This window comes from Siphateles boraxobius, unplaced genomic scaffold (assembly GCF_051911475.1).
Source record: "Siphateles boraxobius isolate OS27281-9 unplaced genomic scaffold, OSU_SipBor_1 22, whole genome shotgun sequence".
Lineage (NCBI taxonomy): Eukaryota > Metazoa > Chordata > Actinopteri > Cypriniformes > Leuciscidae > Siphateles > Siphateles boraxobius.
The window spans coordinates 37,835,346-38,074,032 of NW_027508833.1; the positions used below are offsets into that span (position 1 = coordinate 37,835,346).

At 37.5% G+C, this 238,687-nt stretch overlaps 7 protein-coding genes across 24 annotated transcripts; 2 read left to right on the forward strand and 5 right to left on the reverse strand.

Moving 5' to 3' along the window:
- Window positions 1-35,773: 35,773 nt before the first annotated feature.
- dcdc2c (doublecortin domain containing 2C) lies at window positions 35,774-57,464 on the reverse strand. Its single transcript, XM_077238618.1, is given in 14 exon segments — window positions 35,774-35,952; window positions 37,380-37,449; window positions 40,888-40,982; window positions 41,118-41,153; window positions 41,156-41,254; window positions 41,344-41,444; window positions 44,249-44,345; window positions 51,075-51,126; window positions 52,085-52,231; window positions 52,303-52,431; window positions 52,671-52,747; window positions 55,631-55,675; window positions 56,870-57,088; window positions 57,447-57,464. Coding segments are annotated over 12 exon segments (1,032 nt in total). The 3' UTR covers window positions 35,774-35,952; window positions 37,380-37,449; window positions 40,888-40,970.
- A 3,004-nt stretch (window positions 57,465-60,468) lies between these two features.
- colec11 (collectin sub-family member 11) lies at window positions 60,469-135,672 on the reverse strand. 6 transcript variants are annotated; one of them, XM_077240014.1, is made up of 13 exons: window positions 135,556-135,672; window positions 135,216-135,317; window positions 134,339-134,424; window positions 133,776-133,834; window positions 104,298-104,416; window positions 103,714-103,814; window positions 65,739-65,859; window positions 65,200-65,318; window positions 63,360-63,431; window positions 62,912-62,983; window positions 62,777-62,830; window positions 62,559-62,654; window positions 60,469-62,309 (listed from the first exon to the last, which is right to left on the reverse strand). In XM_077240014.1, exons 8-13 carry the CDS (start codon window positions 65,315-65,317, stop codon window positions 61,918-61,920), a joined length of 804 nt encoding a protein of 267 aa, XP_077096129.1. In that variant the 5' UTR covers window position 65,318; window positions 65,739-65,859; window positions 103,714-103,814; window positions 104,298-104,416; window positions 133,776-133,834; window positions 134,339-134,424; window positions 135,216-135,317; window positions 135,556-135,672; the 3' UTR covers window positions 60,469-61,917. The 6 variants fall into 6 exon arrangements, with proteins under 6 accessions (XP_077096129.1, XP_077096128.1, XP_077096124.1 ...); XM_077240013.1 differs by having other exon boundaries at window positions 60,469-62,327; XM_077240009.1 differs by having other exon boundaries at window positions 60,469-62,342.
- Window positions 97,426-101,672, forward strand: htr1b (5-hydroxytryptamine (serotonin) receptor 1B). The gene has a single exon (XM_077240008.1). It carries the CDS (start codon window positions 97,822-97,824, stop codon window positions 98,974-98,976), a length of 1,155 nt encoding a protein of 384 aa, XP_077096123.1. The 5' UTR covers window positions 97,426-97,821; the 3' UTR covers window positions 98,977-101,672.
- On the forward strand, window positions 110,788-136,899 carry impg1b (interphotoreceptor matrix proteoglycan 1b). 4 transcript variants are annotated; one of them, XM_077240002.1, is made up of 18 exons: window positions 110,901-111,445; window positions 117,322-117,546; window positions 119,047-119,213; window positions 120,145-120,173; window positions 120,567-120,595; window positions 120,680-120,723; window positions 120,815-120,964; window positions 122,900-122,958; window positions 123,355-123,536; window positions 123,617-123,958; window positions 124,111-124,958; window positions 125,922-126,011; window positions 128,749-128,968; window positions 131,044-131,254; window positions 132,692-132,877; window positions 132,994-133,177; window positions 134,411-134,491; window positions 136,257-136,899. In XM_077240002.1, exons 1-18 carry the CDS (start codon window positions 111,379-111,381, stop codon window positions 136,335-136,337), a joined length of 3,195 nt encoding a protein of 1,064 aa, XP_077096117.1. In that variant the 5' UTR covers window positions 110,901-111,378; the 3' UTR covers window positions 136,338-136,899. The 4 variants fall into 4 exon arrangements, with proteins under 4 accessions (XP_077096121.1, XP_077096117.1, XP_077096118.1 ...); XM_077240006.1 differs by lacking the exon at window positions 132,994-133,177 and having other exon boundaries at window positions 110,788-111,445; XM_077240003.1 differs by lacking the exon at window positions 125,922-126,011.
- Window positions 136,900-137,012: 113 nt separating this feature from the next.
- Window positions 137,013-197,915, reverse strand: myo6b (myosin VIb). 3 transcript variants are annotated; one of them, XM_077239999.1, is made up of 33 exons: window positions 197,692-197,915; window positions 187,569-187,710; window positions 186,006-186,075; window positions 185,831-185,904; window positions 184,671-184,800; window positions 184,420-184,525; window positions 184,096-184,151; window positions 183,893-183,990; window positions 183,643-183,807; window positions 183,164-183,244; window positions 180,592-180,772; window positions 178,243-178,387; window positions 175,850-176,007; window positions 174,450-174,541; window positions 174,156-174,228; window positions 171,869-171,996; window positions 168,435-168,530; window positions 168,036-168,206; window positions 166,909-166,947; window positions 164,634-164,727; window positions 163,864-163,994; window positions 162,281-162,358; window positions 162,002-162,131; window positions 161,765-161,855; window positions 161,276-161,426; window positions 157,687-157,895; window positions 154,661-154,739; window positions 152,109-152,269; window positions 151,599-151,634; window positions 144,150-144,253; window positions 141,335-141,466; window positions 138,836-139,054; window positions 137,013-138,638 (listed from the first exon to the last, which is right to left on the reverse strand). In XM_077239999.1, exons 2-33 carry the CDS (start codon window positions 187,683-187,685, stop codon window positions 138,439-138,441), a joined length of 3,795 nt encoding a protein of 1,264 aa, XP_077096114.1. In that variant the 5' UTR covers window positions 187,686-187,710; window positions 197,692-197,915; the 3' UTR covers window positions 137,013-138,438. The 3 variants fall into 3 exon arrangements, with proteins under 3 accessions (XP_077096114.1, XP_077096115.1, XP_077096116.1); XM_077240000.1 differs by lacking the exon at window positions 151,599-151,634; XM_077240001.1 differs by lacking the exons at window positions 137,013-138,638; window positions 138,836-139,054; window positions 141,335-141,466; ... (10 more) ...; window positions 164,634-164,727; window positions 166,909-166,947 and adding an exon at window positions 167,438-167,517.
- Window positions 197,916-203,724: 5,809 nt separating this feature from the next.
- senp6b (SUMO specific peptidase 6b) lies at window positions 203,725-214,800 on the reverse strand. Of its 7 annotated transcripts, none has more exons than XM_077240017.1 (22): window positions 214,660-214,800; window positions 214,345-214,445; window positions 214,140-214,259; window positions 214,022-214,050; window positions 213,812-213,889; window positions 212,996-213,093; window positions 212,745-212,891; window positions 212,618-212,651; window positions 212,270-212,431; window positions 211,200-211,384; window positions 210,798-210,845; window positions 210,321-210,368; window positions 207,060-207,187; window positions 206,861-206,977; window positions 206,663-206,785; window positions 206,501-206,593; window positions 206,195-206,373; window positions 205,114-205,160; window positions 204,997-205,037; window positions 204,786-204,854; window positions 204,174-204,324; window positions 203,725-204,077 (listed from the first exon to the last, which is right to left on the reverse strand). In XM_077240017.1, exons 1-22 carry the CDS (start codon window positions 214,660-214,662, stop codon window positions 203,952-203,954), a joined length of 2,127 nt encoding a protein of 708 aa, XP_077096132.1. In that variant the 5' UTR covers window positions 214,663-214,800; the 3' UTR covers window positions 203,725-203,951. The 7 variants fall into 7 exon arrangements, with proteins under 7 accessions (XP_077096132.1, XP_077096131.1, XP_077096130.1 ...); XM_077240016.1 differs by having other exon boundaries at window positions 207,060-207,184; window positions 213,812-213,910; XM_077240015.1 differs by having other exon boundaries at window positions 213,812-213,910.
- Window positions 214,801-215,454: 654 nt separating this feature from the next.
- On the reverse strand, window positions 215,455-237,580 carry mapre3a (microtubule-associated protein, RP/EB family, member 3a). Of its 2 annotated transcripts, none has more exons than XM_077240023.1 (7): window positions 237,430-237,580; window positions 226,966-227,089; window positions 226,245-226,390; window positions 225,115-225,271; window positions 220,531-220,664; window positions 220,058-220,210; window positions 215,455-217,284 (listed from the first exon to the last, which is right to left on the reverse strand). In XM_077240023.1, exons 2-7 carry the CDS (start codon window positions 227,084-227,086, stop codon window positions 217,216-217,218), a joined length of 780 nt encoding a protein of 259 aa, XP_077096138.1. In that variant the 5' UTR covers window positions 227,087-227,089; window positions 237,430-237,580; the 3' UTR covers window positions 215,455-217,215. The 2 variants fall into 2 exon arrangements, with proteins under 2 accessions (XP_077096138.1, XP_077096137.1); XM_077240022.1 differs by having other exon boundaries at window positions 225,073-225,271; window positions 237,430-237,555.
- Between the last annotated feature and the right edge of the window lie 1,107 nt (window positions 237,581-238,687).

Here is a 238,687-nt window from a genome sequence, read left to right on the forward strand (position 1 = left end):
CATGCAATTTGCTAAGTGGACAGAACTATCATTTTTGTTATGTGCGCATATTAGCAAGTCCAATACATCTTCCTATCAGAGCTGAAAATGCTTGTCGCAGCTAATGTTTTCTGTCCACAATTGTTGCTTGAGTGAGACCACAGAGATGTTGTATAAAAGCCAAGACTGTGCGACATCAATGGCCTTTTATATTCAAACCATGAGGCTTTAGCTAACACTTTGGTCGGAGCGACATTTGACAGAGCGATAGATCGTGTCATGTTCTGACATAATCATTGACACTCGAAATTGAAATGGTTACCATGGAGACCGAGTCAAGCACTTGCACTAATAGCAATGTTCTGCCTGGAAATGAAAGAAAAAAATATGTTGGCAGTACAATTATAAGGGCACACTAAATAAAGTGCTTTTTGTGTCACATATCATGACGACAAGACAGTATCAATATTAACTTAATGTTACTCACTTTCTCTCATAGTCAATGAACAGAAGTTGATCATGTCTATTCTAGAGGTTTTCAAACTGTATTTTAACCCTTAAGTGCATTAATGTGTCGCCAATCATTATTACATATTCGGGTCTTAAGTGACCCGGATCTAAATCTAACACGGATGGATCTCTACCTGATAATGTAAAACAGTGTAATGTACACAGATAATGTAAAATTACAGAATAATGAAATAAAGCATATTTTGTTACCTTTTGGAGCTTGGAAGGGTTCAGTTTGAGGAGATGTTTTATACCATCATCACTTTCCCATACAACAAAATGTATGGGAAAACAGGCATGCTTTTATAATTTATAAAGACCCGAGGTATGCTACAGAAAATTTTAGTTTACCAAAATTTTTAAAAACATTTATTGAATGACTGTTTCATATTGGTTCCTAAAGAATGGTTACACTGTAAAAAATAATCCTGTAAAAAACAGTAAACTGCTGGCAGCTGTTGCCTGCATCATACCGTAAACATACAGTGTGTTACTGTTTTTGAAATTAACATTTAACATTAACATGCTGTTCAATTACAGTTTTATACTGTTGCTGACAAAACGGTATTTAGCTTTTTTAAAAACAGTAACACACCATATTTTTACGGTATGATGCTGGCAACCACGGCTGCCCGTAGTTTACGGGGTTTTTTTTACAGGATTATTTTTTACAGTGAAGAAATCATGAGGTAATTATAATTACTTTGCTTTACTGACATCCCTGAAGGTAAAGAGCAAGAAATAAATATATAAATCCTTTTTTTTTGTTGGTTTTTTTTTGTACACCTAAAATTACTCTTTGGCAGGAAAATTATAGTTTGCAGGAAAATATTAATGTTCATAATAAATATAATACATTATAAATATAAATTTAAATTAATATGAATATTTATGACTAGTATTATAAGTAAATCATATTATGTATAACTTATTACTACAAAAAAGATATTCCCTAGATAATACTTTTGGAGACCAAATTAAATAATTGTCTTGTCTCAGACTGCAAAGCCGTGGCCAAAATCATTGTATAGTCTGCAGTCTAAAGAAAATGGAGATGGAGGAGACTGATTATTCAACCGTTATTTAATCCTGAGTCTGATGTTTGATTGCTGCTTTGAGCACATGCATTTTTTAACAGACTCACTCTTAACTTCGCTATTCAATCACTGTTCAACTCTTTCTCACTCACACAAATTATCAAGGGTGTATCCATTTAGCTACAGGTTCAAACATCTCATGAAACGAAATTAGCTTCAAACACGGGACGCTGGCCTTTAAAGATGTGTTTCACAGGGCTCTTAAGACTTACTACTAGCTTTTCCTCTGACTTGGAGAACTTTGACATATGGGCTGTGCACGGTTTTGTGAAGCTAATGAAAGTATGGGCTCCTCTATTAACCTCAAAGAGGAAATGGGAGGTAGTTTGATGCATTCAGATTGGCAATAGCCAATATTTCACCACGACATGCAGGCATTACCAATGAATAATTAAGTGTTTAATATAATGTTCGCGAAGAGAGGGAGATAAAGAAGGGTAGCGGGGAAAGGGGAATGATTAAACTATAATTGATTATCCTTAAAACCAATGCACTATTACAGAGTTCTAGATAGTGAAAGTGTTTGTGTGTTTGTGTTTAGAAAAAAATGGCTTTTTGATGGCACTGTCAGGGCAGTTGCAGTCATTAGCTTTGAAAACTCTTCTATGATGGAATTCAGAGGCCTGGCTTGTTGAGATCATGAAACTTTAAGTGGGAAATTTATACCAGAGAGACCGCCCGCCCTGGCAGTGACTCGTGAATGCCCGGGGACACGTGTTTTCACAGGGCACAACGCTGGACTGATGTGGCTGGTGATAAATAGTTAAGAATCTAGGGTTGTTTGCACTCTGACAGCTGCGAGAGTGCTGCTCAGTGGCATCACATACTTGAAAATGCAGTTTGTAAATACAATAAATTCATATTAAATTACGACGTGGACTAAATCAGTATAGTGTGAAGTTATAGGTGGTAGGACCACATGAATTATTTATATATTTTCAATAATTCATAGTTTTAAAGATATTCAGTATCTATGTTTACAAAGCTTGTGTGCTTTGTTAAAAATTTGATCTTCAAATAAAAAAAAAGGAAGGATGGAAGAAGTTGATACATTTTCTGGAACATAATATCGGGAGCAGATGTCATGTCTCCGGGTATTAAAAAGGAATGCTAGATGTTAAACATTTCAAGAATGTTAGATTATAATTTTGATTATTTATGACTAACAGTCTGCTCTTCAACATATTATGTCACATAAGCAGCTTAGTCAAGGATATTTCATTAATTAAGAAAATAAAATTAAACATCAGCTTCGGCTTCTGTGACTTTACATGGTAATTTAAAACATATGTGGCCTATTACAGCTAAACCAGTCTAAAAATATCGACAGGTTCCCTGCTAGGAATCAGTCCACTGTCTCAGAGTATATATGTCGTCACACAGACAGAGGTCAGCAATTTCCATACGTCAAATTACTGACCTATGGCTTCCTGTCCTGCATATATGTCCTTCTTGTTAACCAGCTGACAGATTTTCATGAATATTCATAGATGCATATGGTCTGCCAGAACGAAAGCCGTCTCATCTCCTCAGATTCCTCCGAGTAGCAATGTAATGAAGACACTTCATTAATGGATGTACTAAACGAAGCGTTGTCTTCATTTTCTTGCTTTTGTGTTTGCATAAATTGCAACGGCTGATTTGACTGTACGCTACAAATATAAATTTCTTAATCACTATTTTTGTCATTTTACAGTGAAAAATTATCCAAAATCAACCAATAAGCTTGAGAAGGCAATTTTGATATCATATAAATGCTGGTAACACTTTACTTTGATGGTCCACTTTAGACATTCTAACTATAGGTAGCCTAACCTTCCAACTTTTCAATTACCAGTCATTAGAGTATTAATAGTCTGTTTAATATCTGCTAACACTTTATTTTGATGCTCCCCATACAGACATTCATCTTCATAAGTAACTTTGCAACTACACTACAAAGCCAAACCCTAACCCTAACATAACAGTCTACTAATACTCTAATGAGAGATAGTTGACATGCATTTGCAAATTTACTTATACTGTAGTTGGTAGAATGTCTAAAGTGGACCATTGAAATAAAGTGTAATCTTGTTTTTCCTTTGTTAAACCTCACAAAATTTGGATAGATTTTCACTTGAACAACATGTCTGAATATGTTACATAATTTTAATGCAAACTGATCTTTTTTTATGGATTTTTTAGTGGGGAAAAATCCCTTAAACACAGAGAGAGAGAAAACCCCTGACAGGTAACAGCTGCTGGGCTGAATGGAAAGCACATGCGAGAATGCCATTCTGCTAAGACATGGTACTTTGTTTCCTCAGGGCTAATCAGACATAGTACATAATCATTCAATAAAGACAGGGGAGGATGTGGCAAACTAATTGCGCTGTTGTATTTTTGGAATCCAGGGCTGAATGGCATGGAAAGATATGTTTATCCACAAGCCTTAACCCTGTGATGACTTGTTAACTGATAATGAACAGGCCTCGCGTGGTTTGCTTGATATGCTTTGTAGCTTCACAGTCCTATATCTTCATAGTCTTTGACATAACTGCTATTTTATTTTTGTTTAAAATTTTACTTTTTTATTCAACTTAACCACATTTAAAGGGTTAGTTCACCCAAAAATTAAAATTGTCCCATAATTTACTCACCCATAACTAACCCTTTAAGTGTTGATTAAAAAAAGAATGCATGAAGCTAGAATGCAGAGGCCTTGTTCTTTCCTTTTATATATTGTATGTTCAGATATCCATATAACAAAATATTCTGGGGGCAATGTAAGTTTTGTGAAAGTAATCAAAGAAGCTGGCGCTGGCAACTTAAAAAAAAACACTGGTAGGGAAAGAGTTCATGTAGTTACTGTACATCAGGTTGTTTATGTAGTCAACACTGATAATTTAGGATGTGATGTCTGTTTGAGACTTTTAACTCAAATAAATGAATGTGAGATTGGTTCACGTGCACATTTCATCAACAAAAAAACAAAAACTGGACATCAATTACTATTAGCGAGCATTATTAAGGTTCGGTCACATTAACAGAATGTCCATTGTCGATTATCAATAGTGTAGCAATGCATGAAGCGGCGCTTTCACTTCCAAACTAAGCAGCTTTACACTGATAAATGCAGGGAAGTTTAAAGTTTAACAATTGTAAAACCTCATGCGAATGATTGTGCAGATGCTTATAGAGATGACTGCATGTCCACATTCTTATAGAATAAAACAAAAATTGTAGCAAACGCAAAGTTTCTTGGGGGGAAGCAAAACATTTGTGAAAGAACGCAAATGTTTTTCGTTGAACACAAAGTTCGTTGAACACAAAGTTCCCTTTTGTGGTGGAATTTTGATGCTGTGCCATCTTATATTGTTTTCCATCATAATGTCCCTTTAGAGTAGTTGTGTGATGAACAGTAAAAGATTAAATTAAGCCTTCAATAAACATGCTTTCATTCATACAAGTTATTTTTTGTTTGTGTACAAAATGTAAAAAATAACATCACAATACATCATATTTTTAGCAATGTTTTTCATGTTATTTGTAGTTGTATGTTATTGACATTTGGTAACATATCGCAGGATTTATGTGTCCCTCCAGTGACTAGTCTTACACAGGACGTCAGTGACATGGATAGTTATGTCTCTAAAACTGAATCCATCCACCAACAGAGTAACCTGAGAGGTTCAAAACCTGTTTGACCAAGGTCGCGAACTGTGTCATTCCGGGGCTCAAGGTCCACGAAAGTGTCCTAGAGCACATATGTGCTTGTCTGTGGCATCGCCGCCTTCATCTTGTTGCGGTCACATTCAGCATGCACTGTGCCGTGAGCTCCTCTGCCAAACAGGTGTTCCACCTCGGCTAGGCCATCAATCTGCCCACGGCCCATCTCTGTAGGATTCAGGGTTAATTATCATCAAATAAGCCATTAGAAAGAGTGATGAAAGGGAAGGGTAAGGATCCTGGGTTTGATAGGAAACAATGGTGTATAGATAAGTGGAGATAGATATTACTCCATGTTGTCGTGTTAACTGGATCAAGAGCTAATGCGGTTCTCTGGAAGAAAATGATAGGAACTTCTAGCCCTTTCTTAAATAGATCCCATCCATTAAAGGTAATTGCAGTTCAAATGTAAGCACATAACACATTTCCCAGCGCCTTCTTCCAGATCTTGACACGGGTCTTATCGTTCTCATTCAAATAATTTCACAATCTGTAACTGGTAAATGCCATTATGATTCTTTAATGTGCGTAATGTATTAATTGGCATTAGCCTTACATTTAGATCGCGTAGTAAATTATTCCGTGGTATTAGATGACACCTGACCTATTGTAAATTTTACACTGTGCTTAGGACTTCATTTATCTATGCAGTATCCTTGTGAATATTTTAAGCACCCAATTAAATACCAACTGACCTGAAGGTCTAAAGCAGCCAGAGAAAATTGAGCTGTCTGGTGGGTTTGGGTGCTAGTGCTACAGTGTTTGTGTTTAATCACGGTGGTCTTTGAAAGTTGGAAGAAGCTTGTTAGGTGTTCTGGCCTTTCAATACCATCAAAACAATGCTCTCACTTTCATTGGGTTCACTTAAAAATACAGATCACAAAAAAAAATTAAAAATCATTTACTCACCCTCATGTCGTTCCAAACCTGTATGACGTTCTATCTTTCTGTAGAACACACGTACAATGAAAGTCAGTGGGGATCAGTGTTGTCTTTCATTGTATGGTCAAAAACAGTTTAAAAAATTTTCAAAATATCTTCTTTTGTGTTGTGAAGAAATAGTCAAACAAGTTTTGAATTACATGAGCAGTATTGGGGGTAACACATTCAAAGTAATGTGAATTTACAATAAATCTATTTACAATAAAATATCTGAGTTAAATTTTCGAATAAGTAACGAGAGTTACTTTTCTCCCTCATGGATTGACTGACACCTCTCCTGTCCCCATGTTGAGAGAAATCGGGGGTAATCGCAGAGGTGTTGATGGTTATTGTAGTTCTGAATCTAGACTAAATATGAGCAGGCATTTACCCATCTTACTTGCTCAAAAACAGATTCAGTATTCCTCAAAATAAAAATAAAAAACAGTGAAATGCAAACTCTGCTCTATTTAAATTTTAGATAACACAAAATTACTTTATACATTTAGGGTCCTATCCTACCCCCGGCGCAATGCAGCGCCAAGTGCGACGCAAGTGTTTTTTGCTAGTGCCTAACGCAGTTTTCTTTTTCACGTCCTGCGCCACGTTGTTTAAATAGCAAATGAATTTGCGCCTATTTATGCACCGATGGGCTTGCTGGTCTGAAAACGAGGTGTGTTCCGGCGCATTGTTGACGCATTGCTATTTTGAGGCAACTGAAATAGACTGCGCCATTGACTTTAGACCAGGTTTGTTGGTCAATGGCGCAGTCTATTTCAGTTGCCTCAAAATAGCAATGCGTAGTATTTTATATATATATATATATATATATATATATATAACGTACACACCGGGACGAATATCGGCGCGCGTTATTCGCCAGCGTTTTTCAACACGTTTTTTGTGTTCACACCCAAGCCATTTTCGCTGACGATGAGCCGAGTGAACATGCAAATTCATTCCCTGACATTAGATGGCGTTACAAGAGTTAAAAGTTGCAAGCCTATGTACATGAAAGACAATTAAGTGAAAAGAAACTCACCATCAATACTCTGCAATACCACTCCATAACAGTTCTCTTTTTTCGATATTTTTGTAGTCTCTGTCGCGTTTGTCATACAGTTCCTTATGTTCCGACACCAACGAGACCAGCAGCACTGCATTTATCTTGGCTTGCATCTTCCTCGTCTTCTGCCCGGCAATGTAGACGCTACTTGGCGTATATCTTCTTCGCCGTTATGTATGTGTGCTCGTTTGTGTTTGAGCGCCCCCAAGTTGTGTTTTACTGTAACTTCAGAAGCTCCAGACACGTGAGCAAAAGCGGCAATCTCATTGGTCGGATAGTTTTTGACGCGGCGCGTCAAACCAAAAAAAACAACCCGAGGCGTTTTTAAAAAAATGCCGCTTTTACACGTGCCGTTTTTCGCGTAGGTGTGCACACTCACATTGGCGCCCTTTGTTTAATCACGAGGCGTTAAACATCGGCGAAAATCGCGCGCGAAATTCGTCCCGGTGTGAACAGGCCTTTAGCCATGTAAATAGCGAATCCGCCATGGCACGAAAACACTAAATCTTATTTCAGTAAAATCTTCATTTTATACATTTTAAGCACTTTATTTAAGTCTTTTTTTTAGATGCATTTATATAAATTTGTAATCATTTAATTTTAAGTCATTCTGCGGCCCCCTTGGATGTTTGCTGAGGGCCCCTATTTGACCCCGGCCCCCTAGTTGAGAACCACTCTAAAGCTTCACCTCCTCATTTAATTGGAGTGCTTTATAAAAAATTCTACATTAAGGAAGAAAGATTTATATAGTTTCGGGCTGATGATATGATTCAACATATAGATTCACACAATTACCCTCTCTCTCCTGTGTTTTCTGACATCCATGGCTTCACTTCACTGTTAAAAGCATGCCATTTTACAAGACAGATTTCTTAGTGCCATTCTCATTAAAGAAATGATATGGCTACTTCCTAAAGAAATGTGCTATTTGTGTAAATCTCAGCTCATAAATACATTCGCATGTAGTCATAATGAAGAACGGCTTTAACCTCCTGTCTAGCTTTAAAAATATATCAAAGGGTAACAAGTCGCTGTGAATTATAGGTCACCCTGCATTGTATGAGACACAATAAAAGTAAATCAAAGCATTTATGTTTAATCACCACTTGCCGTAATGCAATACCTGCTTCATAGATGCTAATTTTAGCTGTCAAGAAAATCTGCCAGCTATTCAGCAGATGTGAATGTTGTGAAAACCGCATTTGAAATCTCCCAATCGCAACGTTTCAAATCCATGGCAAACGTTATCATTCAGCGGCCGGCTCTTGTGCCGAACTCGATTACCTTAAATCTCTAAAGAACACAAGGAGTGATTTAGAGCGAAACATTTTCACAAATTGTGCAGGACTTCACATGCGCTCGGCCAATGGACTGCCATTCACCCTCCTTTCAAATCAGGCCCACTTCCAAGTTTCCAGTTATGAAAAATGCCTGGGTAGGGGACTATCATTACAGCAATCATTCCTGTCTGTTGTATCCATTTTGCTTTAAATGTACCTCTGAAGCTCATACAGGCATTTCCAAAAGCACTATCATTTCAGTCAGACTGTGATCTCGGCTGGCAATCTGCATTTCGTTGAACATGTGTGTGGATGGAATAGAAACCAGACACCTGTCTCTCCACAGTGGGACATTAAGAAAAAAAGAAAAAAAGCCGCACTAAATTCTCCGACAAGCCGAGCAAATCAAAGCAGTGTGCACTCAGACTTCAGATTGCAATAGGGATATCATTTTAAAAAAGTGGGACAAACCATACCTTGCAGGCTTAAGGGCCTAATAATCATCATGTCACCCATCGCTGTGGTCTGCAACAGTAATCTTACTTTCGGTTGATTGGCTGATGCAAGGACAGCTTTTGGACGACTGACATGTGGACAAACACAATATGGCTCTATGAAACGGAAAGCTGTCAGTGAGCTGTTCGGCAGGGTAATGTTTTTTTTTAAAAGATCTGAACCTGAAGTTTCAGGATAATTTTCAACTAGAAGCCTTAAAAGTCATGCAAGCTTAAACCCGATCTTCTAAAGTGGTATAAATTATATCTCGAGGAGGAAAAAGGGAACGTCTTTGTGGTCAACTACTTTCTTTTGAAGTATAGAACAAGCTCTATGTGTTAAACTGGAGACGTTTGGAGAATCTTACCATTAGTCATCTAAAACTCATCTGGATCTTGATATATGCGTAGTTGTTGTGAAATGCTTTTAGAAAAAGTTGACATGTCATGCAGTGTGGCAGTGTGGCATGTGAGACTACTTGGAATATTAATGTATGCAATTAATGTAGTTTTAAAAATGCATTTGTCACAGCACAACCATGTAGATGGATAGTTCAGAAAAAAAAAATCATCATTGCCTTCAATTTTGTTCTGTTTCTTACATCAAGTTGTAATTGTTTCTATATTCTGTATAAATAGACGTATAATACTATATTCATAAGGATGTTTATGATGCTTTTTCATCATTTTGGAGCTGGACGAGTACAGTCCCCATTCCCTTTGATTGTATGGAAAAGATTGGCCAGAAAGAATGTGAAAGAAAGTCATACAGGGTTAAAATGATACGAGGCTAGGAAAATAATGATACATATTTGGGGATGAACTTGTCCTTTGAAATGACTAGTGAAGGTAAAAAGAATATATATATATATATATATATATATATATATATATATATATATATATATATATATATATATAGCAAGTTCTTTAAAAAATATACTCTTTATTTTAATCAAATATAACAAGTTTCCCCTTTACAACCATACACTACCGTTCTGATTTCCAATTTTTTTATGTTATGGAAAGAATATCTTATGCTCATCAAAGCAGCATTTGTTTGATCAAAATACAGTAAAACAATAATATTGTTTAATATTATTGCAATTTAAAATAACTGTTTTCTATTTTAATATATTTTCAAATGTAATCTGTCATGGTGAATCTGAATTATCAGCATCATTACTCCAGTCTTCAGTGTCACATGACCCTTCAGAAATCATGGCACTTATTATTATTCATTAATTATCAATTTCGAAAACAGTTGTGCTGCAATTTAATGCATCCTTGCTAAATAAAAGTATTTTTATTTCCATAAACTGACCCCAAACTTTTGAATACACTAGTGTGTATATATGTATGTATATATATATATTATAATTCATTGACTAAAACATTCATGGATTCATGGATGTTAATATCCAAACAAAAAAGCTACTTGTGAGATTATATGATTAACTCATAAGGGACTCATGAGAAAGCTTTAAAACAACATTCAAGATCACAAACCCACATTATTCAGTCATTGCTTGAATCTGTAGCTTTAGCCACTGGTTGTTTGTCATTGCCTCTGGACTGGAGAGCATCTGTGAGCTCCCGTCACCGTGCTCAAGCCTGGGAATTCATAAATAGTGTTCAAAGGATAGCCAAAACATGAAGTCTACAGCCCGACAGCCAGCAAAGTTCACAGACGTGCTGTGAGTTTTGTGTGGCCATGTTCTCCCAAGGAACCACTAAACTAGAGGGAAATATGAGGTATAAGCCCCTTGGATACACCCGGAGAGAATATAGCTTGTGTGAGATTTTAAGACGACTTCATTTTCAAAGTCTTGCTATTATAGGAGAACATAATTAACATTTCCCCATCAATTACAGTGGAGTGGAAGCACAGGTACCCAGGCGGATATGCTTAAATCTGCCTTGAATTATTCTCCGCTAACTTCCTATTTCAGCTGAATTTTGATGAGCCTGTCTGGTCATTTATTCAACAAGGCAATAGAGCACTTGTTTTGAGTGTGACCTGGCAATAGCCACATGAAGGGAACCTTTGATCAGCGTCCTTGTTGCTAATAACAGTCGATGCTTGCATTATTGGAAAATAATGTCTTTTTAATTTCACTAATCTGAATCAGTCATAATTAGTTTTTGACAGAAGGACAAGATGATCAAGAAAATGACATTTTTTTCTGGTATATTATCTTTTTGATGTGTGGATGCCTACTAGATTTGAAGTGAAATGTGCAGCCAACCCCCTCTAGTGGCCGCTTGTGCATTATATGTAGCAATTCCCAAATTTAAGCAGTTGTAAATCATTCACTCCTCGGATACATCAAGGAATTGAGCAAGAATGCCCTCTAGGGATTGTTCTGTCCTTGTCTCACTAAATCTTTGTCTGTTTCTTCTCATCAATGTCCAGAATACATCGTGCCATTTGCCGGGGATAATAAGAGAGTGTGATTGGCTGAAGGGTCCGGCGTGCTGCAGGAAGTGACTGAAACTACATCTAAAACATCAACTCATACTTAAAGCTGTGATGAATCCCATCAATAGTTTCAAATTAAATTTCATTCTGTTTCTCATCCATTTTAAAGATGGAAACTGATGCTGGCAACATGTGTAGGCTGACCGAGCTCCAATTTGATCATTTTATCTTATTGTGAGGAAAACAGTTGGGTGATGGATACCATCTCATTACGATGGGAAAGTGAGAGTTTAATTTCCTGTACATGTTCCATCTTTATTAATGTCAGAAACAGCGGGTTGTCAATTGCATTAGTGCTCTGTTCTTGTGCTAGGCATTGTGCATGACACAAACAATGTCTTCGCACTGAGCTCTGACGCACACACACACACACACACTAAGCAGACGTGACATATTTCACCATCAGTTGTGGAAACAATTGATTTTAATTTTACTGCAGACCCCTTTCTTACTATATTTAGATCTTCTCACTGAAACATCTCGAACTGACCTGAACTGAACCCAGAAATCTGAAAACAATATTTATTACAAAGTATTAATGAAAGGATGCCAGCGTCTTCATCATTATGAGGGTTACTTAAAATATATAAAAATGATTCATACTAAGGATCATTAACACAATATTTAAAATGTTAATAATAACGATAATCAAGATGTGCCCAAACGTTTTACTATGCAAAGGGCCAAAGACCAAACTTGACTGAGGGCTGTGGACTGAAAGTAAATGCTGTATTAGGGACAGTTGTCAGTAAATGTACCCTTACATCCAACTATATTATATTAAAATGTCATCGCGAAAACACAATAATTATTCCCTAACTGGCAAAAATCTTAACTGACATTCACTCTATCTTTAAATGACCTACAGTATGCTAACAAACAATGCTACCAGCAAGTTAAATTTCACTGTTTTTCTTAAAATACCTTTGCAAATCGCACTCAATGAAAGCATTTTTGTATTGCTAACCGTTTCAAAAGCATGAGCATATTTGACCTATGTTACTCCCCAAGCCTGACTGTCTTACACAGAAAAACAAAAACGTGCAATGCTCAGAGTGTTTTTCTTGTTTCGTGAGACTTAAAGTGTGGCAGTAAGGGACAGGACTGAGCACATAAGAGAGTGAGAGCGTGAATGAGAAAATTAGAGAGAGAGAAAGCAAGAGCAGAGTAGTAGTGGTTGTTCTCCTTCACTGGCTGCCTGCAGCAGCTTGTATCAGGGACTCAGGGGGCCTGCAGAACTATACCCAGTGTGCCTGATTATTACCATGCTAAATTTATATTGATTGCTGTAGCTTAAGAGCTAAATTCGAGCTATTCCCTAGATGCAGTCACAATATATGGTCCGAAGTGATCTGGTAATCCAACTACAAGACGTGCAATGTGTTTGTCATGTAATAAACTGAGATACGGTTCGAAGAATCGTGCCGGTTGAGAGTCGGGACGGTGGGCCGAGGGAGGTAAGTTTTCCTCAGCACTTGAAGTGAAGTTATAACTGACACTTTTCATCACTTCTACGCATATGTGTTTACCCTTGACATTATCAGCAGATTTATGAGGCCCTGAGGTAGCTAAATAGTGCTGAGATAGTGAAGACAGTGGCCTGCAGTTGTCCGTCGGCTATATTTGCACTCTTAGAGGAAGGAAAAAGCTCTGTAACAGAGCATGCCCTCGGGGAAAGCCCCTAATTAAACAGTGATTAAATTAAGGGCCAATGCGAGTGAAATGCACATTGATTGACAGGCAGCTCCTCTCACATTCACTTTCTCCTGGGTTTAGATGGAGTGTGCGGAGTCGCCAGTAACTTCTCTGGCTTTGGTCTCTGAAGACATCCAATTAATCCATTTTAGCATATAAATGTGCATGATTGTGACTCTTTGAAACTGTTTTCAACCTGTTTGGGGCTGAAACTCATTAACATATCTGAAAGAAACATTTCCAGGTCATCTTTATGCATGCTTGAGGCGAGTCACACAATCAATGTGTGGAAATCACCTCTAAAATCTCATTTAGCAAAAAACTGTGGCCTTGAAATTGGTTTAGGAGTCAAATAGGTGCGCAGTATTTGTAGTAAATTCGCCCTTTATTTGTACACCGATTTAGATATTTTGTAAAATGTGTGGATTCAGAATCAAAAGCTATCAAAAGTAAGAAATGTTTGCCCTTAAACTATATAAGTTGAGAAATGGTGAGAAGGTCATTGAAATAGCTATTTATTGAGATGGATAGCAGCTTTGCTTATTTCTTGCGATATAACTTCATGCCAGGTATTGAGCTCAATGAGATATGGATACTGAGACCAAATGGCACATCTGCACAGCTCATAAAGGAATCATACCCAGGACTTATACAGAGATACATTTACACTGTCTTAAATTGAAATATAGGTCCCAGTACATTTGTACACTCATAGTCGTGGGCTCTTAAAGATTGAGGAACAAATATGATCTGAGAATCTTTCTGGGTTCTGGGGGGAAAGTGTACGCCAAGGTGCTTATGATTTAACAATAAAACACTCAATGTTTGTAGAACTTAAAAGAAAATGGTCTTTTTTTAGTTAATTTAAAGTAACAACAGGTAACTTTTCAACCTTCATAATACATTTCCAAGTCTCTTGTGATGGTACATCGACTTACAATAGTTTGAATGACACGTCTGCCATAGCCTGACGGGGTCTGTAGCGTTTTTAATTGTACTTTTAAACTTCGGGTTTCTGGTAGTAACCGGCGAACAAAGAGAACTACATAATTCGACTGCTTTACGGCATATACGTCACTTCCACCACCATCCCCACTTCCTTAAAGTCGGACGTGCGAGCCAAATTTTATACAGTCATGGCCGAAGCAGCACAGAGAAAAAAGAAAGCAAAGGTTTTGTCGGAGGAAAGCAAAAAGAGAAAAAGAGAAAGTGATCGCATAAAAGGCAGAACGAGGATCAACATTGGGCCAGCTTTTTCTCGCTGGCGTGAGCTGAAAGAGGAGGAGGGGTTCCCGACAGATGCTGACTTGGCTGTCATGCTTTTGGACCAGTAAGTATATTGCGTGCATACTATCTCTTTGTTTTTTTGGCTGCCTGATTATGTTATGGAAGCTATTTTATCCTCCGTTTATCTTCATGAATGAAGTAATGATAGTAGAGTAGCGAATTATCAATCTGGTAGCTAGTAAACGCTATTCTCGTTCTTTTAGCATTCTCGTTCTGATTGGAACTTTGCAATCGATGAAATGCAAATAGCAAATGTTTGACCTAAAAAGTGTAGTCTACTCAACATGTACAAACAAAGGAGGAAGATAATAATATTATCATTGAGTTCATAGCTTCTCATTTGTTACATGTGTAAAGTTACTTGATTGTGTAATTTACGATTATTGCTAGATACAGAGGCAAACGGGATTCTTGTCGCAATTTTTTCGGATGACTAATTTCCACCCTCATGTTGTTCTTGTGCAATACTTCTGTGATTGCAGTGAAGTATCATATAGATTCAGAAAAACGGTAACCAATAGACTAGGCTACTATAATGACGCTGGCTTGTAAAAGTGATCATCGCGATCATTTGTCGTTATAAAAAAAATAAAACGCATGAAATTATATTCATATGACATGCTGAAATATATGCCACTGTACCTGGGATGAAGACATTTCACACACGCAAGAACACCTGCATGTGACCTCCTCCTACAGTGTTCAGGGCTATCATGGTTGTCAACAAATGTACGTGCATGTAGGATGACAGTTTACGACAGTAGTAGAGGACAATACTGTTTCCCAACTGTAGGGGGAGCCCGAGAGCAAAAAACTACCTGTTGTTACTTTACAATTTACAATTAAAGTTCACATTTTAAGTAGTGCTGTCAAATCGTTTAATCGTGATAAATCACATAAGTTTGTAAATTTGTGTGTGTGTGTGTGTGTGTGTGTGTGTGTGTGTGTGTGTGTGTGTGTGTGTGTGTGTGTGTGTGTGTGTGTGTGTGTGTGTGTGTGCATATATATATATATATATATATATATATATATATGATCACGATTAATCTATTTGACAGCACTAGTTTTAAGTGAACTTAAATGGTCAATATTTTATATTATTTTATGTATAACTACTTACATTACCATTCAAAAGTTTGTCTTTTATAATGTTACAAAAGATTAACCGTATATTCATCAAAGAAATCAGAAAACATTGCATAACGGTTTTTACAAAAATATTAAGCAAGCACATCTGTTTAAAACATTGATAATAATAAGAAATGTTTCTTTAGGCAGCAAAATACCACATTAGAATGATTTCTGAAGGATCATGTGACACTGAAGACTGGATAAATAATGCTGTCAGCTTTGATCACAGGAATAAATTACATTTTAAAATGTATTCAAATAGATAACGATTTTAAATTGTAATAATATATTTTTATAATCTTTCTACAGACCTCAAATTTGTAAATAAAGTGTATAGCTTCATGCAAACTCTTGCCTTTATTTATTGCTGTAATTATTAAGCTGCAGTCCGTAGTTTTTCCTCTTTGTCGCCAACTCTGTTCAAAATCTGCAATTGCAGTTATTCGCGGAATTATCAACTTTACGTGGGTTGTGCCTCGGCCCGGCACAGCGCGGATGAATCCAATGTTTTGAGGAGAATATGCAGCTGTCAGTCGCGGCCTTACTGGCATTCAGAATCACAGATTATACTTTTTGAAATATGAACAACATAAGAATTTACTATCCTTGTTTTTGCATGACCCGGTAGCAGTCTCTTTTTTTCTGTAGCCACTCAGAAGCAGAGGTGGACAGTAACAAAGTACATTTACTTGAGTACTGTACGTAAGTACACTTTTTGAGTATCTGTACTTTACCTGAGTATAATTTTTTTTCTGAAAACTTTTTACTTTACCGTCACTACATTTGAAAGACAAATATCATACTTTTTACTCCACTACATTTCTGTCAAGGTCCTTGAATAGAAAGTAGTTCTGACGTCAAACCGAATTTTCATTTTCAACCACAATACAACATCTGTCCAACGTTGGAGATTAACGTCAATCTGACGTTGGATTCTGACATCAACCTGATTTTCATTGGGTTTGGTTTTCTAAATGCGAATTTTGTAATTGTCATTGTCATCTAGCTTATAGATAACAGTAATTCTATCATATCCATATTAAAATCCAAAAAACTTTAAATAGGGCACTATTTGAAGAACCATTGTGGACATTATTGAGTGCACTTATTCAATCTCACATTCAATCCTACTACTGGAACTGTGTTCTAGAAATAAATTTGATATTGATATGAGGGTAGGCAGGCATAGATTCAGAGGCATAAGGTACTGTAAGTTTTACATACAACAATGCAACAATAATAAAACAATGCAACTTTTACTTAAATAAAAATCGGTCTTTACAACTTTTACTTGTAACAGAGTAATATTTAACCAGTAGTATCTGTACATTCACTCAAGTAAGGAAGTGGTGTCCACCAATGCGCTGAAGTCCGAACGAAGTCTTTCACATTTTACAACGGGTGAATCTCCAGCTGTTACTGGTGATTGTCGTTCAAACCTTTCTGGATCCACCATCAAATTGATAAGTTTAATTATATTAAGTGCTGTGAGAAAAGGCTATAAATCTCCACCTCCAACATCCTCACACGCAATCCAGCCTACTAGCCGAGTCTCCTTCTTTATGTGTGCAGATGTGACATAATGACGCAAAGACATGCTCGAATTTCCAGCGGAAATCCACTGGAGTTAAAACAGTACCACTGGAATTAAAAACATTATTACAAGCTTACCGTTTTGAATCGAGCTAAGGCAAGCAGATAGTTATGACCACTGGCTGGATATGTACTTGCTCAAAAGCTTAAAATAGGATATATCATTACAATCATAGAACAGCGGCGCTGCGCTTTGAAACCCATTCATTTCAAGGACTTCCAAAGATACATAACAGCTACAAGTGTATGCACTATGCAAGCACTATATACAGGATACACCGTATTATACTTTATCGACACAAATTGATAGGTCAAACAGCAAACAGCCATCCACAAATAGTCTATAAATAGGCTGTCTTTGAGTTCACTTGAACAAGGGTTAAATTACTCGTCAGGCTACAGAAGAATACCATAATTCCTCCGTTTAATTAGGCCTAAGACATCGAGAGTTGCGCAGACCTATAACAACCCAGCCACAACACTTAATTGGGAATAACATGCCTTACCTTAACACAGAATGGATTTCAAGGACTTCAAGGACTCAATGGCCTCCAAGGTTTATATTTTTTCTACGAATCTTTGAACATGTACTAAACATGATTGGAATTTGCACCACAGCACCACCACCCCATGATGCTCATGACAAGAATAGCATAGTTCTCTTTATTGAAGTGAATTAGGTTTAAATCGCCATCATGCATGAATTAATGATATTTTCACTATTTTACACATAATACTCCACGATGATCACATTACACAAAACTGAAATTGTACGTCAAAATAAAACATGTCTATAAACATGCCCATGTCTTATTAAGGGGAGCTGAGCTCCCCCGTAGTTCGCACTCTGGGCTTACTCCCATTTGCTATGCTGGTGTTAAAGGATAAATGTGCATATCCCAAAAGATTGCTCAGGAAATTAATCTAATATTCCTCAAACTCAGGAAGCGCTCTGAAAGCGGAATTGCTGATGTAGTGCGCACTGCAGCAGGGAGCATGAGACAATGCTTTGCATGTGCTGGCCTAATGGTGAGAGTGATGCCAGGCCTACTGACCTCATCAACCATGACATTTACTACAGCGCCTACTGCTGCGTTCCGCCTTCCTCCCACAGCGCAAACAAACACAACTAACCTGATATCCATGTACACATCATGTACAGGACCCAGCCGGTAATGCCTCAGACTCTGAGAGCAGGCAGCGAAATAAAAAGGAGAAGAAAAAAAAACAGTGCAGACTGCAATCTAGCCGCGAAACCGAAAACTAATCTCTAAGGAAGGCTGTCAAGTCTGCACGCATAACGCTCTAGTGGAATTGAGGCTTAAATGCTTCATAAAGCTTTCATAAATATGCAATCGGTGGGCTAATAGCTGTTGCTAAAACCTGCCTCAGCCCTCATTATCCAGTGGGAGCCCATTGGGAGCCTCTGTGGTGCAAGGTACAGGGGAATATGTTTTGCATTTGCCCCTGCTGAATTCAGCTCCCCCTTAACAAATTCCTTTTGATCCGGTACCAAAGTCATAGCAAGAGAAGATATAATTTCAAGAAAATGTGCCAGTTACGGTGAAACACTGCAAGACTTGCACTTTTAATATATAAAAATAAGTTCGGTATACAGCTACCCACAAGGCAGTTACGCGTCTGCCTGGAATGCTTAATTCTGATTGGTCGGTTGCAACATTCTGCAGTCAAATATTCTTGTATAATGATTGTTAAACTGTATAATTGACACAGCAACTTAAAAAATATGCACAAGCATAAAAAAATATGCTTTGGGGGTTCAGATGGTGTAGTTACTACTTCCACCAGCAGGGGCTAACTAGACTACAGTATGCTGCTAACTTAGGCAAACCTTGAGCCATTGTGATATTTTGAAATATATGGGGGGGGTTAGGACTGGTAAAGCATTGAAAGTATATTACTTATCAGGGCTAAATGTTATACAGGTCCTAAACTTTCCTTATAAACCATTAAACATTTCTTAAAGACTACACAAATTTATGAATGGTTACAGAGAAAAACTGTGAATCGGACACAACGGAGGATCACACAGAAACAGATTTTGGTCCCACTTTATATTAAGGCTATTGAGGTGTGATACGGGTAAGGTTAGGGTCAGGTGTGTGTGATACGGGTAAGGTTAGGGTCAGGTGTGTGATACGGGTAAGGTTAGGGTCAGGTGTGTGTGATACGTGTGTGTGATACGGGTAAGGTTAGGGTCAGGTGTGTGTGATACGGGTAAGGTTAGGGTCAGGTGTGTGTGATACGGGTAAGGTTAGGGTCAGGTGTGTGTGATACGGGTAAGGTTAGGGTCAGGTGTGTGTGATACGGGTAAGGTCAGGGTCAGGTGTGTGTGATACGGGTAAGGTTAGGGTCAGGTGTGTGATACGGGTGAGATTTGGGTCAGGTGTGTGATACGGGTAAGGTTAGGGTCAGGTGTGTGTGATACGGGTAAGGTTAGGGTCAGGTGTGGTGGAATGGGTCGGTTTAAGGGTGGGTTAAGGTGTAAGGGAAGGGGGTAAACAGTGTAATTATAAATGTAATTACATACATTAATTACAGCTGTAGTTACACGCAGGTGTTTTCAAAATATAAGTACAATGTAAAAACATGTATGTACACAATAAGTCCATTGTATGAAATTATTAATTTCAATGTAAGTACATAGTATCTATAGCCACTTAATATAAAGTGGGACCCAGATGGTCAAGTTATTTCTAAGACAGCAAACTCACTCAGAAACACATGCTCGATGCTAGGAGATGTGTGACAAATGAAAACAATGTGTCCTAAAATCTTTGATTCTCTGACTGCAGAGAATAATAGTTTGAAGCTTAAAAAGTTGGAGTCTGTGCCCATCATACACAACAAATTTTTGTGTGTGAAGTGTATCAACTCCGACTTGCCAAAATCTGCAGACTGGCTCTGACTTTTGGTGATTAGCATTCGACTCGTCCAGCATTCGACTGCATTCCAATCATAGCAAATATGATGTTTACAATATTTACAAATGGCAGTATGTGAAACAAGATTATGAACCACAAACTTAACTAAATTAAAAGTTGCAACAGACTTTCATTACCTGTTTTTCTGTCTCCAAGCATTCACCAATTCAAATATTGGCCATGTGTTTCAAAGCTTTGCAATCTCACCCAATCATCATTTAAAGAAGGTGGACCAACCAGTGATTGAAAGCCAACTGTCCAATGAATAATTAGATGCCATTTTGCAATGAAAATGTCATTTATTATGTTTTTAAAGCATGACATCCGAGCTGGACCCAAAATGACATGTTTAGAGATTGTTGTCACTTTTGCATTTTGCCCTAGTACAGTAAAGCAATTGCCAATGTTATTAATAGAGACATTTCAGCATGCCATGGAATTTGTATAATTTATATAGTCTACTTACTTCTGAATAATTAATTTGATGTAATTTGCAGTTACAAGAAAAATTTTGTTCTTTGAAAACTTGCAACAATTTTTATATTAATGGTTATGTCAATATACAGTATGTAGGCTATATAGTCCTATACCAATCATTTTATTCTAAATCAAATACTGATGTTAAATCAAGAAAGACATAAAAGTAATAAACCTGACCCTCAATAAGAACTTAAATTTTACTCTAAACTGGTGTATCAAATAGAGTCCATACTATTATTGGACATTATAATTTGTTGGGAATGTGAATAAAACAGGGGTGGAAGACTTATACCTTGACGCTCGTCTCATCTGACAGTAGATCAGCGTGCCCTTGGTTTCCAGTGAGTAATGCTCATCAAAATGGTTGTATTCCTCCATAAACCTTAAGTCTCATACACAATGAGAAACGTCGAGGTATAGGTTGAGAGACCATTTCTCTTGACATTCACAATGGCAGGCTCATCAGTCATGCTGTCAGAGGCTAGTTTGGAATTTATGAGGAATAACGATGGGTTGAAAATAGACGAAAGCCTTGCTTGTACTTCTGTATGGAGTGTTGTACGCTTTGCTTGGCCCGGTCTGAAACCCTATTTCTTTCCTTCACTGACCCCCTTGGGCTGATTTTTCATTCAGAGTGATTCCAGAGTTTGGTGTCATATTAAAGTTATGGGTTTTTGAGTGCCAGTAGGGTCCGGAAAAGTTGTCGTCCGGAAAAGGTTGAGACATTTCACAGAATGATATAGAAAACATTTTTACTTAAAGCTGCACACAGACATAAAGACCTGGTTTCACAAACAAGGCTTAGTTTAAGCCAGGATTATGCCTTTGAACAATTAGTCGACTTTATAAAGTGCACTAGAAAACAACATCACTGGTGTGCATCTTGAGACAAAACAATATCCGTGACATATTTTAAGTTGCTTTCAGTTAAAACAGCTCAAACATGCATTTTAGTCTGGGACTAGGCTTAAGCCTTGTCTGTGAAAACTGGGGGAAATATAGCATAACATTGACAAACATGTACATTTAATTTAGAGACAATTGTTAATATATTTTCTGAGAGTGTCTAGGGTTATTTCAAGCCTCTTTGCCAGTGGTTCTAAATCAGGAGCCCTAAAGGTGACTTAGTGAATTAAAATGAGCTAAAAATCAAGATATTATGCTTTCCTATAGCTCAAACAGTAAAGCGTAGAGCGTTGAGCTTTACACGTAGAGAGTTGAACAGTAGACAGTAGAGCTTTGAACAGTAGAAAGTAAAGCGTTGGCACTTGCAACGCCAAGGTCGTGGATTCGATCCCCAGGGAAAGCAAGAACTAAGAACTGATAAGAATGTAAAATGTGTACCTTGAAATGCAATGTAAGTCGCTTTGGATAGAAGCGTCTGCCAAATGCATAAATGTAAACGTATAATGCGTCCTTGCTGAGTAAAAATATTCATTTTAAATTATCATTTTAATTCATCTCCTCAACATACTGAGTTCCGCTGTCTTGAAAACTTGGATGTGTGAGGTAGCGCAATTTTAAAAGCTTGATTTCTAGATATGAAAAGTTCACGTATAAGTCATAAATTTTATGATTTTTTTTCAAGCTCTAAAATTTTGAGTCAAATTTACAAATCCTTATCCTTAATCCTAATCCAGTAAATTATGAACAGCTGAAAAAGTCATTGGTCATTTGAATATTGTTGTGGACAATGGGATCTTGAGACATTTGATTATCGTGGAAATTGAAGCGTGTTGCATTATGTGGGATGTACTGCCGTGATACCCATAGACATCATATAGATAGACGCCCTATCGACCGCTACTGCCTATTGGCGCGAACGAGCCGTGGGGCCGCCATCTTAAACCGGTCACCCGCTCCGCTCAGTGTAATCTGTTTGGCAGGTTCAATGAGCTGCCAGCGCATTTAATTAATCATATCTCACTGAATACTGAACTGATTTTCACGCGGGTCATTCACACGTAGCCAAGGGTGTAACTTTGGTTTGAGAAGTGACACAAAATGAGGGGGGAAAAAATTCGATTTGTATCCCATTTCCTGCATTTACATACATTTAGGGACTATGGTGATACAAAATCCAGGAAATAATTAAGTCGATTATAATGATAAATTCTGCCAAAAATAAAAGTAGGCTACTAAACTATGTATAACTAAAAGATGTCTTACTTTTTTAATTGATTGCCAAGACTTGAGAGAATCATTTTATAAAGTCAAAAATGTTCACCATTAATGTTTTGTGTGTAAATAAAATTGAAATAATGTGAGAATTTCCACTGTAATGTAAAAACAACATAAAGACAGTATATTTTAAATAATTGTATAGCATATTTTATGAATGAAGGCCAGTATCACTAATATTAATATAGCTAATGAAAAGGATCCCCCCTAGCCCGCCCCCCCCCCATCCCCCAAGTTTTAAGTGAACTTTAAACAATCCTCACATAAACCCATAATAAATGGCATATATACCTGTGCCCTTCCTGTCTAACACGTACAAAATATACAGAAATTGAATAAGGTTATCAATTAGTCTGCACTGCATAAATTATAAATTGAATATAGATTAATCCTTATTAAAGCTAAAAACGTTCTTTAGACAAGATCAGTGAGTAATTTGCTCTGTTCCTCTTTGTTATTTGGCTAACTTTACTGACAGACAGAATTGGCTGCTGTCCCTTTAAGATCTGCCGCTAATGACAGGATCTTACACATTTAATTTTCTCATTTACTCTTAACTTTAATTTATGATTTTATTTAACTCAAGACTGTTCTTGTGAGGATACAATTCACAAAACAGACATTTTGGCATAAATGTGTGTGTTATTATTCAAGCGCGAAACGAAAGAGAACTGGATTCTGTGCGTCGTGTGTGTGTGTGCGCGCGTCAGGTCATTCACAGACAGCGGGATACCTGCTCATTAGAACTTTCGGTCAGCTAATTTTAGAGTGTGGACGCGACGTTCCTGGCCGCGGACGCGCGCATAGGCACAGTCTATCTCCTGATCCTCCGTGGTGATGACAGCGTGCGGTAAAAAAAAATCATAAACTAATTTGAAAGTGGGGGGGACACAAACGGGATTTTGAAAAGTGGGGGGGACATGTCCCCATAGGAAATTACGCCCGTGCACGTAGCTACGATACAGGACACATTGAATATTTTGTTCACAAAATACAACCAATAGTACGGTAATGTTAAATGTTAAATCTTACTTGTGAAAAGTAATCCCCGAGTGATGGTCTGCCGATTTGAGCAGGAATATGCTGCACAGTGCTCTGGCATCTACTGCTGCTATGCAACGCAAATAGGAGTATGACCGGTTTAAGATGGGCAATAGGGCATCTAGTCTCTATATGATGTCTATGGTGATACCAGTCCAGCACACAGGTGACAACTACATCAATTGCATTTTGTTCTATTGCAAGTTTACAAGTGATGAGAATCGCAAACAACTGATTTAAGATTCAAGAAAGAGTCAAGGTTCATTTAAAACTAGTTTTTTCTTTGAAAGCCATGAAAGATTCTCACTTTGTAAGGATCGTTATGCCACTTTCAATCAAAACTTGTAACAAACAACCTCCCGAACATTTATGTATTACATAAAGAAATTGGTTGTTTTCGGTCTGGTCCCCTGTGTTGGGTTGTTGTGGGAAGGAAAAAGGAAACCAAAATTCAAAATATGTCTTTTAAGACTTAGCTGAAGGGCAAATATTGTACTCCCCATCCAATTGCCTAGTTTATTGCAGAGAGCTGGAGATTTACTTTCACTATTTTTTCTAACAACGAAATAGTGAACATTCGAGTCAAACTGAGATTGATGGACCAGAGCCACAGACATGATGGAGAACTTGTCATATGTTCCAATAAGAACTCACTGTGCAAATGCCCCTCCAGAAGCTCTGGCATTTGCTTCTGCGGGAGTTGTTTTTCTTCTGTTGTTTTCTCCAGAGTTCAGGGACACTACATCGTCTGGCCGCAAACAAACCTTAATGTAGACAGAGCCAAGTCGGCAAATCTCGGTGAGTACACACAGCCAGACCCCCCTCGCCTTTTCAGCTGGAAGTACACAGGAGAGCGAGGCATTTTTCAATGCATTTAGATGAGACCTTTAACAAAGGTCTCTAATGCAGATATCAATGATCCCTGAGAGAGGCTATTGGAGTGAAATTGGCTGACGGGGATGTCACTGCTTGCATGAAAAATGATGGATCCAATTTGTCCGCTTCTCTGCTCCATTCCCGCAGCCTCGGTGCAAGGCTACATGAAGAGTCTTCAGAGGAGGAAGAGAACCAATAACAGGGCCTGTAGAGTTGCCTAACAAGTTAACTACTTGAATTGCCACTTTACCTCCAATTTTATCAGGCTGTCAGTGGGACTGTAGCAAAATATGATGAGTCAATGATCGCATCCATGGAAATAATAACAGCCTTTGGTTTCAGCCAGGCAAGAGAGGGAGTGTTTCCGTCAGCGCAAACAAATCATTTCTGATAATTCTGCTAGAAAGAAACTCAGTGCCCTAAAACACTATCCCTTGAACTCCTAGAACAGCTCCGGAAGGGGTTCGGCCCTGACGGGGTTATTTTAATGAAGCGACTTCAGGAAGCCCAGTGATAGAGTGCTCAGCATTGCGCCCTTGAGGGGAAAGGTAAATTTGTGAAGTTAATCACTTAATGAGGCTAATTAAACATGGAGAGCTCAGGTGTAATGAGTGCCACCTCTGTGCCTGCAGCAAATGAGTGTGATTTCTCTCTCTGGGCAAGAGGACGACAGCAGGGTCTTCTCTGTTATTTACCCCACAACCAAGAATGACCCACTTAGGTCATTCAAATAAATATCCCAAACACCAACTGTGTTTTGGGCAAGTATGGGCCTTCAGGCTACAAAATCAGTCATAAAACAGCAACATGTGGTTATCATCACTTAAACCCTCTCACATTTTGAAAGAACTATGCTGAAGCTAGAACTATACTAGCGCTAGGCTAATGCTTAAATCTAAGCAAAAACAAACCTTTTTGACTTTTCACAGCAAAGTGATGTTATACAAAACACCTAAGCCATATTGCTTTACCTTGATATGTAGAAGGGCTCATATATTTATGCAGCCTATATAATCTATCAAGTCAAATTTGATGTGATTCTGGACAAAGATTTAACGTCAAGCTTGTAGGCTAATGTAGGCTAACAGCATTTAAATGTTTTTTTCCCCCTCACATTCCTTACAAAAAGTAATACAACGTTAGGCCAAAAGTGATGCTAGCAAATGGAAATGTCATGGAACTTTCATATGGTAATTAATTTTTTGCTACCATAGTAGAAGTAAATAACATATAACTGTAATAACAATATTAAGCAGTTTTAAAATTTTTAATGAAAGATTGTTGGAGTATGTTTTCCAAGAAAATCTTACATTTAATTAAATTTTAAAAAAGGCAATTGTGACTTTTTATCTCACAATTCTGACTTTTTTTCTCAAAATTGCAAGTTTACATATAACAATTCTGTGAAACAAATTCAGAATTGCGGGATGCAAACTTACAATTGTGAGAGAAAAAAAAGTCATTTGTGAGATAAAAAGTCGTAATTATCTTTTAAATTGTTTTATTCTGTGGCGGAAACAAGCATCCATAGTTACTTGTCATTTCTTTGTAATTATTTGTGAAATTTACTAGCAATTTCTGAGTGAAAATGAGATAAATACTACTTATATATATTTTAGGCTATTGATAATGCTACGCCTTGTTTTATCATAGACTATTATGTATATTACTGTCCGATGATTCTGATTCCAATCACAGCATCAAGTGCATTTTGATAAAGAGGCAGATAAAGCACAAAAAAGCTGAGACAAATAGGGACAAACAACCCTTGCCCTCATTCACCCCATAATGCATTGCAAATAAAAGGTTTTCCATCAGACAATAATACGCCTCTTCATAATATGACAGGTGACCGTGTATTGTAAGACTGTGACTAAAATATCTCTTTGATTTACACTTATTCCATTATTAGATTGCCTTTGAAGTGACCCAAGAGCACTCGCTAACTCCTCATTACGCAGACAGAAATTAAACTATAGCTGTAGAGGACTTTGATGTTTCCAAACACAAGTGAACCTGGGAGCAAAACATTGTACCCTCTTACATCAGATACAGTGTTCGTCCCTTGGGGTGGTACATTCATTAAATGTGATAGGAACAAATAAAAGACAATGTCCTTCCCCTTGTCAAGATTAGGTTGAGGCATTGGGTGATGTTGCAGTGTGACTGAGACTGTGATTTTACAGACCAAACATACCCTGAGTAGATTTACAAATGCATACATAAAATTCATAGGGCAATTATTGACAACGCTGCTGTATGATGAGATTTATTAGATTGTGATTCACTTAAATCTGACAGATCTTGGAAACAGGGCAGTATGCATGGCAGGAAAATGATGGCCTTCATAAAACATTATATTACTGCAATGAAATGGCATTAATCTTTCATAACATGGGTCATCGTTGTATGCTAAACAGATTCCACTCTGGCAGGACGTTCAGAGGAAGGGCAGAACATTGGTATGAAAGACATCAGTATACCTGAAGGCTACTAAATGCACAAAAGGTGAAGCGGGTTCTTTTTCGATGTTAAATATGCAGACATATCTATGAGTCAGAAAATTCAAGAATTTTCCCAAAAAACAATGTAAAACAAAGAGTCTGAGTATTGGATCCCTTTGGAGTGATGATTTTACATTACATTGCTTGTGATGTTTACAGTTCTCAAAATCTGTTAAAGTAATCAGCAAAATTTTCACATTTTAAATTAATACAAGCACTGCACTGTATTCCATTAAAATTATATGCTAACATTTGTATTGATCACTATGATTTTGCCAAAAGACATGTTCCTGGATCAACATATTTTGTCTGAAAATTTAGTCCTAACTAGAGCCAGGCGATTTTTGGGGGCCGATGCCGATGACGATATTAGGGAGTAAAAAAGCCCGATAACGATATATCGGCCAACATTATTTATATGTATATTATAATATTGTAGCAATATTATTTATTATTATAGTACAGAATCAGTCAAAAGTTTGGACACACTTTCCCATTTGTGTGTACAAACTTTTGCCTGGTACTGTATATATATATACATATACATTCACCTAAAGGATTATTAGGAACACCATACTAATACTGTGTTTGACCCCCTTTCGCCTTCAGAACTGCCTTAATTCTACGTGGCATTGATTCAACAAGGTGCTGAAAGCATTCTTTAGAAATGTTGGCCCATATTGATAGGATAGCATCTTGCAGTTGATGGAGATTTGTGGGATGCACATCCAGGGCACGAAGCTCCCGTTCCACCACATCCCAAAGATGCTCTATTGGGTTGAGATCTGGTGACTGTGGGGGCCATTTTAGTACAGCGAACTCATTGTCATGTTCAAGAAACCAATTTGAAATGATTCGAGCTTTGTGACATGGTGCATTATCCTGCTGGAAGTAGCCATCAGAGGATGGGTACATGGTGGCCATAAAGGGATGGACATGGTCAGAAACAATGCTCAGGTAGGCAGTGGCATTTAAACGATGCCCAATTGGCACTAAGGGGCCTAAAGTGTGCCAAGAAAACATCCCCCACACCATTACACCACCACCACCAGCCTGCACAGTGGTAACAAGGCATGATGGATCCATGTTCTCATTCTGTTTACGCAAAATTCTGACTCTACCATCTGAATTTCTCAACAAAAATCGAGACTCATCAGACCAGGCAACATTTTTCCAGTCTTCAACTGTCCAATTTTGGTGAGCTCTTGCAAATTGTAGCCTCTTTTTCCTATTTATAGTTGAGATGAGTGGTACCCGGTGGGGTCTTCTGCTGTTGTAGCCCATCCGCCTCAAGGTTGTGCGTGTTGTGGCTTCACAAATGCTTTGCTGCATACCTCGGTTGTAACGAGTGGTTATTTCAGTCAAAGTTGCTCTTCTATCAGCTTGAATCAGTCGGCCCATTCTCCTTTGACCTCTAGCATCAACAAGGCATTTTCACCCACAGGACTGCCTTATACTGGATGTTTTTCCCTTTTCACATCGCTCGCGTCACGCTGGATCTGGTGTGAACAACATCACTGATTATAATGGGTTCAACTGTCTTTTGTCGCATCGTGCCGCTCGCGTACAGTGTCTTGTCTTGTGCAGCAGCAGACAAGCGGTGTCTTAAAGGAAAGTTGCTAACTAGTTAGCAGTGCGGTGGTGGGTTGAGTTTGTTGAATGATGATTTTACACTAAGTTGTCACCAGGTGAGACACTATAAAGTAAATAAACAATGTCCTCGTCTTTTACTCTCAAAACGAGCTTATCATACTAGTTTGTTACATTAGCTAGCTAGCCATGTTTCATACATTGTCAGTGGAGTGGAAGCTAATGTGTGTGTGCATCTTACACCGTGTCTGAAGAGATCTCATTACTGAAGTGAAAGGGTTGGCTGGTGTCACCACACTGACCTGGGTCGCCAGTAGAAGTAGCAATGGAGCGCGCTCTCCTGGACAAACTACGTAGTTACACAATTTACAAGCATTTTATCCCCGTTTATATTTTCTGAAAAAAAAAAGTTATATCGGTGACATATCTGCATCATATGCGCCGATACCGATATATCTGTACCGATAATATCGGCAGACGGATATATTGGTCGGGCTCTCGTCCTAACCCTAACCTTACCCCTAAACCTACCCCTACCCAGTATCCATAAGTTATCCCTAAAATCACAGGGAAATGATAGGAGAAAAAAGCTGATGTAGAAGCACCTAACCCCGGTTGTAAGCCTGATCTTGACATAAACTGTAAACTTGTCCCTCAAATCTGATGTTGATTCAGGAGCATACTGTATACTTGATGAAATCACATTCACCCATTTGTAATTACACTTTAAGACTTTGTAAATTAAATGTAAAAGTCAGCTTTGAATATTCAAGTTAGTGTGCATTAAAATGACCTCTCTCCTATAGGAAAACTTTATTGAAAGTAGTCCTGAGGGTTACACTCCGAAACATGTTTTTCTTCAGGATTTACCCTTTGACATTAAGCATGAGAAGCAGCGTGGCCATCCATGCAGCTAAGCAGTAAAGCTCAAACGCAAATGGCACAACACTCTGCTCCAGTGCTGCCTCATCAGTTCTGACACCCTGCTGGAGTGGTAATCTGTGAGCCATATGCATAGCAAAGCATCATGGCCATCTGCCCTGGGAACACACGCATCCATCTTCCTGCATGAGGGACACAGGTTTGTATACATGTAGGTCCTGAGGATATCGGGAGGGTGAGAAAGACAAAACAGGAGAGTGAGTGTGAATACCACTGGCTCCCTCTGCTGTGCTAAATACTGTTCACTAATAACAATCAATAATCAAAGCTGGGAATTAAAGGCGTAGGTTCAGTCCAAATTTAAATTCTGACATTATTTAGTCACTCATGTCGGTCCAACCCTGTATGATATTTCAGTCTTCTGTGAAGCACAAAATTAGAATATAGATGCAGGTCTTTACCATATAGAGTTCAAATGACAAACAAGCACCAAAACAGCACAATAAAAGTGGTCCATACAACTTGTGCTCTTAAGTCTTCTTAAGGTTTAATAAATCATTAAGTCTAATATTGTGAATCACTCAAAAGAGTGACTCTCAACTGTCTCAAAATAATAACTTGTTTATTGATCCAGTTAAGTTGAAATTCAGTGACTCGATTCAAATAGTGATACTAAGCACCAGTTATAGAACAAGTTGATGGTGAATAAACAATCAGAGAATAATTGTTTTTAGGGATAGTATTTCTTTAATGAGGACAATGTGAGTTAGAATCCATCTCACAACATTCCCATTCCTCTTATTATCCCATAATTTCTCAAACAGACAAAGAAAGGTAAAATAAATAAAAATTAGAGAATCATTGATTACTAAAATTAACCAGCAATATTATTGAATTGATTGTACTGAAACTATTGGAATGAGAACTAAACTGAGCTTGATAATGACATCCCAGTTTTCTACAGAATTGAACTCTGTTTGCATCATTATTTTCCTGTTTATCCATTTTAAGCTGCTTTAAAGTGCTAAATAAAGAAAAGTGACTTGACCTGACTATAATAGTTCATGTTTTATTAATATAATATAAATACATTTAAAGGGTGTTAACAGGTCCATACCTAATAATGCCTACATGTGTACTTGAGAATGATGCAGTAAACCTTACCAGACCAAGCTAAGAATGATATCACCACAAGCCAATCTGTTCTCTTTTATTTTTAGACTATTTCCTCAGAGCATCTAATCAGTGCGCAAGGCCCAGCAACACCAACGTCTCCCTGCCTGGAATCTTATCATAAGCTAGGGGCTTTTAGTCATTAACAAGGAATAAGCGGATAGCAGTCTAGGAAAAAAACAAAACCATCCATGATGTCAGGGCTAAAAGGGGTTTCAGGGAGACCTGTAAGTTTCCAACAGTTACGAGATTCATGGTATTTCAATTAAGAAAGCACTTTTTTAACCAAAGGAACAGAGTGCTTTCAGTTCAGCTGTGATCAATTTGAGGACTTACATAACTCTAAAAATGTCTGCATATAGTTCAAAGACTTTGCTCAAGGTGAGCGAACACAAACTGGGGTTTGATACTTTTGGTTAGACCTTTAATTAACTGAAAGTGAAGCTGTAAAGTAGGTTTAAGATGACAGCTACACAATGCTCTGAGACAAGTTGCCTGAACTCCTGCTAAAACATGGAGAATATATCCCAAAGGTGTGTGACATGATCCTGTACCATCTGGCAGTCATCATAATAAAACTTTTAGGCAAACTTGACATGATGACTCTTTTTTTTTATGAACCAAGTTAGAACTTTGCACAGCATCAGGTATTTATTATTTCATTACTGACAACATTTTTAGTCAAATATTAGGTCTACATTTGATACGTTTTGCTGCCAGATGATAGTTATGACACCTGCTAAAATGCCAAACCTTCATCTGATTATAAATATGGTGATTATCTCTAGGGTGGACACTCAACTTGATACATTTACCATCTGAATCTAACCACGTCATGTCAACAAATCGAAAAGTCAGCCAGCTATTTTTTATCATGTTAATTATTGTGCTCTTAGCCCCAAATACCATAATTTTACATATTCTTACATTATTTCAAAACTGTTGCTTTAATTACCTTGAACAAAACTGAAACTGGGGGCATGGCCCAATGGTTAGAGAGTCAGAACAGTAACCCGAAGTTTGTGGTTTCGATTCTCAATACCGGCAAATGACTGAGGGCACCTAACCCCCAATCGGTCCCCCGGACGCCGCAGTGAATGGCTGCCCACTGCTCCGGGTGTGTGTGTCCATGATTTTCAGTGTGTGTTCTTTACTCACTGCTCCTAATGTTTGTGCACTAACTTGGATGTGTTAAATACAGAAGACAAATTCTGAGTATGGTTTACCCTTCTTGGCCTTCATGTGTCACTTTTACTTGAAAAACAAGACCTTTGTCTCAAAATATAGTCAACAATTTTATTGGTTCTCATTTGCTACATAAATCTATAACATTTAAAAAAACATTAAATATTAGCTCTTATTAGCGAGACTGTACTGTACTGTATTTTTGTAACTGAGTATTTTGTAAATTTTTTGCAGTAATTAGCTTATCCACAAGCTGGAAACCGGGCCCTGGGGGTGTCGATTCACAAGGTAGTCAAAGAAAAACTGCATAATTTAGTAACTCGTGGTGAGAGATTGCTCAAAACTGTGCACGCCTCAAACGCCTGTGTACCGAGTACGAGTCAAAAGAAGTATACTTTCTGCTTTAGTCCCGTCGTACCCTAATATTATCGGAGATCAATTTTGATCTCAGTTGAGCTGATGTTCAAACTACTAAAATAAATAACTTGATGCAAAAGCAATATTTCATGTCCAAAAAACCCCAAGGAATATCAAGTTAAATTAAATATGTCTCTGCGCATCATGATATCATTCTCAATAACCATTGATCTTAGAGCAGACGGCATGTGACATGTCAGACTATGTGACAAAAAATGAAGTATGAAGGTCCTTGCAATGCCAATGCAGAGCTTGTATGATGTCATAGGCCACTCTGACAATGGTGTGTCAGTACGTTTTATGAATCACAGAGCAAGTTATCCATACACCAATTTCACAAATGAACAAAGCAAATTAAACCTCAGCTTCTGGCCCATTAACACAGGGGTGAACCCAAGGATTTAGGAACAATGTGTGTCCCTACACTTCATCAAAGTGTTTTTAATAAGAGCATTCTGTTGAAGGCCAAGCATTGTCCTTCTAAAAGTGCCACATTTACATACTACAATTACAAAGCCGAGACAGCCTGAGAAATTATTTTGCATTCCCCATTGTTGCGATGACGTTAAACAATGATATAAACCATGACCTGCAGGTCAATCATTAGTCCCTGTTCTATACTTGTCTGATGCTTTGCAAGCCGCATGTTTAATTTGTTGATTCATGGCATTGTGGTCCATTCAAGGGATTAAAACCTCACGCAAGAATCCTCTTATTAAAATTCTGGTTTCTTATAACCTCCCAACCTCCAAAAAAAAGTTAATGCTATTAAAAACTAAAATAATTTATCAAAAGTGGCACGATGGTTCCCGCTCAAGACCTTTCTTTTTAACTATTAATTCTTGCAATTAGGCAACTTATGAGTGTGAGGGCCCATGCAATATTCATAGTGATGCATAATTATGTATTACATTCCAGACATAAGAAGTTATATATCCACAGTGGGCTTGTCAAGATAAAGACCTTTTTATTTGCTTTTATAAGACTGTTTCATCTCCAACAGGGTCTTGGTGGATAAAAGAGCCTTCTCTGACACAACTGCAGGGGTTCTTAATGACCTCCCATATTAATTCTATCAAGCATAAGACACATGAACACTGGTAAAGTATTCAACACAACAGGCAGTCTCATTGTTATAGTGCAGAGAATGCATCAAAGGCTTACCTTAAAAAACAATATATGAACCACTGAGCCTGTCAACAAGAGGACAGATAGAGCCCCAGAATGAGGCTGTAAAACGCATTGTATGATAAATTATGTATTATGTTCATGTCAGTATTGGAAGATTATTGAAGGTCTCGATTGTGCCAGAAGCAAACATGTAACCCCAACTACAACGGAGTTGCTGAAGAAGTTTGGCTTTCATGTGGAGATATGCTTCAAAGCTTGCTTCGAACAGAGCAAACTGGCAATCAAACTAATGTGTAACCAGGCCCATCATCAGAACAGCAGCTGGGATCATACAGAGACAGCGCCGTCGTCTCATATCAAGCATTCAAGGTCTTCGGAACATGTTATTTTTTCCATGTTGAAAGCTATGGGGAGATGCTTAGAGAATCTTTAATGTCTTGCATGTGGCATGTGAAAGAACATCCTCTTACTTAAAGATCCATCTATCAGAAGTCTTTATAAATACATAAAAATAAAACAGAATGCTTCAGTATTATCCCTGCGTCTTGTTCAACTCTTCGTCTTGGGATTTCTAATTTGTAAGGACCAGTGCTGGGTAAATTTACTATTAAAAGTAATATGTTACAATATTGTGTTTCTCCCTTAAAAAGTAACTAATTGAGTTACTTTTTATGGAAAGTAATTTTTCTCACCTGACCTGGGCTTGCTTTGTTTTTTAATAACCGCGGGCCCAAAAAATTACATTGGCAAATGTAAAGGACTGTTCACACCAAAAGGCTAGAGGAAATGCACATTTACACCTGTACAGTAGATGGCGCAACGCAAACAAACCTTTCAGCTGTGCTGCGTCATTCTGGATTGAAGAAGAATAGGATGCAGGAGAAATAGGTTTATCACTCTTACCTCAGCAATAAATGAAAATAAAGAAACACAAATGTGATGTTTATCTAAAGTCATTTTTGCTTATTAATATGGTTGAACTGGATCATTAAAGATCAACTGCTAAGACGTTTTAATAAAGTGAGATTAAATACATAAAGTTCATTTGTGTTTTTTAGACATAATTATTGCAGGTTTGCGTGAGATTCTGAATTTCACTGTTTTATGAATTTTAAGGAAAATGAATCTGTTTTTGTGCAAGTAAGATGATGCTTGCTCACATTTAGCCTAGAACTACAATAACAATAATGTTCACACAGCGCACACAACACCTCTGCACTTACTTCGGATTTCTCTCAACATGGGGACAGGAGAGCTGTCAGTCAATAAATGGGAAAACAAGTAACTTGCATTACTTATTTAAAAAAAAGTAACCGATACTTTGTTGTACATTTAAAAGTAATGCATTACTTTACTAGTGTAAGACTGAAAAACTGGAAGAGAGCGCAACTCTTTGAGAGAACAAAGGAAATCAACATTTGAACTCACCTCAGTCAGTCAGAGTCAGTCACCTCCCCATGTTGTCCCTCTCTCTCATGCTGAGATCACCTGAAATTCCCCATTCAATGTGAATAATTATCATAAAGTATTACAAATGTTTGGTATCATTTGAAATGTCTCAGTGCGACTGGCACAAAGGTCTCATTCCCAAAGAAGTAAAACAAAAGGTAATAAAGTTTATAAGAGTTTAGAGATGCAGACAGAGGAGGGAGGGTTTTCCAGGCAAATGGTCTCCTGCTCTCAGAAGGTGTAAACTAAATTTAAATTCCCATTGTTAGCAAATGGTTCCATGTAAATCAACTTCTGCCCCCCGTAAGTCTGGGACGGTGATCAATGTAAATTCCCACCGTGAACTCATGTTTACATTTGAAAAGAGGTTCAACGACTTTTGATTCAGTACATATCTGTTATTTAAAGGCCATTAGGTCCGCAGTCACTTTTTTTCTTTTCTGAACAAATGCAGTTCTGAGTGACAGATTCTAAAACATATATACAGATAGCTCCATAGACTACTGATATGACATTGTGCATTATTTATTTATTATTAAAAATGTAGAAACTTTTTAAATGAAAAAAATACAGGGTTAAATCATTCAAAAATAATTTGGGGTTAATTGTTTGATAGGACATGGAAAGTGACAGCACAACATATGATACACCTTTACACATTACATGATTGCCCATATACTACATGATTGGTGTTCATTATTCCTGTTACATGAAAGAAGATACAACATAATGCACTAAATGAGCACTAGGCCCTGGCCCCAAACCAAATCTAAAGAAAACATGGATGTACTTTTACATCTGTGAAGAGTTTACTGTTTCCAATGGTCACTAAAGGGCTGCCATCCATTTTGAGTTCTGGTATGGATTAGAAATTTTGATATTAAACAGGCAGGTTTCAGAAGTCTTCCTCTTAGAATATAATAGCAGATTTTATTTTAGATTGAGGGAAAAAATATTCTAAAAGCTTTTTAAGTCTTTGTAAATAAAGTTTAAAAAAACATTATTTATTTGTTAATCTGAAAAGTTTTTATGTTAAAATGAATTTTATTTTTTTTCTCTTTTTTTGTTGGCCCCATACCTCATTTCAAAATCATTAAATGGATTATATTATATGTATATATTCTGGCCAGAATATTCACGCAAGAATTTCCATTTAGTGTCCCACTGAAAAAAAAAGAGATAATGATAATAATAGAATAAAGGTGCAGAACTTGCCTTGAAAACATCTAAATGACTTTATATCTCCAAGTTATTGCGTGAGAGATAAAGCTATTAAAGGAATGGAGAACAAATAGCAATTGAAGGCTAAATTTACATAGAGTGGAAAGGAAGCATGCTGAGATGGTGTTTAGTGTCCATCATGTGCTGGATAATAGCGCTGTTATATCCACCCAGGAGGCCATGCTTGCATTTGTTAAGCTTATAGCTTCAACCTATAGATTTCTGGCATGGACAATATGAACTGGATAAGTCTGATGGCTCCTCAGCTCCCGTGGCCTTATGGGCTTGTAAGTGTCCACACTTGCATCTCAGCGTATGTAATCTTAGTATCGTTGAAAACAAAAAAACTACTTATATGAGGTACTGCTTGTCACTTTGTAGTATGGAAATACGCATATTCACAGGGAGTGTTACTATACGGTGTAAAGGCAGCTATAAATTAATAAATATATTCAAGGAAGACAAGATCAATCAAAATTCAGTATGCAAAAGTTGTAAAAATGGAAACCAACCACAATTCATCATGCAAAACAGTGTAATTTTAGTATCATTGAGGTACTATTATAGTTTTGTATTAATAGTTTTAATTCGTTTTTATTATTTAATTTAATGGTTTTAGTTTTAGTTACCTATCAAAGTTTTACATGTTCAGTATTCAATGAATATCAATGTGAATATTCATAAATAATGTCAATGTGAGATTTTCAAACTTTAAATCTTAAATCTTCTTAAAAAGACTAAAATATACAATCAAAAATGAAAGTATAATATAATAAAACAGAAATACAGGTTTTATGTGTAAATACTTATTTTGAATGAAGTAACATGCAGTAGTGGAAAGGTGCATTTAATAGGAAGGCATCCAGCATGAAAAATGATCTCTTACGGTATCAGTAGCTGAATGGTGTCTAAAATATTATTTAGTGATCAAGACCTTGGTGATATATGTGGAATGTTAATTAGTAATGTGCAGTGTATTAGTGGTCTCTTTATAAGTGTATCATGTACACTTGCATCCAAGGAATTTTGGCTGTGGTTTTACCAGGCATTTAGGAACTTACCCTTTAAAAACTAAGACATGTGCGATCATATTCCACACTTCTTTGAGGACATCTCCTCCCCCTTGGTATCCTGAAAACATAAATCAGAATCTTATCCTTTGATCTAATTACATTTCAATGCAGTACGATCCTCATTTAGTGAAGCTGTCAAGTTACGCCTTAAAATGATATATTAAAGTCAAGCTAATGCGGCTTTTGAAGTGAAAGGAAAGAAATATGGATTTTACTCATGCACTACCACATGAGTACTATATGAATGATAATCAGCTCATTTAAGATGTTTAACAAAGTTATTTTTTGTGTTTCTTCTATTTGGATTGCATTTTATGGATGCATTAAATGAGGACGTTTAATGCTTGTAACTAAAATGAAATAAGTTTAGATCATTTTCACAACTAATGAAAGTCACTTTGCGTTTTTAGTTGGCACGTTAAAGGGATAGTTCCACTGTAAATGTAAACTCAGACATCATTTACTCAACCTCATGTTGTTCCAAACCCATAATAACTTCCTTTTTCTGTGAAACACAAAAGGAGAAATTTTTATGAATGTTCCACTGATTTTATTTGTGGACCAATATTATCAAGCTATAGAAAGGATAAAACAACACAGTACAAGTAAAAAGTGGTCTATAGCTTGTGTGAGAAAAAGAAAAAGAAAAAGAAAATTTTAGGTCACTTTTCACTAAAAATGTAGCTTGACAGCTATGGTCACCATTTGCTTTCATTGTATGGAAGAGAGCAGCTTGAACATTCTTCTAAACATCTCCTTTTTGTGTTCTATACCAGAAAGAAACTAATAGAGGTTTCAAAAGACATGAGGATAAATACATAGGGAAATGATTAAATTATGATTAAAATAATTTTTGTAACAGGGATTCAAGATAGAGAGGCAGTGTTTTAAGTGGTCCAACGGCCCACTGCACAAAACCTGTGCATCTTCATCTGATTAATGACTATCCTCTGTCTAATAAACAGTAATTGAATGGTCTACTGCAGAGGACCTGAAAGCCTGGGAGAGCTGATCGCAGCCCGCTCTATCGTCTGGGGTTTGATTATGGTTGACCTTGTGTGAAGCGCGCTTTGAAACAGTGAGGGAAACTGTAGCCAGAGAGCAAAGCAGAAGATAAATGAACAGATATTGTATTGACACGGCAAAAGGAGATCAATAACGTGATCAATATCTATTTGATTTTTATCAGAAAACTCTGTGGAGGAGGAAGACGATTGATCAAACGTGCCAGGGCACATCGGCATATCTAACAATATTAATTAAGAAAAACTGCTTAGGTGACTGATTGCTAAATCAGTCAATATTGTTAAAATCAAAACAAACGATTGCTGCATTCAGATGTGTAGCCTTATTCTTTCTCAGGATGGATTTACTGTAAGCTTTGTACTATAGTAGTTGTCTTAATATGCTAAGCATATTCCATAAGTACATAAGCATAGTTATGATGATAAAAGTTAATAGAAGGTATTATAATTACTTTTTAATATTATGTTGTAAATAATTGGGATTGAATCGAGCCATAGCTCTTTGTTGTTATTTGATCAAATGAATATAAAACCTGATTCAAAATATTAATAAATAATATAATAGTATAATACAAAACATAAATAATACAATAATACGTTCACATCAATAGACAAGTTTTAATGTTAATTATAATTAAAATTAATATAAAATTCCATAACAGGGACTAAGATTTTTTTTTTACAGCAACCATATGTAAAATGAAATTGGACAGCAGATTTATTTGTAAGTGAACTGTATATAAAAACCAACACATTGCATTTGCTAAAATTTACTATGAACAATCCTTGATGTCTTCCTGACAGCTTAGCTTTTCTTTTATCTATGGGCTGGGGTTCAGTGTGTGTTAATGCAAATCAAAAATGGCATCATTTTGGTTAAGAAGTCTGTTCTGACTAAAACACTATCATATAATTAAATCTGTTCATCAATAAAAAAGGCACAACTCTAGTAACAGTAGCAGGGGGAGCTATAATTCAAAGGCCCGTCAACGATGAGGTAATATTTATTTTGACGCATGACTCATATGTAGTGAATGAAATGTTTTAAGAAGCTTTCAAATATATCATGCTTTTAAGAAGCCTCCTTATTTTACATGCTTTTAAACATCAGAGGGTCTTAAGGATATGAGCACTTTCTCAGCAAAGCAGCACTTTTACATTATGATTGCTTACTTAGCTCAGGTTCCAGCACAACAAGATACTTGCTTTGTTCTCATGTGAACACAATGCAGCTCCCACTGTAAAATACATCAACTCCATGACAGCGGATTAATACCGTCACCTCGATATGCTGCACAGCAGGCTCATAATAACTCATTATCACAAAATATCTATGCCATAATATACACGTTACTGTCAGATTTTTATGAAATAGATCTCTCCAAGGGTCATAATCAAGCGTTATGATGCAGGATAATAAACACGGCTGGACAGGAAAAGAAGAGCGTGTCGCAGCTATATGTGCAATGGGAATACAAGCCTTCAGCGTGAGAATATTTATTGGACATTGTTGAGTGCTGGGGAACATGGTTAATGGTTAACATTACGCAGTCCTTCCGAGCAAGAGCAAGATTAGCACTTACATGTCTTTAGTGCCGGCACTGTGAACGGTCATAAAAAGGACCCCTCATCTGCTCTTGTAAATCAAATCATTTTTGAGCGGTGATGATGGTTCTGCCAATTAACTGAGGCCGGACTGGTGAGAATTACCACTCACTAAAACACATGGTCCATTCCTGAGATCTATAGCCTTCCTCGATTTGGCAATCTCCATACAGGACTAAATGTGATAAGAAATGAATTATTCTATTGATGAGGTCCTTAACAAGGTAATAACCGCACTCCCCAGTCAATAATTATTTCGATAAGAATATCTCTATTATGAAAATGCAGACTACAGCAGAAAGTCACAGCACCAAAACAATACCCGGTGGTGTAATTGCCTTTGTCTGAAATTATAGTTTTCATTAAATGGAATGCTGCATGTTATTGATTGTTTAAATAAGACTCGATATCTTCCTGTTTCAAAGCACTGTGAAATTGCATGGCATTGTAATATTGCAAAGCATTGTTGTGTCTGTTCATCAATGTTATGAGATTTGCACTATAACGAGTCAAGGACTATTGGCCACAGTAACTGCTGTATCTAAATGGACTAATTTTATGGGGTTAGAACACAGACAAAAAAAACCCAAATCACTGCCTCTCTCATCGTGACCACATCTACTGTGTGAACAGAACGGGTGAGTGGAATAAGATAGACTTATGCTGTGCTCCATTCATAGTCGATGAGGGCTATTCCTACTAAAGCAATAACCCAGCTAACAGGGAATGGTCTCAGAACATTGGCTATTGTTCTGGCAAGATTTTTCTCAAAATTATGAACAAACATTCTTCCAGTGACGTTAACAGAACATTTGTTCAATGTCAACTGGTCTTTAATATTGTTCCACAAGTCATGAGCTCCATACCTCTGGTTCTGGTTGATCTAATGATTCGTCCCTGCACTCTCCATGGCTGTTGAGTTGGAGGTCTCCTTCTGACTCCTTCATACTTAAGGTATGATCTGAGATCTATTGATGGACATTGAGTTTAGGTTTACTAAATTGCCTTCTTAGAGACTGTAAAGCACAATAAAGAAGACTAAAAGTAAGATCGTATGCTGAGAAAGCATTAGGGTGCAAACTAAATTGTCTTTGACCTTATTGGTTTTGGAAGGGTATGACCTTGGTGTAGCAGTTGAATTTGGATGGGTGGGTTGGGAAGTTTGTCACCACCTCTTATTGGTCAGGGGTCTTTGTAAGAGTTGTGTTCCTCTTCAAATTATTTTACTTCCATCTGTGGGAGAAGAAAGTATTCAGCTTTTTATTGCTGCATCCTAGTTTTGGAATTCAATGAGTGTATTGTATATTGGTTGTCATCTTCACCTGTTCTATGGGAAGATCCACCTTCATATTTTCATCTTCAACGACTTCAGGTGCTATTACTGCCTCCATCATTTTGTTGGTGGCTCTGAAGACACTTTTTTCTGGAGAGGGTGATAAATCCTGATTTCATGCTGATCATATGTTGGATGATACATCCATCGGTATAAACAACATATGCAACCATATGCACTGTAAAAAAAAAAAATTTAAGTTTGAATAAAACAAAGATACATTTTACAAGAAAATACTATATGAGTCTTTCTAATATTTTCATGTTTAATTTAAGTTTAGTTTAAAGGGTAAGTTCGGCGTTTTAGTAAAGTAAAGCCCTGTTTTAAGATCGTTTGTGATTAAATCGAACGGTTAAGATTAAAATTTGGACACATGCTGCTGTCCTGATAATTTTAGGTTTTTGTGTTAGCAAACCCCCCCCCCCCCCCCCCCCCCCCCCACACACACCTATACAATGGTTTCATAGGGGCACTGGAACAATCATTCATATAAACGCATTAAACTTAAGTTTACAAAGACGTGAAACTCACCGAGTGGTCTGGGGTGTTCACTGATATGCTCACGCAATAATCGCTGCAAAAGATGCTTTCCAACAGGTTTTATCGTAGTTTTTGGAAGAATTTCAGGTTGTGAGGCGTTGGAAAAATAAGTCCACAGTTTTACAACGAATGGTAAAACACCTGTTGGAAAGCATCTTTTGCAGCGATTTTTGTGTGAGCGTATCAGTGAACACCCCAGACCACTCGGTGAGTTTCACGTCTTTGTAAACTAAAGTTTAATGTGTTTATATGAATGATTGTTCCAGTGCCCCTATGAAACCATTGTATAGGTGGGGGGGGGGGGGGGCTAACACAACAGCAGCATGTGTCCAAATTGTAATCTTAACCGTTCGATTTAATCAGAAATTATCTTAAAACAGGGCTTTAGTTGTAAAACCCTTTAAGTGACTTGCTGTTTCTTAAAAAAATAAAATGATTAGCTGTCTGAGTGAAAATTGTTCAAAATCCTAAACCATTTCCCCCCTGTATGACAGAAAACATTTATAGACAGAAAACATTTATAATCAGAAGAGTAGAGACAGCAGCAAAAAGCAGGATCGGGTTGATCTGTTGGGCCTAACTCCAAATCAATTAATGTTTGTTACAAAAAAATCAATATCTTCTCTCAAAAAGCAGAAGATTAACACAGACAAAGAAAAAAAAACCTGTCTATAGATGGAGAGCCTTGTTTCGGCAGACAAGAAATGAGAGTTCAAGTGATAAACACTCTTCAGCATTACCCAGAACACTTTGCATCAAATCAGGTTCGCCCGGGCTCAGCACTTCACAAAGCATTTAATGGGCTTTCTTGATCCTGAGATGCAAACTGCATTGGTTGGTGCCTTTGACATTCAAAGGTAAGACAATCTTGGCTAATGATAGGCTGACAGCAGATGCACTCCTCCTCCAGTAGGTGATGGGAATGGCACTCGCAGTCATGGCATGTTTGATTACCCCTCTGCAGCGATTGATGTAGTTAAAAGGAGCTTTCTTGTTTTATTTTTTTCGTTTCTGCCATTAGGAATGGCATTATGTGGATCTTCTGCCCCATGGGACATGATCAAGTGTCCAGAGTAGGTATGAGCCTTCATCGAGGGGCTTTTATAAGCATGGCTGCAGACATACCGTCCGAGGCTAATGCGAGATCTGCATGAGTGAGGGAAACTCAACTCCATCACAAGGACTGCTGGCTCGGCTCTTATGAGTAAAGTGATGGCAGCTCCGGAGCGCCTGCAATTATTCACTGAATGACCTCATGGCATGTAAAAGACACAATGCACTTGCTCAGTCAAAGTCTTGTTCATTTCACGCAGTTTACAAAAGGGTCATGCTCATTCACATGAACCCCCTCAGATTTGTGAGCCATATGGATTTTGAATAGAACAAAAAAATGTATAAACAACAAATAAGAAAAAAGATATAAAATATTTTAAATATATACCTTTTGGTTAAAGAAATTAAAAAAATTAACAATTATTTAAATAAAGTATTTAAGTGATTAAATAATAAATTATATTATGTTACAAAAAATCTCATGCTTACACGGTTGCATTTATTTAATAAAAGAATACAGTAAAAAAACACATTTTAATATATTTTAAAATTTAATTTATTTTAAAAAATATGAATTACTTTAAACATATTGTATAATTTATTATGCAACACACTATCACTAAACAAATAAAGGTAGCCAAAAACAAGTCTCTATATGCAATCAAGTGAGAGAGACTTGGTGAATGAAAGCAAAAGAACAGAAACCAATATAGCGAAACATCTGAGAGAATGAGAGAGAGATTTCTCATGAATAACTTATGAACATTTTGATTACCTATCAGAAAAAAAATGGAAACATTTTGTTTTCCCAGCCAGAGCTAACAAGGCACTTGCATGCATTTTAAACAAAATGGCCTGATTGAATGTATCTATGATTTAAAGCCCTTTGCAGCATTTGAATCCATGCTGAGCTTTAATATTCCTCTCACAGGATGGCATTCTATCCAAGAATGAGAGCGTATTTCCCTAATGTAGGTGGGCTTTAGAGAACAGCCTGTCAATTCAAAGCAATTTGTGGCGCATGCACGCCTGCGCTCGCTGAATTGCGCCGCACACATGCAAGAGTACAAGATCCCTCTTTTTTGCCACTCTCTCACATTCCCTTAATCACAAATGCATCACAATCACACAGCAGAGATGGTAAAGAGAAAGATGGAGAGAAGGGAGGAGAAAATAACACTTCTACAAAAACAACAGCCACAGTGCCTATCAGCAATTATGTAAAACGCCTGTCTCTGGCAAAGGAAGAGCGGGGAAATGGAACTTCAGGGAGACCGAAGGAAACGACTTGCCACACTCACCCGGCGTAGCGAAGAGATCTGGGATTTTCGAGCCCTGCCCGGGAAGTTTGGCGTAAAAACCGACGGAGCCAGCGATGTCCACTCCTGGTTTTGCGAACTAAGGGTAGAAAGCAATCTTCTTTCAGACCATACATGGCTTTGATTTGATCTGATGCTTAGAGTGTGTCTACAACCCGCTGATAACAAGAAACAACTGTGTTTCGAGCACAGCTCGTTCTACCTCTTTTACTCTCTTTTTCACATTTTCCATTGACCTAAATTTTTCATGAGCTGATATGCTTTGTAGCTCCCCAGCGACCGGCACGGTATTGAATTCATCTGGTTCCAATACATCCCATGCACAACCTATCAATCACCAGAGAGCACAGCAAACTAATCATTTATTGATGAAACAGGGCAGCCATGAATTTCTAACTGCAATAGTCTTATTTATCAAGCCAGATCAAACAATGAGGATCCAAACAAGCTTTAAAAAAGAGACTTGTGGGGGAATAACTTATTCTTCAGCAGGCAGCAGACAGTTATTGATGATGAAAAAAGAAGTCTAGGGCACTGGAGACACAGAGAGAGACAGAACAGTGGGAAGAGGAGTTTAGAGTGATGCTTTGACAGCAGGATGCATGTCTGAATTAATACTCCCACAAAAGGTAATTTTCTTCCAGCAGGCAGTGCATACCGGATCTACCATTGGGAGCAAGGTGAGCCATTTCTGGCACAGTGAGGGAAAGAGAAGGCTTAATACATTTTTCTCCTGCTCTTGCCACTGTTAGTTGGCTCCATAGAGAGGCAGCATGCGGGTACTTCACTGATCTCCGTCTTCCACTGCTACACACTTCAGGCAATGGTGTTTGCAAGCCCACTAACATGGGGCCTGGGGAATAGCTGAATATTTGTTCTACTCACTTGCTTTTTTAAAGCAAACTCTGCCTGGCATCCTTTTGAATTTGAACAGCTGTTGGTGGGCAAAGGAGAAATAAAACAACAGCACTTTCAAAAGTTCTGCTGCAATTCAGTAAGTCAGAATTCATTCAGAATTCAAGTTCATCAATGAAACTGGGGTGAACGTGCAGAATTCACAATTTGAAAACTTTGGAAAAAAAGGATATAAACTCAAGAGGTTGTTGTGAAAATTAAGATATAAAACTATATTACTGACAGCAAGTGAGTTTTTGAAGAGTTCAAGGTCAATTTTTATTTAAACCCAGCTTTAGACAGCCTCCCATGTTGAATAAAACTGCCAACACCACCCAAAAACTGGCAGTTCCAATCTGATTGGCTGGCTACACAATTTCACTATTCTGTTGAGGTTCACAAGTCCGCCTACAAACAAAGACATGTTTAGAAGGTGCTGGGTTAATACAATGAGTGCTTTTGCAGAAGAAATTTCTGGATTTGCCTGGATGTGATGCCAGGTTTATGCCATCCAATCTTTGGAAAATATACTCAAGAGTTTTGTTTGAAGTACTCAGTGGAAGGTAAACCAGACGCTCACAAGCAGAACTGTATATTGAGCTTTGTATTTATTTTTAATGGACACAAGTTTCAAAGTCCAAATACATATTTGCTATCTTTGAAGTTTTTTGTACAGCAGTTTGCAGACTTACAAAGCGGTATAATTTTGTGAATGAATTTCTAATTTCAATCTATTATTGTGCCACCTATGGTATCTATTTCAGATAAAACCAAATCTAAAAAGCATGAAAAATCAAAATAAACTGTGGTTGGTCACTTAACATGTTGGTCTGACTGACTCTTCACATCTAAGGTGAAGAGTCTTCACACAGAACGTCTTTGATTTGCAAAACGTGAGACAAGGGCAGTGGAATGGGGAAAAAACGCAAGGTCTCGAGATGCGTTTTTGAAAAGTTGAACTGATTTTTACCTAGCACCGCGTTTTTAGAATGCGTTTCATCCGCGAGACACTACAAAAGACACAAGAGGCGAGCGCAACATTTATACGTGTCCATGCAGCGCGTGTTTCCATAGAAAAACAATGGAAAAGTAGCACATTGGAATGGAACAACGTGTTCTGTGTGTAACAGCTGACGGCTAAGTGTGTGATTCTTGACTAGACTAACTGTATGTACTCACCGCCGCCGACTTGAGCGGCAAAGACGCTCTGGCCGCCCTGTCAAGGACGCTTGTCAAAAAGTACGGGGAAGCCTATCAACGCTTTAGCCGCTCTGAAGTAGCAGCATTCTATGTACGAGAGAAGAGAAGTGTCACGACGTAAAATGTAAACAGAAAAAACAAGCAATACATTGACACTAGAAACCTTTTATAATGACAGCATTTTATTCCGTTTTGGTCACATTTGGTAGAAGAAAAAAAGTTGTGCTCATCCACAAATGTGTATCACTAAATCATTATGGATCATCGTGAAGTTGTTGTGTTTGGTGCTGCTGCATTGTATTTGCGAAGAAGACACCGGACTCTGAGATTTTGGGTTCATGACACCCTCCAGGACCGTTATCTATATGCAAACAACGTCATATCATAAATGATAGGAAACCCAGCAACGGTGATGATTAGCTTCTCCTCCATTTTCTCGGAACTAATGTTTTGGTAGGAACGAATGTTTATATCGTATGTTTCTCCGGAATCAGCCAGTGCGAAGGACTTCTATATTCCGATTGGTTGCTGCCGTTTGGTTGCTGAACTGTGTCATAGCTCATTACCATAAAGTTGAGCTAATTCCAACTTTCTAATTGACGCTCAAAACGCCCAATACGCGACGCCGATGGATTTGACGCTCCTTGCAGCTGAGAGAAGCCAGCTTCCATTGAAAATGAATGACTTCCGGTAGCTTTGGAAGCTCAAGTCGGCAGCGGTGTGAACGTACAGTAATGCTGCCTTCACATTTAAGTTTTATCAATTTTCACTTCTCAAGTCGTAATCACGAGTTTTTCACGTTCAGGTGCTTTGTTGTTGGAAAGAATATGAACCATGGAGGCAGGGCCATAGCTAGCGTATCCGGTGCAGGTTGTGGCGCTCCTAAAATTGTCATCGCCTTTCACTGCGCTAGATAGCCATTTTGCAGACAATTCCTGAATTTCGGTCCAAAAAATGCAGTATTCAATGTGCACCAAATGGATATTTGTATACCTAAATATACATGACTGTAACGCCAAGAAATCAATGCAGATGTTGTGTTCTCTCCTCCATGTAGAAGGTTTATTGCCCTTCCTTACTTGGAAACTTGGTTATCAAAATTATCTCAGAGTTTCCCAGTCATAAATATGGCTTGAGAGGCCGATCATGTCCAATTTTTGGCTAGGAAACTTGCATTTATGATAATTGTGATGCACATGATGGAAGACAGTCAAAAGTCTGGCTAAAACCGGTTGCACACTGTATGATTTATAATAGTCCTTTAAAACTGTTGCTTATCAGACTGTGGACGAAATGTCAAACTAGTGATCAAAGACTTCAGTTTTTGGCCTAGGATTCTTTTAGGATTCTCAACATTTGTCTCAGATGGCTAAATCGTGGCCAAAATCTTACAGTGTGAAAGAAAGTGAGATTTAAGTAAGGGCATTTAAAGGTGGAAAGTCTCAGTTCAGTTTGTAAGGTTAAAAGTAGGTAAATCCTCTATTGTACATTTGATAGACAAACAAGACTAATCAAAGGCCCATTTTAATCATTTTAACCAGGACAACACCAAAACCAGGTTTAAACGGGGTTCAAAACGGTTTGATACATCTGCATGAAAGTATTAGGTATAAAAAGCAAAAAGTCTCAGGTGACCCCTTTTCATAGGATCTGCAGATAAGGATGTTGATACCAGGCTTACAAAAGGCCTAAGAACAGGTTGTAGTTTCCTTTATACTAACTGAATTGTGAAAGTACAGCAAAAGCTGGGGGGTGGTATCTTCAATCCAGAGCGATGTGATAATGACTCTGAAGCCAGGCGTTGAATACCCCCTGATGTTTCAGAGAAACACTCCCCCTGCCTGCGTAGGACAGGCCTGACAGAGAGCAGCTTGATGGGTGTCTCCACCAATCCCCTGGAGAAAGCAGTGTTTCTTCAAAACAGGAAGCCTCCGCAGGGACAGCAGCGGGTCTGACTTGAGCAAGTCATCGGAGATATGAGGAGACAGCTTGGCCCTGCAGTGCCACAGAAAGGGTCTGGGACAGCTTTACTGCCTCTGCATGTCACAGTCACGGATATGTGGCCGCTAGAACAAGGGGGTGTGATCATCTCGGTCGCACTTTTCCACCCATGTCAACTTTGCTGACACCTAGCTCAACATCTGTTAGGTCAGTTGGAGAATAAACACCAAATGCCGTGCTGCTGCTTTCATCTGCCGGTGCAGTGCCAGCTCTGTCACATGGAGGAAAACAACAACGGAGATTTCTAATAATACACAGGCTGTTTACATGACTATAAAATATAGGCTTAAATATATTGTATCGATTGCCTAAAGATGAGACAGGTTCTTCCGTTGTTCAATTTCATAATCAAAATATTTATGTTGGAATGACATCATAGGATAATGTAATCACCCAGACGGATGAAGAAAGGTGTTTTGGTAGAGGTGGATGTTGGAGACCAAAGCTGAGTCTTTGTCTCCCTCATGTGGAAAATACAAGATCTGGAGAGAGGAAATATCATGTTATGTATTAAAAGAAACCATGCAGAACTTGCTATGCATTTATGGAATTTCTTTTTTTTACTAATATCTTTTCATAAACTTTACATGCTTTTTAGTATAAATATTAAAACTTTTTAATTTAATATTTATATAATTATGTTTATGCGCTACCTTTCAATGTTTTAATGTCTTATGTTCACCAAGGCTGCATTTATTTGACTGATTACAGTTTATAATGATAATTTGAGAATTATTGGAACCAGATGATATTTTTTTTCAGGATTCTTTCATGAATAGAAAGCATTCATTTGAAATTCATTTGTTTTCAATTTTAATATACATTTTAAAATGTTATTTATTCCTGTGAGACTTCAGTGTCACATGATCCTCCAGAAATCATTCTAATATGCTGATTTGGTGCTCCGGTAACATTTATTATTATTATTATTATTATTATTATCAATGGTGAAAACCTTTTTGTGGAAACAATGATACCATTCAAACATTTGTGATAAGATTAAAAAAGAGATATTAATACTTGTATTCATCAAGGATCAAAAGAGACAGTGAATACATTTATAATGCTACAAAAGATTTATATTTAATAAATGCTGTTCATTAAACTTTATATTCATCAAAGAATCCTAAAAAAAGTATCACCATTTCCACAAAAACATTAAGCAGCAAAACTGTTTTCAGCATTAATAATAATAATAAATGTTACTTGAGCACCAAATCGGCATATAAGAATGATTTCTGAAGGGTCATGTGACACTGAAGACTGGAGAAATGATGCTGAAAATTCAGCTTTCACATCAAATGAATAAATTACATTTTAAAATATATTTTATTTTGTAATAACTTTTCACAATATTACAGTTTTTACTATATTTTGGATTAAATAAATGCAGCATTGGTGAGCGTAAGAGACTTCTTCTATAAAAAAAATAGTAATGTTTCCAAACTTTTGGACAGGTTCTGTATATTTGAATTGTTATTACAAATGCTTTGAAAAGAAATTTAAACTATAAAATATAAAATAAAATTATTTTCAAACATGCAAACATATGCCTCTAGATTTAAATCCACCCAAGATCTAAATGTTCTTAAGATCATGAGAAACAAATTAAATAAAATGCATCAAATCATTTATCTGGTAGTGTTTGAATTACTATTACAGTACATTCTCTGAAGGGAAAAATAATTTGTATTAAATTGTTTGTTTTCCTCTCAACAATTACAGATTACGGGGAAATGTAAACAGATTATGGAACAACACCTTGTAATGTAATGACACTTTGATGAGACTTTGATTGCTATTCCATCTTCATTGTATCAAAGATAATTGGCCACTTTCTTCAAATTATTTCCTCCACTCAATGAAGCTGATGAAGCAAGAGAAATCAATTAGATTACTTCTTTCCCTTCTAACATCAACAGTTTGCTGTCATTTCTCCTATTCACAATAACCAGATGTCTAAAACTTTACTTTGGAGAGCTCCGGGTCCCAGTCCACTAAGTGTGTATTTTTTCTCCATCACTTATTTGCCAGGTCTGGCTCTTATTGTAGTCTGGACCATCCCAAAGCATCAAGCCAACACGCACACCATCACAAAACAATTTATCCTCATTCTGTGGGAACAGGGGAGGGTTTCGGCGCCTTCCCCCGGTGAGGGAGTTCGGCTCTCACTTGATCAAGAAACACAAACTCTGAGCGTTGGGACAGTTTGAAAAAGGAGAGGTGAGAAGAACTCAATAGCTCCTACAGACAGTGATTGATGAGGGGAATGTACCCGAACCCAACTCGCACGGACACAGATCAGCCTGACTGGAGACATTGAGATCCTGTGACGGTAACATTTTCCTCAAGTATCTGATCTTCAGAACTAATGAACAGTGGTCAATTTATATCTGGTCCGAAGTGCAATTTTCTCACTGACTGGGTGATCATCAAGATTGGTGTCTTTAAACAAGTTCAGGACATTAGCTTGGTTCTATATTTAATCTCCATGTAACTGTTTAAGACAGCAAATAATACTAATGTGGAAGTCTACTAATGTGGTAAAAACACACTCGTTTTCCCTGTGTTCATCCCTGCCTTCTGAAGAATGAGCCTATTAGACACTGACAGGCAAAATCAATGCGTTTTCATTATTAAACATCACACCCATACCATAATATGAATATTTTATCTATGAAACAGTTTGATAATATTATTTCTTTATCCTTACCAAAGATTTGGTTTCCTTTTTTTTTAGCACTGGAAGAATGCCATTGTTGATCCTAAAAAAAAGGGGGAAATGGTCACTTAAAGAAATAGTTTTTCTACAAAAATCTGTTATCAGGTATACTCATCCTCTGGTTCTTCCAAACCTGTTTGCTTTCTTTGTTTCGTGGAAAACAATAAAATATTTAAAAACAACAGAAATCTATTTTATCATGTCAGTTCTGGCATTTTTATTAATTCTATGATTTATTAGTGCAATTTAAACTATGCATTTTTAATGTTAATTTAATTAGCAATTTACAAATACATTCATTTTACTTAACCTCTAGATTCCAGATTTATTGTCCTTTTTTTCTATTTAATATAACCTACCATTCAAGTTTGGGGTCAGCAAGATTTTTTAAAGAATACAATACTTTTATTCAGTAAAAGTGAGAGTGTTACAAATTATTTCTATTTCAAATTAATCTTGTTCTTTTGAACTTTCTATTCATCAAAGAATAATGAAAAAAAATCAGTTTCCACTAAAGAAAATCATACATGAAGCAACAACTGTTTTCAACATTAATAATAATAAATGTTTCTTGAGCAGCAAATCAGTAAATTTGAATGATTTCTGAAGGGTCATGTGACACTGAAGACTGGAGTAATGATGCTGAAAATTCAAAATGCATTTTAAAATACATGTATATTACAATTGCAATAATATTTCACAATATAAATGTTTTTACTGTATCTTTGATCCTTTGTGAGCAAGTAACTTCTTTCAAAAACATTACAAAATCTTCCCAGCTCCAAACTCAAACAGTAGCCTCATTTGTTCACACTTCTGCATAGAATCAATCACATGGCTTCAGAAGTGGAATATTTTCCATAGTCTTTCTCCTTTTGTACTCCATGGAAGAAAGAAAGTCAAACAGGTTATGAACATCAAAAGGTAAGCAAATGATTGCAAATGTAACTACAAGAAAGTGAACAAAAAGGGCATTATACACCTGTCATAATCTTCCTTACACATCAGTGAGACTGTGAATTACTCCTTTGCATGGAAGCGGATGATAAGGCAAAGACCAGAACCTCTCTGTCCCTACAGAAACATAACAATGGTTGTTCTTCAGCTCATATGCTCCACGTAAAGGCGTCCCATTCAGAATGCACAACCTGAAAGGATTGAAACCGCTCAACGTTGTCTTTTATTTTGAACATATACACTTCATGAATAAAGCACATACCTGCGCACAGCTCCAGTGCGAAGGTGAACTTTCTCGGTCACCATGGCCAAAACGTTTTCCCAGCTGGCAAGCGTGTGTTTTGGACTCAGTTCTGGAGGAACCGTTGGTAAATCTCCATTGGTAAAAACTATACAAAAAATGACCAAATTTGGAACTCACTCCACACATTTGTGCTTCACTGATAATTAACAACATTTGAGAAAATGAGATGCCATTAGACATAAATAATTAAATAAAGCAGAGAACATTGGTCTGATTTTACACCATTAGACAGTATTATAGAGCGTTTTAAAGAATTAGACTTTGCCGTAGCCTGAGGGTTTGCCATTGAAGACTTCCAATAGGGACACATTAAAAGCAGGGCTCACTTGATGGTGCACGACTCATTACTGATTCTCTTCCATCGAGCTGGGACAATTATTCTGCTGTGAACTACAGGTTGGATCTGCAGTGGAGACAAATGAACAGGACCCCGCTGAGCATCACTGACAATAACTGTTCCACTACTCATTTAGGGCTCTTACACATCTGGTTTTCTTCAATTAAATGCTATGTTGGTTGTTGTGCAGACGGAAACAATGAGCTAAAAGGGTGACAGACAGTGACATATAGTGCCATAACCTCAAGCAAAGTCACTCTAAGTGGGTATTTTTATGATTATTGCTCTATTATGGTCCACTGCATTTTGGTCTCTGAGGAAGGTTGTAAAAACCATTAGCTTAATAAGTCACTTCAAACTGTCCAAACTTTGAATAGCACCAGGCCTGCGTCTTCTTGAACACTATACAAAACTGCTGAGTGTCTTAACTGTTTTTCTGCTTGGGGTCACAGAAACCTCAGTGATGAACATGTAAAAATCATCCATTTGGATTATAGTTTTACCATAAATGAATAAACTCGATGTGATGTATATTTGTCAGTCATATATAAAAGAAACAGGACAGATTTCAGCACTCAAAAAAATCATGGCATAGTTTATTATTATAAACTATTTGCATGTATTTGATTTTACTTCAATAATGATATTTTAAAATGCATTTATTCAAATAGCTTATAATCAGCATAAATCATTGGAGTCTTTTAATGGCCGTTTACACGACATTGTGTAAAACTTTATATGCGTTTTAGCCGTAAATTTACATGACAACGGTGTTTCGGGGGCTTGAAAACGCAAACATTTGAAAAACTACAAAAATGCACATTTGTGAAAACGGTGACGTCATGCACATACCTGAGATGTGAGAAAATTAAAAGAGGATGCACAAATAAGAAATGAGAAGAACCCCATGTGTTCAGTCTATAGGTGCTGACTAACATGTATTCTTGCATCATTTACGCATATGGAAGTGAGAGGTTTGGTGTGGAAAAAAGGAAGGAAAAACTACTCCTGGATTGTCTAGACGGCAGAAGAAAATTGAAGGGTTAGTTAGAGAAAGGAGACAGCTGAGGAAGCAATGGAAAAGAGCGGAACAAAGTCAGAAGGAGGGACTCAATCTCTTACAAAGGGCCATAAAAGATAAGCTTGCAACATTCAGCAGAGCTGAGCGCCTACTACAAGCTATCTTTCTTCTCTCTTTGCTTAAAATCTTTATCCGGTCAATAAATGTGCCTCACATGTTTTTTGAAGTAAAGAAACAAATAGTTATTTTCACTCCTATACTCCTATACTAAATGCAGTGACTATTTATATTATGTATTAATGGAAAGTGGTTACAGCTGTTGAACAATTCATCTCTTGGATAATTGCTAACACCAATTCTCGCCCAGGACAACTGGAAGCTGCTAGGGACTGGAAGATGCTGGCTGATCTTGATCAACGGCTTATTTTTCCACCTGAGATTGCCACCACTAACCTACGACCAGATATTGTTTTGTGGTCTGGATCAGCACGCAATGTTCAACTGATAGAGTTAACAGTGCCATGGGAGGATGCGGTAGATGAGGCATATGAGAGGAAGAAACTGCGGTATGCTCATCTGGCCACTGAAGCAGAACAGCGAGGATGGAGAGTCCAGGTTTATCCAGTGGAGGTGGGTTGTCGAGGTTTTGTGGCACACTCTACAACCCGGTTCCTCAGAAACGTCGGATTCGGTGGCCAAGAGTTGCGTCGCACAGTAAAGAACTTATCTGAAGCAGCAGAGAGAAGCAGCAACTGGCTGTGGTAGAGACGGAAAGACTTTAGCTGGCTGTGTACAGGCCGCCATGCTACGGTTTCGTAGATTTCTTGAAAACTTGAAGAGTCCGTTGGTTTATTTGTATAGGTTGTATAGTATTTACAGTCATTACGTTCCTGTATATATTGCGTGAATGACGGGTGGTTGGGCAGTTATTGTGTTTTGCGGTAGGTGGTATGCCATACGGAACCGTTGCCACTGAAAATGCATATTAACGCACCAGTGGGGCTTGACAGCCTTAGTCAAACGGGTTGGCGCGTATGGTTGGGTTGCGGAGAGATTGTGAGATTGTGGTTAGGTCTCAGCAGCAAGAGGGAAGTAGAGGTCAGTAAGCTGGGCTGAGTTGAGTGGGGGACGGAGGGGGGTGACTCTGGGACGCCAGAGTCACTGTCGAGCCCTCTTGAGGTGTCATGGGCTAGTCGACGAAACACTGGATGGATGGAAGGTGCCCACTTGAAGACCCTAGAGATGGTCCCTACTCCGCTCAATCCAGAGGGTTGTTATGGGGGGACCGCGCTGTGGTTGCAGCGGTTGTGTGTGCTGATGCGCAATACACTGCAGCTATTAACACCAGACAGAAGGAGATTCACGTCACCAGATGGAAAGAAGCGTAAATGGATGGAGAAGCATAGGTTACTGTAAAGCTACGTCTTAGTTGGTGATTATCTTGGCGAAAGCAGAGCACAAATCAGCATGAAGTTTTAACACCTACTCTCGTGTAATGGAAATCATGTAGTGAATGTTGACTAAATCATTTTCTAAAATAACTTTATGAGCAGCTGCCCCACACATAGGCTCCCTGATAGTTTCAAATGCAGTGAAACAGCTGACTCAAATGGAGATATCAATACACGTGCACCTTATGGTTTTCAGCAACAAGAGGCATGAAATCAGTCATCCGCTACAGTCTGGAAAAACCTTGCAGTGATATTCTGTCGGAGAGATGTAGCAGAGTCAATAATGATGTAGGATGTGGAACAGCAGTAATGATCATACTGCACAAATGTTATGATTTGCCTCAGATATTTGCTTTCCCTTTACCGTTCTGATATATTTACTCAGACAAACTCACTGAAAAGAAATATGATTTAGATTATATTTCAAATATCAAATATATAAAATGCTATGAACACTGTAGCTTCCAAGACTCTCACCGGTTCATTTTTCTTTTTGACAGTTTCTGTGGTATGTGATGATAGCTATAAAAGAATAAAGGAGAGAGATAACATAATAAAAACATAATATTGTTAATATAAATATAATATAACAAGCACTTGAAAAGTATATTATTTTCATGCTTTGAAATGTAAATTTCATAAAGTAAATACACTATATAGTACACGGTATTATAGGCCAGATCAAAATGAACACAAGTTACACAAGAAAGGACATTTGAACCTGAAAGTTCATTAATTTAGACACTAAGTTACTAAAATAAGCATTATATTTTCAGGTTTAAGGCTGTTGTACATTTTATGTTTGTTGATATGATGAAGCTGTGAATATTTTCCTGTAATCAGGGAAAGCTTCATGAGGATTGCAATCAATCTCCTGCTTTATTGAAAACAATAGCCTTGGTACAAGCTTTCACTGGAAGTTATGCTGTGTACCCGATACATGCATAAACCCAAACTAGGGCCATCGGTCCAAAGTCGGCCTGTCATGACTTTTGATTTGGCCCGCCGTATGACTAAGATAAAAAAATGTAAAAAATAAGCTTATTGGCCTATTTGTTAAGCCGGACGGTCACCGTGATTTTGCCAAGTAAGACATGTTCCTGGATCAACATATTTAGTTGATCCTGGAATAACATTCCTGTCCCAAAATTTAGTCCTCACCCAATCCCTACCCCTAAGCCTAACCCTGCCCATAACTTTTCCCTAAAATCAGAGGGAAATGACAGGTGAATAACACTGATGTTGAATCACCTTACCCTGGTTCTAACCCTAAACTTAACATAAACTGTAAACTTGTCCGCCAAATCTGATTGGTTGATCTGAAAGTTGGTCCAGGATTAACAAAGATGTTGATCCAGGAACATGTGGTACTTGGTGAAATCACGTTCACCATGTTAAGCCTATGTCTTAATTTAGTCTCTCTCTCTCTCTATTTATATACATCTAAAACTGCAAGCGACCAGTTTTTGATTCAAAACCAGATTTTCACTTAAAGATAATCCTTCTCTGTTGGAAAAGACTGTATTAACCCTGTATTAAACTGCTTAAATTATAATTTAATTCATAATTTAATGACAATTATTGATATTAGCCTACAGATTCAAAACCTAAAGGTAATTTAACCCCAAACCACATCAGTTTACTTACTCTGTAACAGTTCCCTAGTACCTTATTCTACAATAATTTCACTATTACCATGTGAATAAGTGAACTTACTACATCTCTCTCTCTGTGCAGCAGCTGCTCCAGATCCAACACCCTGTGACCCTTGTTAGGGGTGTAAATGTTTCGCACGGCCCCGAATGGAGCTGTGATGCCTCGAGTGACAGTGATCAGAAATCTGTCAAAAGTGAATGATTGGCGTTGGTTGATGACAAACCTTCGGCCGGGGTAAAAAGCAAGTCCGTTCGGGAACACAGTAACCGTTGGCAGAAGCTGTGAATAAAACCCCCGACAAGACATTATGAACCAAACCAATCCTGCTGTAACCCTCGAGGAGGTGCTGAAAACAAAAATAAGCAGTTGTAAAATAAGAGGGTTTTTTTCGTGTTCTTGAGTCAGTAGATGTTGTTTTGACGAGATTGAGAAAATGCCAAAACGTATTGGTCCCTCAATTCCCTTTCAAACTAAAAGGAATCGCCATAACCGTTTCTTTATTTGTTGACTCTTTAAAAAAAAAAAGTGTCCTAGTTGAGTCTGTGCTGAGGAAACTGGAGATTTAACAGCGGCGGTCAGGCATAGCCTAAACCGTACAACCACCAATTGATTCCATTTTAATCACCATATTACTTACACATGTCGTAGCAGACATCTTTTCAAAAATATCAGTTTCATCTATAGACTGTTTGCACCTACGTCACGATTTGGTGAGTTACCCGGATGCGCGGCCATATTGGAGATACTCGGATGTAAACAACATTGCACTGTTTATGTACTACTGAACACATTGTTACACTAATTTATGATGTCTAAACTACGAAAAAAACACATGGAAGCTGCGAAAACATATAGAGCAAGTCTTAGTAAGCAGGAAAGAGTGCCGAATTTTGACGAACTACAGTTAATATGTGGTAAAGATCTGAACGAGCTAGCTTCTCTAGCCCTTACCACTATTATTCCTTCTATTTCCTATCCCGACAGATTGTCAGTCCAAAAAAAGCACATAAAATCCGTTTCAAGCTACATCAATTATGTGGTTTGAAATCCTATTCAAATCACATATCAGGAATCCGCTTCAGTCTGAACGCTCGGATCGGAATTCGCGTGATATGTGACTTTCTCACGCCACGTAACATGTAAACGTCAGACGTTGTTATAGGGAACATGCTGAAAGTCGCTGCCGAAACAAGGCTGTGTTGTTGCAAAGTGCCGGACAAGCAGAAAATTATTATTTTTGAAACCGGCGCAGATAAGAGCTGTGCATACCAGCATATGCAGTTCTGCAGCTTGAGATGCACGAGTCCAGCGCACCGGATACACATTTACATGTTGTAACATTTAAATAAGACAACAACTCTATTGCAAATGCAAACCCCTCCATCAACGCAACGTCATTGCCATATTGCCAAAGAGCTGCATGAACACACATCGGAACTGAACAGTTGGAATACACAGAGTGGACATCATTTTAGATCAGATTTTAATCGGATACAAAGATAATCGGATTTGGACTGACAGAGTGAATGTAGCCATAGTTAACTACTTTATACATCAACATTTGAGCCATGGTCAACGCTTCATTTACACATGTGGCTAATGCTGTGCCTCTCTCAGCCAAACACCTTCTTTCGTTCATTTTTTTGCACTCTTGTCTTTAACTTTTGGCAGTTTATAGAACTCAAAATGTTTTTTCCTGGTGCGACCGATTAGTACAGAAAAAAACACAACCATTTTTGAGCAGCAATAATCAGCCAAATATGCAAGTCCGTTCAGTTCAGTGGCATTGTTTACGTTCAGTGCCTCCAAAATGGCCGACTTCCGGATTGATGACGTGTAGTGACAACACTCTATAGGTGTCCACCAGAGTTTTCCTGTTTTGGTGGGTAACCTATTTAAATTTATTTTATTTGTTATTTCACGAATTAAACAAAGGCACTAACACTAGTGATATTCTCACAACAGAATGTCTTAAAAATCCTGTTTATAGCTACTATTATTTTTCTGCTGTGAATTACCTGCTACTAGCCTAGCCTATTCATGTTTTTTTTGTAGGGAATCATGAACATTTGGACGTCCTCTTCATCCTCTGAACTTTGACCTTTTTAAGTAGTCTACTTTCACCTTTTGAAAATGCTATTAGCGTGACACATGTATCCCCTGTGATCTTTGTTCAATAAAAAAAATGCTATTAGCAAAGTGACCAAGCCATACTAGTTGCAATTGCATGAAATAAAAGGACACATTTTTATTATCCTGATGAAAGGGACAAACATTTCATTGGCACCTGGCAAATTAGAGTAAATAATAATATAATTAAACCTAAACCATTTCATATTATTTATTAAAACGTTAGGTTAGAATTTGTATAGGGTTTCTTTTTTTTTCTTCTTTTTTAAATCAATATTTTACTGAAATGACAATGGAAATTGTCACCATTTAAATGAAAATTTCCATACTATGGTAGTCAATGGTGCCCCACAATTGTTTGGTTACCCACATTCTTCAAGACAGAAGATGTTCAGCAGAAGAAAGCAATTCATACACAGTTGGAACAACATGAGGGTGAGTAAATGATGACAGAATTTTCATTTTAGTGTGAACTAGGCCTATATGTGTGAATGACTCCCATCCCAGATTTGTGGTATTTTTTTTTTTTTTTTTTTTACAGTCTATGGTCACAATATATAGTTTAGCAGAATATGTTCCTTGTGCCAGTGTCTGTTTGGTCTGACAGGCAGTGTAATATAACAGATCAGTTTACACAGGCATGTCACCTGATTATGTTTGTAAAGTTCATTCTATAAAGACCCGTTATGAAATTTCAGCACCCAGGCTCCATCTTTAAATATTCATGGAAGGGGGTTGGGGACCTTATGCGCCAGAGAAACGAGGGCGCCGCCATCTTTAGAATATTGTCTTTGAACTTCCGTTTTTGCGGTCGCTCTGTATATTTCTATGGGATTGCTGTCCAGGCTTTTAAAGTGGATTTACTTGATGTAAAGTTAACAAAAGTTACCATGAGGATTGTAATGTTTAAAGCATATCTTAACAAATGTCAGTATGCCGGGAAGATTTTAAAATGAGCCGTTCATTTATAAATAGGCACGATCGCTGTGAAAATACAGACCGGAAGACAAAAGACAATGAGCGCAGCGCTGAAAAGGGGCGGGGCTACATAAGGTCTATACAGTTTGCCACTTTGCTACAAATTAATCAGATTCCCTGCCTTCTGTTGTATTTTCATGCATAGTTAATTCCAGGACGTCTTGACCTTGTCATTGGCAGCACCAGAACGGTAATGAGAGTGTGTAGAGCCAGACGTGACCACTAGAGAGCGCCAGATTACAACTCTATCAAAATAACTTCAAGAAAAACAGGAAACCTTACAAGGAGCAATGGAATGTTATTATTGCCTCAGAAAAACACACATCAAAAATACACAAAAAATTACTACTGGACAAAGAATGTATTAGGAAAAAAATTGTTGTTCATGATATATAGATAAAAGTGTTTATTTATTGTTTATTTAGTCAAATAAAAGACATAAAATATATGATGTATAATGACTCCCTAATGTATCTATTATGTTTTAGAAGTAACTTACCATATTAATTAAGATTACACGGATTTAGTAGGACTAGGAGCAGTAAAAAAAAAATCTCAAGAAACTAAACAGTTTTATTAATAATGATATACTATCATAATTAAAGCAGTATGGGGAAGTTGACAAGAATAAACTTTATCATTACTGTATGTGTATATTCTTCCATTAATACATTTCTTTATTAAATTCATCCCAAAGTACTGAGGGAGGACACAAAAGGCCATCTTTAGTTCTAACATAATTTCAGGGGACGTTTAATACCACTATATAAATCAGCTTAATAAGGTCGTTTGAGATGGTGATATTTTTATTTCTTGAATAAAATAAGAAATGGTGATCTTATTTATTTATTTTATTTATTATAATAGATAATTAAGAGAGAGAGAGATTAAATATATGGAATCTAAAATTGCAAATATAATTAGATAAAGAAAGCCTTGTTTGTCTATTTAATTGATTACATTTATAATTGAACGTAGTTTAGTAAACTAGATGTCCCACCCCTATCATGATAAAGTTGTCTGAGTCTGCAATAACACCTGGCAAATTGTAATTGTCTACATAATTATGTTTATTGATCTGTATAATACCTGCGTAACAAATACATTTTAGAAGTAAAAAAATTCCAGATAGTCTCTCAGTTGCGGTTTTTAAAAGCCATGTGCAATATTGTTCACAGCTTTGAGGTCGTTCATTTATTTTTATTTTTATAAATGAATACTTTTATTCAGCAAGGGCATTAAATTGATCAAATGTGCCAGTAAAGACATTTTACAATGTTATAAAATATCTCTATTTCAAATAAATGCTGTTCCGTTATATTCATTCAACTGGTTTCAACAATGATAATAATAAGAAATTTTTCTTGAGCAGCAAATAGAATAATTTCTGAATGATCATGTGACACTGAAGACTGGAGTAATGATGCTGAAAATTCAGCTTTGCCATCATAGGAAAAAAATATACTTTTTTTGTACTAGTATATCTGTTTTTTTACCTTGTAAAAATTACCCTAAAAAATTGGTGAGCACAAGAGGCTTCTTTTAAAAACATTCCAAATTGGGAATCAAACCCATGACATTGGTGTTGCAAGCGCCAACGCTATACTGTTTGAACTACAGGAAAGCTCAAAAATAAAAAATAAATTCTGCTAATGCTTTATTTTGATGGTCCTCCAACAGACATTTCACATGTCTACAACCCTAACACCTAACTCGAACCTACTAACACTCTGATGAGAGTTAGTTGACATGGAGTTGCAAAGTTACTTATAGTTAATAGAATGTCTAAAGTGGACCATTGAGATAAAGTATATCCTAACTGGATGTTTTTTAAACAGTTTTACATCAGACATAGCATGTCACACTGCTGTGACTGCTTAAAATGTTACATGAAAAATGAGAAAAGCTGTACCTTTTTCATTGACATTTCAGCCCTCTGTGATACTAAAGTATTTTAAACACTTCTAATTGACTTTCCGCCCAATAGATGCTCCACGAAGTCATACCGTGTCCTTGTCAAACTCGCACACAAAGTACATGGTGAGGTGACAAGCTACATCAATCCACTCGCCTGAAGACACCATCTCGACGCAGTCCTCGTCATCGTAAGCGTTGTTTGGCTCGCCCTCCCTCCACTTGCTGAAAGTGGTCATGGGTGAACGCTCCACATACACAAAGTGGCCTTCTCGCTCCAGGTCATTGATGCCGATGTACACTCGACTGAGGCCAGCCTCGGTGACGTAGCCAGCGATGGCTCTGTTAGACGCCTCATCCTTGGGCATGGCCAGGTGTCCACCTCGCCCCTGACAAAACACCTCCGCATCCCTGGAGCGCTTCTCCTCCTTCACCAGCAGATAGACCTTGCTGTCTGTCTCTTTGATGCCAGCGACAGCTGCAGGGGAGGGCAGTGCTGAAAAATGAGGATCTGAAATTCTATAATCACACCGCAGCAGCCAGCATTCACACAAGTGCATTCTGACAGTCAAACAAAAGAGCTTCTGGCGAATGGCTAAATACTTTTGTCTAGGTGTATTCACCCTGCACATCAAAACGAACAACTGTATGAATCAACTTCACGTTATTGTAATCTCATGAATGTTGGTTGAGAGAGCAAACGGTTCATTCTTTCTTTTGGACATACCATTTTTAATGAACTTCAGCTCACTGGTTAATTGCGCCACTTGAATATCCATTTCACCAATCATTTTCCGTAAGGGTGCACACTCACAGGGGACACCTGGGAAGACAAATTATATATGAGACCATTCACATGAGCTCTCCAAGCATTAAACCGATTCCTATTGAATTCAAACCAATTATAAACTGATATGAACTTAATACTATTTTAGCAATGGTTACCTGGCTCTCCATTTGGGCCCTTAGGTCCTGGATCTCCCATATCACCTTTTAAACCTACAAAAATGTACCATTATTAAGCAGTTAGACCAAACAAGCCTGATTACTTTCAGATGTGTAGTATTTTAACAAGCTTGCCTTTGAGTCCAGATGGACCCATCTTCCCATAATGTCCAGGACTACCTTTTTGGCCTTTGACTCCAGGGAGACCTGAAAAATCACATATAAACTTAATATGTACAAAAATAAAACGCATGGATACGAACTGAAGAATATAGTAATTCCCTGAATGGACCTTGTTTATCAGTATGTTGAATCATTAAAGACATTTATAAACACAAGTCATGATCCTGGCTCACATGAGCTCAACTATCTAAAAGCAAGATAAGGGTAGTTTTAGGGGCTCCTTAAAGTGTACACATTTGGCAGCTCGCCTTTTTGGCCACTTGGTTTGAAAGTTTTGCAATTTCTTTTACCATCAAAAACTTCCTTACAAGTTCTTATAGAACTTGAATCATGTAAGAGGGTAGTAATTAAATAGCATGTGATTAAATTCAATGAACCTCTCAAAACAGTTTAGTATTACCTGGCTCTCCAGATGGCCCTAATCTCCCAGGTCTCCCAACTGCTCCTTTCTCTCCTTTCTCTCCTGCTTCACCTACATGACAACAGGAACATTTTGAACAGTAATAGACAAACCTGTTCAGAATAGCATGTATATTTGCACTGTTGTTGCAGTCGTATGTATACTGTGCACAGCATGTGCATTTTCTGTATGCACTGAATAGGCTACCATTATGACCTACATACTTAATATATACAAATATACTGTAACACACAATTTGAGCTTCCATGTCCAGTGTAATAAATAGATTGCCAAGAATTAATGGTGCGTTCAAGTCCTCCTGGGAAGTTTGTACGTACAAGATGGGAAGTTGTGTTTACGACGGCAGGAACTTCAAGACACTTTCGCCGGAGTAAGATGGCGGTGAACTTTCTTTTAATTAATTACACAAAAATACAGCAAGGTTCTCAAAATCTAGTTCTAGAAAATGGAGAACAAAGAAATGTGCATCAGGTGTGCTTTGCTTTTTTATGTTTTTAATTAATTTATGAAGCCACTTCAAACTTTATCGTTACATATTACATTATTATATTATAATACTATCATATTCTGTGCAGGCAATTAGCTTACTTCGCTGTAAACAGAAAAGCCTGACAATATCACTGTTAAATACCTTTAAGTATTGTGATATTCCGCCATGTTTCTCACTGACACGCCCCCAACTCGTAAAGATCGGGGCTATAAGAAAATCCAGAGCGTCCCACTCGTATTTACAACATTGTGGTGGCGTTCATGTGCGCTCAACTCGTAAATACGATCTTTACGAGATGACTTGAACGCACCATAAGTCATTTTCATACAAAATTCTAATTATAAATATATACCAGTAAAAGGATAGTAGGCCTATATATGTGCAGCTATATGCCATCACAGGAATACATTGCATTTGAAAATATATTTAAACAGTGAAGAGTTATTTTGGTAACACTTTATTTTGATGGTCCCTTCTGATCATTCTGTTATCTATAAGTAACTTTGCAACTACATGTCAAATAATGGTGCGTTCACATGGTATTGAAAATATGATATTTTCCACTTGTGAACTGGTATTTACCAGTGCGTTGCGTTCAAGTGCTTTTGTTGTCGTAATGTGGTAAAAAGATGGAGATCCAGACCTGTTATTTAGCTAAAACTATTTTAGATTGCTTAAGTCATCTGCTACAGCAAGAAGATGATTTATCAAAACTCAAAAGGTAAATAATATGCTGTATATTTTCTAGATCATGAATAGTAAATATTTTTACCATTCACGACCCTCGCGTTGCTCTCAGGCATTTTGAAAAGGTCAAAGGTTATCTCATCTCGGCAACTCGTGCATCAAAATATTCTACGAACTGCCCAGTGGAAAATACCACATGAGGGGGTGTTCATGTGCATTTTCCACGTCGGCTTTTGGTATTTACCATAATTACCATAGTACGTGAACGAACCATAACTCTCATTATTAAACTGTCTGCTTGATACAGTATCTGCCAACTCTTTATTGTGATGCTCCTCCAAAAGACATTCTACTGACTATAAGTACAACTACATGTCAACTTATTCTAACCCTAATCCTACCAGTGTACTAATACTCTACTAACACTATAATGAGAGTTAGTTGACATGTACTGTAGGTGCAATGTTACTTATAGTCACCAGAATGTGTAAAGGGACCATCAAAAGTGAAACCGTTATTTTAAATTGCAACAATATTTCACATTTTACTGTATATTTGATCAAATAAATGTATTACATTTGATTAAATTAGTTAGTGTCAATAGTGTAGATGGCCTAATGTGGTGTAATTTATTTGTAGTACCTTTGAGTCCAGGGACGAGGATCTGGACTGAGCATGGTTCTTCTGGCATGTGCTGACCATAAACTGACCGCATTAGTGTTAAACTTAACATGCAAGCCACCATCTTCTCTCCACCCATACTGGAAACAGAACATTCATGTTCGTCTACAGTCAAATACTAACACAAACTTCAATGCCATGTTGATTGGAAAATGTAGAAGCAGATTACTGGATTCACAAAGGCTTCAGTGCACATAAAAAGGAAAAAGTGGGACTCAATAACAGACGATGTCTTCACAGGCAATTTATCTTGTGACATACAAGCACAAACAAGCTACTATAGTCATACCAACAGCATTTGCAAAGCAAATACACAAAAGAGCACAAAAAATTGTCTTTTTTCTCAAACTATCTCACCGGCCACCTTCATTTCAGAGTCGACAGTAGAGAGTAAACAGTCACACCAAGACGTCTCCTGTAACTACCAACTTTAACATCTGAGTTGTCCCGTTGTTGTAAACCACCTGCAGGACAATGTATTGCTTATTAAATGGACTTACCTTGTGTTGAATTTCAAAGCCCACTATATAATATGCAGCAGTTCCAGCCAGTATGTGGATCCAAGTGAGTTAATGGAGGTTTGCTCACTGGTGGTCTCTCTGAAATTTTTCATCACACACCCTGCAAGAAACAGGCCTGAGAGTGAGCAAGTACGTGTAAACACAAAGATAAGAGCGGCTCTGCAACACTCCTCTCTGATATGGGAAATATCCATGGGAAAATATCAGGGTCAGTGACAGAACGACTCTTAACACATTCCTCACAAATTAAGCATCAAAAGCATTCCCGACTGTCTTAGTTAAGATAGCGTAAAGAAATTAAATGTATTATATTTTAAGATGCTAAAGCCAATCATAATTTTATCTTCACATAATGTATTGCGATTTACATGAGCAGAAAACAAACATGGAAGTTACAAAGAAGCATGTTTAATTTGAGGTCACTCAGGATGAGAAAAGCCTGGGAACAGAAATGCTGCAGTTTGTGCATTGGTGCACAGGGAGGCAGTAAATATTTGCCGGAATACCATCTGGAAAAATCCAGAAAAATGAATGGACTCACTTCTTGTGCTGCAGGTTCAAAATATTAATAATAAAATAGAAAAAACTATATTGGCAAAGTCATTATCAGACAATTATATATTATATTATATTATATTATATTATATTATATTATATTATATTATATTATATTATATTATACACTGCCCAGCCCAAAAGAAAGTTGCTGTTTGGATTTAAATAGGCAAATGCTTATGAGTCGATGATTGGATCATTATTGCAGTGATTAATATTTTTCTAACATGTTATATGTTTGGCAACAGTTCTTCTATCCCTAAATGATGGAGTGTGTAGCTGTTTATTTCTTAATCAACCATGTAGGAAGACACATCATGGCAAATCAGCTATTGATGGAAATAACATGTAATATAAGAGATAACATTTCCACTAAGAGGTTTATAAATTTGCTCAAGATCTTGTATTGACAATGCAAGAGTCCAGCACTCTGTAAAGTCTCGTCCAGCACATCGCAAAGACTTTCCATGTATTTTCCAGTGACTCAGAGGTGTCAATTCATGTGTGAAAATGATTCTTCATGCTCCTCACAACCATTCTTTCACAATTTGAGCCTGTTGAATCTTGACATTGTCATCCTGGAATATGGCCATGATGTGTCTTCCTACATTGTTGTTTAATAAATGAAAAGCTACTCACTCCATAAATTAATGTTAAAGAACTGTTGCCAAACATAACATGCTAGAAACATAATAATCTCTGCAATAATGATCCAATCATAAGTATTTGCCTATTTAAATCCAAACAGCAAACTTTTGTTTGGCCGGGCAGTACATTATATTATATTATGTATATAATGTATAATAACTTGTAATGTTTTCATTTATTTTTGTTGTAATTATTTAGCTTTTAATTTTTTTTCCGAATTGTAATTAATTCTGTTTTGTAATTGTTGTTCTGAAATGAACAATGTTTATTTTCTCGGTTGTACTATAAACCTCAGGATTAATTTCTATAGTCGCACTGTACAAATGAGTCACATGCCAGTAACTGACAATGACGATCAGATTTACATGTGCTGCTTTTTATATTCACAGTAAACAAACTTAATAAAACCATTAAGATGTCATTCACTTCCAGAGCTCTATTGTGCTCTTTTGTGTTGCTAAGGAATATTCTTCCCTTGGTAACAAAAACTAACATAACGTGATGAGGGGGGGATCGATCCCTTGAAATTGAAATTGTGCTGCAGCAGTTCTTACTCTGACACAGCACTACAGTGACACTGCATGCTGAGGAAACACATCTTATTTTTGTATGTTATAAGGTCATGGTTATGCCTTTAAACGTGGCATAAGTGTCCCACACTTTCCACTGCATATACTCTACCGCTCAAAAGTTTGGTGCCAGTAGGATTTTTATGTTTTTAAGAAAAAATTCTGCTGCTTACCAAGGCTGCATTATGTGATCAAAAATAACTTTTCTATTTTAAAATGTTTTAAAAATGTAATTTATTCCTGTGGTCAAAGCTGAATTTTCAGCATCACTACTCAAGTCTTCAGTGTCACATGATCCTTCAGAAATCAGACTGACATGCTGATTTGGTGCTCAGGAAAACATTTATTACAATTATCAATGTTGACAACAATTGTCCTGCTTAAAGCTGCTGTAGGTAACTTTTGTAAAAAAAAAATTTTTTACGTATTTGTTAAAACTGTCATTATGTCCTGACAGTAGAATATGAGACAGATAATCTGTGAAAAAATCAAGCTCCTCTGGCTCCTCCCAGTGGTCCTATTGCCATTTGCAGAAATACACCGCTCCCGGTCAGAAACAACCAATCAGAGCCAGGAGGAATGTCTTAGCAGTGTCAATCACGCTCGTGTACGCGCTGATCACACAGCGTGTACCGTCGTTCAAACTCAAGATTGCCGGTGTGCTGCAGCTGTGCTAATGGTGGAGAAACAACCTAAACTGCCAATTTCTCGAGTGGCACCTGCTCATAAAACAAAGAGGTAAAAGGAAAAAGACAGATGACGATAAACAAGCGAAAAAGAAAGAATTAGACAGAGCCCATTGACTCGGTGTCAAAACTCTAGCTGCATAACATGTTGATAAAATGTCAGGCACTGTGCTAAGCAACAATTGAAACCTGCTAATTCACTGGCTTGTCATGTTGCTGAAATAATGTACTAGCAAACCTTATCTAGCATTACATATCACTAGAATAATTACTTACATACTGTAACGTTAGTTACTGTTATATTAACGTTATATTACTAGCTATTTATAACTTATAGAAAGAGTGCAACGTTATAAAGTTTCATGTATTGCAAAATACATAATGATTTGAGGACCAAGTTTGTAGTCAAAGTATGGGCAGGCCATAGTCAATGTAAAGCATATTGTTGATGTTTCGTCGCTATTAGTGAAGGTGCCATAACTGTTTATACACGTAATCGGTGGTCCTGCTTACTAGCCTGCGCGTTCACGGCAGGCTCCGCTGTGGGGGAGGAGCTGTGGAGGGAGGAGCTGTGGAGGGAGGAGCTGTGGAGGGAGGAGCTGTGGGGGAGGAGCTGTGGAGGGAGGAGCTGTGGGGGGAGGAGCTGTGGAGGGAGGAGCTGTGGAGGGAGGAGCTGTGGAGGGAGGAGCTGTGGGGGAGGAGCTGTGGAGGGAGGAGCTGTGGAGGGAGGAGCTGCTGTGGGGGAGGAGCTGTGGAGGGAGGAGCTGTGGAGGGAGGAGCTGTGGAGGGAGGAGCTGTGGAGGGAGGAGCTGTGGGGGAGGAGCTGTGGAGGGAGGAGCTGTGGGGGGAGGAGCTGTGGAGGGAGGAGCTGTGGAGGGAGGAGCTGTGGGGGAGGAGCTGTGGAGGGAGGAGCTGTGGAGGGAGGAGCTGCTGTGGGGGAGGAGCTGTGGAGGGAGGAGCTGTGGAGGGAGGAGCTGTGGGGGAGGAGCTGTGGAGGGAGGAGCTGTGGAGGGAGGAGCTGTGGAGGGAGGAGCTGTGGGGGAGGAGCTGTGAGGGAGGAGCTGTGGGGGAGGAGCTGTGGGGGAGGAGCTGTGGAGGGACGAGCTGTGGAGGGAGGAGCTGTGGGGGAGGAGCTGTGGAGGGAGGAGCTGTGGGGGAGGAGCTGTGGGGGAGGAGCTGTGGAGGGAGGAGCTGTGGGGGAGGAGCTGTGAGGGAGGAGCTGTGGGGGAGGAGCTGTGGGGGAGGAGCTGTGGAGGGAGGAGCTGTGGAGGGAGGAGCTGTGGGGGAGGAGCTGTGGAGGGAGGGCTGTAGCGCAGCAGAGAGCAAGGGGGTTGGACCTGTAAGTTGTGCTTGTTCAAATTTTCAGGCTAAGTCAACGTATTCTCAAAACTCCCTACTGCAGCTTTAATATTTTTGTGGAAACCATGATACATTTTTTGGGGGGGACTCTTTGAAGAAAATTAAATAGAATTTGTTTGAAATTGTTTTTTTGGTAACACAATGGAATTCTTTACTGTCATTTATGATTGATCAGTTTAATGGTCCTTGCTAAATAAAAGGATTATTTCTTAAAAAAAAAAAAAAACACAGCAGTGTACGGAACTACGGAGCCCCTAAAGGGAAATGGGGGGGAAAATTAGATGCTTTTGCGTTTGTTCGAAAAATGTTTGCGTTCCCTCGCAAAACATTTGCATTCCCCGAGAAACTTTGCGTTTGTTCTCAAAAACCGCATGAGCTCTTTGCGGGCGAATGCAAAGTTTCTCGGCGGAACGCAAACCTTTTGCGCGAGAGCGTGAAGTTTCTCTGGGGAATGCAAAACATTTGCGAGGGAACACAAAAGCATTGACAAATAATTTTTCCTCAATCTCATTTTTCTTTCCATCACCATGTCCCTTTCGGGGCTCTGTACTGACATTAGCACGTATGTAAGAAAAAAAATAATTAAATGTTCAGTAATCTTTCTGTTACTATCTAAATGCTGACGACAGTATATTTAAATTCTCCTTAAATGGGAAATTTTATTTTCTTTCAATGATAGCTTAACCTCCTCTGTTTTGTCTGACTTTGCCTTGACTCTGAACCGGATAAATTCTGAATTTAAAAAGTGTGCTGTTGGATGTTTTGCTCTTGCATTATGCTCCACTAAGGCTAAAAGCCCTCTGTGGATAAGAGCCCGGAGAGGACAAACCTTGACCAGTGGAGCATGACAGTCATAGAGGCCTGTCTGACTTAAGGGCACCTTCAGAAAGATGACACTTTGTGCTGTGTCAGGATCAGGTTGGCAGGCGGCACAGCCGCCGGACGTAATGCCCATTCAACCATCTCAGCTCATTAAACCCACTTATTTTCTTGAAAGATGAGTGAATAAATCACGCTGTGCAAGGGTGTCAACTTAAACTTGTTAATCAAGAGATGGCTGAAAAAAAGCATGCATTGCAACCTACGAGCTCAATAACCTGCATGGATGTAGTGCTTTCAGAAACCCTGTACTGAATTTAAAAAAAAACTTATAGGCTATAATCAGTTATGAATCATCAAAATATTTTGTTCACTTTTTCTATATTTAATTTTTTTTAATATGCAAATACATATGCATGATATGATTAAAAAAGTATACTATATCTAGGGTTTTATTAATGTTTTAAGTTTCTTGGCTCATCTAGATGTTTCTCTTTCCTACACCTCCACATTACGCAGGTCTCTTCATCACAATATGCTTCGTGTTCACAGTTAGACGCTTATATTATGTGTGCTATGAGGGCTATTTTAAGCAGAAGAGGGAAACAAAAGCCATTATGAAAGACAGTGAGCAATAAGACAATAACTCTTATAGTTATTAATTCATGATATAAATTAATGTCAAATTAATGTAGATACATTTTTTACATAAGGGTAGTTAATCATAATGTCCATGGGTCAAGATTTTAGGTTAAAATATTGATATATTATTTTTTTAACAGATCCCCATTAGCTTCCACAAAGTGGTTTCTAATCTTCCTGGGGTCCACACAGCCATACAAGACAAAAATATACAAATAAAATAAAATCATTAAATAATTACACTAATCAAATCATCAAACTATACATCTTAGCAGTAGCAACATATATTTACATATTTGTAAGCAGTGTTGGGGGTAACTTATTACAAGTAACTTGAGTTACGTAATCAGATTACTTTTTCAAGTAACTAGTAAAGTAACGCATTACTTTTTCAATTTACAACAAAATATCTGAGTTACTTTTTCAAATAAGTAACGCTAGTTACTTTTTCACATTTATTGACTGACAGCTCTCCTGTCCCCATGTTGAGAGAAATAAAGTGAGGTGTTGTGTGCATTTGCATTGAACATGCATTTACTCATCTCACTTGCACAAAAACATTAAGTATTCCTCAAAATGAATAAAAACAGTCAAATGCAATCTCAGAATTGTGTGCAAAAGTTTTATAATTAACTATGTTAAATTACACAAATATACTTTATGTATTTAATCTCACTTTATTAACCAATGTCTTTGCTGCTGACCTACAATGATCTAATTCAACCATACTAATAAGCAAAAATGACTTTAGATTAGGTTTAGAAATAAGAGTGTTGAACTTCCTTCTCCTGTATCCTATTGTTATTTAATCAAGAACAGCAGCAGCTGAAAGGTTTGTTTGAGCGGCGCCCTCTACTGTACAGTAGTAAATATGCATTTCCTTCAGCCTTAGGCTTATTCATTTAACTTTTGATGTGAAAGGGCCTTAACAATAACAAGCTGTTATTATAAAACAAACAAACAAACAAGCCCATGCAGGTGAGAAAAAGTAACGCAAAAGTAATGTAACGCATTACGTTCCATAAAAAGTAACTAAGTAACGTACTTAGTTACTTTTTTGGGGAGTAACGAAATATTGTAATGCATTACTTTTAAAAGTAACTTTCCCCAACACTGTTTGTAAGCATATCTTTACATTGTCTTCTAAATACGATACGTGCTTTTACTTTTTCGTATGTTTATTGGAACCATAATCCAAGCAACAGAACCTCGATAAAGCACAGTTTTTTCATTAAATTTGTGTGTGGACAAGCTAAAAAGAGTTGAGCCTTACTAAACTGACGTGTTCCATAGTCATGTCTAAAACCCACATTTACAAGGTTTTCAGAGAAGAAACAGGGTGTATGATACTTGATTACCTTATAAAAATAAACCAGCAGTCGTAAATGTAGTTCTCTTTCAGTCTATCACGTTCGGCGTGGTCGACGTGTCGACTGATTGGGATCACGTTTAGGGAGCCTGTCATCTTCGAGTACTGTTAAAACGAGCCAATGCACATTGGCATGCATGAAATGTGTCACACACTCCGCCCCCACGGCGCGGGTATAGATACGGAAGTGGATGCATGCACTAGTTGTCTTTCGCTTTGGAGCCAATCGGTCTTCATGTCGATGTCTCTGAAGAGTGTTGTTATATTACAATGAGTGAATGTGTCGATGTTCTTCTGGAAGACTCTACCAGTGCTGGTGGTTCTACTTCTGAGCTCTCAACTGCTGTTTTAACAGCATCATTTTTGTGTGTTTGTTATCTCCCCCTGGGAGTGTAACGTTGTCCGAGCCAGATCCAGAAATGTCAGCTATGCTGAAACAGGCCGCCGAGGCTGTCGGGCTAGAGTGGAATCCTCCACTGAGTCCCAAACAGTGTCTTTTGAATGATTATAATCCCAGAGCGGAACTTGCTGGTTCTCAGCTCTCTTTCCCAAAGTGCATGGAGAACTTACCAGGTCGTGCACGGCACCTTTCTCTGCCAGAAACGGCCTGAGTAGCTCCTCCCCCCTCACTATCCTTGACGGAGGAGCAGTGGTGGGTTACGAAGCTATCCCTCCAGGGGAGTGGTCTGTCACGATACAGGTGCACCTGTGTCCTGGCGGCAGCTGCCTTTTGGACGAAGGATCCTCGTCTCCCCCCTAAGGCCTGTGAGTTCTCTTCCATTCCGACGGGCAGAGCTTACAAAGTCTGTGGGTAAGCCGCCTCCTCTTTGCATGCAATGGCGTTACTACAGGTCTATCAGGCCAGGGCACTCATGGACATGCACAAGGGTAGCCCAGACCGTGTGCTCGTAGGTGAGCTCCACACTGCAGCCGACCTTGCCCTCCGGGCCAGGAGCATTGTGGCATGTGCGATCGGTCTGGCGATGTCCACTTTAGTGGTCCAGGAGCGCCATCGTTGGCTCAGTCTGGTTGATATGGCAGATGTGGACAAGGTTCCTGGACTACCCAATTTCCCTGGTTGGGCTGTTCGGTGACGTGGTGGAGAACTGTGCCCAACCGTTATCTGCCGCCCAAGCACTGACGGAGACCATCCGGCACATCTTGCCCCAGCAGCCCGCTGCTGCCTCCATCCTGCTTCCTGTGTCAGTTCCTCCGCCTGCTCCCTGCCGAGGGCGTCCCCCTGCTGCCACTCCTGCTCCTGCTGGGCATTCGCAGCAGCCTCCATCCAGGCCTCAGCGTGGAGCCAGCCGCAGGTAGGCCGCCCAGCCTACTCAGGGATGGGGGAATGAGCTCTTCAGATGGTTACTGTTCCGCCGCTGGCTCCCTGGAGTCAAAAGAAAGAGCAAATTCCCCTGTTCCTGGGTCCCAAGAGGGCCAAACTGGCGGTGTGCGACACTGTAAAAGCTTTGCACGCCTCAGCTCCCTCTTGTGTCACCAGCCGGCACCTGGATGTATTCGAGGACCCGGTCATCTGCCTTCTCACGCATCCCCTGCCATCCAGTGGAGTCAGGTAAGTGTTGCACTGCACACTCAGACCCCGCTTTGGGCCGCCCTTGGGCCTCTCGAGCTGGGTCCCTGTCCTCCACCTCGCTGCCCCACCTCGGGTACGACTGTGGTTCCCTGGCCCCTGGCCCGCTTCGTGGAAGCCTAAAATGTTTCCCAACAGGTCCAGCTGGCCCCAAATTGTACCATCAGACTCGGCTTGCGATTCATTTGTCGAACCGCTGCTTCCCATTAGCTCCCTTCACATGAAGCCAGTTTCACTGTAAGCCTGGTCCGAAGTGTCGGCTTGCTGCACCATTCCCCTCCTATATACGTGCAAATTCTTGCTCCAGTGAGTTCCCCTTATTAGCCGAACCCTGTCAAGTTCCTCCATACCCATTGGCAACGGACATGGTGGAACGTCGAAGCCAGGCCTATCACCCGTATGTACTGGTGAAACCTGTGTTAGGCTGGGTCCATATGTTGTGATCCCTACAGCAATCCCATTTGTGTATTCTTCCACGGTATGGCTCCCTGCGGCAAGCCCGTGTCTTCCCTCGGCAGAGGCTGGAGCCACACCAGTGACATTTCATATGTTGTACTGCTCGGTCATCCGCCCAGTATGTGTATTCTCCACATGTTAACTCCCTTTGGTCATGATGTGGCTTCCGCAGCGTATTCCTTTCCAACGAAAGAGAACGCTTTCACAGCGCTTTCCAAAGATGCTAGAAACAGAGAACATTTCCTGGCCACAGCTATACCTTTTCCCATACTGCTTACTATATAATCTATATGTTCAGACCAAGACAGCATACTATCAAGTTTCAGCAACTTGACACTTGTTACTTGTTCCACTGGAGTTCCATCAATAAATAGATTCAAGTCATCAACCTTAGTAATATTATTTTTGTTACCAACAATGATACATTTGTTTTTTTCTATGTTTAAAATGTATTTATTAATTCTAACCCAGTTCGTAATTGTTTGCAACTCCTCACTTAAGTTCTTCTGAAGCTCAGCCGATGTATGTGCTGCAGTAAACATTGTTGAGTCATCTGCGTACATAACTAATTTAACATGATCAATAACACATGGTAAATAATTTATATAAATAGAAAATAAAAGTGGACCTAAACAACTTCCCTGTGGAACACCGCAGTAAGTATTTTTTGTCTCAGAAAAAGATCCATTATAAAATACATTCTGTTTCCTATTAGAAAGATATCTTCCGATACAGTCAAGGACTGTACATGAAAAAACATTTCAGTTTGGCAACAAGAATATCATGGATAATAACATCAAACGCTGCTGTAAAATCTAAAAGAATAGCACCCACCAGTTTCTTGTCAACTGTACATGCTAACCATTCACTTGTTATGTCAATAAGTAGAGCCGTACAAGTAGAGTGCCCTGGTCTATAAGCAGGTTGTGCATTAGCAATGCATTTATACTAAAATAATGTAAAATTTGCTTAAAAGTAATCTTCTCTAAAATCTTACTCAAAATAGGAAGTATACTTATACTAATATTATTGACTATACATAGATTTATATTAATTGAATCAATTATAAATAATTTGTTTTGTATTATAAAACTTCTGATTGGTCAATACAGCATTCCGGAAATGAAAATGAAGTCCCAACTAAGATATATGACACGTACCTGTCAAAGATTAATGGATCATTTATTAACATGAACAAATTGACAAAAGAAATTGTTGATAAGATTTGTTTTACTTTCTTAATAAAAAATGTTTTCTGTATGTTTTTGCAGTATGACATTTTTTTTAAAGGAAAAATATTCCATGCGCTTTGTCAACTAATATGAAGTCTGCATAGTAATGATAAAATAATACATACATACGTGTGTGTGTGCGTGCGTGTTGTATATGTCTCATCGACTACCAATAAATTATTTTTTTCTCTTTAGTTCTTTTCATTATTTTGATGCATAACTGCGATGTGCAATGACACGTGAAACACTAGGCTATATGACGTGTAAGTGTGTGCAATCACTGTGGCGTGTGTGTGCACAGAAAGCGATGTATTTGGTCTTGATATAAAAGATGATCACTCACTGCATTTTCATATTACTCAGACACGCTGTAAAAATCATCAGAATATCAATAAAGTCGGAGTCCAACAACCTCACACCTGCCACAATGTGTGCCACGAGCCATTACATTCTCACACAGAAACACCCATTTATTTGAAGGAAAGGAAAAGGACTCTTTCATCTAAAAGTGTTACCTCAGAAGCATGCCCTCCCGTTCATGAAAACGACATGTAGTGAATTCTGATGCCTTGAGGAATTGCTCATCAGCCTGGGTTTATTTCCCTCCGACATGATAATGGTACTTTATTGCTGCATTGTAAACTTTTCATAGAAACCATAGCGCTTATCTTGCATCTGATGACTCGACACAAAATTACTTTGCAGTGTAGACACAATGCCTAAATCGGGAGCCAGGATATTAAGTGCTGGTGAGCCGGTGACAGATCTGGGGGACCATGCGTTTGATATATCATTTCAGCAAAAACCTTCAGGTGAAGCTGTGCCTTGATGAGTCATCATATAAATAAAGAATAGAGAAAGAATGAGAGAGAGGGACAGACAACGAAAGAGGGCAAACACCAGTGTAGCAAATTAGCTCAATGAAATATTAATAACCAATCATAACTTGTTATAATTGATTATGAATATTTGGGTCAGTTAATCGGATTAGCTTGATGTAGCTACATTAACATTACAATCAATTACTCAGTTCATCCTGTGAACCCTCAATATTGGTTATTAATTAATTAATTAATAGAAATGTACATTTCCGGGCATGGGAAATGTCTTTCTTACTTTATGCTACAGTAGGCTAGGCTACTACTTATAGCAAGTAGCCTAGTCAAGATCTATATGATTAGTGACTCCAGATATGAGCTTGAGACACGGACAACTTTACGTGTGACATGAACAAGATTTTATTAACTAGACTAAACATTTAAACTACTCTAACATACATACCAGTGTTAATTTCGTTAACTAAAAATATGACGAAAAATGTTCGTTGACGACATTTTGTTTCCCTAAGTCAAGACAAGACGATGAGAGACGACACACATCATTAATGATTACTGACTATATCAATGCAATATCGTTGACGAAAAAAAACGAGACTGAAATGTGTTTAAAAAAAATTAAACTTGACTAAAACCTCTTGTTTTTGTCAATAAAGGAGACCGGAGACGACAACACGTTGACTTTTTACGAGCGTTCAAGCTTACGGTTGCCAGATTTCAATAATTTAAACCCCAGTCAGAGCTTTTCTAATAAAAGAACACGTTTTTTACCTTGTCTTTTCAATAGTAGGGGAGAGCCGGGACGGTTGAAACACTTTTCAGATAAACGTCGTTTTCTAAGATAAGGTTACAGATATGTGTTCTCTTAGTATCATGTGTTATTCGGTAGAAACATAGAATGATTTAAGTAAAAATTTACTTTGAACGGGAGTTGGGTTTTGTTTCAATCGTCCCTCCATATCGGGACGATTTAAACACAGGGGTGGGACGGATGAAACATAACAGTTTAAACGGTAACTATTCATCTAATTCTTGTTTTTATGAACAATACCTGACAAGTAACTTATGTACATATTGTTACAAACATATTGTCATTTATTTTCATTTTAAGGTTCATATTAACATTTTTGTTCTGTCGCCCAATAAACAATCGGCGATAAGCCTTTGTGCATTTTGCGTAATCTTTCAAATAGGCTATTTTGAAGAAGACAGACAAATCCGTTTACAATTAATTCTTACATTTATTCCTTGAGTCATATTGAGTGATTTAGTCATATTGAGTGTTTTCCTATGACCAGGTTTAACTGGCACGAGTCGTTGTTTCAACCGTCCCGACAGCGCCTCCAGCCATTAAAACCTGTTTTGTCCGTAAACTAAAAAACTCTGAAATTATTCACTTAAGGGTGTGATGCAGTAAATAATACACCTGCCATATTATTATTACAATGGCACATGAAACAATAAATACAACTTGTCAGTTAAAAATAAGTACCGCACATAAGATTTTACTAACCACACTCAAAAACAGCTTTCTGGCTCTAACTTTAAAACGGCAAGACGCAAAGAAGAAATGTTTTCGCGGGTCTGATAGGCATTGCGTGCTGTACGTGCTGACGGAATTTGACGTACATAACGTGAGTGGTTTTCAAGGAAATCTCAATGTTTCATCCGTCCCGCGTTTCAATCGTCCCGGCTCTCCCATCATGCGCGCGCTCTCTACACTGCTGAAGAAGCGCGGATGATCTGAAAACACAGACAAGTAAGTTGGAGTTCAGCGATCTTCATCTGAGATGTTCTACTTAAATTAAAGTGTCATTCAGTCGGTCTGTGTTCTGTCACGAGCCGCATGCGCTGTTTGTGCGACTAAATCTGCGATCAAAATGCAGACTGATATCTAGCAGTGTTTTTAATGTTGATCATATACGAGCAAGACTGCAATGTTTCATGAATAGCCACACGATTTCAAATGTGACATCAATTTTATACAACAGTTCAACAAACAAAAGGGTAACATTAAGTGATTTAGCCTACTACATTTAAAACGGTATTGTCAGTAGTCCATAGCAGAACTGCAGCACACTCGATGACTCACTCATAAAGACAGTGACTTATCGGCACCTACTGGCACCTACTGCCGATTTTAATTTAATATTAAAAGTATCGTTTCGTTTTTACCACCATTGCATATTTATTGAACATTGTTTTATTTGAAGCATTATTTATTTTCAAAAAGGTAAAAATTGAACTGGAAAAATCGATTAAAGGGGGCAAATATTGTCCACTGAACAACTACTGAACTAAGGAAAAGGGATATGTAGAATTGCACAAGTGCTGCTAAAGAGTGCAATGTCAATACAGCCTGTTACCCTAATTAAAATTTCTCATAAGCTTAATTGAATTGGCCTAGAGAGAAAAATGATTATGACATTTTTTGTTTAAAGTCTAGGCTACATATAAATAGCTACCAAAATTAATGTCGGTAACTGCAGTTTGACTAAAAATTGATAAAAAATGCAATGACTTTTCATCAACTAAAACTAGACTAAAACTATGAAAGACAAAATGACTAAAATGTGACTAAGACCAATAAGCATTTTCATCTGAAGATGTAGACTAAGACTAAATCAAAAATGGCTGCCAAAATTAACACTTATATGCATACAGTTTACCAAGGGAAAGAGAGCTGAAGCAGAATATCGGAAAGCAAGAAGTTATAGCATTGTTTGAGATTCAGCATATCAACAGCCTTGAGCAAACCATCAGTTTAGTTCTAACACACCCTTCTTTAAAAGGGGTAAGGATACTTAATGTATCAAATAATGAGACTAAGTTTGATACTTGCATGTCTCGCCCATTTGAATTAAAATGTCCTAATGCAATTTGTTGAGGCTCAAGTTTTTCTTTGATGATGTTGTTTTGATGAGAGAGAACCAGTGGAAGTCAGAGGATCTTTGTTGAATGGAAAGACAAGGCCGCAGCCTGGCACAAGCTTGGGGGTCCTTAGAAAACTTCTAGTTTAGCATCATCTTCACATGAGGACTTCTCAGGAAGGAACAAGCGAGTACGAGAGGGCTAAGAGAGGGGCTGATCTTGTGATCAGTGATTTTTAAAGTGTGAAGATGTCACACCCTTTGGAGGTGTGAGACCCAATAAGAAGTTGTCCCTTTGGAGGGCGATTTTACGTCCCTTTGTGTTCGAGCAGGACATTTGAATCTGTAATTTCATTGGGTGTTTAAGAAAAATAATCTTCAGGATTCTTATAATACCCATGCGTCACAAAGTTAGCAAAATGTAATGTAAATTAACAAATGGGGAACGAAGATTGGAGTTTATAGGGACCAAACATGGCACACATATGATTTTGGTTAACCATAGTATGCAAAGTCTGAAACATTAACCCATAAGAGTTTACAAGAAAACATAAGCCAAACAACATAAAAAGGGAAATCATTAGATGGGAAAATTAGTAGGGCTGCAACAATTAATCGATAAAATCGATTATAATCGATTATGAAAATCGTTGTCAACGAATGTCATTATCGATTAGTTGGTCTGCTTACGTCACGGGGAGCGCTTACTGGTACGCACACACACGCAAGGTCTCTCTCCCTCAGGCGCTCTGCCGAGCGCGCGCGCTACACGGTTTGGAGCAGTCTCTGTCTCGCATGCGCGCTCTTGCTTGCGCGCTCTAGATTTCGGGAGTTTGAACTAATTCGCGGGCATCAGGGAGCCGCAATAAATATGCGGGAGATTCCCGGGACTTCCGGGATCTTGGGATGTCTGTATTTTGTCTCGAGCATCAGGTTGCGCAATCAGTTCGCTCGCAACGTAAGTGATGGATTAAAATAGCGCTACCGCAGAAATAGGTTAAATTAAAACGGTCTTTACAAAGCGAAGCACTAAATATAAAGGCAGTTAATAACAGCAGCAGTAAAATATTGTTTTTTAGTCACTGTACTCAGTGGTTTTCAGCGAATGCTTGTGCACTAATGCATCATTTCTCCTGTCCTTTACTCAAGCCTGTTAGCTTGCTGGGTAACGTTACCTCCATTCCGTTCTCTTTTTATAGCATTTGTCTACTAAGTTTTAATTGTTTTTCAAACGCGATCTACTGCGGCTCTACGTTCACACAATTGTTTTCAGTCTTTCTATATTTATTTAATCAATTTATCCTTATATTATTCTTTTATATATTATATATAATATATATTATATTCTTTATCCTTATATTCCTTATATATAATTAATTTTAAATAAAAATTAAAGGAATTATATATTTTAGATGTTTTTAGTTTGTTTTTAGTTCAGATATTCACATCTGAACAACATGTCTGTGTAAATTTGTTTTAACAAAAATTGTGTTAAAACATAATATGTTGGATATCATTTTTTTAACAATAATCATGTTTGTCAACTTGCCATCAGCAATTATCATTAAAAACAATGCAAATATTGATATTAGTAAAACTCAATGTGTGGCTTTTGCACTTTTTAAAGTACACTTTTACACATAAATACCCTGATTTACGGTTTTATTTAGTTATAATAAAAAAAATCTAATTTAATTTCTATCCGATTAATCGATTAATCGAAAAAATAATCGTCCGATTAATCGATTATCAAAATAATCGTTAGTTGCAGCCCTAAAAATTAGATACATGTTTATACATTTCTCAAGTTGTTATATAGAATATATAGGATTAACGGGTTTATTTCTCCTTCTCAGTAAGAGTTAAGTGAGTGTCACATCTCTCAGGAATTCCCCTTTTGGGGTCGTAAAAATTCTTATCAATGTAACCGGACACTGAGTTCTGCCAGTGGAGTTCGCTTCATTGTGATGTTATTTTCGGAGGAAGTTACATAGACCTTTGTTGGGAGAGTGGCAGAGTTGGGAGAGTTTGCCAGAGTATTCATTAAATATAATGATTAATTTGTGTGTGTGATACCAGGGTATATACAGGAATCGTGGAATTAAATTTAATACCTTTTAAAACCTTTTTCAAGACCCCTTCCATACATTTTAAGACCTCATCGCCACTTCAAGTTTTAACCGTTACATCGGCGACACCTTACATTTATATACTGATTGTAAGATAGCACAACTAAACAGTCTTAGTTTGTGATAACCTCCATATCAGTACAAAATAATTCAGAAGGTTTGGAATGAAGCACAAGATAATTAATTGAATGACTGACCCAATGCAAGGTTTATTACAAAGAGAAACCAGAATTAGACCAATAAACAAAACAATTGACAAAACTTATTGAAGAGGGAAAATAAACCTCTCTGAGTTAAAGGGACAATGAGTTCACAAAGTATATTCAAAAGACGTATTTGTAACAACAACTCTTATACCTGTCTGCAAACCATAGCTCTTTGTGGTACACTTCTCATCACAAACACCTGATGGTCAGACAGTTTACCTGCTGTGATTATCACTGAGTGCTTGATTTGATGCACCAGAGCAGAGTGTCAGTAAACGAATATTCGATCTGTAATTATTATTCGAAAAAATAAAATACTATTCGAATTTTACTACGTTGCTTTGCTGGCAGTAAATGCTGTGAATCCATGATAAATATATGGATACAGTTATAATTAAATACACTGTTTGGCGCTGTGGAGATTGTTGATTGTATTTGATCACATGTCGTCGTCAGCCTCGTGAAGTTTGGAATTACTTGGATGAAAATGATCTTACTAAATGATATTACAAAACGGAATTACTTTTAATTAAATTAATTAATGATACTGAGTTATAATATCACCACCACAATGAGAAATCACATGAAATCCAAACAGCAGTAGAATGAGGAAAGACAGCTGTCCATCACTGCATTGACGACTGCAGGTAGCGCAGCTGAATCCGAGTGAGAGAGATGAGTACTTAACTGATAGCAAAATGATTTAGACACATATGCTTCCTTTAAGTTTCGTTAAAGAAGCAGACCTTAACAGAAAAGGCAAAGTGCTGTTAGAAACTTTGTTATCTGTCACTGTGTCCCTGCAACGTCTGTCAGCGGCAGCACGTTTTCTACTGGAGCATGTGAATATTATTGTTTTTCTCAACATGAAAGTGAAACAATATAAACAAGATAAATATTAGGTTGACTCAAGTGTATACCTTCGTTCTGTACGATAAATGGAACGGTCTGTTTTGTTAGCGTTTTTCCCCTTTCTGATTGATCTTAAATGCTTCTTTAAATTTTTTGCCTACACATATTGTTTAATGTTTTCAACTGAAAAAAAACCTTAAGATGCAATTTAAGCTTGTTGCGTATATTTAATTTCCCTATTAGTCAACGATGTTGTTTAACAACCGTGCGTATGGGACATATGCGCTATCACGCAGCAGTAAGTCATGAAGCGCGGTAACAGATGATGTCATATCTAGCAGGATTCCATAAACTACACAGAACCCCACTATTCGCCGACGCAATGTTTAAATTCAGGCAAACTTTATACTTTATGGACAAATATACATAACGAAAAGATGATACAAAATTTAATACCTTGGAAAATGGCATTTAAGACTTTTAAATACTTTTTATGGGCCTTAATTTTCTCTAAATTGATTTATCAACTTTAAATACTTTTTAAGACCCCACGGACACCCTGGATACCAGGCACCATGAACATATGGAAAAAATGACTTTAATATTCTGGGTTCAATATAAGTTATGCTCAATCAACAGTATTTGTGGCATAATGGTAACACAAGGTCACAATAAGGCACTTACAATGGAAGTAAACAGGGCCAATTTCCGTATCATTTAAAAACAAATTTGAAGCACATAATTTTATAAAAGCACTTACATTAATTCATCTGTGAAAACTTGTTTATTATTTGAGCTGTAAAACTGTTCTTGTTATTTTTTTTGTCATTTTATTGTTTTAGGCATTATGTTGTCATGGCAAGTCATACAATTGGATATAAATAATACACAGAAAAGGTTAGTAATCTTTTTTTCCACTAAAATCATGTTAACACATACTGTTTATGTCTTGTAGAAAAACTAGAGAAGCCCTAAAAGGTCATTGGTGGAAAAATTATATTTCAATTATTTTAAGTTCCCCTGAGAAACTTGAGTAAGACTCTATTTTAAGATGTCATTGTTACAGTGTAATTATATATTTAAGTACTAAGTAATAATAATGAACAACATGTACTTACTATAGGGTTAGGGTTTGGTTAAGGGTTAGTTGCATGTAATTATGCATAATTTACTGTTATTACTATACATGTAACATATGTAACAAGGACACTGTATAATAAAGTGTTACCAAAACTTTTCACTTGCTCGCTAAACCTTTGTGTTCCCTTGAGAAACTTTACATTCCCTCGCAAATCTTTTGCGATAGGAATAATATGAGCTGGGAGGAAAAAAGTTAATTGCAGTGCTTCTACAATCAAACGCAAAATTTCTCAGGAAAACACACTAGTTTTAAGAGAACGCAAACGCTTTGTGAGCGAACACATTTTTGGGGGAGTTTTTCAAGTAAACGGAAAGTTTCTCCAGTGAATGCAAATGTTCTGTGAGTAAACGCTTTTTAAAAAAAAGTTTTGTGGGGACGCTCAAAATGGGAAGCTCATAATCAACATTATATACCTCAAATTTTACTGAACGTAACTTGTATTGAACCCGATATATTATTTTAATAGGCAAATGTCCATTTCCCGACTTCAATGGACATTAAATCAGCAGTGTGACATCTCACTCTGAAAATAACCAGACCAACCACCATCAATCACCGTTGACACATACCAGGAAAAATAGACCTTTTGGAACCTTAAGTGCCACCGGGGTGAATAAACATAATTATCATGTCAAAATGGGAACACAGTGTAAATACAAACTCCCTTGTACTCTCTTTTCACTTGGAAAGGGTTTAACTAGATCATCATCTGGCATCCAATCGAGTGCTATCCGAACCCCAAACCCCATCATTGGCTCTTATATCTGTAATCTCCACTTCAGAGGTAACAATTTTAGCAAGAGGATTGGATATGAGTGGCTGACCCAGTATTGGCTGTCCTCCGTGTCTTTCCTTCACTCACGTGTCAAAGCAACAACCAGCGCTCTATTAACATGAATCTTTCCAGCATCGTGCATCACCTCTCCGACTGCGAGAGATCATTTCTCTCACCAAGCAGCACATATTGCAGATTACGGTTGCCAGGTTACTTCGCACCAACATTCTAAATGTGGGCACATGCTTCAACCCAGAAATAGAGGAAAATATATCAGATGCAGTCTAGTAAGAGATCACTCCTTTGACGAAGAAAACATATCGTAATGGATCAGTAGGGAGGGGGCAGTGATATGGAACTCTTTGCAGTTATATAGGTCAACACCCTGAGGATGGCTTTTACAATTTGGGGAATATATACAATATCATCGAAAGAACATTGCTTTAAGAAACTTAGGCTTATGTAACCATTTCCAACTGAGATCTGCATTTCCATACATCCCGCTTTGAAAGTGAAATTAAAACCTAGTAAGGCTATCAACACATTAAATAATGTGGCACTGCTAAAGAAATGTGCAGGTGTATGAATGCAAAAATTGACTTTTTTGCCAATGGACGTTGCTCTTCATGGAGCTTTAAGATTTTCCAGAGCAATTTACAGACCAAAGCCAGATAATATGGCTTATCTGTCCCTTCTTTTGCGAGCTCTCTGTGGAAAGAGGCAGAGACGGAAGGGGGTGGACACTGGAATCTGTTCACTGTCTTGTGGGAGCTTGGGATTTCTCTCCTTAGCTTGAGGCTGGTTGGGTGGTGGTGGAATATTATCAGCTCCAGAAGGCTGGCAACGCTCTCAGCTTGGTGTAGGCATCGAATCTACAATCTAACAGATCTAAGACTGACTCACAAAACACAAGCATGAGTGAAATCTTTTGCGTAGTATGGTGGAGAATGCGGGCAGCGTCAATGGCTCACAAACTGCGGCTCATATCCAAGACAGTAAAACAATTCCATATGTAAGTGTGTAGTTTTTAACAAAACAGCTTTATCAGATTGGTGGAGAATCTGTTGAAGCCAAAGGCCGGTGGAAGAAGGGTGCTCCCGTTCCTCGATGGGTTAACTAATTCAGCCAAATTGAATTCCACTCTCCGAACAATGTTAAAGCCAGAAACAGATCAGAATTCCATCTGATCGGTTAACGGTAATTCATTTAAGTCTCTTCCGTCCCGTGGAGCTTTACTCAGTCTGTGGAGAGTGTTCTGCTAATGCATCCATCTGAGAGTGCTTTGATATGATGAATCAGACGTGTGCTGATAGCTTATTTTCCAAACACAGAGCTAAACAAAATGCAGAATGTACTGTACAGATGTACTGTATGTGCATCAAAATATTTCCAATGAAAATGATTATAATTTGAATGCTCAGTATTACAAGACAATTCACAGAAAAACTTTTCTAACAAAATGCAACTTGCAAAGCGATTAGGATTGACTTTGAAAAGGATGTTGATACATGTTTGTTTAAATGTGTAAAGAAATGTGTAAATGACTCTTTATAGAAAAATATGTATATAGTTTCATAGCACTATCCTTGGAGAATAAGATAAAAACAAAAGAACACAGTTAGACATCAGATATGACTACTCTTTCTCTCCAAACCACAAGATATGTTCAGCATCTGATCCACACTACAGTATGAGTTATTAAAGAAACAAGCTGTCACAACAAGCTGTTCAGCAGTCTAATTGGCAAACATGCTTATTTCTCAATACTCATATTCTGTCACATGGATTTTGTTTTGTTTTTTATAAGCATCACTTGTATTTACATGTAAATTTCTGGAAAACAAACTGCTTTGAAAACAGAGGTCACCCAGAGGGTTTGTGGCACTGAGCTGTCATGAAGATTAAAGGAATATTATATGCAAAACTTACAATTCTGTCATTATTTATTCACCCTCAGGTTGTTTAGTGTAATTGTTTTTCAGTGGAAAAAAATAACATTTGTCATACAACAGGGTTTTATAAAATCATTATTTAAAAAAATACAATAAATTAAACGCTTATTTTAAAAAAATTGTCACGGTCGGTGAAGACTAAACATTTACTTTTTAATGTTATTTTTTTAGTTTTTTTTTCTTTAATCATTTTCATAATGTATTTTGTGAAGTCAGACTATGTTTGTGCATGTGTGGTGAGCAGAGAGCTGGTAGAGTTATATTTTGCTTAGAGGTATGCAATGTTCACTTAGCAGAGATGTTCCAATGATCATTATACTTCAAATGTGTATAGCTGGTATGCTCTTTGCGAGAAAAGGAATGTTTCAAATGCTGCAAATGTACCATTTGTATACAACTAATGTATACCCAATGAAATAGTTTCTTAATGTGAAAAGTGGATTGTATCATGTGTATGTATGACATATAAGTTCAATTTTAAACATAAGCTAAATGTTTTTCTACCTTATAAGGAAGTTGTAAGTCTCTCTGTGATGTATATAAGCTCAATCTTACTGTACCACCTCAGAGAAACATAAAGGCATGATGGGATGAGAAGATGGGGGATAGAGAAATCTGGAATGAAGACCTCCTCTCATGTAGCCTTATTCTTATATGTCTGTGTTTCTCTCTGTCTGACACATGATACATAATGAATAGAAATCTTCTGGCAAAAGTAACTGGTGTAGCTTCCGTGATTCAACAATAACGGCCGTTTCACACCGCAAGCATGAGCGGCTCGTGAGCAGCACGTCAGCGCAACTACATCGTCACTGAAGCTGCAGACGCGCGCGAGTATTCACAATGGAAGCGCTTGTACAGCGTCACAACAGCGGATCCCAGCCCCGTTCACACCGCCAGCGACTTTGTCGCTGTATGTCGCTAGGCTCTGTACTGTGATGTCGCTTGTGGGCGTTCGTAGTGCTGTCGCTCTAATGTTATTGGCAGACTGCACGTCTAGCCATATCTATATAAAATACCATCACAAGTGATATATACAACTATACAATTTTAATTTGACTAGGACTTAGGCTAAAAAGAAACCGTATAAGCTGTTGGGAGAGTGTTTTTATATTACCATAGCAGTGTTCAGTGGATTAAATAATTTACTAGATTAATGATCGATCAATCAACAAATTAACCTCACTCATACTGTCATAAATTACTAAAACGTCATTCGTATTTGACAAATAATCAATTTTCTTGTCCCTAATAGTCAAAACAATGCAGGGGAAACTGTAAAATGAACTGCAGCAGTACTAAACTTGCATCATAAAATTAGACAACTCGAACTATAAAAGTATGAATTAAACTCACTGAGACTGTCGACAGTTTCTTTTCCATGCATCATTTTATTATATCCATATATGTGGTTACAGTTAAATCATATTAAACAGTGTAAGTTTTAACACTGGCGGTGTGAAAGGGGCTTAAGGCTACATATAAGCAAGCATTTCTTTACAAGGACTTTTGAAAATTTTGTTTTTAGAATTTGGTGGTCATAAACACATTTGAAGTTTGTTCAAAGCCCAAACTGAATAATTAAAAAACAAGTTTGACGGGTACATTTTCTATAAAATGTTATTTTCTTTATGTTAGTCTTCATTTCCTTTTCTGACATACTGCAATTCTTGTTAAAACACACTAGACATGCAAATTCTATGCGTTTTGCTAATAGACTCGAATAGACTTGCTAATAGCGCAGCAAAAACAGACTCGAAGCCGAAACCCCCGCTTCACTGCTGCTCACGCGACGCTCCTGCTTGACGCTCATGCACTGCTCCTGCTCGCGGTGTGAAACGGACGTAATAGGGGGAAGCAAGATTTTCAAATCAGTCGGGTGCAGCAGAGATAAAGCAGGATCTAAGTGCATCAGGCTTTATTTACAAATAAACTCAAATATTTCCAAAACAGATTCTCAGGAACAGGAATATGAACAGAACAACAAACCTAGTAACAATGTAGAACTGAAAAAAAAAACTAAAAGAAACACAAGACAGAGGAACTAAAGAGACTAATTAATGAGACACACCTGAACTGAAACTCAAATCAAATCAGTAACCACGCACACAAACAGGCAGGGGACGGAGAAAGACTGAACTCAACACACTGATGGCAAAACACTAGAACGGAAATACAAACATGAATCAAAACACACACAACATGTGCCAAAAATAGTGGTAACACTTTATAATAAGGTTTCATTAGTTAACATTAACAAAGAATGAACAATACTTCTACAGCATTTATTAATTAATGCTAATTTCTACATTTACTAATGCATTATTAAAATCAAAAGTTGTATTTGTTAACATTAGTTAATGCTTTGTGAACTAACATAAACAAATAATAGCTATATCTCTATTAATATTAACAAATATTAATAAATATACTGTAACAAATAAATTGCAAATTTGTAGTTCATGTTAATTAATGCATTAACTACTGTTAACAAATGAGACCTTATTGTAAAGTGTTACCAAAATAAAACACAACAAAAGGATTCAATATTTTGTTTACCTGCATGTCATATGCCCACATCATAGAGCTGTGGACATGTACATGCATTGTTAAATTACTGAAATATAAACGTAAAATCCTAGGAGGTACTTCAAGTATGTATATTAGGACAAATGTGTTTAGCAGACTAAAATTTTGGGAATACCTTACATACAATAACAGTTAGTGACCCTGCCTGTTAAGCTCCAAAAAATGATATAAAAACATAACATAATCATAACAGTAACTTCTCTTCTTCATCTACAGTACATTTCATCACTAGGATCTGTCATTCAGAAACATGGGTTTTCCTATCACTGCTACGCTGATCATTGCAACCAGAGAAACTGACGGTATCTGCTCGCATCTCAGCCTGCCTGACAGACATTTCTTGCTAGATGAAAGAGCACCACCTTCAACTAAATCTTGTGAACACAGAGCTGCTTGAGGTCCCAGCCAACCCAACACTTCACCACAACTTCTCCATTCCTGCTAGGTTCGTCATCCATAACTTCATCAAGGTCAGCCAGGTAACCTTGGAGTTGTGATTGATGATCAATTTAACTTCACAGAGCACATTTCTAGATCTGCCAGGTCCTGCAGATTTGCCTTATACAACATTAGGAGGATCAGGCCCTTCCTATCATAGCATGCTACACAACTCCTTGTCCAATCGCTTGTTTTATCCAGACTGGACTACTGTAATGCTCTCTAGGCAGGCCTCCCAGCTTGCACTGTCAAACCTCTGCAACTGATCCAAAATGCTGCAGCTAGAGTGGTCTTTAATGAGCCGAAGAGAACACACGTCACTCCTCTCCTCACAAAATTGCACTGTGTGGCGAGCAGGACAAGGTCGAGGGACGTGAGCGATACGAGACCGATGCGTCGCGTAGGTGTCGATCATTATAAATCACGCCATCGGCCTAGCGCTGTTCTCTCAAGTACCTCGACCTCGTCCTGCTCGCCAACCATTTGGTTGCCAGTTGCCGCTCGCATCAAATTCAAGGCACTGATGCTTGTATACAGAACAACCACTGACTCTGCTCCTTTTTACCTAAACCCATCACTCCAGACTTACGTGCCATCCAGAAGCTTGCGTTCTACAAGTGAACGTTGCCTCGTGGTGCCATCTCAAAGTGGCACAAAATCACTTTCACCGACCTTTACCAGGATTGTTCCCTGCTGGTGGAAGGATCTGCCTAACTCAACCAGAACTGCTGAATCCGTAGCCATTTTCAAGAAACAGCTGAAGACGCATCTTTTCGGCAACACTTGATCCATTAATACTAACACTTTATTTTCTCTTCTCTTCTACTCTATAGACCTTATGTAGCCCCGCCCCTTTACAGTGCTGCGCTTGTTGTCTTTTGTCTTCCGGTCTGTATTTTTACAGCGATCCTGTGTATTTATAAATGAACGGCTCGTTTTAAAATCTTCCCTGTCTACTGACATTTGTTAAGACATCTCCTTTAAACATTACAATCCTCATGATAACTTTCGTTAACTTTACATTAAGTAAATCCACTTCAAAAGCTGATTAGTCCTGGACAGCAATGCCATAGAAATATACAGAGCGAACGCAAAAACTGAAGTTCAAAGACAATATTCTAAAGATGGCTGCGCCCTCGTTTCTCTGGCGCATAAGGTCTATATCTATATTTAAAAAAAAGTTTTTACATAGGCTATACTACGTTAAACTAAACTGGGAAGGGTCACAGCACTTAAACATTGTTGTCCTATTGTGAGTTTAACTGCTTCTATTGCTCTCCTCATTTGTAAGTTGCTTTGGATAATTAAATGTAAATTTTCCAAATGCTCTGAAGCAAATATTACCCACATTTACATTCTTCAAAATATTTATTAATTTAATTATTTATAAAATTGTTTATTTTATTTTATTTTTTTGTTCCATAGATGAAAGAAATTCATGAAACAACATGAGGATGACTAAAAAAAGGAAAAGAAATTTCATTTTTGGGGCCAAGTAAATTTACTTTTTCAAACAAAAGTACTGTGATTACACATTTCTTAATGAAATACATCAATATAGAGACACATCCTGCCTTGGGTCAATATTTCTCCATTGCATACAGTAGATAGACGAACTGGTGTGAAGTCCATGTGTGAGAAAAAAAAAATCCTGCGATGTTGTTAGTTCAGACTGAGGAAACAGCCTGAAGGTGGAAATGGCAAGAGGAGGATGAGGAGGTGAGGAAGGAGACATAGCATTGTCTGAAGGCATCAGTCTTACAACACTGTGGTGGAATAAGGTGGCAGTTAAAGGAGCTCAAAGCACAGGATGTCTGGAATAGTTTATAATGGATCACAATTTTGACATCATTCTCTTACATGCCACTGCAGAGAGTCTAGTTTATAGAGTTTTAGAGTTATAGAGCAGAGTGCTAGGGAAGAATAAAACATCATTAGCACTCTGCTGCACACACTTAGAGACATCTGTCCATTCTATTTTCCTGGACTTCCAGTGACCTTGTGTTTTAGTGTTTCCCTCTCTATACACTGAGAAAAATGCTCTGAAAACAGTCAACAGTGTTACAGTGTATAACTCAATATATTCACTGTGAAGCACGAGCAGAACACACATGTGTTGGGAGAAGCAGATTCACTCTTCCTCTTGATAAGATTCCCAATCATCTGGATGAAAATCACACATTCGTTCATGTCCTGACACAGGCATATTGCTTACTTTAATTAAGTCCAAATGACAACAAGATGGCTGTATGCGCTTTATGGTCCTCGAGGTGTCGGAATGATTACTTGAATTTAGAACATGCATTTAAATCCAAAGTATGGCCATTGATCTTTGCTAAAGATGACTTTGGGATGGTTTCCCTAATGCAGGCCATATTTAATCTGTGTTTGGGAAACTTTCATGGCTGTTTTCCCAGATGCAAATTAGCCAATGTCCAAGGTTAAGTTTCACTGACAACAGTGATTCTTCATTCATGGTTTCTAGCCCAGGACCAGCGCTTAATCTGTGTCTGGGAAATTGGCCCACATTGTCTAGTCACATAATATCTTATTGGCATCTTTAGAATGAAAAAGTAGTAAGTGAATACTAGTGTTCAGATGCTATTGTCTCACCCTTTTGAGCCAAAATTTTGAGAGCATCATTACATTACAGTTGTGCTGACAAAACTGCATCAATCAAGATATAGATCAGGTTTAATTGCTTGCGTTGACAGTAAACTAAACAGAGGCTATTTTCATAATTCATCAGAGCTCATTAATGTCCAAAGAATTGCCACTGCCTGATGATTTATGAAGCTCTCAGCTCAAGTCATTTTATGGTGTAAACTAGCCTACTGATGGCAGACCAGTGAAGTTGAGCCTCCAAACCACATTTCCAATGCTTCTGGACAACGACAGACTCACCTTCAAGCCAGGGACTTTATAACTGGGGTCAAGGGACACCCTGGGGGGTGTATATATTATTACTGTTGCTGCTGTTGTTGTAGTTGAAGAATAGGGTTGGGAATAGAAAAACAATTCCAATTGGATACTTAAGGTCAGGAATCGGATACTTATTATAAAATTAAAAGATTCCGCTGCAACAGAATGCTTTGCAAGAACACACAGAATAAAGGTTTGATATCTACATTTTTTACTTAATTTTTTTTTACCATATAGAATCGAAACCAGGAATAAGATAAGAATCAGAATCGATAAGCAGAATTGGAACTGGAATCAGAATCACTAAAATTAAAAGATACCCAACCAAAAATTGTTTATACCCAACCCTAAGTTAATAAACTTATTATTATTGTTATATTGATCATTTTTGACATATCATTGATCAAAAGTCACAGTAAAGACTTTTGCATTGCTACAAAAAAATCTCTTTCAAATTTGTATTCATCACAGAATCCAGAAAAAAAAAATATCATGGTTTCCACAAAAAGCACAAGAATTTAAACTAATAATAATCACAAATGTTACTTGAGCACCAATCAGGATATCAGAATGAGTTCTGAAGGATCATGTGACACTGAAGACTGGAATAATGATGCTGAAAATTCAGCTTTGCGGGCACAAGAATATATTACATTTTAAAATGTAATCAAACAGAAAAAAGTTATTTTAAATGGCAATAATATTATGTTTTAACTGTACTGTATGAAGCCTTGGTGAGCATAAGATACTTCTTTCAACCCCAACCCCTTCGGCCCCAAGCTGTCCCTTGTATATTTGGGTTCCTTGGCATGAAAAGGTATAAACACCCTTGTTCTGGGCGATATAACGTAAATCTTGTGCTATGAAAACCGGCAGATTGTAACTACAACAAATCTAAAGTTACATCACATGTCCTGATGCAGCGTCTAGACGAGAACAAATCAATAGAATATACAAGTTTCACTGCAGAATACTTGATATTTGACTACAGAGGACAAGGATTGAAGGTGCCTTCATAGTGTCAAATGACATAATGTCTCACCGTACTTCCTGTTGTATATGGTGGCAGACGGCCGGTAGGGAAACAAATGATAAAAAGGCCTAATTTAGATAGGGAGGAAATAAAATCGTTGACAATGAAGAGTTTATTTTGGCTGAATCAAATGATTGCTGAGGGTCAGATGTTGGAGGGCATGTAAAAAAAAAAGTTTTTAACTTGGACTATGTATTTCTGTGACCTTGGGAAAACTATAGCTCTTATTCTGTTTTCCACTCTCAAGACTCATACGTTTATGCATTTTATAGATCTTCAAATGTGTTCTCGTGATTGAACACCACACAGCCTTTTCAATCCTTCAAGCCAACTATTACATCTGCAAACAAATTATAGAACTGTTGCAACAGTAGAAAAAAAATGAAGGGGGGGTGTGAAAGTGTGAAGTCAAATAGATGTTTGGGAAGAACACATATTTACACACAGAATTTGAAACTTTTTTATTCAATTTTGTCCGTAAGGCTGTCAATGGAACAACACAGAAGCATTGTTCATATTCACAGCTGGAATCTAGGACAATAAACTGATAATGCTCCAGCTTCAGCCAGGACTTCAACCCACTCCAATTGTCCCATAAATACATCTGTGATCTTCAGTTTTAACTGTGGTATATAATACTTGACCTTTGAGGGCGTTTGATAACCGAATAATCATATTTCAGATTCTGTGACTCCATATGAACATGAGAAGATGCAATTATGTTAACCAGAGGGAGGGAATGAGCAGCGGAAATGTTTATCACAACTACAGCAAGGCAACATACTGTCAAACATCAGCCGAAGCCTTTCAGAAATAAGATTCTCTTCAGTTACAGAGCAGTTTCTTTTGAAAGACTGCAGCTTTTATAGGATTTGTATAAAACATCCACCATCTTAAAAAAGCCCACTGAATGACCGGCTCAGTGTTCAACATTTAAAATTTAAAGACGTTGTAAAAACAAACAAAAATGAATTAAATGATCTTCCGATGAGGAGGTACATAACAGGGTGACTGAAGGCAAATCCTTGGAAATGGGAACAAACTCTTTTTGTATGCATAAAGCTTCCAAATTACAGATGGGACTTTTTATAAGAAACTGAATACATGTTACCTAACGTGATATTTTGAGAAAATAATTTAGAATTTTATCATTTTATATGTAGACCTGCACGTACAAAGAACCTTGTCAAGTACTCGCGCATCCTTAATACGCAAGCTGATGACATCACAATTTTAACAAATTCACGTTTTTATAGTTTACACAGAGACGATAAAGGTATCATTCTCAAAAACGTGCACTTTGAAACCCGTTTTGCATTTTTAGGCCCCAAAACTCTGTTGTTGTGTAAATGAAGGGCCAAAAAACAAAAAGTTTTCAGTTGAAAACATTGTCATTTAAACGCCCACTTAATGCTCAGACAAAAACACTAATAGTTCCAATTTATTTTAATGTGTCTTTATTACACTGTTATACATTTAAGTACTGAGTAATATTAATTAACTCCTTGTACTTACTATAGGGTTAGTTTTAGAGTTTGTTTTGGTTTAGCATTAGTTGCATGTAATTTATAGTTATTACTATAGTAACTGCATGTGACATTTGTAACAATGACACTGTAAAATAAAGTGTTAACAAATGAATTAATTACAGTAAAAAGATAATCTTTTGTGATGCCTAAATTTACTTTAAAATTATTTTATTTAAAATTACTTATTTAGATTTTAGTATATTATTTTTTAGTTTGTTTAGACAAAATAGTGTCACATTTTAATATTAGCCATTTAGCCGTTTTTGGCTATAACATGAAAATAATTTTTGACATAAAATAATTATTGCCAATTTTAATATGACACCTTAATAGTGCTGCATTTTCAAATGTGTTTTTCAGCATTCAGTGTTTTGCTGCTAGTTTGGTGAGAACATATTTAGTTGGTTTGGTAAGCGTATGTATATTTAGATTTTTCTACACTTTTTCTACATGCAGACATTATATAACCAGACAGCATTTGCTTTAGTTTTATAGTATACTTAACTTACGCCCACCTATATGTGCGCATTCCAATATGAAGTGTTCAAACCACTCAAGCTGCGACAAATGTGACTTTCCTGAAGATAATTGGCTGCATTAGGTTTTGTACTAGGAAACCAAAATGATTTTTGTGATGAACCACTGTGCGCAACAGGGCATTGTGGAAAGCAATGAAAAGAACATAATGAGCTATATATGTATATAAAAGAAAATCATAATTGTGTCTCCTGAAAGTCTTTTCATGTGTGAATAAAGTGTGCATCACATGATTAAAACACAAAATGAGGGGAAATTAGCACAACACAATAGCGTCAGCAGGGACGGTATTGACAAAAGCTCTCAATACTTTATAATTCACTCCAGTACACTGCTTACTCAGTGATTACATAATGAAGGTCAGGTAATTTGTTCGGTTCACTTCTACTGTAAAGATCACTTTTGATCACAGACAGTTGTCTCCTTTTTGGATGCCTCGCAAGACAAGTGATTGCTTTGATAGTTTATATTTGTGGCTTCTTTGGCTGATTTTATTATCAGTAATTATCAGAGCAGTCAAACACATTTACTGTAGTTTAAGAAAAATTGATTAGCACGTCACCTCCCGTTTAATATTTCCTCTGTCAGGGCTATTTTAATTAAGAGGTGTGTAAGTGTACATACTGTAACTACATGAAAATCAATAAACTTGTCAAGGAAATTAAGGACATTCACTCAAGAGGCCTGAACTGAACACTTTTTCATACAAAGGAAGACATATTATTTCTGTGCTTGCATGCACAATACTAATTCTGGTGGAACTAAACCTCAAGTAAGTTGTAGAAACTTAACCCTACTATTTTAGGAGGGGAACAAAAGAAAGAAAATAATAAATTCTGAAGCATTTACTAACCCTCATGAGGTTTCAAACCCATTTGCTGTGAAAGATGAAAGGAGATTTTTTTTGTGTGAGAATCTTCACACAGCACTTTTCCATAGAAGCCTTCATAAGGAGACAAAACACAAGAAAGAACTGTAAATGCACCTTAAAAGCGGCCCATATGGCATGAGCGCCATATTCGAAGTCTTCTGAAGCCATATGATTTGATTTTAACGATTCCGGTTCCTTTTAAAGACGGCATTAAATGGAATTTGCCAGAGTCTTTTCTTCCTAATTGTGACGTATATCAGAGTTAAATGGCTTCTAGAACAAATAAAAGTGCAGGGATCAGAGATGAGATGTCGCTGCAAGAGGTTATTTTAATGAAAGATTAGGACGGCACATGAATAAAAAAAATGCTGTGCACTGATAAAATTATTTATAATAAAAATTGCAATATTTCTTAAAAAAAGAAGAATTGTCCATTTTGATTTCATGTTGACTTTAACAGTTCAATTAGTGGTTCTTTTAATAGGCCTATAGCCTACTTTTTAGGAATATATATTTGGGAAAAATAGTTGAAATTCCCTTGTCAAAGGATGGTACAATGATGAATAAATATAAAACAATTCTTGAAAAAGGTGTATTTATAAAAGGTGTGATAAATCACTTTTCATAGTCTTTATAGTGGCATAAAAGCTCTACTGAATAAGTCAATCTTTACACATTGTCATATGAGCAACTAGTCTGTAATTACAGAATTAGGCTATGTATCACATTTAATTAGATAGTAGCCTAGTTTAATTCACACACACACACACACACACACACACACACACACACACACACACACACACACACACCTCAGAGTTATTCCTTCAGGAATCGGACTGTGGTTGCAATGTATATGATTGATTAATTAAAAATGCATTTATGTTGTCTTATTTTGATCTTAATCTAATGTTGGCCAAAAATTAAATAAATAAATAAAATTTGAAGGAAGAAAAAGCTAAGGGTGAATTTATTTTTTAGAGATGAATTAAAAGGATGATAAAGTTATGGAGGCACTAAGACCCAGAGGACAGCATCCTCTCTCAAACTAAGATCATGGTTATCAAAGCTGCAACTTTTGCATCAGAGCCCTATAAAAAGCAAGAACCCTGCGACCGCCTATCAGTGAAACCTAAGAAAAACTGCCGCTGCTTGCAGGCAAACTGTCAGCCTTTTAAAGATGACTCGAGTGTGGACGTGAAGCAAGAGCAGCACTGAAGACTGATGCAGGGATGTTCTCACACAACTTCTGGGATGCTTTATATTGCGCAACTGTTGTGTTCGAAGCTTATTTTTATTTTTCTTAGAGACCGAAGTTCGAGAATTAAACAAGCAAAAAGAAATCTTTGATTGTCACGGAACAAAAACACCAACGAGCGTTTGACTGCACCTGATGATAGAGCTGACAGAAATCATGAAGCGAAGAAAATATTGCTTTATTTTCAAAATATGAAAACATATGTCTTCAGGGATGGAGCGCAGCGGTCATTTCAAGCCAACACCTGCCCAATTCGAGGTTTTAAACACCTCGACTGGCACAAATGTGACTTTAATACCTAAAACGGACGAAAAACAAGAAAGTTTCGCTTTCCAAGTCACCTTGGCATCCGTTCTCGGTCTCATCACTATTGCAACGATATTAAGCAATGCATTTGTCATTGCCACAATTTCCCAGTCCAGAAAGCTCCAGACCCCGGCGAACTTCTTGATCGCGTCCCTGGCCGTCACGGACCTTCTGGTGTCGGTGCTCGTGATGCCCATTTGCGTGCTGTACACGGTCACTCGCGAGTGGACGCTCGGGCAGGTTATCTGTGACATCTGGCTGTCCTCAGATATAACCTGTTGCACCGCGTCCATACTTCACCTCTGCGTAATCGCCTTGGATCGATACTGGGCAATAACGGACGCAGTCGAGTACGCCAAGAAACGCACACAAGCGCGCGCCGCGGGGATGGTGGCCACCGCCTGGGTCATCGCCATCTCCATCTCCCTGCCGCCTTTCTTCTGGAGACAGGTAAAGGCAGGGGAGCTGACCACCTGCTCGGTCAACACGGACCACATCTTCTACACTATCTACTCCACTTTCGGAGCTTTCTACATCCCTACGCTGTTGCTCATCGCCCTGTACGGGCGGATTTATGTGGAGGCGAGGAAGCGCATTTTGAAGCAGTCTCCCAAAAAAGCGGGAAAAAGACTCACTTCGGCTCATCTCAGCACTAATTCACCCGCTTCGGTGGCTTCGACCTCTCCTTTGCATTGTGGAAGGCATGACCTCTGCTCGGACACTGGGTCTCTAGGCAGTGACAATCAAATTAGAGTAACTGTGTCCGATTCACTATTGGAGAAAAAGAGAATATCGGCTGCGCGCGAGAGGAAAGCCACCAAAACCCTGGGCGTTATTTTAGGAGCTTATATTGTGTGCTGGTTGCCGTTTTTCATTTACACATTGCTGGTTCCCCTCTGTCCATCCTGCTTTTCCGCAGAACTCTTTGACTTTTTCACATGGCTTGGCTACGTCAATTCACTGATCAATCCAATAATATACACCATGTCGAATGATGACTTTAAAAAAGCTTTTCACAAACTCATAAGCTTTAGATGTTGCAGACGATAGTAAAATAAATAAGTATAAGGGATAATGGTCAGTCATTCGGTCCTTAACGCAAGTGTTATCACGACACGGTCGAACGCTTGATTCTGATGCTGCTATACGTTTTAAAGGGATGGTTCACCCAAAAATTAAAATTATGTCATCCTTCAACTAACCCTTATGTTGTTCCAACCCTGTACGAGTCTCTTTCTTCTGTTGAACACAAAATAATACATTTTGAAGAATGTTGGTAACCAGGCTGTCGACGGTAGCCATGACGTCCATAGTATGAAAAAGAAACTAAGTCAGTAGCTACCGTCAACTGTTTAATTACCAACATTTTTCAAAATATATTATTTTGTGTTCAACAGAAAGAAACCCATATATGTTTGGAACAACATAAGGGTGAATAAATGACCCAAGTTTCATATTTGGGTAAACTATGCATTTAAGGTGTTGATTTACCTGCAGGGCTATGAAGCAGTTCCATGTCATTAGTCCCACATCACTTCGCCACATTATTAGTCTTTTTTTAAAGAGCTACACAGCATAGAATATTAAAAGAAACAGACAACAAATACCCGACCAAGCATATAAATGACAGGCAATCCTGTTGACAAAATGACAAATTATGTTGATTTTTTTTTCTAAACTAATTCATCTAATAGCTTCCATGTTTGTAATTATGCTGTTGTTGCCTATTAACACGACTGAGAGCCGCAGCAGAAGCGAGTAATCACATTCACACTCCCTCCCTCTCGCTGCTTAGAATCAGCCCAGTTCTAGTTCTACTACTTCAAATAGTGACTCTATTTTAATTAACAACATTGGCATGAGCTGTTTCTAAACAAGATAAATGAAAAAAAAAAAGATAATGTGTTTTAGGGATGAAAACTTGAAAGAATGGAGAGTTAAAAATCTTCAAAATGTGTAACTTGGTAGCACATGGTATAAGTGAAACAACTGACTTCGGATCTTTGAATTTTCAGAAATTCACATATGCCATATTATAATCCTAACAATGACCGTCTGACTGCACATTATCACTTGTTACACGACTACTTAATTGAATAAATAAATGGATATTAAATAATTACTGACCTGATATTTTATTCGTTTACTTCTAAAGATGGCAGAGAGACAAAACACAAGCACAGTTATGTAGAAAATCAGAATCAAGAATCTCAGAGAGCCGTGTAATAATCGGTTACATGGGCCTCGTTTAACATTGTAGACATAGGCTATATTCCTTCAAACAGAATGTACAATGACTTTGGATTTCTTAACAATGCTTTGACAGCTTGTGGTCAACCTATGAATAATGCAAAAATTGTGCTAAAAAAAAAAGCTTCATTGTCTTTATTCTTTATTAAATGTGCAATTAAATTGCTCTTATGTGGTCACTGCCTATTGCTGCTGACTGGTTCTAAACGTAATAAATAAGATGGGTAATCCATTTTCTTGTGCTCACATCCAGTACCTCTTTCTTCCTGTCTTATGGTTGATTAAACAGTACGAATATGTGTTGCTTGACTAATGAAAACAGGCCTATTAATGATTCATCTTTACACCTGTTCTTGCTATTTCTTCCCTTGTCCAAGCTCCCAAAAATGTGGGTGTTTTGGCCCTTCATTTCCACTCAATGAGCATTCTGAGATCAAACCAAGTCAGCAGTGTGAATTAAGTTCAAGTCTTCACTGTACAAACAGAAGACGTACAAAAAGAGTTCAAGTGCATTGGACAGAGTTAACCTGACCGAGGCTCTTAAGATTTAGACATGAATTGAGACCTACTTCTAACCCAAATTGATTCACCTTCTGCTCAATATGCTCATAAGTCATATTATCTGTCACTTGGCAGTATGAGAGATCACAGAGTAACTGAGAATGACACGTCTGCCGCAGGAGGTGAGTAATACGTCAAAGACGCACCAGAACGGGGCAGAGGAGGAGATATCGACCTATTAAGCCCATAGGAGGTGACAGGGAAGGATCACTGCAAAGTCACAGGATTTCATGAAAAGGCATGTTTGATATTTCCCACAATTCTGCTTTTTTCACACTAAGCCTGCTTCCTTCAACCCTGTTTTCAATGTGTAGTCATGGTGGATATTGATTTAGCTATCATGATTCAAAACCTCCAACAGCAGCCAGTGAAATTGGGGACATATTTAAGCAGAGGGCCAATGGACTAGAAACTGACATGTTAGCATGCTTTTTTTGGACTTCCAGAGCGCAGACACTTTTAATGCCTAAGAATTAGATGTGAAGTGAGTTTTAAAGACCTAATTTTGTATTATTACAGCTTGAATGCTTAACACCATGCAGACACCCGCAATAAGTGTAAGCTGTCCTGTCAGAGCCGTTTAACAGTGAATCACAAATCAGCTCTCAGAAAGCAATGGTGACGGGAAAGCAAGCAACATGATGGCATAGATGTATTTTTTTTTTAACATATTGGTCTTTTTTGAGTATGCTGATTAATATGTCTTTTATCATAAGTAGTATTAGTATAAAATGATTTGGAGGCTTGGAGGAGCCGTTAATTATTTGAATTTAATCTCTTGTCTTTGTCATTTATCTTTTCTTCTGAGCCCATTAAAGTCGTAGGTTTAATACTATGCAAAATGAACCTTGCATTTCTGTCTTAAATCGTTGATGTTAATTAATGTTATTCCTTTTTTGTTTATTTTACATAAATAAAATTGAAATATTTATTTATAGCATATGACTCATCTGAAATAAAGTTTATTGAAGTCCCCACTCCCTCCCCTTTATCCTTAATGTCCTCCAGGGATAGAACATTAATCACGAGCAAACAGAGAAGCACTCATTTGCACTCATATGATGAACACTTGACTTTGACAATATATGACCTTGATATAATCAACATACAAATCATTCTGACATATGTTACACACATGGCCTGCGTATACAGTATGTCTGAGCATGCCTTGCTAAAAATCCATGCTAATTACCAGAAACAGTCATCAATCATTAAACTTATGTTTTTAGCTTTTCTGGACATTGACCTTCATCATATTCACATCTCTAAAGGTTTTATCTATGGGGGATATTTTTTCATGTCCACTATTAAACACCAACTGTTCCCTCACAATTTAAACACGCCAAGCTGCTTTGCAATTACACTTTACCTTCATTGTGCTAAATGGACCATATGTATGCATGTAATGACGTTAACATGTGTTCTCATATACCACAGCTTAATGTTCAAATTAGTCTAACAGTGCATACTTATTAACAGTGTTGAGTAATGTTGAGCAACCCATAATCAGATTACTCACCCTTATGTCATTCCAAACCTGTATCATTATCTCATGTGAATAATTATTTTACAAAGTGGAGATTTTTGATTCATACGGAAATGTATACGATTTTCAGAATAAGAAAAAAGTAAGCATGAAGGCCCACCTCTAAACCTACTGTAACTGTAAGTGGGGTATAAGCAAATAACACAAAAACATACAAATGAGATCATACAAAGTAGCCACCAATTGGCCAACAATGTAAAATACGATTGCCGTGAGAGGATTAGAGTTTCTTTCTTTCACTGAACACTAAGAAAGAAGTTTTGCAGAATGTCCTGGCTGCTCGTTTCTTTACAGTGGATGTGAAAGATTAACTTCCAAAATTAGCAAAAGAAGGACAATAAAAGGTGACCATACAATTTATGTGCTACATTTCAGGTCGACCAGAGTGGTGAATGTGATTTCCTGGATTAACATCTTTGTAGATCCTGGAACAACATACCAATCAACCAATCAGATTTAAGGGAAAAGTTTACAGTTTTTGTCAAGTTTAGGCTTACAACCAGGGTTAGGTGCTTCTACATCATATCTAAAAATTTAAATTGGGCATTTTCCATAAGATCATCTCTCAATGCAAATCAAACCAGCTATTAGCCTAACTGAAATAACACCATGTCAATCTCTAGATATGGTGAAGGGAATGTGATAATGTGGGATATTTTAATTCCAAAGGCCAAGGGAACTATATCAGGATGCATAGTATCCTGGATCCATGAAATAACTGGCCCTTAATAATAAATAAATAAAAATCTGCCTACCTCTATGGGAATTTAACATAGGGGTGTCCTGACTTATGCAACCTGTATTTTAAGGAAGAACATTTATTTATTTACGATACATTATTCATTCACAAAGAAAATTGGTGTCCTTAAAGGTTGGATTTTGCTCATTTTTCTAATTAAGGCATTAAGATCAATTTCCAAAAGATGATTTTTTTATTCCTCTTTTTAGTCAACTTTAGCATGGGTTAGTTCACTTATGCTATCCACTGTAATTTAGCAGAAATGTCGCCACAGGAATTTTGTTCCGATGAGCCTGGGATGAAAGAACTGATCTAAATATCATTTGATTGCTAAAAATCTTTCACGTTCATTCACATCCACAAACGGCATCAAGACACTTAAATATTGGTTGCTTCCTCACACAGAGCTAGCATATAGCTTGAAACGATTATATTTTTAGAGTTATAACACTGACAAGAGTAAATGACAACAATATTGTCATTTTTGGGTGAACCTTCCCTTAAGAACATGTGTCACTTTCCATTTCTCACACTCTCTGCTCAACAACAGCTACAGATCACGTCTGTACATCAATCATGCATCATGTCTTTTACATTCTTTACTAAATATGTTTTTTTCCCTGTGCATATCTGCTTACACAGTCAACATTCATGGTGCTTAAAGTGAGACATCCAGATATAGCTCACAAACCTAAAGCTGGATAGGTTGTACCGTTCAAACATCAGAACCGTCACTCACGGCAGGTTCTGTCCCTCTTTCCTGCATGCTTGGGTCTAGTTGTGCCTTTAATCCTGCCAAAATAAAAATGCACCAGCACACTGCATTCAATGTCTGAGATGGTCCTTTGCAAAATACAAACTACTGCTCTTTTTCTACTCACTGAAGTAATATTCATGCCTTAAAGTCTGCACTTTTTTTAACCTTTTCTTTAAATGCCATTCCTTGAGATTGACAGATACCTAGGTTTAGTTGTTGGCGTGGCTTATTATCAGCCTAATACTTCACGGCTTTATATCTTTTCTGCGCCTCTGCATTATTCACCTCAGGATTACTAATTAAGCATGAAAATCACTATGTTCAAAAACAAGACATTATGTCAGGAAACATTTAGTCTTATAAATGCTATCCAGATAATGACTTTAATGACACAGGCCATTAATCCATTATATTTCTATATGGTCCATAACAGACAGCAATCATCAGTTCAGTAAATGTCAAGACAAAAAGTCATTAATTTTGCTCCAAACACTCAGTCAGATTCAGAGAAAACATACCTCTGTGAAAGAGGTCTTCATCTTGACGTCTGACATTCATACGCCTTAGGGAGGAAGTCCGCTCCGTAACGTCAGCATCTTTGAAGCGACACGTCTTGAATGCCACGTTATTCCAGCGCCTTTAATGACAATTCCACTTTTAAGCATTCAGTATAACATCCGTCTTATCTTTCTCAAGGATATTTTGACATTTGAAATGGCAAAATCTTGTCTCAAAGGAGCAGAGACTTTGCAAATAATGCGTTATATAATCTGCAAGGGTCTGGCCTGCTGTCCCACCGTTCAGAGAGATTTTAAAGTCGTTTCAGTTCTGTTAGCAAATTAGCGCTTTCTTATGCAATGTCACTTATTAGCAATTGAAGACACACTACAGTAAAAGCACAGAGGAGATCAGATCTGCTGACACAGAAAGTCAACATGGTGGATAATATCATATCTGCTCTTCATTTACAAACATTTACATATAAAATGTAGAGGTCATCTTTATAATCACACGATAATCCCTTCACATCGGTGGTTTGGTGGTGTCAGCAATTCTGATTGTGCCTGTGCGTCACTGCATAGCAAAGAGACTTGACTTTCAACGTGGTTAGCATAAGTGAGTGGATCAAATATGAAAGGGTCGTAACCGCCATAGACGATATTTAGTTAGATGTTGACCATTTTTTAAGTGGTTGATTCTTAAATTATGACATTTGGACCCCACATGGCTTGCTGAAAAATGAAACAAAATCAAACAAAATTGACATCAAGATATGACGAATGGGATGACATTTAATGGCACATGTAGAGTGTAATTAAAGTAGATGGGCTCTATTTTGCAACACAACCATCTATTTTTTATAATTGTCGTTGTTTTGTTCCGGCAGGAATCATTTGTTATATAAATATATGAAATAAAAATGTCTATCCTTGCATTGTATGGTTGGAAAAATGTCCCCTAATGCATCTCAGTAATTGTAAGAGCTTTTTCGAACCATGTCCATGGGGATATTGTGTTTTCTCATATCAGGACAAATGATGGTGGCATTCATGGATGAAACCACATATAATTTCTCTCAGATTTGAAGCATGCTCATTTATTGTAAGCTGTATTCCGATGTACCTTAGTGAGCATTCAGTATCGGGGGAAATATTTCCGTCCATTTCAGTGCTGACATGCTGCAACACAACCAGCACTGAGCACTGCTATTCTGAGAGGACTGAATCGCAGGGGTGTAAAGTACTTGAGTAATTGCACTTTATTTCTATACTTTTACATTATGGCATTCAGACGCTCTTATGCAAAGCGGCTTGCAAAAGTGCTTTAGCACTGTGTATTAGACCACTGTGATTAACAGATGGCAAGCAAGCAAGCACACTATAAGCTCAGAAGTGCTTCCTGGACAAATAAACAAGCATTAGTCAAGTCAAGTCAAGTCATCCTCATTTATATAGCGCTTTTAACAATGTAGATTGTTTCAAAGCAGCTTTTTACAGAGATAAACATATAATTTAAGGTACAGAGATCGACTAGTAGAACAATAGTCCTGTGAATTATAATTTGAAGGGAATGTTTTACCCAAGTAAAGGGGGGAAAGTTTTACTTTTTACAATTTCCTATAGTAGAAAGTAAATATTATGCATAGTATATGGTGGTATCATTATCTATCTATGAAAAAATATATAGATAATTTTTATTTAAACATCATCTAATTATTATTTAAAACATATTTATGCATTACACTACTGTTCGAAAGTTTAGGGTCAGTAGTAAAAAATAAATATATATATATATATATATATATATATATATATATATATATATATATTAATACTTTTATTCAGCAAGGATGCATTTAATTAATCAAAATTGACAGTAAAGACATTTATAAATGTAACAAAATATTTATATTTTAAGTAAAATCTGAAAATTTGAACTTTCTATTCATCAAAGAATCCCCAAAAAAAATCCACAAACATATTGAGCAGCATAACTATTTTCAACATTGATAATAATGAGATATATTTCTTGTACACCAAATCAGCACACTAGAATGATTTCTGAATGATTATGTGACACTGAAGACTAGAGTAATGATGCTGGAAATTCAGCTTTCCATCTGAGGAATATGTTAAAATATAACACACACACACACATGCAAATACATACTGCAAAATTCCACTGTAACTTATAACTTAACACAATTTTAAACAGAGTAAATGATTAATCTATAAACTGCTATATTAAACAGTCAAACTATACTGTAAAGCAGATTGTGTTATTTAATATTCACCAGTTTCCGGTCGGCAGATGTGCCCTTGAGCTAAAGCACAATGAGAAAACTGTGATTGAACAGGTTCCTTTTAGTGCATCAAAGTTACTTTAATATGAAAATCTCTACTGTCTCTTAATTTCATCAGTCAGTTTCAAACACTAAGAAAAAAAAATACCTACGTACAATGAAGTGAGTAAACTATTTTTACTTTTACTTAAGTATGTTTTGGCTAGATACAGTACTTAGACTTTTAATTTCCCATTTACTTTTTGAAAAAGGATGTCAGTTCAGCCTAACTTTCTGTTTATAATAAAGAAAACCACAATGGCTAAGCAACCGGAACGATGGTATTAAAATAAATTAGATATGATTGGTCTCAGTAAATGCTTCGCTGTCATTATGTCACACCAGCATGTGGAAGTGTTATTTGGTCAGTGACTTGCATTAGTACTGAGAGTGCTTTCATTTCAACATGACATCAAGTCTTCAAGGAGGACGCTGGATTCAGTCTGCTAGGAGCGAGAGTCAAATTTGAAATTCTTCTCTCCATAGCACAGAGTCATTACTCTGTTCTGCTGAAGTTTCCTGGGGGCAGCGCATCTCAGCTCTTCATAGCACATATAGATTTAGAGTGGCTTCACTGGGCACAGTTATAAATATACGGCTGGAAAAAGCATCTCGCAAGGCTGTGTAATGGCTTGTTTGAAAACGGGGATTTCTGTGATTTCAGTCCCTCCGTTTTGAGTCATGCCGATGTCAGCCACATGGTCACTGTAACAGCATCTATTATGCTTCTCATTTTCAGAACCGATGGCCATGTTCAGGGCAATTTCCACTGTTTACAATTCACCTTGCATGCACACTAGACACCCGGACATTTATCAAAGCAATCAGAGTTGCTGTCCACTAATGGCTCGAGTGTAAGTGCGCTTCAATGACTTCTTTCCTCAGATATGAAACAGGATTGAATATGGTATATTACAAACGCCCTGTATTCACTGTATATGATTATATGCTTGTATTGCTGCTTATGATATATATGGTAACCATGAATCAATCTATTGTCCAATAATGGAAACATACAAAAATCAAGAATGTATACTAAAAGGTTTGATTTACTGTTTTGTGCGCGCGCGCGCACGCACACACACACACACGCACACACACACACACACACACACACACACACACACACACACACACACACACACACACACACACACACACACACACACACACACACACACACACACACACACACACACACACACACACACAGGAAAGGTTTAATTTAATTAAAGTTTGCCCCCTGGTGGTTTCAAAGCAGGCCCGATTTATAAAACCAGACCTATACAAATCTCACAAATTTGTGTTCTGTGTGGTCTTTTCATTGCATGTTTGAAATATTGAGATCAATAATATGATTGATTTTCCTCGTCTCGCCCACTTTTTCCGTCAACAAGGGCTCAATCAATCACAGAGTATCTGAAAACATGGTTGAATGACCATTGCAAAATAAGTAGGTTGAGTTTGATAACTCAGTCATGAGATGAGCTCAATCTGCAGGCAAAGCAATACTCAAGATCACCCATAGGAGAAGCCTGGAGCTGCAAAAGCTCAACGTGTGACAGAATCGGCCAGTCGGCACATCTGTCAGAGAAGCTGTCCATCACACAATATAACACAATTATAATATAATCATTTTCCTAAAATGAGCCTGAAGGAGATTTTCTCATTTGGTACTGCTTTCTTTTTAGATTAAACCACAGCTGGAGATTATAATTATCATAGTAATGCACACATTACCTTAAATCCTAAGTAGCAGATAAATAACTTCAACATGCAGTTTCAAAAAAATAAAATAATAATATTAAAAAAAAGTTATGTTAATTATATAAGGAAGATTGGGGCGAGGCTTGGAGTCTAATAAAAATAAATAAAACCATTTAGTTACTATTATCATTTTTATTCATATTTGGAATTAGTTTTTATATTTACTGTTTTAATTTTGATTTAAGTTATTATTATTATTATTTTATATGTCTATATAGTTTTTATTGACTTTTATTTCAGTTTTAGTGTCAGTTATTTGTAGTAAATGAAAATGAAAAAAATGTTGCGATAGCTACTATAGCTACAACAGTTTAATATATTTTATTTTATTTTAGTTCAAGTTTCTTATATTTTCCTGGTTTTAGTTTTAGTTTCACTTAACTATAATAACCCTGCATAATATAAGTGAGAACCGTGCAAGGGTTTGAGGCAAAATCTACACAAAATAAAAATAAAAATAAATATGTCAAATACTGAAGCAAGGTTTTAAGTGGTTCTAAATGGTTCTACTTTTCAGATATGGTTTGTATATTGATATCAAATGTCTAGTTAAAAAAATGTCTTAGAACAAAACAACCTTTGAAATTTTCATTTCAAAATGAAATGGGGGGTGTGTTGTAAGATTAACATGTGATCAAATTAATTATTTTTCCCTGGGCTATAACTATAGCCAAGCCTACATTAGAAAGGCATATATCTGTTAATCTATATATATGCATTTATACGAATCATCTAATGTAAGGGATTTAGGTGGAACAACTTTCGAAGATCTCACATGCAAAGATGAAGGGATCATATGCATGTCACACAGCAATGGGGCGAAATAATGAGAGCTGTATCCTGGGATTACGACAGTGACGACTCGGTCAGTCACTGTCATCCATCAATATAAAGCTCTGTCAGTGGCGCGTGGAGGAGAGTGTTCTGTCGCAGCAGAGATGTGCTGACTCCAGACAGTCACTCACTCCAGGTTAATTGAAGTTCACCCTTTTGATTGGTCAGTGATGGAACTCATTAGCATAGGTGAGAAGGTCAGCCTGCTTTGCATTTGAGCTCATTTTTACCGCTCTTAATAGAATCAGGCTCCCGAAGACAATTAAACGTAGAAAGGTCGGACAACTGATTTTCCTGACTTTCAGTGCAAGTCTGCTTGCATTAGCGCACAAGTATTGCCGGTATATCCCTGGACTTTTCCTGTCACCTAGAGAGATTGAATTAACTCTACTATTAGACAGGTGAATTTAAAAGCCGCATTGCAGGGATCTGCCATTGAGCTGAGCTTTAGTCAGAATAGGATTTTCCACTCATTCTGATTTAAAAGCAGAAAATGAGAGCAGCTGGTTAGGGTGTCATGATTGTTTAGTGGAATCCAAATATCTTTAACATCTAATAAGTCACAGCCCATTCTGAAAAGCTGGGATCTAATTTGAAAATTGAATGAATTTCAAAGCTAATTTAAACCAGAGAATAAATGGAAAGGCAAAAAATAATGTTGGCACATAAATTATAGTCTAAAATAAAAAACTATAACTTATAGGGGCAGATTTACTAACAGCTTTGCGTCATTGCAAACCCTCTTTTGGCGGTAAAAGACTACCGTCAGGATTTACTAAAGACAGAGTGAAAAATTCGTGCTGAAATTATTTTTGGCGGATTATTTATTTATTTATCTATAAATGATTTATCTTATTGCATATGCATTTGTAGGAGTTTCCCTTTCAGACACAACATTCATTGCTTTTTGCTAAAAGCAATTAAATAAATTCCAATAATTGACAGAAATAATTTCTATATGGAAACTAAAACATTTAAAACCATTTACTATGATTTTACAGTACGATTTAGCTAAACTGGCAAAAATCTGTTTATTGTAAATTGTACATTAACTTTGGAACCTAAACTTTACAAATTGGCTACAACAGATTAGAAACTATCCTGTTTGTTGCTATTTTTTAAATTTAATATACATCTATACATATTAGTCTAAGTTATTAGGACAATCATGATCCTCAATATTTCTTATTAGAATAAACACTTCAACTTCACACTTCAAGATGCAGTGCAGAAGAGAGTTTTTTTTTTCCTCCAGGCCACAAGTGAAATAAGCAGCAATTATTCAGAGCCCTAAATAGATTAAAAAAAATAATAATAATAAATAAAATTCTCATTTCCAGTGGGGGTTTCAGATGATTACAAATGGCCACCAGCCTGTTCTCATTATCTCTTGAAAGTTGGATTTTTAACTTGCACGGTCCAGCGACGTGGAAGGTCTTGAATGGATTTTGAGCTGCGGAGACTTATTTATGGCTGTGAAATTTAATAAGCAGGGTGTGTGTAATCCTCTTCCCAGCTCAAGCAGTAGGCCTGGGGACTAACATGCACCACAAGGGTACGACAACACACAGATCTGGCCCCATGATCAGAGAAAGGGCAGAGCCTGCTGTCTCGAACAGGGGGAGTAGAATACTGCGTTTCGGCTTGGCAGCCACAAAAGCTGGCAGAGGGCTGAGAAACTTGTGTCGAGTGGGCCTGACTGAGAGAGACGGGCATCGGGCGGACTGGAAAGAGAGCAAGTACGCTAGTCGAGTGGCTTGTGACCGAAGCACGGAGACTGGCAGATGCTGGTCCAGAAGGCTACTAACAGGATGAAGATAGTCCACCACGTGGGCCCACAGGGATTAGGAGTCAGTGAGAGGTAAACAGATTAGTCCAGAAAAAGAGGCAGCGCTTTTAACCTCATCACTCCCTGAAGAGCATCTTCCACCCGCTCGCACACTTGAGACTAAATTGTACCCGAGAACCTGTACCATCTGCCAGGAATACCACCCAACCTACAGTAGTGCCCACACACAGCCCCGTCCATGGAAACCTGGACACATAGTCGATGGAAATTAACTCTTTCTCACTCGGATGTCAGATAAGTCAATACGGACTGTCTTTTCTGTCCAAATGAGCAACTTTACATCCAAAAGGACATAATCTACTGCAACATGCCATTGAAAACAGGATTATTCCTCATTCTGTTCTTGTTTACCCTCCAAGCCACCAGAATCAAAGGTAAGCCGGTGTTTGAACGCCGTTTGAATGCTCTTTGTTTGTTTTATTCAAAGAAAGTCTTACAATTCAGCAAAAACAGTAATTTTGGTAACGCACAACCCCTCAGAGCTGCTACAGCCTATGCGATTCCTCATACAATAGCATCTTTCCGCCCTCAGTGATCGAATGAGCTTTTAAATATTTTAGGAGCCAATTTGCAAGGACATAAAAGAAACCCAAAGATTTTTCTTATGCAAAACAAAGCCTTATGACAAATCATTTGATAACATTTTAGCGGCACGCACGCCATTAGCGCTTCCTTTTCGGTGGAATATGCTCGTGTTTCGCTAACATTTCATGCGAGTTTTGAATGCCTCCAGTCTGGCTGCAGTGTTCAGAAGCGCCATTCATTAGGATAGGGAAACAAAAGGCATTCTGTTTGTGGCCGTGTGGAACGCTAATCTTTTCTGGCTTGTAGCTTTGCTGTGGGGCCTCGCTCATCGCTTCAGAAGTACAGCTCAATTAGCATCGCAGCCCCTCATGTCTGCACATGTGCTCGGCAGGCTCATAGACAGCAGCGGGACACATGATCAAATCACTCACCCTGGATTATCTTTGAGAAATTGCAACAGTGGCCCTACATCTGCTCATGTGCTAATTAACAGATGTGGTCAGATGTTCTCTGACCCTGAAACACATTGTTGAGATATCTCAGAGTGATCTGCTAACTGTCTTCCACTGTAAACACATTTTAATAAGGCCACATGTGGCTCTAGAACTGGGCATCTTTTGTGTCAGATCAAAATAATTAGACTGAAGGTCCAATCTGATCTGATACCAAAGTCAAGTCAAGTCAAGTCATCCTCATTTATATAGCGCTTTTAACAATGTAGATATAATATAATTAAGGTAACAGAGATTGGTTTGGTTTTATAGTGGTTCTTGAAAAATGTTTTTTCCAGCTAAAGTTAGTTTTGATTGCTTCACTTCCGTCTAAATGATAGTTTGTTATTAAATTAGGGGCCGCTAAGACGACACCGTTCTCTCTAAACAGACTTTAAACGTGAACCTGTGATAGACGCTGATGGCGTTCACATGCGCATTAAGAATTGATTCTATAGTTATGTGCGTTTGAATATATGTTGTAATTCCTTACAAACCATGCCTAAACAAACTACTTGTCTTGTCTATACATTTTGATGCAGAATTTTATTTTATCTTATCACTTTGGGTAGGTACGCGAACCGAAAAATTCCACAACGCTTTATCTGTAGAGTGGTATAGGGATCCTCCATAGGGAGAGGCTAGTTGGCACTTCAGCACTGCATTGTCATCGGGTCCAGGCGAAAGTCCTTTGTCAGATCTGGAAACGGCCTGGATCCGGCAGGCTGCGGGAAAACCTCGGGATAAACAAAGACACTGAAATTAGCATAGATGCCATTCTTCTTATGATGTAACGAGTACATCATTATTTAAGGGAAGTGTTCCCAGTTCCGGCTGACCTAATCTAAGCAGCCTAATATTGAATTATAGAAGTCTATAGAGTGTTATGTGAATGCTAGGTCAAAGAGATGTGTTTTTAGTCTAGCTTTGAACTGACAGACTGTGTCTGCTTCCCGGACAATGTTAGGAAGATTGTTCCAAAGTTTTGGTGCTAAATAGGAAAAGGATAAAGTCTCAGATGAATTACGACAATAATTCCTATACATACAATTCACTGCTGTTTCCAGTTTAAATGAACACAAGTTGTAGTAAAACACCAACTTATATTCCTTTTGGGGTAGATTATCCATTAATTAAGACTTATTTTCGCACAGTTCCTTGCACAATACCATGTTATGACCTTAAAACACTTTTACCAGCTCTATACGAGTGGTTTTTCTGACATAGTAAATTTGCTCAGTAGCTCACCTAGTACAGCTTTGCACTTGCGATACTCGAGTCCCGTGAAACGTTAGTCATGATAAACAAGCTCAAAGACTAATAGAGCCCAATTAAAATGGCATTGTTTTTCAGCAAATTTATTTTAATCTCACGTTTGCTTTTGTTAACACTATCAGTTAGGTTTACACTAAAGGTTAGTTTAGGGGGTACGTTATTTTCAAACACAACAGAGTACTTAATATTTCCAAGCTGCAGTGATACATAAAACAACCAATTAATCTGAAAGCACAATTCACACACTGAACACACATTCCACTCACTGAACATTTCATTTTGAAAGTGTAGCAAACCATGCAAGAAGCAACATAATGTTCATATTGCTAACAGGGAAGCGTTAAAGAATTCCACTTTGTAAAAGCAACCGTTACAAAAAAATATTAATTCCTGTCTCTATTAATATTTTAAATAGTAAGATTTAGTAATTGTTATGGTATTCTTTTTATTTATATATATATATATATATTTTTTTTATGTTGTATTTTGTGTACTATTCCAGCTTTGAGTCCAAAAGAAATGTCATGAAAAGTACAAAGTATAACTAACTCTAATAATATAATTTTGCAGAAATGTCGCCATAGGCACGTTTTTTCCAAAGAGCCTGAGCTGAGATTGCTACAGTTACTGAATACAATTTACTTTTTTTTGGTATCCAAATTTGTTTAGCCCAGGCTATTTTATGCTAGTTAAAGGTAGGGGCTAGCAATAACAAGTTACCTTTGAAAACATTAGATCCCACCCTCCCTTCAGAGCGTCTCCAAAGCTACACCTCCTTCCAAACACATGAACGCACACAGTCTGCAACGCATCAAAAGAGACGGCGTTAAATTACCTCGTGCCTCAAATCACATAACATTACAAATCTTAATGTTAATCTAAATCTTAAACCTCGTTACAAGGTGGAACTGTAAAAGTTGGCCGCTGTTTGTTTTTGGCATTTGGTGACTGTCTGTGTACAACTCTGTATAGCAACGCGCTGATGACGTGTGATGTGCGTGGAAGTATGGAAACATATGTGAACAGGCAGGACAAAATGCAATGATAGGATGAAAATGTTTTGGTCCTGAGACTTCCACAGAAGATATATGTAGGCTACATGTTTCAATATTTAGACTACTTCTATTATTGATTCCTATCAGGATTATATTTATATTTATGCATTTGCCAGACGCTTTTATCCAAAGCGACTTACATTGCATTTCAAGGTACACATTTTACATTCTTATCAGTTCTTGCTTTCCCTGGGAATCGAACCCATGACTTTGGCGTTGCAAGCACCAATGCTCTACTGTTTGAACTACAGGAAAACAGGATGTGAAAAGAGTTTCAAAAGTGTTTACAAACAAATTGCCTACCCTACCTCTAAGTGCTGGTTTAGTGGTTATGCAATTCACCAGCAGATAAGCCTGGTCAACAAAGTACATTAACATCCAAAACACTATTTACAGGTAGCGTATAACTAGCTATGCTATGCAGAGAAATCTGCAAATGTACACAAAAAATCCTTTCTTAGTGAGGTACAACAGGACTGATCGCATGCTTTAAAAGATTCTGTAAAGCATGATTACACATTAGGCTTTAAAAGTTATCAGCCGAATGTTAAAAACAGAGGTATGCGTTTAGCCTCTACTATACTTATATCGCTAACGCTATTACTTGACTACTAACTAAGCTTATGCTAATCTGCGAGTGGTAAACAGAGGTCCAGTCTGAGGGACCCCCTTGCAGAGCCGGGCTTAATGTTTTAAGAAGCTCTCTGAAGTTTACCAGCTGCTCACAAAACACTCCATGTTGAAAACATTTAGCCCATTTCAGTCCCTAAATCCTATACTTTTAGCCTAACCCTGTGGTATGACATTGCTTTGATTTTAACTAATATGATCTCAGTTTCTAACTTTGTGCCTCCTTAGGGACATTTTTGGCCTTTTCTGTGTTTTTTTAAAATCACTTTTCCTGTGTTAATGCTAACTGCATAAAATCTGGCACAGGTGTGTATTTTTATTGTAATTTAACTATTTCACTGCTATTTCCTTAATTTGTTTTTTTACACTAGATAAACAAAATACTCCCACTCAGCGCCTTTTGGACAAAAATGGCCCCATTGAAACCCATTAAAACTGCAATTTTTTATCCCAGGGCCATTTAACTATAAAATGATGAAATCTTTGATAAGAGGCTTTCATTCTGTTGGCAAGGCTTCAAAATTTTTATTTTTACTATTTTTTATCAGATGGTGCCATTTTTTCAGGTTTGGTCTATAAAGCAAATACTCACTTTATTCCTGTTTTCTGCTTCGGCATATTATAGAGCCAATTGGATAAATTATGCCACGATATTTGTGTGGGTGTGTTGGTATGGATGTCAGAGTGTGGTTAGTGTGTGTGTTATAAAAAAAAAATGTGTGTACATGTGTGTGTTTGTAATATTGAGAGAGGAAAAACTCAACTGCAAATCTAAAATCCAATTACTGTTTGACCAGTCATTTTTGAGTTTTGCTGGAAACCAATGGGGAAAATCTGTTCCTGTGCCCAGAAAAAATCTTACCGAAAGCTAATTTTTTGAGATATCAACCTCAAATTTGGAACACAACTTATTTATATTCAAATTGATTTATAAAATATATATTTTATGTAAAATGATGTTCATAAATAATTTTCATAAACTTGAACCTATATAACTTGTTTTGGGGGATTTACTTATTCATTTTTTTTTTTTACTTCAGCAACAATCTGCCAAGGGTTTTCTTTAAAATGATACCAAACTTAAGTCTGTGCTTCCAAGCTTCAAATTTTTATGACAGTTTTTTGACATGGACATTTTAGTCCTCTATGGACATATGTGTAACTTTTTTTAAATGAGGCACAAGGAGTGGCTCAGATCTTACTTGGAGTGGACAATGTGTCTGTTTTTTAATGGATCTGTGAATGTAGCATCAAAGAGGAAATGATCAAGTTTATGCCATAACCGCTGACGAGACAAGCTATTAAACTAGCCAAAACTGTCTTAATTTGATGTAAAAACATCCAGATGTATTTTTATACGAGCTATTAACTGTATAATTATCTGATGCTCCATTACTGAAGTAGATAATGAAATGTATCTTTGTCATTATGCAGTGCATATGTTCACTGTGACAAAGATATAAACTGAAGTTAATGTAGTGAGATTTGCTGTCGTTCTAATTTCAGGACCATCCATTCTAAACTTCACTGTTCTGTAAATACCAGTAAAACACCAGGTGCGAGTCTATATGTGGCCAATGACCGCAGGCCTGGTTAACTCGAACAGCTCTGGCCATTAATGATTAGGTAACAGGTCAGAAGGTGGGTCACCTTGAGTTACTTTAATACTCTTAGATGTCATGAGTCTTTAACCTGAGGGTCTTTAGCAAGTAAGATCTTTTGAATGAAATTTCACTGTAAAAATTAATTTACTGACCTTAATATTGTTCCAAAAATACTTGACTTCTTTGAAAATTTTATTTTGTCCATACAACGAAAGTCAACAAGGTCCAACATTGTCACTCCACTGACTTTCAATGTCAACCAAAACAGTTGAACTATCCTGTTTAATTGCAGTTGTAAACTCAGTACATGCCTATGTACCAAGCATTTTGAAGACTTTCTTTCAGTTTTGAATTTAAGTAAAAAATGATGTGGTTCCAATAAAATGTAATTAGATGAATACAAATAGAGAGCAGACCTAGCAACTCTTATCTAGGGAAGGCGCTTAACATCTGCCTGGATGGTGTTATAACCGACTGCTTGACTTAGGCTTAATCCAATTAAATGTTCATTCAGCATACTAATCATAGACTTAAAAGGTTTCAAATGGTCTCTGGGCTAGCATAATTACATGAAGTGTAATTATATTATCCATCGGCTTACTATCCTTAGGTAAAGTCAATCCAACTCTTCTCAAACAATGAGCACACGCTGTTGTTGTGACATTTGCAGAACTCACGGCTGACGACTTGATTCTCAGGATCAGAAATGTGAAGTACAGGCACTTCCTGGAGACTCCACAGCCAATCAAACAGTTGACAGATGGCAGAGATTCACTTTCTCTAGACCGGCATCGAGCAAAGAGATCAGCGCTGTTTAGTACGGGGGTGAAAGTCTGTCCTCAGGAGAGCATGGCGGAGATCATCACCAGCCATAAAGCCTACTACAAACTAAGAGGTAGGACAACTTCTACCCTAAACACCACAGGGGACGAAGCCTTGAACATCAGTGCCAAATTTGGCTACAACACCTCAGATCCTCATAAATCATAATTAACTTCCCAATCATTTTGCAGCCTTCGGGGAGATTAAGGATCAAGCCAAGCCAGAAAAAATGGCTCTGAACCAAGAAGTAGTGTACATACTTTTTTTAGACTCGCCTCTTCTTTTAGTGTTTCAGTGTATTTACTGTGTTTGTGCAGTAAAATATGGCAAGGAAAGTAAAATCAAAGTTAAAAATTAACTTGAAAATATTGCTTTTTAATATCTAATCTACTTCTTAACTTTATACACTTTTACTGGGGTCAGTAAAACAATTTTTTTTTTAATGAAACATACTTTTATTTAAAAAAAGTGAAGCATTAAAGTGACATTTTTAAAATACAAAACTTTTCAAACTTTCTATTCATCAAACATGTAACATGGTTTCCATAAACATATCAAGTGGCATAACTGTTTTCAACTTTGATGATAATAATAAATGTTTCTTGAGCACAAAATCAGCCTATATATAGAATGATTTCTGAAGGATCATGTGACACTGATGACTTGGGTAATGATGCTGAAAATGTGGCTTTGTCATCACAGACATTAATGTTTTACTGTATTATGTGGAGAGCATAGGATAAGCATGTTCAAGTGAGCATAAGATATAAGCAAGAGGCTAATGTTCAAAAACATCTCACCAAGCCCAAACCTTTGAATTTTAGTGTTTATGGAACTAGTTACATTAAAACTGTGAGCTGGTCAATAAACAAATTGAAAAACACTTAAAAATCCAGTAATCATTTACTAACAATCATGTTGTTCCAAACCTGTATGAATTCTGTGGAACACAACACTAAAAGTTATGAATAATGTGTTTTTTTTTCCATGCGATAACAATGAATGTGGACCGAAGCTTTCAAAAGGATACAAATCCAGCATAAATGTATCATAAAATTATTCAACATGAAGTCAAATGGGTTTGGAATGAAATGATAGGGAGTAAATAGAATGAAGTGCTGATTTATGCTTGATCTGACCATTAAAAATGACTTTCACTGGTGTATTCTAATGCTCTCAGGTTGATTTAGTCTTATTAAATAATATTTTTGGCTTGAATAAAACCGCATGAAGCACTATTTTTGGTTACCTGACAAAACATTTTAAGCAGATAGCATGATATTAAATTACTGGAACAAACAAGCTAAAGGTGAGGCACATTTAGCTGTCAGATGCAGTTAAGAGATACTCTTAATTAGATGTCCATAATAACTGTGTTGGCAAAATGAGATAATGGCAGAAAATGGCTGCATACTAAATACTATTAAGTATGTTATGCCTCTGTCAGTGGTGCATATAATTAATTTTAGATGTCCTGGCGTGTTTTTATCAGATCTTTTCTGTTAGTCCTCTCAGTCGTCTCAACACAATTCTCTAACAGCCTTCTCTAAATAATTCCCATGCTATTTAACAGTTTGTCAAGAAGCAGTGTGGGAGGCCTTCCGGATCTTTCTTGACAGAGTTCCTGACACCATGGAGTACCAGGAGTGGGTGTACGCCTGTCAGAGAGACTCGCTTTGCATGGAAGATCTGGCCCGAAATTTTAGCAGCACACAGGAGCATCTTGACATGGTAGCCAGTGTAAGTAGCTGCTTGTGTCCGATTGCCAATTCAGTCCAATCATCTTGCCAATACAGCCCAAATGTGCCAATATTATTAAAGGGATAGTTCACCCAAAAATGAAAATTCTGTCAGTATTTACTCTCCCTCATGTTGTTCCAACCCCGTAAGACCTTCGTTCATCTTCGGAACACGAATTAAGATATTTTTGATGAAATCTGAGAGCTGGATCACTCCTCCATACTAGTCCATAGGCTTCTTGAGGGATTGAACTTGCCGGCCTCGAAAAGTTATTAAAGACATCGTTAAAATAATCAAAGTGACTACAGTGGCTCAATCTTAAGTTTATCAAGCGACGAGAATACTTTTTGTGCGCAAAAACAAACATAAATAAGGACTTTTTTTCAACTATTAATTTCCTTCTCTTTTGGCCTCTAGTCAGTTAAACTAGTGTAATTGCGTAGAGCTACGTCACACGTAGGCTCACTATTGGCCGACGCTGGTCATGTGGGTGAATGCTGTGACGTACAACAACAGATCATACACTGTAAAACTAGTGACTCGAGGCCCAGAGAAAAGGAAATGAATAGTTGAAATAAAGTCGTTATTTTTTGGGGTTTTTTGCGCACAAAAAGTATTCTCGTCGTTTGATAAACTTAAGATTGAGCCACTGTAGTCACTTGGACTATTTTAACGATATCTTTAATAAGTTTTCGAGGCCGGCAAGTTCAATCCCTTAGAAGCCTATGGAGGAGTGATCCAGCTCTCAGATTTAATCAAAAATATCTTAATTCGTGTTCCGAAGATGAACGAAGGTCTTACGGGGTTGGAACAACATGAGGGAGAGTAAATACTGACAGAATTTTCATTTTTGGGTGAACTATCCCTTTAAATTGAAAAAAAATGGTTCTTTCTTTTTGTAAATTCTCAAACAGATTTATATGATTTACAGAGAGTGGATGCTCAAGATGAACAGGAGAGGTAAGAATCCCGAAGATGATCTTGAATTCAAGGGCCTCTTGGTTTCAGTATTCATGGTATGGTGATTTACTTGTCTTCATTTTTAGGGCCCAAACCCTTCAGAATATCTAGAATGAGGTCACCTGACTAGTGGGAGATGAGAAAATCTCAGCCTGTCCTTTAAAAAACAAAGTTTGTTCATATTTGGTGGCCTAGCTAAACACTGCTCTCTGACCTGATCCACTTTAATAAGAGGGATCTATGCCCAGACATATTACGCTTGGGTGTTAGAGCCACACAAACATACCCAGGCTTATATGCAGTCAACCCTTTTATCGGGGACAATGAATTTTATTGCATTTATCATTCTTGGATTGATTCATCCCTTCTCAACATGTTTTCAATTATTTTTAGGGCTCTCACACCTGCACCAGGCGAGAAATGTAAGTCCGCTCCGTCCGAAAGAGAAAAAAAATACTGGTTGATCTTATAAAAACGTGACTGATTGATGGCTTTTTATACTTCAGGTTCAAAGAGTCCTGCTGAGCTTCTCATCATGGAATCTGACAGCGTATGGCCACTAACTTGTGCTTTTTAGAATATGCGCTTAACATACTGATGAAGTTAGAAACAAACAAATTGACTATTCTCTGATCTGATAGGAAACTGGGGCACCAGATGCTGTCCCTCAGAGGATGGAGGAGCACATTGTGGAGTTCAGCGTGACTGTAGTAGACCCCGTCTACAGCGCACTACTGAGGGATCCAGGCAGCCCTCAATATGAAGACCTCACACGCGATCTTCACGAGCAGGTTAGGCTCGTAGCATGATTATTAACTATTAAAAAAATGCCATTTAACTTGGACTTTCTGATGTTTCGAGGTACAAACAGAACCTAATGTACTAATTATGAGAACATTAATCTAAAAATCTCAAACAATTCTATCAGCTATGTCATATAATTACACAGGAAACAGGAGCATAATGACTTAAAATGTTTTTTTAAAGATCTAGGCTAAACATCTCACCAGAGCCTGCATGATGTTGTTGCAGGTTGAATATGAAATATGGAAACAGGAAAATTGGAACAGGAATGCAGCTATGAAAACTAATAAAAGACACATTTTTAAAATGTACATTTTAATTTTGTCAGGTTTCTTTCAAAAATAGCCCTATATATATATATATGTATACTTATCTTAAAGTCCCGCTGTAGTCAATCATTTTATCCCTTTAAACTCACCTTTGATCACCAAAATTACATTTTATCTTTGGAAAAAAAATCGTCATGCTTTAAAATAGCTTCAATGTAACCTACACTCTTGCCTCATTTAGTATACGCGGTTCTATGAATAAGCAAATTAGCTCTGCCTCCACTCACTCACACCAGTCCACAGCAAGCGTGCCGCACAAGTGCTGAAAAGTGAAGCCAAAGCTTCTAGATCGCCCCATGATGGCTAGTCCCAGTATAAGTTATAAACCCCGCCGCCCTATGAAGTCTACTGGACGCGATGGAAACTAAACAATCGAAATTACACTTCAAATAAAAAATTTTCAAAGATGTTTTTTGTCATTTTAAGTAGTTTTTATCACGCTGATTTAAGTTTAAGTGTTCGTTTTTTTAAATAAGTTTGGTATTAGTTAGTTATTTGATGCTATAAAAACGGGAATGTGACGTCATGATTGACAGCTGTGATTGACAGCTTCTTTAAACGAAGTAGTCACTGAGGCACTGACAGACTTTTTTGGGGGATTTTCAGGAGGAGATTGGAGCTTCAACTTTAATTTCTACATGTCCATAACATGTTTATTTCACACAGTAAATTTTGTATTAACCGTTTCTGCGGGAGTGAGGGCGGGACCTTTATACCCGGCTTTACTTCCTGCTCACTTGAATCAGGTGCCAAATCTGCGCAAGATGTCAGCACCATATTAGCACCATTGTGTCAATGTTTTATAAGCTGACTTTAGCTAGCTAAAGAACAGCAATAGTGACGAAACGCGTTTGTCCGTTTAGGGCCAAAGTAGAAACATATCTTACATATCAATGTAAGGGGACCCGCGGTGTATGTAGATAAAAATGGCTCATTCTAAGGTATTAAAAACATAGTTGTGTATATTATATTACATTTCTGTCTACAGATCCTCCTAAATATTACACAATGCACCTTTAAAGCATTTTAAAATCTCCACATTAAAGGAACATTAAGAGCTTGATTTTCACCACAGGGGGACTTTAACTTAATATATAGTTTAATCTATGTGAAGTACTGAGTTATGGTCAAGGCTAGTTTCATGGGTACTGAGTGATAACTGTAATTACATAATTCTGAGAAAATAAGCAGAAATAGTGCAATTGTGTTACATTCTAGAAAACTTCTCAAAGTGTGTTTATATATTTAGCCATTTTTAAAAACAAATACATAAATAAGTCCCAGTGGTTGTCTATTTCTCAAACTACATAGACAAGGCAAAGACAAAGTTATAAAGTAGATTTGAAAGTAGCTTACCGTAAAAGATCAAATGACAGGAAAGCCAAACAAGAATTGGGTAACTTCAGAAGGCAGCATGAGATTAGTTAAAAAAAGACTAGAGCCATGGCACATGATTTTCACAGCGTGGCAGCATGTCTGACAATCCATAATCTGAGGTTTTGTAACCTGCCGTACAAAGATTACTGAATATTGAAATAAAAAAAGAGATACTGCAAATATGTCTAAACATATTTTTCATTTACACTTCTGCAGATGCTGCATGTATTTGACAAACTTCCTGGATTTAAAGAGATTCGAGTGCTGGGATTTCGGTAGGTTGATGTTGGAACAGTGGGATTCACCGATATAATGCAGTCTGTTGAACTTGAAAAATTGTATTTTTGGATGGGTAATTCTCTCACTCTGTACCATTATGTTGTGTTGTACTGTAGACTGTTTAGTATATTTATGAAAATTAACCCTCATGTTTTGTTGAGATTGACTTTAGAGTTCCAGAAACCACAAATGCTTTTAAATATAAAATACATTCAAAAATCTATACAATGTGTACAATCAGTTCTCATAAGATTTGAAAAAGTCTCAACCTTATATGTCAGTGATAAATATGATTATTGAGATTTTAAATGGGCATTGAGGTCCTTTAAAGAGAACAAGAGTGCTAAGGTGAATAACAAACCTCTTACAATTCCCTTCATAACATTGGTCAGAGCTGGAGGTGTTGCAGCGAGCTATGCTGTAGTGTTTGAGACTGATGGGACACAGCCCATAGGTGACACAGACTCCACTGATGAATATGGCATAGACAGAGTCCTAAAGAGCATAGTGGTCAAGGCGCTAAGTGAGGATACATCACTTCCTGTGGACGTGCTTTCCCTAACTTTTGAACCAGGTACACAAAATCAATATAATCAATATAAAAGCCCTAGACAGACTACAAATATTTAACCTTACCTAAATCGCCCTGCACAGACTCTTCAACAGCAGACAAGCATGAACACACGAGATCCAGTACTGAAATGAGTAAAGAATCTAGATTTTTACCTGGGGAAATGAGTACAGAGTCCACAAAAGCCAACTCGGAGGAAACTATTGTGCCTTCTGGAAGTGTGGGCAACTTTTTTGGGGATCTAGGCCCTGATAGGACTCAAACAGTTTCGGGTGAGGGGACAGAAAGGAGTGATGTACATAAAGTACTTGATATAACGTCCAATGTCCCCACACTAGCAGAAGCCACAGAGATAATCAGCAACTCCCAACTTGAGGGATCTAAGACGGCAAGCCAAATCACTGAAGACACTTTAGCTATCAAAGGTAAATTTCTCATTTGTAGTGAGTAGTGCACAAGAGCGCCTGCTTCCCTACTAAGACCCTCAAGCTAGCAGTCTATGAATGAGAAAATTAATCTCAATTTTAATCCAAGCACTTTAAAATGCACTCTCTGAAACCGGTTCTTTGTTTTCCAGGTTTGCCAAGAACCACTACAGTGGATTCCCTAACAAAGTTGTCTGAAGTCCAAGAGGATGTAGGAAATGAAATTGTTGCCACGGCTTCACCACTGAACATGGAATCTTTTGAAGTGGCAAAAGCATCTACTTCAGCTCAACCTGAAATGGATTTTGATATGACACCGAAGGCCATTCCTGCAGCGTCAACATCATCAATCTTGACATCCCTAACACCTACAAAGCGAGCTCAAGATTCTGTATTTCAAGAAAATTACACAATTGGCCTCTCCGAACCTTTAGAGACCTCTACTGAAGGACTTCCTTCATACCCTACCGGTTCAGTTGATAGCCCGGAGTTGCCCCCTTCAATTGACCTTAGTGACCACATCGAGTCTCCATTTGTCAGTGCCACCATAGACACACTCCATCCTGTTGGACCTACCACTCCAGAACCAATTCTCCCTGAAGCTATTCCCTCTGAGCTAACGCCCACAGAAGACCTCATTTCACACCTGACCCCAGACAATTTCCTGGAGGATGGGGGACAGACTCTCTGGACAGTTTCACCTCCCCCACAAGAAGGTAGTACAGATAATGGCAGAGACACACAAGAAGATGTAGAGCAGTCAGATGAGGACGAGGCTCTGGACTTTGGGAGTGGATTCCCCTCAGAGATCGACGAGAATCCACAGTCCTCGGCTCATCCTCTAGGTTACGTTACCACTCCTTCGATGATGGCTTCAAACGAGGCCAAAGAGTTAGTGGTGTTTTTCAGTTTACGTGTGACTAATTTGATGTTTTCTGAGGATCTTTTCAACAAGAGTTCCCCCGAGTACAAATCACTGGAGAACACGTTTCTTGAACTGGTAGGTAAACACACTTTTGTCTTTGACATTTTCTTGCTACATGCCTTTTTATCCTCCCTTTGTTGTTAGCTTTACTTTTTTTACTTTTTTTTGTGCCACAGTACATGCTGGGAAACTGAATAGATACAGTGTGTCATTTGTCTGCAAGTGTTTTGACAGATGGCATCAAAGAACAGTGTTGTTCGAAATGTAATATGCATTTTTCTATAAAGTCAATGTAAAAAGGGTTTGGGTGACTGACAGAAAAATTGAATTACATTTCTGTACATTTTGTGCAAGGATACTTATTTTGTCACTTCAAATGTTTTTCTATGAACTTTTGTTTACCTTTCTTTTCAATTTCAACAGAAAAACCCAAGGTGAAATCATGTATGGCCATTTCAAAACATAATTATGCAATCTCACACAAGCAAGAGTGGTGTAGTATTGAAACAATTAGCATAGGTAGGTAATTACAATTGTGTCGATATATCGATAGATTGTTAGAGTGATATTGCTTTCATACATTAGTTCACTAAACAAGAAGTAAAAACTGACCAGCTTAAATTTCAGACAAAGTTTTGCCATTTGTTCCAAAACAAACCAAAGCATCAAGCTTTGCATATCACCAAGCAACATAGACAGCATATGAGTGGAGCTCCCTGTTCAAAATGATGTGTAATCCCACCGCTCCAGCTCCACATCCTTTTTTCCATTTGTTGCTCACTGGAGAGAAAACCTGCCCAGAACAATCCTTTTGCAACTTTTGCTTCAACTTAAAAAAACACACAAAAAAACACCACTCGCCCAAGGAGAAGCACTCCACTTCCACTCTACACCACTCATATACACTCACATACAATGTGAACATGACAAGAGTATTACAAACATGGAATTTCAGAACAGCTCTGCTTTGCAGCCAAACTTACTGTGCTGTTGTTTTTATTCAGATTATATCTTATAATATCCTGTTTTTTCAACTAGAGACAATTCTCTGAACCAAGCGACTCGCCAAACCCCGAGGCCTCTAGTCAAGTGACTGAGAGAGAACAGAAGATATTAGCCTCAATACCGGTACATCTATATCCAAGCTTGAAAAAGCATAATCAATCACTTTTTGGCACTAAATTCTGCACCTTCGTCTAACAACTTTCCACATCTGATCTTACTGATCAAAATAACCATGCTTAATAACTGCTGATTAATGAGCTCTCTAACCAGTATTAACCAAATCTAAACACTTACTCTATGGCTTATCTGCCCAACCTGCAACATATTTTTGGTACTTGTTTAATTCTTGATAGTGTGAGTGTTGCCTTATTGCTCTGTGCATATTTTGGTTTCTCAGGATCTGTGTAAACTTTACATGTGCATAGAATATGTGCATATAAGCATTATAAGAGTATGTGCTCATATCAAATGCTAAACCTGTATATCTGTGAATAAAGTTTTTTTCTTATTTGTGTAAAACACAGAGGAAATTATTTCACAATCCTGTTGAATTAAACAACCAAAAACAGAGCATGCCAAAAACAAAATCCCTCAGGGACTTGCTGTCTAGTTTTGTTTCTCAGAACTGATTTTAGTTGGTTAGGCAGCCTAATGGTTTAGAATTGTTCTTCGGTGAGACGTGTCCTTGAATGTAATCAGTCTCCAAAAGTTATTTATTAGAGTGTTACATCAATGACAAAGCACTTTTGTTGATTTTAAAATTAACAGTTCAATGAATTGTTTGTAAATAAAAGCAATACACAGAGAAACAGTAGCTACTTTTTTAGCTTGTTTGTGAATGGTTCTGGGTGAATGCAATCTATTTTAAGATACATATTTAAAATATTTTTTAATAGTCAATCTAGACTGGGCCAGACTGGTTTTCATGCGTGTGTTAAAGACTATAATAATGACTATTCCTAACTGTTTTAGTCTGCAGTTTTATTATCTTCATACAACACAGTTCTAAAGGGGACTATTGTACAATTTATCATTCTGTTCCATAAGATATTGTTTTACTTTCTTTTTTTTTTTATTTGCGTGAGTCCTAAGATACAAAAACTCCATTTCCAATAATAAGTGGTTGCCCAAACTAGTATTGTGTTGTAGTTTGTCATGACTAACGCCAGTACTATGAGACCTTTTGGATTATCACATGCACTTCTAAAAAACTGGTCAGGAACTACTCTGGTAAGTATCTGGGTAAAATGGCCGTAAAATTGGTTTATTGATTCATAAATGGGCTTTCAAAGGGTAATTTGATAATCGCTAGATATTTATGTTCTTGCAATTTCTGCAAAAAATAGATTTTTCACCGCACACATCAATTTTGCCCATTTATAATTCAACGTTTTTGTCGCTTTTGTAGAGACAACTGTAATATTTTAGTCCTATACTAGGTTGGCATTGATTTTAGCCTCTCAACCTTGTAGGATGCTCATTTACTCCTGTCTCTACTGGTTTGTGTAGCAACCATCTCGATTGGACATGGAGACCAAAAAAATAGTTTCATTAAAATTCTAATATTTTAAAAAATAAATTCATAAGTATTAAACGTATTTTAAAATTATAATAAAAAATATAGAACAGAACAGCACTGAAAGAGATCCCTATAAACCAGTAGATACACGGCACCATGCTATAGAGAGTGCTTGAATCAGTGAAATGAAGACAAAACAATGAAGAAAAAAACAATTCAAAAATAGGGATAAACTACAATGCTGCTGCTGCCCGTGATAATTCATTAGTTCATTAAACTATTTGGAAAGGAGTGCAGGTGTATATATTAGCTGATTCCTTCTGTCCTGTGATTGCAATAAAAGGTCATGACACTGGCATCAGCCAGACAGTAACATTGATTGAGACTGAGCTGTGAGTCAAAGCCTGCCCTGTGGGGAAGAACAACACCTGCTCTGCCCTGGCACTTAGCCGAGAGGTGAGAGGTTGATCATGACTGGCAGACCAGGTCTACCTTTTAATACAGATTACCTCCTGTTATACAGGCATGCACTTAGTTAAATACAACATCATCTCAGGCCTTCAGGCGTTTTGTTCTCCTACTTGTATTTGTATTTATATAAATACTTTTTTTACATTCACTCTCCTTTAACTACGACATGCTTAATAATATTTTAAAATAAAATAAAATTTAATTTTAATTAATTAAACAAAAACATTTTTAATATTTAAATGTAAAATATTAATTATATTTTGAAGTGAAAACATTTTTATTTTAATTCAAAATTGTGAGGTTAAATATTTAAAAAGGCTTTTCGACTTTCAGAATTGTTAATTCCTCATTATCTACTAACTGATTAAAAAGGTTTTCATTTTAATACATTAAACAAAACATCCCATTAAACAAAAATACCAAGGTGAAACTGGTGAATTATTGAATAACATTTTCAAAATGCTAATAATCTCTGTGACTCTTGTGCGAATGTCATATCCTCAAGACTTCCATCTTTTGTTTGACTGGCGCAATCAATCTCTTGAAATCTTGAGCTTGAGATGAATGACTGAGCTGCTATGCCCTATTTCTCCTGAACAACCGTCTTTATCTCTAACTGGCCCTCCTCATGCGGAATGAAATACGCATTGTGAAGATTTTGCATATTGTAATAGGATGAGAAACAGACACTAGCCAAAATCGTTTAGTTTCGAGGAATTGAGGAGAATTGCTTTAGAATTGACAATCCCAAAAGTTTTGCATTTGAGTTGCATTACGTTCATGCACAATTAACCAGTCTGCACTAGTCAGCAATGATGAAAGAGAAGTCGCAACTCTCTCAATTTCACTTTTATCTCTACTTTCCCGCAGCTCCTGCCGTATCTACAGTCCAACCTGACTGGATTTAAGGAGCTGGAGATTCTAAACTTTAAGAATGGCAGTGTGGTGGTAAACAGCAAGATGAAATTAAACAAACCAGTTCCGTACAATGTTACGGAGACGGTGCAGTGCGTGCTTGAAGACTTCTGCAATGCAGCGTCTAAGAGATTGGATATGGAAATTGACTCCCAATCAGTGGATGTGGAAGCAGGTAAGGACGGTGTTGAAGAGAGAAAACAGGTAGTTCCACTAAAGCAGAGGAGTCCAATCCTACTCCTGGAGGGCACTGTCCAGCAGAGTTTAGCTCCAACCCCAATTAAACACACCTGAACCAGCTAATCAAGGCCTTACTAGGCAATCTTGGCTGCGTTCCAGTCCAAAATTGACATGCCCTTCACTCGCTAACTTCCCTTCGTCTCGTTCACTCATATGTGCGTCATTGCTTACGTTGCACGAGTGCCCATTACTGGCGGAAACTGCAATGGGCTGAACTGGAACGTCCTAAGCCCTTGATCACTTGGAGTCAACTATGGAATTGATTTATTATTTACAATTTTTTTACCTTTTAGAATTTGTTTAATGCAGCATCCAAATGTATATAGGTGTGTTTGGGTTGTTTTATATAAAAAAAATTCTAATTCATATATCATAGAGTTGTTTGTGGTGGTGGTGATTAGACGAGATCTGCGGTGACGCCACAATCATGTTTCATTGTGGTATATGGAGCTGACTGAAGTGTACATATGAAGTAGACTCGCTCCCTCGGGGTCTGTCCATATAAACTTCCCTCGTCCACTTCAACGCACTTCAAAATGGCGGCGGGTGAAATGGCCCCGAGGAGAAGTGCTTAGGGAAGTTCGCAAGTGCGTGTCTAAACTTGGACTGGAACGCAGCCCTAAAAACTTCCAGGCAGGTGTGTTGTTAGAGTTAGAGCTAAACTCTACAGGACAGTGGCCCTCCAGGACCAAGTTTGGACATCCTTGATTCTAAAGGGATAGTTCACCCAAAAATGGAAAATCTGTCATGTTCTGACCCTCATGTCGTTCCAAATATCTATGACTTTCTTTCTACTGTGGAACAAAAAGAAGATCATTCATTTTAGTGTGTTTTAGGTCACACTTTAGATTAGGGTCCAATTCTCACTATTAACTAACTATTAACTATGATTTTTGCCTGAAATACACTCCTATTTACTGCTTATTAATAGTTAGTAAGGAAGTTGTTAAGTTTAGGTATGGAGTAGCCAGGATCAAAGTCCTTTTCAAGGAAAGTCTATTAAGTCGGCGGCCATATTTGCAACGCCTCCGAGCAGCTATTTCGGGCAACCAAGACCAAGTCCCATCTATTAGAATAGGGGAATCCTGAAATCTCAAAAACTGATTGCCGAACTCACAATTAAATGACATATTTCAAATTAGCAACAAAATCTGATATGAACGGTCCACTTTACCAATCCGTGATTGGCTTATTTACTTAGAAGGCAGGACATATTCCCGCATTTTGCAAGTTGCAGATTCTCCTATTCATAAGTAATAGGAGTAAACCATCTTTCCATAACTATAGTCTTTGGTAGGATTAAGGGATGTAGAATATGGTCATGCAGAATAAGGTATTAATATGTGCTTCATAAGTACTAATAAACAGCCAAAATCCTAGTAATATGCTAATATTAGTTATGCTAATAATTGGACCCTAAACTAAAATGTTCCTTTATTTTTGTCCATACAATGAAAGTAAATTGGGGTCTAAATGTTCTTCAAAATCTTCTTTTGTGTTCTGCAGAAAAAAACTAAGTCATACAGGTTTTGGAAGGACATGAGGGTGAGTAAATGATTTTCAAAAATGATTTTAATATTTGGGTGAACTATCCTTTTAAGAAAGTTCTGTGATTTGCTGTAAAAAAAATTTTTTTTTTAAAAAGGCCCAGAAGTCATTAAATTTCAATGAGACTTGCCAATTTCACCGGACCACATGTTAATTATTAGCAATAACTGATTTCTTGTCAAATTAAAATCTCCTCTTATTTTTATTTAACAACAACGCATCTAATTTGTAATGAGATTTTCGAATGTTATTGGCATCTACAAATTCCACCAATTATATTAGGGCATCCAGACCTTAAACAACCAGCAATACAAATGCTGTCAGTGCGAATGGGGCAGAACAGTAAACAAAATCATCCAGATTAACGTAAAGGGATACCAACACCTGTATTAAGTCTTTAATCGTCTTTGACTGTCTGGCTGCAAGTCTTTCAATACAATTAGTTCTCATTGTCTAATCCAGCCGATCACGTCGATCCATGTAAGTTTACGGCGTGTAACGAGTTCTCCCGCTGCATGGTGAGCACGTTAACCACAGAGCCCGAGTGTCTGTGCGATCCGGGCTACAGCACAGTGGACGGCCAGCCCTGTACGAGCATCTGTGACCTACAGCCGGAATACTGCCTGAACGCAGGCCAGTGTGAAATCATACCGGGACACGGAGCGACCTGCAGGTACGTTAACATGGTGACCTCTGAAAGAGAAAAAGGATGTTGAAGAACTTCTAAAACTGCTGCTTTTCTTAGAATTAATTTCAATGGAGATTACAAGGACGTAGGGGAAAACCAAAACCACTTGAGCATACAAAGTTCTTCACCTGCACTGCCAGAAAAAAAATGTGCAAAAATTATAGGGGTACACCAGCTTGTCAATGAGGAAGTACCTTTAAATGTACACATTTGTACCTATTACCCTTAAAGGGTGCTAAGTAGTACCTCCATATTAGTATGGAAGCTTGTTTCCGCCACTAAATATAAAATAAAAAGGTAATTGCGACTTTTTCTCTCGCGCGCTTGCGAGTTTACATCTCACAATTATGACATTTATCTCAGAATTGCGTTATATAAACTCGCAATTGTGAGTTATAAAGTCAGAATTGTGAGATATAAACTTGAAATTCGGAGAAAACAAAGCCAAAATTACAAGATAAAAAGTCTCAATTATCTTTTAAATTGTTTTCTTCCGTGGCGGAAACAAGCTTCCATATATTAGTAATACGTACCCTTAAGGTACTACTATGAAGTTCCTTTATAGGGACTACCCCGGTGACAAGTTGTGGTCCATTCATAAATCCGTAAGATCTTACCTTCATGCTGTGAACATACTTTACAAACCAGAAGAAAGAACATAACGGGTGCAGCGCTGAAAAGGGGCGGGGCTACATAAGGGGCCCTATTTTAACGATCTGAAACGCAAGTGTCAAAGCGCAAAGCACAAGTAACTTTGTACCTATTACCCGTAACGGGAAACAAACCAATAAGGGCTTTATATCACATTCCCTTTAAGAGCATGATGAACGAGGTGTGCTTGTTCCATGGCGCAATACTATTATAACGGTGCATGCACTAGGGCTGCACGATTATAGCATTGTTAATTATTACCTTAAAATTGTAATTGCGATTATAAATTACGATTATCACAATTTACATTGAATGATGTTTTGAATAGCTTTATGCCATTGTTTGAAGCCACTGAATGACATATTGTTATATCAAAATAAAGAAGCTGAAAACACTTTTTTTTTTGCTTTTTTATAGCATTAAGCCTCAAATGTCAAATATATATATATATATATATATATATAAAATTTAAAGAAACCAAACCAAAGTTAATATATGCATAGTATTAAAATGTTATATTAAAACTAAAATTAAAACAATTGGGGTGGGGGGGGGGGGGGGGCGACGACCCTTAAGATAAGCTGTAGAAAGAAAACCAACACATCTTAAGCACACAGAATAATGTAAGTGAACTTTTTTTGTAATTGCGCCTTTAAACGATTCCATAATTGTGGCATCCGTAATTGTAATCGCGATTACAAATTCGATGAATTGGTTGTGCAGCCCTAGCATGCACACTTCTCTAACATGTTTTCTCTCAACCACTTTTAGATGTCCCGTAGGTAAATTCTGGCACTACCACGGAGAACGCTGCAACGAATTGGTTTCTGTGCCCATTGACCCTCTCCTGCTCGTAGCCTGCATGGTGGGAAGCCTCTCAGTGGTTTGTGCTGTGATAGGCATCTTGATTTTCATTAACAAGAAATGTTTACGGACCAGAAAGAGCTTGAGACTTGTGTAAGAAGGGTTTTCTTTTCATTTAAACATTTGATTTTTCTTTTCAGATTTGGATTTGCAGTTCTGACCCGTTTTAAACATGTTGGTGTTAAGACCTGATTTCCTTTGCATTGTAGGCGTTCACAATCTGCATTTCCCTTTGGTAATACTATGAGAGTAAATCCAGTTTTTGAGAATGACGATGGGGTCTTAACACATGTGTCGAACATCCTCTGTCCCATGAGCTCTGACTCAGCCTCCTTACAACACTCAGGCCAAGGCACATTTCGATCACTTGAAAGTATACAACTTAGTATTGAGGTAAAGTTTACAACCAAGATGGTATTCTTAATGATCTATTTTTTTAAATCGATGTCATGACCGCTACTAACATCCATAATCAACCCATAATAAATCATATCTATGTCCTTCGTTTGAGATTCTGATCTGACAGATTTTTTGTGGTTGGCAAACTTGACTTAAATCAACTTTAACAAAACGGATCCTTACAAATACGATCCAAAACACATCCATATATTAATTGAAATCTGGTTAAAATTTAAAGAGCCAAAGTTTTCAGAGCCTAATAGCCTGAAAGCCTAAAACTGACCAGCTGAAATATCATCAAAAACTACACTACCGTTCAAAAGTTTGGGGATGAGAAGAATTTTTTATTTTTTTGAAAGAAGTCTCTTATGCTCACCAAAGCTGCATTCATTTTATCAAAATTTGGTTAATACTGGTTTGGTTTGGTATACTGTAGATTATATCACTATCACTAAACTCCCTTTTGCCCCAGCAGACTATGTCAGACCAAATTCAATCAGGGATTCATATTAGTTACATAATGACAATATATCCACTATTTGTTGCAGAATATGTGCAATATTAATAATAAATAAATGTTAGATGAAATTACCTTAAAATCTGGCTTTAGACACTACACTCAATTATCTTATGGAACAGGAAAACCATGCACTGCAAAAAAGACAGTGACAACAATAGTCACAATTGACTATATGTAAAGGGAAGGATTATACAGAATAGACATTAACATCAGCAAAAAAGATGTTGCTTTTGGTGAATAGCTGTTTTTGAGCGTTTCTTTGTCTAGAAGAAACTAAAGGCTGTAGTAAAATCCATGCATCAGTATCCTCGCCAGTGTTAACACACTAATTAAATAGATTCAAAACAGTGATATATTTTCTTCTATAAACAACTTACAGACACAATGTATTCAAACAAACATACAAAAGAAATCCACTATCATTCTTCTGAGCCCTTCAAAGGCACAACATAAGGAATGATTTTCCTAAGAGGACACTAGAAATTATGGACAGCATGCATGGGTTTTGCATCTCATTTACTCTAGTGCTGTAGTTGTCTAAACTAATGATATTATGAATATTGAACTTTTTTTTCCAGCAACAGATGTTTTGCTCATCAAAATATTGACAGATGGATATAGTGCCAAAAATGTACCTTGCTTCGTTGCTGTGTCTCCAGAGTAAAAAAAGGTTCAAGATTGATTGTGGTCTGTCATTCCTTTCCCAGATCCCCAGACAACTCTACACCAGAAGATCAGAAAAGTTAACATCAGAAATGGTTGACATCCATCAGTGTACACCTAACGAGGTAAGCTGGTGTGAAAACAACCAATTTGATGCAAACATCAACCGTAATAAATAATAACGACAGCTTGATTTATTCTATCAAGATGATAAATCTTCCCCATCAAAATGTCAACTATCATATAGAAGAGGAAATAATATTGATAAACTAGATGTTTTGCGTCCTTCCCATCACCGACGTTCAGTTCCAATTAAGTTACATTTTTCTTCTACAATCTCAGAACCCAAATAAATATGTCTATGTATTTCAAACAAGTTATTAAATAAAGATATTGTAATGTAATGAAAAGCAGAAGCAGCATTATTTGGTCTAGTAGGCTTAAATATTTGTCATGGATGAGAGTTGATGTAAGATTTGTATTCATTCAAGTGTGACTTAATGATTACGATGATTATTCCTGAAAGTAATCCTCTAGTCCTCAAGTGGAATTGTTAAATTAGCAGTGTAAACTATGAAGGATTTGTAAACAATAGAATATTAAACAAGGTATGAGCTTGACAACTAAAATATTAAGGCAATATTGCTTTGTTTATCAACAGACTCAACTGAGTAAATTAATGTATTTTACCATTTGAATAATTACTTTCTTATGGATTCTGACAGTGCATGATAAGCTCACAAATCTAAGCACAAACATAAAAATATAAAATAACCTTCTAGTTTAAATTATGAACTTTAAATTTAACGTTTTTTGTATGTATTACATACATTTCCTGCCGATATTTACCTTCAGCAAGTAAAACCTTATCAGCGACTTACTATTTAATAGCGACAGGCTATTGTCTTGACGCTCACATTTCGATCGTTGTCTGCTGAACTCGCACATGCACTGGATATGTTCGAGCGAAAAAAAAAAAATAGAAATCATAATTGTTGTTTTCATTCATTGTACCACAAATTATGGCAAAAAAACGTGTCTTTCTACCGAGTTGTCCTCATGGCCTGCACTCTAAAACCTAGGCCTACGTCTTCGTTGATTAGCTTCGTTGTAGCATTAGCAACAAATGCCCTAAATGAGGGATAGGTCAGGCACTGTAACATAAAAATTGAATCATTATTTACGCAACCTGTTGTTGTTCTAATATAGTATTCCCTTCTTTCTTTTATCGACCACAAAAGGATAAATTTAAAAATTGTCTAGCTAACGCTCGTCCATATAATGGCAGTGAATAGCGACCACAATCAAGCTTAAAAAAACTAAACAAAATAAAAACCGCATTGATTCTTCAGCAAATTAAACCAAACACATCCAAATAGCGTGTCTTATGTCTGGAGCATGTTTGTGATGCCTGTTGGTAGGGAGTTTGCTAGGCTTGTGGAGTCGTTTAGAATTTACCACCTAAACATTCAATTGAATGAATTAAACTTTTAAATATATATTTCATTGGATCTAATATGGACATAATGGCGATTCTGGTGAGCTGCTCACTGTGCTCTTAAGGGATATAGCACCCACCCAAAATTGATACTCACCCTCAAGTTGTTCTAAACTTCTATTGAACACAAAAGAACAGTTGACGGTAGCCATTGACTTCCCATAGTTGGAAAAAATACTATGGAAGTCAATGGCTACAGTTAACTGTCTGGTTACCAACATTATTTAAAATATCTTCTTTTGTGTTCAGCATAAGAGATTAACTCAAACAGGTTTGGATATACATTAGGGTGAGTAAATGATTGCGAAAACATTGCGATTATACATACTGATGATTTTGTGTTTTTTTTTAGCTTAAATGACCAAGTTGTTTTTCTTCATGTTGTATTACAGGCGTGGCGGATGTCCAGCAGGTCCTCTTGCTGTGTTTTGAGAAGTCCTGATAGTGAAGGCTTTGAAGTGACCGTTTTATGATGTCCAGACACTTATTTTAAGCTAAGCATGGCACAAAAGCTATTCAGTGCTATTCAAGCAACTCAACTTTTCTGGTTTCTCGTAGACATTTGGAGAGTTTGATACAATAACTCTACTCAGCCATAGAATCAGCCATATTCTTGGACAACTGAAGGAATACCTCCAGGAACGGGGACATATGATTTAGATCACTCCTGAAGTTATTTTTTAATTGCACCTGGAAAAAAATGTAAATTGTATGAGACATGTAATGTGTTGGATGCTTTGAATCCTTGTCAAAGGTTTGTTTCCTCCCTCACAATGAGGTATTTATTTACAATTGATACATTGGGTTGTATCTTAAATAGAAAATAGATTCTAGTCATCTCTTCTAGTCTATCCTCAGTGTCCCAAACAAAGAAATTGAATGTAAAGTATTTCTGTAACTATTAATGGTATGACTTGGGGAAAAAAGAAAAAAATACAGGTATGTGAGGATGATATCATTGTTTTTACAATACAGAACAAAGTAGTATAGAATATTCCAGCTGTATAAATACAGTAATTTCTATTTAAACTTTAATGTGAACTAATGAATCATTCATGTTGACTTCAAAATATAACAGTCAGTGTCCCTCAGTAAAAGCTAAATACTCCTAATAACTATTATAAATGTAAAGATCTAAAGATAACACATTTTATATGGGATGTATTTATTTTGGTCTAGTAAAGTGATCAGAGCAACAGTGGCCAGTCAAAAATAAGAAAATCAGAGTACATTTAACCCAGACATCAAATATAAATTGAAGGCAAGAAACAAATATCGATAGTTTGAGATGACACCGTTTCAGTTCGAAGGGGTTCAATGGAGAAAAACATTAGCAAATGAAAAAACAAAGTCTGGGAATAATGACAGCAAGTTGATCAAATGCAGCAATTTGGTCTGTGCCAAACTTTTCAAAATGTTTTGCATGTTATTGCATTTCCCATTACTTCTGTTCTTCAGGCAGTTATTATGACCAAATGAGAAAAAGGGGTCAGAGAAGCGCATAACGAGACACTTCTTAGTAAAAGCTCATTTAAACTAAATATTTCCTTGAGTTGGTACATACATAAATGTAAAAATGAGAACAAATCTACCACACACGCCGACAGAATTCACAGCAAATCATTAACAAAGGTGCCATTATCACTTCACTGAACAGAAATGAATATGCCCTTTAGCATATCACCATGATTTAAGTACAAAATTGCTGAGCAAAACCATGCACGACAACCATGACTATCCTTTTTATGAACTGAAGCCGCTTTTAAATGCATCTATAAAATTCATTATCAAATATATGTAAAGGCAATATCTGATGGTGCATATCTTTGAAACCATAACAACTTTGAAAATATCACAACCTAATGTATTCCAGTACATGTTCCTCATTAGCATTTCCCACTATCATCTGATTAGATTAAAGATACTTAGACTAGTTATTCAATGTATTCAAATATTAAATGTTGCTCCACAATAATGACCATTTAAATCCTATAATAGAATTTTATTTTTAAAAGGTGAAGTGTGTCATTTCTGCGGCACTAGATAACAGAACTGTGGAAAAAGGACTGAATACCTTCCATTTGTCGGACAAACAGATGGTCCCACCCCTAAACCCACAACATTGGTTAAGCCAAAGTTGCTCGAGCTGAACATGGAGCAACATTTTTAGGGGAATGTCTGATCATAGTTATCTTATTTTAAAATGCAACAAATGACACCCATCACAGAACTGTATATCGCTACACTTTGAAATGTGTCCTTTTGTAAAGATTAAACCTAGTGTATTTTAGGTTTACATGAGTCTAACATTTTAATAACATCCCTACCAAATGATATATGAATTAGGTCTGAATATCTTAAGGCATCTCTGAGCAACAGGTTCAAGAAAGGCTCAGTATGAAAACTGGTTTCTACGCTCACAGCAAAATGAAGAACAAACAACAAACAAAAAGTAAATTAGACAGTAATTGCTTCCACTGGAGTTGTACAGCCCTTTGTTTTAGCTACACCACGTTACCATCTACATCTACACGTGCATAGATAATGTGGTCCAGGAGGAGAAACGGGCGATGTTCACTTGAGAAGGTTCTGGAGCATGGCGGTCGCGTAGGTGGGTCTGGCCTGCTTGCTTTCAATGGCGTTCCTAAGGTATTGGATTCCGCCGCATCGCTCCCAGATCTCCTCAAACTGGCGGGGGAGGATCTCCGCTCCACGTTTTCGCGTGAGCCCGGTCTCCTCCAGACTCAGCTCGCACATCTCCATGTCGTCCTTACCTGGATACAGCAAAAGTTAAAGGCACCACGCTATGCTTAGGTGCACACCTCACATCCACGGATAAGAGTTGCATTTTCCAGTAAAGCTTTCAGCTATTTTATCTTTCAATTACGAAGAATTCATTGTTCACAGTAGAGGGAAATTATTGTTTTATTTGATCAAAACATTAGTTAGTACTGAGGAAGGCCGATGGTACCTGCTACCAAGAGGATCGGCTGCTTGTCTGGATGAAGCTCCATCTGCCTGGCGATCCAGGGCCCATCAAAGTGAGCGTACCACCAGCCTTTCTTCTTGTTCTGGGGGTCTTTGTACTGATCTGCAGGCCTTATGAAGGGAATGCGGAAGTAACGTTGCTGTCGGTTCATTGCGATCTCTTGCTGCCGGGCTGGGACAGGTGGAGCAGGGTTCTGCTGGGCTGAAGAAATATAACAGAAAATATTACAATATTAACGATATTTTAAGTCTTTCTAAACTAATTCTGATAGTGGAGCTTGTCCATTCAAAACTTGGCGCCATGATGTTGGGATAAGTTGCAATACAGTTGCTAAGGTGTTCTGAGTCATTTTAAGCATGTTGCTATGCACTTGTTCTGAACGGTAGAGATCAGAATAAATGGACCTACCCACAACTTTCAAGTTTTGTCCCACTCCTGTTGCAAAAGCCTGGTAGAGATCTACGTACATGGACTTTCAGTGTCCCTTATTCTATTTTATTCCAATATCCCCCACACACAACAATTCAGACATCACCTTGTTGCTTTCCTTCCAGCCGTGTACAATCAAAAAAACACTGATAATATCCAACCCTGCACCAGTAAACCATTTATGTTTTTAGCTAAATAAAGGAATAATACGATATAAAGGAATAAAACAATGATATAAATAAAATTCAATTTTATATTTAGATTAATATTTTGTGGGACACCCTTGAGTCATGTCTTTCTCCTGCTTTCCATGTACACATCAATATCTTCCCTTCCACACACAGTAATTCAGAACTTGCTTTGCGCCACATTCTGTAGCAGCTCAAAAGCTCACTCCCAAGGCTCCATTACCCCTTGCCAATGGTTTTTGGTTCTTGTGCCAGACTTGAGAACTGAATGGTGAAATATGTTAAATGGCTTTGGTTGATCTTGATTCCAAAATTCATGAGACATCAGTGGGTTAGTTAGAATGTTTTGAAGCATCGGAAATACATTTTGGTCCAAATATAACAAAAATTTGGACTTTATCCAGCATTGTATTCTCTTCCGGTTCTGTTGGGGATCCGCGTTCACGAGTCCGCAGTGACGCTGATGACGTAAGACGCTGCTGACGTGTATCTGGTGCTTCCGTGTATTCGGGTTCAAATAAATATGGCTGGGCAAAAAAATGCAAGTCTTCCTCTGTGTGGAAATCCTTAGACATGTTTGTGAAGATTGTTTTGTTTCCAGCGTGCGTCTCCCTCAGACTGTAAACGAAGCTCGGGAGCACCAGACACACGTCAGCTCGTCTTACGTCAGCAGCGTCACTGAGCGCGGATCCACAACAGAACCGGAAGAGAATACAATGCTGAATAAAGTCGTCGTTTTTGTTATTTTTGGAACAAAATGTATTTTCGATGCTTCAAAAAATTCTAACTAACCCACTGATGTCACATGGACTACTTTGATGATGTCTTTATTTCCTTTCTGGACAAGGACAGTATATCGTTCATACAATTTCAATGGAGGGACAGAAAGCTCTCGGACTAAATCTAAAATATCTTAAACTGTGTTCTGAAGATGGTCTTACGGGCTTGGAGCAACATGAGGGTGAGTCATTAATGACATCATTTTCATTTTTGGGTGAACTAACCCTTTAACAGAATGTTCAAAAGGGACCATCTAAATAAAGTGTTACCCATTCATGTACTTAGCACAAATGGTTTGTTCAAATCAAATCTTCATATCAAACCATCTATTTATACTGTATGCTCAAAATACATACCAAGTCCGTCATAAACGGAAATAGGCATTTTAAATCCATCATCCCTAAGGATCAAACAGATTCAGAGGTTGGCATAATGTCAAGAAAGTTCTCAGAGAGGTTCTCTGCACTTTAATATTGACTTTGTAAAGCCAGAAGCCTGATTTCATCTCTCGAAGTGAGGCTGCATAAGCCCCATGCACCTGATACAAACACTCCACTGTTTGAAGCTAAGACACATCTGAGGATTTGACAACAAGAGAGGCAGAGAGTTTGAAGTGAACCTGCAGGTCACGCAACTCTAAATCTTCTGTTTGTTCTGCACGAGCAAACACTTTAAAAAGCACAAAAGTCTTCCAGCAACCAAACACAGTGATGTGCCTTTCAAGCAGGGAAATAAGCGAGAAGTTTGATTTCCTTGAAACGGCAGTGGGTGCCTTTAGATGTGCTTCAAGCAGTCTGCATTATGTGCATCACAATTCTAACGCTAGTCACAAAATGTGCTGCAAAGAACTTGAAAAGAACAACAAACAATAGTGAACACTCATCCTAGAGAAACAGCTGCAACACACACACACACTCACATAAGATAGAAGTTCAGAGTATCGGTCCAGAATAAATATTATGCTGAATCACATTCGCCATTACAAATGAAATCATCAGCTACACACGACTGCACAGAGCAATTTGTATTCTGTTGTCCCGCCACCATGCAGACTGTTCTCTTGGGGAAACAGATCATGTCTTACCATAATCAGTGACCGATTTGGGAGCCCTCATCTCTGTATCTGTATTTCGTTTCTTGTTCTTTGATTTCCAGGCATGGTACACCTTCAGACGTCGATGAAATTCTTCTCGACACGCCGCCAGTAACTCTATATCTACAAGGGTGAGAGATCATACAGTCAGTACTGCATTGCATTGTCACGCACAGGGTGTGAATTACACAATGGCCTTGTGTAAGGGGGGGGGGACATACTATATATATATATATGTATATATACACTACAATAGTAAATGAAGCAACCTTCACGTGCAATAAACTGCGTGCTCCTATTTCAGTGTTGTTGTTAAGTTGAGGATATTTTCAAGAAAGTTTTCAGTCAAAGCTAGAAAGGTATCTTCATATTTACTGTTAAAGCTTCATATTACAGGTCGACTAATGTCAGATGGCACTGCCATTCATAAACTAGATTGTGGATAGTTTTTGCATTCAATGCATTTATTTGTATACTTGTTGATTATTTTTCTGTTTTCAAAAGAAAAATACCTGGCCACTAGAATGCAATAATTACAGTGGATAGCATAAGTGAACACACCCATGCTAAAGTTGACTAAAAAGAGGAATAAAAAATCATCTTTTGGAATTAGATCTTAATGCCTTAATTTAAAAATGAGGAAAAATCCAACCTTTAAGGACACCAATTTTCTTTGTGAATGAATAATGTATCGTAAATAAATAAATGTTCTTCCTTAAAATACGGGTTGCATAAGTCAGGACACCCCTATGTTAAATTCCCATTGAGGTAGGCAGATTTTTATTTTTAAAGGCCAGTTATTTCATGCATCCAGGATATTATGCATTCTGATAAAGTTCCCTTGGCCTTTGGAATTAAAAAAGTCCCACATTATCACATTCCCTTCACCATACCTAGAGATAGGCATGGTGTTATTTCAGTTAGGCTAATAGCTGGTATGATTTGCATTGAGAGATGATCTTATAGAAAGTTCCCAATGCCAATCTCTAGATATGGTGAAGGGAATGTGATGATGTGGGACTTTTTTAATTCCAAAGGCCAAGGGAACTTTATCAGGATGCATAATCTCCTGGATCCATGAAATAACTGGCCTTTAAAAATAAAAATCTACTGCCTCTATGGGAATTTAACATAGGGGTGTCCTGACTTATGCAACCTGTATTTTAAGGAAGAACATTTATTTATTTAAAATACAGTATTCATTGTTCCTTAACTCAAAAATATGCATTACACCTATGAAAATATATTTTTATAAAATTATAGGATTTTTAGATTTACAAATTAAATCTTAAATTATAAATCTATGAATATTTTTTATTAAAATCTTAACGATTTTAAAAATTAAAGATTTTTAATCTAATTAAAGATTTTTAATCTAATTAAAGATTTTTAATTTATGCCTTTTTAGAAGCTTTATTTGTCATTAAGCTGCCGTTTTCAATACAAAAGTTAATTTTTATAGGGAATGTCAAGCTAAATGTACAAAAAAATTCAACATACTATCATAAAAGTTGTCCATACGACTTGTGCACTTCTGAAGCTATACGATAGCTCTGAGTAATCTTGCGCTCCGCCATTCGTTCTCAAATCTCGTTAGTGAATGCACATTCAGGCTTTGAATATTCATGACCAGAAATGAGATTTGAGAGCTACAATAGAGTGAGGCTTCACCGAGGTTTTCAGTGAATAGTGACTTTAAATCCAGTGACTAATTAGTCCACAAGAATATTTATGGTGGTTTTTGGTCATTTTTGGAACTTGATGGCCCGTGATCACTATATATATTTTTTGTTGTGAAAAGGAACATTCTGCCAAGCATCTTGTGTTTCATAGAAGAAAGAAAATTATATACACAAATGTGTGTTTCAGTTTCTGGTGTGAAAAGATGGAATTTTCTAGAAAATGATCTAAAATGTTGTTCAAACATTCTACAATTTAAATACAAGTATAAAAAGAAGATACTTAATTTATATAAAGAAAGATGAATGTGAAAATTGATGATAAATTATAACAACAATGGTCTCGTTGTTGTTTTTGTTGCTAGAGTTGTCATCATTGCATCATTGTTGTTTTTGTTTGTTTAGTCTTGTGTAAGCAGAATTAATAATAATTTTTAAAAAATTAAAAAGAGAGAGAGAAAAAAAAAGTGTTATCTTTTGTCATGTCGGTGAGGCCATCTAATTTGTACTTTTTTTAAATTATAAGAATGGGGTAGGAGTTTATAAGATTTTTTCCTTCATCCTACTCCTGTTCTTCTTGTCATGGAATGTACTTTTGTTGTGTTTGTTGGATTTGTTAAATTGCTGTTGTGGCATTTCGCGTTGCATTACCATGAAAAGAGAATACATAAATAAATTAAATGAAATATATGTTTAGAATGACATGAGGGTGAATAAATTGACAGAATTTTCATTTTAAAATCTATAAAGTCTATAAACACCTGAAAATTAAAGCAACATGACAGACCAGAAAGTAAAAAAGGAGTGAAGTCCTTGTGTTTTATGGTTAATCTAAATAAATAAATAAACAAAGAGATCTCCAAATAAAAAGATAGCATTTATAATTAATTAATTCTTAAATAAATAAATAAATAAATAATGGAGTGAGAGCAAGCTTTCCAAATCATTCACTTTGAAAAAGCCGTACTGCGGCAATCTCTAATCATCATGCTTGTTCCCAATCTTCAAAATATCACATGCTAGTGTCTCCATCTCACAAAATAATACATGTTAGTCTCCAAAATGACATGTTTTTTTTGGTAAGCAGGAAGTTCTGAGATGGGATTGAGGGGACTGATTGCTCTTACCACAGGAGGTGTTGATGGCGTCTCGCAGCTCAGCGTACTTCCACTTGCTCAGGTCGTACTTCTTCACTCCAGCTGCCACCTTGTTGGCCTGCACCTGCGCACCCCTGAGATTGCACAGAGGAAGTTTTTCAATTTTGAGTTTTTCTTAGCTTCATATCTCTCCATGGGAAAAGGTTCTGATCGTTCACCTAAGCTCCTGTTACCAGCTGCTAAACGTTCCCTAGGCTACAGCACAATCAGATGATTAATTGGCCTTCTACTTACCTGGAAATACATTCTCTCTGAAACTTGTAATGACATGGAAATAGCACGGATCATGCTAAATTAACACCTCACTGAGCAAATTAGATACAGCCATGGCAACACTGTGGTGTAACAGTGAGGATGGTTAATGGCGGTTAACGGTGAGCGAGGGAAAGGCCACATGTGAGCTTTGCTTTGAAGGGTTTTTGCAGTCCTGACTCCCACGGTGCAAGGAGCTCCAAGCCTATCAGAGCAGGGATTGTCTTTTTCTTTACTAAAGACGCACAAGGTCTGTGAGGATCTATGGGACAATGGCCCAAACATAACCACCCTAGAGCTATGGCTCTAATCACTAAATCCAACATCATTAAATCCAACCATTTCAAAGTTTGTGTATTATGTGATCACGACTGTGAGCATGGGGATTTCTGATATGGTTTCAGATGGTCCTGGGTGGCCAAAGACAAAGTAAACAGCTGGTGATACCAATGCCACTTTTAGTAGAATGTTATGTGGTTGCTAAGGTGTTCTGATTGGTTGTTATCATATTGGCTAGTGTATAAATGTCCTTAGAGATTGTTGGCTTGTTGCTAGAGTGTTCTGGGTGCTGCTCAGGTATTGCTACTGTTGGTGGTCGTTGTGTTTATTAATGTGTTGCTAGGGTGCTAAAGGCTGGAATGCACTACATGACCTTTACAATCTGTTTTAAAAACAGTTTTTAAAACACTGGGCATCATACACTTGCCAACTAGTTATAGACCGGGCCTAAAAATAACTTTTTACCATACCTGCCCGTGACCATAAATATTGTTTTTGTAAGCCATGAAACTGTTTTTGCAGTTTCAGGTACAGAAATGTAATAATCAAATGTAAAATAATCACATCATAGTCTTTCACTGTATAAATTAAACAGATGAATTCGTATTAAAGTAAAACGTTGTTCAGACAAGAGCAGCGAGTTATTTTCTCTTTGTCTTTTGTTGTTTGATTAACATTAACGACACCCATAGCAGCAGGATTATAAGACTGCTGTCACTTTAAAACCTACACGAATCCAATATATGCTACTTAAATAGTTGAGAAAGAAAATGCATGTGTACAATATGTTAACATAAGTTATAACCGACCATGTTTACTAGGATACTTTGTGTGAATTTGTTTTAAGCGCAGGACGACTCAATTCAGTTTTCGCAGATGAATTGAGTTCCCTTTTGAGTCTTCTTGCGCTTAAATTGGCAAGGCTTAAATTTTCGTGACAGCGCTGTGCTGGCCCGTCAACTGTTCCGAGCGTCATTAACGTTTGTTCAGGTTCATGTTCTCACAAGATTCACAAGATTGGATTGTTAGAATTCATAAAAATGTTACCGGCCAACTGGCGATTGAGACAGTTTCATATACTCATTAACACCGATTTTTACTCACATTTGGCACTTGGCGAGTGTTCATCTTAGGCCTGAGCATCATACACTAAATGACTGAGGATAACACGCTACCAAACTTTCAAGTCATTACGAACAGAACAAATTCACTCAGAAACACATGCCTTTTTGCTAGGAGATGTGTGAAAATGGAAACAATATGTGTTCGAAAATCGGCTCAAAACATGTTTGATATCTTACGAATGGATGGCATCAAACTTTGAAGCTAAAAAAATAATTTAAAAAATGGGGTTTGTGACCATCACTACACGATTTTTTGTGAAATCTGTCAACTAAAATCTGCAGACTGGCTCTGACTTTCGGCAACTAGCGTCAACTTGTCCAGACTGTAAATCGGGGCGAAAGTTGTGTAGTGTATTCAAGCCTTGATTGTTCTAAGTGGTTGTTAGAGTGTTACTAGGGTGTTGTGTGTACTAGTAACCATATATGGTATAATGGTATGAGGAATAATAACGATTATTTAATAAGCACCCCTAATGATGAACTCTCATAACCGTATGAGAGATTGTTGTTTGTTTAGGTGACTTCAATATCAAGCTAATCATTCCCAACCTACTTAAGAAAGACATGTGATCTCCTGAGCCAAAGCATACCACAGAAGACAATTATTCCAGTACCTGAGGCCAAGATTTAAAGCCATGAAGTGATGATGTCACTCTAGTCTTAAAGCAAACTTTCTCATATAAAAGCAGTGACAGGTGTCCCAAAAGAGACTGAGGGTTGTCAGTGTGAGCAGTGAGTATGAGGAGGAGCTCTCGCATGGCTGAACATGGGGACACTCTGTCGACTCTGACAGCTGTGAAGAGCAAAGCTGCTTAACGGAGACCCTGCGAGAGAAGTCACTGAACCAGCAACCTGCTGATTAACCCACTCATACAGGTGTAAGTGGAGAGCTAACACACACAGACAAACAGGAACAGAAGAGAAATGTTAACATTAGCGCTGGGGATGCTACTCATAATTCAAAATAGTCCAACTACACTCAAGCAAACATTTTTAAAAAGTAGTTACTGCACTACAAATTAAAAACAAAAAGCACTGAACAACATTAAAGCTATTTAAGGTGGAAATACCTTTAAAAATATACAGTGGCCCAAAACAATTCAGTCACAGTCAACGTGCATGCGTCGTGGCGCTCTCGTGAATCAAGTCAGAGGCCCGCAGAGAAGAAAATGATTAGTTGAATAAAGTTGTTATTTTTGTTGTTTTTTGCACACAAAGTATTCTCGTCGCTTAATAAACTTACGATTGAGCCACTGTAGTTACTTGGACTATTTTAACGATGTCTTTACTAACTTTTCAGGCCCGGCAGATGCAATTACATAGCAGCTTATAAAGTGAGACAGCTCTCAGATTTCATCAAAAATATCGTAATATGTGTTCTGAAGATGAAAGAAAGTCTTACGGGGCTGGAACAACATGAGGGAGAGTAATTACTGACAGAATTTTCATTTTTGGGTGAACTAACCCTTTAAGACAGTTAATACAGGTTTTATATTCATTGATCTGAGCCTCACTGACATTTGTCTCACATTTCTCACATTTGAGGATAAAGTTCATCTCTGTGAAAAAGAAAGCCTGCAATACTCAAAATAGTTTGTATTTGTGTACATGAACGTGTGTGTGTGTGTGTGTGTGTGTGTGTGTGTGTGCGTGTGTGCGTGTGTGTGTGTGTGTGTGTGTGTGTGTGTGTGTGCGGATGCAGGAGTACGCATGTATCCACGCACGCACAGGTCCGAGTCCTTTATTTTTGCAAGCCCACATGTATGTATGTGAACATGAATATGATGAAGTCACTCCTGAACACTAATTGTTTCTCTCATATTCGACTCCCCCATTCATTTTCAATGGGCAAGCAATATAAGCTCAGATCAATGAGGCCTACGATCAATCAGTTTCAAGAGTAAATGCAAAACCTGTCCTAATTTAAAGAAAACAAGTTGACAAAAAGATTGAATCCAATATTTCATGATAAAATAGCATAAGAGATTTATAAGCTATTTTTTGTAGGCCAAAAATGTTTTGGTCAAAAATCCATTTTAGTCCAATACAATAACATTAACTAGCATTTTCAGGTATGGAAAAAACCTCTCCGGGCCAGGACACAGCCTGAGGGTTAAGGCATTCAGTTACTAAAGCATTCAGTAGAAAATAGAGTATGTAAAATTATGCGAAAGCAGTGAACTAATCAGTCTCTAAAATAAATGCGAAATAAAAGTAGTTAGTGTTACGACTCTATGGTTTGTATTTTGTTATCTCTCTGTTGTTTTGTGAATCTCTCAGTGTGTCTGTCTAGGAATGTCATCTGATTCGTTCCTGGCGGATGACTGGAACGCCAGCTGCCCAATGATTGATGCTCGATCCTGATTCATGCAGCGTGTTTTAAAAGACATGTCATCACTTCCTCTAGAGAAAGGAGAGATCTTGTGTTTTGAGCAGAGAGGGTTTGTGATTTGAGTGTTAAGAGTATTTGAGTGTTTAGAGTATTTGAGTGTTAAGAGTATTTGAGTGTTAAGAGTATTTGAGTGTTTAGAGTATTTGAGTGTTTAGAGTATTTGAGTGTTTAGAGTATTTGAGTGTTAAGAGTATTTGAGTGTTAAGAGTATTTGAGTGTTAAGAGTATTTGAGTGTTAAGAGTATTTGAGTGTTAAGAGTATTTGAGTGTTAAGAGTATTTGAGTGTTTAGAGTATTTGAGTGTTAAGAGTATTTGAGTGTTAAGAGTATTTGAGTGTTTAGAGTATTTGAGTGTTAAGAGTATTTGAGTGTTTAGAGTATTTGAGTGTTTAGAGTATTTGAGTGTTTAGAGTATTTGAGTGTTTAGACTATTTGAGTGTTTAGACTATTTGAGTGTTTAGAGTATTTGAGTGTTTAGAGTATTTGAGTGTTAAGAGTATTTGAGTGTTAAGAGTACTTGAGTGTTAAGAGTATTTTAGTGTTAAGAGTATTTGAGTGTTTAGAGTATTTGAGTGTTTAGAGTATTTGAGTGTTAAGAGTATTTGAGTGTTAAGAGTATTTGAGTGTTTAGAGTATTTGAGTGTTTAGAGTATTTGAGTGTTAAGAGTATTTGAGTGTTTAGAGTATTTTAGTGTTAAGAGTATTTGAGTGTTAAGAGTATTTGAGTGTTAAGAGTATTTGAGTGTTTAGAGTATTTGAGTGTTTAGAGTATTTGAGTGTTAAGAGTATTTGAGTGTTAAGAGTATTTGAGTGCTAAGAGTATTTGAGTGTTAAGAGTATTTGAGTGTTTAGAGTATTTTAGTGTTAAGAGTATTTGAGTGTTAAGAGTATTTGAGTGTTAAGAGTATTTGAGTGTTAAGAGTATTTGAGTGTTTAGAGTATTTGAGTGTTAAGAGTATTTGAGTGTTAAGAGTATTTGAGTGTTTAGAGTATTTGAGGGTTTAGAGTATTTGAGTGTTAAGAGTATTTGAGTGTTAAGAGTATTTGAGTGTTTAGAGTATTTGAGTGTTTAGAGTATTTGAGTGTTTAGAGTATTTGAGTGTTAAGAGTATTTGAGTGTTAAGAGTATTTGAGTGTTAAGAGTATTTGAGTGCTAAGAGTATTTTAGTGTTAAGAGTATTTGAGTGTTTAGAGTATTTTAGTGTTAAGAGTATTTGAGTGTTAAGAGTATTTGAGTGTTAAGAGTATTTGAGTGTTTAGAGTATTTGAGTGTTAAGAGTATTTGAGTGTTTAGAGTATTTGAGTGTTTAGAGTATTTGAGGGTTTAGAGTATTTGAGTGTTAAGAGTATTTGAGTGTTAAGAGTATTTGAGTGTTTAGAGTATTTGAGTGTTAAGAGTATTTGTGTGTTAAGAGTATTTGAGTGTTTAGAGTATTTGAGTGTTTAGAGTATTTGAGTGTTAAGAGTATTTGAGTGTTAAGAGTATTTGAGTGTTAAGAGTATTTGAGTGCTAAGAGTATTTGAGTGTTTAGAGTATTTGAGTGTTAAGAGTATTTGAGTGTTAAGAGTATTTGAGTGTTAAGAGTATTTGAGTGTTTAAAGTATTTGAGTGTTTAGAGTATTTGAGTGTTTAGAGTATTTGAGTGTTAAGAGTATTTGAGTGTTAAGAGTATTTGAGTGTTTAGAGTATTTGAGTGTTTAGAGTATTTGAGTGTTAAGAGTATTTGAGTGTTAAGAGTATTTGAGTGTTTAGAGTATTTGAGTGTTTAGAGTATTTGAGTGTTAAGAGTATTTGAGTGTTAAGAGTATTTGAGTGTTTAGAGTATTTGAGTGTTAAGAGTATTTGAGTGTTAAGAGTATTTGAGTGTTTAGAGTATTTGAGTGTTAAGAGTTTTGAGACTGAGTACTGTTTGTTTGTTTTGAAAGCTGTTCGTATCTGAATATCCTCATTGGTATATTTGACCCTTTGCCTGATTACCGACGCTGATTTGGACTGCCCTTTTCAGTTTGTTTGCCAGATTGTAAATATATAGATTTTTGAGAAAGTAGGGAGCTTGACGCCATTCTTTTCTTTTATTGTAAACTGTTTGAACTCTGTTTTTGGTTAGCGAGTTAGGTTTAGATTGTATTCTCATTTTCTTTTCTTTTTGGTTAGGGTTTAGGAAAGAGGTTTAAAGACAAGGTTGTTTTTATTTGTTATTTTGGCTTGGTCAGCTCCTGAATCATAAGTCCCAAATTATGAAAAATAAACAACTTTTTGTTCTAAATTCTTGCAAATCATCTGTCTCTTTCAGTATCACCACTTCTTCTAGTTAATTACTCCGCAGCACCAATGCCATATGGGGCACTTCCTAAGTGATGTGTAGAGACCAAACAGGCTAATATTTTATTGTGACAGATTTCCTTCTGCTATGAACTAATGGAAACTGATGACTCCAGATGACAGTACAAGAAAGAGAATCATAAACGCACTGCAACAAAACCGCATTTCTCCAACACTAAACACTTTGAGAGTTTCTTTCTTGAGGGCCATTATCCAGACCTGAAAATGTCCATGCTGAGAGCTTGTATACAATTCCTATGAGCAGGTGCTGTGCTTGCCATGCATATATTCAACATATTTTTTGAGGCAACATAAGTAAATGGAAATAGGGTTGTTGAGGTCCCAAGGAAACAAGACTGAAATGGACTTATAAGAGACCTTTAGAAGCTCCCAAACACTCGTAATTTCTTGGTGTTTCAGTATTTTTTCTTTTCTTTTTTGAGAAACCAATCTACAAAAAAGGAAGGAAGTTCCTTCTGAGGAAGTTTGACTATAAAAGAAAGTGTTTCCCAGTTCATTGCTAAATATGACTTTTTTGTGAATTTTTGTGCCCATTTTATCATTCATCAAACAAGATAATTGTAAATCTGTTATTTAGAAAAGTTCCTCAAAAGCTATACAATTTGAGTTATCATTCATCAAAAATACTGCAGGCTGAGTTACATGCCAAAGTTTAATATGTAGTGTTAGGGGTTTGTTCAAAATATGAACTTACAAACACCTTTTTGTTTTTTTTTAATGTAAAAAAATCCCAAAGGACTACATTTGTGTGTCCTTGATTTCATTTGTAGGCAAAAAAATAATAATTCTACAAATATAACCACGTGCTAAGTCTCTATTTAATCCAAGAATTCATTCATGTATGAAGTATTTAGGTTAATATCAAAACTAAGAATTAGCCCATTGTTTACCGTGACTTTCTATGAGTAATCCTCTATCTAGGTTGTGGTGAGATTACGGGGACAGGACGTGACTGTGGGTGAGTCTGGTTAGACTGAACGAAGTGGAAAATCAGGGGGATAACGGGCCTGTTCTACAGTATGTCTTACATCTCTGTGAAGAACCAAACACCTGTCGTACCATCACTGGAGGGGAGAGGAAGCACAAAAAAAGAGGTTTGGATGACAACACGGTCTTCTTAGCACCAAGTTAGCATATGTAATAACATCAAAAGAGCCTTTTATTTTATTATACATAAAGGCGACAGTTCTTTGTCCACCTCCATTAACTAAATGAAATATGACTCCCGAGTGCTGCACCACAGGCATCTCGTGTTTCTGTTTACCTGCTTTTGTAGAAACACGAGTTGGCCGCATTAAAAATGATTCATGGCATTTATGTAACGCTGTCTGGCAGAACCTTGTTCTTTGTTTGTTGTTTTGTCGCAGCTCGAGACCATACAGGCTCTTTTCAGATGGAAATCCCCATATAAAAATATCGCTGTTTTATGAATGGTAACATTCCGGCGTGGAGTCTTTCTTTGTATGATTTCACCCGGTGACGCTGCTTGAGATGTCGACTTTATTATTATTATGGAGCGCGTGTGTGTTCGTGCATACCTGCGCAAGCTGGGGTCCAATTGGGCTTCATCCTGGATGAGTTCTGCCTCGCTCTGAGCGATCCTCATGGCCAACTCTCTGTCCCTCCTTTCCTGCTCCAACATGGCCTGTGTCTGAGTCTCTTCCTCTCGATCCAATGCCAGCTGCATCTCAAGTTCAGCCTGGAACAACATAGATCCCCACAAATCAATAATACGCACACACAATCTCAACACCTTTGGCATTTACCACACCTGTGGCTTCGTTCTGTTCCAACTCGATGGAAACACAGAGACACAAGAATTCAAATGGGTGCCGTTGGGGGTGCCAACAGTAATGACCACATATTTGAGCTCGGAGTGTTGAACTGTGGTGGGCCAAAGAATCCCAATGAGATTGACAATATCCCAGTTTAAAAAAAAGGCTTTTGGATGCCTGTTTTCTGGTGTCCTCGAGCAAAAACTTGTTTGTGGGCCAGTTTCACTACACAGATGCTGATTGATTAGCTTCATCTAAATGTTGCTGATAAGCAGCCAGCTAGACCAGCACTAAACCAGGACTCAACAGCATAACCCAGCCTGGACCAACATGGATATTCAAGACCCAAAGCAGACAGGACATGTTGAAGAACTTGTTTCCTTTCTTAAAATAGCCAATATCTTTTTTTCATATCCATGAAACATAACATGCTACTTGGAACATTCGACACAAAAATTTGGATATGCCCATGATTGCTAGATGAAGATTTTTTTTTGTTGTTGCCATTTTCCTGAAAGAGAAAGTCATTTTAAAAGCCTATACCTGCTAAATCCCTGATGTTGCTGACTTTCAGGAGGGCTGCGGAAGCTTTTTGGTCATAACATTTCACTGTCCAAAAACATGATGATATTTAAGGCTGGCTACAGAATTCCCTCAATCTCCCCATCCAGTGGCGTCTGGTACATTTGAGGGAAGAGAGATTAGCAAGGTGGCCCTGCCCTAGACACACTGTAACCCATCTATAGCACTGCCCACTGAATGGATATAAAGCCATTACACTGCTGCTGTGTGCTAAGGTATGATTAGGCATATAAACGAAGCTGTACTGCAGCCAGCCGGCCTGAGATTCTACGTCTAGACTGTGTTAAATTAAAAGAAAAAAAAAGAAGAAAAGATTAAAAACAAATAAAATGAAAAGCATGGTTTTAGATGTGTAAGAACAGTCTGGGAGAGAGTCCAGCAGCTTGGTCCAAAAGCATAGGTAAAACAGAGCAAAGGAGTGATAGAAGAGAAAAGCTTAGATGGAACATTTTCATCAGAGAAAACCGTGGAGAGAAAGAAGAATGATGCAGGCACTATTCTGAGGAAAAAGCAAGGCATATCTAATGCCCATTTATACAAAGACATAAATATATAGAGAGGGTTACAGCACACACTGGTCATGATTAATCTTAAGTCTGCAAAAAGCAGGAGAGACGTGGTGGAAAACAGAGTGATATATTATGGCTGAAAATAACAGTGATAAAGATTTTATAAACAATGTGACAACAGCCTTTGAGTGAATTGCAAATGTTTTCTGTTGCAAAGGTATTCAATTTATTCAAGGATTCAAAAACAATTGTATTTTCAGGTGATATAATAAACATTGATCATATTTTAATACGATTATATTTTATGCTGAGGCATTAACGGTTCCATTTTCTGTTAAAAACACAACAAAAAAAAAACTTTATTTTATACAGAAAATGGAACAGATAATGCCTCAGAATAGAATAGAATCATAATAAAATAGACAATTTTAATAAAAAAAAGGTCACAGTAGCAGACTTCTAATAGAAGTGGCACAGAAAAAAATAATTTAAAAGAAAGACTTCTTAAAAGGCTTTATAATAAGGTCTCTCTCATTCATTAATATTAGTTCATGCTTTATCTAGCTTTATCTATCTAACAATATTTTTGATTAATCGCAGTTGATAAAAATATAATTGTTCATTCTTGTGAGTACAAAATGCCTTAATAATATGACAAATTAAATTATTGCGAAAATGTTAACAGATACAACTTTTCATTCATTGAAATTAAATGAACTCACATTATAAATACTGTGGAATAATGTGTGTTTGTATATGTGCATCTCAAAATAAATCTGAATGAAATGAATTGTAATAGTAAAGGTCACATTAACAGTTAATAGAAGAGAATAGAATAGAAAGCAGCACAGAAGCTTTTTATAGTGTGCAACAGTTTTCGGTCAGCATGGGCACAAAGCGTCTCTGCAGGGCGATTCATCAGAGGAAGCAGCGCAAGGGAAGTCAGCCAAGCCCCAAACACAGCATCACCATCGGGAGAGAGGGAACACAGAACTTTCGCTCCGCAGACGCAGCATAATCCAGCCCCAGGAGGTAGCAGGGGCTGATGAATAAACCCATAGGCTGCTGTGGCAGCTCAATACACTCATGATTATGCCTGTAGAACAGCCAGTCCCGGTCAGCTCTGAACACGCCAGCGTGAGACGGAGTGGGCATTTGGTTTGCAGAAGGAGACGCGGAGGAGAGGAATCAATACACAGAGGGAGTGCGTATACACATACACACCTGCATGACTCGTTCTTCCTCTTCTCTTTTCTTTCTCTCCTCTTCCTCATGCTTCCTTTTCTGCTCCATCTCGGATTTCCTGATGGAAGAGAGATTGAGGGTGGACCGTTAATGAGTTACTCCGGTCTGTGGGGAATTATTCCTCCTGATCAATGACCCACAGGAAGGGATTTGAAAACACCCACATGTGGATTCCCAATTGTCACACAGAGAAACGTGGACCGCTATCTAGTCTTTGTAATGCGAGGGAGTTCCTTGAATAGCAGCTGAAAATGAAGTGTGCGCGGTGAGCGTTGTTATTAAGTGTTAGCATTTTCATATCAAAAGACCTATATATTTATATAATCTCACAAACAGCAAACCAAATCTGCTGCGATTTTCGTTGTACTTTGTTGATCATGGATTCGGGTATTTACATATGCATCCTTGCCAACCCTAAGACCTGGAAAATAGGGAGATTTGTGAGGAGTTGAATTGGGGACACAGTAATGATACAATTTCAGTTGAATGTTTCGCTGCTCACAGTAAAGGGGTGTGATTTGCATTACAATGGGTCTCAGAGCGCTAGAGAATTTTCTTGCATTTATAATTTGTAATTTACATCTTTAATTACAAATTATATTATTTACATGATTCTTCAGAAATCATTCTAATATGCTAATTGGGTGCTTTAGAAACATATCCGTTTAATACTTTGTGTGGAAACAGTGATACATTTTTTTCAGGATTCTTTGATGAAATAAAGCTTTTAGCGGAAGTTCTATCAGGAAGACTCTAATGCCACATCATTCATTCATACTAATAGGTCTGTAGCTTCAAAATTTAAATTTTTACTATTTTTTACCAGATTTTCAGGTTTGGTCTATGAACCAAATACTCGCTTTATTCATGTTTTCTGCTTCGGCATATTAAAGAGCCAATTGGATAAATTATGCCACGATATTTGTATGGGTATGTTGGTATGGATGTCAGAGTGTGGTTAGTGTGTGTGTTATAAAAAAAATGTGTGTATGTGTGTGTTTGTTTGTAAAATTGAGAGAGAAAAACTTAACTGCAAATAACAAATCCAATTACTGTGTGACCAGTGGAGTTTTGCTGGAAACCAATGGGGAAAATCTGTTACTGCGCCCAAACAAAATCTTACCGAAAGCTCATTTTTTGAGATATCAACCTCAAATTTGAAACACAACTTATTTAGATTTATGGCTTTGATTTTCTAGCCGTTTTAGAGTTCAACTTGTTTCATAATATATATATTTTATATAAAATAATGTTCATAAATAATTTTCATAAACTTGAACCTATATAACTTTTTTTGGATTTACTTTTTTTTTTTACTTCAGCAACAATCTGCCAAGGGTCTTCTTTAAAATGATACCAAACTTAAGTCCCAAGATTCACATTTTTATGACAGTTTTTTGACGTGGACATTTTTGTCCTCGATTGACCTATGTGTAACTTTTTTTAATTGATGCACAAGCATTAAAAGCTTCCATTGAAAGCTTGAAACAAAGGAAATAATATATTTTATAAGGGGCAGGTTAAATTTGATACTGGCATGGCAGACAGCATTCTTAAAAAGTTCTTCACATAGAAAGTACAAAGAACTTAAGGCTAATACAAACTTGTACTATAGTTGTTAATGCAAGCCGACTGGAGTTGTACAGCTAATGTTGGCTCCTGTAAAAGCAATACCTTTCAATCAGTAAAACGTGATAAATGATCTTCTCCATCTCATGTCCATGGGATTCAGCCTCTTATTATGATTATATACAATATTAGTGTTATACGGAATTACCCTTAAAGCTCATGCAGGATGTTCTTGTAAGAATGGAGCAGCAACTTATAAATACAGCATGGATCTAATTCCATTTACGATACATAAAATCTTCTATGAAGGTTTGAAATTTTTGACCTGTTGCTTAAAGGGGCTATATGTAGAAATCAGAAACCCTTGGTATTAGCAACACCGTACACTTGTGCACAAGTAACATACAAGAGACTGAAAGTGATTCAAGTTCTTTTTCATTCTCCGCATAGAAGTAAAAAGAAATTCACTCTGCTGAGAGCGACGGCTAGATGAATATGTAAATATGTGCTGTGCGCTTTCATCTCAATAAAATAAACACAACAAAAATGAAAGCAGTGAGAAAGAGGCAGTTAAGAAATCGTCTGATCATAGCGATGTGGATGTGTTTGCACAAGCTCTGCAATTGACCGGCATCATGTCGACAGATGAGGTGATTAAAATACACTGTTATGATAGTTTGATTATAAATATATATTATAGACTATACAGATCGGGCTATGTGAGACTATGGTTTGAATTAATTCCTTTTCTTTGCATGACACATTGACTTAACAGTATAGTATCATGAACATTGTATAAGCATTAATTTCATGTGTCATTGAAAGGAAGAGATGCTCTCGAGCACACGTAAACGCCGCATCCTTTTGATTTAGCTGAAAAACACCCAGAGTCCTTCACATAAAAATCAGTCTACAGCTTTCATAAACAACCCAGGAAGTCAGGAAGGTATTGTTTTTTTAAGTTTCGTCACAAGCTGTTCACATACGGCAAAAAAAAAGCAATTAATACATGAAAATTCTTACATATAGCCCCTTAAAATGAACAGGAATGTGTAAAATCGTACCAATTAAATTAAGAAAATAAAGTAATCATACGGAAGGGCTCCAGGGTGGACGGGCCACACCAAACATTAAATAACAGAAGTTACTGTTGTTGCTTATGCTGGTGTGGAACTAAATATTTTTTTGCAAGACTTTAAACATAGAAATATCATCATGACCTGATTCGTGAAATGATGACAGATGCTGTCCATGACAGCAGGCTCTGGAGAATGCATGAGAGAGAGCAGGTCAAGCCGAACCCTCCAGTGATGTATTAATCTTTCTGCCAATCCCCTCCTACACCCTTTTTTTCAGCTCCTGTTCTTCTTTCAAATGTGCTGGGACTCTGACCTAATGTACGGGTTATTCTGTACGAAACTTGTGACGTGACTCACATGCGGCGGTCTTCTTCCTCCTGTTTGCGTAACTGCTCATCCTCTTCACGTCTCTTCCGCTCTCTCTCCATCTCCTCCTGGATGCGCTTGAGTCTCTCCGTCTCCTCCTGCTCCTGCTTTTTCTTCTGCATTGAGGAGAGGAGATGCTCCGAGCGTTTCACCAGGCCCTCATATTCTTGCTCGATCTCCTTGCGGCTCATCACCGTGGACTGAGAGACAAAAAGAGTGTTAAAATTGATTTGATTTGATTTATTAGAGTATATTCGAGTATATTTTAGTTATAATATCTGCTTTGCCTCCATATGAAAGACATTTTACAGGGCAGTGTTTCGGCAGACCCGTGATTCAAACCAGTAACTTGTCTTTTTGAGCTATTCATTACAAGAACTGGCTCATGAGAGTCATTCTTTTCAGAAATAAGGCTGTTTTTGATTCACTAAAAAGAAGGGGCTCTTAAGAGTCACTTGTTCAGACTGGTTACATTGTATGTTGAACTCAGTAGAAAGACAAACTTATGAGAGCTTCAGTTTTCGATAGAATGAAAGTGGACGTCAATTTATACTGCCAAGCTCCAAATGGGCAAAAAAAGGTGTAATTTCGTACAACTAAACAACAGCGATTAACTTAGCACAGCCACAGCTTTTCAAGGGTGGATATTCTATCTATGTCCGTCAAAAACAGGCTATGTTCCCAATGGGTTGAATCTGTATTTGACGAGCACTTTGGAGTGAAAAACAATCATGGCCACCATTATGAAGGGTCATTCCAAACTAAAGTGCTCAAAACTGGCCACTTCAAAGGGCCGTTCAAAATGAAGGATTTTGAAGTATACAACTGGTGGACAACACTTCGCTCCCATGTTTTGAAAAAATGGCTTTTCTTCTGTCTAGCAGCTTACAAAGTTGTGCAACGATAGCGCCTCCTTAATTTGGTCGACAAGGTGACGCTTTCCAGTGGCAGTGCTTTCCAATGAACAGTGTTTTGGTCCGCTACACCCTTCATCCCTTTGATGCCCTCACTCTAGAGGGTAAACACTATGAAGGGATTAGGGCATAGGGATGAGCCCTTCAGAATGGGACGCAGGAACAATGATGTCGAGATTCAGCTCGCTTGCTGATGATTTTGGTATTAATTACTTAAAAATGCATCATCATCAGGTTATGTTGAAACACTTAATACAACAGTAGAAGCCGAGTAAATAGTGAAATTACATAGGGGCGATCTTCCCAAGTGCCAAAAAATTCAGACAGTCGATTTGTCATAAATATTGAAAAGAAAGAGAAAAAAGTGTAACAGATGCTTTCTCCAGATGCAAACTGGCTAAATAATGTATTTTTGTATTTAATGGAGAAAACAAATCATGGAAGTTTAATGTCATGAAAAACAACAAGCGTTATTTAGACCATTTCCCCTTTCTAATTCTTTTTAAAATCTATTAATTTCCTTTGTGCAAACAGAGAGATATTTTGCTTTTGGACAATAATTTTTTAGTAATTAAGTTTAGTTAACATAATCTGATTCAACACTTGCATTATGAGATAACTGGCAAACAAAACTCCATTCGCTTGCCTCTTTACCTGAATACATAGTTTCCAAATTACATGTGCCATAACAAGATTTTTTTTTCTATAATGTTGGGAATTTACCAAAAAAGGAAGTTTGTATGTCATAAAAACAGTTTAGTAAGTTTGACGGACAGTATTACAGATAAAAACAAGACAGAGCAGAATATTCCCTGCATAACTCAACCCAAGCAGCTGAGTCTGTAGGCATTTTCAAGAAATGGCTAAAGATGCAGACCCATCAATAATAACACTTTATATATATATTTTTTTTATTTAAAATAACAATAATAAGAAAAACCCCTTGCTTGCGTGCACTGTGCTAGACTAACAGTGACTTGTCACATCACTTACATATTGTTGCTCTTTTGCTAGTCCTATTTTGTTAGCTTCTATTATTTCTCCTCCTTTGTAAGTTGCATTGAACAAAAGTGTCTGCTCAATATAATTATGGGTATAATTTGGGTTGTCAGTCATTTATCTGATGTAATGTCAATTAGCATGCTATACAGTATACCATGAACAGACCAAAAAACTACCAAAAATCATCTACCAAAAATACTCAATAATGTAATTTGTGCTTGTTTTCAACTAAAGAAAGTATGCCTTTGCACTGATGATGCTTTAACTTAAATTTGATCGATTTCTCATTGTTTATTATAAGAATACTGTGTCAGTCATATATTTTACATTTATAATGCTTTCGTTAACTTTTTGAAGCTTGACAGTATAAATCACTATACACTTTAATTGTATGGAAAACAGAAACTTGGACATTCTGCTTAAATACTTCCTTTTGTTTATAAAGAAAAAAAGGAAATAATAGGAGGTTAAAACAACATTAGGGTGGGTAAAATATGACAAATGATGACAGGACGGGCCACTTGGTTGCACTCTACAGTAGCGGATTTGCCTCCTGTGTTTCGTTAAAAAACATGAACAGTTTCGCATTTCAAAGTGTAGAAAGTGGCAGCAACTCAATGGTAACTCGTCATCTCGACGACAGTGGAAACGCTGGGCCACATGCACCGCAGTTGTATTAATATCCTGCAGATATTCATTAAACCTGGATGTGGATTTTGTGCCATCTGGCAGAGCACCAGAGGAGCGTGGAGGGATGGGAGCATTGTGAAAGATCATTGTACCGCAGGGGGGCAGGGACTTAATGACAAGGTCCGTCTCACCCCCTAACGCTAGATGAGTTAGCGCTAGCTTTTGAATGACAGCCATTGACACAATCTGCATTATTAGCCAGGGAGGCCACAGTAATCTCCAGTCCAGATGGTAAGGTAATAGAAGGCATTGCCAATCAAAAGCCAGATGCTAATCAAAAAGTGCTATGCTAATAACAAAGAGGGCTATCACGGGTGCAGAAGTGCACAGCGCATCTCATTTAGAGGGAGGAATGAAGTGTTCAGGTAGAAAAGTTTCAGCTCTTGTGCCAGCTATCTATCAGGGAGAGGGCGCAATGTCTCTCGAGCTCCCTGTCAATAATGCACTCCGAATCTGACAGATGAGCTTGGGCTCCACGTAGAGAATACAACAATGCATATACTGCATTCAATCAGCCGCAGCTGAAAGTTCAGGGGAAGGCAAGAAATGAACACTAGAAAAGGCATAATGCGGCAAAACCTTGAAAATAGTCTTGACAGCATGTGGCGCGAATGTCAATGATGATCTGCAGACAGAAAATTCATTGTCAGACTGTCGATTTGCATACTTTGTATTTATTTACTCTGCTGTGAGCACTAGATTTTCTGCAGAATTAAATGAAGAGTGTCGGCTATCTTTCTTTGGTCCCTAAGAAGAGACAACTCTAGAAGCTGGCAGACAATTCTAGCCACAACTTTAGACCGCCTTCATCAGGACATGGAAAAACACACACCTGTTGAATTATGCATGGAAACTGATACACGAACGAAGGCTAAGAAAGGAGCTACACCGCGTAACATCATTGAGCTTTGTAAGCTGGAGGAGGTGAAAGGGGGTTTGTCAACCTTGGGCGGTTTTCCAGTGGAAAACCTCACCTTGATCTTGGCAATGAGGGCGTCGGTTGAGGTGGCCAGTTCCTCGACCTGTTTGCTCACTTCCTGTTTACCCTCTTTGAGTCCATTCACAGCCTCGTTGAACTTCTCCATCCGTTTCTTCAAATTTTTTACCTTCACCAGGCCATCAATGCTGCCATGATAATAGAGACAATTGTGTTAATTTTATGTCCAGTCTATTAATTTATTTTAAAAAAATATATACATTTGTACGTTTAGCATGTTTTTGAACTTCTTTATTAAATTCCATCTCGATATTTTGCAAGCAAATGTCAAATAAGTAAATAAAAATAAAACCTATACATACATATACATACATATACATATATATATATATATATATATATATATATTTGTTATATGAGGTGTAATAAAAGAATAGGTAAAATAAGTATTATTTTCACAATATAGGCTTATAAGGTAAAGGTTTTAAGATCTTTTCAAGGTGTTATGCTTGTGGTGTGTTCGTACCGAGTCTTGTGTCTTTTTTTGCACAGCCACATGCGAACCGTCTTCTGAATCTTGATGCAAGCACTAGCCCTGAATCTCATTTTGTTCCTCACTGTGGCAAGTGAAAGAGAGAGGAAGAAGATGCTTACTCATGAACAGCATCAAACTGTAACATTGCAAAGGTGAATGGGAGGGTGTGGGATGCTTCTAATTGCTTTTATGAAAGCCAGTTTGCTGGGGTTATGAAGGGTGACGTACATTTAATAACTGACAGTGTGCACCACTGGACCTTCTTCCAGCGGCTGCACACCAGCCACTTATTGACCCGTTTTACAAGCTCAGCCAGGTGCTCCGGATCAGACTTCATGATCTGGTCGAACTCTGCAAACTGAAGCAAACACACACAGGTTGAGATTTATGTAGCTACATTTTGGTTTACGAGATTCCCATGTGCGCCAGCTTAATGAAATACGATAGCGGTTTTAACAGTCTTGTAATATTCCAATCCTCATGAGAAATATTGTGAGAAATTATCACCTTCCCGGGGCGGAAGAAAACCCTGGTCAAGCCAAACTTGTAATCATTCTCGTTGAGGCCCAGTGCTTTAAACAGAGCCTGCAGGAAGAGACAATACAATCAGACAGTGGAACGCATGCTTTATTAAATGACATTTAGAGATCAACAAGAATGGCATTACAGCTTCGGGCCAGTGCTTACGCTATTATGTTTCAGTGTATGTTTTCATTTTTTTGAATGCCTAGCAAACTTAAACATTTGATTTTCTGTGCGTTTTTTTTTGTGACTTGTGAGTTAGGCTCAATCCCAATTCACCCCTTGCCTCTACCACTTGTTTTCGAGTGTACCCCTTGGCCCTTAAAACAGAGTTACAAGGGCCAAGGGGTTGAAATGTTCCCCTACGAAATGGAACAACCCTTCATGAACCCGATACGTCATCAGTCGTCGATGATCGCTCTGACGTTACGGAAGCGACGAGTTTTTACAGGATTTCTCCATGACAACGACTAACAATGAGCGCCGCTGCTCTTACCTCTGAGGAAACATGATGATTATAACGTTCCTTCCTCGAAATGTATGTATTTTCTGTTTCGGAAAGGTAATTTATTATACAATTTCTTAATTTAAAAGACTATATTATTATTATAAGAGTAAATAAAGTGCATGTTGGTGTATTTCTGGGGCTAAATTTAAATGTTTAACCGCTCGCGAAGCCATCTCGCCGGTGATTCGTGATGCATTCTGGGAACTTTCTCGTAGCCCTACGTTCGGAGTGTGCCTCTGCAAAATCTCCATTTCGAGGGCTATGTAGCCCTAGCCCTTCGCCCTACCCCTCTATCACAACAAGAATCGTGACACACTATCCCTAGACGTGAACGTGCAAAACGCAGGGGTAGGGCCAAGGGGTGGATTGGGATTGAGCTTTAGAATCAGTTAGAATGATTTGAAAACAATCAAATCAGTAATGTTTTGCAATTTATGCCACTTCCCAGCAAAGATTTACATCATAGTGGACAAAATTTTCCAGCTGTTAGTGAAAATTGTCATTTTAGGGTTGTTTGGGAGGAAAAAAATATATTTAATGAAAAATAAAAATATGCTCCTAATATGTACTTGAATGAAAATCTGTCCTAAAGGCCTGGCAGAGAAAGCAGAAAAAATACCTTTTTGTTGAGACTTGATTATACTCTAGACATTGCATTACAAGCATGAAGCTATAATTAATTTTCAATAATTGCCATCATCATTAATTGCAGCCTGCTCATATACTGTATTAGCATGGAATCTAATTTTACATTTCATGAAGAAATAAATACTTTATATTTAACCGCGGGTGTATGATTAAAATGCAATTTGACTTCCAAATGTATCTGTAACTCCTGATGATAAACCACTATAATTTATCATGGAAATCAATAAGGGATTACTCTGTGCGTGCTTTGGAAAAAGAATATGAAAGGTCATACAATCTTTTCTAAAAATAATCCAGCAAGCTATCATCAATCATACTAATCCTAATTACGTACACAAGAATAACAGATGAATAACAATCAGAATAGAATGAGATGCAATGATAAAGATCAAAATAAACAATAAAGGTTTACTTTGCAAAAGAGTCGAGGATCAAGCCTTGTAAGCTTGTTGGGCATGTACTGCTTGTACATGTTGTAAAGCTCATGAAACGGAGCTCGGGAAGGGAAGCCACCCTGCATCAGGTCCAGCACTGATACCATGCCTGAGAGGAGAGGAGAAGTACAGATAATGGAGCCAGTGAAGATACATTGAAGGCTGGAGCTAAAGCATGAACCAAGTTTAAAGGAAGACTCAACATCTTATTCTTAGCAATGTGCAGCCAACCTGTACCTGAACACTGTGAGCTTGCCTTTGTCAACAAAACCCACAGACTGAGCAGTATAAATTAGGACACGAGTACTTACTTGCTAGTAGGCAAAGCTGATGAGTCTACGTTTACCTCATGTAATGCACAACTAGTTAACAAAGGTATCAATCTAATTGGCTAAACGACATGTCAGTGCAACTTCTAGGGCTATACTCTGTTTATGTTTCTTGCCTGAAAGTTTATTTTTAAAACTTTGCTAACATCCTATTAAATGCAATAACACAAACCTTCAAAACACTCTTGTGGTAACGCCACCTCAAAAGATAATGAAAAATCAGTGGAGCTCACATTTAATATAGCCACTCCATAGGCAACTTTGAGATTTGTTTAAAAACAAAACAAAAGGCACTTCCAACTGATGATTGCTTGGTATTTGTGGTGGGTTTTCTTAAATTGAAATATTTGAAGCATTAACAAGAGCTGGGAGATGAATTGGAAAGTGAAAAAAATACACCTATATAATCATATACATACCTGAGCACTGCAGTTGAGACAGAATCTGAGCTCCTTCAAACTGGTGGCTCACCATCTTCAGATTAGGCTTCACGCAACGGATGAAACTAGAGCCCTTCACAATGCACATGAGAAGTTATTACATTTGAACAGAGAACAAACAATATTATATGTATAGTCAGCATGACAAGACCATTGGCTTAATGGCCATAGGGTCTGGTCTAGAATGGACCCTTTTCACATATCCAGGATTGGAAGAGAAAGGTACACTTCTTTTTTAGAGGTACACGTTGAAAGTTTTGGGTTGGTGAGTTTTTTTTTTGTTTTTTGTTTTTTTAGAAAAAGTCTCTTATGCTCACCAAAGGTGCATTTTCCCCCCCAAAAATACAGTAAACAACAGTAATACTGTGAAATATCAGTTTTCTATTTTAATATGTTTTCTAATGTAATTTATTCCTGTAATGGCAAAACTGAATTTCATTTTGCCATTCTTTAGTATCACATGATTATCCAGAAACTATTCTAATATGCTGCGATTTCTCATTATTCTAAATGTTAAAAACAGTTGTGCTGCTTAATGTTTTTGTGGAAATGGTGATGCACGTTTTTTTCAGGATTCTTTGATAATGAAAAATCAAAAGAATAGCATTTATTTAAAATAGCATATAAATCTTTTGTAACATTATGCATGTCTTTACTGTTAAAGGAGAACTCCGGGCAATTTTTAAGTTAATCTTGATCGTTAGACCTTTGTGAGTACTGACTATAGAAAAAAAACGAACCGGATTGGTGCTTGCTACGCGGAGCTGCGACCGCGAATGCCCAGAGCTCCCACTCAGCTAAAACGGCAGCTATGGGGGCATCGACATAAGGAGCGTTTTTGAGCCTCTTAACAGACACAAAATGCAATTAAAATGTCTGTCCAACATGAACAGGGACCCTACATGTGAACAAGATGCGTTTAGCAACTTAGCCATTGTTTCAACTCACCTAAATAGTATTTTAGACGGCAAGCTGTAGTCTCGCGCTGCAGTCCCGTGCTGTAGCCGGAAAAGGTAAACAATGTCCAGGTGGGAGGAGCGTTGATCATGTGCGACGAGTCTTCGTACATGGAATGGCATTTTTCTTCAAACGGCCCCGCTGTGTTGAGTGTGTGTAGTCATCCTTGTCAAAGTGTTCACTGCAAATGCGGTAATCTTTAGCGCGTAGTACTTCTACGGGAGTTTGCACATCAAGTTGAAATACAACTAGCCACAAACTGCAGAATCTCGAGGTCATGGAAAGGAAGACGATGAAAATTTAAGCTCTTATATTTTCGCATTCTGTTGTCACAATTCGGAAAGGCACAAACACGAACCATTTCTTCTTCACTTGTAAGCAACTCTGATCTTAACTCGTCGCACATGATCAACGCTCCTCCCACCTGGACATTGTTTACCTTTTCCGGGTACAGCAAGGGACTGCAGCGCGAGACTACAGCTTGCCGTCTAAAAGACTATTTAGGTGAGTTGAAACAATGGCTAAGTTGCTAAACGCATATTGTTCACATGTAGGGTCCCTGTTCATGTTGGACAGACATTTTAATTGCATTTTGTGTCTGTTAAGAGGCTCAAAAACGCTCTTTATGTCGATGCCCCCATAGCTGCCGTTTTAGCTGGGTGGGAGCTCTGGGCATTCGCGGTCGCAGCTCTGCGTAGCAAGCACCAATCCGGTTCGTTTTTTTTTCTATAGTCAGTACTCACAAAGGTCTAACGATCAAGATTAACTTAAAAATTGCCCGGAGTTCTCCTTTAATTTGAAACAAATGAATGCATCCTGGCTGAATAAATGTAAAAAACTTTTGAACAGTAGGATAAATGGGAGAACATAGTAAACATTATTTGTTTTTCCACTATTGGATTTCTACAACATTCCAAAAGAGGAAAGAAAGAAATTACACCACAGCCGCCTTGACTAGTTTATTTGTTATTTAATGCCAGAATAATATAACGTTTCTTTAAAAAAATAAAATATAAAATGTTTGCAAGATTTACTTTTTTTGCATCATCGCAGTCTGTGAAAAAGTCTATACAGCAGATTCTGGACAACTTAGACGGGTAGATACAGTCATGCGAAGTAAACAACCACATTTTTTTCTTTTTGCTTTAATGTGTCATTTACCAGTGCCATAAATCAGCAACTATTTTTTGTTGTGACGCCTGGTTTGCGGCATGCATTAGACACACTCAGTAATAATCAAAACAAGTGGCTAATATTTTTAAAATAACACATGAATAACATTAAACTCATTACTCACTGTACTGCGAAGCTTTTCCAGTAGAAGGTTCAGTTGGGTCTATGAAATTTGATCAGGAAAGAAATGTGAGAGTGAATCGTGTAAATTTGAATTAAGAGCATCTTTTTTTGTAAAAATAAAGATCATTTTAAACAAAATGTCACTTCTTGAGACATTGGGAGTTGTACTTCCATGCAAATAGTATTACACATTTTGACACATACAGGAAGTAAAAGGCATGCATTATACTGGTGATTGGTCCAATTACAAAGATATTTTATCTTATCATGATGGTGACATAAATGACATGGTGATGTGTTTACAGTGAGAGCTCCCTATCAGTATGAATTCCTTGCGTATGATTTCTTCAGCAATGACATGACAAACAACTACAGCAGAGACTAAAAAAGTGGCAGCCACATTCACACACGGAAATGGACCAAGTGGGTGAAGGAGAAGGGTGGGAGAAACTTAAGATCAACATTTTTTTATGAGGTTGCAAGTTACCCTGTGGTTCTGGCACTGAATATTTAAGCCAGGCTTACCCTAAAAAAGCTTCAGTTTTTTGCTCTACATTTATTTCAGCACCAGAACTTTTCACAGGGAAAGGTTGAAGAAACAGGAGAAGGTCTAAGAAAGGAGGATTGAGAAAGGGCAAAAGTTAGAAGGAAAGGAATTAGATCATCAGGTAAAAGATCAATAGTCTCTCACAAAAAACTTTTAAAACCTACAACTATCAAGAAGAACAAAAATAAAACATCTAGCCCCGTAAAACAAAATCTACAGCGGTCCAAATACAAAGCCTTGAGGAACTCCTGATCTGAGGAAAGCCTGTAGTCTTGAGGGTTTTTTATTTTTTTTGTCATATCTTCAAACATATAGATGCCTTAGACCAGAGGTCTTCAATCCTGCTCCTGGAGGGCCGCTGTCCTGCAGTGTTTAGTTCCAACCCTTATCAAACACACCTGAATCAGCTCATCAAGCTCTTCAAGATCGCTTGAATATACAAAGGCAGGTGTGCTGAAGCAGGCTGAAGCAGGTAAAATCTGCAGGACAGTGGCCCTCCAGGAGCAGGATTGAAAACCTCTACCTTAGACAATGTGTGTTTTCTGGCTATCAGGAGAATATAAGCTAAAAGACAGATTCACCTTGAATTTGTTTCCCACACTGATAAAGCTGAGTTTGCCAGCCTTCTGCTTTGAGTCCTTGGAATTGGAGCTGTTCTCAAAGAGATCCCGGACAAACTTGTCCTTCGACTCACACACCAGGCACTCCAAAGACATGTGGAGGGCGTCATTATTCTTCTCCACAAACTGGGTCTGCTCACACACATACACAAAACCCACAGGGCATAGAAATAAACACAAAGTCAACCACAAAAAAAAAAAAAACCTTTACCAAAGGGATTCCCCCAAGTCCCCAATTGATTTTACAGTGTGGAAGAAGTTAATTACGCATGTTAAAGACTATCACATTACAGAAATAAAACAACACAAGGGTTTCTATACATAAAGGAATTCAGAATGAACTGTGAATTGGGAACTTACAGTCTCATAGCATACGGCACCAGCAAAATGTCTTACGATGAAACCTTCATCATCTCTCAAATTCCTGTGGACTGTAAGCTTTGACTTCCTAGGCACCTGAAAAAACAGCCCACACAGAATACATCTTTGCAGCTGTATGGTTATGATTTCCTTCATTTTTGGGTCTTGACATTGATGGAAGGTCAGGGTGAATCACATAAAAACTAGAAATGCCCAGGTCATATATAAATCCCCATGTATATCAAAATTAATAAAATAACAAATAATATTTTACATGAAGAAAATGGAGTCTAATTATGCATCGTGACATATTTTTAATGAACATATGCACATGCACAAAGCTCTGTAGCCTAATATAATGTCAAAAAGTATATGTATATTTGTAGTTTTTATTTACTTTATTAAACTAAAAACAAACTAAAAAAGTACAAAAAGGCCTGTTTGCTGTAATAAGTCATGTAGAACTATACAGTAAGATGAGGGAAGATGTCTCCCTTAAAGGGGTCATCAGATGCCCATTTTCCACAAGCTGATCATGATCCTTTAAGGTCTTCATGTAAAGTTTGTAAAATACTTTTGTTAAAATTCTTCAATGGTTGTGTAAAACAACACCCTTTTTACCTCCTCAAAAAAAGCTCTGTCACAGCGACCCATTTCAGTGCATGCCTCTTTAAATGATAATGAGCAACTGGTCATCCCATCCCTCTCTTCCCTGGGGCGAGTCGACACAAGATATGTGCTGCCTTGGTGGACAGTATACAAATGGGAGAGATATGCTAATACGGGAAAGTCCGTCAGTGGTCGTGGGCGGAGCATGAGCAATATGACATTTTTCTCAGAAAATTTAAACGGCTTGATTATTGAGAGTGTTTAGGTTTTTTGAGGATTAAAATAAAAAAGTTAAAAAGAGTGAATGGATTATTTTCATTGTATGGTGGTTGTTCACACACTGCAAAGGCACATTTATATGCAAACACCATATAAAAGTGATTTTTGCATCCGATGACCCCTTTAAGAACAGTGTGAATTTTTAATTAATAAAATTTTTTTATTATGTTAGCCAATAGAATAATTATGCTTCATCCAATACATTGTTAAGGGAAATTAGCAATAATAGAATTGAATTCTTTCAACACAATTTAAAATCATGGAAAAGGCCATCTTTTCCCACTATAGTAAGTTGACTCCCTAGCTAGGTCATAATATGTAAATTACATATTATGGTTTATTTTTTAAGGGTGCAAATAGTTTGGAATACTAAATTAGTGCTGCACGATTAATTATATCGCAATCACGATGTCAAGCCTATGTGATTATATAACGCAAAATGCTGCGATTTTATATTAAATAAATAAATTAAGGTTGTTAACGCAATTAACGCAGCATCCATGATTTTTTGACATCCTTTGGTTAGTGTTACATTGTGATCCCACTCTTATTCATGCAAATGCTTTTAAACCATTCATGCGCGACAAGACTAAATAGACCGCGGTGCCTGTGAATGTCCTGACTTATGACACATAGAAACACGTGCGCCAGTATCGTGCGCAGACAGTGCGCCAGAATAGAGTTCTCTTTTGCGCTTAAACAAACAATAACACACACAATTATGCCAAAATGTCCGTTTTGTTGAGTATTTTCATAGCATAAGAGCAGTCTTATGATTAACGTAAAGAGTTGTGAGAGAATGAGGCGCGTGTGAGATCCGAGTCTCTGTCAGCAGCGGCTGGTTTTAAAAGGGACAGCAGCCAATAAAGTTAATCAAAGAACAAAGGGAACAGAGAAAATTACTCACTGCTCTTGACTAAAGAACTTTTGCAGCTTTAATAAGGATTAGTCTATATTTATTTTATAATACATGCAGTGTAGACTGTTTGATAACTTTATTCAATTTCTGTGCATTTCTGTTTATGTGATGATTGTTTGAAGTTCACTTAAATTAAAAGTGGTTATATTTTTTGAATCCTAATAAATGTTTAAAATAGCATATATTTCAATTGTAATGGCTGAATCTCTGTAATGTTGGATGGCTATAATTAATGTTTAAAATGGGGGGGGTCATTTTTATCCAGACATCAATGGCTGTATTAGTATCAGTGATTACAACCTTCATTCATAAAAAGATGCCAATAAACAAGTATTTAAAATATACTGTAAATATATGACTATGTGAGATTAGCGGTGAAATTATTACATTCTAAAATATATCAACAAATTTAAATCTATAAAAACGTAAGTGAAAAGAAATCACAGACTCCATAACGCGCTGCTAAATGGGCATCACTGCAATGATGCCCATTTACACCGTTAGCAAAGGGGGATTTCAGAAAAGGATCCACAGACTGACTTTATACAAAGCATATTACATCCTACTTAAATGTCCCTGTTTGTCTAGACAGAATGTTCAAAATATCTTATTTTCATGTGCATACAAATGTTCTTATGTATTGTTCTATTTAATTTATACTATTGTACTATTGAGACAATAACAAGTTTCCAGTAATGCAAAAATGTCATTATTTAATTTTGTAAAAAATATTATTTTAATTTGAAAACACTATGCATTTAGTTGTTGTTGCTAGTTTGAGTTGAGAAATACACGTTTCAGCATTATCACTAATCTGTGTGCGAGTTTTCCTTTGAGAACCAGGCAAGTTGACGCATGAAACCATTTGTTTATTATATCGCAATCGCAATATTGACCTCAATAATCGCAATATGACATTTTCCCCAAATCATACAGCCCTCTACTAAATCAGAAATTCTAAGGTAATGTATGCATTTTGACAATTAAGTTGAACAATGGCAAATCAAATGAATCCCAAAAAAAGAGATACATCAGAATTGCACAATATAATTTTACAAATGCAGTCCATTATTTTCAATTATCCGGAAGGGTAATATACATAAGTTGTAATATACATAAAAAAACAAGGGTCTAACTTATAATATTAAACCAATGGTCTAACTTTAACTTTTCACATCAAAACACAATACATATACAAACAATACAAATCTAAATTAATTATTAAAATTCTTAAGATGTAATCGATTTCAAATATTGATGTTCTAGATTAATAAGAGAATAACTATTAAATAAATGTGCTGAGATGAGATTTAGTGACATCTACAGTCAAAAGGAAAATTAAAGGTGTGGGGGGGGGGGGGGGGGCATGTTACTCCATCTTCCACTACATATTATGCTACTACTTTTAAAAATATTTTAAGATAACTTCAGAATGACACTGAGGGCCCAGTCAAAATGCAGAAAGTGAAAATGGATTTGGTGTTCAGAACGAAGGATATTTTTATAATGTATTATTATTTATATATTTTATGACTGAGATGCTGTACAACACTATCCAGCAGACTTTCCAGCTTTTCTTTGCTATATATAGACTTGGCTATTAAGAAAGAACCAAACCATAGCTTACAGTGAGACGGAAGTGGACCTTGTGCTTGCTGTGAACGGTCTCTGCAAAGTGCTGATCACTGGCCTGGGGAAGACGGTTCTCCTCATCCAGAATATCCAAGATACCCACCAGCTTTGCCTCAACCAGATCTGCAAAGCAAAGTCACAGAGACAAGTTCTGGACTGACGACAGAAAGTTTCAAGCGAACGAAAACGAGGTGAATAGTGAATTAATATATTCAATCTCCCTGCAGAAGGTATTATCCAAAGTGAAGTAGAACTCAGCAAGTTTAATGGACGAATGCAAAGTCGGTGGGCACACATGGACCATTGTGATAATCAGTGTGAAGGCATACGTCGTATGCATAATTCATCTGAGACGTGCCCAGGTGAGAGAGGTGCGAACGCAAGCGCCATCATGTATTTGCATGAGCAGAGACCCGAGGATAAATGTGAGGTGATTGATGAGGAGACATGCAGGGAAAGAACCTGCGTGTCCATTTAGAAGTCACAAGGACATGTGTTGCATCACTATCAGGAGAATTAGTAAAAGCAGAGCTGATAAATGGAAAGCAAGTCTTTCCCCTCGGAACAGAAGTGACATCTGCAATGCAGGTGCACAGCAGACACCGCATCAGAGGCGAGATGTTATGTCAAGGCACTTACTTACTGTGCAAACTCACACAAGCTGTTGAGTTTTGACAGCCTGGGCAAAAAAAGCATAGGTGGTTTCTTTTGCCATGCATAGGAAGACCTTCGATAAATCATTTGGGTTAAAATGCAGGTCGACTTAAAGGAGAACTCCGGTCAATTTTAACATTGAGCTAATATTTTTGTAAATTTGGAGTGCTGTCAGTACAGAGAACGACGACAAAAATCGGTATTGCCTACACCGTGTTATCCTCTTTTTAAAATTTGCACCCTGTTGACTTAAATGGGGCAAGTTTTAAACCTGCTTTTAGCCTCTTAACATCCTTGATGTGTCATTACAAGTGCACAGCCATGCGAGTGATTTTATTCAGAGTGAACACAGTGAATCTGACTGCAGTAGAGGTGAAAGATATGAATAAAAGTGATGTTAATTCAGCCAGCTCACATACCTGTATTTACTTCCGGTTTTCGGTCGAAGTCCACAGTTGTCGATTGTCGAGTGCGAGCGCGATCATTGGTAAATTACCATTGCTTAGTTACCAATGATCATGCGCTTCTTTCATTCTTTTTTATTCTTTATTTTTTACTTTTATTCATATCTTTCACCTCTACTGCAGTCAGATTCACTGTGTTCACTCTGAATAAAATCACTCACATGGCTGTGCACTTGTAATGACACATCAAGGATGTTAAGAGGCTAAAAGCAGGTTTAAAACTTGCCCCATTTAACTGAACAGGTTGCAAATTTTAAAAAGAGGATAACACGGTGTAGGCAACACCGATTTTTGTAGTTGTTCTCTGTACTGACAGCACTCCAAATTTACAAAAAAATGAGCTCAATGTTAAAATTGACCGGAGTTCTCCTTTAAAAGATAAAAGTTATTGGTTCTGAATCTGATGCCTTCAGACAGCAGACTTCGGTCTGGTGATGGTATTTGCATTCAGTGAACCGGGGGAGGATTTCACACTGTGTCCTGAGTTTGAACTGACTTTCTGTCACTGATGGGTGATTTGAGTCAGACTGCACTGCTCGAGAGATCACTTATAGAGCCGGCATCAAAAAACTAAAACAGTGTGACCTCTTCATCTTATCTACTAAACCCTCTCCGGTGGGTTCAAGAGTGAGAGAGGTCATTCCCAGGATTCAATCCTGTGTTATCTCAAGCACCCAGCATGCATTTCTGCTGGAATATTCACCTTCGGCATGTTTTGTTAAGAGATTAACAGACATGGCAATGTATAAATATAACTATGTTATCATCATTTGAAGGCCATCATTTGAGAAGAAATTACAGTAACGCTTCCTTTTACAGTCCTGTTCCCCATGTACATACTATGTACTTATTATGGTAATTACAATAACTGGGTAATAACTAGGTACTAACCCTGAACCTACCCCTAAACCTAAGCTTAACCCATGTACTTACCTTATATAACCCAGTACTTTTTTAGGTAAGTACACTGTAAGTACACGTAAGTTAACGTACTGTAAAAGGAAGCGTTACCGCAATTACATTTGCATTGTAACACATTTTGGATTTAGAGACCCTAGCATTTCCACGTACGGAGGACTTTATATTGCCATGTATGGGCCGTAGTGCATCCAGTAATGATTGAAATGGAGGAAGATCATTATTCAGTGCCGAAGGGACACTCACCTATGCAGTCCTGATTATCAACATAATGAACTTCATTCACTCCCAGGCCTTCTTTCTGATACAGCTCTTGCTCCTGGGGAGGAAAATGGAAAAACAAAGTAAATGTGCATCAGTTTTTGCTAAAAGTGAACAAGAGCATCTTGTTACACTGGAATCGTTAAAACGGAAGAGTTATATGCTTGCAATTAAAAAAAGATACATACAGATGAAATGGCTTCATGTGTTAGTTCTAAGGAGGGCATATTTATGAGTCACTGATCAATAATAAAAATCCCAATAACATTCATGACTCACCTCTTTCAGTATGCGTTCATTAAAAAACTGCTGCAGCTTTTCATTACAATAGTTGATGCAGAACTGCTCGAAGCTGTTGTGCTCGAAATACTCTGAACAGGAATATAAAAAAAGCATTTTATGATTCATGCGCTAGGTATGTCTCTAAATGCATTTAACAGTTACACTATTACAGAAACACTGTTAGTGAGAAGCAATTATCGTTAATCTTACCACATATTCTCAACCTTATTTCTGCATAAGACATGCTAATAGCTAGTGAATCACTACGTCTTCTAATATTCAATCAATCATATTCCATGCTATTTTTATTTTAAAGTTTAACATTAATGGAATATTTCAAGTCACAGTAGTAGCTTAACTCTATTGACAGACAGCATCTGTTATCGTGGGAAGTAATTCCAGTTTGTATAAACCTAAAAAACGCAATTCCCATATATTTCTATTGTTTAGCATGCTTACCCAGTAATTAATTACTAGCTACTAATTAATATCTTCAACAGTGTAATTAGATTACTGTACTAATTACTCTCTCTAAAAAGTATTGCATTACTTATAACTAATTACTTTCTCAATCCCATATCAACCTCGACCAGTTGAACAATACAAGGATAGATGAAACTACTCTTTTAATTCATTCAAATAAATAATATAAAATTGCATAAATAATTAATGAACTGACCAAAGTACTGATAGAGAAGGTTCCATTAAAAACAAACATTTTAAGATTAGATGTTAAATTTTGATGTTAAATCCACTATTGTTTTATGTATAATGTTTCTATAGTCCATAAAGTATTTAATGCAATAACATGAGAAGTAACTGTAATTAAATTAGAGAAAAAAAAACCTTTACAGTAATCCCTTATTTTTTTAGTTTGGAAAAGTACTTAAATTACAGTAATTAATTACTTTATAAATATTTTTATAATTTTTGACATATTTCAATATCTTAATTTATATTTCACCAAGAATATATTTTTAAGTGCTTTAAGCAAGTTAAAATAGCTCAGAAAGAACTCTGACATTACATACAGTAGGGTCCAAAAGTCTGAGACAACACTGAAAATTTGGGAATCACAATCTAACTTAAACATGAAAATAAAGGTTTCAGAATTAAAAAATTGAACAAAAATCATTGAAACATAAAATGAACAAGAAATATATAAGATTCGGCACTACTTCAGTTCCCAATCAAAATGAATAATACTAGATGTTTCGCAAGTGGTCTCAAACGTTTGGAGCTCACTGTATTGAAGACTAGGTTGTCTCATTGCTCAGATGCATAATTTCTTAGGTTGACATGTTTGAAAATTTAAGAGCCACTGAGAGAACAGGTAAATTAGGAGATTCAGTGTAAGACAACGTGACCTGTCCATTGCGGCCATCTAACAAGCTCACCAAAGCCAGCGATGTCCAGTACGCCGATGAAGTTGGAGGACGTATCAAAGGGAAAGCACTGGTTGACCCGTTTGACCACATGATCAAAGAGCCGGCTGTAAACGGCTTTGGCGAGAGCATCGCGGGCATTGTTGGCCTGTTCCACCTTCAGAGGCACCCTGGAGAGGAGCAAAGTGGGACAGGAGGAGTCAAAATCTAGGCCACGGCTTCTGCTAATGCCGCCTAATCAATACATGTCCATTCTGATTTACTCCGTCCAACTTTGCACTCTTAAGATAGTAGCTTTGTAAGCATTTCAAGCTAAATATGTAAAAACACTTCAGGGGAAAGCAGAATTCCAACGAGAAATAATTTTGAGTCAAAATTTAATTTATTTTCCTCTCAATTGCATTATGAAAGCAGATGCTAAAGGCTGCTGGAAAAAAAAATCACCTCTGTATAACGGTCTAAACACATTATTGTCGGGTCAAATAAAGTCAGAGGACAAACAGATATAATTGAGGTCTTTACAGGCTAAAATTTGTGTCAGTGAAATTGTTTGGTAACCATATAAGAGAGGAAATTAGTTTTTTGTGTGTGTGCCTTGTATTTATATGGACAAAGGTAAATTGTGACAATTTTCTGCTTTTCTGAGTGCTAACGGCGAATTTTTTTCTTGTTTCCAAAAATGACAATTACACAAATTCTTAAGACTATGCCAGAAAATATGTTTATAGTATTCAAATAACTGGGTGTAAAAAGCCCAAACTACTTTTAACGCAAAAAAACATGTATTTCAACATCTTGGTTATTTATCAAGTGTATAAAAAACAATTAATTGGTCCTCCAAAAGATTAATTACATAATTAAACTGAAAACAGTACAGGGAATTCAAACTTATTTTGCAGTGGATACTTTGATAAATGTATATACGCAATACAAACAGCACATGAAATCCCGGTGTGGCTTAAAGGGCTCGAAATGCAAAAGCCAAGCGATATTACATGAAAACAAAATAAATCTCAATAACACACGCCTGTTAAAAGCAAAGCAGCTCATAATCGCAAGCCACAGTGGCTCCCCGCAATCCTCAGGAGGTGTAGGGATACCGGCAACTATCAGAAACTTCAGAACTAGATGATAAAACCTTCTTGCTCTCTTGAAGACGCTGTCCCGCTGTGGGAATACCTGCTGTGTGACTCTTATTGCCTGCACAGTTAATAAAAGCTATCTCTTCGATCTCGAGTCTGCGAAATTGCTTTTCATTAACTCGCTTTTATGCTATTAATGTATTCCCTCTGTAGCGGTGAGTCGAGAGGCTGCTGCACTCTTTCTTCTCAACGTCACCTGCTTTTGTTGCATTTAACAGATTTTTAAAAATCACAATGCGGCTCTGAAATGAAGCTCTGTCAGGCACAAGCTGCTGCCCTCTCCGGTGTCTATCGATGTGAATTGCAAGGGTCACCGTAGCCTTGTTTGAATACAGTCTCCATAATTTTCCATAAAACGCATATTGCATGTGTACGTGGTTGTGCATCTGTTCCCAGTCAAATGAGGAGGGTGAAACCTCCTGTGACTTTGATTCTCATCATACCTAAAAGACCCTAGGCCACTCCCTCAGACAAACATCCATTATTCATGCAGTGCAAACACTCCCAGTCCGGCATCTGTGCTTGGTTAAATATTAATCCACAAGCGCTGCCCTATCATTCAGACGCCACAGAATATAAAAACCCACCTGGGCAACAGAGAAGGGAGCATACGATTCAATCGAGGCAATCAAGTTTTTCCAGTTCCTCTCCCCTTTGACAATTGGTGTGTGCAGTAATTGGACTGTGGGTTTTACATGTTGAAAGCTGAGAAGAATTGGGCTTTTGTTTCACAAACTTGCAAACCCGAGTCTTATCTTTGACCATTAGGAGAAGAAGCGGTGTGGAAAAAGCTCATTGATACCTTAGCCTAGTCGTTCAAGGCCTCCTCTCTCTTATGTAAAAAAAAAAATAAAAATACATCAGTTTAAATTCAGAAAACTTTTGATGGCAACTAGACTATTAAGGCCCCTTAGCCAATTTAGTCTCTGCCACATTTGATTAAACTGACCATATCTATAATGGAAAAGCTGCGATTAGCTGTTTTCAGCTCTCCTCTCGTTTGTGTGAGGGCGACCAGAGGATTCATTTACTTATGTGAATGCAAATGTGGCGAAATGATGAAATGTAACACTAGATGACGTTTTGCATCGCAGGGAGATTGAGATGTGAGGAGAGTGTGTCAAATACCGAGCAGGGATCTGTGCTGAATTTTGATGTGTCTTTTGATCATCATTTGGATGCAAATAGAGATCTAAAACAAAACAAGCTGCCCCGGGGCCACTGGCTGAGTAGATGATAAGGTAAACATATGGGGTCACTCACTTGATGACTGTACCTTTGGCGCCCCCTGCAGTGGTGAGCATGACCCTGGTGGTGAGGCTGACTCTCAGGTCGTCCTGGTCCAGGCCGAGCAGCTCAGCACAGTATTCAAGAGTCTGACTGGACTGGTTCTTCAAAATGCAGCCGCCTGAGATCAGATGCAAATTCTAATGGTCATCTTAAAACTTTGTCTCATTATGTTTCTTTGTTTCTATGTTTCTATGGGTCTACACAGCACAGAATTCTAAATGTTTTTCAATTTACTGATACATTCGTAGCTGTTAATGACCTGTTCTCTCATTGTCAAATCAGATCAAAATATATCAGTCAACTACAACCTACGATAAAAGGAAAAAAAATAAAAATAAAAAAAATCAATATATCTTTATAGAAGATTTTCTTCTCTTCTGTGTCAGTCTCCTGCGCTGTACACAGAAGAGAAGAAATTCTTCAATAAAGTCTGTTATTTTTGTTTGTTTTTTTGCGCACAAAAAGTATTTTCGTCGCTTCATAACATCAAGAACAACTGGAGTCACGTGGACTATTTTAATGATGTCTTTACTAGCTTTCTGGGCCTTGAAAGTGGTTGTTGTGTTGCGGTCTATGGAGGGGTCAAAAAGATCTCAGATTTCACCAAAAAGATCTTCATTTGTGTTCTGAAGATGAACGAAAGAATTACGGATTTGGAAAGACATGAGGGTGAGGGTGAACTACTGACAGAATATTCATTTTGGGGTGAACTAATAACCCTTTAATACAATTTTCGACAAAAGTTTACATTTAAAATGTCATTGTGGTACAACCAAAAGGTTCAGGAAAAAAAAAAATACATGCATATGCCTTAACCTTGCCATGTCCTAAAAGGTCAAATTATCTGATATTTTAAGAGACCTACTGATTTTGACAAATGGTCATGAGGGTCTGCAGGAGTCCTCTTTATGATATCACCTTTTTTTGTTTTGTTTTTGCTGCATAATCTTTTTTCTAATACAATACAATACAAGATTATGCCAAACTACCTAAAGTTTTCTTTCATTCTTTTACTGAGTTTTTTCTCCATTATAGACCTTATTCAGAAAAGTGTCATGACAGTTATTTAAGCAAGGCTGTGAAGGATTGACGCTGTGTTATCAATGGCATCCACAGTAAAAAAGCTAAATAAAGCTCCTAGATCACTTATAATTTTCCACAGTCAGAGATGGGCAGTATTTTAATAACATGTATTTAAAATGTGTATTTAATTACTTTTCAGTATTTTGCCATTTTTATTTTCCTTTACAAAAATAAATGAAATGTAATTTGTAATTAAATACTCTGAGAGACTGTATTTTGTATTTAAAGTACTTAAGATACTTATTCAAATGTGTCATTTTATTTTGCATGTAATAACTTTTATCACCAGGCTTAATAGGACCACAGACATATAAAACACGAACAGGACTATCACAGTTTATGGCTCGATGCAAGAAAATCACGTGATGTGACGTGATGTGATATTGACCGCTGTCTAAGAGCTAAAAGTGTGCAAACAAATCTATAAAAGCACACTCCTTCAATCTCCTATCTTAGCCATTTCCAAACGTATGTGTTCATACATAATAGTCTTCAGGTCTCCTGTAAGACCTCTATAACATTAGGCTCCATGTTTTCCAACTAAAAGGTGTCGCAGGACAGCATCTCTATTGTGAGTGGGAAAATGGAGTAGGCCAGAGCAGTAAAAGGTGTTATACCTCCACAGCAGCTCTCTAATGAAGTCTTTTGAGTTGGAGAAGGTGTGTGTGTGTGTGTGTGTGTGTGTGTGTGTGTGTGTGTGTGTGTGTGTGTGTGTGTGTGTGTGTGTGTGTGTGTGTGTGTGTGTGTGTGTGTGTGTGTGTGTGTGTGTGTAATGAGGATAACATCAGCAAGTGGATGAGCTAAAAAAATAACACTTCAAACAGTGACTTTTCCCTGACTGAATGCAGACTCTGTATATATAAAAAAGCAAATTTGGTCATATTTTCAAGTCTCTTAACCTGAAGGAAACCGAAAATTTCTGATCCAAGTGTGACGTAATAAAGCAAAAAGTTATAAAATCCTATCTCTTTTTAGTCCTCACTGGGTTGATTGCAACTGACACACAAGACATTTACTGTCTGTTTGCATGGTTTCTAGGTCTGTGATGGACAGCCCCTTCCAGAAATTAAATCTCACTGGTTTTATATTAAACATGTTCTGATGTGATTTTGTCACTACGTATATGCAGGACACAAATTTACTTTATGCTTGAAAGTTGTCGCATCATGCCAGGGTAGGTAATCAAACAAAGGGTAACTAGTTTACTAATGTTGGATGAAGTTGGAGTCGAATGTCTACCAGAGGTGCTTCCTGTCTCTTCGAAGTCGATATTGCCGAGATGAAGGACGCCAGCCACCACTCTGAAGAGATTGAGCTTCTCTGTGTCATCCAGGCCGATTCTCTTCATGGCAACCACCATCCTGTTGAAGTCTCCCAGGTCATCCAGCAGAGGGTCCTTCAGAGCACCCACTTTCCCATGCTACGAACACAACGGACCATCAAGACACACGGTTCCAGAATCAACAACATCCACACCTCACATGTGCTGCAGAAGATCAGATATGTATACTGGAGGACTGTATACAGATCTAGATCTCTAATTGAAAGGAGGAAAGGAAATCAAACCACACCTAAAAATCAGAGTGTGCCAGAAGTTCCTATTTTATATTATATAAAAAGAAAAGGAAAAAATGATTCACCCTTATGTCATTCTACACTTGAATTAAATTTCTATGGAACACTTTATGCTGCTGTTGTATGGGGAAAAGAGCAACATAAACATTATTCAAAACTTCTCTGTGTTTAAAGGATACAAGGGTGAGTAGATGACATCATTTTTATTTTTGGGCAAACTATGCCTTTAAGTCACTGACGTTCTGATAATCTGCAGTCTGATGGCACAACAGATCACACCACTCTGACCAACGCTATAGAGCTTAAAAGCTGTTCCATACCCATGACTACAAGCACCCCTTACAAAACTACTTATTTCTCATAGAAAGCCTCATGCATATTAGCTTGCAGACCCATGCACACACTAATGATCAATTTCATGCACAGAAACCCAGAAAGCCAAAGAATGTAAAGCATGAAAAGAATTTAGAAAGAAGGACAACTGGTAAAATATCACCTTATGATCCTGAATTTTAAGAAGATCAGGGAAGGCAAAGACACACAATATTCAGTTACAAAAAAATCGACATAAACATTATGGCTATTAGAAGAGTGAAGCTCTGTTCCAAAACCTACATATGCAGCATTTAAATGACAAACTAAGCTTTAAAATAAGCCAAAACATCTAAAAATCAATATAAAAGTTTGCATTTATGATTTTATTTGAATTTTTCCTCATTTTTATTCATAAACCCAGGGTTTTGGTCTTGGAGAGCCTGGATGTACTGTATGAGGGAAATTTTAAGTGTGATTTCTAGACCTGGAAAAGTCATGGATATTAATCAATTTCTGGTTATGTTGAGCTATAAAATATGTGGGTAGACATTGCTGAGAAACTGCTATTTAAAAAACCGTAATCCCAAATGACAAAAAAACCAAACGCATATGGAATATAATGATTTATAATTATTTGATTTTATTATTTTGAAATACTGCTACTAGTTTCTGTAAATATGAATATACTCAGCTTTGTCATTAAAGCAGAAGTACGTGAAATAGTTTGGGGGACCTTTGAATATTGTCTTTGAAAAGGGGAGGCTTTGTAGTCAAAATCGATTTTAAAAACATAGATTTGTTTACATTTTAAAGTAGCCTCGCATATATCTTTTGTTCAGAAGGTTATCCATGAAAGCACACAATGATACAATTCAATTCAAGATGGCAAACAAGAAGTTGAACAAAACTCATAAGTACACTGAAATCTAATTCAATACCAAAGAGTATCGCTAAATATATTTTAAAACTAATGTTTATGTGTGCTTTGTATTTTTATGCTTATTAGATATCATGCTGTTAGTTTATCAGCATGCTAATCTAATTCTTGGAATCAACAGTAAGTCGAGTCAATTTGATTTCTTTTTTGTGGGCGCGGACTTGCTGCCTTTGTAAAGAGTTCAAATTAAGTCACTTAAGAGGTTCCACCTTGGTTAGGATTAGGATGCGGTTTTAAAAGGCCATCTAGACATGAGACCGCTCACTAGGTTTTGGACCAGAGCCTGATTCACAATTAAAGATGGATTGAATATCTTAATACCGACCCAAAGTCATTATGAGATTCAATTGTTCAAGGATGATAAAAAAGGAGACAAAAAACAAACAGGAAAAGTACCATCTGTGATTTTGGGGTAAGAAACTAATCTTAGATTTGCATTTGAAAATACAGTGAAACAGACGGTGTTGAGCTGGCAAATGAACCACTGCACCAGCAGAAACAGCAGCTAATGAATATCTCATCACCTCCACAGGGATTCAACACAACGATGATTTATAATAATGGCCCTTGATAACAATAACATCAATTGATGGGCTCAGTCTCCAGAGAGGGCAGTGTGCAAACACAACAAAACAACGCTGGAATTTATTACACTTTACATAATTCATCAAAGATGTGAACTAATTTCTGAGGGTAACTAATTCTATTTGAGGCAAAACGGTGATCCTGCAACTTCAGAAATTTTGACTGCGGTCAAGGTCTGTTCACTCAGCACGTCTCCTAGTCTTCATTTTTACTACATGAACACAAGAAACTGCGAGGATTTGATCATATATCAAAAAATGAATCTGAAATCTTTACTACAGCTTAGTGCTGTTTATCACTTTAGATTTGTCCCAAATGTGCATCAACACACAGAAAGAAGGGAAAAGATTCGTCACGGTACTGTCCCAGAGATTCCTAAACCAAGATGACTCCACGTACCTCAGTACTTTTCCTGTTTTGCATGATCTGTTTATCCGAGTCCTTGTTTGCAAAGTATCGTGTGCAGCCACGATTCAAATACTGAGTGAACACAAAACACACAATGATGAAAGTTAACAAACGAGAAGAGAACCAGCAGAAACACATTCATAATCATTGTAAAGCAAATATGCCATCTAGTGGCACATCTACAGTTTCATGGTATCTCATGTATATGTGGGCTTAAAACCTCACATATGCAAAGGCTTGAAATCAGATAACCTAAACTAAGGTACTAAAGGATTTTATTGGATTTGATAAAATGTTTCGCCACTTCATTTGGCACTGTGCTTTGATAGTCTGCATGCTATGGTCACAGTTGTCAGTTGGCTTTTATTGCACCAATTATAACAGAGTCCCAAAGTTTCCAGCTGAACCAAGTGTCTAGGCTTGTTAAAATGATTTCCAGCTTCCGGATACACAATAGAAAGGAAACTGACCCGGAAGTTTTCCGGAGAGTTGAGATGAAGCCTGTTCCTGATGTCCTCCGATGCCCCTGCACAGAGTCTGTAAAATATATGATAGTTTCTCTCTTCTGGACTCTGCATGCAAATCCGAGACTTCTCCAGCAGATAGTGCGAGACAAAGCCGCCCACAACCGCATTCTGAAGACACGATGAACACAATTAGTACCAACATGAAGTCTTACAGAGGACACACTCTTTGTCTTCAGACTAAGACAAAGTTTACCTTCTCATTAAAATGAATTTCCACAAACTTTCCAAACCGACTGCTGTTGTTGTTCCTGACCGTCTTTGCATTTCCAAAAGCTTCAAGCAAGGGGTTGGCTGCATGGAACACACATATTACAAACAGATTTTGCATTATATGCAAACATTATAATACTACTGTACAAGACAACCAGCTCTCCAAAGTGTCCTCGGAGAACCTACCTTCAACAATCCTCTCATCTATATCTTGACCTGTTCCATAAGATGTGGTTAAATACCTGAAATTAAACAGATACAGTATCAAGAAATGATGACATTAATGACAAAACTGGTCCAATAAAACATAAAAATGTACTTACCATTAACATTACTGAGCACTGCAACATTCTACTATTCAAAAGTTTAGTACGATTTTTTATTGTTTTTGAAAGAAGTCTCTTACGCCTCAACAAGGTTGCATGTATTTGATCAAAATACAGCACACAAAAAAAAACATAAAAAACAGAAGTGTTTTCATCATTCCATAAATAGACAGAATTATCACACCTGAGAACAAACTTTGTGTTTTCTGTTTTTCCAGCACCAGATTCACCGGACACAATGATGGACTGACTCATCTTCAGAACCTTCATGTCTCTGTAGGCTTTATCCGCTGAGACAGAGAGAGAGATAGACGTTTGCCAAAATCAATGTCAATACTGTAGTTAACTTAAAAAGATTCTACAAAAATAAAGACTTTGTGCTTAGAATGAAATCCTCAAGAGTCCTATTAGATAAACATTCATATGTCCACTCACCAATAGCGTAGACATGAGGGGGAAGTGTCCCCAAAGAGCGTCTCTGATAGCTCTTAATTGACTCTGGGGTGTAGAGTTTCGGGATGTCGAAATACGGGTTCACAGCAATCAGGATGTTAGCCACAAAAGTCTGAAATAAAACAAACAGGGTCCGAGAACATTTTAAACGTTCATTGTTGGCTGTGTGCTTTTGTATTTGCAGTCTTTTTTAATATTTTGGGCAAACAAGTAGTCCCGACCAATAGCTGACAAGTCGAACAGCTCAGACAATGAGCAATGTTTTAACCGCTCTCACTCAAGGCCTCAGACTTTCAGGTTAGACACGCCATGCGGAGCACCGCTACCTCATAGGACCTAATTAAGTGCACTGGGCAACTTGATAGCGTCTGGCCAGGATTAGCTGGGTCATCTGAGACGTGCCGTCACACAGGGGCAGGGCCTGGGCAGTCTCCTGACAGCCTCGTGCGCTGTGCTGATGAGCGTGCGCTGACAGCTGGACCGGCGTCTCTCAGATGAGAGGCTAATAAGGGCCGCTGGAGCACGACAATAACATGCCCGTCAGCTCCGTACCTGCAGGCATGCTTGCCAATGAGATGTTTGGGGTTTAGCATGACTCTGGAAGCCCTGCACTGCCCTGAGGTCACTGTTAAGCAAAATATGTGAATGCATCATGCATTTGCTTAAAATTTTATGACCCAAATCTGTTGAAATTTAAAATGTAGTTTCATTAGAAGAGGCTTTAATTAATCAGAGAATCAATTTGTTATACATATTTAAAGGTAATGTGTATAATTTAAAATGCAAGTAGGCACTCGGTGCTTTAAAAACATTAATCTATTCTGTTCATTTGAGCATCCCAGCCTGCCCAACACACATTGGCTTAAACTTAATGGTGCGATTTTTTTCCTAATTCTCCCCATAGTGATTTCAAAAAAATACTTTGATAAAGAGTTATAAGCCATGTACCAAACCAGCCAACCACGTAGAAACTTTTTTTTTAACTGCAAATTTTTGTTAATGTGACCGGACCTTAAATCTGTACAACTAGACCATGCTTATGTTATCCGCTGGCCAAGTAAGTGTGTTCTTGCGTAGTTTGGGCCCTGGAAAAGGCATAGAAATGATGAAAAACAAGAATTCAGAACAAGCATTTGACTTACATAGATTAAGTCTTTGCTGTAACGGACACGGATGTTGTTTAGAAGAGTGGCCTCGTTCAAATACATAAGAGAACCTGGAAGCCAAGTAAATATGAGCATGTCAATGAACATCATAAGCTTAGGTATTTAACGTGATACTATCGGCTGATGCACCCCAAAGGAGTTATATACTTACAGTTGTCTTCAACGTGTTTGTTTACATCATCCTCAGCAGGAAAAACTTGACTGATGGGAGCCAGGAACGTCTGTAAAGTCAAAATGAGCATCATCAACTTTGTGACCTCTGGCCAAATGAAAAAACTGGCCAAAGAATAACTGGCTACATTCAATATTTATTCATATTTATAAAAGTCCATATAGTTTACAACCACAGAAGATTAATGGGACAAAAAAATAAGTAGATGATGGCAGCAGTTTGTGCTGTCTGTCTGGTTACTTTCACTGAGGTGTGAAGCTATAAACACTCAAGGTCTTCATACATTACGACTGTGCAAATGACACTGAAGAGAGGTGCTAGGTCAGCCATGATTGATTGTATTTAATGGCAGCCATAATGTGGAGAAGAAAAGGTAAGTCATGTTAATGTGAAAGGTGAGAACATAAGCTGTGAAATCCATTACATGACACATTATAAGACACCCAAAACTGCCCGTCACATCAGTGCATTATTCAGAGCGAGATGAGACAAGCTGACCTTTCCCAGAAAACACCCATGCTGACGTTCCTGCCTTACGTTATTCCTCCACTCCCTCATATTTCTATACGCCATTTACATTAGAACCTCACTGGACAGATATTATCTGCCTCAATGTCATCAAAATCAACAACCTCTTTGACCTAAAAACGTTCACAACCTTGATACTGTATATTCGAGTGGGAACTTTTCACACATTTTTTACCATTTGTTAATAAAAGCTAATGGATCAATGACAAATAAGAGAGTCAATGATAAAGAAAAAATGGAGTAAATCTATAGTTTAAAAAAATAGTTGAGAAATGCACTGTTTGTATTCATGTTGGTTTCGAAAAATACCTTTTTCAAGAAAAGTTCAGATTTTATGAAAGTAATTTGGTGGAATCATCAAGTAAAAAAAGATTATAACATATTTTCCATTTTGTATTCATTATGTAAACACGTGCGTGTGTATGCGTGTGTGTGTGTGTGTGTGTGTGTGTGTGTGTGTGTGTGTGTGTGTGTGTGTGTGTGTGTGTGTGTGTGTGTGTGTATAGATTTTCTAATCTTCTGGTACATTTTTCTGAAATATCCCCCACTACACACACAGTGCCGCCATCTCTAAGGGAGTGTGTGAGTAGTTGAGACACAGGTGGATTTTCTTTCTCTAATGAATATACCCTGAGTGTAATGTGATCCGCACACCTGCAGCAGTTACAGCTTATTACTTATTCAAAGCCCCTGCAAGTGACACCCTTACATGGCACAGCACTATTCTACATACACATGTTCTCACATTTTACCTATTGCTCAGATACCTAGAGTCCTTTTATACACATCATGAAGTTAATCATGCGTGTGGTGGGAAGGATTCACACCAGCAGAAACTCTGATCACATGATTGCCCGAGGATCATCACAGCACAGGTGCTTAGCAACTACGTTTTCCTTCGTATCAACATATGAGGCACGATAACATGGCCCAAAATCAATAGCTGCCACCTGCTTGGTCACCGGTTAAAAGCTCACAGGATAAATTTCAAGGGCAGGAAAGCTGACGTCATACCTTTCCTCTCTGATTGAGAGGTTCAATAGTGAGTGCATCCGCACCAATGTCTACTATCATGCCCAGCTGGAACCCGTCGGTTGGGTGGGGCGCCCACACAGGCTTCCCATCCTCCATTGCACCCCACAACTACACCGCAGCTCTGGAAGACACACACAGGGTTAAGATTAAACACTGACTCGGCTGAAAGCATGCAAAGCTTGTTCAAAAGAAACATAACTGTGTATGTGACTGTAAACAAAATGTCTTTTAGATTGCAGCAGGTGGAAGCCAACAAGGTCATCTCAAGTATAGATGATTGTAATGAAAATAATAAAACAGCTTGTTACATAAGCCACTTCAAAGTCTTGATGTGCATAATGTACAAAGCAAACTGAAACTAGAACTCGGAAGAAAATGTGAGTGGTGCTTTCCCACGCAAAGCTCACTTCCACCATCTCAGACATTAGAGTATGATTGCATTTTGAGTCGCATTTTGCATCCAAGTAGCAGTCGCATGGAACTGGCAAATTGGTCATGAGGCCGCCGTTACCCTCCACTTGTTCACCATTAAATAAATGAATAGTGAGTTTATCCTACAGCAGGGTGAAAATATATATTGATTTCTCGATTTTAATTGATTCCTCTTTTGGTGAACGGAAGTATCGATCATTTGGTCTATGCTGTTTTCAGTTGGTGAATGAATGAAACTTTGTAAAGTGCCTCCATTTTGATATGAAACAAAGTCTTTCAAATTATTATGAAATTCAAACAATAAATACCATTTTCCTTGCTTTTTTCTTCTAATTATAGTGGTTTGTGAACGTAGCTGCTTTAATAACAAATTTTATGACATTCTATTTAAATCTGTTTTTAAAGAAGCACATCTCCTTAGCTGTATCTCCAAATCCTTTCATTATTATAACCAACAGATTGTAAACACAATGTAAATAAGAGATTCATTGCATAATTAAGACAGCTTTTTTTATTATAACAAGAGTTTTCGCGAGTGTGATTCAGTGAGCTCGCACTACAGTGACTACATCAGCCCTGTGAACACCGGCAAAAACCCGAATATGCTCATATCCCGGACATGATACCTGGGGTACCCCTTTTCTAACCCGAAATTTTGTATCCGGCATATCCCCATAATGATTTGTGTTCTTCGCATGTTCTATTCGCAAGGAATCTTGGTCTTTTGAGTAGAGGAACTTCTCGGCGCATACAAAAACCTGCGTGCAGTAACAGTTATACCGGAAGTAAACATGGCGAGACGCAGCACAGCATACATTTGGAGCATACATTGGAGGTCAGTACCAGCACCAAAGCGCAAACAAAGGCGATCGCTATCTGCCCCGAACTATTCATTATCCGCGTGCTGCTGTTGTTGTTGTTTTCTTTGGATACAGGAAGAAGAATCGGAAATGACGCATATTGCGTCTTAAGGTTGTCCGTACGTCCAGACGCTAACCGTGCGTCGCCGTTTACATCGGGATATTGCAATTCCATGTATACAGGAGTAACTCTCTCTGCTCACGCATGTAAACGGGTTATTCCTAATGTTTCAGAAACCCGAATAGTGACCCTAACCCGACCATAACCCGAATATTGGCTGCATGTAAACGTAGTCAGTGACAGCCTAAATGTTTTTAAAAGGTAGAGTTCGTCTCTTCTGTTTATTACCCATTCACAATCTGAACACAAGTTTAGTTTTCATGCTGCTAAGCACACTGCAAATTTCTAGATTGACAACCGTATTTAAATGCGTGATTGAATCGGAAACTGCGATGATTGACAGGACAAAACAAAACAGGACATCATTTTTTAAAATCCAAATAATGTATAGTTCTACAAAGGCATTATTATCAGAAGTTGTGAGCAGAGCGTTGCCGGAGCGAATGAGTGAATGAGAGGGTATATAGAGTCATTTTTCCAGAGTTACCCAGCAGCACAGCTATACCACACCATGGTAGAGAACAGTAAGGCTTTTGCAAACAGAAACACTGTATTATACTGTATTACTACATAGAAATTTCATGTCGCCGCATTATAAGCGGACTTTGCGTTTTTGATGAGCATGAGCGGTACATGAGTGAAGCATTCACACAGGTCGTGAGCATGTGCATAGAGCAGAATATTAAGCGGAGGGTCACACACGTGATAACGGCGAGACGAGATTGAAACCCGGGCACTGAATACTGAGGGACGGGGACGGGGCGGCATATATTTTCGGCTGTTTTTCTCTTTCAAAATTACAGTGCATTCCTAGTAGAAACGTAATTACGTAATTAAAAAGTAATTATTATAATGTGTTATCATAAAAACTTATGTATAAATTAAATGCAAGAAGCCTATACAAATCAGTTAATTTTAAGCTTTAATTGTATAGTAACGTTCCAACTGGTGGTCCCTGTTTACAGCATTAGTTGGGAGATATTTTGCAATCAGTATTGAACTGATACATACCCCAACTGATCAGAATTCAATTAATTGAATTCAGAATTGAATTGCAAGGTTGTGAATAAAATTTAATCGAATCGTGAAATTTGTGTCAATGCCCAGCCCTTGTATATTCACACCAAAAAATAAATAAACGGCAATACATTTGAAAGAAAACAGTAGGTTTTCTAGGGCTAAACAACATATAATTATGTAATAACTATAAAATAATTATTTTGGACAGTTATTCATAACCACCTATTTACATTTATATATTTGGCAGTCATTCAAAATGACTTGCATTGCATTCAAGCAATACATTTTTCTAATGACCTTGCTGTACTTTAAAGCTATACAGTTGGATCTACAGAAATTTTACAGATATGTGTTAAGTGTCTAAAGATTAAAGTTAGTGATGCACTTCCTCGCTCAAATGAAAAGGCTTTTTAGTCTAAATAAAATTCTAGTAGGATTGTAAAAATAATTGATTTGATTATGATCATTTGATCAAATGAAGCAAACACACCGTAGTTTGGGATCATTTAACTTCAAATGGCGATAAAGTTAATTTTGCAAACATTGCTAAAACAGAGGTTATTGTTGGCTGTAGAGTTTCATATCTTGTCACAGTGAACGCTGAATGCACGTAAATGGTAGCCTATCATAGTGCTCATAGTTGTATTGTATTTTAAAACACAAGTGCAATGTTTGCAATTAACATCACCATTTAAAGTAAAGTGATCCCGTATGTAAATGTTTTTTTTACATGAATATTAGGACACGAGTAAACTACAAAGGTTTGTTTACAAAAGAAATAATTGGTTAGAAGGCAAATGTTACATCGTTGCCATGGAAACATTTGGATCATGAGAGAGGTACGTGAGCCTTAACGAGGCTTTGTGTTTTGTTTTGCAAATTGGTCACTCGAATTTTCCACAAATTTAACAATATTTTGTGAGGTATTACACTGGATATGGAATCTCTAGTTTCTTTTCCCAAATCATCACCGTCACATCCTATATTTTCGTTTATTTTCTTTGGAATGTTTATTTTCTTCCTTTCATTCACTTTTAATCCATATTTTTGCATCTTTTACTGTGGCACCTTTTTACTTGCTAAAACAAAAGATGGCATTGGTACCCTAACCTAATAATTTTACAGAAATATCTCATGGCTTTCTCTCGTCACATTTAATTTTAACACAGTTTGTGCTTATTAGGCAAAGCAAGGCACGTCAAGTTCATGCGGTATCCTGGACATGACATGCCGGGGGGAAATTAAAGATAATGTGGCCACGAATTAAGAATCCGTTCCCACATATTTAATTGGTTCCCTCAATTTAGTTAAAGCGTGGCCACGTTGTACTAATTTGTTGCTTAGTTTTCATTTAACAAATTAAAGGGAACAAATTAATTAAATGTGGACCAAAATAATAAGTTGTAGGAACTAATTAATAAGTTGTAGGAATGAATTATTAATATTTATTTTTTATATCTATTTTTCAGCATAAAAATAGTGCGGGGCTCTGTACTAGTATAGTGCATTTCACATGCGCTGGTAATTCAGTTCCGCATTCCCCGTAGCGCAACATCTAAAATAAATATTCTGCCTGTGAGGAAGATAGCCTATAATTCGCTTTTCTGACCGTTTACAAACAGTTTCAGTTGCCTTGGAATAATGGGCGAAAACATGAAGATATGAGACAATAGATGCTCTGTCGTGTTCGCGTCCCAAAGCCTGATAGTGAAATAATTTATAAATTTATTGATAGTGAATAATTAATCTTTGTGGGGAAATATAATTAAACTTAACTTAGTTACTAAATTGTAAGTGTTCAGTGTGGTTTCTACTGCTAAGCCATTTTGAGTAGGCCTAGTTGTTTACTGGTCTATATCAAAAGAGCCGATGCTTAAAGGGGAACTTTGCAACTCTAGCCATTTCTTCGCTGATTTTCACTTTTGTTGTCGCATGTTTTCTCAGAGAGCTCCTCCAACAGCTGTGAGGCGTATATTTCACAACACTGTCGTAAAAAAACTCACTTGCGGCCCCTCCTCCCCCTTTCTACCGCTGCTCATGTGCATTTGTTATCATCGGAGCCGGACAACTTTATTGTGTGGAGTATGTCTACCGAGGTGGGTAATACATCACACACAGTATCATATGGCGTGTGTGTTAATGTTGAATTACCATAAAGCAGTTTGTGTTCTCGCTCGTTCTCGCTTCTCACGAGATTGCCTATTTCCAACTCACTGGGACGTTAGTCTCCATGCTGCAAGGTTGGTTTTCCGCCTGGGAACGCTGGGGGGAGCGGGGAAAGTCACCATTCTCACCAGAACAGGTTATTTTACCATTCAAATTATTTCTAAACGGTTTTATTAAGTTGAAATAGTTGCCAAGTTCCCCTTTAAGTCTGGATATAAGTGCTTAGACTTGGTCACTTCATACATGTTTACTGATCAGACTAAATCCCATCATGAAATTACCAAGTGTAAACTCCCTCCAAGATGCATATGAGAAGGATAGCTATCGGATCAGATTGCATCAGCATAAAGAAGTCTGAGCCCCACAATCATGTCGATGCGAGTTGAAAATCATTCTATTTGTTCAAATTCATTAGTCTAAGTATGAATATTAATTGTGATTATTGTCTAAGCAAACACCACTATGGTCTAACATTATTATGAAAGGTAAAAATGTGTTCTTATATGCCACTAAATGATGTTTTGGAAAATTAGGCCATTTTCAAGCAAATGTGTAATCTACTGTGGTTCAAGGACTGTGTCATCTCTACAGCAGTTCTGTTGAGGTATTTCAGTCTCATGGCCTGTCACTCCATGTTTTTTTCAAAGATCTTATTATTCCTCAGGTATGGGCTTATCCTGTAATAGTGGATTTAAGCTACTGCTATTTGAGACATCTTTATCTGCAGACTCTGCTCTTGAGAGAACAGCTGGTGGCCCTATCTGATCACTCTTTGATCCTACAATAAACCATAGACTTCTTACACTGTTCAATATAATTCCCTTTTTTAAATTGATCTGAAGCAGTGGATGACAATGACATCCGTTAAGATCCATGAGATCCACTGGGTGCCGCAGATTGCATGACCTGTAACTGAATTGCTGTCAAAGTCTACAAAAGTAATAATGGTAAATCACAAGAGCGTTATTACACCTGCCAAGAGAACAGCACTGAGTTCACGTCAGAGACGTCTGGTGTGTGTGTGTGTGTGTGTGTGTGTGTGTGTGTGTGTGTGTGTGTGTGTGTGTGTGTGTGTGTGTGTGTGTGTGTGTGTGTGTGTGTGTGTGTGTGTGTGTGTGTGTGAGGTAGGACGTGATAACTGCTCAAGGTTTGGTGCAGAGCAACATTTCCTATTCTCTGGCACTCTATATGGCCTGGTCCCAAGAGTTTCCCACGGCGCAATTATCAATTGTCAAGCATGCTTACTAACCTCATTATATGCTCAGTACTGTATCTGTGCCAATCACTTGAGTCTCACATGAGTCTTTTGAAAGGAACATAGACTTCAGAACAAGGCATTGGCATATCCTTCAGTTCTAAAGCATTGCTCATCAGAAAACTATCTGGCACATTACATCTTTCTGAAAGCTTTGTTCTGTGCTGAATCAGTCTTGGGAAAATTAGATGCTTTATAAGTGCATAAACATAATGATCTGTTCATTAAGCATCTTTTTAATGTGTACTCATAAGGTGAACATATTTTTAACTATGGATTAGAAGTTAGAACCGGCTCTAAACCTTCTGGCCAATACATTTGCTTCTTGACTTTTCCATGACTTTCTCTGCTCATAATGGATAAAAAGTTTTAAAAAATGAACAAATCATTTATGGAGACTGAACTCATAAAGAGTTTTTTTTTTTTTAGCCAATTAAATATTTTTTGGATGACCATAAATGTGTAGATATTGTTTTTCTTCATGACCTTTTAAGATCATTTCAATTTCCATGACCTTCTCAATTCTTGAAATCACAAGAACAATAATAATTTAAAGGAATAAAATAATAATAATGATCTTGTGAAAACTAAAGTAAATAACTAATGCATAATATACACACACACACACACACACACACACACACACACACACACACACACACACACACACACACACACACACACACACACACACACACACACACACACACACACACAGTACTTAAGAAGTACTTGTTTTCACCAAGAATTTTTTTTTTTTAATCCAGTTATTTATATCTTTTGCTGCAGTATGCCAGAAGGTAATATCAGTTTTCATTTCCAAACATTCCTTTTGCCATTAATTGTAATAATCGGGTAAGATTTTTGTATGCACACAGAGATCTGATCTCACCATCATCAAATCCACCTGGGATTACATGAAGAAACAGAAAAAACTGAGACAGACTAAATCCAGAAGAACTGTGGCAACGTCTCCAACACACTTGAAGAAACCTTCCAGCAAAGCTGCCTGAAAAACTGTGCAAATAACCGAGGACAAAAGCGGCCCACGCAAAGGGTGACGTTCCCACAGTTCTTCTGGATGTAGTCTATTCATGTAATCCCAGATGGACTCGATGATGGTGAGATCAGATCTCCGTGTGGAGCATACCGGCTGGTGTCAGACTCCTTGTCTTGTCCTCAAAACCATTTTTTTGGGTGAAAATACTAACGTGCCTATATTGCACAGCATTGTATGTGTGTGTGTGTGTATATATATTATTTTTAATGTTGCCATCTCGTCAGGTTGATTTCTCATTGTTACATCAAATCCATAATCCATCTAAATAATGACATTAACACAGAGTATGCTACTTATCAGATGTGACCCTAATATGACCTATGCAATGGAAAAGGGAAATTTGAACATACTCAAAGACAAGATGTGTCCAAAGTTCATGTGGCACAATGCCCTTCACTTGGATTTTGCAGGATTTAATTAGGATTACAAACAGGCAACTATATGTACAGTATTATGGTTCACATGGTTAGTCATTTTAGCTCGCAGATCATAATGTAAACAGAATGGTTCCAGAAAAGGAAGTAACATGAAAAAAAATAAAAAATATCTGATAAGCTTCACCTGTACAATTTATCCGGAAGAACTGAGCAACCTGAATCAAGATTCATCCAGTAAATATTACAGATCTTTTAACTGTTTCGTTTAATTTAATGTTATGACATTCAATTCAATTATAATATGCTGGCACATTTCATTTTTGATAAAACCTTTATAATTATGTGACACAACAATGATGGCATTGCATTAGGGATGCAATAAAAAAAATATATAGTTATATTCTGTGTAAAATTCTATATTTTGTGAAAGAGAGGAAGGCTTTGTTGAAAATGCCCGAGACATTGAAACAAATTATATGGCGATGAAAGAGAAAATTAACTTAGGACCTCGGAGCGAAAGTTGCTTAGCAACACGTAAATATTGGTGGCAATTTTTCTAGTGTGGTGCAAAAGAAAATCCATGCAACAGCATGCAAAACTTCTTTTTAAATAAATTAAATAAAATTAAATAAAATTAAATAAAATTAAATAAAATTAAATTCAAAAAAATTAAATAAAATTAAATCAAATTAAATCAAATTAAATAAAATTAAATTAAATCAAATTAAATAAAATTAAATCAAATTAAATTAAATTAAATATCCAGTGATTATCTTTGGAAATTTCAAGACATACTTGGCAAGCCTGGCTGAGATACAGTCTCTTCCACAAGAATCAACAGATCCAAAATAACAAAACTGTGAGAAACGCTCAACGTTATTGTGATTGTGCTATTGTAAAATAGCCTACATTTCTTTTCCCACATATTTGGCTCATCACTCTATCTAAAGTTAGACAGTTTTTCAGCGAGATGTTCACAGAGAGATGAGTAATTGCACATAATTACGTGCATGCTGATGGCAGCAGTACAGACGTTGTCATTGGAGATGGTTCGGGGTGAAAGGTTTGTGTGAGTTTCCTGTACCACACATTTTAAACCCCCTCCTTCCTCTGCTCTCGCTCTCTTTATAGCCCAGAGGATATGGAAAACAGGACGCAACAGGATGCAAAGAGGCCAGCGTCTTTGGGACTTCCAAAGGCAACATTTTACTGCGTTTTTGCTGGGTTATAAATATTCAAATGAGTATTCAAATGTGCACAAACTTTATAAAAAAATAAAAACTTAATCAAGCCAAATGTTATCAGTTAGTAAGCAAGCTTCCAGTTTGTAGATAAATCTAACATGATTTCCACACATTAAAATCCTGATTATGTTTAATTTAGCTATGGAAGCCATTATTTTGAAGATTAGTTCAAATACAATTTCCATAATTATGTGTTCTCTGCAGGGAAGGTTGGATATTTTTGCATTGTACAAAGGCATGATGACATTTATAGAAATACAGGGCAGCTGCGATTGATTGAGCGTTTTTTGTTCTATCAGGGTCATTACATAAAACAGGTTAAATTTTATATAAAATAATCAAAATCCTTAAAAAATTTATTTAAAAGTGACCATGCTAGCTTTTATTGCAATATATATATATGTATAGATTTATATTAGTTTTGTTAAAAGATGAGTGACAGCAGCTGAATATTCCTGATGTCTGTATTTTTAATGTTAATCAAACAAAGACAAAGAAATAAAAATCACTCACCGCTCTTGACTGAATAACTTTTTTAACTTTAAGGACTAATTAATTTAATTTATACAGTGAAGAATATGCAGTGTTATTTTATATTTGCTTACTTTTTTTCCTGTACCTGAAAACTATTGTAAAAACCTGAAAAGCATTGTTTATTACATGAATTTGTATCTTTGTTATATTGAATTTAGTTGTACTTTTGCTTGTATTTTGATTATTTGTTCTTATTTTATTATTGACTGTTTACTTGTCTTTAATACTGTTTTAAATGTATAGTAAGGCAATTTTAGCTGTCGTATTGAAATTGGAATAGAGAATTGAAAATGTTCACTGGTATCTAAAATTACACACACACACACATATATATATATATTAGCACATAGTAATTCCTTTTCATTAAAGTCAGAGATTATAAAGGTGGAACCATTCCGTTTAACCAGGACAGTTGCGCATGCGCAGACACCGCAGTTCACAGTCACCAAATACTGTTAAAAGCATCCATCATTCATTTGATTGAAACACAAATAAATAACGTCAACTTGGCCCATGATTTCCACGACTTCAGAATACAAAATGTAAACTCTTTAGCAAAACATTCAACTAAGTGGTTCGAGTTTCCATGACATTAAGCCTTTACTTATTTTCTAGAAAACTTTGGTCACATACTTAACTTATCAAAACAAAGCAAAACTCTCGGTGGAAAAACTAAATAATATCACTGAAAAACAACCACGAGTAAAACTATGAATAAATATAACTATAAAGCATGTAACTGATACACAAGAAGCTTTAAGAAACGCAATAACAGTAAACTGTCCGTTCCTATACAAAAGTCACAATTAAAATCCCGTGTTTAGATCAGAATTTAGCTTGTTATTAAATTAAATGACATGCGAAATTAACCTGCTGATTCACCGGACTAACGTTAATAATATGGACACATTCACTAGCAGCATGCTAGCTCGCTAATGGAAAAGCAATTAAACACAACTTAACACCAAACAACAAACCTATATCTGCTCTAAATAAAAGTCACAAAATAAATAAAGTGATTAAAGTCACTCACATTATGTGTAAATCCGGTAATAGCAGCTGTCTTTGTGGACAGAGAAGAGACACACTGCCCCGTTTAGCGGTGACAGATTCCCTTGATGTCAAATATTCCCTTTTCCAAAGCCGCTGTCCTTCCTCTCAGTAGTGTGCCAGGCTTCAGACTGAAGTCCACAGGAATAACAGCGACCTCAGTGGTGACACGGTAGCACAGTAACTGGTTGACACAGGCTGTGTCTCAAAACACAGGCACATCTATACGGCTTTTGTGAGCGGCACACAGTATGCGCGTGCAGGGTTTTGGCCATTACAGGCGCGCGCAACAATTTTGCACCTCATATGCTCGCGCCCCAAAATGCTGCCTAGGTAGACAACTCACTAGGTTTTTGGACCACAGCCTCTGCATTTATCAATCTAATGACCTGACTTTTAACCCTTAACACATGGTCAACAGTTTGCTTACAATAAAAGTTGAGTAATGCAGAATTTTAGGCTATACAATAATAATTATGACTAATTTATGTTATATTATATTATATATAGCGTATGTCAATGTAGGCTATATGCCTAATTGTAATCTAATAGATTTTTTTCCCAAGTATTTCTTCTCTTTTTTATGTTCTATCAGTTCACAAATCGCGTTGCTCAAAAAAAAAAAAAGAAACATCACATGGGTCTGTAAAAACTAAAGCACAAAAAAATCTCTACATATGGTCTTTACTATATTCTACTCTAAATAGATAAATAACTTGCGTTCCTAGAGGAAAATCAAACCAGGTCTTCTAATATCAAACCAATATTATCAAGCCTCGACTTTGTAAATGTTAAATAATATTCTAAGAGGAAAACTCACTTCATTGTTGAAAAAGCTTTATTAAAGATCAAAAAGTGTAATTTGAGGGATGAAGAGAAAGTCAAGAGCTTCCTACTGGATTGTCATGGTTACTAAAAGGTGTGCAACTGATACAAACTGGAGACTCATTAATATTTGAAGGGCTTGTAATTCAAAACTTATAGAAGTATTCCTAAGTTGAAATCTAATCCCTCATTGAAAGCAGACTTTGTGTTTGTAAATCTAATTAGGACACATGATATCTCACTGCGTGGCACTGTATCAAATTTCTGAGCAAAACAGCTGAGAAAAACAGTTTTAAAGACTTAAACCAACGTGAAATGTTGCTCAGGGAGTTTATAGCAGTTTGAGTTAAAGGTGCAATGTGTAAAAAATTTGAGTATCTATTAACAGAAATGCAATGTGACATCCATAACTATGTTTTCAGTGGTGTATAAAGAACTTGCTTAATAAACCGTAATGTTTTTATTACCTTAGAATGAGACATTTATATCTACATAACCGCGGGAATCCCCTTCTATGAAGGTCGACATATTGTGACGTCATGTGTCTACCGTAGCCGACAGCGAACAAACAGCGTTACATAGCGCGTTTCGTCACAACCTTGAAAGAGAAGCCGCAGAAAGCTAGAAGCTAGCCATAAACACCGTGAGTAGTGACTTTTCCCTTGTCAGTGGTGTAAAATATGTAGTTGGATTGTTTCATGTAACTTAGTTCTTCTCCCTCGCTGTGTTATGGCTTTGCTATGTGGGGATAAATGTGCTGGTTACGTTTGTGAGACAGCTGATTAGTACTCTTGTCATTGACCGTAAAACAGTAACGTAACGTTACAGGAATCACCAACCCGTCGATCTTGGAAGCATTTTAAGTCGATCGCGAAGAGTTTTCAAAATCTGAGAAAAAAAGTTGTGTAGTAAATGGTGTCTAGTGGATGCGGAGGCGCGCGCTGCACAATCATGCCATTTTTGCCGCGTGCACCTTTGGGCTCATGCGGACGCGTCGAGTTTAAACAAGGCTTTACGCTTTAACCAGCTCAGCCACAGTAACAGCTCATATTGAGCCGGCTAAACATTTACTTTCCTGTTAGAAACAATATATAGTTGCATAGTTTCATGTGGTTCTTCTCCCTCACTGTATTATGGGTTTGCTATGTGGGGGGAAATGTGCTGGTTACGTTTGTGAGACAATCAGCTGATTACTATTGTTATATTATATATTAAGACCCTTGATCCTCACCTGACTATGGCTTTGTAAACTTTATCCATGATGTGGTTTATAATGGACTGTGGTACAGAAACAGTGACAATGTTACACACTCTTGGGTTACTCTGGCTAGGCTATTCTCTGCTGTCTCAGACGACGATATGTTTGTCCAGTTTCAGGCACCGTAGCTTCTTCGAAAGGGAGGGGTGAGCAGTGGGCTTTGCCCTCAGTGCAACTCGCAGCCGAAACGCTGCCGAAAATCACACACTGCACCTTTAAGGAGTCTCACATAATCATAAAGCATTAAGCATTATATCTGACGAGATTTTACAGAATGACATCGTGTGACCATATACTAATATTAAACATCAGCTCCTACAGAAACAACTAAACATTTCAAAAGAGGTTGACACATGAGTATTACAGTTATGTCATCTGGTGAGCCTGAAGAATCATTAATTAGATTTAATGCACACTGGCTTTTGCATTTCCCAGGATAATTGCAGAGATAAAAACAATCGTAAGGTGCGCCAGAGCACATGTGCCAGAAACACAACAGAGGCTTGATTTCCACTGCATGTGGACACTGCGACTCAACGTTTAACAAATTATATGAATGCTTCATAAAAATAACGAGCCTATAAGCCTCGTGAGGAAGATTGCTTGACTCTGAATATGTGAGTTCAGTCCATTTCTGGAAATGGCACTGTAAATTTATAGGGTAAACGTACCAAAAAATCTGAGTAATTAACCAGAAGTTGTACACAAATTCCACAGTGAACTATTAAAACCATTAATTAAAGCTTAAATAAAATAAAATATAAATATTAGATGAAAAACAAACTTAAAATACCAAAACGAAAAATGACTAAATGACTAAAACTCAAATCAATTTAAATTAAAGCTATAGAAATAAATATATAAACAAAAACTAATAAAAATGATAAAAGCACATAAACTAAAATTAAGAATGAAAACATCAAATTAAAAGCTAATCCAAAAATATTTGTATACTATTATAGTAAAAATGCTTTATAAATATAAGGATTTAAATAATAAATATCTAAATAATAGTAAAATAACACTAATATATACAGTGATGTGAATAAGTGAACTAACCCATGCTAAAGTTGCCTAAAAAGAGGAATAAAAAATCATCTTTTGGAAATTGATCTTAATGCCTTAATTAGAAAAATGAGCAAAATCCAACCTTTAAGGACACCAATTTTCTTTGTGTACGAATAATGTATCGTAAATAAATAAATGTTCTTCCTTAAAATACAGGTTGCATAAGTCAGGACACCCCTATGTTAAATTCCCATAGAGGTAGGCAGATTTTTATTTTTAAAGGCCAGTTATTTCATGCATCCAGGATATTATGCATTCTGATAAAGTTCCCTTGGCCTTTGGAATTAAAAAAGTCCCACATTATCACATTCCCTTCACCATATCTAGAGATTGAAATGGGGCATTTTCCATAAGATCATCTCTCAATGCAAATCATACCAGCTATTAGCCTAACTGAAATAACACCATGTCAATCTCTAGATATGGTGAAGGGAATGTGATGATGTGGGATATTTTAATTCCAAAGGCCAAGGGAAATTTATCAGGATGCATAATATCCTGGATGCATGAAATAACTGGCCTTTAAAAATAAAAATCTGCCTACCTCTATGGGAATTTAACATAGGGGTGTCCTGACTTATGCAACCCGTATTTTAAGGAAGAACATTTATTTATTTATGATATATTATTCATTCATTATTCATTGATATAAGATCAATTTCCAAAAGATGATTTTTTATTCCTCCTTTTAGGCAACTTTAGCATGGGTGTGTTCACTTATTCACATCACTGTATGTATATATATATATATATATATATATATATATTAACCACATTTTTGTAGCTGTATAGTATACTAATTATTATAGTATACTAAATTATTATATTTGTTTTGTTTAATCTTTTTCAGAGCCCAGTCTGTGTGACTGGATATTAATTTATTATTAAACATTAAAACTATCAAAATCCCCAAAAAAGAATGAAAAAAAATCGAACAGCAAATTCCCTATTTGGGTTTGCCCTCCTCATACCCTCAGTGGTAACCAATCCCTTAAAAACATTTCAGCTTAAATTACAACTCCTTCCATATGCTGCGGGCCTGCTGGCAGATGGGTAATTCCACAAAGCACTGAAGTAATAACTGAGCGCCGAGTGAACGATCCACTCAAAGAGTCTCATTAGCTCTAACACTTCAGAATTAACAGAGATAAAGCAAGTTTCTCATATGGAGAACACAGCAGGGGGGGGGGGGGGGGGGTCATCACAGGTGGTTGTTTTCAAAGTTAATCTAATAATATAAGCTACAGTTCTTTCAAACTGAGAATTTAATGAACGTTCTGGTCCTACAGATCGAGTTTATTTTATAGTTCTCAAACACGCAACGTTGTGCACATTAACCCTTTGAAGGGCTGTTACTACTTCAGACATCAATATTCGGATTGGTCAGCCAATATTTAAATTTTTTTTTGCATTTGGTTCCCCTAATATTATAGTCTGAAGTACACAGGGATCAGATGTTATATTATGGACCAAAAAACCTTGCCCAGGGTGGAACAAGGAAATACATCAAGCATTTAGTTTTGAGTATTGGGAGGCAGACGCTCAGCTGTCTGGATCGTGCAGGATGCCAATCTGAACATCTCCGCGAACAGACCAAAATTCTGCCGTCCAGCAGAGACAGAAGCAAATTAAAGGAGTTTAGAATACGCATGAGCCATTGTGGGGCCGAAAGCCATCAGAACAGCGCAAGGAAAATTTCTATTTGAATATGCAGACAACTACGAGTACAATTTCCCTGAATGATTCACAGGATCGCTGTACGTTTGAACATCTCAACCAGCACAATAAAGCAACACTAACTCAACCAATGGTGTGAGTTTGTAAAGGGACTAATCGTTTGATCAACCAATGGCAGAAGGAAAGAGTGTTTGGGGAAAGTTGTTAGAAAAGTTTTTTTTTTTTTTGCAATTTCGTTTAGAAATTGTAATGCACTCTTCAGGTTTAAATGGATAGTTCACCCCAATATCGTATATGCTGAACACAAAAGATGATATTTTGAAGAATCTCGGTAACCACTAACCAAAAAGTTGATGGACCCCATTGAGTTCCATAGCAACTACCAAAAAAGAAAAAAAAAAACACACTATGGAAGTCAATGGGGTCCATCAACTGTTCACCAGCATTCTTGAAGATATATTCTCTTGTGTTCAGCAGAAGAAAGAGACTCATACCGGTTTGGTACTATTTGAGGATGAGTAAATGACAGAACTTTCATTTTAGGGTGAATTATCAAGGCAAGACACTACAGGTGAATAGGTTAAAAATGAACAGATATCACCATAGTTTCCCCAGTTGATAAATCACAGTACATTAAGACAATAGTTGTGTATTACAAATGCTCTGAAATGTTGTTTAAATATGATAATGATGCATTATGACATTAAATATTGCACTAATTTGCATTCATTTCCTGAATAGAAAGCATTGGATAAAGTTCAGAATTCATTTTGTTTACGTATTTAAGTTTTTTACAGAAGGGATTTTGCATCTCATATTTGAGATAAAATGTTATATAAATCAATCGAATGAAATACTGACAAACCCCTCTGTAAAAACCTTCAAAATATAGATGAGAATAAAACTTTGAAGTTTGCTGCGAGCAAGTTTGGAGATTGTGCATGAGCAAAAAAGTAATTCTGAGAAAACTGCCTTTGAAGATATGCAATATAATTGAAATCTACAGATGCAAAAAGATCAAATGTAATAAAATTAACACTTAAATGTGTATTTTGGATGTTTTCTTCCCACAAGTCTGAAAGAAGACAAATTACGGAAGAAAAATTGAAGCCCAAAATCTTAAAATTTACCAGTGCCTGAAAAAAGAATGGGATTTTTTTTACAACAAAATCAAACCTCAAATGGAGATTCAGCAACAGGTCCTTTTATTTTGATTCCATTTACACATTATTTTATTGAATTTCAAGAACAAATCATCCATTTCCAAAGCAAATAACTTATTCATTTTTATATTATTAATTTAAAGCAGCAATTTTCTTTTATACATTTCCTTACAGGAAATTTCCTAAGAGGTTGAGATAGCAGTAGCATGAAATTGTCTGTAGGAAGCGTGAACTTTAAAAAAACAAAAAAACTTAAGCTGTTTGCTGTATGTGTAGTCTGAGAATGAGCTGTTTGATTTGCCCCCTCTTCTTCTTCACTGTCCTCCGTGAAAACCAGTTATTCAGGTCCATGCTGTTATGGAAAGTTTGTGGTGGGTCCTAAAAAATGAGTAAGAACAGTATTTTTAAATAGAGAAGAAAAAAAATATTCATGTTAACATCTAGAAAGAAACAGAAGCTCATCAGTGAAAATACCTTGAGGAAGCTCTCTACATACTGTAGGACGTAGATGCCACAGTCTGTAAAGTTATCCTGCTGTGGGACGAGGGGACTCCATCCTTTCATCACTTCCTTTCCAAAACTCTGCTGAGAGCCCATTTTGACCTTCCATTCCTCTTGTAAGTATCTTGGATATACAGAAAATAAGTGGCTAGAATGGCAATATTGTCTTGTGTTCAATTATCAAACTTTTTTGTGATGTATTAAACATTTTCTTGTGCATTCTGCCATTTTAAATATGCTACCCAGGTAAATTTAACTAGCTGGCTAACATAGATGAGGTTTGGTCGGTTTAGGGGCAGATTTCCATTTTTATGTCATCTTTGAGTCCTTGGAATTGATTTAAACAAATTATTCTTTCTAGTAAGCCTATTCAAAATGCCTCCAATGAGATTTGAATGTGGTCCAGTGCAGGGCTTTCCAAACTCCCTCTTGAGGAAGACAGCTTTTTGTCTCACAGGAAAAAGTTGTTAATTAGTGACATCTGCTGCCTAATGCAGGATACAGAAGCACAAGAGAAAATGTGAGCTCGCTATTAGCGGACAGGTGCAAAAATAATCAAGCAGTTGAACCGAATAAGAGAATTACTCTTGGAGTATCTGCACCACTGATGATCTTCCACTGCACGTGAGGGAGTCCATGATGAGAATGCATGGCCTACAAACACAGACAGTCAGTCAGTCACATGTACAATGAAGCATTACATCGACTAAAAGAAGTGTTACTGCCATCTAGTGATGGGTAAAGAGAACATTCTGCTTTAAGGACATCTTAGGGAGAGGAAATGTCCTTGACTTACTGTTTAGAGACACTGTTAAGGACAGATCTATTCTTGACAGCCTGCAAATGAGAAATAGAAAAGGTTATCAGTCTTAACTGATTTGTTAAGAGCAATAAAGAGATTAATTCACATTACCTGAACATCATCCTCAACATCTGAAAGGAAGCAGAAACTCTGCTCGTCTATGGGGGACAAATAGCCATAACGAGGCATAATTATAATCACAGAAAATAGTTTGCACTCATTTCTCAGAAGGTAATGGATGTACAGCGTTTAAAAGTTTGTGTCAGTAATATTATTTTGTTTATTTATTTTTAAGAAATGAATGCTTGTCTTCAGCAAGGATGCATTAAATTGATCAAAAGTGACAGTGAAGACATTTACCATGTTAGAAAATATTTCTATTTTAAATAAATGCTGTTCTTTTGAACTTTCTATTCAACAAAGAATCCTGAAAGAAATTGTATCAATGTTTCCACAAAAATATTAAGCAGCACAACTTATTCCAACATTGACAAGAAGAAAGGGTTTTCTTGAGCAGCAAATTTCCATATTAGAAAGATTTGTGAAGGATCATGTGACACTGAAGTCTGGAGTAATGATGCTGAAAATTCAGCTTTGCCAACATTCAAATAGAAAACAGTCATTTTAAACTGTAATATTTCCCAATATTACTGTTTTTGCTGTATGTTTGATCATCTTAGGAATGGTAGTCAACGTGGGCCCAGGTAACAGTAAAAAAGCTTTATTAAATAATTTAGGCATTTCAATTTTTAAACCCTCCAGAACACTGGTCCAGTTACCTTTTTCTTTTCTTTCTTTTTTACACAAACAACTTTTTTGATTCCTCTTTAGTAATAATTATGCCTCTCATGCTCTCAATATATTTTTAGCTTGTATTTAGTACTTGTAGCTATACTTTCAAAACAGCATTCAGCATTCATTTTAGCCTTGACCCGTAGACTTTCATCATTCCTGTGTTTTTACAAACTAAGTAAATAAAAAAATTCACCAAAATGACACATAGCTTTACTTGTATTGAACTGGTGTTGTAAGTTGTTACAAAATCAGTGACCAAAAAAATGTATTACTCAGTGCTGTATCATGGAACAGTTAGAATTTCCATATTCTTTCACAGCAAAATAAGAGATAACAGATTTTGCCCTTTACCTACACTACCATTTTGAACTGGCACCACATCGGTTTTCTAAATTACCTATGGATTGACTCCAACTGGAGAGATGCTTTGAGGATTCTGGAGAGTAGAACAGGGACATGGGATTGGGGGGAGATTGATCGAAAAGATACTCCACAGAATGCCTTCGGCGAAGATCCAAATCACTGGTCTGTGAAATCTTGCCAGGAAAACAGATGACAGCCAGGTACCAGTGAGCCCTTAGGAGACATCGCAAACGAAGATATGCTCTTTATTTTACCTAACTTACACAACCTAAACATCTGCAAGGACATTTTAAAAAGATCACTAGGGATGCAGGATGTGCAGTTTTGTGAAGAGACTTACATTTGATTAATCGGGACAAATATAAAGTCCTTCTCAAAAAGGTTGACATTCCTGGTCCACGTTTTCACCCGATTGTGCCGGCACTCCTGAATGCTGTGGTACGGTGCAGTGTTTACACCAATTATGATTAAGTATTTTTACAAGACCGTATTCTATACATACGATAAACCTGTAGCTCCTGGAAGCCTTTTGGGATCCTCCTGAGTGAGATGATTGAAGAAGAACGAACTGAACACATGGCACTTGGTGGCATCCTCCTTTTCCTGCTGCTCGCAGACCAAATACCTGGCCAAAAACAAGATGTCATTACAGTGCCAATGGACTAAAGTAGATTTTACTTTGTACTTTTACCACTTCAACCTTAGATAGAAGTCCAAGATCACATCGTTTAGGAATTCGCCTTCCTCAAGACAGTTGAGGTCATCTTCTGTGATAGTCAGACCTCCTTTAGCTGGAGGAGGTGGGTACACAACCAGTCTGCAAAAAGACGGTGAAAAGAGTTCTTCTGGATAAGAACATCACAATAAATTATCATCTAATCTTAGGCCAGTCAACTGACTTTTTGATTTCTTTTTTGGGCGACGAAGGGAGCTCTATCAAATCGTCCTCATCACTGTCTGAGACACTGAGGGTTGCAATTTCACATCGAGGGGCATCAGGAGAGGCCGAAAATGGCACCAAGGCCTGCTGAACGTTGAAAGAAAGAGCTAAACAACTGAAAAAGATGTTAATGGCAGATTTATATTGCTCTATTGTGTCACTGGTGCTCAAACATTTATATTTTATTGAATCTGTGTTCATTTGACAGGAACATGAAAGGGCTAAATAAAAAGAAAGTAGAGGTAAAAGAAAAGGGAAAGAGGAAAATTTAAAGGAAAATTCAATTAAAAAATGACAATGAAAGAAGGAAAGGAAATAAGCAAAAGTACAGAGAAAAGTAAAAGAAAATTAATAAGAAAGAAAGTGAAGAAATGACAAGAAAAGGGAAATGGAAGTAAAAGGAACTGAAAAGAGGAAAGGAAAATTAAAGGGGACATATCATGAAAATCCGACTTTTTACGTGTTTTAGTGCAATAATCGGGCCCCTGGTTCATCTACCAACACAGAAAACGTGAAAAGTGAAAACCCAGTAACTTTGTTTTGGTAAGCCTTTCTCTGCAAGCATTTCAAAAAATAAGCCGATCAGATTTTGCTCCCCTTCTGATGTAGGAAGGGGATCTTATTATAATATTACCGCCCCTTAATCTGCACGTTACCAGCCACAGCACCAACATTTGGTTTTCACAAGCAACAACAGTGAGTGTAACCAGTTCTAACGCAATGGCAAAAGTTCGAGCAAAGCATGCACTGAACACTATTTGACTTATAAAGACCTCAGGGAACTGTGTCAACTTGAGTAAAAGTTAAACATGACAGTACGCAATTCGATAAGATTAATCAATGTAACTCCACAACAACTACATAAATGTATCCACTAGGCTTGCTACGATATTCGGTGTCGACGGTGATACCGGTGTTCAGAAACGACCCCGGTTACATCACTTGCCCACCCCTGCACCGCCTTTTGCTCACACCCTTTTGCTATAATGAAGGATCTGGGGGGTATTTTGAGTTGAAATTTTACAGACACATTCTAGGGACACCATAGATCAGTGTTTTCCACACAGACTAATTCGTGGCTTCTTTAGAAAGTTAACTAGTCGCAAGTTTGCGGTAATATGCAGTTGGGTTGTCGAGGTAAAAACAATATATGTAGCAGCTGTGAATCAAATAAACTTATTATAAACAATGTTAAGTCATTTTTTTACTCTTACACTGAATGTTTGCTGCTTCAATCCAGATGAGTATTGAAAAGTATTCCCCACGACTGAACAAGGCACGTGTTGAGGATGAGGACCAGCCTGAACCTGAGGTATCAGTCTGAAACACAGCTGAACAGTCCGACCAGTGTAGATGTTAGGGCTTGTCCGAATACCATTTTTTGAGCTTTCGAAGCTTCGGTAGTAATGAACATCGAATATTCGAAGCTTCGGAATCTCTATAGCCTATGTCTGTCTGTCCATTGCATTTTGATTATTTCGAGAACCGTTCATCCAAACAACTTCACAAGGGAGTGCAGTGTCGTATTTGGTGCAATATAGATGGACAGGCGAGACGCGACACGTTCAGAATAAATACACTTTTAATAAACTACAGAACAGCGCGAGCCGGATGCGCGCACGCCTCACGCGAGCAGAGCTTATATGCTCCGAGAACGGACACTGCGCTAGTGATATAACACACACACACACAGGTCTTTTAACTTAAGCAATATTTTTAATAAGGTTGTCTAATATTTTTCTCACTAACAAATTACTGACAAAGTAGGGTAGATTTAAATAAAGAAGCGGCGCGCCTCACGCATGCAGGGCATATATGCTCCGAGAACGGACACTGTGCTAGTGATATAACACACACACACACACACGTCTTTTAACTTAAGCAATATTATTAATAAGGTAGTCTAATATTTTTCTCACTGACAAAGTAGGGTAGATTTAAATAAATAAAAACAAAATTTAAATAAAGAAAAATAAACGTGACGTCCCAGTAAAATCTCAAAGTCTCCTATATTTAGCTGTAGATTAATTTAGATTGATAAGGGTAAAAAGGATAATTCATTTTGTTTCTATTATTCTATGTTCCACAATGTCAAAGCAACGCAGCTTAACCCAAAATACAAACTCATGCATGCACTTCTGTCCATACAAACTCCGCTGTTCTGCGCTCTAGTCAGAGAATACTCCCGTTGCAGGAACACATTTAGTAGTCCAAGAAGAAGCAAATATATGTATTAAGTAGATATAACGAAGTTATAAGTTAAGTATTATATTTCACCAGATTTTATAGTGTAAAACATATTCAAGCGTGAATGAGAACTGTTTCGAGGGGGATACCAGGTGTGCAAAAAAAAAAAAAAGAATATTCGAATGTCACATTTTCAAATGGAATACCAACACACCGAACGAATATTCGAATATCCGGGTCCAGCCCTAGTAGATGTGTCGATTTTTGGTACGGCGTGTGGATTTTGTAGAGGTAAAGAAATTTGAATGGGGTGTGAATTTTGTATAGGGTGTTAAATGTATTGATTTTGGGTTGGGCGTGTGGATTTTGTGAAGGTGTGAATCATTTTTGAACTGTTTACACAGTTCTGTGTAACAAATTATTAACGAAGGAATTATTTTGAACCACCCCCCACCATCATTACATTTTGTGAAAAGGGGCATGATATGTCACCTTTAAAAGGAAAAGGGACATGGAAGTACAATAACACAGAAATGGGAAGAGAAAGGAAAAGGAACTGAAAAAAGAAAGGGAAAAGTAAAAGGACAAGAAACGATAAAGTAATAGGAAATGTAAGTGGAAGGAAAGGGAAATGAAAAGAAAAACTGAAGTAAAATGACAAAGAAAGGGGAAGTAAAGAAAAAAGGAAAGGAGAAGTAAAAGTATAATGAAAGTCAGATAAAAAAATGAAGGGAGAGACAATGGAAGTACAAGAACAAGGAAAGAAAAAGTAAAAGAAAGGGAAGTAAAAAGACAGAAGAGGCAAGGAAAAGAAAAGGAACTGAAAAAAGAAATGGAAGTAGAAGGACAAGAAAAGGGAAAGTAATAGAAAAAGAAAAGGGAAATAAAAGGAAAGGGAAATGAAAAAAGGGAAAGACAATAAAAGGGAAAATAAAAAAGTAGAAGTAGCCTATAAGGAAAGGCTAAATGAAAGTGGAAGTAATGGGGAAAGGAAAGGAAAATTAAAATAAATTAAATGAGAAGTTTGGGAAACCTGACTCATGACAGGAAGATCATCCTCTTCAAACTTAAGCAAGGCAATCTGAACACAGCAAGACAGAATAGATGTTATTGGACAGGACAGCAGAAAAAGAGCAACAGCAATACAATCTGAACACAGCAAGACAGAATAGATGTTATTGGACAGGACAGCAGAAAAAGAGCAACAGCAATACAGAGTAAGACAACTGAAGAGCACTAGTCTTTAAGTCCAGATTTGTCTTAAAGATGCACAAAAATCACTTAATTTTACACCTAAAGAAATGTAAGAAAAATTAAATTACTCGTGCACCTGTAGTCACCACAATAAAAAGTTACATTTATTTGATCTATGAATGGCTAATGCCAGGATGATAAACCGTAAGACTTTCTTCAAAAAAAGGGGAAGGAATAAGAAAAGAAAAAAAAACAGGAAAAGTAAAAAGAAAAACAGGAAAAGGAAAACAAAAAAGAAATGAATATTTTGAGAAACCTGACTCATGACTGGAAGTTCATCCTCTTCAAGCTGAAGTATAGCGATCTGAACACAGCAAAATAAAACAAATGCTATTGTACAAGGCAGTAGAAAGAAGGCAAAAGCACTATACACAGTAAGATGACTGAAGAGCACTAGTCATTTTCAAGTCCAGATAGGTTTTATTGATGCAAAAAGCTTTTACACCTAAAGAAATTGTAAAAAAAAATTACTATTGAATTTTTAATCACTGTAATAATAGTTATAATAGCTGTTTATTTTATCTGTGTATGACTAACGCGAGGACATTCAAAACAATATGACCAAAAAAAGAAAAGAAATAAAAATTATAGGATTGGAATGTCATGAGGGCGAGTAAATGACAACAAACATATATTTTAACTGCATGTCTTGACCTACCTCCTGTTTTTGGGCACAGTTGTGTGACTTCAGTCGGTTACTGGCTTCTTCAAATGACAACTTAACTGGAAAACAGCTGATGTTATAACACTTGCCCATCTCTGTGAATATTTCCTCAAGTGTGATTTGCTCTGGGAGTGTGAGCTCATTCTCAAACATAAGGACAACATATTTCTTCTTTTCATCTGAGTAGAGAATAGAAGCCGTTTTACATCATTTAAATATTAAAGGGATAGTTCACCCAAAAATGAAAATTCTGTCAGTAATTACTCTCCCTCATGTTGTTCAAACCCGTAAGACCTTCGTTCATCTTCGGAACACGAATTAAGATATTTTTGATGAAATCTGAGAGCTGGATCACTCCTCCATAGGCTTCTAAGGGATTGAAACTTGCTCCCCGAAAAGTTATTAAAGACATCGTTAAAATAGTCCAAGTGACTACAGTGGCTCAATCTTAAGCTTATCAAGCGACGAGAATACTTTTTGTGTGCAAAAAAACAAAAATAACGACTTTATTTCAACTATTCATTTCCTTCTCTGTGGGCCTCGAGTCAGTTAGCGTAGTGTGATAACGTAGAGCTACGTCACACGTAGGCTCACTATTGGCCGACGCTGGTCATGTGTGTGATGCGTGTGACGTACAACAACAGATTATACGCTGTTACACTAGTGAACTCACTCGAGGCCCACAGAGAAGGAAATGAATAGTTGAAATAAAGTCGTTATTTTTGTTTGTTTTTGCGCACAAAAAGTATTCTCGTCGTTTGATAAACTTAACATTGAGCCACTGTAGTCACTTGGACTATTTTAACGATGTCTTTAATAACTTTTCGGGGAACAAGTTTCAATCCCTTAGAAGCCTATGGAGGAGTGATCCAGCTCTCAGATTTCATCAAAAATATCTTAATTCGTGTTCCGAAGATGAACGAAGGTCTTACGGGGTTGAACAACATGAGGGAGAGTAATTCCTGACAGAATTTTTATTTTTGGGTGAACTATCCCTTTAAAGCAGGAATATCAGTCCCATTTCATCATGGATAGAATGCTGTATGTTCATATTTGCGACTCACTCCTGCTCTGGCAGTCACACCACACACTTGAATCATCTTCAAACATGTCAAGCTGGACCTGCAGGTGAAGGCATATCTCAGGTGTTGTGTGTAGAAACAGGGCCGGCAGCTTCTGCACGGTGCACCATTCACAAGCGATCACATCTGATGCTTTTATTCGTCCTGTTTATGAAAGAGAAGAGAAAATGTAATATTATTAACACCATGAACCATTGCAGTTACTTAAATGGATTTTCATCACTTTAGTATATGTTGAAAAGTTAAAACCTATTCCAAATGTAAATTTTTGAGGAATCAATCGTGAGCGTCTCAACAAAGCCTGCTGTTGGGAATGTGCACATGCTTTACCTTCATTTGTAATCTCAATGTAATCCACTGTAAACTGTAAATGAAACACACACAGAGTATGTGATTATATTAGATGTTGAAGTCTGATTATGAATTATGAATTCAGTAAACCTCTAATCAATATTACGGTGCATTGGGCGGTCAGAGCATCAGATTTTCTGAATATCTTGGTCAGTGTTCCAACTTTAAAACATCTAATGTTGAGCGTAAGCCTGTTCATTCTCTGTGCAACATGTTTCTTTGTAACTCTGACACGACGGACAATCTTTCCAAACTGTTAGAGAAAAAAATGGGTGCAATCAGTTTTAAAATGAAACCAAAGTTAATAATTAAATTAAAATATTATGAGCACATTTTTATTTGTCATTCCTTTTATACCTCATCTCTCATTCGATATTTTCGTTGCAGTTGTGTTTCTGGAGACGAGTCATTAATAAATTCCTTAAAAGTGCTTTTCTTGTGATCCACAAAAGCATCTGTTGGCAGATGAAACCAAAAAAAAAGTTGTTAACCTTGTTAAGCCTGACATTTGAAATAGTAAATTTAAAAAAAATAATTTTTGGACAATTTAACAAAAACATTTTTGCATGTGTTTTTCGTTGAGTATCATTTGATACAACAGGCTTTTATGAATAATATGTCTTAGTAAGATGATTATTTAAAAGCTTAGTTTTATGATCAAAGCTCTGTAGTTTTAATTGTGGGGGCAAAAACATTCCTTAAAACCTGATGCATGATATTTGATACGCACATTTTTTATTTTATTTTTTACTTGAAAATGTATGTCTAATTAAATAAAGATAAAGTTGCTTTAGTCCAGTAAGTGTTTAATTTGAAATATTACTACCAATATAAAAGTTATAATTTATAAAAATCAGTAAAGATTTCACAGCAAAGTCATTTGTACCATGACTGGAAGGAGAGACTTTTTTAGAATTATACTAAAAAGCCTTTTACTTGATTAAGTATGAAATATCAATTCAGTGCAAGTAGTACGTTGGAAACAACAAGTTTTTCACCAAAGCTTTTATCATGGTGATGATTTAGAGGCCTTTGAAATTTGCTTATCAAATAAGATACAGTAGGCTATAAGATTAACTCTGCAAACAAACGGCACAGGGCTGGGCTGTTTTCATTGATTCTGTGATGGTGCTTCATTTTTTTTTTTTAATAACCTAATGTAAGCTAACTTACCTGTGCCAACAGATGAAAAAAGATCTTCATATTCTGTATCCATCAAGATGTCTGCCAGTGTATCTGTGGTATTCTCGTCTGCATTACTGGACAACGCATCTGTACAGATCCCAGTTATGATGCAGTTTGAACTACAGTAAGTTACCACAACAGCGATATGGAGGACGTATTATAACAAATGACAGGCTAGAATGCAAGAACCGTTCTTACCTACAGAATGGCCGTTGGTAAGAGGTTTCCTATTGGGACAAAGAGTCAATAGTCACATTCATTGTCTTTAGCAAATCCAAACAGTTCATTCCCTTGACCATTTTTAGTGATGCCAAACCCTGTGTTGCTCCTCCAACTGGACTGCAGCGCGAAGTTGAAGCGTTTGAATGGTTGTTCAAAACATCGTGTGTAAGGTTGAGCTTTGCTTTTAGTGTTGACCGTTGAGTGAGGCTGGTCACTAAAATACACATATATACATTTATTTGATAATTCATACGAACACATTCATGTTTGTCGATTTAAGTCGTTCTTAAAATACTCACGTCAGTATTGTTCGCTTTGTGAGTAAAGTTAGATTGCGGCCGATGGCGTTTCCCTTCAGCGGTTTGATTTTGTTTTTACGATCTTGGCCAAGTGGACGTACCTTGTCCAAACATGGAAACATAGATATAACATAATTTACAGTAGCTAGAGTGAATGTGAAGCTTACCTTAATAAAATAAAATAAGTTAACAAGAAAAAGATAAAACATTTCGCGTGTGGCTTCCCTCTATCCTTCAATGATTCGCCAGAGAACGCTAACTGGCTTAACGTTAACTTTACAGTAATTAACGAGTTTTATTCGTTTTACTACTCACCATTTTAGAGAATTTGTTCTTTAGGTTGGCCCTCCGAACAACAAATAAAAAAACTCTCAAACTTTACGTAACGTTAACGTAAACGCGTCAGTTATTCTGATGGTTGACAGGTGTTTGTTAGCGGTAGAGGTTTTGATTCAAACCAGTGAATCGAAGCTTTTTACATCGCTACGCCAAGAGGTGACGAATCTGACGATGTGTTGACTGAGTCATTGAATCATTTACTTGATTATTTAAAAAGCACCTTTTACGACAACAGAACCATTTATTTCCTTCAGGGCAACACGGGGCACTAAAAGACAACAAAATATTACGAATAAATACATTTCGCTATTTCACTCAGTGGATTCTAATTCTGTGCCGAACCGAGTCTCGTTCAGATTCAAAACAGCGACTGGTGACTCGTTCATTTAAAGGGGACGTTTTAAGTCCAACCAATGAAATGCTCATTCAGAGCTCACACTGGATTTAAATAAATAAATAAATCGAGGGGATATATTAGGGAAAACAACACCACAAATAAATCAGTAAAATCAAAAGATAAATAAACACAAGAAACTGTATTCAGAAAAAAACGATCAAAAGAAATTAACAATAATAACTTTCCTATTTTTTAAAAGTCATCATGATATCAAAATTGACCCTATTTACTGTGCCCAGGTCATATTTCACTCCAAAACAACAACTATATTTTGCATAAAAAATGTTTGCATTGGCATCATTCAAAAGAAATTAAGCACATTTTTGTGTACCATAAAATGTTATATTCAGTTGTATGAAATGCATGGACAAAACTGTTCTCATGAAAGTTTATTTACTAAAAACAATTTATGCAAACACAATTATGGCTATACTGAGACAATACAAGATGAGTCCGGTTCTCTACACAGAGAGAAGCAGATTCAAACCAATGACTGTGATCTAGCATCTCTGTTTAATTTAATCATGGCCTTTTACAAATCCGCTATGTTTTACAGTTAAGAATGCACAGCCCTATGCTATTCAATAGCTTAACAAAATAAATACAAAACAAAACATATAAATGCAGCAACACTAGCAGCAAACGTCAGTTCAATTCGACATGACATCATGTTATCAGTAGTATCATGTGTTTGATTGCCACTAAAATAAAATGTACACACACAGTAACAAGTACTGTCCCTCATGCTCAATGGTGTCATGAACACTAGTTGAACATGACGGTAATACCACTTTCCATACTCTTGGAATATGATTTTTAAACAATCCCTCAGTTGTCAATGTATAACATTCACATGCTCCCTGGGTATAAGCAAAACAACCTGTGTCATAAGTTATGTTGTCTCACACATTTTAAAGCCTTGTTGACACATTTTAATGTCTTTTTTCCCTTTTACTTACCCTGTCACTGGCCCAATCCATATTTAAAAGCATAAAGTCCTCTTTACAGCTCAGCATTTATTCACGTCACTGACAAACTTGACATCAATATCTTGGCAGAAATACTGTAAAAGATGCATGAGTTTGATATTACTGGGATTCTTCCTGATGGTCGTGTCTGGTTTTTATTTAAGTCATTTAAGGAATAGTTTTAATAGAGTAAAGCGTTCAAGATTTGAAAAGGATGGAAATGCACCATAAAAAAATGAAGTTGTACATATGAATTGTGCGCTCTATTCCAAGTCTACTGAAGCATTCTTATTCAGAGAAACTACTCTAGCTGTCCTTGTTGGAGAATGTAATTTTGATTCTTGAATTAATAATTCTTTTTAATGAATCAGATCTGTTTAAAAAAAGTCTGAATAAATCTGACTGATCACTGACTCAATTATCCAGTCACAGGTGTATTTGACGCTTGGAAGAAGCTTTAAGAAGACTGAGAATATAGTGTATGAATCGTATGGACCACTTTTATGGTACATTTGTGTTCTTTTTTTAAGCTTGGAAGCTTCAGTCTACTCTACATTGAATTGGACTTTTTATTCCATGGGAGAAAGTCCTAAAGGTTTGAAACGAGTGAGTAAATGATAACATAATTGTAATTTCTGAGTGAAGTATCTCTTTAAAAGTGTACAGTCAGTGAGAGAGGCAGACTGAAGCTGGAGACACAGATGGATGGCGTGATGCTGATCATTTCATACTGAATGGAGCCAAAACAGACCTCAAAGAAAATCTCACAATGAATAACTGCATTTCAGGTGACAATTTTCTTCATTTTCTTTAAAAACATCTTTCCTGTCACAATATTTACACTTTTCTTTTCAGTCCGTTGTGCTACAGACAATCTATAATGCCTTTTATTTTCTTCATTCTCTATGTCGATATGTAAAACATGCTGAGACGGCTAACACGTGTCGTTATTGGTGCTACAGTCTGGATTGGGATGAGGACAGAGTGTTTGATGATGCGTATGTAGTGCATAAACCAGCGTCGGAGGGCAAACAGATAAGAGTATATATACATTTGTAGGAAACCGAGGGGGATATTAACAGCGTGCGAGAGGGGGGAGTCATTCAAAGTGGTGGGAAGAGGAAATGGTGAAGGATCACGACGATGTGGAAGAGAAAAGGAGGATGCTCAGTATTCTTCCTGGTCCAAGTGGGCCTGCTCGTCTATTTCATCATCTTCTGGCGGTGCAAAGCCATCCTGTATAAAAAATTAGCACTTTTTTTAGGATGATCACTATAGTTATTTCCCAAATAATGCACTATACAATACATTATGCACTTATACACTATGTACTAGGGCTGGGTATTGACACAAATTTCACAATTCAATTCGATTTCGATTCACAAGCTTGCAATTCGATTCGATTTCGAATCCGATTCGATTCAATATTGATTATTTTGGATATCAGGTACAATACTTTTCAATAATTTTCTCAAGGAAAACAAATCTCTTAACTAATGCTGTAAACTATGGGAGTCAGTTGTAGCCTATAGGCTTCATTAGCCTACTATAATATTGAAGGTAAAAATTTACTGATTCGTATAAAAAAACTTAAATTACACTTTTATTTATTTTTATAATAATAAAGTTATATGAAATATAAACATTTAAATGGTGGCCGTCATAAAAACTTGCCAGATTTATTCAAACATGCATTAAATATTGAAGTACATTAAAAATTATTATGAATATGTAATATGGTGCATATATTTAGCAAAATGCTCCTCTCTAGAGTTAATTTTTCTAGCTGACTAACGAGTTTATGGTCATTTGATGTAAATGTGACTTTACATGACATTGTTTACAAGCTGTTTTACTGACGTCTTTCCACGGTTGATACGGATTTCGATAAGTTGTTCTCTATATTTTAACACTTTTTCAGATGCTCATTCATGTTTATTTCACGCTGTAACTGATATTATTAAGGCGGAAGAGAAGATCATGCTTCTCTTGAGCTGAGCCAGAGCGATCTCACGCCACAGCGCCAAAACTATATTTATGTTTTGGAATTTCATAATAAAATGGAAAAATGGATGTAATTTGAAATCTGAGACTTTGTTTTATATCAATAGTAACAAAGCACAAAGATTTCGATTTATTGGATGGGATGCGTGCTACAATGTTCCATTCATTCATCAACTGAAAACAGGATGACTAGCCTAATCGATTCTTGGGATTTAAGAATCGTTATTGGTTCATAAAAATGAGAATCGATTAAAATCGAGAATTTTAATTTTTACCCAGCCCTAATATGTACTTATGTACTTAACTGTGCAGTGTATAAACTTTATAAGGTGATTTGTCATTGTCATTCAACATTGGAGTCTGATAGCCCAGTCCACTAAAGATGAGACATTTGAGTGCACGAAGTGTCCCCCTTCGTTTTTTCAGATAATTAAGTATTGTGGAATACACTACTCACATTATACTACAAAACGTCATAGAATAGTGCATATGTACGCGAAATCGGACGCAGCTTATATTAAACACTGATTGTTCCATGCTTTAGTTTCAAAAGCATACCAGTGACTAGTGGTCAACTGATGAAGTAGGCCTGAGAGATACAGAATATACTGAATAACAATGGCAGTACTTGTGTTTTTAATGCACTTTTAGCCTCAACTTGGCCTTTTTCATATATTCAAAATATTCAGCTTTTGCCTAATTTCAGATAGTTTGAAACCTGAATGTCACTTAAATTCTGATTTCCAAGATGGCGATGACTAACCAGTACAATGCAAAATTGTATGTAATATACAAAGATATCTGCTTTTTTGGTTAAAAAAATAAATAATTATATATATATATATATATATATATATATATATATATATTGTAGTATTTTAGAAATACCATATTTTGTGTTCATGACTTGTTTTTACCATAATTAGCATTAGAGCACGAAATCGACTTTTGTTGAGTCATGGCGCCATCTTGATGTGTACATGTGACTTTTGCGTAATTAACAGGAAAACACTGAGGTCAGAAATGGGAAATTTCAACTTGAGTATTTTCACGTCTGACTCTGGAACACAAAGCGGAATTGTGTTAGATTAGCAAAATTTCAGAGGCTAGCAAGATCAATTGCTTATTGTCAATAGCTGTAGCGATGTATGAGTGAAGTCACTCCAGGTTCAGAAAGTAAAAGTCCTCCTCAGTAGTTTGTTCCAATCACCTGGATTTGCTAATTAGCACTTTTCAGCCAGTAGGTAGAACTAATTAGTGAGATCAGCTGGCTGAGTTCATGGGTGGAATAAACTTATGGCAGGACTTTTACTTTCTGACCCCTGGACTTTCCAACTATGGAAACCAAGGGGATTTCTGTTGGTCAGTGCGGTGAATCTGCGCGACTTACTTGAAACTGTTGCGAAATCTGCATGGATAAATCTTTTGCCCTCACGCGAAATTCCCAATTGGATTGATTGCTATTGAATCGACTGGATAGCGCGTGTAACTGTCAACTGAACACGGTTAACATCCGATACAAATTGACAGATATCGCAATTATGAATCAACCTCATTGATATATCCAGTGCCGCTACTAGACATTTTGGTGCCCTAAGCATAATAGCTTGATGATACCCCCCCCCCCCCCCCTCCAGAGGGAAAAAAAAAAAACGTAACTTTAACTTTTTAAAGTTAAATAACTTTTTAACGAGCAATCCAACGGACCACTGAGGCTGCGGTGGCGGCACCATCGTTAGCTACTTTGAAGAGCAATTAAATACTCTTGTTCCGCCTGTTTTGTTATATACATCCCTATGAAAATACCTAATAATATTTCTATACTGAAATAATATCGGCATTATAATTATTATGACTATGATATGATGATTGATTTTTCATTAGGCTATTTTTGGTTTCCCCCTTAGCACTTGGAGCCCTACGCACAGCGCGTGATGCGCGTGGTGGGAGCGGCGGCGCTGGATATATCAGTCAAATAATAATCAAAGAAATGTCATTGAAGTACCTCTGTGGCATAAAGAATGTCAATTATCCTGCTCATAATGGGGTTGTTTTCGGGCTCGTGTTCTTGACAGATCAGTTCAATGTCTCGAAGTTTGCTGAAGTAGAAATCTCTCTCCTTTTCCAGACCGTCCACAGTTAACTTCAGCTCCATCAACTTCAAAAACAAGGTAAAAGACAAAATGTAAGCCACTACTCATCAGAAGATGACCATTCCTTGGTGGGGAAAAGTTAGTATGCTTATTACGGCGAGACAATCTATATCCATGTTTATTTCAGAATAATAAATTAAAAATGCGATTATATTAACAGGTGGGATAGGAGATCAGGAATGGTCTGAAGAAAATGGGCAAAAATAAAAATAAAAATGACATATGCAAAATCTACCTACACTTTTCTTTCTAATACAATTTGATATCTTCAATCCAAAGTATTCCAAGGTAGAGTAAGACTTCCTTACCCTCCCGGGGACTCTACCTGTTGATTAAGCTCCATGATTTCAGCATCGCTTGTCCCGTTTCGGGCATGTGTGGGGTTCTTCCTTATGGTGGTGGTCACCCTCTGTGGTGTGGGCATGTTTTTAGGTACTGTTGGCGATGTTCTCTGAGGCCCTGAAATTGGAAATGTTTTGCCTTTAGCTGCAATAGAAAGCTGTTCAGGAAATGTACAAACTGATCCATGGAATTTTAGATCCATGCTTCTTTAAACAATTTTACTGTAGCTCTGTTCCAAACCATAGTGGGCAAAAATGGACCCTCATAAGTGACTGATCTGAGATGTTTCTCTGTCATTTATTCAGTTATATTAAATGTTTAATCAGGAGAAAAACGTATCTCAAAAGCTAACAAGCAGCAGTAGCATTTTCAAGTAACAGCGTATCGAAATTCTTATATAATAATAGTAGAATAGAAAATAATAATAATAATAATAATAAAATGTACCATTCAGAAACGTTTTGTAAGAGCCGTGGGGAGGTTCTGCTTGACTCTCTTCATTGCCTCTTTCTGGGTCTGATTCTGGCTCAAGCTGATACGGCTGTATTGACACCATTATTTACATTTGACCGGAGCACATGCAGCTTTCGACCGGTAAAGGTAATGGGCGTTAAGTTTCCGCCACGCAGTTTAGCCAATTACAACACACCGGTCCAACTAACCAATCTGAGCCCATTGCCTGTTTCTGAGGGAGTGGTTTCATAGAATCAGGAAGTCAACCGGTCGTTCAAATGACAGAGGAGAAAGCGGCTTATACTAAAGGTGAAATTTATGAAAAATAAGGCTTTTTTAAAAAAAAACACACACTTGGACATGTTATATTGCAGCCCATAAACACAATCATGCAAAGAAAAAAAACAGTAAACCCCCCCTTTAAATGTTTTTTTTAAGGGGAGTGTGTGTAAAGTATATATAGAAAATACTCCAGTGATGTTGTTTAGTTGTTGTATTATTAACTATTAAATACCTTTTTTTATATATATTTTTTAATTTACATAACATTAAAGTAAAATTGAAATACAGTGCTAACTACTGCTAACTAAGGAGAAATTATTTTAGTTTCTGTCCTATAATAGTGTATTTTCTTCTTTTTTATAGTTTTTGTTTTGTTTTATTTTTTATGAATTTATTTATTTTTGTGCAAGTATGAGTGGTGCAAGTATGACATCAGAACCTGGAAGTCTAGGCTAATTTGCCGCTGTTTCCTTGTGATTTTCCTTTGGAGAAAAATAAAGCCTGTGATAAATGTACCTTGAAGATATTTTGATGATCTAATGTAAACTGCACACTCCCATCCCAAACTGTCTTATCTAGGTACTTTTTAAAAACGTACATTTTCAAAAATGAACATAAACTGCTTCAAAATTCACGTTTTCGATATGGGTGTGTGCAATTTACGTTGTAGAACAAAACGTAAAAATATCGTCAAGTTATGTTTACCGCAGGCTTTATTTCATTAAATTTGTCTCATAAATTAAAAAACAGGGGATGGGGCTTTGTCGTCATACCTGCACCACTCTATTGCATAGTGTTGCCGCAAAAAGATTTTAATAAAAATAAAAAATAAAAATAAAAAAATTTCTTGGGTAATTATTCTTAGATATTAGTAATAAGATCAATTTTATGAGAAACATTTAAATTAATAATGTTTACATTGCTTTCATAATGCATGCAACAGAGGGTTAAAATAAATTGCATGGTTTGTGTAACTCATTCCGGGTGACTATATAACTTTACAATGAACAATAAAAAAATTCTGAGGGATGAATAGGACTGACCAAAGTCACAGTGGCCCTCATTTATCATTCTTGCGTAGAAACGGGCGTATATGTTGGCGTAAGATTATGCTTACACTCCTCTCACCGCCTGATTTATGAAGCTGTGCGTACCTTTGAAATCCAGGTGTACGCAATACCTGCCCTTGATAAATGCCGAGGCTGAAAACGATCGTCATTAGAATAACACGCCCCTATATATTCAAGTATCCGCTTCCCCCACACCCTCATTTTACGCCATGGACACACGGAAGACGGCAAAGAGGAGACACTTCTCTGGAGATCGAGACCATCACCATCATGAAAAATTATTATTAAATCAAACAACAATATTGTTGATGATAAATTCAAAGTTAATTGTATTTTTTTTTTCAAAACTCTATAAATCCATCCATTTTTTGTCTAAAAAAACAACAACAAAAAAAACAAGAAGAGAACATGCAACATATAATCAGGGACTCTCAGGATACTATAAATTAATATAAATTAAATAAGTGCAACTGCATGAAATAAATAAAAGCCAAACAAAATAAATAGTAAAATAAATTAAATAGTAAAAATAAAATAAATATTTCCAATGTCACGTTCCAATATTGTCCACCACATAAAACAAATAATTTAAAAATAACACACAAATACAGTCCTTAAATACAACAATGTTAAAAATACATTCAAATCATTTAGTAACACATTTAGGCTAATAGTAATTCGTGCCGAACTTGAAAAAAGTTATGATAACACTATTCAGGCCTACTATTAGCCTACGTCTATTAGGCTAAGCCTTTCTTTAAAGTGAATTTCGTTTTGTATAAATTGTATCTTAATTTTAATATTTTTTTCATCAACTAATTGCCTGGATTTAATAAATAAGAACTAAATAGCAGACAATATAATCATGAGTCATGACATGGAGGCGCGGGCGCGGTCCCTTGCATTGCACGTGAACTGGGGCGCATCTCATCACAAATTAACCGAAACAGACATGAGAAATATATCTATAAAGAAAGCTTGAAATGTCTTTAAACGAAACAATTATAAACGAAAAGAAATAGGCTAATCTCTCTATAGGCGCGTTCACTACGGAGATGGTGATCATCAATTTCATCTTTGCAGACACAACACTAGTTTATTAATAGAAATAAAATACAAATTTATTTTTAAAAATGGCGTTTATCGCGTTTTGGAAAAGAGCTCCTCATATCAGGAATTGTTAGGAATCTTCTGCGCATTTCCGCAGTAGCTCAAAACGTGCGTACATGTACACCACCTCCTGACCTGGCGTAGGATTTGAGCGTGCCGTACGGCAACGTCCATATTGATAAATATCAAAGTCCCCGTGGTTTTGGGTGTACGCCAGGTGTACGCTGGAAATTTGGTGTCCGCACTTTTGATAAATGAGTGCCAGTGTGTTCACCAAAGCGTTTTTTCACGCAGCTGGCGTATTTTTCCAATTGTTTTCAATGGGAGCGCCACGTTTTTTAAACGCCATGAGCGTAACGCGGCGCTGAGCGTTTTTTTCACGCTGAAGCGTTGAGCGCCCGGCGTTTATTACCGGTCGCTGAGAGTTGAAGAATGTTCAACTTTGGGTAAAACGCAGCGCTCATCACTGTCACTCTTTACCCAGCCGTCCAATCACAGTAGAGGAGGGGCGGGACAAATAGCACACCGACCAACCGCCACATTCTGCTTGTTCAACGTCAACAGATGACAACAACAAGCATAATAGAGTGCCGAAGTTATGACGTTTCTTTGTAGGCCAAAACAAGGAAGTGAGTTCCCTCCGGTTCCCTCGCCCTAAAGTCTATGGGTTTTTTGAATGGGTTTTTGCTAAATCGCCTGAAATAAGGTCTGTGGTTAACAAAGCCTCTAAATATTTTCACGTTTTGATCTATGACATAAAACACACCAGTTATAACCTGATTGTGTTTTTTTAAACTTTATTGTGTCTGCTTGTGGTTTTTTAAACTTTATATAGGCTTCAAAATGTATACAATTTGGATTAACTTGTTAAGATTATCATGATAGACAAAACGTGTAAGGGTCACAACTCTTTGTTGAACACATATCTTATTTTTTGCGATTTTCAAAAAGTCTTTTGGGGAAAATGCATAGCTTTTCGATCGAGGGAAACCATGCGCCGCTAACTTCCGAGTTGTCCTACAAAGTGACGTCATAACTTCGGCACTCTATAACGGAACAAAATAATTTAAAACAAGAGCTAGAGAAAATACATTACATTGTATCGACATTTTAATATAGAATCAACACAGAAACAAAATAAGTGTGAAATGAGATACCAGAAACACTTTCGCGGATATTCCGTATCATAACAAAGCAAAGTGTCTAAACTGAAAAAACAAATAAATATGCTGCGCTGCCAAAACGCTCTCAAGCGCCCGTAGCTAGGCGTTTTCAGCAGAGCGTCGAGCGTTTCCAGCTGGCTAAAAACGCTCTGGTGGACACGCGGCCTAGGCAAGCAATGACCCTTTCAGGACAGCACATGAGAGAACACTGAGGAACTGATTTTGGACAACTGTTTGTTAGTACTGATATTAAGAAGGCAGTTCTTTATGCAGTAACACAGAGCTTTTTTATTACAGAATTCCTGGTTTTCTCATTAATGAAAGCGTAGGCATGGAGTAAATCATTCTGAGGCCCGTGCACAACCAGCTGCTTTGCAGAGCACGCTGTCAATCACTAGAAGCTCAGCAATCAATGCAGAAAAAGGGGCGACACAATCTGGATATTACCTGAGGGACCAGTGCTCTTGGGTTTGTAGGAAAAGTGTTCACCTGGATTTGGTGGAGGTGCCATATCTTGGCCCTGTCTAGCTTGAAGGGGATCATACTCTTTTCCGTCATAGTTGGCATCGAAGAATTTTTTAAACCACTGGACAAATTCAAAGTTGTCCTGGAATTTTCCTTTCACTAATCTTTCCACAGGAATTATCTGGATAACAACACAACAGCAACAAAAAAATAATTAGATCAATATTATACTGTGCTGTAATCTAGAGGTATAATTTTTTATCATTTTCTCCCATCCTAGCAATTTCTGATATATTTGATACATGAAATGAAATATTAGAAACCTTCACTTGTTTCAGTAATATTTTCAGATAACCTGACAAGCGGCACCAAACACCAGCAGACCTGACTGATCACCTTATGAACATCTGATAAACAAAAATATACATTTATCACTATTATTTCCATTAGTTAACAAATATTATACAGTGCATATAACATATTATCAGCCAAACTTGTATAACTAATTTTAATTTTAATAACTATTTTAACTAAGTGGCTTAATGTTCATGGTATTGATGAAAGTTACTTCTCATTTTTTATTAGAGATGTCTGTATTTTAAAAATACTAAGGTGAAGGGCTTGCTCATAAATATTACTATGGTAAAGGAATGGCTTTTTGGGCATCAAAATCTTAATTACTATTCACCTCCATTATAAAGCTTGGAAGAGCCAGGATATTTTTTAATATAACGATTGTGTTGGCTGAAAGAAGAAAGTCATATTCACATAGAAACTTTCATTTTCATACCTATAGGATGCTTTTTGTTTTAAAATATTTTTTATAATTTTTGAATTACAAGCAAGAATTATTTCTGTTTTGGCTTCTTTTTTGTTTAAATCAATTTTAAATCAATTTCAAGTTTTCTACTTCTCATGTACTTTATATGATATTATGCCAAACATTTTGAGTTTCTATTTCGTATAAAATGTGTAATATATAAATAAACATGTCTTGCCTTAGTTTAATCAACTGTCATTGTAGCTGATATTGTTTTAATAAATGAGCTCAAATGAGCTTTCATTTATATTTTATATTTGAGTAAAGATAACTTGGTTTTTAGAATATGAGATGTATATAAAAGCAAATGTGCAAAAGCCAAGGATCCACTAACTTTATCGACGTTCATCCTCTTGAAAGCTGCCTGGAGTACTTTGAAGTTGTGTATAAACTCGTGTTCCAGTTTTGCTTGAAATTTCACTTTCTTCAAAAGAATACACCCTGGGAACAACATGTCCATGAACTGACAATAAGCCGCCCCTGAGGACAAACAGCAAAAGAGAGGTCAATAGAGCTCATTCAAAGCATGATAAAAAGATTATTTGATCAACATGTATGCATGTGATTTGTTAACCTTATTAGTGTCGACTCGAGTGACAAATTTTTTCATATTTCATCATACATTTACACAATATTCTAGCAACACAAATTTCTAGCTTAACCAACTAATTTTTCAAAAATCAAAAATCATTTCTTTAAATCTTTTCCTGAATTGTTTTATATTTGGAAATTCCTTAAGCTTCTCATTTAAGTTGTGCCACAATTTCACCCCTTGTACTGAAACACAAAAACTTTTCTTCCTACTATGTACCAATGGTAGTCTGAAATTTAATTTTCCTCTCAACCCATATCCTCCTTCTCTCCGAGTAAATAACTTTTGTACATTTTGAGGTACATTTGACTGATTACACAGGTAGAGATGAAAACACTGAACATATGTGATCTCTTAATGTAATCAAAAGCAAAGTAAAAGCACGAATAAGAGTACACTAGGGCAGCTGAGTGCCATTCATGACATAAAAGACAAAAACCCTATGTATATATGTATGACCCACCTGAACTTAATTGTTCGATTTTGGTGTAGGTGAGCTGAATCGAATCGTTCACCCATGCCAACATGTCATGTCGGCTCAGGTTCTCGATGGTTACTGACGTGGAGTATACATTCACTGCCATCTCCTGCAAAGGAAAACAATAGGAACAAAGTCACTATGGACCTACATGCACATAATTTTAATACTCTGACCTCTTAGAGCATCTGTAACAGTGTATATTTTAAAATATTTTCATTTTCATCATTTCAAGTTTATATTTTATATCCTGAAATTATAGTATATATATATATATATATATATATATATATATATATATATATATATATATATATATATATATATATATATACAGGTCCTCCTAAAGTTCATTATTTTCCATGATGTAATGATAAAAATTAAACTTTCATATATTTTAGATTCATTGCACACCAACTGAAATATTTCAGGTCTTTTATTGTTTTAATACTGATGATTTTGGCATACAGCTCATGAAAACCCAAAATTCCTATCTCAAAAAATTAGCATATCATGAAAAGGTTCTCTAAAAGAGCTATTAACCTAATCATCTGAATCAACTAATTAACTCTAAACACCTGCAAAAGATTCCTGAGGCTTTTAAAAACTCCCAGCCTGTTTCATTACTCAAAACCGCAATCATGGGTAAGACTGCCGACCTGACTGCTGTCCAGAAGGCCATCATTGACACCCTCAAGCAAGAGGGTAAGACACAGAAAGAAATTGCGGCGTGGCATGGAGGCAATCAGCCTGTGGCACTGCTGAGGTGTTATGGAGGCCCAGGAGGATGCTTCGATAGCGGCCTTAAGCTCATCCAGAGTGTTGGGTCTTGCGTCTCTCAACTTTCTCTTCACAATATCCCACAGATTCTCTATGGGGTTCAGGTCAGGAGAGTTGGCAGGCCAATTGAGCACAGTGATACCATGGTCAGTAAACCATTTACCAGTGGTTTTGGCACTGTGAGCAGGTGCCAGGTCGTGCTGAAAAATGAAATCTTCATCTCCATGAAGCTTTTCAGCAGATGGAAGCATGAAGTGCTCCAAAATCTCCTGATAGCTACCTGCATTGACCCTGCCCTTGATAAAACACAGTGGACCAACACCAGCAGCTGACATGGCACCCCAGACCATCACTGACTGTGGGTACTCCAGTGCTGCTTATCTGTAGCCCAGGTCAGGCACTTCTGCCGCTGTTTCTGGTTCAAAAGTGGCTTGACCTGGGGAATGCGGCACCTGTAGCCCATTTCCTGCACACGCCTGTGCACGGTGGCTCTGGATGTTTCTACTCCAGACTCAGTCCACTGCTTCCGCAGGTCCCCAAGGTCTGGAATCGGTCCTTCTCCACAATCTTCCTCAGGGTCCGGTCACCTCTTCTCGTTGTGCAGCGTTTTTTGCCACACTTTTTCCTTCCCACAGACTTCCCACTGAGGTGCCTTGATACAGCACTCTGGGAACAGCCTATTTGTTCAGAAATTTCTTTCTGTGTCTTACCCTCTTGCTTGAGGGTGTCAATGATGGCCTTCTGGACAGCAGTCAGGTCGGCAGTCTTACCCATGATTGCGGTTTTAAGTAATGAAACAGGCTGGGAGTTTTTAAAAGCCTCAGGAATCTTTTGCAGGTGTTTAGAGTTAATTAGTTGATTCAGATGATTAGGTTAATAGCTCTTTTAGAGAACCTTTTCATGATATGCTAATTTTTTGAGATAGGAATTTTGGGTTTTCATGAGTTGTATGCCAAAATCATCAGTATTAAAACAATAAAAGACCTGAAATATTTCAGTTGGTGTGCAATGAATCTAAAATATATGAAAGTTTAATTTTTATCATTACATTATGGAAAATAATGAACTTTATCACAATATGCTAATTTTTTTAGAAGGACCTGTATATATATATATATATATATATATATATATATATATATTTAACATTAATTTCATAGCATAGCATGTAAAGGCAAATGCTTTGGATATGTATCAATGTGTTTCCATATGGGTAATCAGAAGTGATATTCAGTTCTTCAGTAGTCAAACTGCAATCACACTATAAGTTTTTCAAACATCCAAAAATAATCCATCCAGATTAAAGTGTGCTTCTGCTGCGCCCTGCATTACATTGCATGATGGAAAAGACATCTGTAAACATTCAGCATGCAGAAAACACACACACATCTTCTACAGAGAAACAATATGTGTGTATTTCACAGCATGACGTTTCTAAAGCTCTGATTCTTAAGAACTGGGACAACATAACCTACAAAACGATACTCGGTTACTAAACGTAACTTCGGTTCTCTCTAGAGAGGGAACGAGTATTGCGTAAGTTTAGCTTACGCTATGGGAAAGATTCATCTTCTCGAGATATTGAAGCCAAAAAATTATCCTTAATTTTGTATACATTGTCAACGCAGTGCAGCAGCTAGCGGACCCAGAGCAGGCCATCTCGCGTGCTCAACTGCTGCAGCCTACCAGTGAGCCCAGCGTGACGTCACGCCCAATGAAGGGCGCCCGCGCCTTCATTGCATCACAGCCCGCCGGAATGGGTATAATAATGGGTATAATAAAAAATAAAAGTAGGGGCTGTAGGCTGACTTCCCTGGTTTTTCGTCGACTGAAGCGAAGTCGCTCGTGGCCCGAGCACGGCCGGTTACGCAATACTCGTTCCCTCTCTAGAGAGAACCGAGGTAACATTTAGTAACCGAGTATCGTTCTCTTACGAGAGGTTCTCTCGTATTGCGTAAGTTTAGCTTACGCTCTGGGAACACTTTGTCAACGCTGTGCGTGCCAAGCATCCACCATGAGACCCCGAACTTTCAGGGGAACCCCATAAGTAGAAAAAATAAGGTGGCCAGCCACGCGGGCCATCACTTGTACATAAGCACACATAGGGAATACAGAGCAGCGCGCCAGTCTGTATAGGCACATGGCACATACCCTACTAGTGCAGCTCAACCAGGAGAGCTGAGTCACGTGAGAGTGATCTGAGCAGGAAGATCTGGGCAGAATACACCTCTCCTTCAGACTGACAAAAGTTTAGCCTGCAAGGCAGGAACTTCTAGGTTATAAAACCTGACAAAGGTAGACGGAGAGCTCCAGCCTGCCGCTACACATATGTCATGGATAGAAATCCCACTGAACCACGCCCACGACGAGGCCACGCCTCTCGTGGAATGAGCCCTGATGACTAGAGGGCATTGCAGACCTTTTGACGCGTAAGCTGCTGCTATAGCGTCCACTATCCATCTGGACAGGCTCTGTTTCGAGGAGGCGAGACCCTTGGTGCGCCCACCAAACGAAACAAAAAGCTGTTCTGAACACCTGAAGGAATGTAAAATCCTTCAGCGCATAATGTAAAATCTCAGCGCCCTGACAGGGCAGAGGAGATTCACCTCACTTTCCCTGTCAGATGCTGGCAGAGCTGACAGCGAAATAACTTGCACTCTGAATGGAGTGCCCATCACTTTAGGGACATAACCATGTCTAGGTCTGAGGATGACTTTAGAGTCATTCGGCCCGAACTCAAGACACCGACAGCGCATGCAGGTCCCCCACACGTTTTACTGACGACTATTTAGACGCGTAAAGCCTTCTCGCGGAAGGAGCTCTAGACTGCGTGATCGTGTTCATCACGCCTTCTGGCTGGGCAACGAGTACCCGTTGATCAACCATGTGTGCAGAGACCAGCGCTCTGGATGGGGATGCCAGATCGCGCAGCGAGCCTGAGAGAGGAGATCTGCCCTCACCGGAATCGGCCACGGAGCTGTAAGTGACAGCCGTGCTAGTTCCGGGAACCAAATCTGATTCTCCCAAATCTGATTCTCCCAAATAGGTCGACTTCCGCTCTGCGGAATAGGCGCCACAGCTTCTGGACCGTTTGGGGGTGCAGGGACCATTCCCCTGGGGGAACATTGTCCCTGGACAGTTTGTCTGGGCCGTCGTTCAAATGGCCAGGCACATGCGCCGCCCTCAGCGAACGCAGGTGCATCTGAGACCAAATAAGGAGGCGTTCCGTCAGCTTGCAGAGATTTCTGGATCTGACACCACCCTGACGGTTTACATAGGATACCACAGACATGTTGTCCGAGCGGACAAGAAAATGTTGGTCCTGTAAGAACGCGAGGAAGCGCTTCAGCGCGTTCTCGACCGCTATCATTTCCAGACAGTTTATGTGAAAACACTTCTCTTGGTCTGACCACTGGCTGAAGACCGGTCTGCCCTCGATCAGCGCGCCCCAATCCGAGTTGGATGCGTCTGTCGAAATGACTTTCTGATAAGAGATGGTTCCCATCATCACTCCCTGCTGGTACCAGTTGGCTACAAACCAGGGCTGCAGAGCCGCTATGCAGGTCTGAGTCACTCAGATTTTCTGGCCGCCAGAAACCCAGGCTCGGCGGGACGCGCGAGTATTCAACCAGCGTTGGAGCGGGCGCATGCGCAGTAGGCCCAGCTGAAGCACCGCTGCAGCTGATGCCATACAGCCCAACATCCTTTGAAATGTTTTCAAAGGGAGAAAGCTGCCCTTCTGGAAAGATGGGCTAGGTGGCGAACACGGCGCGCGCGCTGTGTCGATAAACGAGCCGTCATGGTCACCGAGTGCAGTTCTATTCCTAAAAAGGAAATTGACTGGCTGGGCAGTAATGAGCTCTTGGTCCAGTTGACCGTGAGACCCAAGCTTTCCAGGTGACTGAGAAGCACTGTTCTTTGAGATAGCAGTTCTGTCTCTGACTGTGCCAATATCAGCCAATCGTCCAGATAGTTGATTATTCACAGCCCCTGACTTCTCAGGGGGGGCGAGCGCCGCGTCCATGCACTTCATAAGTGTACGGGGTGCTAGGGACAGGCCGGACGGCAGGACGGTGTATTGATATACCTGACCGTCGAAGGCGAATCTCAAAAATTGCCTGTGCCGGGGTATTATGTGAATCTGAAAATAGGCATCCTTCAGATCTAGAGAAATAAACCAGTCCCTAGGGCGAACGTGCGCGAGGATTTTCCTGGTCGTAAGCATTTTGAACGTTCTTTTCGCAAGCACTCTGTTCAAATGTCTCAGATATAGGATAGGTCTGAAGGCTCCGTCCTTCTTGGGTACGAGAAAATATCGGCTGTAAATGTCACAGTGTTGGGTTTGTGTTCCCCAGGTGTCAACTAGATGTCCTCTTTCCCCACGGTGTCATCCACTTTATGAACTGCATTCCCCACAATCCTTGTCTGTACCCATCACTGCATCATTGCACTCAGCTGTTCCCCATCATCATTGCACTCAGCTGTTCCCCATTATCATTGTTAGTTCTGTGTTATATATACCCTGCCTGTTTAGTGTTTGTTACGGAGTCCTTGTTATTCGTCACGTCACCGCTGAGGTCTGTTCCGCTTTGTGCTTTTGTTTATTGTTTCATGTTTTTTGGATTACTTCTTTGGTTTTGACCCCGGCCTGGACTGGATTTATGATTTCGGATTACCCCAATTAAATACTGCAAGTGGATCTCTCTGCTTCCCGTGTGTGTGTCGTGACAGTAAAAACCTGACTCGCTCAGAGAAGGCGGTACCTTTTCTATAGTAGGGGTCCACCGATATGTGATTTTCAGGGCCGATGCCGATTCCGATTATTACAGATCAATTATTTTAAACATATCTTTAAATCTGAGAACTGTTAATAATAACATTATTATTATTATTATTAATAATAATAACTAAAATGTGCAGGGAGCACCCAGCAGCATTCTGTAAAACTTAAAGACTCTATTTTAATGGTTAAATTAAATTTTAGTAATAAAAAAGCATTTCTAATTAATTGAAATCATCAAACTTATTCAATTTATTTACAGTTTAACAAAAATTACATGTTTAGGGCCCTATGAAAAAACGAACTTCTTTTTTGACGGGTTGCCGTGGAGATCTTTGAGTTTCTGTGTGTTCATGATATGACGAGAACTTTTCTCATTTGAAGCTTTAAAAAGCTCATGAAGTGACTAAGCGGCTCTGGAGATGATGTTTATGCAATCATGTCCTCATATAATGATCAGTGCAGCAGTTCCAGTCAGCGAGTAGTGTCGGTGTGAATGCTAAACTTCCAGCGCCTTCAGCTTTCCGCATTGATTGGCCGGACTCGTGACTCCCAACAAATCAGATGTGCGGGACATTGCATCTAGTCTACAGAGTGGTGAGTTCCGGCAGAGGTGGCTGCGTCAGAGCCAAATATAGCGCATTTCAAAATTAAAAATCGGTTTTGAAAATGGCCGATACCGATAACCATAAAAATGCTCAATATCGGCGCCGATAATCGGCCAGGCCAATAATCGGTCGACCCCTATTCTATAGCCCCTATGCACAGCAGCTTTGCTATTTCTGCGTGAAGTAGGTGTGCTACTTCCACATTCACTATCGTCGTGGTCCGGGCTTGAAAGCGCGGGGGACGGCGAATGAATTGAAGTGTATAGCCCTGCTTTAATGTGCTCAGCACCCATTCTGAAATCCCTGGGATAGTTTCCCACGCAGCTATGTGAGCCGCTAGGGGGCGAATGGCCTCCGGGTTCAGATCGCCGCCATTTGCAAGCTTGTGAAACTGAACCGGAGCCGAAAGCGCGGCGTGCGCGCTCTCGGTTCTGGGCAATGGCTGCTCGCTGAAAGCCGAAACCGGCTGATTTATGTGAGATGTCCCAATCATGAGAGATGGGGAACATTCATTTTTCACTTTTTGACGCGCAAGCAGCGCTCCGGGCGAAAAAGCTTCCTGTAAGCATGAGCGCGGGCACGAGACTTACAAGTGTATCTGACGCCCCGATCATAATGGATGGGGAGCGTCTTATTAATGCCCTGCGTTTTGTGATAACACTTAAACGCGCGGGCGGAGCCCGGGGGGAGGTTTGTGTTAGCAAGCGTGAACGCTCTCTGGCTGGCACGAGACTTACATTCATAACCTGCTTTTTTGATCGTGTAACAGAGCGGGCAGATAGTGGTCACAGACCTGTGGACACATTTCTGACATTCAACACTCGAGCGGCTTTTCTGCGCTTTTTGAGAGTGTGCTCTGTGAGTGACACGAGATTCGAAGTGCTTGTGGGCGCTGGCTCGCACAGGAGGCTGGCTTTGTCTCTCGCGAGAGCGGCCTGTAGCGGAGCTCGAGCGTCGCGGCAGGAAGAGGTTCATGGCCTGCCTGGTCTTCTGTACCTCAGAAAAACGGTCAACTTTCCCGCTCACCGCTGGGCTGAAGAGACCAGTGGGGGAGAGCGGCGCGTTCAGGAAGGTGGCTCGCTCAGTTTCCCTCATATCCGCGAGCGTCAACCAGAGGTGCCTCTCTGTTACAGTCAACGTGGCCATGGCTCGTCCAATGGCTTGAGCTGCGGTTTTAGTCGCGCGGAGAGAGAGATCCGTCGCACTTCTCAGGTCTGTAACCGCAGCTGGATCCCGGCCCTTCTCATCCCATTCACGGATGAGAAGGGCTTGCAGGATCTGTAGCAAAGCCATGGAGTGGAGAGCAGACGCGGCCTGGCCGGAGGCGGCATATGCGCGGCCGACCAAGGCGGACGTGGCTCTGCAGGCTTTTGACGGGAGGGCTGACCGTGACCACCATCTCGCGGAGGGCGGGCAAAGGTGCGCTGCGATCGCCTCTTCCACAGGGGGAATAGCCGTGTACCCTTTATCGGCGACGCCGTCCACTTTGGAGAGCGACGCGGAGGCCTGGGAGTGAAGTCTCGAGGAGAATGGTGCATTCCATGACTTCGTCAGCTCCGAGTGAAGTTCCGGCAGGAATGGAGCGGGCCTGCTTGCTGAAGCTGCACGGCGGCGACTTTGAAGGAAACAGCCGTCGAGCCTGTTCGGCGCGGGTTCCTTCGGCAGCGACCACTCGAGCCCGAGACGGTCAACAGCCTGCGTCAGCAGGCGCATCAGTTCTGCATCAGCTCCAGCGCGGGTACGGGTGGATTCCTGGATCGACGAGGAGGCGGAGTGAAGCGACCATTCCTCGCTGTCTGATGCCAGGATGGAGCAGCAGTCTCTCGTGGCGTGTCCCTCGGCCTTATCCTCAGATGCGACGGCAGTGAGGCTCGTAAGCGGCAGCTGCGCCGGTGAGGAGGGGCGGGGAAGGCGAAAGCGAGGCTCGAGGGAGGTTCTCCGGCGAGCGCGTCGCTGTGGCCACAGGTTCCAGCTGTCTCAGGGAACGGCGCTTCTTCCTGCGCTGTCCCACAGAGGGCGGAGTGACTGCTGCGGTGTTGAAGGCTTCGAGTCGAGCCCGCAGGGTCGACAGCGGAAGCGCTTCACAGAGCTCGCAGCCCCCGGACGCGAGGGCGAGCTCTGCATGTTCCAGGCCCAGGCAGAGAGCGCAGATCAAGTGGCGGTCTCCGGCGCTGAGCGGGGCTCTACACGAGCCGCAGGAAGCGCGAGGAATCTTTAAAAAGACACTCGCTGCTCTTTTAGAATAGGTTAGCAGGGTAAAGGATACGTCGCCGGATAGCGTAGCTCGCACGGATGGCTGAAGGTGGCGAAGACGGCCGGCTTCCTCAGCGCTGTCCTAAGCTGGTTGTTCGCTGTTCGACGGCGGCGGTGGCTTCTCTCAGATCCAGCGATACGAAGAGCTCGCTGAAGAGACGAAAAATCAGGGAAGTCAGCGTACAGCCCCTACTTTTATACGCTAAGCCACGACTCTCTCTCGTAAGAGAACTATGATTTCAGCTCCATGTTTTGAAATGTCAGCACAATATAAGATATAGTGTTGTTGACTATCTATCGTATTAAATGTGATAAAACTTTTGTGTTTAAATGTTTTTATTTGGTATTTCAGCAGAAGATCATTTGTAACTACACTTTTTTTTTAAATGCAAACAAATATGGTAATGGTAAGCAAAAATAAAGGTCATAATAATTGGACAGAAAAATAAAAGGGAAAAAAAACTACTACTTCTAACCAAACAGAAAACACACCTAACCCCCACCCAAAAACTCAAACTAAAAGTGCTATCCAATGGTAAAAGCAGGCAATGAGGCATGATAAACACATTAATAACAAGCTTGCAGAAAAGAAATAAAAGGGGACCAAACTTTGCCAAATAACAAAATCTTGTATTTTAGGGTATACCTAATTCTTTCTAAATGTAGTGTACCAGTCAACTCTGTCAGTCATATTTTAGTTGGAACTTTGTTTTTTCTTCCAAAACAAAAGAATACATTTTTTGGCAGAGCTTAACCCATATGAAACAAAAATTAGTGTTGTACCAGTGTCTCAAAAATTGTTCAGAAACTCCAAATGTATCATAAACCACTTTTAAATGTATATGTTTTAAAAATCAATTTGACAATCTTTACTATTTGTGAGTTGACATTATTACTAATACTATGACACAAAAAATATTAATATGTTATTACCTTTTCATATACTGTATATCTGACTGTGTTGACAAAAATTAGAGGTAAAACTTTGAAAATTCATAAAGCATTTTTATTAGCCTCTTTTTTTTCAGTCAGTACATAATAATGTTGCTTTAAAAGATACATTTGTATCACATACTATAACTTGTGTAGTATTATTTATAATATTCTATATGAAGTTATAGTCAAGAGAATTGCTGGTTTTAGGGATATTTATCATTTTATAATATAACAATTTAAATTAACAATAAATAAGCTGGGCCAGTCCTTTTGTTTTTTAACATTCTAGAACATTCCAAAATCATCTCTGATTTATGTAGCTATTTTTAAGTTATAGGATTTTTTTTTTGTATGTTTGTTTGTTTGTTTGTTTTTTTGCATTTTCTCACGCTCCCAAATACGTGAAAGGCAAAAAAAGTTTTAATATTATTATTGACACTACTAATAATGGCCATTTTCTAAATAAAAATTGAAGGCGTGTAAATTACAGGCCTATGTATTGCATTAGGTTGGTCAGGAGTCTGACCTTAAAGATGGAGAAATGAAGCCGTGATTGATTGACAGGTGACAGGCTTATTTTATATTCAGCTGCATACATTTTAAACTGTCTCGTACGCGTTTTACTGTCATATGACTGTCATATGTCTTATAAATTATAATATTCGTATTTTTTACAAACAAATCATTTAGTTTCATGCTTATTTATCTTTTGCAGCAAACGATATTTTAAACTATATTACTGTCTCTATGTGACTCCCATATATTACGATGGGAGTCACACAGGCCCTATAATAACGCGTTCTGTTTATTACTGATATGGCTCTTTTTGTTTTTGTGTACATAAAATGTGTACATACATATTTTGTGCGTTTTGCTCTATTAAAAAAACGCACACTAGCATGCAGTGATAAGTAATGAACAAACGGTCCATTATTGTGACAGTTTCTCTGCAGGCCCCGCCGTATCGAGCAACACTAGACAAGACACGCGCGAGACATAAACGCATAATACACAGACAAAAGGCGCATATTTAATGTCACACATTAGGAAGAATTCCGATTAATTATTACATCTTAACAATATTCTACTCACTGTATTTTGCCTGCGTCCTTTCCAATGTTGATATTACACTGACACAAGCAATCCGCTGCTGCTGTGGCTGGGTTGCCAGATATTATGCGCCGTTGCTGCCTAGTTACGGACAGCGCACGATAGCGCGCGCTCTCCTGCAACACACTGGCCCTCTTTGCGCATGCGCCCCGCCCCTTCATCATAGACTCAAGTCTTTCATGAAAAATACAGTAACAGCACGTTAGTTCTAAAGGAACACAGTTTGCTCTAATTAGGTAAATCTAATTAGGAAATCCCCCATTGATATATAAGCCTTATAGGTAACACTATTTTACAGTGTTATTGTTACATTTGATACACGTAGTCACCATTACGCATAATTATATGCAACTAAACCTAATCATGGTAAAGTGCATGTACTTATTCAATACTTAAATGTACAATTACAGTGTAACAAAAGACATTTTAAAATAAAATGTATCCACATTATATACTGTTTGTTAATTACTTATGAATTAAAAGTTATTTCATAATGTAATTATAAAGTGTGTTTATTAAAAATTATATGCGTGTACAGTTACAGTACCAGTTAAAAGTTTGGAAACATTATTTTTAGTGTTTTTGAAAGAAGTCTCTTATGCTCATCAAGCCTGCATCTATTTGATCAAAAATACAGAGAAAAATAAACCTAATATTGGGAAATATTACAAATTTAAAACAATGATTTCCTATTTTATTATACTTTAAAATGTAATTTATTTATTTATTTGATGCAAAGCTGAATTTTTAGCATCATTACTCCAGTATTTAGTGTCACATGATCCTTCAGAAATCAGGATAATATGCTGCTTTATTATCAATGTTGGAAACAGTTCTACTGCTTAATATTTTTTTTATAATCTATGATGCTTTTATGAATAAAGTAAAAAAAAAAACAGTATTTATTTAAAGTATAACTCTCTTATAACAATATACACTTACAGTTCAAACGTTTGGGGTCAGTGTTTATTTTTTCCGTTTCTTTAAGGAAATTAATCCTTTAATCAGCAAGGATTTGTTAAATTGATACAAAGTAATAGTAAAGACTTTTAAACTTTTTATTCATCAATGAATCCTGAAAAAAAGTATCACAGGTTCCAAAAAAAATATTAAGCAGCACAACTGTTTTTTTAACACTGATAATAACTGAGTATCAAATAATCATATTATAATGATTTCTGAAGGATCATGTGACACTGTAGATCTGGAGTAATGATGCTGACAATTCAGCTTTGCATCA

Excerpts from the sequence above, each read along its gene's own strand:
- impg1b (XM_077240002.1), top strand. The coding sequence starts at position 111,379 with ATGCCATTGAAAACAGGATTATTCCTCATTCTGTTCTTGTTTACCCTC. Across the intron at positions 120,724-120,814 it reads TCATCATGGAATCTGACAGC|GAAACTGGGGCACCAGATGC; the intron begins GTATGGCCACTA and ends CTGATCTGATAG. Across the intron at positions 128,969-131,043 it reads ATCAGTGGATGTGGAAGCAG|CCGATCACGTCGATCCATGT; the intron begins GTAAGGACGGTG and ends TGTCTAATCCAG.
- myo6b (XM_077239999.1), bottom strand. The coding sequence starts at position 187,685 with ATGGAGGATGGGAAGCCTGTGTGGGCGCCCCACCCAACCGACGGGTTC. Across the intron at positions 183,808-183,892 it reads AAATTCATTTTAATGAGAAG|AATGCGGTTGTGGGCGGCTT; the intron begins GTAAACTTTGTC and ends TCGTGTCTTCAG. Across the intron at positions 183,245-183,642 it reads ACTCTCCGGAAAACTTCCGG|TATTTGAATCGTGGCTGCAC; the intron begins GTCAGTTTCCTT and ends GTGTTCACTCAG.
- colec11 (XM_077240011.1), bottom strand. The coding sequence starts at position 65,317 with ATGGGTGGAGAGAAGATGGTGGCTTGCATGTTAAGTTTAACACTAATG. Across the intron at positions 62,984-63,359 it reads AGGGCCATCTGGAGAGCCAG|GTCTCCCTGGAGTCAAAGGC; the intron begins GTAATACTAAAC and ends GTGATTTTTCAG. Across the intron at positions 62,655-62,776 it reads GGGCCCAAATGGAGAGCCAG|GTGTCCCCTGTGAGTGTGCA; the intron begins GTAACCATTGCT and ends TTGTCTTCCCAG.
- mapre3a (XM_077240022.1), bottom strand. The coding sequence starts at position 227,086 with ATGGCAGTGAATGTATACTCCACGTCAGTAACCATCGAGAACCTGAGC. Across the intron at positions 220,665-225,072 it reads CAAGAGCACTGGTCCCTCAG|GGCCTCAGAGAACATCGCCA; the intron begins GTAATATCCAGA and ends TTCCAATTTCAG. Across the intron at positions 217,285-220,057 it reads ACATTCTTTATGCCACAGAG|GATGGCTTTGCACCGCCAGA; the intron begins GTACTTCAATGA and ends TTTTTTATACAG.
- senp6b (XM_077240015.1), bottom strand. Across the intron at positions 212,892-212,995 it reads AATATCGAATGAGAGATGAG|TTTGGAAAGATTGTCCGTCG; the intron begins GTATAAAAGGAA and ends TTTCTCTAACAG. Across the intron at positions 207,188-210,320 it reads ATCTTCCTGTCATGAGTCAG|CAGGCCTTGGTGCCATTTTC; the intron begins GTTTCCCAAACT and ends TTCAACGTTCAG.
- htr1b (XM_077240008.1), top strand. The coding sequence starts at position 97,822 with ATGTCTTCAGGGATGGAGCGCAGCGGTCATTTCAAGCCAACACCTGCC.